Here is a 245,000-nt window from a genome sequence, read left to right as displayed (position 1 = left end):
AAGAAATAGAGTGCCAACAGGGGTATATCCAGTTATTTTGGAAATGGGCTGTAAGAAATTTAGTTCAAGGATGAACAATCAGAGTCATAAAAAGACTGCATGCAATAAACAATCATGACAAGTAATACCAGTAAAGTATCATTTAAGACTTAAAGTATGCCAAGATTAAAATTTGTCCAGAGAAGGGCCACGAAGCTGGTGAGGGGTCTGGAGAACAAGTCTTAAAAAGAGCGGCTGAGGGAGCTGGGGTTGTTTAGCCTGGAGAAGAGGAGGCTCAGGGGAGACCTCATCGCTCTCTATAGGTACCTTAAAGGAGGCTGTAGCGAGGTGGGGGTTGGTCTATTCTCCCACGTGCCTGGTGACAGGACGAGGGGGAATGGGTTAAAGTTGCGCCAGGGGAGGTTTAGGTTGGATGTTAGGAAGAACTTCTTTACTGAAAGGGTTGTTAGGCGTTGGAATGGGCTGCCCAGGGAGGTGGTTGAGTCACCATCCCTGGAGGTCTTTAAAAGACATTTAGATGTAGCCCTTAGTGATATGGTTTAGTGAAGGACTTGTTAGTGTTAGGTCAGAGGTTGGACTAGATGATCTTGGAGGTCTCTTCCAACCTAGACGATTCTGTGATTCTGTAAAACCACAAGTTCAATCTCAGCTTAGTTTCTTGAGTATAATGATATAACCTGTAACATATACTGGAATCATCTTTGAGTGCTTGATCCTTTCTTTTATTCAATTATCTGTAAATGTTTTACTTGATCACAAACAAATGTATTTTTGAAGATGTTCATTTCTGTGAAGAAAAAAAAATCAAGAACAAATATAATTCAATCCAAACCCCATTTAAGAATTAATGTTGCATTTAGTTTGGCTACTGAGCTGAAAACTTATTTTTTTCACAAAGCTTCAAAATATGCTTAGTGAATCTACCTGCCCAAATAATTGCTTTTAGTTTGGCACAATACAGTTTTCTGCAGTGCACCAGCTCTCTCTTTTCCTCTAGCAGAACTGAATACACAGACTTCTGTATTTTTACCCCTAAGAAAAAATCTTTTCTATTTCTTCTTTTCATCCACAAACACAAACAACTGTGTCACTCTGTTACAAAACAATGCATATTCATTTGGCTAAACCAAAAATTAATATGTTCCTCAAAGTGTTAAAATTTGAGGTATTTCAGCAAGAATAACTTCAATTTGTTGTCCAAGTATTTTTTCAAGTTGTAAAACACATTGGTTTGCCCTCTCCTTACTGACCAGCAAAGAACAGACTTCAACTGCCTATATTTCTTGAAAATAGGAATATAAAGATATAAAGTGGCTCTTAAAATAAAAAGTTGTTTCTAGAAATAGTATGTGAGATTTTCCTTTTCATGTGGGATTCTGAAAGGATGACGTTTGGTAGATTTCACAGCTTTGGTTAGCTGTTATGTCACATACTGACACGTTAGAGGATAAAAACATGCATAGACTTGTGGTTTCCTGATTTTTACCTGCATGTGATTTTTATTATTTTTTTTTAATCAGCTACAGTGTTGAATTTTACTTCTCCAAGTAGAATTTACTTCTTCTAAACAAAGAAATGGCTTTTGCAAAATATTATATACCAGAATTCCGAAAATCTGGGAAAAATGTGCATGACAAGTCTTCAAGGCAGCTCTGAAAGTAGCCCCTTTAGAGCTACCTCTCCAAAACCACTTTGGCAACATTTTGCTGGCTGAAAAGGAGCCAACACAGGCCGGGGCTGACCCTGGCAGCCTGAAAACTCTGGATTTATTGAGACCTGGACAGAGCTACCCCAGTCCGTGCTGACCACAGCAGTCATGACCACACATTCAGCAGTCCCTGCTCACCTCCCTCTGGCACTGGTTATTGAACCCTGGCTTTCCAAAAGGCTCTGCTCCTGTATCAGAAGCAAAAGATATGTTCAAAGCTTTAAAAGAAATCAAATGTCATTTGCTGGACAGTATGGAATGAATGACAGTTAGCTCAAACCTTAAACCAAATCTGGAGACTTTGAAGAGTTTAGTAATCAATTACTAATCTTTTATTGCCTCTATTTATTTATTTATTTTTCTGAGAGTCTGCCTTTTTTTCAAAAAGTTTTGTAAAACTTCTGACAAAACATTTCTGTCAGTTCTGTGGTTATCTTTTTTTCTTTTTTTCTTTTTTTGAAAATGAATTAACATTTGATTTATTTAATATTAATGTAAACCTATGTTGTAGCTAGAAATCATGTAACCCCTCAATGGATTTATTCATTATATATGCTCAGACACATTTTACTATCTCTTCAGACTAAATATTAATGTTTTAAATAATGCTGAGATATAAAACCATTGGAAACCAAACATAAGGAAAGTGCTGACAAGGATTTGCTGAGACAGGAATATGTTAAATAAATAAAAAGCAAAACGTGTGAGGGAAGACTTCTGTGCCATAGTGCCAGCTGGGAAAGAAGAGAAAACTAATGCAGTGCTGATATAAGTAATGGACAAGAACTGGCAGGATATGCAATGATGAATCTTCACCAGAAGAAAGCTAGAGGGATATCAGTTGAGTGGGGGGCTGTGAGAGCGGACTGCCTCTGCTTCTCCTCCAACCAAACAATGAGCTAGAATAACAAACCTAAATAAGAGTGTCCATTTTCTTGCTTACTTGGTTATCGGGTTAGTTTTCTGCTGTTCGGGGGAGGTTAGTCATATTCTTATGTGATTTTCAATCAGATCACATAAGTACCAAAGAAAAGATAGGGTGAGGCGAGCAGGTAGGAGAGAAGGAAATATGCCAGGGAATGAGAGCTATTAACTTAGCACTAGTTGTCTTATGAAACCACATCCTCAGGTCTTTGCTCACAGCTCTTCAGAGAAGAACCTACTCTATTTCTGACATGTCCAGACCAAGGAGGGACAGGATTTGCATCAATTTTTGTGCGTTTGAATTTAAAATAAATAAATAAATTCAGAATTCTATGTTCTGCAGCTTTTTTTTTTTCTTTAGAGAGTGGTAAAGTGGTCTTCTGAAGACCATGTGACAGAATAATGTTAATACTAAGCAAATTTCTGTAAGCATTTTTATCTTTTAAATGGTACATATCTCTTTGTACATGCTACCAAAAGTTGTTGCAAATAAAAGTAATCCTTGTAAATATCACTACTTCTTCTACACATTAATTCGGTACCTATTAGGAGCTGGGCAGACAGGTTCGGTATATTTAACAGTTTCACACCTGAAAGCAGTCTATATGACAAGTCAATGTGTGCTCAGGTCTGTGACGAGCATCTTCTATGCTCAGCCTTTACCAAGTCTGGAGCTCTTCCTGGACTAACTTTACTGAGAACATTCTCATACAAGACTCAGCTAGCAAGTTGTACAGATTTTATTTACTCTGACTAAAAACCCAGTCAAATCCAACAGAAGAACAGTCCTTGACTGAGTGGAGCAAAGCTCTGGGTCAGAGATGTTCTGCTGACTGCTCCATAGCAGAGGGTGAGGGGATGAATAAATCCTGACTGCTACTAGGGCAAAGGCAAATCCAACTTTGCTGAAAACATGGAAAGGATGTGTATAAAGCATATCGAGGAAGTTGACAGGGACAGCCAAAAACAAACACATTTAATATTTTAGCCACTTTTGGGGACTTATTTAAAAAGTAGTTTGTAATTGGCTTAGTTTGATGAATGATTCAAAGGGTTGTTTTTGTGTTTTGTGTCAACCCGAGATTGTAAATATACCACAGAACAAGGATAAAAAATATTTTTTCTAATTATAAACCAAATCTGTTCAGTGTTATTTTGAAGTAATGGTTTATCAGAAGAAGGTAGTTGTACCATTTGATGCAGATAGTTCTTTATGTATATCTTAGGTTCCTGCTTGTTGGCTCATAAGATTTGTTAGAATTAAAATTAAATCTATTCTCAGTTTAATTAGTTAAAAAATTGAAACAAGCTCTACTGAAAGGGTAAAAAGATTTTACAGGCTTCTGTAGAATGTAGCCATTCTCAGCAGTTAACAGACAGTGAAGGACTGTAAATTGTGAAGTTAAACTTTCTAAGCTTTCAATGAAGCAAATGTTTGCGTTTCTTTTCCAACGTCTGTTACAGTCTGTAAACTTGCTAATTTCTGAAGATCTGCATTGTTGCATCAAAGCTTGTAAATACTACACATAAACAATTCTGCTCAGAACTAAAAAAATACATGTTTTTTATAATAAAATAAATAAATAAAGTGAAATAAAATAACAAGGACATTTCAAAGGCAGATATTGGAAAAAAAAAAAGTAGCTGTATCTTTTGAAATATTGTTCCTCTTTTTTTTTTTTTTTTCTTTTTCTGTTTCCCAGCTACCTTGTTCTATCTGTAACTGGTGTCAGTAAATAAAAGTGTCGTGTGTTACTGAATATCAACTCCTAAAAATCCAACAAAACATTCAGATCCTGTGTATCTCTCTGTCTAAAGGGTAGGATGACCTTTCTCAGCCTGTTTCTGCCAGACTACAGAGTACACACCTCTGAAATGACAAGCCTGCTTCTGACTTCTCCTTGACAGGGTAATCTGTGACCCTCTTCCAGGACGGTCTTCATTGGTGTCTCTGGATTATTTTTGTCTGTGATACTTTGCAGTCCCCACAGATATGGCATTTTCAAAAGTTTTCATTGAAAATGTTCACAGGATGGCAATTGGAACGTAGGGGTATGGCAGCAACTTTTTTTTTATTAAAAAAAAAAAGAAAAAGTGAGTATTGGTCCAAAGATGCACAATCCTCTGAGAAAAGATTTTAGATGTGGGATCTATATGTAAACTGTCTTATTTAAACTTATAATTTTATTCCATTTTTCATGCAAACGTGCATTGCATTGACTGTGTTGCATGCCAAGTAATGGACCACTTGCTGAAGATTCAGTGCTTGATCCTGCAGAACCCAAACTCACAAATCCACACAGATCAAAGTAATGCCATGTCGGATCAGAACTAGACTCAGGAAGTACACATTAACTTAAGAATTACATCCGAACTAATAATTCCCAAATCTCAACAGGGCTGCAGAACTGTAACATCTCTGCACCATGTCTGGCCTCAACCCAGATTATACCTGACAGCTCAGTGCTTCTGCTTTATGTTGCCTTGTACTTTCCACACTAGGGTTAGGACAGATGAAGTCCATACCCCACGCAAGCCCTCATTGACATTGTATCGTTAGTTTCTCTAGGCTTAGTTAATCTGTCTCCCTTATTTTAGTTTAGAGGACTTGTCAAGGTCTAACACTGATCCCAGATTTAAATCAGAAAGAATAATGTGTTTTAACTTGTCCTGCAGCCAAATTGTAATTTACCTGTTTCTTTTTCAGTTAAGCTTAATATTTCTTTTTTTTACATCCCTTGCTTCTGCATTTCCTTTAACAACTCTTTTAAGCTATATATATGGCAAATCATGCACCAAAATTCATACGCACACAAAAGCAGATACAATGGCGATAACAAATAAAACTGACCTTCCAACATCTGCCTGGGAGATGTGGGAAAATGTGGGAAGATGTGGGAAGATGTGGGAAGATCTGTCATGCAAATTTATGATTGTAATCATGAAGCTTTCCCACTGATCAAATTAATCCATATTTGTGGCAAAGGGCCCTCATCTCTTACGGAGCCATAGGAATATTTTACCATGGGCAATGTAGTTGCCCTTAAGGCATTATTGGTACTGGTATGTACAGATATGCCAGTTCTCGCTGAACAGGAGAGGCAGCACTTTGTAAGCTGAAGCTCAGCTATGTTTGAGACCCCACACTATTTAACACTATGGAGAAATGCACTTCTATATTTATGCTGTACTACTTGTATTGCTGGAAGTGGCGCTTTACCATGTAAATTTTTCTTCTTGCACTTCTGTTTCCTGCTTCAAAATATTATTTTCTCATAGAGTAGTGACAGATATATAGTGTTCATTTCAGATGCTGAGTCGGTTCAGCTGATGGTGGTCAAGAGTTCAAAAAGTGGGGCATGCAAGTGGATAACCCAATTTCACAGGCCTTTTTTCCTCATGCAAATTGCCTCATGCAATTTTCCTCATGCAAATTGCAGGCAGATTGCCAAACTAAGAGTGTAAAGTTTAACTAAAATAAAATAACCTTAGGAATCACAGAATCTGTAAAAGCTGATTCAGTTTTAAAACTTTTAAAACTTTTTAAAAAAACAGATATAGATTTAGAATTATTTTTTCTTCCATCTTTCAGAAAAAAAATAAAATATATATATATATTTGCTTAAAGCTACGCAGATTAGATGTCATTTATAGGACTAGACTTGTATTTTTCTGAATTACTGGTAATAGTTATTTAATCTACAGTATTTTAGGTAGAGATTTAACAGAGGGCTTGGATTCTGTCTAAATTCTCATATCTGGCTGATACAACCAAACAGGGAAAAAAAAAAAAAAAGTCTGGATAAAAAGATCAAACATTAAGTAAAATAATCTTAAATTAATGCCTGTTCTGCTTGGCTTGCTGAAAAGCAAAAAAATAATGGGAATGAAGGGCCTTTGATTCTGTGGTCACAACCAGCTATGTGACTCATACTGATGCTGCCTGTAGCTGAACCTTTCTCCTATGCCCTCTTCCTGCTTGTACCCCATCCCCTTCCATCCTGGCATATAGAATATTGCCTAGGAGAGCCATTCAAAGTGCTCAATAGGATGACTACCCTTATTTTATTGATTTACAGGTACTATGCTTGGTCTGAAAGCAAGACAGAGCCAATGGCATTGCTTATGGTTCATTCCTCAAACAATAAATTTCAGAATGTTATATTTTAGATAATATTAAATATAAAAGTCTCAAAAGCAATATTCTTCACTGAAATACACTTCATTAAGAAATATGAAAGAAAAACAAATTCTCATTCTAGACTTCAACATTATTTTAAAACTAATGGTATCATTATCAGGCTCATATGCTATTTTAACAAAAAGAACTGAAACAGCTAACTTCCAACACTTTGGTTCAGTCTCCTTGTAAGTGGATGAAGTTGCTCATTGACCTGATCTGCACATGAACGTGGCCAAAAGGCTAAAAAGCCACAAAATCACATTATATGCTGCTGCGTGTTGACATTCAAATTAAATGGCATAGCCACTAATGGTTCACCACTCAGAGATAAAACAGGGGTGCAGAAGTTTCTTCTTACCAAGAGTAATAGCTGTTCTGTCAGAGAACCGTTGCTGTAACTACAGAATCTGAAGTCTCTTTCCAAAGCACACTTACAAGCTGTCAGAAAAGGTATGTATTAGGATGAATCACTCACCCTTTTGCAAGTCTGATAGCTGTTACATAGTGAAACTGGTGATTTATTATTTCTTTAAGCATTTTGCCAATAACCTCTGCAGAAGCTTCTATGCTCTAGCAGAAAATGTAAGCATTTTAAACACTGTCATTTAAACACTGTCACACCCCAAAATGGAAGTGCAGAACATCATTTATTTATTTATTTTATTTATTTTGTAGTTGGAATGGCTAGGCAATTTTTAACATGAGAAGGAATATTAGGCAAGTATTCAAAGTTATTTAAACTACCTTAAAGTGTAGTTCAGCAGCTGTAATCTGAAAATGCCAGAATCTTTAACATTGCACAAAAAAGCAGAAAATATGGTTCACTTCCTTTAGAAGATACTTCAAAATCAGTGCACTGTCTGAAAACAGAGGCTGATTTTCGGGCTCTCACACCATAGTAACTGCCTCTGAAACTTTTCTTATTACAGTGGTGATACAAACTATCTTGACTGCAGACTGAAATGACAGTTTTCATTACAACTCCATAGTACACTTACTGCAAAGTTACCAATACATTACATCTTGATTTTTTTTTTCTCTGTAGAGAGACATGACGTAGTTCTATTAATAATCTTTTACAGAAATTAAGGGCTTAAAGCCAAAGAAAAGATAGGCATTGGTACTGTAGTGACGATTTACTTAAGAGTAATATAATGGTGTTTTAACATGAAATTTACACGTTTTAACAGAAAGACGATGATGTCCTAGGTTAGTGGAGTAGTGTGTAGGAAATACCTTCTAACTGTACACAATATAATTTCAGTATTAATGGCACAGTCAGACTACTTAAAAACACTTGGGAAAAAAATAAAAATTAAAAAAAAAAAAGAAAAGAAAACGAGAAAAATAAAAAAGAAAAAGAATACTCTAAACAATCTTAAGGAATGCTTTTGTCTGAGACAGGAAGGTGTATGAGCCTCTTAGAGGTCTTTGTTAACAGCTGCCTGTGGCTAACAGATACTCAGTACTTGTTTGAACTTGTTTTTTCTTTCCTGAATTATTCAGCACAGGTGCAAGATGTTTTTGAACCTACTGTCATTAAAACACCACTAACATTCAGGTCAATGAAGCTATTTCAGTTAGAATCTTTTTTTGCTTCCTGTAGCCATCAAGAAAATTATCTTTCTGGGATTTACACTGATGACAATTGATGAAGGCCTTTGTAAAAATTTGGCAAAATAGAGCATCCATGCACTCGACTGCCAAGGTGGTGCAGCATTTGGGGCTGTAGCAGATTAACTCCTTCTTCTAGATATTCCAATGGCAATGAAAATGGAAATTCTCATTTTCCTGATCCAAAAGAACAAATATTCCTTTCTCTCACATTTAACTTAGACATGGCTTTCTAGCTATAAATTACTATCAAGATAGAAAATCAAGGAGTCACTTTGAAAGTCTTCCAGAGAAAAAAAGCAGATTCACAAGATAGCCTACATTCGTTCTAGTGGTCAAACAAATTTTACATGGGCTGTAAATTAAATTCCCAACCTGACTCTTATGCCCAAATGTGTAGCTGGTATACTACATGCTGTAACTCTGCAGATAGTATCTAGCTGCTATCCTGAAGATTATAAAATGCACTCTTTATGAAAAGTCTTTCACCTGATAAAGTTCAGCAATAACCCAGAGCTCAAATTTAATTACTTTGGAGACATTTTTTGCCCAACAGGACTTGTAAAAATAAAATATTTTTTCTTACAAAGAATTGATTAGACAAAATCAAAAGGAAGGGAGAAAAAGAATGATTTTCTTGGTGGAAAAGTTGTAAATATGTCAAAATTCAAAATGTTCACAATAAAGTGAATTGTGGAAAAAAATGACAGGAAAAAAAAAATACATTACACATATCGCATCCTACATCAGAGAAGGATCTTGGTATTTTAATCCACGTTCCCATATGACTTAGTAAAAATAGTCTTGATATAATTAGTCTCCAAAATGTTTTCATGTACTAATGTACCATGAAGTTATTTTGATGGTAGGCTAACTTCCAGAGCTCTGGAAGTGGAGAATTTATTCTTATGTTCATCAAATGCCTGATGCTCAAAAAAAAAAAAAAATCTTCTTTCTCGAAGATGATACATATACAGTGACATGCTATTTAGTGGTGCTATACAGCTGGAGGCCTTTTATATTCATTTGGAACAGCTGAAGTCAAATTACGTGTACAGCTGTGAAAAAATATTGAGCACTTGTTAAAGAGTAAAGGAACATTAAATGACAATAATAATAGTCATAATAATAATAAATAATAATAATAATAATGAGCACAGATAAAGTTAGAATGGTTTTTCGTTGGCCCAGTATTTCTTTACCCTCTTTCTTTACCTGAGTACATGAGATTCAAAGTTTAAGCTGTTACACTTAAGATAGTTGCAGTCAGTACCTCTTGAATCTCTTCCCATGTAGCCATCTCTTCCCATGTTCCAGTGTGATGTAAAATGTTATTTGCAGGTAAGTGAGCAGTAGTGAGCAAAACAACTGTCTTAAAAAATCAGTGATACTGATTACTATTCTTCTGATAACCCTCTCTCTTATTTGACATGTAAAAATACAGCTTTAGAGTTATATTGCAAGAACAATAAATCATAAGAATAATAAAATCTGGCATCTAGATGTCGTTACAGGAAAGCTGAATATGAGAAAGCAATTAGTATTGATTTATTTCTGAACAGTAATGGCAAAGCCATCTTCATAAATAAAATTCAATATATATTGCCTTTAGTATATACATAGCCCTACTGAGCTGAAACCAATAGTCTAGTTACTAAAGGTTACATATATTATGATATCAGATGTGTATATTTAGACACAATACCAAACCAAACAGAACCATAATTATCTAGTTAGAAAAAGGAACCCAAGCCTTTACACAAACTCTGGGATGTCATAGAGCTTTTCAGTAAGAAAGAAAGATCATGGTGTCATCAATGTGGTGTTTTTTGGTGGAACTGAGATTCAGAAAAAGTTCTGTTTGTGGCAGCGGGCTTGTCTTCCCCTCCTATCTCATCATTAACATTCTGAATGAAATTTATTCAATAGTTTTCTCACTTGGCCATACATTAACGCTTCCTAAGGCAGTCTTCATATTCCGTTTCTGAATGCCATCACTGCTCTTCCATTTAGTTTATTCCATGAACACACCTGTATGCATGTAGTCAAAGGCATTATATCCAGAGTGTGAGAGGACATATTCTTTAAATTTGTTTTATTTGTTTCATTTGTTTTAGACAGACTTAGATATTCTCGATCTGCCTTAGATGAAGGCTGTCAGCAAACTGGGCCAGTGAACAAAGTTATCCCAAACTAAAATAAAAGTGATGTTTTACTCAGTGAAAAAGTAGTGATGGTACTGAGCCCTTACAATTTTCATCAGAATATTTATTTCCATAGGAAAAGCTGGAAAAGAGGAAACAGAGATGCAACAGTTATTTTCCTGTCTTTGAAACTCTTATGCACTGGAAAGTCAGCCCACCATACTGCCAGGTGTTCACAGTACCCAGCTATGTACAATACATAAGCTTTATGAGGAAACTTATCATCGTGGGGATAATAGATTGCTGTGGAAGTAATAAGAACAATATTTCACAAAGAAAGCCAAATTTTACTGCACACTCAAAGAATTGCTTAAGATAAAAGTCTGCCTCCTGAGAGCAGCGGCAAGTCACTGGGCAGGAAATTCCATCCAGTCTTCTTTTCTTTCAAGAAGATTTATTTTGTACAAAGTTAATATTACTCAAAGATATCCCATCACCTAAGAAATAAACATTTCTATGCTGTCTGACCACTTTTCTCAGAAAACAAGGAAAAAAAAATTGAAAGCAATGTTTCCAAATCCCAGATACAGGCACAGAAGTCCTGTATTTTCTTTGCAGGAAATAAAGTCTGCTTAGTTCTTAATAGAAAGAATTCTTCAGGAAAGTGCCTTTATTTTCAGGAAAATGTTTGAGAATTATCAGGCACTCCTTCCATCAGTATGTTGTAAAGGTACGTGCAAGGTGCACCCTTGGCAAATAAATGATCTGGATAATGCTATCTCATCTGTTAAATGAAGAATGTAAGGGTTAAGCAGTGTGCATTAACTTGTTAAATAACTTGTTAACTAATTAACTTGTTAAACTAAACTGAACTTGTTAAATAGCCAGGAGATTCAATGATAAGGAGGGGATTAGAGACTTTAGACACAAAGAAGGAGTCAGCCTGAAAAGAAGTATATGGAAGCATGAAGATTTACAATGGGAGGGAGAGACTTTGGAATGGAAACAGCAGCCATCAAAACCATCCGACACTGCCAGAAGTCTCCCTGCAGCACCACGGCCCCTGCCTTGGCCAGGCAGAGCAGTGCAGAGTGCAGCTCACAGGGACACCCCACTGGGTAGATGATGTGAACTCCCCGTGAACTACACAAATTCCATTCACCCCCATGACTGCAATGTTTCTGTTGAATTACTCCTCATTGTCAATTCTCACTTCTGTGTTCCCATTCTGATACATCCGTCTTCTACATCCTGCATTCACTTATTAAGATACATATTTCTCAGACCAGAGAAGTTTCTGTCTCTGGAAGACTCTGGTTGCCACACACATCATTTTCCACAATGTCCTCATATTTATCATTCTGAAATGCTGTTAAATAATTTGCATTTGAATAGAGCCTGGTTTCTTCTAAATGATTTATGGGTTTTCCTGTGGTTCTTGGATTCCAGTATGTGAGACATAGGGAAACATGCTCTGGACAAACATTGGGTGTGGATCTAGAGGCACAGGAGTCTTTTGTATACAAGATATTAGGTCTATTAGTGTATTTGATTGAACTTCATTAGCCTCTGAAAAGTTACTGAAAGTGCTAAAAACATATTTCCTTTTTATCCATAATCACTAGCTATCAGAAAATTACACTTTCTGGCAGGGAAAGAGTTGATTTCTGGTGAAGACATAAATAAAGTTAGTTTTAATGTAAGACCTAAGAAACGGTGCTGGTACTTCAAGGCTCATCTAGCTGTCATTATTCTTCTGTGTTTTTTGAAAACCCAATTTTTGACATAATTTAGGGCTGTGAGAGTCTGTGGGGAAAAAAAAAAAAAAAAAAAAAGAATAGAAAGAATAGATAGGTATCCTCTAAGGACCTCAGGCCCTGCTGCCATAGTTATTCACTGGTATATAGTAGCACAGATTTCCAGGCAGTAGAACACTAATATGAAAAAAAAAAATAAAAAAAATTAAAGGCCACTCAAGCAAATAAGTTCTCAGCCCCCATGATTCCTTTAAGGGATGTTACAATACTTTCACGAGACTGGCATTTTGCCATTTATAGTGAAAGTAAAATGTTCTTTATATGTTCAAAAAAAACATTTTCATTTTTGTTATATTTGTCACTTAGAACATTTTAGCAGTCCTTTTCCAGTGCTACAAAAATGTGTCTCTCTGAGTGGTTTTTGTATGTCATTAGCTTACTAACCACATTCCTCCAAAAAGCATCATTATCGTTGAAGTAGCTATTAGAGATTCAAAGGAGTAGAAGGCCAAGAATTCAGTGCTTCACAGTTATACTGAGACTCTTAATTCTAACTGATGTTAAGCATATTCTGTCTTCAGATGGTCACGGTTTATATACAGGCACTCTCTGAGAAGTACTTATTTCTGGAACTGCAGTCTCATGAAGGCCCAGAAAACAACCTTGGCATAATTTGCAGGTTGGATATTGGAAATGGACTACAAAAAAAATCTTTATATAAATAAAGGAAAACCACCCCAACTTTTATACACTGCAAGATTATTGATTAATTAATGTTGCCTGAGGAATGCTCCTGACTGCAGTATGTATCATGTCTACTACTTGATTTCAATCCTTCCTGTCATTCAATTCTTCAGCAAGATATTAGACAAAATGAATTGCCCTTGGCAGGATGGCAATGAAGATAAATGTCAAACTGCTTAATCCAAAACTTAAAAAAAAGAATAATAATAATAAAAAAATATTAGTGTGGTTTAAGTATTATCTAAAGCATTCACACATTACAGTTGTATTTTTGCAGCTTCTATTCTAGCACATAATATATTTATATAGAAATATATGTCTATATAGAACAATTAAATAACATTCTGGGTATTCGGTCTGTCTGGGATGGAGTTAACTTACCTCACTGCAGCCCATATAGCACGGTGCTTTGTATGTGTAGCTAGAACAGTGTTGGTGTTACACCAGTTGCTGAGCAGTGCTGGCACAGCATTGAGGCTGTGTCTCCAATTGCCCCCCAGTGGCCTGTAGGCAGAGGTTAGGTAAGAGGTGAGGAGGGAACACAGCTGGGACAGCTAACCCAAAGTGACCAAAGGGATATTGCATATTATATGATGTCTTGCTCACCAATAAAAGCTAAGAGAAAGGAGGAGTATGGGGTGTTGTCATTATGAAGGTATTTGTCTTCCAAAGCAATTGCTACTTGCACAGGGGGTCCGCTTCCCAGGAAGTGGCTGGAAGCCACCCAGTGATGGGAAGTAGACAATATATATATTCTTTTCCACTTTGTTTCCATGCATCGCCTTTGTTTTTCTTTCATTAAACTGATTTTCTCAACAAGTTTTTTGTTTGTTTGGTTAGTTTTTTGATTGTATTTCCCCCCTGTCCTAATTAGGAGGGGGAGGGATGGAGTGGTTTGGTGGAGGAGATAATTTGAAATGGTTGATCAAATAAAACTTAGTTTGGTTTAAAGTGAATATTAAGAAGAGAATGGATAAATTGAGAGAGGGAGAAGGAAAGAATCTGAGATACAATTAATACCAAAACAGGAATAATAAAGAACTTATGTGGCTTATTAGCTGGTCCAAGTGAGCTTTGTACCTGAGAACTTAATAAGACTACAGTTAATTAAATATTTTTGTTTGCTTGTTCCAGAGTATTAAAGGAGATTGCACATACCAGAATAAATGGTAGCTAGTAAATTCATAATGTTTTTTATCCATAATAGATAAAATTTCAAAACCAACTAAAAAATACATCTCTCTAGTAAATGGTTTCTATGAAGACAAAGCAGTACATTAACACACAGCAGGAGAACACCAGGTGCTGTCTATAGTATTTTTTCCCAGTAGATTTTTTCCTACATCTATGTAAAAACACACCTTTATCAAAGACATGAGTCCAGATGGTACATGAACAGAATGTATTACCTCTGCCATTCATGCATTTGAAAACTCACTATGCTTTTTATGTTTCTGCCTGGAGCCCCAGTCTTTCTGTCTTTAGAGACATTACTAAATTGCATTTCCTGCTTCAATCAAAATTAAGATATCATCCCTCAAGGATTACACTGATGCCCATTTGTATTAATGGGACTCTGAAAAGATTTTTTTAGACTTTTTTTTGCATAGAAATATTAACACTTAAATTACATGTTCTAGTAAATGCCTCGGTCTTCATCCCTGCTTGGTCAGTAGGATACTCCCCCTCCCCCCATATATTCTAGTTTATACAGTATATTCTAGAAAGAAGGCATATTAAATATTAATGCAGGCATGTAGAAATGACAAACTAATCATATTTATGAGAAGTTGTGAAGTTGATATGTTCTATTTATCCAAATAAACTTTTTCCTTATACTATCTGTGTGGTTTCTATTAGACAGTTGATCATGGCATTTACAACAAGGACATACTGGAATGTTTTAGAAAGAGCCATAATGATAAATGATTTTTTTTCCATTGCTTATAAAAGTTCTAGTAAAAGACAGATTATCTGTTATTCTTACCGTTCATGCTCAGTGAATCCATCCATAAATTACATAATTACTTTTAAATATGGCCATTAAATATTAGTCAAAACTTATTTCATCAACCTTCTTGAATAAAGAGGACTTCTGACATTTTTCATATCTTACATTAGTAAGATTGTTACTTATGTAGCTTCAGTTAACGTAAGTGTCTAATCTAGATCATTTTCCTATCTGCTCATGTTTCATGCTAGTAGAAGGAGATACATCCAGAAAATAATTATAATTCTCACACAATACATAATAAGAAATAAATATTATCTGTTCTCAACCCCTTTCCCACTCACATTTCACTGAGACTTCCAGGAATCAGCTAGCCTGTTCTTCCTTAATTCAGGACCTATCCTACAAATGGCAAATAGATATGAATTATTCATTTTCCTATTGACTAGAATAAAACAATAGTGGTGAGGAGAGAAAGTCTTATTTTATTTAAGTAACTCCTTTTGCTTTATACTGGCAACAGAAAGTAGAATTCAAGTGAGAACAAACTATCAAAACAGAACATACATAATTATTTTTACCCTGCTACATATCCAGATTAAGTAGAAGTGATAACAAAGTCCTACGCAATTTAATTTTTTTCTGCCCTTCATAATGATTTTGTCCACACAGATAACAATCTACTTTCCTGTGCATATGGGCTGAGCGCAAATGAATTAAAAGCAAATCCAGATAGTGTGTTTAAAGGGGTTCTGTGCTTGCTGGCATGACAGACTCTTTTGGTCTCAAATCTTCTTTCAGCAGATCTGTCAATACTTAATGTTTGCAAATTTCACATTCTTGTAAGCTTTTCTACAGTGTTTTGATAACCTTTACTATTTTATAAGATCTGACAACCAAATATTTTCTGCTTGAGTCATGCTATGGTAATAGCATTACCCTCTTTGGTAATATCCAAGTGTACCATAATGAACACCACACAGCTCTCTGAAATCCTGACAAGTACATCAAAAGTGTAACTTATTCATTTACTCTTGGGCTCTCACTCACTTTCCTTGACCATGTTGCTTGCTCCCAATTGATGGCTGTATTAGTAATACTCAAATTCACAGCCTCATATTCTATTTGAAAACTTCTTCCCCATTTATAGAAAGGTCATTGAGGTCACTCCCCTGTCCCTGTGTTTGAACAAACATGCATAAATCTTTCCTGTCAGATTTCCGTATGCTTCAAGGTGTCAAGATTAAGACTATAAGACCTATTACAATGTTCTTTTCTGTCCCAAGCTTTCTCCTCACATCCAGGTTGAACAGGTTCTTGACACCATTTAGCAATTACTTCTTGTCCTGCTCAGTTCCATAGGGTTGCTCATTCCACTCGACTTGACTAGTTGTCTTCACAAAATACATGGGTAAGGACTACAGATGGAAGGTTGGCAGTAAAGAAAAGGCAGAGGAGATATGTGTTATGTAAAGGAGATCTTTGACTGAACAGAGACCTGGTGTGAAACCAAGCAGTTGTCTGTGAAGATGCTCCCAGTCTTGGCGATGCTGTGATGGAGGTCTGTTGCAGCCCACCTGACCATGAAGATGACTTATCTGACACAATGTACAATTAGCTAACGTACCCTGATTGCAGACTTTTTTCCATTGGGAGGATTTTAACCATTCAGACATTTGCTAGATAGGTAAAAGCTACAGAGGCCAAGCAGGGAAATACTTTACCTGACCTTCCTTCAATGAGGAAGAAATGCTGGTGAATGTGATCACAGATGGCAGGGCTGCAGTGACCAGGAGAAGGGACACTGGGATTTTGGAGAAAGGTTGAGAAGATGGACTTTGGACTCTAGGCCTCAGGACAGAAGATTTTGGTTTATTTGGAAAGTTGCTGGAGCATTCCTCTCTGAATCTTCCACAAGGAGTACACAGAAAAGCTAGCTGACTTTTAAAGGAAACTTAGTTGAAATGAAGGATCAGACCACTCCTTCATTCAGGAAGATAGGAACATAAAATAAATGCCAACTTGGGTAAGCAGGAAACCTAAAGAAACGCTATAAGAAATCATACAAGTGAAAACAAGGAGAGGAAAGTTAAGTTGGAACTATTCCAGTATGAGTTATCATATAAAATTTAACCTGAAGGTGTTGAATGTATTGAAGGAGCTGGCTGAAATGAGTGCAATGCTACTTTCCATCATCTATAAAAATTTCCTAATCAGGAAAGTCCTCAGTAACTGGGAAAAGACAAACATTACATCCATCTTAAGAATAAAGTGAGACTGGGAGAACTCTAAACTGGGCAGCCTCACTTTAGATACTGGAAAAATCACAGATGACATTCACTTTCCGAACACATGGAAAACAATACAGTAACGATGAACTATATACACATATTTACCAATGGCAAATCATCCTCCACCAGTCTTAACAACTTCTGCGACACATGCGATCTGTGCTAGAGTCCATATTCAACATCATCAGAGATTTGAATGATAACACAGAATGCAAACAATGTATTTCTGGATGATACATCATTAAAAGGAGTGAGTGACATGATGAATGTCAAAAAATGCAAGCCAGTGAGATCTTGGGAAATGCATGGGTTGACCAAGTGAAACCACAAAGTTTAGCAAGCAGAAGGGCCAATATCTGCACCTGACGTGGAATAGCTGTGGCTGATGAGGACTGCCTGGCTCAGCAGGCAGAAAGGACCTGAGGGTGATGATTGACCCTATAGTGAAAGCAAGACAACAACATGCTCTGAGCTAGAGGAGTTTTTCAGTGTGCTCAGCAGAAGACTACAACCATGGTAAGAAACATGAAGCACATGGCAGACAAGCAGAGGTTGAGTAAAATGAGATTTTTAGTCTAGCAAACTTGAAACTAAGGACCATACTTGAAGTGTGCTTGTAAAAATAGCAGAGCTAAACTTCCTACCAGTAGTAGACTGCTAAAATATACAAAGGATTACACAAGGGATGGTGGCTTTTAATTGTGAGCTGTGTAGATCAGGTTGGATGTATGGAAAAATTTCTTCACTAGGAAGGCAGTGCAGCACAGAACCAGGATACCCATAGAAGGTGTGGATGCACCATCAAAGGAGGGTATCAAGAGAAGTTGTGGTTGATCTGCCATAGAGGTGATGATAGCATTACCTTAAAAGAGAAACTGAAAAAAAAATATATCCAGAAGTCCCTTTTAACCAATACATTTTTATCCCTTGGATTCTCTGTAAAAACAGCTATCTTGGCTTTCATGCCCCCACCACTTCTCAGAAAAAAATGTTTGAAAGTCTGAAGGCAGAATGTTATACATTTTATCTTCTATCATTTATAAATTCACATTTTTATAGGCCTCAGTTCCAGGAACCTAATATTCAGTTTTTCATTTCCTGTTACTGTTCTCCATTTCAAAATTTTGTTCTTTTAATTATGGGTCTTGTAATGTATTTTCAGTTCATTGTGACTGCACGTTTCCAAAACAAATCGAACTGCACTACCTTTTTCTTTTTTTTTTCTTTTTTTTTTTAACTTTTATAAATATCTCACTTTTGCCACTCTACATTTTAACATTCTCTGAGTCCTCTCCTCTCTGCGTATGATAAGAAAAAATATGAAGAACCTTGAAATCTTAAATAGAACCATGCTCCATTAGATCTTTCCCACTGCCAGAAAATTAGATCCTGTACTGTCAGAAAAGTCAAAAAATATTCAGAATATAATCATATTAGTTACATAGTGGTGATTACATTCAGTTTGATTCCCTTATATTCTAAACATCACCTTGTTAGTTCAAATGGAATAAAGCCATAATCAGGTATGTGGAAACACTTCAATTCCATTCCCATGTTACTATAAATCATTTTTCTTAGAAAACTCTGATTAAATTCCATAAGATAAAATGTGTAAAAGCTACATTAAACTAAGTCTGTTAAAAAAAGACCAATCTGCAATATCTGCTTGGCAACAAATTCCCAACAGTTAGTTTTATAATGTCAGCGACGACAATTGTACTTTGAAAATAGAGGGACGAACAAACCAGCATCCTCCATATGAAAGCAGATAGTCTTGCAGAGAAATTGGGAACAACAAAAATACACAAACAAAAAAACATTTGTTCTAAGGATAGATAGATTAAACAGTTTTAAAACCAAATGTATTTTATTTCAGCAGTAGCACCACAGCTGTAACAGTGACACACACAATTATTCAATATTATACTTATTAAATTAGAATAAATAGAAGTGATTTACTGACTTTGTCATCTACAAAAGTTAAAAAATATTTCTTTGAAAAAAGTATATGTGTTTATTGTTGCATAACCTATTAATCATTACTGCAAAATCTCTTTAAATGGAATCAAATAATGATAGAGAGACCTGGGAGTGCTGGTGAACAGCAGGCTGACAATGAGCAGGCAATGTGACCTTGTGGCCAAGAAGGCCAACGGTATCCTGGGGTGCGTTCAGAAGAGTGTTGCCAGCAGGTCAAGGGAGATGATCCTGACTCTCTGCTCAGCCCTGGTGAGGTCACACCTAGAATACTGTGTCCAGTTTTGGGCTCCACAGTATAAGAGGGATGTAGAACTACTGGAGAGCTACAAAGATGACTGGATGGGAGCACCTGTCACACAAGGACAGGCTGAAAGAACTGGGTCTATTTAGCCTGGAAAAGAGACTACTAAGGGGAGACCTCAATGACATGTATAAATATCTGAGGGGAGGGTGTCAAGAGGTTGGAGCCAGTCTGTTTTCAGTTGTGTCCAGAGACAGGACAAGAGGCAATGTGCACAAACTGAAGCACAGGAGGTTCTGGCTGAACCAGTGCATTGAAAAAATAATTTTAACTGGGAATAACTCAAGAAAAATAAGACGCCTAGATAAAGCTTACACTATAAGTAACAGATTTGTCATATGCGCAGCTGATGCTACTTTAGTGTAAACATATAAAAAACACTCTCAATATTCAAATGCAGAAAACTTAAAGGGATTTTGTCCAATCAAAGTGAGTTTCAGGATTAAATTGTAAGTTCCCCATTCCAATTATTCAAATGATTTCCGTTCACAACGTACAACACAACTGCATTTATCAGTAGAGTATGTTTATTCCAGGTATAAAAATTAAGGAAATATATAGAGAACACATTTACTTTTAAGATATATATAATCAGCACTAATCAAGAGATCATAAGTTATGGCAACAAAGGAACATTTTTATTTCCTAAGTATGCGTCTCTCTGCCTTTCACTCTTCTTGGCATTCTTCTTCTACTACACATGCCTATTTAATCAGTACCTAGACATGGTTAATGCACTAACACATAGGTGAATTTTTCATTACATCATGATTTTCAGAACAAAATCCCTTACTTTTCTTAGACATTTTTGTGGTCCTTCCCATATGATCATTCTTGGAGAGTTTTGTCAATTTGTTTGGAGTAATAACAGTGCTTCTGTAAAGTACACAATAAACTTTACAAGTAGAGAATTTTCTGACTGTTGATAAGTGTTTCAGTGACTTCAAAGTTTTTCAGTTTAAGTAAGCAGTATAACTGTGCTACAAACCAGCTGACAGTGATCAAAGGCATGCATATAGAAATGCTTCTTCAGACAGCCTTCCTGCCACCAATGGTTCATAGCTCATGGCTGAACCAGAAATACTATCATTTTAAATAGCAGCTCTTGATGCCTATTTTCCTTCTGCTCCTCTTAGCCTCTCCTGAGTCTCATAGACTTTTAGCATATGCAATATGCTAAGCAACAGTTCCCCAGTTTCACCCCACGTTGCTTAAATAACCACTTCTTTTTCTGTTATCTTGCTGTTGTGAGCTTTTTTGGTACCCCCTAGAACTAGACACTTTATACCACTCATGATTTTATTGATCTCTGTTGTACTTCCCTTTCATTCTTCTCTGGTGACGTGAAGAATCATTGTCTGCTGCCACTTCTTGGACAGAATCACCTCCTGCCCACTGACTATCATTTTCACCCATTCTTGGAAGCTCTTTCAGTTTGATTACATTTTTAGTTTATTTTTATTTTTTTTATCTCCAGACAGGGATCAAAACTGCAAACATTATTTAAAAGGTTAAATATCATGGCCTACCATACATCTATAGATTGATACAGTGATGCTCTCTTTACTCTGTTGCTTGCCTAATAATTCTTAACTGTGTACTTGTGTTTTTTGACCTGCTAAGCACAGGGCTAACATTTTCACAGAAATATTTAACTGCATAATATCAAGATAAGTGAAATATTATGTTAAATGAAATATGTCACTTTTTATGTTTACCTTCACTTAATTTCATTTGCCATTTTAATAAACAGTCTAATTACTCATATTTACCACCTTTAATAACTTAGTACGATCAGCAAATTTACGAAATAACTATTTATTACATTTCCAGCATATTGACATGCTCACATACATTTTGAGAAGCATGGATCCCAGTACATGCTCCATGAGACTTCATTGGTGGCTTCTTTCTACTTTGAAAACTGACCATGAAAACCACCCTTTCCTCTGATATTTTAACTGGTATTTTAAGATTGCAAGAACTTTCCTCTTAGCCACTGCTAAGACAGCCTTAAACATTCTTTTCTCAAGAGTGTTTGGTGGGTCTGATACTGTTAACTACCTTCTGATTCATTTTTAAAGATCCATTTTTATTGTTTCTACTGATTTGCCCATTACAGACTTACTGGTCTATTTTCTTCTCTTAACCTCCCATAGATTCACTTTAAAATTGGCAATGTTGTTTACAATCCCACATCTCAAAAACCATCAAAGGTTTTAAACATGAATTTCACACACCACAGCTACCATTTTAACTATTTCACCCCTGAGTACCTTTAAAAATCCTGGGTGGATTCCATCTGGTTTTGATATTTTCATCATTTTGTTTTCTACCACCTCAGAATGATTTCAGATGAGTTCCATCATGGAGAAAAATTCCTGTGTGACAATCTCCCCAAATCCTCCTACAGGGAAACCAGAAGTAAAAGATTAAAACAATTTTGCTGCTATAACTCTTCTCAGTGTTTCTCTTTTCCTTGAATATCTTTTGGCATGACAGACTCTCTGCCAGACTTCCTGCTGTTTATAATTTAGAAAAAGCATTTCTTAACTTTCACGTTTCTTGCAACTATTTTGGTTAACTCTCTTGTGTATCTTTTGGTTAAATCTCTTATGTATCTTGCAATTATTTTGATATGCCTTGCATTGGATTTTATTTTAATATTTAGTATTAACAAATTTACAGTCCTTTCTATTTTCTTCATAAATCTTCAAGTTTCTGAAGGATGCCTTCTTGCTTTTAGCAGTCTCTGATATCATGCTGCCTAGCCTTGCAGGCTCCTTCTTGCCCTTTCTCAAGCCTTTCTTACTAAGCAGGAAATATTTGTTCTCTGCCTTCAATGAAGTATCTTAATTAGCATCTGTGCCATCTGCCATAACTCTTAACGATTTCTTCCAGATTCTTCCTTAGAAGGAGTCCTTGTTTTTATGTAACTCTCTTTTCTGAAGTTGATCACAACTACTGAGGGATCTACTGGCTTCTGCAGTCCTGCAAGGATATTGAATCTAGAGAGAACTTCAGCTAAAATATTTTGCACCACATCCACCTAGCTTTTGCTGCTTCTTTCATGGGATCCTTAACTATCCAATCCATAAAAAATCAATGTTAGTCTCTGCAGCTTTCTAAGAAAACTCATATTTTCTTTAGTGTGCTGTATTTGTTACTCTCTTCAGTCTAATTTTCTTTGTAAGACTCAATCTTCTCCTTCCAACATGTTTCTATAGTTTCTCCCCAGTAGGTGTGCCCTCTCAAACCACATGCTCTGCTTCACCTACTGCGTTTTTTCCTCTCTTTACTTAGATTCACTTTTGATCTCAGTTTAAATGTGAACTTTTCTTTACAGCCTCCTTCATTCCTGAGGTCTCCTTGGTGTATCTTTAGGATGAACTTTCTCCTTGCAGCATTTTTGCAGTTATATGTGAAAATATTCCCCCTCAGTTACTCTATAAAACAGAAACAGTCTCTGAAGAGATCCTGGTCTGCTGCACCAATGTTGTCAAACATCTGCTAAGGACAACTGTTAAATAAGTCACTCTTAAGCCCACAAAAGAGCAATGGTACTTAAAACCAGACAACATAAACTGAGCTTTCTCTCCCAGTCACTCCATAATTTCAATCATAAGGTTTACACTCACAGTGTCTTTCCTGATATCTTTGAAATTTTGCCTAAGGGTCTCCTGCCTCCTGTTCTTCAGGCATCCAGAGGACTTCTGTCCCCTGTCTCCTCCTCACTGCTGGTATGGTTCCTGTGCAGCTGTCTCTGGCTGGCTTCTGGGTCTGCCAGGTGCCTGAGTAACCCATATGTGGAAACAGACACCTACCTTCAGTAGGAGCACCAGGGTAGGATCATACCCTTCCATCCCCAGACACCAAAACTGGCACAGCTAGGCTATCCTGTGGACAGGTTTATTTGCAAAGTCATTGGACAGCTTCAGTGTGGACTGAGAATGTATCCCTTAGTAGTAACAAATCTGTCCCTTGGGAATATTCTTGCCATGTGACACTTGGGGCAACTGCTTAAATGAGAGGGCACTTTAAAAACATCCTGATCATCAGCAGATTTATGAAGTCTTTTGCTTCAGCTTTACAAAATAGCTACTTTAACATCTGTTTCTCTCATGAAGCAAAGGAAATTGACGATGGTCTTTGTGTTTAAAAAAGTTCGGTAACTGAGTCTTGTGGACACACCCAGAATTGTGTCAGCTTTTTGTTTTGTAAGCTTCATCATTTTAAGCACATTGGTTCTTCAGATAGCTTTTCAGATGCCAAATAAAGAAACGTCACACTATTGTACAAGCAGTTCTGCAGGTACTTATACACATAACGCTCAAAACAAAACAAAACAAAACAAACAAACAAACAAAAAAAAAACCAGACCCTGGTACTTAAAATCTGTCATTATAACATTACCTTAATTGAAAAATTTCTGCTGCTTTTGTTGAAATGTTTAGCCTAAGATAATGGGAAAAATAAATTCTTTGTTGGCTTTCATGGCATCAGCATAGAGAATTAGATAATTGTCTCCTCTGGTTCTAAAATATATGAAAAAATATTTCAGTTCTAATTATTTGCAAAAACTGAAAAAATTCTGAAAAAAAAAAAATCTGAAATCCCAGTAGCATTTTATTTTCCTGTGTTGAACTGTTATCTCAGGGGAACATATATATATATATCATAATATGCAGATATCAGCTCAATGTATATCACAATACTGAATACTTACCTCAAGACTTAACAATTTAATTCACAAAGGTGAAGGAACCTAGGTTTACCTCAGCCCCAGTGCTGGCAAAATAAGACACAATATGTGCATTCACATGTGCATGTGTACATGCACTGAAATTTGCTGTCCAGCAGGAAACCCCCAGTTAACATGGAGTTGTAAACTACAGCATGTGATTTATGAAAACCATGATTTGCAGTGTCCTCTCCCAACTATATCTGCTTCAGCCTACATCTCATACGTTTATTATTCTTGCATTGCACACATAGTGTAAAACCTCTCCTGGAACGAGGTCACTATTTTTCACATCTGTTGCATTTTTCTGAAGAAAATTTTACATTGTTTCAGGTGATTTTTGTACAATAACATTTTCACACAGGAGCTGATCTAGAACTTAGCATGGCAGAAAAGTATTAGCAAGTAGTAATGAATTATTTCATGAGACTTTTATTGGGCTATTTTCAAATATAAATGAATGCATTCTGTTCACAAAAAATAAATAAAATAAAATAAAATAAAATAAAATAAAATAAAATAAAATAAAATAAAATAAAATAAAATAATAAAATAAAATAAAATAAAATAAAATAATAAAATAAAATAAAATAAAATAAAATAAAATAAAATAAATAAATAAAAAATAGAGATTTTCCAAATATTATTAGACGATAATGAAAGTGCTCAAATTATCATTCTGAAATTTTCTTACTATTTTGATAATGTCTCTTCATTAAACTACTCTGAATATTAGTCTGAAGGAGTAAGATCCCCAGTTTTAAAACACAGGCTATCCAAAGAGTGTACATAAACAAACCCATGCAAGCTGTGTGTCCAAATATACGACTCTAACGACAAAGAAATAAAGTCATATTTAAAAATCTTTAAGCAAACCATAAGATAAAATATGTGGGAAAACAAAACAAAACAAAACAAAACACAGTCATCATTCTTTAGCAGATAAAAAGGTTTCATTTATCAACTGCACCAGTGGAAATTGACCTCTAGCTTTCCTTGAAAAGAGAGTCAAACCGTGAGATGATCCCGAGTTTTGCCAAATAAGGGAGACTAATATTCTCTTAATTAATTCATTTGATTATTTCACAAAAAAACTGTAAATTTATTTATGGCTTCAGAGTCACAAGCAAAGACAGCACTCAAGTCTTTTTCCAAAATATACAACATGAGCATCTCCTGCAATAACAGGACTTAGGGCACTTACTTCAGCAGAGCTGGCATTCATCAGCAGGTAGGGATGCGCATGCGTGCACACACACAAACACACGCATACACTTGTTAGTACACTAGAGCAGAGCAATACATTTTTAAAACATCTGCCTATTACAAGGTTAACCCACAGGTGAGAAATGGCTCAGATTTTCCATTTGTTGTTGTTGTTTTTGAAAGAACATTTTTCTCTTAGTGAGCACTTAATAGGTTCCAAAGAGCAACAGCATTAAAGAAAAAAACAACAACAACAACATCAACAACAACAACAACAACAAAACTCTTCAGCTTTATAAATCAGATACACATGACTGGATTTAAGATGAATGCTTTAAGTGAATGGGGAATCACGTGTTTTACTTTTCTCTTAAAATTACACACAGGCTAATGGACTAAGAAAAAAGGAAAATATTTTTATTCAAAAGAGTGCTAGCATTGAAATTTTCAATAACTTCATAACAAATCACTGCAGTAGACGAATAAAAATAACTGTTCTTAACTGTAAACTGTAGATTGTTCTAAGGAACAACCTCTTATCCCATAACTTTTCAATTTTTTTGTGATCAAATGGTACCATCTTCACGGCCTTTTCAGTATACTAAAGCATACAAACAAACAAACAAAAAAGAACAACAAAACAAAACAAAACAAAAATCAACAGCAAAAATAGTTTTTGAATAAAATGAGACAGTTGATAAAAGATTTTTGTGTAATTTGGGAAACTACTATTATTAGACTACAATCCTTTCATTGCTAAAACTTACTGATAATAAAAAATCTATCCCATTATATAATTAGATTTCTTCGTGTGGATATTAAAATAAACTATGTTCTGAAATTAAGAGTTAAAATACCTCCTCTTGTTTACCATACATATTTGCCGGTATAAATATACTTCATCAGTTTACAAATTACAATATTTATATTAAAGCTTTTGGTCAGCAAATCATTACAGCTTAACATGAACGAATGATTTCTGTGTTTTGGTTCTGTCTTTAAATCATTTTTGGAGATAATGAAAATCAGCCAAAATGAGTGACTGCAAATAATACAAACAAGACATTTATTTAGAAAAATAAACTGAGAATGCTGCTTGTCTGTTAGATTTCTCCATAAAGTATAGACAAATGGCTAGAAAAAAATTATGTCAAATACATATTATAAATGACTTCTTTTCTTTAACAGTAACTGGGACTATGTCAGTGTTCAACAGGAACAGTTTGGATGTATACTTCAATAGATTAAATTTCTTGGCAGCTAATATGATAAAAAATGGATGGTATTAAAAAAGATTATATCCCCTTTTTAAACACACCTTATAATGTTGATGCTTTTTCATATATATACATATATATATATGTATGTATATGTATGTATTTATTTAAACTTAAGAAAGGACCATAGTCCTTTCAGTGAAGAGATCCCCATAGTGAAAGAGCGCACAAATGTTTTTCTTCAGTTCTAACTTTTATATTCCTTTTGGAGCCCCAGCAAAATATAGCTTGTTGTGGTCAAAAATCTCCTGGGGCTGTCTGTGCAAACAGTGGCACACATCATTACCCTGAATGGAAGTGACAGTGCAAATAATAGAAGTGCATTGAGATGCAATCTCTAACAGCTGAACTTCTTCAAAGTTGGGTGGAGGACAGGAGACAGCATCCTTTTAAGCAATTTAACGTCACTGATGCCCTGTTCCTGTATGGCTTTGAATATGTACAAGGGATGACAAAGATCTTCTTTCCCCATAGACAGTAACATTCCTCTGCTGCAGTAAATGCATTCATATCCTGCTATCACCTAAGTGCTTCATTTCTCCTTTTGGCTACATATTGAAATATTTTTGGATGCTGGCTTGACCCATGAAAAACTCATCGTTTGTTACTCTGGTTGCTCAGCACAGAACTCAAGTGTCAGGCTTGGAGAGCAGTTTCTGAAATGGGGCAAGATGTTTAGTCCTCCTTATTCTTCTTTTCCACTAAGTGGAATTTAAGGCTGTGGCTTTTGCCAGGACTCAGCTTGCAGCTCTCTGATCTGAGACTGTTGACTCAATGCAGATTACACTCATGATTCATTGTGCTCTGACTTGAAGGGCTTTCCCATGCTCCACGGAGGGTCAGGTTCCTGATTACTTTTCAGATCTGGCGTGCAAGAAGTCACAATGATGAAACTGATATGCAAGAAATTAACTGACGTGCCTCCATATATATATTCCTTCAAGCCTGAAGGTGCTGTGGAAAAGAAAAGAAGACAAGGACAAAGTTATAAAAATGTTGCTTTAAATTGATAAAGTTAGTAATAAACAAAACAGAAGTTTGAACAATCATTCCATTCTTCATGTAAACAAGAGTTCAAAGAATTGTGATATTCTGAACCTTGACATTTATAGTTGTACTTTGTTATTGATACAGGCTTTAGTTCTCTGCCAGGGCAAATGGGTTTAGGTTCACTGGTATCTTTGGAATCACATTAGATTATGCCACTTGAGAAACTGATCATTACTGTCCAAGATCCTGGGGTATATACAGGTCTTGAGGTGATGCGTTTTTAGGTGCTAACCTCCCTAATGCACCTACTCAGTTTAACAATACGCCTAAGGACATAAAATGAAATGAACTCAAGATTTTAATAAGCAAAGAGCAAAATATTATGCATTTGAGGAACTTCTAGAATTGAACTTGAGAATCTGGATTATAGGCCCTGTTGTCAAATTAAGTAGGAAGCACATTTCATCAGGAGTTTTTTAACCTGACAGACAAGTTTCCTAATCACTAAAATACTGTGCAGTATTTTGCATTGGACCTTAAATGTTTCCTTTTGTGACACTGTTGTAATTTGCATAAAGCACTAATATAGTCCTCAAGGCAGTGAAAGAAAATAATGCTCCAACTCAGTGCTGAGGTTCACTGTCTTATTGTGTTTACTTACTTTATTTATTAGACAAGAAAAAGCAGCATCAAACAATGAGGCCACGGGATACTTACCTGATGGTAGCTAGGGTTAGCTTGGGTTACCATTATAAACTAACATTTCCTGAAAAAGGGAATGAGAACTTCCTCATCCAGTGTTGGTGATTTACACTTAGAGATGCCCTACTGCAAGGAGAAGGAAAATTACTTCTTTGCCATTAGTCTTATGAATCTAGCCCTTCATTAACATTTTCTCTTCTTTAATAATGACTGGCCAGTTTCATCTGAGCAATATAGCAAACAAAAAAGGAGAGAAGTGGTGAGGAGAGGAGACTCGAGGAGAGGAGACTCGAGGAGAGGAGACTCGAGGAGAGGAGAGGAGACTCGAGGAGAGGAGACTCGAGGAGAGAAGAGGAGACTCGAGGAGAGGAGACTCGAGGAGACTCGAGGAGAGGAGACTCGAGGAGAGGAGACTCGAGGAGACTCGAGGAGACTCGAGGAGAGGAGAGGAGAGGAGAGGAGACTCGAGGAGAGGAGACTCGAGGAGAGGAGACTCGAGGAGAGGAGAGGAGAGGAGAGGAGAGGAGACTCGAGGAGACTCGAGGAGACTCGAGGAGAGGAGAGGAGAGGAGAGGAGAGGAGAGGAGAGGAGAGGAGAGGAGAGGAGAGGAGAGGAGAGGAGAGGAGAGGAGAGGAGAGGAGAGGAGAGGAGAGGAGAGGAGAGGAGAGGAGAGGAGAGGAGAGGAGAGGAGAGGAGAGGAGAGATGCAACAGCAACAGCAAGAACAAAAGTAAAAGTAATAATAATCAAAAAAGAAATACATACTGCAAATACTGTAATAAGTTCAAGAAATACATTCAACAAGTCCAAGTGCTGGATCCTGCATTTGGGGCACAACAACCCTGCGCAATGCTGCAGGCTGGGGGAAGTGTGTCTGGAAAGTAAAAAGGGACCTCGATGTATTGCTTGATAGCCAGCTGAATATGAGTCAGCAGTGTGCTTGGGTGGCCAAGAAGCATCCTGGCTTGTATCAGAAATAGTGTGGCCACCAGGACTAGGGAAGTGACTATCCTTCTGTACTTGGCTCTGGTGAGGCCACACCTCAACTTCCGTGGTCAGTTTTGGGCCCCTCACTCCAAGATGGACATCAAAGTGCTGGAGCATGTCCAAAGAAGGGCAACGAAGCTGGTGAAGGTTCTAGAAAACAAGTCTTGTGAAGAGCAGCTGAGGGAGCTGGGGTTGTTTAGCTTTGAGAAAAGAAGGCTCGGGGAGACCGTATTGTAGTTTACAATTACCTTAATGGAGGCTATAGTGAGGTGGGGATTGGGCTCTTCTCCCAAGCACCAAGTGATAAGACAAGGGGAAATGGCATCAAGTTGCACCAGGGGAGGTTTAGGTTGGATATTAAGATATTTCTTTACTGAAAGTGTTGTGCTGCATTGGAATAGGCTGCCCAGAGAAGTGGTTGAGTCACCATCCCTGTAGGTCTTCAAGAAATGTGTAGATATAGAACTTAGTGGCATGGTTTAGTTGTGGACTTGTCAGCACCAAGTTAAAGGCTGGACTAGATGATCTTAGAGGTCTCTTCCAACCTGAATGATTCCATGTTTCTATCTATAAATAGTGTTTATTCTCTGTGAGTAAACAGTTATTCCTCAAATTTATTCTGAGTGCAGAATATTTAAAAATACAGTGTTGAATAGTTACTAGCATGAAAAGCAAAATATTATTTTTATGTTTCTCTGGGTTGAATATATGCTTATATGAACATATTCAGTATCATGGCTACAAAACCAGTAAATAGTATGGCAGGTACACTTGGATTCCTCTACCATCTCTCTAGTTCAGTCATCAACCCACACAAAATGATTTACTCCCAGTTGCATGACCATGACGTCCACCTTAATTTCATCAATGTTCTGCCAAAGAAGAAAAATCTGCCTTTTGTTTCTTAATATCTCTGCTAAAAAGCACAAATTGTATTGCTGTGAAAAATGTGATGCACCTCTTCAAATTAAGTAAATAATTTGTTCAGATTAGAAGGTTAAGATTAAGCTTGCTAAGTGAAGAATTCTGTAAGTGGGGAATGTGCATTAAAAATAGAAAAAGCATCCCCTCTTCCCACCCCTCCTAATAATAACACATCAATAACTACAAATCATTGTCATACAGACAAAGAAGTGAGGAAAAGAGAAAATAGGTCAGTCCTTGGAAAAATGTGTTCTAGTTTTTATTTCCATAGGTTGTAGTAATTTGACAGGGAAGATCTACATTCAAATAACGACATTTAATTCATCATTACAAAATCCCCTCAACAGAGCCTGACTTGTCAATATCCTCATAGTGCAAAACTACTGTCCTTGCAAGGGAGCAAGGGTTCAGACAATCTACAGGAGACACCTTTTTTCACTTACATTCACTCTCCTCCCCTTTCCTTAGTTTTTGTGACGTCACTGGATCAGTCTTCCTTCTACAGTATCAGTATTCAGTTCCAAAAAAAAAAGAGACCCAAAGAAATCAGTGTCATTGTTTTCCCCATTCAAAATCACATATCTACTCTTCTTAATTATATTTTACTTCCATGAGTTTCTTATCACCAAACCATCTCCTTTTGTTTTCCCTCTGTTTGTCACACAGTTTTCTTGAGAACTGAAAGTGGCTCTGGTCAACTCTACCAAGACATCCTTCCATCCTTCTCCTCATTGTGGCAGTGACGACAGTGCTACTGCACAGAGTGCTATGCAGAAGCTGCAGATGGAGAATATTAAGAAAAAAAGGCTACTAAAGACATCTACCCTTTCACCTCAGATCTATGAGATGGCTATGCATACACTGGTTAGTATGAGTTGCACAGTTGTTTACAGGTTTATTACAAAACAGGAAAATTATAGAAGAGAACATTTAATTAATCTTAGTTAAATAAACAAATTTAGTTTAAAAATACAGAGATACTCAGATTCAATTCACAATATTTAAAGAATAATAAATGCACTTTCATTCTACAGTGGTATGATAGGAATATATCAAACAAGTGATATAGAAGACATTTGTCAAATTTTAACTGACAAATTCAATGGTGACTGCCAATGATCACAGAAAATGACACGGTAAGTGCAACTTTCTATGCCGCATCTAGTCCCATTTATTAAGAAGAAGAAAAAAAAGAGTAATCAACTTCACATTCAATTGAGAGAGATGTACTTGATTAATACTTAGCTATACAAAACCCCAAATCATTTTAAAAGCCTGATAAAAGTACCTGAAATAGTAGCCTAATTAAAATCTCCATTATTTGCACCATTTTAGCACAAACAGAATAATTTGGACATATGCTGTTAACTGAAATCAGTATACTGGCAGTCAGAGCACCAGCTAATCTATTATTTGTATTCACATATTGAGTATGAGAAATATTTCTAGTTAAAAAAAAAAACAATAAAAAATCAGCTGGTAATACATCCTGCTAAACTTATTGCACATATTTTCTAGATACTATTAAATAGTAGTAGCATCTATTTCAGCTACTCAGTTACACCTGAAAGATACAGAAATACTTACATTCAGATATAGACTATTTTTTTTTTCTGTATTTTCTTAGTCCTTTCAAATCAGATGTGTTAATGTGAAACTTCTTTCAATGGAAGAAGGAATTATTGAAAGGGAAAGTGATCTTTTGGAGACCTTTGTTTTGGCTGTTGTTAATGTCCAAGAAATATATACCATTCCTATTTTTTTAGGAATAAATTTAAACAATGGATTTCAGAAGATATGCATTTTCAGTCAGAAGCCAGACCATTTCAGATAAAAATGACTACAGTAATTCTGCCAAGTGCAAGAACAATGTTTTTACCAAGCATTTTACTTCTCCATCGACATTTTAGCTACAGAAAGCCCATGCTTTTTCTTTTTTTTTTCTTCTCTATGATAACGCTGTTGAGATATGTTTGTCAGAAAAACCTTAACAACCAAACATAAACAGTGCAGAATGTTAACAAATCCACCACAACACTTCCTTCTAATTCTTCATATTTTTTTCTCAGAACCTTCAGTATGCCAATTTCTGTGTGATAGCCTTATCCTGCTGTTTCAGTCTGTAAATATTTTATTTGCCAATGAAAAAACAAGAATTCCCAATTGCTTATTGGATTTGTTTTTCTTTCTCTTAAAGATTTGAAGGAGATTGTAAACGGCGTGCAAATTTAAAATATCTAAAATTATATATTTGTATTTTTCTTCTTCACACATTACAGTTTCTTTATATTTTGACAGCATGTACTAGTTTCTACAGTAACATTATTCTTATCATTTTATTATTTTTTCCTAATGTGATTAAGTTAATCATCAAATCCTTTGTTGTTCTACCCCTAGAGCTTTTTCTAAAAGCAGTTCTATATATAGCACTTTAAATCTACTCCTAAATAGAAGTCTTCAAATTATCACAGAATCACAGAATTGTCTAGGTTGGAAGAGACCTCCAAGATCACTGAGTCCAACCTCTGACCTAACACTAACAAGTCCTTCACTAAACCATATCACTAAGCTCAACATCTAAACGTCTTTTAAAAACCTCCAGGGATGGGGACTCAACCACTTCCCTGGGCAGCCTATTCCAATGCCTAACAACCCTTTCAGTAAAGAATTTTTTCCTAATATCCAACCTAAACCTCCCCTGGCACAAATTTAGGCCGTTCCCCCTCATCCTGTCACCAGGCATGTGGGAGAATAGACCAATCCCCACCTCGCTACAGCCTCCTTTAAGGTACCTGTAGAGAGTGATAAGGTCTCCCCTGAGCCTCCTCTTCTCCAGACTAAACAATCCCAGCTCCCTCAGCCGCTCCTCGTAAGACTTGTTCTCCAGACCCATCACCAGCTTCATTGCCCTTCTCTGGACTCTCTCGAGCACCTTGATGTCCTTCTTGTAGCGATGGGCCCCAAACTGAACACAGTACTCGAGGTGCGGCCTCACCAGAGCCAAGTACAGGGGGACAATCACTTCTCTAGCCCTGCTGGCCACACTGTTTCTTATGAAAGCCAGGATGCTGTTGGCCTTCTTGGTCACCTGAGCACACTGCTGGCTCATATTCAGCCGACTATCAACCACTACTCCCAGGTCCTTCTCTGCCAGGCAGCTTTCCAACCACTCATCTCCCAGCCTGTAGCTCTGCTTGGGGCTGTTGCGCCACAGATGCAGGACCTGGCACTTGGCCTTGTTGAACCTCATACAGTTGGCCTCAGCCCATCGGTCCAGCCTATCCAGATCCTCCTGCAGAGCCTTCCTACCCTCGAGCAGATTGACACATTCACCTAACTTGGTGTCATCTGCAAACTTACTGAGGGTGCACTCGATCCCCTCATCCAGATCATCAATAAAGATGTTAAAGAGGACTGGCCCCAGCACTGAGCCCTGGGGGACTCCACTAGTAACCGGCCTCCAACTCGATTTGGCTCCATTCACCACAACTCTTTGGGCCCGGCTATCCAGTTAGTTTTTAACCCAATGAAGCGTATGCCAGTCCAAGCCACAAGCAGCCAGTTTCTTGAGGAGAATGCTGTGGGAAACTGTATCAAAAGCCTTACTGAAATCAAGGTAGACCACATCCACAGCCTTTCCCTCATCCGCTAAGTGTGTCACCTTGTCATAGAAGGAGATAAGGTTCGTCAAGCAGGACCTGCCTTTCATAAACCCATGCTGCCTGGGCCTGATTGCCTGGTTGCCCTGCAAGTGCCACATGATGACACTCAATCTTCTCCATGAGATTCCCTGGCACTGAGGTCAAACTAACAGGCCTATAGTTCCCCAGGTCTACCCTCCAGCCCTTCTTGTAGATGGGCGTCACGTTTGCTAGCCGCCAGTCAACTGGCTATCAGCCCTGATAGCCAGGACTGCTGATAAATGATGGAAAGTGTCTCGGCCAGCTCTTCTGCCAGTTCTCTCAGTACCCTCGGGTGGATCCCATCTGGCCCAATCGACTTGCATACATCTAAGTGCTGTAGTTGGTCACCAACCATTTCCTCGTGGATAGTGAGGGCCATGTCCTGCTCCCCATCCCCTTCCACCATGTCAGAGTATATGATGAAATATTTATGAAATGCACTTTTTGAACTGAACATATACTGCTTAAATAATGTGTTTGTAGAAGTTTATTGTCTTTGTGTGTTTGCACGACAAAATGAAGACCATCAGAATATTGGCTTTGAGAGATATTCTACTATATATTTATACACACATATATATAAACATTAATAATAATGAAAGCATCATACAATGAATGCAAGGGGCATTATGCTTGTCAATAAATGAAGCATATTTTTTCTATGTTTCCCATGAACTAAGGACCAAATTGCTGTAGTGTTTTTCTTAAAATGTCCCAAAGAGTTTTGATTTGAAAGAAGAAATGTGTGGGACTGACAACAGGAAATTAAGGCTTTTTTCTTGGTACTACTTGTTACCAACACAGCTGAAATCTAGGCAACTAAAGTTACCAGTGTGTCTTGACACTGTAGAAGTTGATATCCTACATTAGGAATTATCACTGCTAAAAATATAAAAATGCTGACTCCTAAATGTTAAAAAGAAGATTGGAAAACTGGTAAAACTCCTGATGATGTATTCTGGGAAACTCTGGAATAAGTTTTAAATTTCCTCTGACTTTTTTTTTTTGGCTGAGACATCTCTGTTCTGCATCTTTGACCATTTGAAAAATTTTTATCACATCATTTTTCTTGACGTGACTTTTTTTATTTTCATTAAACTTTTTTGGTCACTCATCCTGTTATGTGTTGGAAAATTGCGACAATATTTTAAAACATGTCTTATGATAGAATTGGTCATGCCAAGGGAGAACATATGGCTAGGAAGCCTATTTCTCTTTTCATTTGTTTTTGGATATGTTATGACACTTCTTTCATGAGGCAAGTACTCACTAAAGACTGCTGGAAGAGTGTTTCTTCTTCATTTTGCCCCTGGGATACATATTTACTAGTACCCAGAACAGCTATCTTCTCAAACCATTAGCTTTGGACTATATTTTATCTTGTATTTGACTATCATGCTCAGAAAAAGCAAGAAATTATCCACAGAGAGGCAATCAGCTTCTCTGTGCTAGCACACAATACAAAATCTGAGCTATCTTTCTTTGCAAAGGACAAGGCATGGATCTTGATACCATATTAAGCAAGTAATGAAATAAAAATATTAAGCATGTAGTAGCTTTGTATTTGCAATGATTTGCAAAAGAATTTCAGATCTAATGTCTGTTGTTGGAAAGTTTCTGTCAATGCTGGACCTATTAATTTGTGGGTAATATAAGTACTTTTCCACCACCGCCCTGCATTTACTGAAGGTGCCTTCATACTTCATGTTTGTTGGCAGACACTCAAAGAGTTGAAAGATCTGATAGGTTAGAAAGTGCCTGCACCCCTCAACACTCCAACATGTGTCAGTTTTTTTTTTTTTTATTCTGTAAAAAATAATATTTCATGTGGTTTACTCAGTCAATTCCTGAAGCTGAATCTATAACAGAAAACAGGACACATTTATCACAAATTCATGTGAACGTACACTTACTGAATAAAAACAAACAAACAAAGCAAAAAAAAAAACAAAACCAACAAACCAAAAAACTTCTTTGAGTATATGGCATAATCTACACACCAGTGGAAGAAGCCTTTTTTTCCCTCAGTGAAAAGGACATTCTTCACAGAACAAGTGCAAGTTCACATAGAATAGTTAAATGCTTTAAATGATTTGTACCTGGTATTATTTAATAACTTCAGGGTTTTGTGTTTAATTTTCAGAGCTTAGATATGTGTTTTTTGTTTGTTTGGTTGGTTTTGTTTGTTTGTTTTGTTTTATTTTGTATAATTATATGTGTTAAAGTGACACATGAATAATCTGAAAACCATTCTGCCCAGAATATATCTTCCAGTGGATAGGTATAACCTTTTCTCATTCAGCGTGGAGCTAGGAAGGAAGGATGATAAGTGAACTGGCAGATTTCCACTTGTTTATTTATGAAAAAAAAAAAAAAAAGGAAAAGGAAAAGGAAAAGGAAAAGGAAAAGGAAAAGGAAAAGGAAAAGGAAAAGGAAAAGGAAAAGGAAAAGGAAAAGGAAAAGGAAAAGGAAAAGGAAAAGGAAAAGGAAAAGGAAAAGGAAAAGGAAAAGGAAAAGGAAAAGGAAAAGGAAAAGGAAAAGGAAAGGGAAAGGGAAAGGAAAAGGGAAAGGAAAAGGAGAGAAAAGAAAGAGAAAGAGAAAGAGGAAGAGGAAGAGGAAGAGGAAGAGGAAGAGGAAGAGAAAGAAAGAGAAAGAGAAAGAGAAAGAGAAAGAGAAAGAGAAAGAGAAAGAGAAAGAGAAAGAGAAAGAGAAAGAGAAAGAGAAAGAGAAAGAGAAAGAGAAAGAGAAAGAGAAAGAGAAAGAGAAAGAGAAAGAGAAAGAGAAAGAGAAAGAAAGAGAAAGAGAAAGAGAAAGAGAGAGAGAAAGAGAAAAAGAAAAGAAAAAGAAAAAGAAAAAGAAAAAGAAAAAGAAAAAGAAAAAGAAAAAGAAAAAGAAAAAGAAAAAGAAAAAGAAAAAGAAAAAGAAAAAGAAAAAGAAAAAGAAAAAGAAAAAGAAAAAGAAAAAGAAAAAGAAAAAGAAAAAGAAAAAGAAAAAGAAAAAGAAAAAGAAAAAGAAAAAGAAAAAGAAAAAGAAAAAGAAAAAGAAAAAGAAAAAGAAAAAGAAAAAGAAAAAGAAAAAGAAAAAGAAAAAGAAAAAGAAAAAGAAAAAGAAAAAGAAAAAGAAAAAGAAAAAGAAAAAGAAAAAGAAAAAGAAAAAGAAAAAGAAAAAGAAAAAGAAAAAGAAAAAGAAAAAGAAAAAGAAAAAGAAAAAGAAAAAGAAAAAGAAAAAGAAAAAGAAAAAAAAGAAAAAAAAAAGAAAAAGAAAAAGAAAAAGAAAAAGAAAAAGAAAAAAAAGAAAAAAAAAGAAAAAGAAAAAGAAAAAGAAAAAAAGAAAAAAGGTGAAAGAAGTCATGTAGCACATAATGTAACTATCAATACTTCTGCTTTTTTGACATTTATTGATCCTTCTATTTCAAATTACTCAAGCAATCCACTAGTCTTGTAGGATTAGGCCTACTTTGCAAGCCAAGAAGACCTAAAAGACACCAGAAAATATCTGTAAATATTTTGGCACAGCCTTTCTGCAGGTTTGCCTATTGAGGGATGAAATAATTAATGATTCTAACTGACAACATGCTGTTTTCTAACAAATGTTTGATGGGATTTACTTTTTCCTTTGTCATTTTGCACAAATATTTTGCCACAGAAGACTGAAAATGATTTTCACTGCCAGTAGAGATGTGGAGATTACCAAAACTGTCCTTTTCTCCTGAAACATCCTAATATGACTAAAAGGTCACAGCAATTCTGTGGTATACTAGTTGTCTAATATACTTATACTCACATTTTCATTACAAAATTAGAAGGTTTTGTGTTATGGTTCTGGAGAGTGGGAAATACTGTTCTTGTAGCTAGGAATGCTTAGCTGCTAAAAAGTATTGAGTAGCTCACAGCTGAATCTTGGTCAGAAATCAACCAGTGAAAGACAGGCCCAGAGGCCACACAGCAATAGGAAGGTGTGTAGTGCAAGTCACTCTGCACTCCAGAAGCCTCTCAGAAGACTTCTGCATCACCGGCTCCGGACCTTTTCCATCACAACAGAAACGGTAGCATCTACCACTTGAGACTTCATACGTTGGAAAAAAATAAAAAATAAAAAAAATTGAAAGTACCACACACTCATTTACCAAGATTCACCCAGCTCCTTTCTAGAGTTCCCAAAGGGAAAAAATAAAAATAATAATAATAAAAAAAATCCTCTTTACCAGGAGGAAATTAAGTGGACACAGAATAAGATATTTAGAAAATATAACTGAATATATTCTTAGATAGGAAGGTGAAAACAAAACAAAAATTAAACATGGCTAAACATCAGTAAATTACCTAGCACCTTCACATTATTTTAACTTTCAGCAACAGTATATGTGAAAGAGATCAGCCTGACATGACATTTACATTGAAGAAAGATGGAAGAACCTCCTTATGGAAAGTGCTACTTATTTTCTGAAGAAGTACAAATTCTATTACAAATATGTCCTTGTTTCAACTGGGATAGAGTTAATTTTCTTCATAGTAGCTGGTATCATGCTGTGTTCTGGATTTAGGAGGAAAATAATGTTGGTAACGTACCAATGTTTTAGTTATTACTGAGCAGTGCTTAAACAGAGTTAGAGGCTTTTCAGCTTCTCATAACACCCAGCGAGGAGGCTGGGGGTACACAAGAAGATTGGAGGGGATACAACAAAATACATTGTACAAATGTAACCCTTGATACAGCTCTGATTTGTGAAAAGTTACGTACACTATTAGAACACACTTGCTTATAGTTTATAAAAAAACATACAGAATACGAGAAGCTAAAATTTTTGCAAATATATACAAAGTTTACAAGCTTGAATTTAAGCAACCAATTTTTTCAACAGTTTCTTCAAATAACTCTATATAAAGATGATGCTCTTGTACATCCTCTGTCAGAACCTACGTATGGGCTGTCTTACTCCCACTTACCTACCACTCCGGCTGTAACAAACCATGTATGACTGATGTTTAAAAGGCAGAAATATCAGAGACAAGCACAATTAATGTTTTCCTTAGGTGTTCAAAAGGATGTCTTCGAATTTATTTTGAGTAATCCTAAAAACGAGCTTTCAGAATTGTGTTATGTTGGTGTGACAAAGCATCACATCTGAAGGAAAACATAAAATTTTGGGACATTTCTTGGAAGAAAATGAAGATCAACAGTTCAGCTTCTTGTTTTGCAGGTCTGCCATGGATCACCTTAATTCCACAGTCTGTTTAACCATTTTGAGCTGAATGCCCAGAAGTCTAGACTTGAATGAAACAATAATTTTTGATAAATTTAGCGATAATGTATTTTTCCTCATCCACCTCTAATGATTTACCATTTTATATACAACTGGATAGGACAGTCAAACATAAGCTCAGCAGCAAGGCCTATCTTCACTTAGCCTTTAAGAAATTTTATTTCTCTCAATCATTAACACAGATATCAATACATTTAAAAAAATATAGTAAAGAATTACTTCAGGTACATAGGTAGCAGAATACAATGAGTTCCAACAGGAAAACTGGATGATTTCACAGGCAATAGACTATCCCAGTTTCAGATCTCTTTTCTTATAACAGGAAAAATTCAAAATGCATCTCAGCATTAGACCCTTCATAATGTCCATCAAATATACTCAAAGAAATGGATCACAATGAACATCAGATCATGTGATTTTTTTTCCCATTTTTTGTTTTTTAAAATTCAACAGCATCATTTGCAAATCTCAATAGTTTCGCCAGCACAGATTGGCTTGCTGAGTGAACCTGGCTGGCCACCCCTGCTTCAACATAAATATCCATGCTCATCTGGCTTTGGAGTGATTTGCTTAACAAAATAGGTACTCTGGCCAATAAAAGAAGCTCAAAATTCAAATGCATACCATTAAGCTCTAATGCTAATTCTTTTGAGAAAAGGGTGCAAAATATGCAAGGCGGTGCTTTGCATACTAAGCAGAGGCCTCATATGCAGTGTTTGTCTGGCCAGTAAAACACCACAAATTATTGTGCAAGCAATTATTTGGGCAGTTCACAAAAGGCATTAAGTCATTTTGAAGGACTTCCTTGAAGTTGAAACAAGAATAAAAGCTCTGGATCTATTTATTTAACTCAGTTAGTAAGATATATAAGAAAGTCTGCTGCAAAACTTTGATTCCAAACAGAGTGGTGGTACGTGCTCTGGGCTATGTGGATTGGAATTATGTTTCAAATGTTAAACCTATTTTGTTCCCACTGAGTTGGCTAAGGTCCTCTCCAATGCTTTTTTTTTTTTTTTTTTCCAAGTCACAGTTCAAACTAAAAGAGTTTGTAGCAAAATAAGTCACAGATGGTCCTCTGTACATTTGAAACATCTCTTCAAGCATTTCCTCCTCTACACATAACAGAAGGCCAAAATCACTGTTAATTGTTTTTTTTCAAGTAGGATGTGCTTTCCATCTGTCTTGGTACACAGCAAAGACACTTGGCTTTGCTTTCTGGAATTGATACAGCCAGAAATGGCTTGCTCTTCCTAAGGCAGTCAAAATTATTAGAAGTAATTAATGATGAATAAGGATTCCCAAATCTTGTTAAGTCTATGCTTACAAAAACAAGTTATATGAATAAACTTCAGATTTAATTTACTGTATTTTGTACCACTTTTTTTTTTTAAAATCATATCTTATGGTCTCTTAACTTTCACTTTCTATATTTGAAACTAAGTAAATTCTCACCTGTATAATCCCACACACAAATGGCTTAACACAAACCTGTTTGCTGCCATGACCTTGCAAGGGAAGGTGATCTTTTAAGAGTAACTGGAAATCATTGTTTTGACACTTCTGCAAATGCTCTGAGAGGTTTCTGTATGTCCCTGGTTACTTCCAGTGTTCCTCTTTGAATATAATGAAGAGGTAAGAATGGTAAGAATCAGCAGCAATACAAGAAATAAAACTGAAAAAGATGTGAGACACCCAGAAGCTTTGTTGGTCACCTGTGTCAGAGCCCAGAAGAGCCTGGAGGGCATTGTCTATCTTACCTACCAGAAAGGAAAAGAAAAATCACTGAAAAATTGATGCTTTTTGACTTCTCAGATTTATACTCTTTTCCTGTATTCATTCCTTCATTTTAATACTAAAATTTCAGAAAAATAAGCATGAGTATTAGTTTAGACCGTACAACAGTGTCCATCTAAGGCAACGACCATGTTATCAGCAGTTCAAAAGACAATCTTAGTTACAGTGTGTTAGCTTTCACAAGCAACAGAATTACCCAACATATATGACATTTTTGTATGAAATATGACAATGGGACAAATTAAATGTCTTTGGTGAAAAACAGCAATTTGGTCAGTACACCAAAACTAGATAAAGGAATTTACATAGCGGGTTTTCAGCTGCCCTGACAGTGCAGTAAGCCATACAGAAGGAAAAAAAAATAATAATAATAATAAAATGATATGCAGTAACAAACAAACAAACAAAAAGTAAATTCAGTCATCAGATTATTATTTATTTTAATTAACCCTCGGGAAGTCTTTTGTAGAGAACGGACATTTGCTCAGGAGTTGGCAGGGCTGATAGATAAGGCTTTAAACTAGAGTCGAAGGGGGAAGGGGATAAAACCAGGCATACTGGTGATGAGCTAAGGCATGGTGCGCTAGAATCAGAGGGACTGTGTGCTAGTGAGGCCCTTCGGTTAGCTCCACAAGGTGCTGCGTGTAGGGAGGCACATTTGAAGCGCTTCTACACAAACGCACGCAGTATGAGGAATAAAATGGATGAGCTAGAAGTCTTGGCCCAGTCCCACAGCTACATCATAGGCATAAACGAAACCTGGTGGGATGAGTCCTGTGGCTGGTGTGTTGCAATAGATGGTTACAGGCTCTTCAGGAGGGACAGGCAGGGTAGGCGAGGTGGTGGGGTGGCGATGTATGTGAAGCATGGGCTGGACTGTGTGGAATTTCAAGTTGGCGATGGCAAAGTTGAGAACCTCTGGGTAAGGATTAAGGGATGAACAAATAAAGGGGATGTTGTTGTAGGAGTCTACCACAGACCACCTGGCCAGGACGACAACGCCAATGAATTATTCTTTGCAGAACTAAGAGATGCCTCGAGATCGACTCCCCTTGTCCTTATGGGGGATTTCAACTTGCCAGACGTCAACTGGGATCACCACACGGCTGACATGAGCAAGTCCAGGAGGTTCATAAACCACGTAGATGATAACTTCTTGGTGCAGGTGCTAAGGGAGCCAACTAGGAAAGGTGTCCTCCTAGATCTGTTTCTGGAGAACAGAGAGGGTCTTGTGGGAGACGTGGCAATTGGCGGCCGTCTCAGTCATAGTGACCATGAAGTGGTTGAGTTTAGAATTTATGGTGACAGAAGGAAAACAGCCACCAAAACTTCAGCCCTGGATATGGGGAAAGCAGACTTCAGGCTGCTCAGGGAACTAGTCAGCAAGGTCCCCTGGGAAACTGCTTTTGAAGGCATTGGCGTCCATCAGTGCTGGTCAGTCTTTAAGCACTGCCTCCTAAAAGCACAAGATCAGAAAATTCCAAAATATTGGAAGTCAGGCAGGTGGGGCAGAAGGCCGGCCTGGCTGACCAGGGATCTTCTACCTCAGCTTAGGTGAAAAAAGAAAGTGTACGGCTGCTGGAAGGAGGGTCAGGCGATGAGGAAGGAATATAGGGATGCTGTTTGTGTTTGTAGAGAGGAAATTTGTGTGGCCAAAGCCCAACTAGAGTTGAAGCTGGCCATGTCTGTGGGAGACAATAAAAAAGTTTTTTTTAGATATGTGAACAGAAAAAGAACCAAAGGAAACATAGGTCTGCTACTAGATGGGGAGGGTCTCCTCACAGACAATGACATAGGCAAAGCAGAGACGTTTAATGCCTTCTTTGCCTCTGTCTTCAACACTGATGATGGGCTTCGGGACCCAGGGTGCCCTGAGCTGGAGGACCATGATAGCGGGAATAACAAACTCCCAACCAACCCTGAACGTGTGTGGGATTTGTTGCTCCACTTAGATCCATACAAGTCCATGGGTCCAGATGGGATTCATCCCAGAGTGCTTAAAGAGCTGGCTGATGTCATCGTGGGACCTCTCTCAATTATTTTTCAACGATCTTGGGAATCTGGAGAGGTCCCAGTGGACTGGAAGCTGGCAAACGTGCCAATTTTCAAGAAGGGTAAGAAAGAAGACCCTAGCAATTACAGGCCTGTCAGTCTCACGTCAGTGCCTGGTGAAATTATGGAGAAGATGATCCCTGAAGTTATTGAAGTGCTCCTGGGGGACAATGCAGTCATTGGTCCCAGCCAACATGGGTTCATGAGGGGTAGGTCCTGCCTAACAAATTTGATTTCCTTTTATGATAAGATCACCCATCTAGTCGATCAAGGGAAAACAGCTGATGTGATCTTTCTGGACTTCAGCAAAGCTTTTGACACGGTTTCCCATAGGATCCTACTGGACAAAATGTCCAGCATACAACTTAACAAAAACATCATACGATGGGTGAGCAATTGGCTGACGGGCAGGGCTCAAAGGGTTATGGTAAATGGGGCCACATCTGGCTGGCGGATGGTCACTAGTGGGGTCCCTCAAGGCTCCATTTTAGGGTCAGTCCTCTTCAATGTTTTTATAAATGATTTGGATGTAGGACTAGAAGGTGTTTTGAGCAAATTTGCCAACAACACCAAACTTGGAGGAGTTGTGGACTCGAATGAGGGTGGAAAGGCCTTGCAGAGAGATCTGGACAGATTGGAGAGCTGGGCTATCACCAACCACATGAAGTTTAACAAAAGCAAGTGCCGGGTCCTGCACCTGCGATGGGGCAACCCTGGCTATACGTACAGACTGGGCAACAAGATGCTGGAGAGCAGCCCCGCAGAAAGGGATCTGGGGGTTGTGGTTGACAGCAAGTTGAATATGAGCCAGCAGTGTGCCCTGGCAGCCAGGAGGGCCAACCGTACCCTGGGATGCATCAAGCACGGCATTGCTAGTCGGTCGAGGGAAGTGATTGTCCTGCTCTACTCTGCGCTGGTGCGGCCTCACCTCAAGTACTGTGTGCAGTTCTGGGCACCACAGTACAAAAAGAACACTAAACTGTTGGAGAGTGTCCAGAGGAGGGCGACGAAGATGGTGAAGGGCCTAGAGGAGAAGACGTATGAGGAGCGGCTGAGGTCACTGGGCCTGTTCAGCCTGGAGAAGAGGAGGCTGAGGGGGGACCTCATCGCACTCTACAACTTCCTTGCGAGGGGGAGTGGAGGGGCAGGGGACCTATTCTCCATAAACACCAGTGATAGGACCCGCGGGAACAATATTAAGCTGAGGCAGGGGAAGTTTAGGCTGGACATCAGGAAGAGTTTCTTCACCGAGAGGGTGGTTGCACACTGGAAGAGGCTCCCCAGTGAACTATTTACTGCACCAAGCCTGTCTGAAATTAAGAAGCGATTGGACTGTGCAATCAGTCACATGGTCTAAACTTTTGGGTAGACCTGTGCAGTGCCAGGAGTTGGACTTGATGATCCTTATGGGTCCCTTCCAACTCGGGATATTCTATGATTCTATGATTCTATGACATGATTTTAGACATAATTGAGCAGAGCCTGGTGAAGACAACATGTACCCTCTGTTAAGCACTGTGTGACAAAACAATGCACACAGGAGCAAAAGAGGAAGTAAAAACTCCTGAATCCATAATTTGAATTGCAAATTCAAATAGTTGAAAATCAGCTCTGCTCCAGTCACAATGCACCCTGTTTTGTTTCTTTACTGGAGCAAAGAATTCTGCTGTGGATTAATGGAGAGGTGAAGTACTTCATTCGGAATTCTTACTAACTAAAATAATACTGAAAAATAAAATGTATTTTATGTCACTTGCAAACCGAACAGAAGATGCTGGAACTTTTGCTAGATGAAATTTTCTTCTAAAATCAGTGATGAAAAATGTATTCTTCCTTAATATCACTTTTATTTTTTAAAGTTATTTAAAGGCATTTTAACTCTTAATGCCTAAAAGAGCCCTAATCAAGAGCAATTCAAAAGCTTTCAAATGAAGAAAACTAGAAGAGCTTGCTTTTATTTCTAGTATTTGTATTTCATAGCCAAAACTGTGTCCTGGGACAATAAACTGGGATAATAAACTGAATCATCTGTATCAGTAATTATATGTACTTACTAACCACTTACAAAGAAATACTAAACTTAGAAAGTACATTCTCTAGATCAGAAACAAGGCATTGATACAACATTAAGAGTAAAGATTCACCTTTGTAAACTGTTTTACCTGTCTCATAGTTATTTTCCAACTAGAAAACAAGGCTACAGAAAGACTGGAAGAAATATAAAAAGCTCCTAGTAGTGTGGGTATATAAATTGTAGAAGTAATCACAAATGAAAATTAGTATGACTGAAAGTTCATTGCTGATGTAACAAAATCTTCATGTGCCATGTCAAACCTGCAAGGTATGTAATGGACAAATGACAAGCTGACAGCTCACTTCAGAAAAGGTTTTTTCTACAATGCCAGAATCCATTTTGAGTGAAGTCTTCCACTCCTCCCACCAACACAGCCTGTGCACTGAATGCTAAATTGCTAGCTGCATCCTCCTGAAATCTTCTATTAAATGTCTTACTATAAATGAGATATTATTTTTCTCTGAGAACCAGATCCAAGATTATTTTAGGGAATGTCTAAATATATTCCAGCAGAGAGCAGGAGGAAAGACACTCAGTTACTGTAATGAGCAGCAGGTAAACGAGTCATCACATACACTTAGGAGTATAGCTTTCCCTTGATGGATGGGGTGGTAAGAGGGAGGAAGTTGGAAAGATTCAGAAGACTTCACCCCTTTGTAGGTAGGGAAAAAACAGCTTCTGGTGAGGGATCCAGGCAGTGAGGACAGCATTTGGTCAGGTTTTTGCTTGATGAAGTTCTAGTGAAGTGTTCAAGACCTAGCACAAAGAATGACCTGGCTTATGGTCACACTTGCAGAAGCAGCAGCTCAGTGCCTAGGGGAGCCCCAACATGGAAGTCTGGGCAAGCAAGAGGCTTTAGATGTGATGCCCCAAAACAGAGTGCCCATGACAGAGCAGTCATACCTGTCAGACTGAAGAGGATATGCACTCTGTGGAGGCTGTACAGGAGAAGCGCACTCCATCCTCCAGGATGCAGCAGATGAAATAAGAATACTGTCTTCTCAGTGCAGCACCTACTGCATTTCCAGAACAGAAATTATTATTATTAATAATAATAAATAACAATTTTCCCAGCACTCACTCCTCCCTTGCAGTGCCTTCATCTACCAAGATTTTGAACAAACTAGAGGCTCAGCCATGAGCAGCTGAAGCCACACTGCTCAGTACAGAAACAGGGTATGCTTCAGACTCAAGGGAAGGTGAGGGTTCAAAATGCCTCAGGCAGAAGAAGCAACTTAATTTGGATTTCTCTTACCTTTCATAACAGAGGGCAAAGGAAAGGCAGTCTACAGACACCATCTCCTCCAGCAATTTGTAAATCTAGCACATCTGTCCCATGCTTCATTTATGAGTGAATGAAATAAAACAATTGGATTTGTGTCAGCTAGAATAACTAAATGCTGAACAGAAGGACAGATTTCAGTTTTTCATTTCAGCCACACAGATAAGCAATCACATTTTACTTTCAGTGGGAGTCAAAATACACTGGTCTTCCTTCCAGAGTTACAATTAAACAGATGGATACAAATGGAACGCTTTGGACCCTGCTGGCTTCCACTGCTTAGAATAATGTTACCTAATCATGACCTCAGATGGTGAGGACAGTGGTAAAGTAAAATTACTACCTTTCCTTTTCCTTTTAATGACTTGGACTCTTAAGACTGTGCTGTGTTAGCTAGATTTATCATGTTTCTAATTTTATTTGAAATGTAGCAATAGAGCTACAGATAGCAATGAAAAAAATTGAAGCTTCTATCTTGCCTGTCAGCTGAACTCAAACTATACCCTTTTTAATAAAGGGAATTATCGTGTATGCAAGGATTTTCTAGAGTAGAGATTAGAGGTGCATAATTCTTTCCATGTATAATCCTTCCTCCTTTATCCCATGAAAAGCTCCCCTAAATAGGAAAGTTCAAAAAGGGCAAACTGATTAAGAGTTAGCTGAAAGCTCCACTAACTGCTAAGAATTCGTCAATAGCATCCAAAATGTGGTTTCTGTTTAAGAGGTTTAAATTGAAACACAAGTCTTCTGCTGTTCAGATATGAATTCCCTAATAAATCTATGTGTAGAAGCAATTAGCAAGTTTCATCTTATCGCAGCTGTCAAATAATAATACAAAAAATATGTAGGGTGATGGTATCTTTGATTTCTGTTTATTTATTTATTTATTTATTTATTTATTCCTTTAAAAGTAGGCAGTCAGAAAAAAGAGTAATGTAAAAATTGGGAAAGATCATAGTCTTGAACTTGTTCAAGGTAATACCCCAAACTTATATGTGTATTATAAATATAAGGCTAAATAGATTAAAAAACAAAACAAACAAACAAAAAACCCACATACTTTTTTGTTCAACAGTATTTTAAAATAATGGCCTGTCAATGAGAAGGAATTATAAGGAACATCCAATGAAGTTTTTTATGTTATCTCTATTACATAAAATGGAATTCCTAATGCTGGATTAGTCAATGCACTAATCACTATTAGAAATATTTTAATTTCTCATTTAATTTTTTAGCAATTCAGAAACCTATTTTCAAAAGCCCCCTAACTTTACAAGGTTTCATTAAATTTAAAATTGACCTTATATTCAGAAGCTATGCTTATTCATTAGTATCCAACACTGGCTGCCTTTGGGTACTTATAAAAATGCCTGGGAACTTACAAAATCTACTTCCAAACAAAAATCAATATAAATAGTCGCTGCTTGATTTGACACTCTTAAAGTAAACTTTTCATTTCATTTCTACTGTGACACCTTACTAGTGTTGAATTGAGCAGTTGTGATGGGGGCCATGGAAATAAAAAATACATTGATCACATAATTTAATCACACTTACTGCTGACTCAGTTCTGCTCCATGTGGTGTATTTCTTAAGGTTCAGTTGCACCTTTCAACAGAGACTGTAACACAGAAGCTTTGTGAAAGGCCATTGCATGTATATTTTCTTTACTCCACCATCGTACAAATGGTTATGCCTCACACTAGGTGGATGCTCAGCTGCAGATATATATAAGCCCTGCAACTTGGCTGGGAGCATAGTCTGCACCATAAGCGGGCTATCTGCACCAGCACCAAACCAAACCAACTGTAACCCTGTGGCAGAGGCAGTGACAGCTCGAGTCCTTTCAACCAGCATTCTGAGAGCACCAAAGGATAAAACTCCTTTCTCTTAGAACATACCCTAGTGCACATCTATACCCACCACTTTTGGTTACACACATGATGACTGATGGGAATATAGTGTCCCTAAACCAACAGCATCTTGTGTCTTCCTAGTGAGTCTCAGTTTCTCCAAGGCCTGGGGGACCAATAGGCGGTGTACAGCACAGACTACAGTACATGTGTTTCCTTAGGAAAATTATTGTCTGTAAAATGCCAACATATAAAAATGAGTTCTGGTTTGCCATTTTATTTCTACTGGTATTTACTGAAGTACTTTTGTCAGGACACTGTTTTTAACACAGATAAAATGTGTTCTTGCCACATGAGGCTTCCTATTTTTTTTTTGTGAAGAATGGAAATTTTCTCTCCATAGAAATGGATGGTGATATTCTTAAAACCCTGCTTACCTGCTGATCTTTTCTGCCTCTGTTCCATGGTAACCTACAGTGACCAAGAAGCTCTCCAATATTTCTTATCATCTCCTAAAGAAAAAGTGATTCAGACACTGCTAATGAACATTTGCATATGGATGAGCCTATGAAATTTCTTCATTTCTATCCTCTTAATCTCCCTGCTTACTTCCATAGGCATTTACTACGCTAGCATTAGAAAGAATTAATCTAAAGTTATCTATTATATGTCTTTATTGGCATATATTGTGTGTAAACTTATCACAGACTAGTAGTGATCATACAAGTGATAACCTTAGAGTATGGAGGTCCTGTCATGAAAACCAGAAATTTAGGTAATGTAAAAAATAAACCAGATTTATTAAAACAAATGGGATTTCTCCCGCTTTCTTTTTGCTTGTTATCCAGCTTCCTAGCATTCATATCAATCACTAAACAGTGCTCTCTTTCATTTCTTAATCATGCTATTTGTGTATTTTCCATTCCTTCTTGGTCCTCTGCTCTTACAGTTCAATGCCCATTGACTGTTCCAACAAAGCTTCAGAGAGAAGGGTATGTTCCCCTGTCTATGACAAACATGCACCTTCTCCTACAGTTCCACTTACTAATTACTTACAAAATGAAAACAGTCACCTGTTAAAAAAAAGTCACATTTTGTACCCACTGCACAAATCAAATAGAGGGTGAGAACGTGTTAAATAATGTATTGTATAATTTATTTATACAATTTCTAAATACAACTCACTGCAAATGAATGAAATATATGGACTGATATTTAACCCAATGTCTAGTGAAGGATTGATTTGTAACAAGATTTACAGTACTTTTAAGAGATATATTTTATTTATCCACTGATTAGTTATTTATCATTTCATTATCAGTAAAACCTGTTGAATGCAGAACTCACTATTACACTGATGTATTTTGAACATAATATGAAGATCATGTAAGACTTTTTCAAATCAAATAATAAAATGATTATATTTGTTTAAGCCCTCTTCCTGGACTGCGTATCAAAGTAGCTACTAGCCACCTTGAAAGCTCCTATGAATTGTACGCGTATTTAGACAATATGCCTTTCATTTTATCTGCCGTGATTTCTGTAAATTTCAACTAGCCAAAGTGCCAGAAACGTCTGAAGGTAAGAATTTGTAGATCATATATGATTTGATAAAGATTACATATTAACATGCTTCTAGTCCAATGCAAATTTTATAAATTATGACATTGCAGCAACAACAAAAAATCTATGTTTTCCTACATTTGACCATTTAAAAAAGAGGTATTTCAATACCAAAAAAAAATATTTATTTTTAATTTTACAATTCTGATCATACTTTGTGCATCATAACCTATTAGGATAGAAAATATATTGATCATACATATCAACATACAGGTTTGGGAAGAAAAATAATTTTAGGGAACACAAAATTAATATCCAGGATGAGAATTCCTAATGCTGAATTTCTGAAGAAATAAAATTATTTACACACTCTCAACTTAAGTTCCTAAGACGCAAGAAAGTATATGAATATAAAGTATTGCATTATGGCCTCAGTGTAACTTTTATAGGCAGGGATAAGATGCCAGTCAACTGATGGTGTAATCTACAATTTATGTTCCTTCTTTTTTTTTTTTTTAATTTTAATTTTTATTTATTTTCTAGACATACCTGAATTTCTCCAAATCTTATTAAGATTTCTGGTAGTGATGAAACCCAAAACTACTAGTTTATCTTAGAAGGGTCCTTCAAAGTTCCTCTAGTTCTATCCAACGGACTACAAGAAAGAGCTAGTGGCACAGATGCCTAGAACACAACACAAGTACAAGGTTCAACATTACTATCCTGAAGATCCCTGTGTTTAGTGGCTAGTGGAGATGCCCTTACTTAACAAAAGCTGCAAGTTGCAACCTTACTTTTATATATACACAAACACACATACATATATATATACGCAAAAGCACTTTGAGTGACTTGGCCCATCTGACATTCTTAATAACTGGGATCCAGAAAACATTCCTCCAATGGATTTCCTTGTGAGCACACTTTCTCCTAGTAAAAACTGACCAGGTCAGGTCCACTCAAAGATTATCCTCTTTTCCTGTTGAAAAGCATTCAGAGCAGTAGGCAGATAGCAGAGAGTGGGAGGGTAGAGAAGAGAGGATGGAATAGATGGAAACAGATTTTAAAGTCTTAATCTAGTAGTAAGAAATGCAATTTTCATTTCCCTTGTGTGACTGGATTTTAACCCCTGTCATCTATTTACAAGAGCAAAATGATCAATTACTCTTTAGTGTGGGATTTTCCTCATTTCTTTTGCTGGCACTATGCAATTTTTGCAGAAAATAATGCATGAGTCATTGAGGAAGAGAGAGCATGAATGCAACTAATGATTCACTATAGGTGATGGAAGGATTCCGATGAAAGAGGATTATAAACAAAGAAATAAATTTTGTACTAAAAACAGACTTGCTCCCTTCTCATTTCTATTCTGATACTGTGCTATCCAAAAGGATTTTGACAGCTACCCTAGGGCACTAAGCAGAGAAATTATAAGCAAAAATGCTCCCTCAGGACCTGAAATAGGATAAAGTTTTCAGGTGGATCTGGAAGACTCTTCCTTAAAACTGAGTATGCTTCAAATACCACAGGTCTTTGAATTTTAAATATTAAGTTTCAGTAGGGCTCCTGGAATAAGGGAACATATAGAAAAATGGCATAGTGTGAGACTGGATAAAAATGAAAATGGATTTTAATAAATCTCTCCTTGTATATCCCTCCAGACTTGCTCTATGTTCAGCCTTTCTGGTGACTTCATAGTATTCAACAACCCTTAAAGAGTCTTTTTGAGTCTTTTTTTTTTCTTTTTTTTTTTTTTTTTCCCAATAAATGGTTCTTCCTTGGAGACCACCAATGCAATAGCACTATATGTTTTCTACCCATTCCAAAATTTCTACTCCACATTGTCCAAATGTTTCATTCTGCAGCACCCTTTCCTCTTGTCCCTGGAGGCACAGTCTTTCCTCGTTCTCTGCTGTACCTACAGTACCTGCACAGTGCCCCAAAAGTAAAATACAGACAGACAGAGAAGCTATACCAGCTGTCACACAAACCCACAAAATGCCCTAACAGTCACTGCAATTTACCCCACAAAACTAAACAGGACAACTCAGCAGTCTCATTATTGAGTTTAAACCCAAGTCATCCATAGCACTGCTTCCTCATTTTGCATTCTTCTTGCCTGCTTTAGAGTGGTAATTTCTCCAGCGTTTGCAAGACACGTGGAAGATACGCAGTTCTTGTACATGACAGACTTTTCTGAATATAGCAATATAAGATGGCAACTAATCTTCCCCTGCTGGATACTTTTCCTGGATCAACTGAACCGCTAACAAATAACTAAACAGACAGGTAAATAAACAAACACACTCTTACAGATGGCAGCAATAATCTTTGGCAGATAATCTTTGCCTCAGGTGTTTCTTTGGATAAGTTTTCCAGGTAACTGAACCCCTGAAAAAAGATTCTAGCTTAGGGAAGGAATCACAAAGTAGGCTTCATGTCAACCATGGCATGGCAGTATGAGAGTTGGGAAGCAATCGAGAATTTCACACAATTTCCACCTATTTGCTCTCATCTGTATATGTAAAGAGCCTGAGCTGCGGTTCATAGTCATTAATTCACAACTCACAACCTTTTATCTAACCTGAGCATTTTATGTTCTGGCTTTGGGATTATTTTATGCGCTTGTGTTTTTCACTCTGCAAGGCAAATAAGACTGGAAAGTAAATGAATACTTTCACAGGATATACCTATGGCATCTGCTATTACTTTAGAAATGAAATTACTATAATTTCAACCTGTAAAAAGAACACATAGAATCTCCATATTGTTCTTTTGCTCGTGGTATTCAAGACAACAATATTTGCTGGTGCTACTGGAAAGCAGTGGCAATATTTGGAAAGGAATTATAAGTGTCCAACATTTTTCAAAAATGTTTAATTGCTACTGAAACAAATGAACTCAGAAGTCACCAGCTAAAATGTGACTTTATTTGCTCCACAAATTTCCAACATAGGCAGATACAAAGGTCTGTTGTTTTTGTTTGTTTGCTTGTTTGTTTTTAAATGGACACATGACATTTTACTCTAAACTTGACTACTGATATGACAAAAATATAATCTGTCCAACTTTTATTAGTAATCTCAGAAAAGGAAATGTTTCTTATTGGCAAAAACTTAATCCAGAAAGAAAAAAAAAAGAAAAAAAGGCACCTTTTAAAACAAGTTACTTCCTAAGTAGTACCCATATCCCAGTCACTAACTCATTACATTACTGATGCTCTGCATTCAATGGGACAGTGCACTGTAAACATCTACCAATACTGGAGTAACAGAATACACATTTTTATGCCTATGTGTTAAGGAATTTGAAAGAAAGGCACGATTATTCCTGAAGACACTATTGTGTGGTAAAACTCAAGGAAATAAATGAATGTTAAATTATAATACCACTGATAACGTAATTAACTAAAACTAATGAAAATTCTGATGGTTATACTCTCTGCTCACACTGTAAACAACAGCACATATGGTGCAAATGATATAGCAGTACAGTGTTCTTCATTTCAATTGACAAAACAATAAAATTAAGAATGTACTTGGTGATGGGAGGACTGAGTCAACTAAGGAAAAAATTCAGTGAACTGCCTGAAGGAACAGACATACACTTAGACCAGATATCCCTAGAGCAGGAAAAAGAATTGTGCTAAACTTGACTTCAGATAACGCTCAGTGTTAAGAAAGACTGAAATAGTCTGCAATGAGGGAAATCCATAGAATCATAGAATGGTTGGATTGGAAGGGACCTTAAAGACCATACAGTTACAGCCCACCCTACCATGGGCTGGGACACCTCCCACTAGACCAGTTTGCCCAAACCTCCATCCAGCCTGGCCTTGAACACCCCCAGGGATGGGGCATCCACAGCTTCTCTGGGCAACCTGTTCCAGTGCCTCACCACCCTCTGAGTAAAAATTTTTTCATAATATCTAATCTAAATCTACCCTTTTTCAGTTTAAAAGCATTACTTCTTGTCCTATCACTACGTTACCATGAATTCTGACAAATTCAGACTCACAGAAATATAATACTTTCCACTTTTCAAGTAACTCAAGAAAGTGAAAATCAAACCATCCAGAACGACTGCATGCATGAGAGAATTCTAATATAGTTTTCTCCAGATTGCTAAATCTGAACTAGCTCAAGGCCTAAATATGCATTAATACCTACCTTTCACTGTACATTAATCTCTGAGCACAACCAGGCTTAACACATGGTTTAGAAATTAAATATTAACAATCTCAACCTTATGTCTTCTGTAGACAATTTCATGATTAAGCTACATATTTTTATCAGTATTTGTCTAGTACAACTCCACATGTTGATGGATGCTGTATAAGCAGTAACTTCTAAGCCAATTTCTTCAGATCATTTTAGTTACATCCAGCCAACAATTTGAGATAATAAAATCACAGAAAACCGTAACTGGAAAGAGTCCAGTGGATTCCAACCCAAAGCAAAGCAGACTTTACACTTAGACCAGGTTCCTCTGGGCCTTGTCCCAAAGAGTTTTTAATTTTTCCAGGGATCTATAACACACAGCACTCTGAGCATCTACCTCTAGTGCTTACAAGCACTCAGCATAAGAAATACCAATAAATACTTATGTTTTCTGATGCCTGAATAAATATCTCTTCAAAATCTTCAGATGTCTGGATATCATTAACTCAGTAATTACAAAATAAAAGAATGAATTGAAAAAGCAATCTGAAACAAACTTCCTGAGTCTACTGTCTTCCCCCCACCCAAAAAAAAAAGGATTTTGAACATAGTATGAAGGGGAAGGGAGAGGGTGAGGGGGATGTTTTCTACCCATCCTCCACGGTTTGTCTATCCACTGCTCACTATGCTGTTCTCCTTCCCTTCTATGGAAATTTTCTCCTTCCTTGGGTTATGAATTTAAACATAAATATTTAATTTGGGTTTAGAGAAAAAAAAAAAAAAAAAAGCAAATAACCACAAGCAGAAGTAATCTTTGCAAGCAGAAATATATTCCATAACAAAAATATGGCAAAAATAGTTTTCTTCACAATATCACAATATTATTTCCTACCAATTTATGTACAGCTTTAAATAGAAAGTTGGTCCTGAAACTGTTCTTGGAAATTTCTGTGGTGTAAGTCTATCCCCTTTATCACCACCAATTTTTGTGTACTACCACTTGGTAAGTCATTTTATTTTGGAGAAGAATCCATCACAGAACTACCAAAATAATTTTTGTCAGGAAAAAGCAGCAGGTCACCTTATGCATTTGCTGTTAGACGCCAGATCCTAGGAAGAGCTCACTGCCCAATGACTTTATGGTGAAATACAGAGTGCAGAACCCTTAATGGAGTTTCATGAGATACTTGCAAACTTCTGTGCTTCAAATTTAGGAACTATGCTGCAGGTTTAAGGTTTTCTTTAAACAGGAAAAGATTATTCACTTTGACATCTCTGTTTAGGAAATCTTTCTGTTAAAACAGACAGCATAGTAAAAACTTTAATATTCACATTTCAAATGCGTTGTCACAAATATTTTGAAATATGTTACTTGAAGGTAGCTAGTTTCAATAAATACTTAATTTATTATGTAAAATATTTAAAAACCTTACTACCACACTCCTCAACAGTAAAATTTGGTCCCCTTTTCCTAATTATTATGTAAGCTTTTCCATACAAAGCCTATAATGAATACATGCATTTTCAAAATATAATTGAATAATTGTCCTTGAGAAACCCTGGGTTTTAAAAATTGTACACTGGGACTTCTGTCACAAACAGAATGGAATAATCAGTTTATGTTCTTCTGATGTTGTCCTTCATCTTCACTGCAACTGTAAAAATGCAATTTTTTTAGTATTTTGCTCTACTGAAGATTAAATATTGCCCAACAGTACAATTTTGAATAGGATTCATTGTCGTTTCTAGATCTGGCAGAGGAAAGTTTTATATTAAGCCTCTGAAATTAAAAAAAAAAAAAAAGTAGGCATAAAAAATATTTAAAAGCAACACCTTTTTTAAAACAGTTTTAGTGAACAACTGATACGATGTACCATAACTTGAGGAAAAATGCAGTAATTAATCTTTGAGAGCTCAAAGGGACTTTTCCATCACATAGTAAAAGAGCTATGGAACTTGTTTTTTTGGGAAGCTGATGGTCTCATGGACCAAATTTTAATGGACCAAAACCACCATCCATACAAATGGTCATGCTTACTCTTGTGAAATTTGCCTGCCTCTGCCAGTGCTGAATTTGGTTACAGGTTTATAATAAACAGGTTGCCTTGAACTACAGGCTGAGCTATCTAACATAAAGGCAACTGCTTAAAACTTATGGCAGACTCTACAGTGGAAGGGACCTTCATGATGAAAGACAGTCATTAACCTCTCTGTCCAAAGTGTGATTAAAAATAGCAGGGCACAGTTATTTGAAGCTTCAAACCTTGGGCAACGTTTACTTCCGAGCAGAGTGAATATAAAATATTACTTATGGCACATAGACTAGCATGTAGATTTGAAATTGCAATTATTATATAATTAAATTACATTTTTAGTATGATTAATAGTGGGTCAACTGCAATTCCACTATGGTTGCACATTTAGGTGTGTAATATTTTGGAAAACAAAAACAAAACCACCACCAGCAACAACAACAAAATAATTATGGATTAATTTATCAACTTCCAACCTGGCACATTGTTTTTGTATATTGCTACATAGCAATTTCCAGGAAAAAAACAAAACAAAACAAAACAAACAACTTCCCTTCAACCAATTAAACTTAAAAAAGCAAATAATAATGTCATCTTTGTAAAATATTCATCTGATTTATTTGACATACGGTTTCACCTATGTCTAAAACATAAAATCTGTGATTATACCTGTGAGTATTTGCATTTTAGTAGTATGAATCCATTGTGAAAAAGGAAACATTAACACTCTTCACAGTTCTTTCTTGAGAGGTATTTTTGGGGAAAACAAACAAAGCAGTGAACAGTAGCCTCATAATAAACTTCCAGAATAAGTTTCTCTTTCTGGGAAGAACACCAAACAATGGTAACAGTAAATGCCTGAAGTTTCATAGGTAAGAAGGGACAGTTTTCTTCAGGATCATCAAAGCTGGGATAGCATGTTGGAAAAGTGACACAAATACAAACACAGAACATCTGGCATTTTTGGCCTTATTTCCTCTGGAAGTGCAAAAAGCAGCAGGATTTTACTCCCAGAATATTTACAGCTTTGAAAAATTCAAATCATGCATGTTATTTCACTGAATGTTGTCAGTTGTGCTATTTTAATTATCATAATGTGATTTTCTCTGTCTAATGAAAAGTAGAAATCTCAGCTCAACCAAATTGCATTCTTCGTTATCTGATACATATTTTGTGCTTACAGCTGTCTTGCAAGTAGCTTTCAAATGTTAAGTCCAACCAGCTAAGCAGACAAGCAGCTCCTGTTAAGTTTATATATTTGCCTGTTAACACAGAGTTTTTCAAAATACCATGGAACTGTCTAAGTTTCAGTTTCCCAGGGATTTGTGCTCCTAATTTTTACACAGACAGAGCTGCCACTAAATATAAACCTGAGAATACATGTGATACATTCATACATCTGGTCACTGGCACTATGAAAGAACCTTAGGATCAATACATCTTTCTGAAGTTTTTTTTCCCTGTAGAAAATGCCTGATGAATCTTTGTGATTGTTTACCTTTCTACTAGATTATTATAAAATTATTTAAATGGTATAAGATTTGTATACGGCTAATGTGATTTTAAGTCTAGAGTCAGATGCAAATCAGAAGCATTATATAAAAAATATATTTAAAAAATAATTTCATGTATTCTCACCATAGACAGTACATAGCCTCAAATATAGATGGAGTCTCAGTCCTATTTTGGACAATCTGGGTCATCTTGAAAAATGATTATTTATCCAGAATGGCCCAAACTTGAAAGTCAGGGAATAAAGTAATTTTAAAAAATAAATAAAAAAAAAAGATGAAAAGGAGAGTTTGTGATGGTTTAACTGGTGATTAACTGGTAAGAAACCATTGCAATGAGTGGAGTGTAATGTTTACAGACAGTATAGCCTATACAGGTTAGCATGAAAGAAAGCACTCAAACCAATGTGAAAATGAGAAATAACTGAACAAATTCCTGTGTCTTACCATTAGACCCTCAAAATAGAACAGTAGCTGAACAGATAGTAATGTCACTTAGCCTTGCTTCTAGCAGATCTCTAGAAATATAGGTATAAAATGCATGTAACCGTTCTGCAGAATCTGCTATATATCACTGCAACATCTGAGCATGTGGTGCAGAGGTTCTCTCAAAAAAATCCTCCTTTGCCTTTTAAGGTACACCTATGCTTTATACGTGTGTTGTGTGTGTAAATTAAAACCTACTCTTTCCACATCTATAATTTCCCAAGGAATATAACATGTCTTCACATATACGCAGATGTGTGTTCTACAGATTCATGTGCTCAGGAAGGCACATATGCTATACAGACTGTCTTCCATGAAGGCAAGAAAGATCTCCCCAAGGCAGTAAGGTTCCTCCTGCTGTTTTTTTTTTTTTTTTTTTTTTCACAGTTTGCCTGTGGAAAGTTCTGCAGTACATACAGAGTTGAATGTTCAATTCATACCTATGACTCAAAAGCTGGATACCCATTTATACCACTCTTCTGATGGCCGTGTGTTAGGAAGTATCAATATGAGATGCATTATTGACTGTAATCGTTGGTAAGTGCACCTTAGAAATAATCCTATAACCTGTCTCCTGGCATTGGAGGCTTGCTTTGGCCTGGTACGCTAGGTAAGCAGTCAGTTTCCCTGAAGTCCTCTGAACACAGTCTTCCTCAAACTGCAGTTACAATAAGTGGTTATGAAATGACTTCCATAATCTTAATAACCTGGCACATGCTCAATGTTGTAAGTAATTGCTGTAATTCGACTGATACACAAAGCAAGACTTTAAGAGAAATTATTGAATGGGTTTCAATTTTGCCAATTTACACCTCAACATGGCAGTGAATAGAAAGAACTATTAGCGATATCAGACTGCACCTGCATATATTTTTTTTTAATCTGAAGAAGCTACTGAGAGATATCAAATTTCTCTCCCCGCCCCCCCCCAGCCCCCCTGCTTCTTGTCTCCTTGTGTTTTCCATCAACTGTTTTGCCCAGTAGCTACATCATAAATGCATGATTCTAAAAATGTTTTCTGACATCTGTTTCCAATTCATCTTTTTTCATGCCCTTTTCAAGCTCCATATCCTATCATCAGTACAGTGGACCAGATTTATCCCTGATGCAACTAATATAGCTACTGGCTCTATGGATGGTTTTGGCCTTGTCTGTTCAGAGGGTTAATTTCTGTCTAAGCTATTTAAAATGACATTTCAATGCAATTTCCTCTTAACTGTCATGTTCTGTAAGATGCAACTGTAGTTCTCCTGTAATTTCCATTTTCTCCCAGGACCACATCTATGGCTTTTTACAAAGGTTACCTATTCTATGCTACACTTCTCTTATTTGAAATTCCAGCAATGGATTATTACCAGAAATATAGCAACATAATCACAGGTTTCCTTTTTCCAGGGAAAAGGAAACCTGTCATTCTATTTGTCACAAAAACTCAGAAGAAAAATTTTCCAGTCAGCCACATGGACTTACAGGTATTGTAGGCATACAAACAAACAAACAAAAAACAACAGCAAACATATGAAGCTGTGCTTCATTTGCTAAAGCAAATGTTCTCTGCCCATTCCTTATGTGTTCAAAAGAAAAACAACAAATGATACTTTGTCATCCCATATACAAAGTGTCCTTCAGGAAAGAAATTTTGTGAAGAAGCCACTTGCATATCACCTGTAAAACTAATCTAAACTGGGATGTCAGACATTGATGAAGCTATCAGAATACCCTCTAGCTGGGCTTTCTCCTTCTGTATACTTCGTTCACCTACTGTTCTTCACCTCTACCCCCCGCCCCCCCCAACCTCCCACTTCACTGGGAGTCATTCTTTTCCTGGCCTCTTTATCTTTCTTATTCATCCTGTTGTCCTGGTTCCAGTTAGGACAGAGTTAAGTAGCTCATAGTAGCTGGTAGGGTGCTATGTTTTGGATTAGGATGAGAAGAGCGCTGATAACATGCTGATGTTTTAATTGTTGCAGAGCAGTGTTTACACCAGGCCAAGGACTTTTCGGCTTCTTGCTCTGTCCTGCCAGCGAGCAGGCTGCGGGTGCAGCAGGAGCTGGGAGGGGACAGACCCAGGACAGCTGACCCAAACTGGCCAAAGGGGTATTCCATACCATCTGACGTCATGCTAAACAATATATAGGGGTGTCTGGCCGGGGTGGGGGGCCGGCTGCTCAGGGATAGGCTGGGCATCGGTCAGCGGGTGGTGAGCAATTGCATTGTGCATCACTTGTTTTCTTACACATTATTATTGTTAATACTATTATCATTATTATTATCACTATTATCACTATTATTATTATTATTGTTATTATTATATTCCTTATATTCCTTATATTATTATACTCCTGTCTTAATAAACTGTCTTTATCTCAACTCACCGGCTTCACTTTCCCGTTTCTCTCCCCCATCCCAGAGAGGGAGGGGGGAGGGTGAGCGAACGGCTGTGTGGTGTTTAGCTGCCAGCCGGGTTAAACCACAACACCTGTCCAAAGGAGGGCTTTTCAGCCCTGCAAAGTCATGGCTTGATTTTAGCAATGGTCATTTGGCCATTTGGTTTCTTTAGTCCACTCTGTTTCTGTGCTGTACATCAAGGTTTGGAGCTTTTGGGAGGGCTAGAAAACAACTTTCTGTTGTTTGGTGTGGCACTATGTTGCAAAGAGCATCCTCTCAAAAACTGTAACTCTTGGCAATGCCCTAGGTCCAGACAATGGACCCTTAAGAACCTGTGACAGGTATTAAAGAAACTCAAATCACAATTACCCAGTAAAGTGTTGTGTCTTTAAAAAAATCAAAAAATAACAGAAAAATTTGTACTTTCTTGTTACAACAATGTTGTGTACAGACATACACAAAATAAAGTGCTTACAAATGAGATTATTTTAAATTTTTCATGTCTGAAACAGTAGCAAGTTCTTCTATTCAAGCTGAAGTTTTGGCTTTTATAAATGAATTATTAAAGCAGTATTCTAAAATGTTGAGCCAAGAAAGAAGTCTCTTACTTTGAAACCTTGACCAATAAAATATTTTCCCTACTTATCTAATATTTTGCTTGTATTTAAGTATTTGCTTGCATATAAACACAGGCATGCCATAATAGCTGGGGAAAAGAAAACACATTTAAAATTTCACTATTATGCCAAAATGCCTGCTACTGTACATGTTGAGAAAAGCTTCTAATGTAAAATGAATGTAGCACCTGTACATTTCAGGCTGCCAAATCACTCTCTGACAGTAAGAAAAAATGATGAAAAGTGAGTAGGCAAAAATTCTTTTTTTTTTTTTTTTTTTTGATAACTCAAGTCTTTGGCACACTGTAAGCTCTTGGGTTCTTGGGTTTAGAAAGGTATGAATAAATAATGAGAAATGACTAAAAAGTTCTCCAAAGAGGACAAATAAACTTTTCATTGTTGTACATAACATGAAACAGATGGTTAGTGATAAACAAGTTACTGCAATAAATTGGATCCAATCCAAGCAACCAAGCAGTAAAATGAACCACTAAATCCCAGTTCCAGCCTTTGGTACATGAGCTGCTCTGTACAGCAAATGGCTGAGATCTTGCCTTTGTCAGTACCCTGTTGGGAAAAAGGACAGGAAAAATGTGCTTCTTCCCCCCCATCTCTTGGACTCTTCCTCACCATTCCTTCAGCTCTCACTGCTACTTACACTCTTTTTCTATGTGGTTGTGTGTTGACTCCAGGTGTTCACACTCTCATTTGCTACCAGCCTTTGAAGAAACAGTGAGGAAGACTATATTCATTATTAATTTCTCCACCCACATATTACATCTACGCTGTTTAACTACAGCAGCAATATAATATCATTTATAAACTTAGTTTCTACTGTAGCGTCTTCTCCAGCACTTAACTGCATTTGACTGCAACCCAGTATCACCAGTTTTGTTTTGTTCATACTTTGGAGATTTGTGTATCACCTGGTGATGATCAGTCAGACACATACTGAGAAATTTTAAAGCAAATTTGGTGTCAGATCCCTTCTTCAGAAAGGGAAGAAGCAGCTGCTTCAGAAAGGGAAGAAGCAGCTGTAGTTTTGAAGGTCCTTTGTTATTGCACCACAAATAAGAGTGTATAGGATATGAGGATACATTACATAATTTCATAATCAAACCAAAAGAAGGCTGAAAGTTTCTGAGAAAATCTTATTTCTTGTGCTTTATATTCTTTCATCTTAGTCTTTTAAATATTAAGTAACATTAAGTGAAAAATATAGCTATGTGAAATTAATACACGAATAAACAGCTTTCTTGATTTTGCTCATGTGATATATTTTGAAAACAGATCCAGAATAAACTGTTTGTCTGATAAGCAGAAAACCTCTATCAGTATTATGGATTGATTTTAGTTTCTTCCTAAATCCTAATGGAAGAATACAGGATTCACTCCCTAGCTCCCCCCACCCCCATGCCCCCCACCCCCCCCCCAAAAAAAAAAGAAGTGGCTTGACAACACTATTAAGCACAGAATCCACAGAATCTAGGCTCCTGGAGTGGTACATAATTTACATTTCAAGCATTACAAGTGCTTATGAGATTTCACTCATGTTTCTACTTCATTTTTCCTAATTACCATTCAAATTTTATTCCTTGGAACAGACTCAGAAACCCCTCTTACCTTAGATTCAATGGTATTTAAAGAATAAAATGTTATGTACACAAGCTTGTGAAGTGGGCCCATGCGAACCTACCAAGGTTCAAGTCCATGTGTAAGGTTCTGCAGCTGGGTTGGGGCAATCCTGGACATGAGCACAGACTGTGAGAAGAACTCATTGAGAGCAGACCTGCAGAGAAGGACTTCGGGGTTCTGGTGGACAAAAAGCTCAACATGAGCCAGCAGGGTGTGCTTGCAGCCCAGAAGGCCAACTGCATCCTGGACTGCATCAACAGAGGAGAGGCCAGCAGGTCAAGGGATGTGATTGTCCCCTCTCTGCTCTGACCTTGTGAGGCCCCCCATGAACCATGAAGTGCAGCTTCCAGGTCTTGTGCCCTCAGAACAAGAAGGATGTGGAGCTGTTAGAGTGGGTACTGAGGAGGGACACAAAGACAATCAGAGGCCTGGAGCACTTCTCATCTGAAGAAAGGCTGAGAGAGCAGGGGAAGTTCAGCCTGGTGAAGAGAAGGCTTGGAGATGCCTTAAAACAGCCTTTCAGCCTTCTTCACTCAGAGGTTGGTAAGGCACTGGAACAGGTTACCCAGAGAAGCTGTGGATGCCCCATCCCTGGAAGTCTTCAAGGCCAGGTTGGATGGGGCTTTGAGTAACCTGGTCTAGTAGGTGACATCCCTGCCCACACAGGGGGATTGGAACTAGGTGATCCTTAAGGTCCTTTCCAACTCAAGCTATTCTATGATTATGTAATCCAAGAACAGCAAAAGCTAGTCCAACATAGGTTCTACTGTGGTTACTCAGCCCATCTAAATGTGAGACTCTAGGAGAACTCAGGGTTCTCTAGGCCAAGTCTGTGTCCCAGGTATGCCCAATCTGGGTAAAGGCCAAGAGTGGAGCAGTACTGCTCCTCTGCCTCCCATTCCTGTTCACCAGTTACTACACAATGCAACTGTAGGATACATGGGTAACAGATGACTACCAAAGCACAAACCCACAGGTCAAATCAGATGAGGGATGAAATTACTTACAAGCATAGGCAGTGGAATCAGAACAGGTCAGACATTTTCTAGTCAGTAAGAGAAGAAGAAGAGTGGTACAATCTAATGGGCAATTCTCTATCAAACACAAACCAGTACAACAGTACAACACCTTCCAACACATAATATGTTCTAATTTTTATTTTGTGTTGCAGAATCTTCTGGCACTATTAAATAAATAAATAATTTCTGCTTTTTATTTCTGACATTTTAGGGCTTCTATACTAGCTCAAATTTTCTTTGAAAACATGCCATAAAAAACGCAGTTGCTGAAAGCTCATGAAGTATTCACTTGAACATGATTTAAGACTCACTGCATGTCTGAGAGAGAAATAATTAATCCCCTACATGTATGGTTAATGAATGATAGTGATACAAACCTGTTAAAAGAGGTACTAGTATATACAAATACTTTTTTAATAGTTTCCCCACCTCAGCTTCTTAGTTCAAATTGTTAGACCACCACTGAAGCTTGTTATGTTGCAATTATTCTTTCCAGAAATCAATGAGTCATTTGTAATTTCTTTACAACTTTATTTCTTGTTCCTGCAGCCATAAAAGAAGTGACTGAAAAATATGTCTTTGTACAACTGGAGCAAGTATCAGGATAAAGAAGAGGGAGAAAATGAACAACGCTTGTAAAATGCATTAACGCTACAACATTTATTTGTTGAGCCTTAAGTTTATATGAAGTTTTGCTTATCAAATTTATTGTGCTGTTTCAACTTTTTCCTTAACACTACTTCTGCCTCAGCAGTGCAATTCAAACTCTATCAGCTGTTTATGAGAAAACTACAGAGCAGGTCTTTCAAAATAGTGTATAAAAACACATATATGTCTCCCACATGAAGGAATGGGAAACAGTTTTAGTAGATTTACTCTCAAGCGTGAACATGATCAGAATTGACCTCAAATTGTCCTGGACTATAACTACCTACTAAAACAGAATCTGACACATTGTGTACCTTTGCAGTGAACACTGTCATACTTGGCTTGTATACCGCAGTGAAAAATTCGAATATAAATGATAATAAAGCAAAATGTAAATATATGTGCTTTAAGATGAAGCCGATGTTAACTATTGGCATTCAGATGAAGACTGCATTCTTATTTTTCTAATAGTATCTCATCCTGGCACTAAGATAATAATACTCTTCTCCTCACATTTTCGTGAAAATACATAAGTTATTCACCATATTCTCACAAAAGATTTTTCTAGTTAGAACGGTGTTTTGCAATATTGTAAGAAAATGGTCCTTTCAGCAAGACTGTTTTCCCAGTTTCTGAAAAACACAGTTTCAAATAGTACAGCTAGTCTCCAAGAAGTGTATAATTATTACATGTTTGCAAGTTAGACATACTCTTGAAATACTACTCTTGTATTTAAAAATCAGGTCACCACAAAAATAAAAATAAATAATCACTCTCTCAGGTATTCAGGATGATATTCAGTTTGTTTTAATTTCCCAGTAACATATTATGAATAAGGTTGCAAAAATTTCAAGTATGGAAATGAATGCATCGTCACAATTTGGCCTATGGGGACCTACACAAGTTTTCCTGCACAGACTGGTAACCAATGACTCCAATCAGTTATCACTGCAATGCAGGTAAGCACACAATGCATCCCATATCAGTTCTAGGAGGAGCCTCACAATTTCTATTTTGAACCATGATACTTTTTTTACTTTGACTTTTTGTCAAAAAGCGTGGGAGCACTGAATCTTTATTGGTTGAGTCTCCAGCGCAAATTGTTCAGTAATTATTGCTGATATTATCGCTTCCCTTCCTGGGAAGGGGCAATCCTGGTTATATGTACAGACAAGATGCTGAAGAGCAGCCCTGCAGAAAGGGATCTGAGGGGTGTTTAACTGACAGCAAGCTGAATGTGAGCCAGCAGCGGCAGCCAAGAAGGCCAACCATACCCTGGGGTGCATCAGGCATGGCATTGCCAGCCAGGTGAGGGAAGAGTTTGTCCCACTCTGCTCTGTGCTGGTGCAGCTCCACCTCGAGTGTGTGCAGTTTTGGGCACTGTGTGCAGTTTTGAGCACCACAGTATAAGACGGACATAAAACTATTAGAGAGTGTCCAAATGAAGGGCAACAAAGATGGTGAAGGGTCTAGAGGGGAAGATGTATGAGGAGCAGCTGAAGTCACTTGGTTTTTTTATCCTGGAGGAGACAGGGAAGACCTCATCACAGTCTACAACTTCCTCACAAAGGAGAGCAGAGTGGCAGGCGCTGAGCTCTGCTCTCAGGACAGTGACAGGATCTGAGGGAATGGCTTGAAGCTGTGATAGGGGAGGTTCAGGCTGGATTATCAGGAAAAGGCTTTTCACCAAGAGGGTGGTTGGGCACTAAAACAAGCTCCCCAGAGAAGAGGTCACAGCACCAAGCCTGCCAGAGTTCAAGAGCATTGGAGAATGCTCTCAGACACGTGATTTTTTTTTTTTTTTTGTGGTCCTTTAGGGATCCAGGAGTTGGAAGATCCTTGTGGGTCCCTTCCAAATCGGATATTCTATGATTCTATGATATGCTTAACTAAATTTCAGTCAAATAATTACTCTGTCGATAGCTATTCCCATTTTTGGGGAGGTTACTTTTTCACTAGTAATTCAATTGTCAGAATCTATAAGGGGATGACAAGGTGGCATGTACTGAAGTATTTTAAAAAGCCATAGCACACTACTTTATATATCATAAAGAAGGCAAATAAGTCCCAGATATTCTTATGGCTTTTTTTTTTTTTAATTTATTTTTCTGGTTGATTTTAGACAGAAAGAACACAAACTGAAAGTTAAAGAAAAATTAAAAGAGACAAAACCTTTTATTTATTCTTGGTAAGACAACAAAACAAAAATAAATTAAAAAAATCCACCAACAAGCCCTTAGCAGGAAAAAAATAAAAGCTTGACCACTACCTTATTAATGCAAAGAGGACTAGTGTGGTTTCTGCTGTTAAAAGTCCATTTGTAATTCACCATATCTGCAGGAATTATGTTTTAGAAAATAAATTTATATGAGAATTTCTTCCTTATATATTCACTACTTTATTGGCATTATGACAACCTGGTACAGAAATACGTTTTATATTTCTTAGAAGTTGCAAACTAGTTTTCATTAATTTTAATGAAGAAGTGCATTTTATTAGAAGGATTGCTCAAATCACACCATAACTCAAATTCATTTTTTGATTATATCTTCTCCTCAGCTACACTGATTAAGGCATACCATTTGCAATAAATCATGGTATGTATATATCAAAACATTTCTCCTGCATCTTTTCATGCTTTTCAGATACTAGCAAAGCCAAGACAGAAACCTACATCCAAGTGACTGATGCTTATTCTTTTTCATCATTGTATAGTAAAATCAAAAGAAGCACATAGCCTTAGATGTTCACTTTTAATAAAACAGTCATTAGGTCTCTTTTTGATTTAATATAAATATAAACCCAGTGTCCAAAAGAAAAGAAAAAGAGAATCTTTCTCCTGTTTCACTGACAATCTCATGCCTGTCCATAGATCACTTCCTACTTTGCATCAACAACAATTTTGAGGAAAAAAAATTTCAGACAGCTTTGATTTCCCATATGGTTCACTGCTTCATCACAAAAAAATGTCTGTGGTTGACTCATTGTAGGGGCTGGCACAAGAATGAGCAGCTAAAATGGGTTAGGATTGTTTTTCAGAAACAATGCTGGGTAAAATGCATACTAAATGACATCAGCACTGGGAATTGAGGAGCATTTGTCTATGGCCACATCCACAGGCTGATTCTGAGGCTGATTCCTAGACAGCCAAATAGCACTTTGGCTGCCAAAAGGATTTGTCACTACAGATGATCTCTGTTGCGGATTTCATACTGATACCAGAAAGATGTCTGATTCTGAAATAATCATTCTAAAAGGTGGAGAGGCACATCCAAGTATATCCATAAAAGTCATCCAACCCCTTCATTTCAAGTCACCACATAAGTAGAAGCAATTTATTAACACTCTGCACTGAGTTGTGTCTGTTCATGAAATCCAAAGTTTTAATTTTCCATTTCTTCTGGCATGCTTAACTGGTTTTCTCATCTCTTTTCTTTGTCAAGTACAAAATAGCACCTGCTGGAAACATCAGAAAATTATGTTTTTCGTCTGTCTTTTAATGAAAGGTGCAACCGCTCATCTAATGGCTAACAGGGAGTGTTAGGGTAAATTACTTTGCCCTCCTGCTTACCACCATAGGTCTTCAAAGTGATTTCCTCAGAATTAGTATGTCTGTTTTTAAGAGACGCCCAATTTTAATCTACAAACTTTGTCATGTGGATCACTGACTACGTCTAAGTAAGTTGCTTCATAGCTACATGCCTCACTGCATAGATTATTTCTAGTCTGATTGTATTAACTTGGACAAGAGCACCTTATGTTTTTACTATATTAATGGGCCCTCTGTTATTGGAAACCTTATTTCCACTGAGTTCATGAGTGAGCCTCTTTCTAATCCTTTAAACTCACACCTAGAAAATTTTAATATCCAGGATGGTTTTAAGAATATGAAATCACAAATTTATTTTTTTAATTATATTTTCTGAAGATCAGTAATAAAGACATTTTCCAGTAACAGCATCACTAGATCTTCATAGAACCATAGAATCATAGAATGGTTCAGATTGGAAGCGACTTTAAGGATCACCCAGTCCCAACTCCCCTGCCATGGGTAGGGACACCTTCCACTAGACCAGGTTGCTCAGGGCCTCTTCCAACCTGGTCTTGAACACCTCCAGGGATGGGACATCCACAACCTCTCTGAGCAACCTGTTACAGTGTCTCACCACCCTCTGAGTGAAGAATTTCCTCCTAACCTCTAATCTTGGCACTCTTAGACACCACTTTTGCTGTTCAACCTGCTCATCAAGGCTAGTAATGCTAGGAATCAATGCTTCAATGTACAGCCACTAAAGTGAGCACATCTAAGCCAAGTGGCCGAGATATGGTATTTTACCACATTAAAATTCTCTTAGAACAGCTCTGTGCTGAATACTTTCTCTGAAGGCCAGTAACAGGGAATATTTGCCATCTGTTTTTAGTATCTGGTGTAGTAACCACTCAGCATAATTTTTTCGTAGTACCACATATTTTTGCTTCAAAGCCCACAGAGTTTTTTAGCTCACAGATAAAACACTCCTATCCTTATTTTAACCTGTTGACTCTAGTATTGCAATGGTTGTGATCTATGAATAAGTGTCTCCTTGAAAGATGTGTTCTGGACTAGTAAACACGATAAAAAATTGGAGATGTTCACTTACTGGAAGAAGTAACTCTTTGCCTATCTAACAAGACAACAACACTACCGGCTAACATACTACCACTGTACAAATACATCGCTGTGGACATATCATGACTTGGGTAAAATTGCATCAACATATCTTTGGGTGATCTTCTACAAGTTCCTGAAGAGGAACCGTTTACATCTATCCTAGGAAATGAGCCAGGACAACATTTATATTATGCCCACAGAAGCTCAGTACTTCACATCTTTGCACCAAAGTGATCCTGCAATCTACCATTTTTCATGATTCTTAATCACAATTTAATCACCTCTCCCGTCATCACAAATGAAGTAGAAGTGCTGATGTAATCAAAATACTTTTACCAGTCCCGTATCAAGCCCCTGCTTTCCAAAGTGTGAGAACCACCCACCATTAAAGATGAGCAAGGGCCAAAATGGGGACAAGACCAAGAACAAGGCTTTGAAGCGCACCTGCAGCAAGACCAGGGTTGATAATGGACTCTGAAGCAGTTTTCTTCTATGAGAAGTTTGGTTGTGTCCATGCAGAGACATGAAAACAACATATGTAATCCAGCAGTGCCTGAGGTGCCGCTATTCCAGCCACCGCAGTTTGGGAAGAATGGGCAGTGGGTGGCATCCAGTGCACCCAGCAGTGGCAACCTGACACAGACACCCAGAAACACACTGTTCACTCAGGATAATTCAGCTGAAGTGTCAACAGACTCACACACCTGCCCCAGATCCAGGCTGCACTGAAAAGCTGCCTGGTAGATGTACACCAAAGACACATGATCACAGAATGACAGCCATACAAACAACATCCATCCCATCAAACACAGGGAAGTCAAAACCCACCACCCACTTCCAATGTCTCAGCCTAGTCTAGCTGCACAGGGTTGACCTCAGTAAGGTTTTCTTTATCCTCTATCTTGCAGTACAACATAAACCTCTGTATTTTTAACAGATTGCTGTCGTGAAGCTAAAATAGAATGTATATTTTAGCCAATTGGTAAAATGCTGTCATGTCTCTTTTACTGCTTCCCACTTTTGACATCTATTCAGCACCTTTCTTCTCCATAAAGAATAGAATGAAATTGCCTAAAAACCAGTGTTAAAAATAAACCCAGGACACAGGATGGGAGGTGCAGGGCAGTCCCTGTGGCCAAGGGGCAGCCTTTCTCTCTGGCAAGCCAAATGGCCTGGGGGAGCCAGCCTCAGAAAAGTGGCCCTCAGCCTCCCCCAACCCTCCTCCTTGTCCAGGTGAGGGCATCTTCCAGGCTGCTCCCAACACAGACGCCTTTGGCCATGCGTGGGCCACTCCATCACAGAGGCTTGCTGAGGTCACAGTGGCCACCACTGCCCCGCCTTTGCTGCGGGCCCTATAAAACAGGACCCCTGCAGCTGGCCCACCATTCACTGAGCATCTAGGCCCTCTGACTGCCAGCTTGTGTGGCAGGAAGAAAACTAGAAGCAGCCAGGTGAGTGGTGGGCTTCCTTGGTGTGCGAGGACAGCAACGCAGTCCGGTGAAGCACCAAGAAGGAATGCATCTGACCAGAAGGAGATGTGTCGTGGGCGGAGAGATGGCATCAGCGGCACAAGATATACCAGTGCCCCAGAGATCTCTGGCGCCCAGTCCACAGACACATACAGGCGATACCTTTGGCACCGCAACGATGAGGCGAACAGGATGACCCCTCAAACACACAGCGACAGGGGGCCTGGGTCTTACCACAGGAGCAACAGTGACACAGGGCGAAGGCAGGAGTGTCAGGCAGACAGCTGCAGGGAGCAGAGGCGCATATGCAGGGAGCATAGGCCAGAGCACAGTGTGGGACCCAGTAATGGCCGTAAACCAGATGGCACCATCAGACCCATGCATGAAAATCAAGCCAACAGTGGCATGGGACCGATGCGTGGAACTGGACGACCCCCTGGTTCAGCACCCTGGCCTGAAAACATTCCTGATAGAAGGCATCCCGTTTGGGCAGTCCCAGGCAAGGACTGGCTTAGCCTTCTGCCCAACACTGTGGAGCCCATGGAGCTGGATCCACCAGATGTGGAGGAACAGATGGAAGTGGATCCACCTCTGCCAGAACAGACCTGGGACTACTGCAGCATGTCTTTGTGCTCTGCCATCCGAGAGCACCAACAGCGTCGCAGGAGTACCCGGCAAGCCCCCTACTTGTTGCTCAGGCTCCATCATAAGCATTAGCTTGGAGCCACCAAACATGACGGACACCCTGCAGGCTTGACTGCAAGATGTCCCAGCAATAAAAAGCTCTGTTGCCGTTTCTCAGGGATTGTGTGTTTTTTTTTTGTTTGTTTTTTTTTTTGGGGGGGGGGGGGGGGAGGGAGGAGGGGATAATGGGCTAAAGTTGCACCAGGGGAGGTTTAGGTTGGATATTAGGAAAAACTTCTTTTCCAAAAGGGTTGTTAGGCATTGGAATGGGCTGCCCAGGGAAGTGGTTCAGGCACCATCCCTGGAGGTCTTTAAAAGACGTTTAGATGTTGAGCTTAGTGATATGGTTTAGTGGAGGACTTGTTAGTATCAGATCAGAGGTTGGACTAGGTAATCTTGGAGGTCTCTTCCAACCTAGGTGATTCTGTGATTCTGTGATTCTTTAAACTGTTTGTCCACCAAAACACTTGATTGTGCCCCAAAACTGATGAAAACTGAGCTTTAAAAATACTGCACACAGCTAAATGTGAGAACTTTCTATTTTACCTCTTTAGATATCCATTTATTCCTTTAGATCTCTAAATTAAAAATGTATTATATTGGAGGACAATATAGTCCTTATAGTTTTAATACTTTCTTTTTCCTAAGTCAGCTAGTATAAAATTAACTTCAGGGATTTCCTGAATCTACACTAGTAAATTAGCTAGAGGCAGAGACTGTCATTATCCTTTTCTATCGGGAGTATTACACACTTAGAGTGTAAAACTTAGACAACTGGAGACTTTTTAAAATGAAATAAATTCAGCACTTTTTTCTTTGCATTTTAAAATAACAGAGCTATGTCATTTTAAACACCTGATTCCTCGTTTCCCTTCAATGAAATTTCTAAGCATATTTAAATCCTATCAATGAATATATTTTAAGAGATATTTGACAATCATGTATTTGGATATTTGGAGTACACAAAGCTTTCTTTCCCAAATTTTGCTGCTAGACATTAGTGACACATCAAATATGTTGCTCTTTGGAAAAGGGTGAAAAAACAACGAAGGGTTGATTTCCAGTACAAAATAAAATTACAATTCCAAGTTCGTATACCACATCCTGTTAACATACATCGGGGAAATAAGGACTGATGTGAGAACAGCAAACAATCCTGTGCTTCACTAAACGAACACACAAGGCAGTTTTTAGATTTGCAGCGAGTCTCTCTGTAAAATTTTCTTGCCCACGACATATGCTGCCTAAAAAACTGTACTGGACAAGAGCTAGGAGTATTTGTATTGGTATGGAATTATAACATTTTAAATGTTTTGTTTCACTATAGAACAATGAAGAATTATTACAAAATTCATGGAAACAAAAAATAACTTTAAAATTGTCTCAGAAAAGAAGTGTTTTTTTTTTTTTCTTTCAATCTTTTCAAAAATTTACTACTATTAGCAATAACAACAGACTTCCTGAGCTAGCAATACTTTGGTGTGAATTTTAGAGCCCCTGGGAACCTCAGATCTTTAGTTTTCAGGCTAAAATCAGACTCCAGAAAGCCATGCCTATTCTAGACAAGGAACTACATAGGTTTCTGATGGAAAGCTTTTTATGTTTGAGTAAGAGGTCATAAAAGATGCCCTTTCTCTCCCCCTCCTCCAGCATTCAAGTGTGAGGGACAGTGTCAGATCCTTTATTCTGAATATTTAGGATGAAAAGCACTGACCATAAAGATGTGAATATTTTCATGTGACAGATGCATCAAGCAGAACTTCAATCTGTGAAATACAACCCTTCAATTTGTGATAACCAGAAAGACCTAGTTTCAATCATCTGCTTAGAATTAAATTCAGTGATAGCTCTTAGAGTGAAATTGGCAGTCTATTACCAGTCAATGCATGCTAAGAGACAGAAGGTAAATTGTTTGCTCCCTTTGTTCAGTTTATGCCACTGACTGTTGACGATAGGTATGTTTCCAGCTAGAAGTGAACAGAGAGTATCTGAATATCCTTTGTAAACATTCTCACAGACATACCTAATAAACTTAATAATATTGATGAACATTAAATAAAGCTAAACAGAGGTGAACTTTATGCCATTCTCTCACTTATATATATTTATGGAGAAAGAAAGGGGAAAGCAGGAAAGAAAAAAATATGAAGGGTACAAAAAGCTAAACTTTCAGACTGACCTAAACACTTTATAATTCTGATAGAAATAAACCCTGAGTTGAGCAAATTACAGGGTTTGTGTCTTCTGTAGTGCACTCGGGCACTGCTCTCATATTATACTGACCAACTGACATGTCTGGCAAGGGATACTAAGACATAATCTCCCTTATAAATCTGATTTAGCTTCAGGTCCAGAAATGCTGCAAGGCTAGGAAAACAGTCAGTCCAGTAAGAAGTTTGTCGTTGCCTTCCAGTGCTCCTCATGGGCATTGCAGCTTTGCATCATACCTAGTTTCATGTTGTACCTTAAGGGCATGTCCCAGAGATATGAAACTCTTACTATCACATTACTATCTTCTTTTCCATTTATCCTCTTCCTCTCCCACTGGGCAGCATTTAAAGCACTTACCCACATTTTTCTTTTATTTACTATGTATAATTAAATCTCCTGTTTTCTATGCATTCATTACTGGGCTCCACATTCAATCCACAGTTAATAATAACTACAAATAATTGTGAAAGTTCTATTGTAGGCCACTTTGCTTTTTGGGTTATTTCTCTATCTTCAGTTCTAGCACAGAAACAGGCTTTTAATGAGGGTATCACCATTATTGCTCAGCTATATCCTAAATAGCAAAAGTGACTTTAAATCCTTTCTTTAGTCATTGAGGTAAAAAGTGATAAGCATCTCAAACACTTTCTAGGTAATGCAGTACAAGTTAAGGTATCAGCAGATTTATTTATGAACAACTCTTAAAAACAACGAACTCCAAAACTTCTGGAATAAAATGAACCAGTTTTCAAGTAGAAGTCAACTTTAATGTTTCCAGCCTGCACTGGACAGTTTGGCTCTTTTATTTCCAATTCTGCCTGCACTACACACAGAGCTCCCTATGCTCTAGAGACATTCCACAACATGTGCATGTCTCCACTTTAAATAAATAAATAGATAGGTAGATAGATAGATAGATAGATAGATAGATAAAGGTTCACAATGGCTTATAATCAAAATTCAAAAAAAATAAAGAATGTAAAGGAAAATAATTTTATCTGATTTTTTTTTTGGTACTGATTCAGCTGGACTAGTTTAACAACATGGTATGAGGAAGCTAGTCCCCACAGATATGGATAAACTGAGAAGATGTTTCCAGTTCATTTCCTTCATGCATTACATCAGTGTGGACTGATGTATTGCAAATGTCAAAGAAGTGCATTTTGTGTTGTAATAATTTCTACGTAGTAGCATAAGTGCCTTTCCTCATATATGTGTTTTTATACAATATTTTGAAAGACCTGTTCTGTAGTTTTCAAGAGTAAATACCTGAAATTGTGAAGATCAGTGAGGTTTTTCTTTTACTTTACATTACCTTCAACTAATCATTATTTCCTGATATTTGATTTACATATATTTGAAAATCTAATGTTTATCAATGTAGATGTCACTTGGACTGTTTTTTTTTTTTATGAAATAGGATGAAACTAGAATGTACATACAATGTACAAGTGTACAAAAAGATTTTTTATGTAGTAAGAGAAGATTCTGCAACCTTTTTTTTTTTTTTTTTGTCCAAAATTTGTGCAAAGAAAACTAGGTTTGCTTCAGAAGAGAACATACATTTTTGTTGGTTTTAGTTCTTCTCAATGACTGCTGAACACAATGTTTTGGCTTACATGTGTCAGAGGCCCAAAATTAACTTTACAAATTTGAATTACGTAATCATGTTGTAACTTGGTGGTCTTCTATGATGGGCTTATAGCACTGGTAGACAGGGGAAGAACAACCAATATCATCTACCTGGTCTTGTGCATTTGACACTATCCCACATGATATCCTTGTCTTTAAATTAGAGAGACAAGGATTTGAAGAGGGGACCACTCAGCAGGTAAGGAGTTGGCTGGATGGTTGCACTCAAAGAGTTGTGGTCAATGTCCAGGTGCAGATCAGTAACAAGTGGTGTTCCTCATGGGTCAGTATTGGGGTCAGAGCTATTTAACTTCCTTGTCAGTGACATGGACAGTGGAACTGAGAGCACCCTTAGCAAGTTTGCCAATGACACCAAGTTGTGTGGTACGGTCGATGCACTGGAGGGAAGGGATGCCATTCAGAGGGGCCTGGACAGGCTGGAAAGGTGGGCCTGTGCAAATCTCATGAGGTTCAACAAGGCCGAGTGCAAGGTCCTACACCTGGAATGGGGCAATCCCAAGCACAAATACAGGCTGGGTGGAGAACGGATTGAGAGCAGCTCTGAGGAGGGTTGTTGGTTGATGAGAAGCTCAACATGAGCCATCAATGTGCGCTTGCAGCCCAGAAAGCCAACTGTATGCTGGGCTGCATCAAAAGAAACATGGCCAGAAGGTTGATGGAAGGGATTCTCTGCCTCTACTCTTTTCTTGTGAGACCCCAGCTGGAGAACTGCATTCAGCTCTGGGGACCCCAGCACAAGAAGGATGTGCACCTATTAGAACGAGCCCAGAGGAGGGCCACAAAGATGATCCAAGGGATGAAGCACCCCTCCTATGAGGACAGGCTGAGGGAGTTAGGGTTGTTCAGCCTGGAAAAGAAGCTTCAGTGGGGCCTCGTACCAGCCTTCCAGTACCTACAGGGGTCCAACAGGAAAGCTGGAGAGGGACTCTGTGTCAAGGAGTCCAGTGATAGGAGAAAAAGTAATGGCTTTAAACTAAAAGAGGGTAGATTTAGTGTTAGGAAGAAATTCTTCACTCAGAGGGTTGTGAGGCACTGGAATAGGTTGCCCAGAGAAGCTGTGGATGCCTCATCCCTGGAAGTGTTCAATGCCAGGCTGGATGGGGGTTTGGGCAAACTGGTGTAGTGGGAAGTGTCCCTGCTCATGGCAGAGGAGTTGGAACTAGATGGTCTTTATGGTCTCTTCCAATCCAAAATATTCTACGATTTTGTGATCTTAAATTGTGAAACCAAGGGAAAACAATCATCCACTAAAATTACAGCATATGATAGTTAGTCCTTGGTGACAGAAGACAATGTAATTTGGCACTCCTGTACATAATCATACACTGTATCTACAAAAATAAAATAGAACTAAAAATAAAATTTTTATATTAATAGAGATTTATAAATATATTATCATCACAATGACATTTATAAAGAAGATACTACCATCAAAAGGAGACTAACATGCGTTAATAACTTATACTTGGCAACACTGAACTGGAAAGGAAATAAACACTTCTATGAAAAGTTCTGTCACTGACTGACTTTATTCAAGATTGAGTTTCAAGCAATAGCAATAACCCCACTTAAAAACAAACTTTGGGATTGGTGTAGTCAGCATCATGTAGACACTGTTAAAGAATATCCTTAAACATATTTGCTCAAAGTTCTTTTTTCACAGTTTTTCTTTTTTTCCTTCATATGTAAATGACATTTTTCCTTTTACTGCTTGCAAGACTGCAAAAGAGGTCAGTCAAAAAATCAGGCAAACAGCATCAAGGGACAGATCTGAGATAAGAAAACTCTTATAAAAATATAATTTCATATTATGAACATAATTTACAGCCAACTGTGAAATAGATTGTGCTCTGTTCCTTCAAGAGTCTTAGCATATAAATATTAGAGGATAAAAGAAAAAAATCTCTCCCTCTATAGAGGAGAAGAGACAGTAATTTCTGGAGCCCCCATACTGCAAGCTCCTCTTGTTATTTTCCCCAAGTGAAGCAGCAAAATGGGCCTGATCTTACTCATTGTTCATACCACTGCTGTTGACAGACTGTTCGGTGCAGTTTATGTTGTATTTTTTAGCGGGCCAGACCTGACTTATTTCCACATCTTGCTACCTACCTAAATAAATAAATAAATAATAATAATAAAATCACACCACAAAAGATGCATAGTTATGCAAAAGAAAAACAGCCCTGCAAAAAATGAAAGGTTCTAGTTCTACTTGACCATGCCTGCATATGAGACTCTTGGCTTATAACCTGACAGGAAACTGGTTATCTCAGCAGTAAGAAAACTGACTCAAAATTTCCAAAGATTCAGCATCATAAAACACTTAGCAAGCTAGACACAGCCACGGCCCCACCTGCTTATGCTGTTGGAATAATGCATCTCAGCTGACAGGTACGGTGCGCACTGCTACTTCTTAACCAAACCTCCCATGCCACATAGCACCGGGACTTTGCCTTTCATGAACAAATGTGAAAACACAGAGATCAGCAGCAGATTTGCAGAGGTTGACATGAGCACGGGCCACCCTCCTGCAGCAAGACACACAGTCAAGCCCATTTATCCCAGCTGCTCCTGTGTCAACTAATAAGAGAGCTCTTCAATGTCCAGTGATGCCAGACATCAAACAATGCCAGATGTCAAATTGTTGATGATCAGAAATGTCAGTAACTTGCACATGTTCCCCAGAGGTATCCCAAGATGGACTACCACAATTTGTCAAAATTATGTATGGGGGAAAGACTTGCTTTCCACTTTTGGGCTCCTTTTCACCACTAAACAACCCAGTGAGATAAAAACCCTGCTATTTTTTTTCCCATTAAAAGAACAAACAAGCAAACAGAAACCAAACAAAATAAACCATTACCACACAACTGTTCCCCAGCAAAGACCAGGCTGAACTGCGGCTTGCATGCAGTGCGCTGCTGCAAGCTGAGCCAGCAGCACCAGCGCTGCCACTGCCACTGCAGCTGTGAGCAGCACGGTCTGTGCCAACACATTTGGAATCGCTAGGACGATTTTACTGTGTGCTATATGCCACACACTGCCCTACAATGTACTACACAGGAGGCACCAAGTATTTTTCAGAGCCAAGTGTTCTAAACACTGTGTGTACCATGGCTGACCATGGCACTTCTTCCACTGCATGCCTTTGTGCCTGTCTCACTTTTCCAATCTTACATCATTCTAAACCGGATGGTTTTATTACTAGTTTGAATCATAACTGTAAAATTCGTCAATGTTTAGCAGTGGATAAGTATTTTTCATATATATGTACACCTACCCCTTGAAAAAACATGGATCACAGCATATACACAAGAATGAGAAATGCTGCCTCTGTAAATATATGCCCAATACTCAAGGACTACTTTAAGAATACATCAGCAGAGAGAGGTAGCAATCATAGCATGACTTTATCTCCACATGTAAAATCACCGTTCGTAGTTTCACTGAAAGGAAAGCCATAACTAGAACATGGAAATATGAAGATATGGGCAGGTCCAGAGGGTTTACACAGCTCCCTCTGGTAATTAATGAATTCACACTGTACTCTGTTCGCTTCAAAACTAATAATCAAGTTATCTTTAAGAAGTTAACAAAAGCTGTATTCTACTCTACCTACTGCATGTAACATTTAAATAAAATATTGATCTCATCATAAAAAAGGAGGCTGAAGACTTGGAATCTTCTGCTTCTGTGAGCAAAGAAAGCTGTGATGAAAGGAGTAACAACTCAAGAAGACAAGAGAGAAGGAAGAACAGTGATTTTTATCAAGTGATAAAAAGATCAGCAATCTTTTTGAAGAGTCTTACCATAGATCCTTAAGATGGATTGTTACTCGATTTTGCAGTCCTTGTGTTCCTTTCTTACTAAGAACTCATATGCTAGCTGCTTTTTAATCAATGCCATTATTACAAAAGAAGCCATTTACACTATTTATTTCCATCCTTCTAAGCTTGCCACATTCATTAAACTGATAGAAAATACTTTCTCCTTCTGAGAAAGTCCTCTGAGATGTCCAGAAAAGCCTCTGAGATGTCCAGATCCGGACAATTCAAACTTTAAAATAATATTGGGGAATCAAAGCTGAGCAGCACTCTGAAATTATGGTAAATATTGCATTAAAGCTCTGAATACTGTTACTGGCCTTCAGTATATAATACATAAAGTTCAGTACAGAAATACAGTGTATTAACATCTGTGCAGAACATTAAATATAATCTCAGTGATATTATATTTAAGTTTCAAGGGCAGACAACTGCTGTCTGGTTCTGGTTAGATTATTGTGTTTTGCTCAGGAGTGAAACATCCTATGTTAGGTGTTCAGAAATGCTTCATAGAGATTACATTCCTAATTTAAATGTAAAAATCACTGTTGGTTGAATGTAGTATTGCATTCTTTCTTATGCCATTTTAATTAATTTTCTAGACAGCACTGCAAAGCTCGAAGTTATTTGTTTCAAATGCCTTTCAAGTTTACCTGTTTTAAACTGGATTTTATTCTGCCATGATAATATTGTGAAACTATTCTACCGATAAAAATACCTCCCAGTATGACACAGGCCACAGAGGTTCTCATTAAAACAGAAGAATTGGTTCATCTCTGGTAGCATGATGAACAGAAAACCTGGTACACTTTGGTTCATTAAAGGTAGCCTGGATTAGCAAACTACCTGAAAAAAGAGCTGTAAAAAGCTTCACACTTCAAAGTTTTGTTTGTTGTTTAGATTGTTTGTTTTGTTGTTTTGTTCTGTTTCTGGCCAAAAGCAGCATTACATTTGAAAAGGTGCACACTTTGCACAGTACTTTTCCCCCCATCAAAATGCATAATGGGTCCACAGCTTGGGAAATGGTACTAAAGTGGCATGGTGAAATAGACAAGAAAACACTCTGAAAGAGGAGAGAAAGTGAGAGATGGAACATGTAGGAGAACAATACTGAACATGGAATACCTAGGTTTAACTAGCACAATACAAAAGCCAATGCTGAAAGTTAGCTACCACTTTAACTTTCCAGAGCTGAGAACTGTAAACAAAACATTGCAATGAAACTGTAACTTGGATGCATATCAAAGCATATCAAAGAGTACAGTGTCTTAATTTGGAGATACTAATACATTCATGAGTTTCTGACAAGCCCAGGACAGAACCCAGAGGAGAAATTCTGTGCACTGCTATCACAGATTAGTTTATATTGGAAAGCACTGAGCCAAGTGAGGTAAAATATGTGCAGCATACTCTCTTGCTTACAATTATTCAGTGCTATTTTCCTAAATTTAAGATGACATAGAAATATTTTATATTCAATATGGAATGTTTGACTTGCATTATCCAATAATGTCTTGTACACAATAGCTCTTTTAAGAAGGAAAAAAATATTAAACCATTTAGAAGGGTTGCTATATGTTCCCCACTGCAGTGATAAAATCATCATGCTGGTCAGTTTTCTCTTTACGAGAAAAACTGTAGCTATGCAATGTAGATACATCCCCAGACTGTTTCAATGACTTTAGAAGTGATTTTCCATGTAAAAGGCAGGGCATGAGCTTAATCCATGCAACAGAAACTTAATTCAGGCAGCAGAGATCTCGTGCATACATAGAACAAGTTACTGCCTTCTCCTGCAGGTGCTAGGACTCCACTTGGCAATAACTCCCATAAGATTAAATGTAGTCGAACAATGCAAAACGTGAGGTGCATCATGAAAAGCACGTGGGGTGCACTTAGGGAAAGCATGAGTATGCATTTAAGATGAATTCCTTGCTTGCAAGTAGTAAGACTTGAAGCTTTACACCGTAAATGAGTATTTGCACAATATGCAAACCTTGCTCATTGTAGAAGTTTTCAAAGGTAATTATCTGTTAAAATTTTTGTTATGATTATTATTATTTTGGCTTAAATACTCTAAATGTACTACAGCGTGTATATAGGGAAACTGCATGTACAGCTTGATGATTTTTTTTTCCAGTTAAATTCCTATTACTACACGTAAACAGAAATTTAGGTTTAAAAAATCTGTTTTCTCTCATAAGACCCTAGGGAAGCCAACCTAGATCAAACCCTAGAGTGTGTTTTACGTTTCAACTGAAAAAAAAATAATAAAAAAATATACTGTTTTTATACAGCATCTGCTGTTGGGCCATTTGAGAGCCTAATTAAGCACAACTTTGTAAATAACAGACTCATCAACAGATTTTCGTCACTGATTGGATGGGTTTTAACTTTAGGTACCAACAATTCTCTCTGTGAGAATAAAAGAACGTTCTTTCAAAAAATAATTAAAAACACTGAGGACTTTTTTTCATCTACTAAGCATATTAATTGGGTTTACCATCAAAATGTGATAATATGAACAATATCTTGTTTTGCATGTTAATGCTTCATAATTGCACAGAGCTTTTCAACTTCAAAGCACTTTACAAGAATTAAGTGGATGTCCCTGAAGGCCTTAGGCAAAACTTTCTTTGCCTTCAAAAACAGATTTGCACCAGACAAAAGCTTTGTAAAAAATGCAGGAGTGTGCTGTGTTGCTTTAATCTACAGTGGACATAAGTGAGATAAAATATTACCACCACTCTGCATATGGAAGCAGTGGAAATAGAGGGGAACTGAATCAGACAGTCCCTGCTCCCGTGAAAGCTCTGTCCTTCTACTTCGTTGCAGCACATTGAGCAAGTGAGAAACAAAATGTGAGATAACTTGGATTTCCAAAGAAATGTCAACATACCTTTCAATAACTTCTTCACTCCCCTACCAAAGATCAAGCTGCCTGTAAGTCTGATGATTGCCTACTATTGTACAACTCCACACACAATGCCTTTGCTCAAGCAATCAGGCAGAGAAAAATGCTTTTGCTAGATTTCAGTCAAAAGTCATTATCCGGCACTCCACTTTGCTTCATCAAATAACATTTTAAAACATACTAGCTAGAAGCAGAAAGTTTCCCCAAACCCAGCAGCACTAGTTATTCCACTAAGTCCAGTGAAAATCTATCACAAATCACAACTCCATATTTTCAAACTGAACTTTCTTTTCTGTCTTTTAAACCATGCTACAGATATGAAACTGCAATAGAAATGTACAACCCATGAGCTGAATTCTGTGCATTTTTCAGTACCCTTTGCCATAATGACATTTTACAGTGACTACAGGTAAAATCAACAAGCACTCCTCTCAGTACTTACCATGTGATTTTTATGCCACTTCACTGGACACAGGGAGTAATACATTGGGTCTTTTTATTGCTCAAGTAGAAAGTGCTCATTACCTATTTATGTTTATATATAGGAAAAAACAAAGAGTTTTTTCAAGTGGCATACATCACACTGTTGTAGTGGTTGATTTTCTCAAGATGGTCTTCTGGGGTTTTGGCGCAGTTTGTGGAGGCACAGTCGCGGGTCTTGGAGGAGGAAAGCTATTACTGGAACTTATCCCCAAACCTCCATTTTCTAGGGGAAATGGAGGCAGTGGAGGCGGTGGAGGCAGCAGAGGAGGGCACTGATGCGGCAGCTTTCCCACAAGACGGGCAGGCTCACTGTGCAAATGCACCTCCCTGTTTTTAATGTTATACCGAACATCACAGTCTGGGCAATAACCGTGGTACTGCACTTTTTCATTAAATCGTACCCGTTCCCTTGCTCCTGGCTGAGGACACCGCTCTTTCTCGGGTCTATGCATTAGAGGCTGCATTGCAACTTTGTCCAAATTACTGTTCGGCATACAGCACATATCTCCATTTGGGATGCGGTTGGGCCCATTTCTCAGCAGGGTACCATTAGTCTTGACAGGGTTGGCGGAAGGAGGCAGCCTCGGAGGCTCGTCACACTTGACAGGCGTCAGTCGTGGTGGAGGCGGGGGAGGATTTGGCTTCCGCAGCACGGTGAGGATAGCGGAGGGGTGCGCAGGGGGCTTGATGAGGGGAGCACTGCCCCGCACCTTGACCTTCTCCAAGCTGGAAGCTGTTGTGCTGCTGGAGCTGCTGTTAAGCGTGTCTGTTTTGGAACTGTCCGTCATCTCATCCTCCAGCTGCAGGTCAGATGTCAGCGTGTCGATCTGGTCAACCACCTGCACAATGGCCAGAGAGAAAACAGTGAGAAAAGCTTGTCCCTGCAAAGGCACAGAACAGGAGCACACTCTGCAAACAGTTTTTCCTTCCCAGATCTGAAGTACACGATCTTTTTAACCACTTTTATTATTATTATTTTGCCAACTTAACAATGGGATGGGTAGTTTGCTAGCTCAACAACTGAATACAGAAGAAATAAAATTTGAAACACTCTGGAATGAAATTCCATTTCTTTCCCTCTAGGGTTTACTTGGCAATATCATTGTACGTGAACAGTAATCCTTCAGTAATATGTTTTGCCGTCCAGTGCAGGAGGAGACTGAATTATTTAACTACAGCTTATACATGACAGTTTCTGAATCTAAATCTGCTGCAGAGTATTTTTCAGCTCTGACCTTTCACACAATCTAGATTTGCATACACATCACTGTATCAGTGGTATTACACACCTACAATCTTAAGTTTGATACACCCTTCGCTCTCTATTTTTTAACATAATTAAGGTAATGAGGAGCAACTACCCTCCTGTTTCAGACTACCTTATCTGCTGTTACGAATTTTCCTTAAGATCTGTTATCCTCTGAAGTAATCCTGAAATAGCACTTGCTGCAGAGAAAACGAAAAATAGCTTGATTTTTGAAGTTACAACCATTCATTCACTCATGTATGTTACTCAATGATCTCCTCTACCACCTGTAATTCTGTTTTGTTCGTTTTCACAAAGCCTCATCTCTTCTAGTCTCCCAGATTCCTTTTTTTATTCATTTTTATATAGGACATGCAACTGATAGTGTCTACTAGGTGATCAAAACTTGTCATATAAGATATAATATATAAAATAATAAAATATAAGAGTCAAAAGGCCTTCCTAAAAACTGCCTTTCACTCTATATGTAGTTGAATGACTAGTTTTAAACTACAGATAACCACAACACAGGAAGTAAGTATTGTCTCACAGGATATACATAAAATAATCACAGGAGCTGAAGTGTTACTAGTTAACTTCATTTCACTAACAAAAAGCTCACACCATTGTTTGGGGGCCCCATGCTGCGTGTGTGATATTCTGGAAGGAGAGCGTGAGACTGGGTGCCTCCAGATTTGCCACAATACTCCTTACCCCTTTCAGTTTTTCATTTTTACTTTCCACCTTCATTAATTTGGTCATAATACTATTGATTTCAAAGTAAGCCATTTTTTTTGAGGAGTACAGCCACATGTTAATCACAAAAAAAAAAAAAAAAAAGGAAAGAAAGAAAGAACCAAAAACCATTTCCAAAGGCAGCAATTCTATTTGGTCAACTTACTCCTGTGCACACAGTTAAAAGTAAACAAAAACTCAATAGAATGAAAGAGCTCCCTAGATTCCACTCTTTATACTGTAACTGCAAGTTGTGTATTTGTAAATCCATAAAAATTCACATGCAATAATTTTTACTTTATAGAGATCAGTGCTCTCTTTCTTCTTATAAAAAGCAAACATGCAGATAACCATGGTTCAGAAAGAAATCTGCCAAAATATCTTTGAAAAAAAAAAATCTGATTCCTCTCCAAGACCAAAACAACTATTCATTTATTCACAGGTCAAAGCCAAAGACCTTGTTTCATTTAATTTTCCATTTTAGCATTTTGATTTCTCTCTGAAAAAGCAAAAGAACAAATTATACCCATACAAGATTTACTCCCCCCAAATAATTAGGATTTAAATGTTAGATACCTCATATCTATAAGATACAGAACCACAGAATCAAAGAATCATCTAGGTTGGAAGAGACCTCCAAGATCATCTAGTCCAACCTCTGACCTAACACTAACAAGTCCTCCACTAAACCATATCACTAAGCTCTACATCTAAACGTCTTTTAAAGACCTCCAGGGATGGTGACTCAACGAGGTACAGTTGAACTCTATGGGTATCTTCGGATCCAAACGTCTCCTCCAGAGTACAGAATACTACTACTTTGGAAATTTCAAAATAAAGACAGATAAACCAAGTCTGTAATAAGACAATGTAAGATTCATAGCAGGAAATCCAGCTTACAGAAGAAAGAATTCACATTATCACTTCACTTTACATATGTATACAAGGCATAGAAAACTTCTCAAAATGAAAGGAACAAGGACAGTACACTCAAGATATGTGCACTAAGCATGAAATTGAAGCATATCTCTGCAAGTTTAGTGTGGATTTGTGTCAGTATTAGAGTCTTTCTGTATATGGCTAAATATATTATTGAATCCTCTCCTGAAATCCAATATATGTTTGTTTGTTTGTTTTAACTGTCAGTTAGAGCTACAGAATGGGTTGGTGCAATCGCAAGAAACTCCTTGGAAAATAGCGAAACAAAAAAAAGACGTTAAACAGCTGCAGGGAAGACTGAAACGCAAGATGTAACTGTAAGGCTGCTCAACAGAGAAGCATTTGAAAGCTTCTACATGTGACAGTAGATTGGCCTATATTACACTGATACATCTGATAATGCTAAGCATCAATATTTTGTTGCTTAACATTTGGTTTGTTTCTTTTGCAATTGGATTATTTCAACAAAAACTCAGTTTATTTTCCTTTATTTTCTACCATGGCAGTCCCCTCAAAGTATCTATAACCATTTAAGACCATAGAAACCAACACTGCATATGTGAGGAAAAAGACAGCCAATGGAATGCTGATGTTGTTATTGCACTATTATCTATAGTTATATCTCATGGAGATTAGCTGGACAATATACTAAGTCTACATTAGCTTAATAAAATTAATTCACAATTAATTCACAATTTCAAATATGAAATTCCCAAGAAAGAAGAAAAAATATATATTTTAATGTTATTTTAGCACAAGCACAAACTTCTAATAATTTTATTTCCTGTATTTCTGTAGCACCAGTCACAAATAACAGCCTATTTGCCTTAGGCCTCATGTGTGCAACAAAAAGAAACAGAAATGAGTATTTATTATTTTGAAGTGGAGACATTAAAGTTGATATTCCACTCTTGATATGAGGACATAGCTGTAATTATGCATCACAGGTGTCACAAAATGGCAGATCCTGGTGATGAGAAAATTTGTGTCCATTCAAACTGCCCTTCTGGCAATGCAAAGATTTTATCAGGAGTAAGAGTCTGGCCCTATGAACCATGCTTGAATTTAAATCACTATAGAGTTTATCTCCTGCCCTCGGGGCAACTGTGTAGTACACAATGGAAATTTTCTGTCACCTGTCCACCTGTAAAGCATAAAAATAGTATAAAATGGCTCTGACACAACAACACAGTTTATCTGTCCAAATTAATTCCCACCACAGTTTGTGATTCTGTTTCCAGTTATGTTCTTTTGTTTTGTTTAATTTTCAGCCCAGAAAGAAAAATTCAAATGAGATGAAAAAATAACAGACAATTACTGACCAAAACAACACTGACGCTGTACAAAACTGCAAGGCAAAAGAAAAATAGACTCCATTTCACAACACACTTCCTATGGAGTCAGACAGACAATATTTAGAAACAAAAAAGCTGCTCTAGTTGTGCAGAATCTGTCTGTTTTTCAGTTCAGTGATAAAACAGGATTTGATTCACAAGTGCGAGAATAGGGAGTCATCCTCTTATACCCTGAGGAGCTCCTCAGCCATTAACCAGATTTGATGCCCCCTTCTCCCCTGCTCACTCTGTGGGATCTTGTGTGACACTACCGAATACACAAGGATGTCAGCTCACTCTGACCCATTTTATGGATTTTATATTACACTATTACACTACTTAGACTCACAGAAATTCTGCAATGCAACCACCGTTGTATGAAGGATATATTAGTACTATGTATGTAATTTTTACTAGGTGGTCAAAAGGATGTAATAACTCCCCACTGGAAAAAAAAGAAAAATATGTCAAGAAAAAGGAAAGAAAGAAAAAAAAAGAAAGAAAAGAAAGAAAAGGAGAGAAAGAAAGAGAGAAAGAGAGAAAGAAAGAGAAAGAGAGAGAGAAAGAGAGAGAGAGAAAGAGAGAAAGAGAGAGAGAGAGAGAGAGAGAGAAAGAGAGAGAGAGAGAGAGAAAGAGAGAAAGAGAGAAAGAGAGAAAGAGAGAAAGAGAGAAAGAGAGAAAGAGAGAAAGAGAGAGAAAGAGAGAAAGAGAGAAAGAGAGAAAGAGAGAAAGAGAGAAAGAGAGAAAGAGAAAGAAAGAGAGAGAGAAAGAGAGCGAGAAAGAGAAAGAGAGAAAGAGAGAAAGAGAGAGAGAGAAAGAAAGAAAGAAAAAGAAAGAAAGAAAGAAAGAAAGAAAGAAAGAAAGAAAGAAAAAGAAAGAGAAAGAAAGAAAGAAAGAATATACTGACTTTACAAGCAATTTGTAGTGCATCAAACTTTTTTATTAAATTTCTTAAAATATATAGAGAGAGTATTACGTATTGCTTTCTCACTAAAGCTAAACTGCAGCCCCTGTTTAATGTAACTGAGAATGTCATCAAAGAAAATGTCTTGTGATTCTCAAAAGCTGCACAGGCTGGCATAACAATTCTATTTCTTGATTTTTACTTACAAATTTTGTCTGGTTGTTAACTCCTCTAAGTGGTAAGGAACTTTCCTGGGTGAATATCCTAACTGGACTTGACCAACATTCAAAACTTCCAATTTTTTACTGTGTGCCAGGATATCATTATAAGAATATAACTAGTAAAACATGACATAAGAAGTAACAATTTCTTTTATTTTTTAACCTTATCTTTGAAAAGGGTATCTTCAATTAGCTACAATCACTATTTGGAGTACTTGTCTTTGTGTGATTCTGCAATACACATCCAAAAATGTATACTTGATCTACTGAGAATTTTATCATCTCTTTACAATAAATGTCCCACCAGGTTTTCTTTTCTTCTGTTTTAAAGGCAGTGGAAAACACGGCAGTAAGGTATAGATGTTCAGTGAATATATAAACCACCAGCTGCATGCAATTCACCATAAAATTTTTTTTTTTTTTCAAATCTTGAATAAAGAGCAAATTAATTTTCAGAAAACAAAGTAATATACCCTTAAAAACTCATAAGATTTTAAGTTCACAGAGCTCAAAATTATATTTTTTCTGAGGCGGCCATCCATTTTCACTGCTTTATATGTTCTTCAATGTTTCATGTGATTTTACGAGTAAGATTTCATTTTTGAAATGACTTGCACCTCTACAAGCTAGCACTTCTGAAAAAAGCTGCATATGCAAAATGGAAATGGTACTTAGCCCTGATATTACTTCTGAGACAGAATAGTTATAATCCATATATTGCTATTTAGTACTACAATTCAGCTGTGTAAAGCTATGAGATTTGATATGACATTTTGGTGGAAGTTTTGAGAAAATTACAGACAGATATGGATCTTGATTTTAAACCAACAAAGGACACATCAGGTCATGAGCCTAGCACAAGTTTTTGTTTGCTTTCTTTGAACTAATTAGTATACTGGTAAAATGAACAAAATGTGGCGATATTTTTTAATGAAAAGAAGTAAAAAAAATTTTGTATCAATTCCAAAAACTTGCAAAGTTTGACATGGATAATTTTTCACTGTATGTACAAAAATTAAGTACAAGACAAACTATTAGAAGAAACTTGTAATTAACAACAGAACTGCAATCCAGTCTACCAGAAAGAAGCCACTCTTACCTATATGTAAAGAACTGGAAACATGCTATATCAGTAGCTCCAATATCTTATGACTCTCTCTCTAATCCTACAAGAAATCAGTCACTTGCTATAATTACTACAGGAATCTCTAAGACAACCTGTCATACTTTACCTTCCCATCATCTTAGGTCATTACATCCCACAGAGTAGTTAGTCCTTTGCTGACAAAAATTAACATTCAATATAACCAAGTATGCATACAAAACTTTTTTTTTTTTTTCCAAATGAGTCTTTACCTGGAAGTCCTGAACCATCACGGAGCTAAGTGCAAGCCAAAGCAAGTCCCTCATAACACTGAGAGTGCCAGTATTTCTCTGCTAGCTGCATAACATCACAAGGATACCCTGTTCTCAGGTGCTTATAATGCCAGCTTCAGTCGTCCATACCTTTTGCATTTCCCACAACTAACTTCTCACTCATTCCCAGTGACTGACTGCAGCTTCCAGGCCAAGGGGAAATTGAACCAAACTTAGCTTAGAAATGTGTTTATAAAGTTGTGTGAGCCCAATAATTGCAAACAGAAATGAAAAGTAGAGCCACACAAGGAGAGACAAATGATCTACTTAGTACAATAGTTTGAAAAAAATGATAAAAAACAGATGTCTAGGCAAGACCACAGGAATAGAAAAGTCACACAGAAATATTTCTGTGGAATTTTATCCCAGCCTCAAACAATTTCTATCTCAAGGACGTCTTAATAGATTTTGTATTTAATAGATCCCTACCTATTTCACTACCATCAACATGTCTATCTCAACTTGAATCCATATAAATTTTTACCATCCACAATATACTGCTGTTTGTCACTGTAATTACAGAGATATACCACCTACTCCCCTTTCTGCTTGAGAAAAATCACAGGAGCTTTTACAGACAACATGCTTCATGGACCGGCATAACACTTAAATACATAAACTGTAGCTATTTTGCAAAACAAAACAAAACAAAAACAGCTATGAAAGGCCTCTCAGTGTTGGAAGTTTTTCATCATATACCAAATACTTGATAAAAATGTATCAAATACCAAACACCATAACAAATGTCTGTAGAACAAGGAGTTTTTTGACATGGAAAAAAGAATCAAACAGCTGCCTACACCCTGCAGTCCTTCTTCAACCACTAGTAAGTTATAATAAATATTTTCCAGTATATCATCCAGCAGCATCTTCACATCTGAAGCTGTATTAGTAAAGAATTGTGTCTGTTTATAGTATGCTACTCTAGCATAGTGCTAGGAATGAGCCTGATATGTTCATTCATATGTTCATGTATGTGTGTGTGTTAATACACACTTCGGGGAAGATTCTGAATTCAGATTTTGGGGGATGACGCTTACAGTAGCATCCCAGGCTCAGGAACCCACAGTGCAGCACCAGCAAAGTGCACAGATAGCATCAGACTTGTCAGCATTACAGTATCTGAAAGATCAGTACCCTCCTAAACAAGCTTACACACATCCCAACCCAAAAAAACAAACAAACAAACAAACAAACAAAAACCATTCAGACGTTCAGTTGTTAACTGTCACCAGAAAGGTTTTGCTAAAGAATATATTAGTAACTTCAGCAAAATAGTATTACCCTTTGAAGTACATTACACCCTCATCATTTTCAATTACAGACCTTACTCAATCATTCCCCGAGATTTTGAAATAGTTTGAGGATCAAATTAGCTGGGTGTAATTTATAAATCGAAAATTATGAATATGCTGGAATCTTGGGAATCTAATAGGGCCTGAAAACTCATTGTCAACATCCTCACGTAGCATTTCAGGGAAAGCAAACTGGGAAACCCATATTCAAAATCTTAAAAGGAAAAAGCTTCCTTCCCAAGAAAGAATAAGAAGGAAATAAAGAGAGCAGTGACCTGCTCTCCAGGTGCCTCTTTAAGATCTTGGATAGCAATGGTAAGTTCTCTCTTTAGACTTTGGGATGGAGTCTACTAAGGAAGCTGCTTGGAAGATCTTGGAAGAGGTAAAGGTAGGTTTGTGGCACATACTCATAGCATGAAGGACAGTACAGCTACTGTTTCTGTCATATACAAATAACCTCTGATAAAATGATGATAAATAAACAAAAACCCTAAGAAAATTAAGTAAAAAAAAATTGCTTTCAAGAAAATCGACCTCAAAGAATACTTATAACAACAAAAAAAAAGCTGTTTTAAAATGCTAGCTGAAACATCAGCACTCTCTTACCTGTCCTATGTAACAGAATTTTACACCTCCAGTAAAATATTCACATCTTCTCCTGTTTGGCAATACAGGATGGTAATTAATTTCAAGAAAGTAAAGGTTATTAAATCTGTTTATATGTCACATCTAAAGACACAGAGACAACATTTGTATAAACTTTGGAAAGGGAATGCAATGATTTTGCACATAGCTCATTCCCCAGGCTGAAAGCCAGACCACACCTCAGACAACACTAAAAAAAAAATTCTTGCTTTGTGTTATCAGCTACAACCTCCTTTTGCTCCCCTATCTTGCCCATGATGAAGCATTTACCCAGACTGTTTAAGCAAAGCAAATCAGTCCACATATTTGAAACAACAGATAGGATATGCAATCTCTATGGGCAGCAGTGTTTAACAGTTTTTCAAGAACAGATTCCAAAAGCAGCAAGTTAATCTGGCACAGTTTGCCGTGAACACCTACTCAGAAAAAAAAAAAAAAAAAAAAAGTATTTTAAGTACCAGAGAGAGGAATGTCAACTACATAACAAAATAAATGTTAAAAAAAATAATAATAATTCATATGACTCGCAATGAAAGCTGCAGGTTAAAGGGAAAGCCATAATTTTTTCTTTATCATCAAACTGAAGTCAAGTTTTTTTATCTACTCTTCAAATTTCAGTTTGACAGCATAGATACAGTTTCTGTGACTATTTAAGCTCATGAAAGTAATGCAATGCCCATTTTAATTTTGAGAACATAATAATCTACCACATATCCTATCTCTGAAAATGTCTAGAATAAGACTATGATAAGCAGACTGTACAACTACTTTATTATTTGGTTTGAGTCTATTTTCTCCTGAATTCATGGAATTATATTTTTATTTTATAAATTATAATTTATAAATTATTATTATATATTATATTATTATTATTATAAATTTATTTTATAAATTATATTTTTAGAAACATGAAGATGAAAGACTTTAAGTTTTACTCTATTGGATGAGAAAAGAAAAAAAAATATATAAAAAGGATGATTCTGGACATGGCAAATGTGCATTTGGTCCATGATTTCTGTATACACATCTTTTTAAATTCATCATCATAAAACAGAAAATTTAAAAGACAAATTGCTAATCAGCATTCAATGTTTATATGTGCACATAAGTGAAAAGGCCTCTGTGTAAAAGAGACAAGAGAATTGAAGTGTAACCTCTGAGTACGTGCTTCACAGTAAACCTCTTTTGTTTAACATACAGCATCCACAGAACACCAGAGCTGTGAGACTTAGGTGTTTCCTCTGAATAACACATACATTCTAAAATAACAGTTTAGAAGCTGCTGCTAACTGCTGTTTTTCTCTCTAAAAACAGACAATAAAATTGAACAATGGCTGGATACAGACAAAAACTAAGGAATGGCTAGTCTGTGCATTCTCATTACTTCCAGTGTTTTCTAAATGAAAGTTTCTAAAACAGCTAAAAATACAGCACCATAAAATATCTGAGATATTAGTTCCCATGTAACAATCTTTTTTCTATAAATATTGATTCATAATGATTACAAATACAGTGACTTGTCTAATACCTAATGCTAATTTAAATGAATGCTAAACATTTCTCTAAGCTCATAACTGTTAAAGTAAGCAGCATGTAGAAGTTCCTTAAAGTACAAGCATCCTCAAGCTATTAATGCTTACCATGGAGACTGTATGTTCCCCTGTAGGATCAGAAAAAAACATACAACTAAACACATAAACAGTTTCCTAGATATACTATTCAGATACACTAATAACAACTACTAAAACCAAACCAAACCAAGACAAACTTGTAATATTACAGCACTGGGAAAATAAATAAATAAATAAACAAACAAATAAATAAATAAACAAATAAATTCAGACTTTTCCAATAAAGAGGAAAAACAAACAAACAAAACTTACTACCAACACCACACTAGGCAGAGAATTAACCAGTATTTTTTATTTTCCTCTGGCACTCTAAAAGAGGCTTCAGAAACAAATGCTGAGCATCCTTTTATTCTAAAAACAAAAAGATGATCCCCAAGAACAGCCTATATATCTTTTTGGAGACCATGTGTTAGACTGGTGGATTTTTTTGGTTGAAAAGATTTTATTAGTAAAAAACTACTCTGAGCCTATATGGCCTCCATATTTTAAGATTTCACCACCATTTCTGTGACAATTTCAAAGCCACATTTAAGCACAAATGCAATGTGTGATGAATTTGCACTAATCTGGAAGTAGTAATTCTAAGAGTGTTGGACATTGACTATAGTACAGTTCCAACAGATCTGAAGAGAATTGACAGATTTAGCTTAATAGACACATTTCCCATTTGTCTGCTGGTTTCAAAACACTACCCAAAATTACACAATCCATTAAGTTTCATTCTAATTCAAAGTCTGGACAAATCCAAAGTTCAAAGCAAATTTTAGATGAAGCGACAGTATCCTCCACTTTTTACAGTGAAAAACAAAACAACCCCCTGAATCAGAATGCTTTTTATGTTCAGATATTTCTGAAATACTCTTTAACGTAATTTAGTTACATTAAAAGAAACAACTTTTGCTTAAGCAGTAGGTTAAAGGACCTGTCTTGATAAAAATAATGTTATTGATAGTGATGGTGATTACTAAGAAGTTGTATAAGTCTTTCAGCTGAGAGTTCCTATGATGTGAGGTGGGTGAGCAGTTTTCTCTGCCTTGCTCCCCCTGTGAGCTGTTGGCCACATCTGGAAGTAAATGTGCTACAGATGCTGCTCCAAGAATGAGAGAACAAAAAAGATGTTGTAATATTGATCCTAGTGGAGGTTTCTTCAGACTCCAATTGACTTTTTCCATCTGGAGGTACTAGACATAATAAATAACAGGAGATAGCCCATCGTTAGCTTATACCTCTAATAAATAATAGTGTCACTAATAAATAATAGCAACAAATCAGTTGAACCCTGTTACTAGAGAGAGTAGTTGCTATGAACCTTGTAGGTTAGAAATGAATACTTGTTTGCCTTTTAATTATTAGTTGCTCCAAGTTAAATGATTTCTGCTCACACTGCATCACATAATAAGTAAAGATTTTAATCAAAATCCACGGAATATTCTATCTTAATATTTATGGATAATATTTTTTTTTCATATCCTTTTAAGTAAATATTATATGAGCACAAGGGAAATACAAAAGTTAGGGTTTTTAGCTCATCCTTGGTTCTGTATATGTCATACAAGTCAAAACATTACAAATGATTATTTTGTCTCTGCTTTCCATGGCTTTGGTCTGAACCACATGTTTTGTTCAATTAGCTAATTATATGAAGAAAGCCAATAACAATATTATCTCAACAAAAAAAAAAATCCCTTACACATATACAGAAATTTGAATCCTTTGGGCCATTAGTACTGTTTTGTATGTATTTTAAACAGAGGGTAAAAGTAAACTGTAGCTACTTTTTACAATTAAAAATATACTTAAATGATTCAGTGATGAGTACAGTGTTCACAATATTATATGAGCCTTGCTGAGGCTGTTTAAACTATTCAAAATTACACAATCTAGTGGTACATGTTAATATAGATGCTGCTTACTTTATAGTTAAAGCTGAATTTCATCAAAATAATTTTTTCAGAGCTTGAAGAAATGCTTTCTGGTTGCCTTACAGTCAAAAAAAAAAAAAACAACAAAAAACATAACATTTGATTTTGTGTGGTCTTGTGTGGAGCCAGGTGTTGGACTTGATGATCCTTGTGGGTCCCTTCCCACAAGGATCCATAGAACCATAAAGTTAAGGTTCTATGGAACTAAAGGCACATGGAAAGCAAAGGTGAAGGTGCAGAGTTTAGAGCTGAAGTTTGCAATGAGATACGCATTTTATTTGCTGGGCTTTGCAAATGAACTCTTTAAGATGTCTTCAAGATTTAGGTACTATTTTGTTTTCAGATATAGTATTTGTACTATTAATCATCCCGAGAGAAAGGCAGAGAGAAAGGAAGGCAGGGAGAAAGATCATCTACAAGCTCTGCAGCTGAGGTATTTCCAGCACTTTTGAAGGAAGTAATTGTTTCAAAGTGTGCCAAAATGCATTATTATGGATTTTTTTTTTAAGCAACAACTAATAATTTTTTGTCCTTATAAGACCATTAGCTCATGTTTTTGGCACTATTACCTGTTTTTGCAAATCCATTTCTGGTTAAATGTCATGTAGGTTATCATATAGCAAAACAGAAACACTTTGCTTCTCTGCAATCTGGTAAAATGAACATTGTGACAAAAGCAAGGAGTCAAATCCAGACTTACTTGACCTATTTAAATATGCACACACACCAGACAGCTTCATTTTCACAATGATTTTATGTCGCATTAGTCAATTCAAGTTCACTGAGCAGTTCCTTCTCTTGGGATGCAAGCACAGGCTAAGACACACCCACATTCAAAATACTGAGAAAACAGAGATGCAATTTAACTGCTTGGAATACTTCACCTACAGAAAGACATGAGGGCCCACTAGGTCTGTAATGCACTTACATTTCTGGTACTGCTGAGTGACTAAACGAGAATTTAGCTTTTAATCATTCTTAGTTGAGGTATCAAAGAGTTGTTTGTTAATCTGTTGTATCTAGCACCGTGGTGCTGTATTTTCACTGCTTGTGGTCCTGCCCCTCTACTGTGCACTCAGTTCAGATCCCTTCGCATCTGTGGCACACATTTCCCTTGGGGGTAGTTAGTTGCAGAAGGGTAGAAGTATGACTTATCAGAAGCATTAATTAAAGGCTGAAGGTGAAGTTCAAGAGGTCTGTTTACTTCAGTAAATAAATAGTTGCATTAGAGCAGGAAACTGCAGTAGTAGACTATATTGATACAGAAGGTAGAAAACAATTTCCAAGCAGATCTGCAAAACACAGTGAGTGGGGTCAGGGGCTGGGGAGAGCAACCCCTGTCCCAGCCTTGCAGGGCAGCAAAATGCTATCAAGATTCAGTGTAACTGCTGCAAATTACCATCAAAGATAAGGTCAGTGATGCATACCTTGGCATAAACAGCTGAGACATAGCCTTTGAAGGTTTGTTCTGGTTTTTGGCTTCTCTACTATGCATTTTCAGTTGAGTTAGCACGCTAATAAGAAAGTTACAGAATACTTAAAGCTATGGATAATAATTGTCTCTGTGGTGACTACGGCAATACGAAGAAAATCTGATCCAAACCTTACAAAGAGGGAAGTAAAAAAGCAACTTCTTGTTTGCTGGATCTTCCTTTCACATTATTTTCTGGAATTTACAAGACATGAATACATCCTCTCTCTCAAAACAACTTCTGCTCAGGTTAATTACGCAATCTCACAAGTACTAAATAATTTCTTTGATTGCCACCCACATTACTAATCTGCTTTGAAGAGTCCTCACGTCCAGTCCTTGTAATTCCCAATCCCTTTCTGATAATTGCAGGTCTTGTCACAGCAGGAATGAAATGTTTTGTACCTATTATGCTGAAGTGGTCCTTACATGTAAAGAGTGGGATTTTTCCAGTGCTGCTGGCAGGGTGCACAGAGAGACAATAGGAAGATAGATCAAGTGCCTGCTTTTCTCACTATGCTACAAAGGTCATCCTGGTTTGGCTTGATTTCAAATAAAAATGTAGCCCCATTATTAACAGAACATGGCTGATGAGAAGAAAAGAGGTTATGTACAACAGACCTTTGGTATGTGCATTAATATTTTACCACAAAACTCATCAAAACTCATCTGCTATTGCTATATATCACATAATGAGATAGCACCAAACAAATTGACAATTTGTTTAATTTGTTTTCCGGTGTATTAGTGAAAAACAAAACAACAACAACAACAAAAAAACACTATACAGGCAAGCTTTATGGAAGTACGGAAGTATATTAAGTATGTGTCTGATTTCATCATTTGTTTCTGTGTAGCATAACCGTGACATGCCACAGCTATCATCTAGACAGAACATAAGAGAAAAAAAGAACTTGAACTTACAAAGATTATTCTTAGTTCTACTTTACTTAATTTCAGAATACTGAAGACAAAAACACTTCTGTAAAAAAAATAACAAATATTGTTAGGTGTTGTGTTAAATTAAGAAAGATGTTTTACATTTATGCAACACTGTTTATCGTCTTACTCTTTACCTTTTCCTTATTTAGATTGTACACTCTGACAGAGGAGTTACGATTCTGTTGTATACAGACACCTCCCCCCTCCCCCGAATATGCACTACTTATTACCATTATTGTTCAACATATTATGTTACAGCAAAACAACAATGGCTAATCCCATTTGCTAATATTGTTGGGCAATAGGTTCCTTCCACAGCTAGAAAAATGAAACTCTAAATAGTCAAGTTTCAAGTGCAGATGTTAAAAAATCAAATATGCCTTTCATTATCATTTCCTTGTATTGTATGCTCTACAAATCTATTGGAAAGAAAACAAACAAACTAACAAAACCAACTCAAAATTCACCAAATCTAACTATATATTGTGGAAGATGTGTTTTAGATAATAGCTATGGCAAGCAGTTCTAGAAATTGGATATTTTCATGAGTAACATACAATTATATGATGTACTAGGGTATGCAACACTGAACGTCCCCAGTGGAAAAGCTGAACATGCCATGCTGTCTCTGACTGCCAAGCCCTTGCCATGTCCTCACAGATACTGATCATCACACCCATCGCACTACTTGTATCTTGCTGACATTCAAATACCACTTATACCTGTCTAATCTCTCAGGAAGTGATTTAAGTCACTTGTCCCAGATACCAAACTCAAAGAAGAAAGCAATACCACTTTCTTTAAATAAACAAATAAATCCAAAGTAAATATACATACTAAATGCATGAGTTACGGGTTGAAGTTCATACAGGAGTGGAGCCCACAGAACCTGTTACACAAAAGATGGATATAGTGGGTGCAGGGTAAGGAGAAGCTACACAAAGCAACAGCAAAACAGCCTTAGCGGCTAAGCAGTGTTATTCTTCAGTACTGAAAGATAAAACTTACTGATCAGGTTCAGAAGAATTTCAGGTTTCAGCTTTCATAAAATTATCCATCTCAAAATCACCATGTTTTGAGAGGATAAAAAAAGGTCAGTAAGATACCAGCCTGAAGAAGTCCCCACCAACACACTCACACTGTTTTCTATTGCCCTCCCAGGCTACATTTGTTGTGTTACTGTCTGGTTTGGTGCCCCAGGTTTCCATGCAAGCAAGTTAATAAAGCAAGCAAGTCCTACAGCAAGTTAATAAAGGGATACACAGTGTGTGTCAAATCACTATGACTCTCTGAAGCCATTATCTATCTATCTCTATCCATTTCAATGTCCATTTGCAAGGTTACTTAAATCATACACTATGAATTATCTGGTCCTGTCTGTCCTTGTTTGATTTGCCTGTTTGTTCCTAGGTCACAGAAACCCTGAACCCTCTCTGGTACCCATAAGTGTTTATATACTAGGAGTAAGAAAAACATTAATATCTCTTGACATAAAATTGTTCACAAATTCTCCATCAAGTATACTTTGCCTACAGTTTTTCTTTCCAAACCAACACAATTTCGCCTACCTAAGTATACACAGCTCTTTCCAGAAGTAAGGTCATTCAATTTCTGGCACTGAATTTCAATATGATTCAACTGAGACCAATGTGCTCACTGCCTACACAGCACACTGAAAACTGTAGCTTTAATTATCTGTTCCAAGTCATTACAGAAAATACTACTTTCTCCCACAACTGACTACAAGAATTTGTGGTAAGCATGTTTTCCAATATATGAAAATAAGGACTAGTATGGTATCTCAGTGACTAGCAGAAACAACAAGCTGCACGAACATGCTTTCATTTAAATGTGGATGTTACATAGAAATAAATTTAAAAAAACACACATGTTGCATCCATGTATGTGCATACTCACAGCAGAAAGGTAATGAAGCAAATGCAGCATAAAAATTGCTCAGCTTATTCATAAGCTTGCATTCTGTGGGCTGCCCTATGCAATTCAAAATTTCTAGCACATCTCACATGCAAAAGATAAACCTTAGACTCATAATAATTTAAGAAAAATGCTGGAATGCTACTTACAAATCAAGTAAAACACTTTCTGTTGTATTTATATATATTAAAAATCAGTTGATATCTGGGCAGCAAGAAGAATTACCTTTTTCCCAGTGGTTTATAGTAAAGGATAAATAATTAAAAAAAAAAAAAATTGAAATAACTGAATAATTAAAAAAATTATTGAAAAAATATATTTGAAAAAAATGGAAAAAAATGGAAAAAAAAAAAAAGCAGTAATACAGTTCTTCCATTGTCTCTAACAGCAGTAGAGCTACCTTTAATCCTTATTTAAACCCTGCCCTTTCAGAAAAGGGAATGCATGAAAATATAAACTAATAGATCCAGGTTGTGGAAATGAATCATTTGAGAAAAAAAGAGAATCTGTATTTTAGGCAGGATGCCATTGTTAAATTCATAATCTCATAAATTAATAAATTCATAACTGGGAGAGTTTACTGGTTCTTATATGTAAGACTTTGAGTTAAAAATAAACTCACCTTAGCTAGACATCCAACTGCATCTAACTTCCAGATTAATGTTTTTACTTACAGAAAGAAGCAAGCAATAATATTTTTACAAGTCCATCTGATGGCTGGAACAAAGTATGCCAACTTTCAAATATACAGGATCTTTATTAGGTAAGGAAAAAAAAAAAAGAGTAGTCTTGCTTTTACTTCTTTCCAGCTTTCTGCCTGGTTCAACACCTTTATACGTGGAGTCCCTTCTCTCAATAACTTGAAAACTTTGAAAAACAGAGGAAAAAAAAAAAAGAAAAAAAAAATTGGGTATTCCAAAGGCTTTACTAAACCCAGACATTACACTCCACTGTTTCATTTTGTGCATTCTACCAAAAGACATAAAAAATTAATACTTACAAAATCAGAAGTCAGAGGAGAAATAAATTATTTTTGTTATGAGAAATGAAGACATAGCAGTCTTCTATCCATGAGCAATGAAATACTCTGATCAAAAAAGCAACATTCAATGAAAATCAAATTAAATTCTATTTTGTGTTGACACACAGTGCCTTGTCAGATCTCCTGAAATCTATTATTTGAAGATATTGCAAGTCTCCTTTACACTGTCCACCTTCATCAAACTACTTTTAAGACCCTACATTGTTTTGATTAAATGTGTGAACAAAATTAAACATGCTTTTCATGATCTGAATGTCTGACATTTCACATACCTATTTGCTCTTCAGATCTTTCACTGTTATCTTTTGCCAAACAATCTCTCTGCAGCAATGGGTCCAGTACAAAATATTTAACATTTGAGCCACGCAAAAGTAAAACTGTATTAGTTCAAAGCATGTGTGACATTTACATCGGTCAACTTTTAAAGCAGTTACAGCTAAACTGAATAAAAATCACCTCATGAATATACAATAATAACAGAAAATTAATTATTTCTCCACTGAGCTCCTGTTCCATTAGCTGACACAAACTACTATGTTCATAAAGTCTATACACAGAGATTTGTAATTAGCTACAGTTGCCAAGACATCAGTATTCCAGATTGTACCAGTGTGAGGAACCAAAGTAACTGCACTGATAATATTAAACTAGCCATTAAAATTTTCATATTCAATAGCACCATGCATGTGCAGTGTTCACATAGCAAGTAAAAGTGCAAGAGCAATTCACATTTCCTGAAGCTTAGTAACCATTAGTAGTACCAAACTGTAAGAAACATGCTGACTCCTAATTTCATGTTTCATGCTCAATGTTTCAAAGCTACACATGTCATGACCTTCAAAGCAATGAGTGTATTACTGGATGGCAGACACTCCTCTTTCTTTCTAACATACAGTAAGATGAATATGCAAGAATGCATCTTTGTACGAAAGAATATAATGTACCTGCTTCTTTTGGATGTCTGATACTTAGAAACACAGAAGGACTGAACGGAGAAAATACTCATAGAGTGATTATAGCCATCTGAAAGTAATGATACTATACCTATCAGCCAGTTAACAATATATCCATATAATCTCTTCCTCACTTTTGCAAGCATGTTACCAACAAGATGATAGAGGGAAGACTTTGAACAGCCAATCTTCTAGAAGACATGCTGATCTTTAAATAAAACTTAAGCAAAAACTCTCCTGAGGATTTTAGGAATCCATTACTGCTAGAAATGGGAAAAAATGTTCACTGCCTGAATGCAAAGAGACTGTGAAATGCACTGTGCAGTCCTCACAGACCAAAACCTCCTTACCATACTCACCGCACCTGTACCAGCACAAGAGTCCGGTAACAGCACAGAGGCAACATCGAGCACCAAGTTTCAGACTACTTGCATGAACCACTTGCATGATACAGAGTTTTGCTGGCTTAACCACATTATTTAGATTCCTTCCTGACCTCTTCTGCCATCTGAGCCATGGAGCAAGCAGCACCATGCCAGCGAAGGGTAACTCTTGCTGGCTTGTGGTCTCCACTTTGCTCTATAGCCAGCTCCTCCATTGGGCTATGCTGCCACTGTGATAGAAAAGCCCCTGCTGCCACCAAAACAACAGCCTTAATGAAGGCAGGAGAATTTATTACAGCTTTGGAGTAAATTTAAGAAGGTATTCATGTGAACTGACATGTAAGGTGAAACTTCCAGTCTCAGGGTTTATGATGCATCATCAAGAGCAACACAATGTCTGCAAACTTTTGCCCACAACCCAGGAAACCCCAACTCTGGCCACCATCCTTTGCTTTCCATTAGTTCTGCTGAGATACCCAGGAGGTGGAACTGATAATCCTATCTTAACTGGCACCTCACTACACTTTCCCTTGCATTGCCAGTCTATCAAGTCTAGAGACATAACAGTGTGTTTTACAAACCCACAGCTCACGCTCAGGCTTTGTTCTGAGGGAGGATTCTCTAAACGTGTTTACTGAGTTTTGAATCTTAACCTATAGAAAAGAATTCAGATGCCTCAAATGAGAAAACTGTCTTTTTAAGGGTAAGAAAAATTCTAAAAATATGGTTTGTACTAACAAAGACTAACAAGTAGGCCATCTAATTAATTTTTTTTTTGAAAGCCCTAAAAATTACATTGTTTCAAGATATACATATTATATATATATATATACACATTGGTTTGATAAACAATCATCAAAGAATTACAGCCATTTTTGACCTGTTTATCATATAACGTAACTTTCTCCATGAGAAGAGAAGATGTATTTCCATTATCTTGGTTTAATGGGTTCAGATTCAATATTGCTTTTGATTTCTCTTCATCAGATATATTTGCACTAAATACTATTTATGATAAAATATAATTTTGTTTTGACTGACTACATGAAAGTCACAAAAAGAAAAACAAAACGTATTTTCATGCTTGTAATTGTTTGTAATTCTTCCTGCTGCTGCATAACTTTATTTTCAAATTTATATCAACTTAACAAGAGTGATGCTATGTCACAGAAAGCAAGAGAGTAAATACATTTTAGGCAGATTTTATGTAGATAGAAAAGACAGCTCTAGAAAGCTGCAGGTTGGTATGGACTACTTTTATTCACTCCCAAGGACTGAGTACCTGCTTGTAAAGAAGTCACAGAATTATTCAAGTTCACACATCAGTAAAAATATTTATTTTGTCAATGTAAGTGTTTGCCCTGGTACTTTTCTTTAGAGAATGAGAGAAAAATGATCACTGGAACATTATACTTCTGCTCCTAGAAATGATGGTCTATTGGAAAATATTATTATCTGGGTTTATGTCTTTGCTAAGCTTCTTACCGTTCAAAGAAGATTTACATGAACAAGACTAAAGAGTACTCAGAACAGTGATTACTATTTCCTTTGATAAGGAGAGACATCCAAACACTAGTTAATTTTTTAATACATCTCAATGGTCAAATGGCATTTGTGACATGAATGAAAATGAAAATGATTATCACATTTACAGAAAATATTATAAACATGCATTCACTATTCACAATCAAATTAACCCAGATAATAAAGAGAACAGGCAGTTTAGAAAAAACAGGCTTTTTTTTTTTTTTTTTTTCTTAATAAAGCTTTATGCTGAATTCAGAAATCAAACAGTTGACATTTATAAACAAAAGATCTGGACCTCTGTTTCAGTGCACTTGGCCCAACAGACAATGTAACCACCCAAGGATGACTGACTTTCCACTGATTCACAGCATATCCTACATTCCTGACTTTAGCATCCTGGAGCAACACGGTAAAATCCTTGGTGACAAACAGCTCAGGACTGTCTGTATACCACATTCTCCTGACCTAACTCCTGCATCACATAAGGCAACTGCAGATCCAGGAAATTCACAGGAGTATTAGAGTGCTGGCATAAAGCTCAAAACTTGCTTCATCAAACAGACCCCCTGGCTGAGATTTTGGTGATGGGCTGGGGCATGTCCAAGGATACAGTTTGTGTTCCTCTGTCAATTCCCTGGAAGTTGAACTGCTTTCAAAACAAAAGTTTAGTAAACCATTTAGAGCATTTCATCCTTACTGAATGCACTACCTCATTTTAAAAACATTAACTTGTACCTCATTTCTCCAGTGTATGACAGCTGCACTTAAAACAGATTTATTTTTCCACTTATATGCATATTGTATACATACTTTGTTATGAACACTCTCTTACAGACAAACATATACATAAACACATCGTGTAGTCTGTTAATTTTGTGCAAAAGGTTGCAAAATAAAAGTCCACAGAAGCACACAATGCATATAACCACACCAATTAACAAAGAATTAAACATAAGAAAAAAATTTATGTTTGTAATGGTGCAGAACACAGGGTCTCCCAGAAATTATTTCACTGCAGTAATGAAAAATAAAATAAAATAACCCATTTCGAAGATATGATCTCATTTTTCTGAGTGAGCCCAGTATAGCACATACATAATCTGCTCAATGAGGCAGCAGATTAAATCATTTGATATCACCAATAAAGAAATAGTTGCTAAATTGTTTTTTTGAAATGAATAGCTTCCAAAAAGAAGTCTTCAAATTAGTAAAACACCAAATATATCTAAGTATCCCTTTACATAAAGCAACCCCAGTCTAACTCCCAGATCTGCTCTGTAAGGACCAGGCTGCTGAATAAATTCAAGGAAATCATCAGGGGATTTAAAGGGAACAAGTTGATGTGGATGTGGGGGGATACTGGCGGGGCTGGTGTAGCAGCTGAAGTGTGGAGGAAACCCACACTTTCACACGTGCTACCTGCACCACCAGCAGTTCTCTGGGCACACACCCATATAGACTATAAACCTAATTAACTGCCAGAAAACATGAAATCCAATTGTGCCTTTCAAATGCTAACAGAAGAGGAGTGAGTATGGCGGGATGAATCATTTACTGTGACAAGAGGAATTTGTACAGCCCCAGCACAGGAAACAGGGAAAGAGGAAAGGAACAGCCCTGCTCTGTACAAGAGTTAACAAAACTAGAAAATTTTCTGGGTTTGTCTTTGTGCATCTAATTGTACAGAAAACACTGAAAGTATATGCAGTGAGGTCAACCAAGGGGAACGCTTGTAAAAAGCACTGCAGATTGCAGCATTTAAAAAATAAGCTTGGTAAAGCACTAACAAAATCTTATGCAGTAAAATGTTATGCAGGAACACCACAAATGACTTAATAAGCTTGATTTTCACAGGCTGAGGTCAGAGCTCAGTGTTGATTATTGCATGACTAGTTTTATGGTAACAGCATAAATTATTGCAATTCCATGTTTAGATCAGTACTCTGAATTCACAAACAGGCACTTATTCATTCATAAATACTTGTGATTATAAATGACCTATTTACTCATGAAAGTTCATGAAAAGAAAATTCAATGTATTCAACTTTGGAAATACTAAGGATATTAGAATAGAATTTCCCTTAAACACTCAAATTACAAATGCAGAATAAAATTTGTTACTCAGAAGCAATGCTTGATTACTGCCCACCACGGAAAAAACCACTCAGACTAATCTTTTATTAATTCTTGGTGTTATTGCCTGTTTCAAACTAGAATGGCAGGCTGGAATGGGATGGGATGGGATGGGAAGGGAAGGGAAGGGAAGGGATAAGTAGACTAAGATTCTTCAGCTGGGAAAAGCTGAAGGAAGAGAGAAATCAAACTGCTATTCAGCAACACCTTGGTATGAATGACTAATCTTTTTCCTATTCAGCAACACCAAAGTAAAGATTAGTCACATACATAATGCAAAATGTGAGGATCATTAAATGAAAGTATCAAGACGCAATTTCAAGACACGGAGTATCTGGTATTCTTGTCTTGGCTAAAATCAGACATTCTTGAAGATTTCCTGCACTCTTCCTCAGGAAATTCATTCTTTAGAAAAGCTAAACTAGAACTGGAAAGTTTTCAGCATAAACATTTCCAACGTGTTCTCCCTGACTAAATACTTTTCAGGAAAAAAAAAAAAAAAAAAGTGACACAAACAATACTATAATTTAAGAAACTGCTAGGTTACCCTGTTAATTTCTGACCGTACATTATCCTCTTATCCCTCCACCCAAAAGGAAGAAACTTGAGTTCTAATTGTTGAATAAAGCTGGGTCTTTGGGTAACTAATTACATATAATTAAGGAAATATAACTTAATGCTTGACCTGAGAATTCAAGAGTCACACAGTCCTCCTATGTGAACAAATGTGAAAACATGCAACAGGAGGAATTAATAACCAAAACGTGAGAACTGAAATGCAGGTAACTGGAACAAATTTCACACAAAAATATTGTCTCCAGATGACACTCCTTTGGACACTTCAACAGAAAGAATAACAAGCTGCATTGTCAAGAAATAAGACAATGTGTGACACTGACTTAACTGATGTGTCCAGCTGTCCTCATCAGCAACTCTTCTCAAGCACATGCACCCTTGAGACAGGTGTCCATTGTAAAGGGAAGAACACGTCTGGGTATAAATTAAGATGCTAGCATTGAAGAATCAAATATACATGCATGCAATTAAAAATTACCAACTGATACTCTACTTTTGTTCAGATATAATGTAATACAAGTAGCTCATCAAGATGAAGTATGTGCCATTTCAGTTCATCTACAGTATCAGCACATTCAGAAAAAAAAAATCATATTAAATAAATAGTCCAAAAAATACCATTTGGATGCAAGAATAGCACTTCTTATAGTACACTTGCTTTATTTATTGTACCCTTTGTTCATGTAAATTAAGTCACATTTTAAGGGAATACAATTATTCAATGAAGAAGTGAACATATACTTATACTTTTCACAAACTTTCAATTGTCTGCCTTCAGAATAAGTGACTTGCTAGCACAAAACAAACTAATTTTCCTGCCATTTTTTTTTCTTTAATAAAAAGGAGGATATGGAAAAAAAAATAGGGATTTTTTAAATTTTATTTAAAGCAACCTGCAAGCTTTTTAGAAGAAAAACTGTACATGCTCCTCTCAGAAATATGTGCTGTTACTTAAATCCCTATGCCCTTTCCTTTCAGGTTTCTAATTTTTCCTCTCTCTCAGGGGAGACTTTTAATGTAAAATTGGGCCACAGAACAATTGAACACTGGAAATCTAAATCCAAGGCACTGTGCTCATCTCACTCATACAGCCCCTATTTAATTAAGAGACATATTTTAAAATAAAGTAGCCTTGAATGATGACAAACAAGTCTAATTTAAGACCCTTTAACCCTTCATAGCATACTTTTTGCCTGAAATTCCCTAACAGTTCAGGTAACAGCAATCCAGAGATTATTCTATTCAATGCTGTCCTCTGTCCCAAGGCAAAGCATACACAGCTCCTTCCACCACTGAAAATTCACATTTTGCCTCATAATCAGGAAAAGCCACCCCAATGTTACTCTGAAATAGGGAAGTACCACTTATTTACCAAGAAAGAGGTCCCCACCTGTTTCTTTCAAAGAAATACAAAATTATTTCTTCTTCCATAAAGAAACTAAAACAACACCTGCATGTGCATTAAGAGTCGTTCCTTTTGCTAGGATGTGCAACAGCAGTATGCCATTTCCCTTGCAGATTCAAGTCCAAAAAACAATTCACTGGTACTCTTTCTCAGTAATAACAGTATTTTTTATGAAGCTCATGCATATAAAGCAATAAGGCAGAAGCCTTGGAAATTTTACCTTTTGTTTGGAATAAATGTCAGGCGTAAAAAGCCTCAGAAATATCAAAAGGTAGTATTATACTAGGGATGATTTTAAAAAGAAAACACGGGAAGGCATCATATACAAAATCATTTTTTTGAATGTTCACTGTTATGTTGTATTTCTTATACCTAAAAATATACATGGAAATACAGTACGTATAATCCCAAGGAAGTATTTTTGGATTTAAATTCTCATTCAAAAGCCATGTAAAAAAAGCCATATAAATCAAGCTCCACAAATGTATACCTTGTTGCAGATATATTGCACAGGATATTTTCCCCAAATCCACGTGGTTTGCCATTTAAGCAATAGCAACTGCAACACAGGGCCAGCTTCAGCTATGTGAGGGAGGACTGAGAGGTCAGCAGTGCCTTTCTGTGTCATCTCAGACTGGATGTACTGAATTTAAAACCACACCTGCCACATTGGATCTTACAGAATAATTTTAGAAAGGAGCAAAATTTTATCATAACTCTTTCATTTTTAGTCTTTGTGACAGAAAGGATGTCAGTGCTCTAATTACCTATTTCCTCATGCATATAGATGAAAAAGTAAAAATAGCAAAGCTGAATAGTAATGATGAAGCGTCTAGGGAAGAGCAAGGGAGCATTCACTCCAGTTTATTTTAAAATGCTACATATCTACAGATTGAAGACACAGGGACTGGGGAACAATTTACTCAGCTCACTGTTGCCTGGGATTCTATGGCGATACTTTTGAAACATGACCAGAAAAATGTTATTTTATAAAACTTTATGAAACACGAGTTGATGACATGAAGAGAGAAAGACACTGGGAGCTTGGAATATGTTTAATTTTCTCTCCCAGGTGTCTTCCACACATATTCTGGAAGGACAATAATTTCCTTGCCTTCATCTTACAGTTGGTGAGTTTCAAGCTACTCTCTCGATCAAACATCAGCACTTCTATAAACATAATTTCTGTGTTTCTTCCATTTCATTGTTGCGCAGCAGAGGGTAAGAAATGTGTTCCTCCTTAAACATTTGCTATGTACCCTTGGTAAAATGAAAAAAGAGAGCTAGTGTTCTCAACTGCTATTTGCTCTAAGCCTCTTAAGAATTCCCATCTGCTAAGTGTAAGAATTATTTTTACAATTATGTGTTATTCCTTTTCATGTTGTCCCCTGTTTTCAGTTAGTAAAGCAAAGCAACTTTTAAGATAAAACTATTCATCTTTAAATGTCACAATTGAGTAATACAATCCTCTGGGCAACTTTTCCATGAAATGAAGAACAGAATACCTTGACGTAATGTACGCATAATTCAGATTGCAAACCAATCAAATAAAAAAGCATTGAAATTTTAGTAAGGAAGTCTCTCTACTTCTTCTATGGAAGCAGAAACTTTAAAATACTGCATTTTGATGTTTAACATGTACTTTCTGTCACTTTTAGTTAACGTAGGTATCACTGTTACTGAATGCAAGTACCACAATAACCTGATGAAAAGAAACACAACATTTAACACACCTGGAGACTGATACTTTGACCACTGTGGTCTGTGGTAGGAAAAGCACGACATATTAAATGGTATGAAGAGCACTGAAGCATTCAAACAAATCAAACAGATAACTTCAAACTGTACAATCTTTGCTCACATTAACTGACTTGACTGAATAGGTATCTTAGTCCTTACTCACATGACGATGATTGTAAGATAACAAAAGTTGTATCTGCATGGCTGAGACCTCTTAAGAAAGAGCTGGTCTTTCCGCATTGTCCTATTTTGCCTGTAGCATTGCTTTCCTTACATTGTGTGAAAAGGCAAGACTCATTTTTCTCTCATCTCTTAAGAATGTACTTAAACTCAGATTTCTAAAATAATATTGATTGGAAATAACCTCTCAGGAATGCTGCCTACTCTCAGAGGCTGGCTATGCATTCAGAAATGTGAACATCAACCTAAAGGACTATCAGACTAAATAGGAATGCAAAAATTGATAGTCAGAACTATTTTGAACACTGTAACTCAAAATGAAGGAATTCTTAGCTTACGTTAGAATCAACAATCTTTGTATGCCATTGTAAAATTATCCAATTAATTTTTCATGCACGGAAATAAACTGCCCCATGAATCTCTTTACTGAAAAGGCATTTCTAATTTAAAAATTTCAAGTGATATAACTGAGCACATATATTTATAAATGGGGCCTGACAGCAATTATCATCCTTGATACAATTTATTATTTGGCATTATGTATTATTTGACCTCTACAGAGAGGTCAGCTATTCCAGTTTCTAGAATTAAAGGCATGAACTTCTCATCAAATAACATTGAACAACTTTAATTTCTCCTCATAGCTGCGGGCACCGTAACAAATGGATTTAGAAGAGTAGAATGCAATTTCAGCCAGATGCCAGAGGAAAACAGGCTGTAATATAAATTCAGATTATTTACTATTTGCTTATGTTTAATTTTACATGAATGGGGAAGCTTATTTTCAAGCTACAGTAGATCTCCTTGCAGCTGAAATCCACTGGGTTTCTGTACTGGGGCTGAATAATGGACATTTCCTTCAGTTTCAGCTGATGACATGACACACTTAGCTTCCCATCCCTGGTTCTTGGTTTGTTGTCCAGCACTATCCACATACCACAGGCTTTTACTGTTTCCTTTCCCCAAACCCGACATACTCCCTCAATGCATAAGTACAAGCTTTGAGACTTAAGGAGCAGTATAAATATATAGATGAGAAAAACACAAGACCTAGATGTAATTTCTTATCTCTGTTCCTATCTGTCCTGAAGTACATTTACAGGTTGAGCCTTGATTCTTCCAAGCAGCCCATTTCTCCCTTTTCTATTTGTTCTTCTGCATGACTTCTCGTTTAAAGTCTCTCTTTTCATTCTCTCTCTCCCCCACTTTGTTCTGTAGTTCATTTGCTTTTCTTCCCCTTCAAAAACGATGGAAATCCTGTCCTTTTCCTTTTGTCAGATATGAAAAATCCCTCTCATCCAGTTACATGTTACTTAAGTTACTTCTCTTAGAAAGGAGTCTTTAAAATCAGAAACCTCCTTGGCCTGCACCAGCAGTCAACACTGTGACAAGCAATGTTTCTAGTTCCACAGAAGACAAATAAAAGATTAGCAGCTTTTTGTGAAAGCTGAAAAATTTAGACTGAAGACAGAAAACCAAGAACCAACACATTTAACCAAAGTTCACAGACTGACAAATGGAGAAAGTCTTGAAACCACACAGTTATCAAATTTTGCAAACATGCATTCACAATTATTACAAATGACAAAACACAAGGTAAAACATGCAATTATAAAGCAATGATAAGGCAGTGGGAAAAAAATTCAGGTGAAAGGTCTTAAACACATTCTTCACTTTTCTTCAAACGAGTATGAAATACCAGAAGAAATCCCAGCTTCCTAGAAAGTGGAGACAACAGGGAAGTTTTACCTTTAGAGTGCTTGTTGGAGGTGTGCACTGGTGAACCATCTGTGCTGCAAAGTAAAGGAGCTGTACGAGGAGGTCAGAAGCCTAAGCAGCACCAGACGTGACAAGAAAGAAATGTATCATGTCTCCTTCCAAGACCCTGTAGCTTCACAGGCATGAACCCCTGAAGGTACTGAAGCCAAGTCTGACACTGGATGGGACGAAGAAGGCTTGAAGTGCCTGACTCCTGGCACCAGGTAGCTAACTGGCTGGAAAGGCAACTTTGCAGAGAAAAGGAATTGGGAGCCATAGAAGACACCAAGCTGACCACTAACAAGCAGTCTGCCTTTACAGCAACAAAATCCAGCAGGCTTCTGGACTGCATGAGCCAGAGTGTTGCCAGCAGGCCATGGGAGGTGATCCTTCCCTGCTGCTCAGTGCTGGTGAAATACATCTGTGGCATCCACAACAAAACAGTGGGTCTTGTTGTGTTTTGTTTGTTTGTTTGCTGTTGTTTTGTTTGTTTGATTGTTTGTGTGTGCATGGTAACTGTTACTGAGAAGCCTTCCCATCAACATGGCAGGAGATGCTGCCTGGTTGAACAGAAACTTGACAAAAGACGAAATTCTAAGTATTTAAGCTGTAAGAACAGAACACATACAAACTAGTTCTGCTAAATGCTTTATCCTTCTAAATATAGTTTTAATACTATTATTAGCATTAAATGCTCAAGAAGCAATGCTGATAAATGCAGGGCTCTCCATGTATGGTACTGTGCTGTGACACTGTAAGAAGCAATGTGTCCCATAACATTATAGGCACTGGCTTCCTTTACATACACTGCAGTAGGGTGGAAGTGACCTAGATCCAGTGTTCTGTCTCACACAGGATCCTAACAAGCTCTGATAATCACAAGAGAGGTTCAACAGAGAGGGCAGGGGACAAGCCTTGATTTATACTATAGTAAGAAGAGACAGAGACACCTCGGTACAGAAACAAAATCAAACTAAATTTTAATTCTGCCACTCAACTGTGATATTATAGCAGTGTCTTCCTCTCTGAACAGTTGAGATGAAAACACTGACAGCATTTTGTACAAATAGGTATTATCTAAAATACCTTTAATCACATAACAAAAATGGATTAATCTCATGCATTTTTCTAGATATTCACTGCTGACTGCCATTAGAAACAGGTTTTGAGCTGGATATAACCTTACCAACCACAACTCTTCTCATGTATCAATTTAGAATGCATCAAATTTGAATAAAGTTTGGGTTACAGTTTTGGATAAATACACTCAATGTCAGCTATTATAACAAGAACCGATGCTCTGTACATTCAAAAAGTATTTAATTTGAAAGGCATCTTTGGAGTGTTAATGCACTCCGCATTTAAAGTCAATCATAAACCTAATCGTTCTTTAGCCAACCCAAACTGATAAAACTCATTCTGACTGACTGGAAAAAGCTTTTTTTTTTGAAGGCTTACACTGCCTAGAATGTTTTGGATATTGGACTATACATTTCTTGGACCTAACTCAGCTCCTGACTTTGTTTCCTTGTTTCTAAATAATTGCTACAATCATCTTCATTGAAAAACAAAACAAAACAAAACAAAATTATTTTTACTTAATACTACTTTGCAGAACTCAAGAGACAACCTGTAGTGGGGTCCATTGATGTCAGAAGTGGTCTAAATTCTGCCACAGATAAAAATTTGACTCCCACATTCCCTCTCAGACGATTGAATAAAGTAAAAAAAAAAATAATAATAAAATCAAACAAAAAAAAACCAACAACATAAAATCAAGAAGAAATTTCTCTAAAATCAATGTTGTTTCATTTAGCTTAATGATAACTCACTACATACAGCAACTGAGGATCAGACCTGATGTCTCTTTTAAAAAAATTTTACTTGTCTTCTGTGGTCTGGCACAGAATGTAATGTAGCCTCTAAGTATAATTAAGCATTAATATGAAGATCTTAATTTATCTCTCAGCCCTGTGGATAGAAACTCCATATATGTGTTAAGACTTAGAGAAAAAAAATAATCAAGGAATATGGGAGTATTACTGTAGACTCACATTTTAAGATGATTAAAGTATCTTGTACAGCATGTGCCTGTATTGCTATTCCTCAAAATGATCACAATCTCTCAATATTGAAATTTAATTCTCTTCCACTTCATTTTGACAGCATAGGAATTCTTGCATGCCTAACCCATATCCATGAGTTCTTAGCACATGACCAATACCCCTATTAGCAGATAATATGAAAATATCTTTCAGGCATACTCTCTTCCTTTGACTATAGTCTAATTTCTCCTTATCAAAGAGCATTCAACTGGCTTCCAATGTGCTTGTTTTGAAAGACTATCTTAGTAACTGAAAAAAAATCTGCAGTTTTTTTTGGTTGGTTGGTTGGTTGGTTGGTTGTTTTTTTTTGGGACAAGAAGGAAAACAGGTTCCATACATTGAATTAAATAGCTTCACTGAGGCTATTTGCTCATGAAAATATGAAAAGGACATACAATCACAAAATCTAAAAGCAGTATTGGTTCCTGAGTATAATACCACAGGTACTGCAAGATTTACCTAGAACTATCTTTGTTGAAGATCCTCACCAAGGTTCAATTAAAAATAAATTCTAAGTAAATTCTAAGGTTGGTTACAATATTCCTCAGATGTTCATCAATCTAATAAATGAAGGACTTTTAAAAATATGTAAATACTCCCTGATCTCTGGGCCACTGCTCCAGTTTCACCATCTTGGCTGTAACATTCCCTTTCCTAACACTCATTTAGAATTTCTCTCTTGTAATTTGTGGCCTCTTATCCTTGACATTGCTATGCATGTCTGAGAAAAGCCAGCTCCATTTTGTTCAAAGCTCACATTAGGCAGCAGCAGATGCTCACGAGGGACACCCTGCCCGCCCTCGTCCTCCTCTGCAGGAGAAAGCAGCACAGCTTCCCCAGTGACTCCTCACATCCCATGCACTCCATCACCTGGAGACCTTCCAGGCTCTGGCCAGCCTGTTGATGTCCTTCTCACACTGGGATACCAAAAATTGGACACAGGAAGCCCAGATGTGCTCTCAAACACACTGCAGCACTACAAGCCACTTCTAGCTTCAATGGTATTTTTTAATACTATTGAAAAATCAGCTTGCCTTCGGGTATCTGTCTGTGATTGGAACCCAACGTTAAGTTTAAAAATAGTTACAACCAACGTGTACTACCAGGAGTAATTCGACAGAGTGATAGAGGAGACTGGGAGTAGTGCCAGCTGTTGATTCTGAGAAAAATAAGTCATGTCTATAAATGAGTGATAAATACAAAGACTCTTCCTCAAGCATGCCTGCCAAACTGAATTTATCAACGTAGCATTTGTCAAGGAAAAAAAGAGAACAACAACAACAGTAAGCACCAAGTGTAGGAGAACCAATGTGATTTACAGAGGCAGTCAGCATCACCCTCCCTCAGGAACAAGAGAGGTGATTGCAAGAGCAGTATTCCTACGAATTGCTTTCACGAGCAGAGACCTCAGAGAGCACTGCTGAGCACACAAAAGACCTTCAGAGGTATTATGAAGCCAAAGAGCTTCCCAAACGCTCAGCAGCTTTAATGCTTTTACTAAATATTGTTTGTAACATGTTTTGCCAGCATTTGTTATATATGACTCGAATGCTACATAACTAAGAAACGATCCCTGTAACTATCAAGTGCTCAGTACCCTTGAGCATGTGACAGTCCTGGTACAACAGGCAGAGTTTAGGTATTGTTTTAAGAAATTCTGCTGCTTGCAAAGACTTGCAAAGAGATCCGCTACCCAACAAATAATCTCAAGAAAAATGAACTTCTTCTGTAAAGGTAAAACCCTTAGGCGTGATCTTCTAAGGATGGCACAGACACAAAGGTTTTGAAAAAGAGAAATTCTTGGGTAGCAATGACAAGTGATACAGTGTTAATGATTTTTAGTGATATTGTTTTCCATTTTTCAAAATAGGGTTTTGTTTTGTTTTGTTTTGTTTTATTTTAGTACTATGGTTTTCTGGGTTCTGTATGTTCTGGAACTGTTCAGAAACTAAACTGTTCACATTTCACATCAATAACTTATTGAGTACTTAAAAATATCTTGCTAATATACTGTTTCATGTTCTATATTTTACAGTAAAAATTATTTGTATGATAAGTTGGCGTATTATTGGAATTTCAAAGTACAGTTTTGTACAGTTATGGTCAATGTACTTCTAACTGCATAGCAACATCCATCCGTTCTTTTTGCATTTACAAAAAGTTCTTGAGTACAGACATAAATCTTTTCTTTCAAGAATACAGAAATTGCTAGGTGCAGTCAGCATTGGAAATTTTCAAACAGTTAGTGTTGATCAGCTTTTCAGCAGTTACAATCTTAAGGTGCTGACATAAAAAAAAAAAGGCATAATAATATTTTCCTTACATTTTGAATAGGAATGTATGCAAGTTACAGGCAGCTCTTCCATTTGTGAGCATGTGATTTTTCAAAAAGAAAAAAAACACAACACTTCTGCAACTTATTTCATTATCTGCATGTCTCTTGATTTAATACATTTAATATTTGTGGTAAAACAACATATTAGTGTTAATGGTTCAAATAATATACTATATTTAATAGATTAGCTTTGATATGTCCCCTGAGAGTTAGTCTGAATTTCTTTTTCCTGACTGTCAAACACATTTTATAACGTCTCTATCCATTTGTATTCTCAGAAAAAAAAAATATATATATATATGAAACATAACATATGTTTTTCAGACAAATTCTATTAATACAGCTTCACAGGATGCTGGTATGCAGCACAAAATTGGGTAATTTCAGTAAGAAGCACGATGCAGCAAGACAACAATTTGTGTTCAAAAAAAACAAACAACAAAAAACATATAAAACTCAAGCAAATACTGCTACATTAAATGGATGTGAATGGGGTAGGAGTCAAAATTCTGAGCTTTTAATTTGATATTCTTCTCTTATACTTTCCACCAGAAACATGTTCTATCCTTTCTCTATTTACTCTGAGGCTATCATAAAGCTCTCGTTCTCCCAGGCCAATGTGATTCCCGAGTTCAGCATCTTCTCTCCTGAAAAGCACATGCTTCATTTGCAGCTGAAATATGCCAAAATGTGAAATGCAAAGCTTTCAAGGTAATTAGGCTTCCAAACCTCATTGGACTGTCATTGCAACTGGAATATTATCCCATTTCAACCTTTGAAAGCCTTCCCTGGAAGATGCCGATTTACAGGGAGAAAGTTCCTAACTGCTTCAACACATTCATGTTTTGGCACTTCGGATTTATCATTTTCTCACATTTCCAATTTAATGATACTGAGACACTGAAGGAAAAGGCTTATGTCATGATCATTTAAAATCTGTAGGCCAGACTCCTAAAAATTCATTTCAGGGATATTAAATAATCTGGTATTACTACTTAATTCTTTTCTACCTTTAACCCTACAGTTACTGTTTTGGAGAACTCTCACAGTTAATCCTACCACCCAGAGCCATCATACACAATTATACCTAAGTTTAAATTACATTTTAGGATCTTTAAGAAACCCGTCACACACTCTCTCAGATCTCGCATCACTTAGATAGCTTTATTTTTATTAAATAACTGGTTTCCAAAGTTTTGTAACTACATTTTGTCACATTTTCCATAAACTTTGGATAATTAAAAATAGAAAGAAAGATAACAAAGAGAGCACACAAGAATTCCTGAGGAAGGCTTAGAACTACCAGTCTTTAATTTCAAAGACAAAATTTAGTCTGAGAGCAAGACTAGCAAGGCTTTTTATTACCTGAACTTAGACAAGGAAACATTAAATGCTCTTAGTGTCTGCTTTCCCTGAAATAAATTGCATTTTTATAGCCAGCATCTCAGAAACCTAAAAATTATTTATTTAATCATGTCGAAGATGTCAGCTACAGTGCTACTAGGTTTTGCTGTGTTTTTTTTTTAAATGTTCTCCAACATTGTTCCCATATTAATATTTTAAGAAAATGTTTATGAATAAAATAAAACCCTTTAAAGTAAATATATTGCATTCTGATTATGCTTCCTGCTTTTATTGAAGAAAACTTTGAGTCACAACAACAAAATCCTTAGCAGTGGTGCCTCAAAAACAGTAATTTAGAACAAAGGGAGTAGGAAACCTGTGATGAATCACCTGCAAGATCTTCATAATTCATCCCATTGGTGCAGGAAAGGGTCAAGAGACTTTACGCTCCACCCCTAGAAGATCTACAGCAAACAATGTTCCTGCATTTCATTAAAGACATTTTTTCTCTACCTTATATTCTTCAAACTCATACGCAATGTCTTTTTCTCATATAAAGGAATCCATAGATTTGAAAGACAATTTCATAATTATCTTTCTGTCTAATTGTCTAATTTGTCTGGGGAGACAAACTAAGAGTCAATTCACATACCATCAGCTAACCTGAATAATACGGACACATCAAAACTTAGGGTTCTGGGTTAGACTTTTTCAGATATGAGAGGTGTAAATTTTATTTTTAAGTGTTACCAACTGTCTTGTGCAAGTATGCCTGCCCCATTTACAGCTGGGCTAAAATGTGACTCCTTTAGTGCAGTCTGGTTAGCTGTTTCTCATCTGCAGACAAAGAAAAAACATGTGGCACTATCTGCCTTTTTCCCCTACCCCATGCACTTAAGTTTTTTTCCTATAATATGTTAGCGGATCCACTATTACAATGCGAGTTCAGTTTTAAAGTACTGTTGGATGAAAAGTTGTTTTATTATAGTTCAGCTCCTCCCAATTCAGACATGCCCTATTTCAGTGAAAGCACAATTTCCTTAAAAGGCTTTCAGAGAACGGTAATTTTAACATTACGCTTTATCTGCTGTAGGACACTATCCTTAAATGGCTATATTCATTTTAGAAAGAAAATTCTGTTCTTCTTAACATAAGAAAAGCAAGGAACCAAACAAAGTCAAGGCAGAGATACCATGGGAGAAAAACAATTCAGAAATTCTGTACGGTGAGGATGGTCAAATGAGATTCAAGTTTCATCCCATGTAGAAACTCTGGTTATGAATGACAGATGAAAAAAACAACAACAACAACAAAAAACAACACATTCTGGGAGTTTATAATCAGCACGAAGAAAATAAATGAAATATATTTTTTATAAACTAAAATCATTAATAAACAATTTTAATTGTACAGATGCATACAAAAAAAAAAAAAAAAAGGAAACTATTCTATTAAGTACTGCTTTTGTTCCTGTGATACCATTATCTGCTGTAAAGTTCAGGGATCCTTTTCCAACCCCCTAACAGGGATTACACCAAAATATATTGGTATACAAAGTTACTAGACCGAAGTTATACCAAACTAACTTAGTGTAAGAAGCAGACAAAATTGCTCTGCTACCCAGTATGAATTTTCTGCTCAGTCCTCTGCCACCTCTAATCTCTTCTTTACTAGACCTGGTTCTCCATTTCTCCCTCCCCACAGAGGCATAACAGCATCTATACAGTTCAGTATATAATGAGAAATTAAGTTTACAATTACATAAGACATGCTTAAGATTACTTACACTAGGGACCTTGTAATTTAATTTTGCTCTAACATACTTATGAAAGACTGCAGCTGAAAATATGTAACAAAAATAACATAAGGAAGATTAAGATGCTGAAAGTCTCCATGAATGAAGACATACGCATAAACTCATCGTCAATACTTTCAGTCCCTCCAGGGTATTAAAAAGATAGGGTTAGGATTAATAAATGTAGGGCTAGTAAGAGTATAACACGTGAGGGTTTGCTTACGCTTGCAAGGCTTTCTCTGTGCCATCTACACAGAGTACAACACTCGCTGCAGGACAAAACTCTCCTCAGAATCCCAGAAATACCAATCACAATGTCAGCTATACAATATGGCAGGAAACGTCTGCTCTGGATCCATTTTCTCTAAAGAAGAGTGCCTGTAATGATCATACTCACTTGGACTCATTAGCAGTTTCAGAAAAACTAGAGTTAAAACAAAGAAATTCTACCAAGTCATAAACTTAAACTTGCATTATAAGAATAGAAACAGGCTGGCAAACAGAATAATACATAAACGCACTCTTCATCTGTGCTTTATAGCATTAAGACTTCCAGCTTCCTCATATCTAAGGTGCAGCAGGACTAGTCACCAGGTATATAATTTGGTCTGCGTAACTACCAGTCTTTTTCCAGTCTTGTCCTAATGCTAGCTTGAAAGCTAACGACTTACTCACCACTCTGCTGTCCTGCCTTCAAGCATTTCTAGTCTCTGTGTTCAGTTTCCTATCCTTTTTTTTTTTTATCTCGGTGCCCCACTTTTTTGCCAATATTCAAAAGGTTTTTTTAGATCTACTTCTTTTTATATCAAATGTGTTTTTCCTCTTCCTGTTTAATAAAAAAACGTAACTTTGATGATGCACATCTGCTGTGTCTAGTGTCTTTGATGTTGAGTTGCATGCTGGAAATGGCAGAGAGATTTTGTGAGACTTTTATTACCCGACCTCTATCAGCTTTTTCAGTTTCTTCACAGTTGGCTTTCATATTAATTCAGAAGATCTCCTGACAGCTAAGAATTCTTTAAGACTGTTATACAACAAATTACTCATCATATGAAATATGCATTGCATATGCTTTGTATTGTTGCCCTGTAGCCTTGTGACTACAGTATCACCATTGCTAGTCATTGATTTCATACTGATTCTGAAAGGCCTCGGGACTTGTCAAGGTTTGCCTGAGTATGTCTTGGCTTGAGTGGAGATACATTTTAGCTGGTTTGGCTGTAAAGGCAATTTGTTTTCAATGCCTAGATGTGTACCATCTATTATGTTTTACTAACCTTTACTACTATACTTTGCATGGCATTTATATAGCTAGTAATAACAAGCTACATATAATTAAATATTTATGACCCTGGCATAATGATGTAATGTATAAGGACAAGAAAAAAAAAAAAAAGGCCAAAAAAAAGCACTGTGTTAACAACAGCAGCCTCGAGAGTATGGGCACTGAATGATTAAAAGAGGGGGCACAGGATGACAGTGGAGATCCCATAGCCATAAGCAGCTCCCCAGCCACCAGTTAAAGACATTGCAAATGTGGGAACTGGGTAAAACATTTTTTGAGGAACAACAATGGGAACAAAGATCAGCTAACCAGCATACATAAAATCCACCACAGACAGCAAATTCAGATGTAAAGTGAAGTTACAGACCACTGAAAATGAGCCTGGTGTAAAGTGTACATGAAGCTCCCCTAAGAACTCAGAGAGAGGGAGAAGATACAATCGATACCACACTTCCCTAGGCAAAAAGGAGGAAGAAACCTGTACCCCTCATGGCACAGGATGAGGGTGTTGGCAGTTTGCTGCACCCGCACAACCCACCAAAACTGAAGGCAATGACCTGAAGGACCACACAACCCTCAGGGGTGGAAGGATGAGCACCAACAAAAAGGGGAGGCAGGAGGAACGGTGTACATAAGCATTTTAACAGCATTGTAGATTGTGCTGGTCTGCTACGGAGCACAATATTATTTCTCCAACTGCACAGCAGACTCATTTTTCCTGATGGGCTAACTGCAAAAACAACTGTTTTTGAAGAATCTGTGTGAAGTCATTACCTTGGTATCAGGTTCCAAAATCTTTACACCAGGAAAGAATTTGGTACTGTTTCTGAAAGATGGAAATTATCTACAATTCAGCTTCTCAGTTGCAAAGGTTAGAGCAGACACTATAGATCTTAGCCAATCTTGCTAAACCTCTACCGAAATTGTTGCATTCTGTGGGGGAAAAAAAAAAAAAAAAAAAGAGGGCCTTGCTGAAAATGGATTTTGAGGCTGTCAATCACAGTAGTAAATGCTAGCTTGCCAGTACCAAGTTTAAGCTTATCTTCTTTAAAAGGTTTTCACTAATCATCTGACAGCTCAACAACTGAGGACAAGGTCCTTTGACAGCTAAGAGCAACCCTGCAGTTACAATCTAAACACAACTCTGATCCCTGGGAAAGGAAAAGATTACACATAAGTGCATGGTCCGGCATACTGTCACCAGTACATTTTCCTATTCAAAATATGTGTAATTGATGGCGTATCAAATACTTGCTGGAAAAGGCATCAAGACAGTTTATTACTATTCATAACAACATAAGAATCACTTAAACATAACACACAGAAGACTTAGCCAGTGTGATTACCACCCAGCCATACTCTATACAGTCCTACCAAATGAGTACTGCCAGGATTGATCAGCAGTTCAGTCATAGACGAGATAATGGAAACAACCATCTCAGGCAACTAGATGAGGACACACACCCTCTAACTGATGGCTCCAAAGCTCTCTGCAAAATGCAACTGAAGGAGGGTCTTGCTCTCTCACCATACAAATCTAGCAGAGATCAGACCTTTTGAACACTGGTTTCCAGTTCTACTTTTTAGATGTCTCTAAAAGGTGGTCAAGAGTTTGCAGGTAATGCCTACCTATGTACAAAACAAGCAAACTTACCTTCAGCATACTACTGTGGGTGGTCTAAGCCAGCTTTGCCTTTAAGAAAGAGGGAATAGTCCTAGTGAAAAGGCTGGAAGTATCCTCAGGAGAGTTAAAATAGGTCACTGTTATCCCTACGTACATCTTGGCTACAATTCAGGGCGGGCTTCTGCAGCTTGGAACATGCTGTCTGTGAACATGGGACAGCATGACCACTGGCAGCTGTGCAATTGGGCACATGCTATACTGGGTGGGGGCTAAAATACGGTGCAATAAGCATTATTCTTCATCAGCACACCTGCCAGAGACCAGGAAAATGTTTTCCAGTGTGCACAGGAAAGCATGTTACAATGAAGAAACACAGGGGTGAGACAGAAGTGGCAGCTTGTCACTGACAGCAGAACAACATGTTCAGGTGAAATTCCAGAATTTATGGGGGCAGAAATACTGTTACAAAATACTTTTCACCAGCATCAGGGAGAACTGATGCTAAACTCTTTTATTATTGTTCATTAAGGGGCTGGACAAAACTGCATTTAAGATTAAGGAAGATGAAAAATCCCATCTCTCCTTCAGGGTATTCTTCCCCCCAGTTATTGCTGCAGCTCACGTGGATGTACCCAATCCAGCTTTAAAGTAAAGTTGCTAACAAGGTCTCCATGGTAACATGCAGCTTAGCCTAGCCTTTGCTAACCATCTCCCTTGTTAATAAATGAGTTATGTAAAACACTTGGGTGGGTTTTGCACCTGCACTGCTCTCTGTGCTGGTATGACTATGTTGCTTTGTAGAGTACAAACTAAAGACAGTGCAAGCCCATAAGCTTTTTAGACATTTACTAATAAAACCAAGAGAATTTAGATAATATCACATTTTAAACTATAATGAAACAATTCACCAATGTCTTTTCAATGTCTTTTTGCACACTTTTTTTTTTTTTTTTTTGATAATGCCGTGCAGCTCTGCTGTCCTGTGAAACTGGTGAGGCAGGAGATTCAAGCTATGGGAGATAATGAAATCTTACCCCTCTGTGTGTTTTCCCTCTGCATGCACATTATATCAGAAACCAATCTGAAACTGGTGTATTCAAGTTATTCAAATTGCCATTTCTAGCTAAAACTTCTTTCCTCTCTATTATAAATGCAGTAACCAGATGCTGCAGATGACTCAAAGCTCACTTGCTATAAGCCACACAGTTCTCTGCTGCAACTCCTACAGCTTGGGCGTTTACAAGGTCTTCCAAACTCCCTTTTACACTCCAAGATCCCATACAACAGAAACCATTGGCTGTCCCCAGTGCAGAGCTTCAGCTTCATTTGGAGAATAAGGTCACATTAGAAGCAAGAAAATACAATGCTTCACTCTCCTGGAGCTGTGCCGCACTTGAAGCAAGTATTTTCCCAGCTACAGACATGCCATAACTGTGGTTCCTCTCCCACTTTGTCATCTGCTTAACACACATGCCTCTCACATAAGCCACTGCATCAGTCTCCTGTAGAAGTTAGAAAAGTGTAAATGATAATCATCCAAGTGTGTTACTCATACATTGTGTTTTCTGGTATTTTGTATAGGCAAAGGCTCTCTAATATAAAAGAATTATTTATTTTGTATGCAACAAGCTTCTTAATGTAAATTCCAAAATCACTTTAAAATATAGCTTTTCCCGAGTAAGAATTGTAAAAGTTACACTGGAAACATCACTGGAAAAATACTGGTTTGGTCTCTTTTGGAAGATTGTACGTGCTGCAGATGCAGAGAAACCTCTCCTGCTTTAAGGACGGTACTTAATTGGATTACTAGGAGGTCACATAAAGCAGATAAAGTTTTCTAAGGAGATGCTACTTGTTTTTCTTTTTCTTTTGTAGTGGTATATTCCTTGTCTTCTTGTCTAGCAAAATAACCATTTTTTTTTCAAGCCACCATGAGATTAATCACCATGAGACTAAGTAAGATTTCCACGATGTTCTAAGGAAATTTTAGCTGAGCATTATTACCATTCATACCTTTTTTCAATTGCGGCTAATTTTTTGCTCTTTTTTAAGGTAAAACAATGGACACACAGTGAAAGAACTGAATTAGAATTGGAAGCAATGGTTATAACCAGAAATTATCAATTAGCTGGTCTTTATGAAATCATTAATCTTAAACTATTTTTGAAATTTCAAGTTTCACCTTTACACGGAAAACTATGATACAGAAATTACTTTTTTCATACATGACAAGCTGACTGCACCATAAATAAATACTACTTAAGAATTCAGAAGAGTATCTTTAAAGGAAATTTGGAGAATAAAGATGAGGAAAAAAACAATGTTCAAATTGAACTGTCTGCCTAGATGCATCTATTTATTTTTTTAATTTTTTTTCCCCCATAGGAATTGTTTTATATGATAAACAGTACTCATGATTTAACCTGCAAGATTTGTTGTCAATGGTAGTGCTTGGTTTCAGAGCTGAATGGAATCCGGAATTTCCCCATTTTTAAAAATTAAACAAATTTGTGAAAAAGTTTTCAGTCCATGTCAGAAAAATAAATAAATAAATAAAAATAAAAACACCCTACAATTTCTTCTAGTTGCTTGGAAATTAATTTATGTATTTTTTGTAAGGCTATCAGGACATTTTATTTCCACGATTCAAATGTGAGACAGTAAAGGCTCAAAGGTGCAAACTGGAGACAGACCTCTTAACTACTTGGCTGAAAGCCTAGAAAGTCTTCAGCTTAATCGTAGGCTTTCTGGTTAGACTGTAACAGTCCACAGATCATGAATGCAAATCGTGCTACAGCAGAGGTTATCAGACAGGTCTTACTCAGGTACCACCACCAAAAGCAAGTTTATAAACGCGCTGGTGGCACATTCCATTTTGTGTTAAAATAACTTGTGAAGCATTATACATCAATTTGGATACAAGCATACTGGCTACACACACAAAAACTGTTTTCCTCCAGAAAACTAACAGTCTATTTCTATGGTTACATATTCATTTCAAGGGTGAGACAGTCATATATAAACTAAGTATTTTAACAATCAACTGACTCATTACTTTAGAAGATCAATTAGCCATAAAACATCAGACTTGAGTTCATAAATTGTAACTGAATATGCATGTAATATGCAGTTGCATCTACAGATTCTCTGTGGACGTGAGGTCTCCAAGGTGTTTTGTCTGGCCGATAATTTATTTTTCTTTATCTTTTTTTTCCTTTTTTTTGGAGGGGGAATGGGGAGGATAGCGGAATGGGTTTGCATCCTTGACACAAAGAAAAGCAATTTCACCTTCAAAAAGTTATCACTATGAACTGAAGTGACAAAATAAAGAATATAACATCTGGCTTGGCAAGTAGTAGTTACTGCCAAAAAATGGTGGACAGCCATATATAACACACAATTTATTTCTGCTGAGAAAAGTCTGACCCCAATGTTTTGCCTCTCATGAATTATAACTTAATCTCTCTTGACTAGAAATAAATAATATAGCAACATACAGCTGTCTACTGCACTTTGCTGTATTTTCTCTTGTTCTGCTTCTGTAAGGCTGCCACTGCAAACACGCCATTATCAACAAACAATATGCAGCACACAGGAAGCTGAGGAACATGAAAGAATAAAGAACTGTATTTCCTAGAAGGAATATGTGAATCCCACCTCACTGTAGGTTCTATTTGCTGAGTTGGCTGAAGCTTACAGTATGCTCAGGACCATGTTTTCTAGCACACTAGAAACTTGCTACCTAGGTAACTTAGGTGACCAGAGAGCAATAGGTGAGATTATTGTCATCACTGGAAACCGATACAGAAGGACAGGGCACATTCAAGAAGGGAAAGAGAATCAAGAAGGAAAAGCAACAAGGCACCATCTTATACTACCCACATCTCTGGTCTGAAGAGAAGAAACAGAGCATTATCCTAGCAGCAACTTGCAGTCCGTCAAGCATGGGGGAATCATCATATCAAAGGCTTTTTTGAGCCACAGATAGAACCACGTTAACTGTGGGTCTTGGTTCTAAATGACATCTTTTCAAAAAGAATATGGCAATGTTTCTGCAGCATCTTCCTACAAATTTAAAAAAAAAAGACAAAAGCTACACGTTTTGCTAGATTTAATACAGAATGAAAGGGAGGAGCTGGTCAAAATGTAAAAGGCTACTCACACAATACAGAACAGGTTATTCTTTGGAACAGAAATAACCTGATCTGAGAAGCCTCACTGAACTTTGAAACCAGTTCTGGTAAAGCAGGAGGTTAGACTCAGTGACCTCCACAGGCCTTTCAGACCTTTTTTCTTTCTTTTTTTTTTCTTTTTTTCCCTCCTAGGGAAGACACATAAAGACAATCATCTTCAGCAAATGAATCAATAAACAAGATCTAATGGGAGGAATGGATTAAAGGAAAAAATCTTTATTTCTTAAATAATATAAAAGGCCCAAGCTCAATCTATCCCAATGCAAGGAAACAAATCATAAAGGAAAATCAAATGGACAAGAACATGATTCCTTTATTCAGGTGAAACTCAAAAAGAAATTATTAAAAAATGAACAATGGTTCAAATGATTACAGGTATGTATGAAAACAACAGCAAAGAGTAGATAGGATACAGTAATTAGTCCAAAGGAAATATTCTTAAGAACACTAGCATATAGAAGTCAAGAAAATAGTGGATCTATTAGTCAACAGAAAAAAAACAAAACAAAACAAAACAAAACAAAAAACCTGAGAAGGCTAACATGCTTCATTTTTAATAAATAAATGTTGTTAAACTATTAAAACATGAAGATTAAGAATCCACTTTAGATTAGCTACAGAGTCTGGAATCTTCTTAGCTAAGGCAGAGGTCTTTGAGTTGCCTGAGCCTGACGGAAAAATCTCTCTAGAACATTTAAGGAATTGCCTGCCCTATGACCTAGACTTTTAATAACTCTTTTTTAATAACTGTTTTGAAACCCTGTGGTGCATGTGAAAGATCCAAGATGACTAGGACAGGACAAATGGAACACCTACCTTTAAAAATTTACAGAATAGCAAGAATTGCCGGAAAACACTCAATTCCTAACAAAAATACTGGAAAAACAGTCAAGCCAACTGCTTGTGAACACAGAGAAAACAGCAGGGAGATGAGAAATAGCCAGTGGTGACTTGTCAGGAACAAATCACGTCAAAACAAATCTAATTTGCTTCTGTGACAGGGCATCAGGTATAATGGATGAGCAAGACACAAGGATGCAATAAGTCTTGGCTTTTTCCCACATAGGTCACGCATGCAGAAGATACAACTAAGTTTTATTACACTTTTTTTCTCACATTTGCTTATTTGGGACTAAACTAGTACAGGAACTCAAAAGCAAACTTTCCATTAATCAAGGCAGAGGGAAACTAGGATACCTCAGAAAAAATCCATATAAAATCTACTGCATGTCACTGCCACGTGTCACAACAGACCCACTGGTATGTTTATTCAGACCCACTGGATACTGACCTTGTGAGGTCCTGAGTTAAGCCCATGCTGTTCTCTACACCTTTCTAGGAAGTCTTCAGTGCAGGTCTCCCATTTCAGAGGCTGGAGGCTGAAGTAACACGTTCAGGATGCCAAGGAGGCTTCTCTATGCCAGAAATACCTCCCAGTCCTAGCATCTTATAAAACCATTCCCTGTCACCCCTGCTGCCCCTCAGGCTGAGGTGTAGGACAGAGTATCACACAAACCAAGGAAAGAAGAAAATGTTACAACCTCCTGCCACTCCCAAAGCATGCTGCTGAAGGAAGCTTGCCTGCAGATACTTACAGATTCCACACCACTTCGTACAGGGATACTACTATACCAGCCAGCGAAACTCACAGTAAAACACCGTCAAAATATCATGTGGAAATGGGTTTCTGTCAAACTGGAAAAATTGAACAAGTGACTGTGCAGGTTATTTCTCTCGGGTCTGCTGCCACTCAGCATTTTCACTAATGACTTGCATTAAGAAAGTGAGTATATCCTTTTTAAATCTGCAGACAGTGGCAACTTGGGAACACCTAAGTTATTTTGTAGGATAGGATTAGAATTCAAAATAATCACAACAAGCTTGAGAAGTGATTTGAAATAGCTAGGATGTGAGCCAGCTGTGTGCTGCCTTTAGATAAGACTACAATCAGCTGGACAAATACAAGATGGGGAAGAAACAGCTAAATCTGAGGAAAAGATCTGGCATCCACAGTAAATATAGGAGTCTTCAAAGCAGGTTTCTACAAAAAGAAAGCAAATCAAGATATCAGAAAGAGGTTACATCAAAAAATGTCTCCACTAACAATGTAAAAGATTTCTCACCAAAGCCACAGCAACTCCATGGATTCCACTTTTTTAATATTCTTTCCCAGTTTCTAATGCTAGCCTATAAAATGCCTATAAACAGCTAGCTGCCATCTGATCCTGAAGAAATGCAGCTCCACCTTCATAGGACTTTTTCCTTTCCTTTTTTCCTTTTCCCAAAAATTGCTTTAAGCAATTACAATACATTGAAATGGACAGGAGATTTAGTTAAAGGATAAATACTTCTATTAGTATTTCATGGAAGATGTCTTTGGACTGTATTGGTAAATAATATAAATATATTTACCTCTTTAAATTTCTATTTCCATAATACGATATAGAAGATAAAACTGGTAATCTCTAGATATTTACAGAAACATTAACCTCAGTTACCTCACTGCCGAGTTTTAGAAGAAACAAGCTTTCATCAATGCTTGAAGATATTAGAGCATTAAGTAAAGGATATTTTCACCTGTAGAGATGTGGTATTGGAGAAAGATTTTTTTCTTTGTATATTCGATATTTATGCTACGTAATAAGTCATACTAAAATAGTTCTCTTGGGTACCGTGATAGTCTCAGTCTTTTGCAGATATTACCCTATCCTGGTGGTCAGATTAAAGAATTAAGGTAATTTTTGTATTAATCCTTGGAAAGCCTCACTTCCTTGTCGACACTTGAATACTGTTACAAATTTTAAGCCAAGAAAAAATACTAACATATTATCTTATCCAACCTGGTTACATGCAGATTTTCATTGTTCCAGGTCTCTGGAAGATTCACTGAAAAAAAATAATTTCAAAACAATCCGTGAGTTTCTCTTGGCTGAACTCAGAGGCTACAGGAGATGGAGCAGCAGAAGTGAAGCAGGGCAGATAAAAAAAGCTAACTTAGGGGGTGACAGGATGTACAGGATCACAGCAAGGACAGCTGAGAAGAGTTTGCAAAGAAAAGACTGAGGAGTGTTGTATGGCCTGAAAACAAAACCTCTTTTTTATTTGGCTGCTGTTGTTTTAATTTGAAGCAGAAAAGGACAGGAGCCTCCCTTCGAGCATGGGAGTACCATGGGCTGCTGTGCTGCTAACTTACACCCACATGTCAAAAACCCCTGCGTGACCTGTACTACGACCAGTTCAGTCAGTGGGTTAGCAGACATAACTAAGGAATTTTTGCTACTGAGTAGCCTCACCCAGCGCAGAATCACTGTGCTTCATCCAGTGCTCCCATAAATACAGAGAAGCAAGGGATTTGATGCCAGGGCTGATTTTTATATAAACCAGCAGCACGACTGCTGTAGATTCTTCCTTCTAGAAAGCAAAGTGAGCTCAGGGGCCACACCTGAAACTCAGCTTTCTGTTCTCGATGCTGGTTTTGTGTCAGTGTGTTACTTACTAATTCTGTAGGAAACAGGGCAAAAAGCTACTAGTTCTTTCCACCCATGTCCCAGATCCAGAACAGGAAAGGAGATAAGCCAGGATTTTGTACATAAGAAATGAATTTACTTTGGCACTTATATCAGCTATAATTTTATTTGAACAAAAGAAGTGAATGGATGGAAAGGCGCAGTTCTGTATCAGCGTCTCACAAAGAGAATACTATTTCCTTGAATGCCTGTAAACATAACCTCTGCAATGACATGAGCAGAATATTACATTTTCAAAGCAGGAAAAAAAATCAAAAAATAAAAAATCCCTAAAAAAGAAATCTGTATAACTTCTGAGGTTGTTAGAATAAGAATTATTCACAGAAGAGAGACACAGCCACTAGACTTCAAAACAAGTCACGTTAGCATTTAAAAGATTGCTATATGATTAATTTTTCTAACACTGGTGCAATCAATAATGCTATCTTCAATGTTTACTGTGAACCGCTATTTTTCATGATTTGTTACTTTTTTTTTTTTGTAATTAACAAGATGTCAAGATCAGTGGAAAATGAGGTCTCATCCTTTCATGGCCTGCTGTCAGTCCCCAACATTTTGCTATATAAATCTGCTAGAAAAAAAAAAAATATATATATATATATATATATACATATATGTATCAGAGAAAAAAAAATGAAAGAAATGCAGCTTGGCAAGGGTCAAAATAATGCATCTACCTGAGATACATACTTCTGGTGTGGCTGTTTGTGTGATACGTAAAAGGATTTAAAAATATCTACAGCTAGCAATAGTTTTAACTGTAACAATGAAGGAAAAGTTTGTTATTCCATCTTAGGAGAGGAAACAAGGCACTCCTGACATAGCAGTAAAATTTCAAAACTGGAATGAGTGTCAGAATAGGACCTGATTCAGAGGAGTTTCTCTTGCATTTCATTACCCCTGAAAGGTGCATGACTGACAAGTCCAGAAACAATATTGTCTTTCTGCCCAATGCAAGATTGACACCAACAGAAGATGTGCCCTATAAATTTCACTATCAATGTACTTCACTTCTTACCTATGGAGAGGCCAATTCAGATTTTAATCTGAAATTCTTTGTTTTCTTAATTAAAACTGCCAAAACAGGAACAAATTCTGTCCTCCAAGAAAGGACTGAAAGCTCAGATTTCTGCTCACAGGCGATGAAACAAAAATCATCAAGCTGTTTCATTAAAGCAACAGATAACAATTTCCAATCAGGACTGATCTAGTAGTCATCCAAAATACCAATACTTTATGCTGAATGATGAGTCACTAAACTTAGTAACATTGCAGTCTCTATCTTACCATCGTTTTTATGCTTTTCTGCTGCAGTTTTCTTTTTTATAATTCTCTTTCTGATCAGTCCTTCATACTCCCTAGTGCAGTAACAGCAAAAAAAAAGAGATCAGAATATTTGAAAACAGTTTTTCACCTTTCTGCAAGATGTCCCTGCAAAGACAACTGGAATGAACATGTTCTCTATACATCAGAGAAGAGGAGAGAGAAACCAGTTTAAATTGCAGTAAAGAAGACTCCATTAAACAGTAAAGACAACAAAACATGGTACTGGATCAACTGGGAATTTTGTGTAATCAAAATCATTTGATATCTTCACAGAAGACATGATTTTTATCCAGCCTTGGAGCACAGATATGGGAAAAGAACATATATTTATTTCCCTGTTGATTTTAGGAAATGAAAGCTGAACTATTTAATTACTTGAGCAGAATATAACTGAGAAAATAATTCAGGGTAGCAAAAGGTTGTTTGTTTGTTTTTCTGTTTTTTGTTGTTGATGTAAAAAAAGTTTTCCTGGTTTTGGCTGGAATAGAGTTAATTTTCTTCCTAGTAGCTGGTATGGTGCTGTGTTTTAGATTTAGGATGAGAACAGTGCTGATAACACACCGATGCTTCAGCTGTTGCAGAGTAGTGCTCACACAGGGCCAAGACCTTTCCAGTTCCTTGTGCTGCCCTGCCAGCGAGGAGGCTAGGCGTGCACCAAGAACTGGGTGGGGATATAGCCAGGACAGCTGGCCCAAATGGACCAGAGGGAAGTCCTGTACCATGTGGTGTCATGGTCAGCAATAAAACTGGGCGGTTGGCTGGAGGGGCTGCTGTTGCTTGGCAATTGGCTGGGCAGAGGTCGGCTGGTGGTGAGCAATTGCATTGTGCATCACTTGCATTATTCTTTTTGTTGTTACTGTTAGTTCCCAACTCCCCCTTTTTTTCCCCCTTACTAAACTGTCCTTATCTCAACCATTGAGTTCTTGCACTTTTCTTTTCAATTCTCTCCCTCATTCCACTGACAGGGGGGCATGAGTAAAGGTTTTAGCTGCCTGCAGGGTTAAACCACATCAAAAGCCTATGTAAAATTAACTTTTTGAACCATACTACTTGTGTTATTCACTTTAGCATTTGTTGGGTATGTTATGTACTGTAAACATCATAACAAGTATATCTCACAAACCTGAGCACAACTAACTTTTATAAACACAGCCTGGTATCAATAAACATATAGACATGCAACATCTTAAAAGGTCCTAAGAATGAGGACTACAAAAAAGAAACCCAATAGCATTCTTTAACAATACAAAACACATGCTTTGCTATTTCAACATCCCTTAACATCAACAAACCTCCATCTCACTGGAACTGCACACATTACTATCACATACTATTACTTAAGCCAGAATTCTCAAGTATTTTCCAGTTTTATTCTTTCTGATACTAACACATAAAAGATGCATATGTAGATAGGTAGCCGTCTTCTTGTCTGTTCCTAGCACTGGAGTAGACTAGTCTCAACCAAGGCCTGTAACCCTGCAGACTAAAACAGGACATCTATCTCCTCATATACAACAGTTTCCCATCTATTCCCTTCCCCAGTATTTCCAATAAACCTACCCTGAATCCCTGCTGCTGTTTTTTTTTTTTTTTTTTTTTTTTTGGACTGAATGCTGCTCAGCACACAACAGCAAGCTGCTTCCCACCCAACCAGCACTACCTGACCCCCAGATCAGTGGCTGGTGACAGTGGCAATTTCAACAAATAAAGGCACAAATGTCTCATCAGCTGGTGGTCTGATACCCATGCTAACGAATTCTACATCAAGCGTGAGTGCAGGCAGTCAGCATTAAAAATCACCCCCAGTAACTCAGAGCAAGCACCACATGGAGGCTAAAGCCTGCTAAGGTTTCCCTTGACTACAGCCTTCCCATTCTCTCCTCCTTTTGCTATGTTCCAAAATAAAGCCTCCCACCAGCAGAAAGCAATTATCACTGTTATTTTTAGATACCACCTCCCATACACTTCCTGACATTTTCTGAAACAAAGTGATGCCTCTGCTGTTTATGAAAGGAAGCACTCACACTAGGAAGGAGTTGGACACCCAACCTGTGATCAGAGGTAGTATTAAAATATATGTGGCGTCACAAGCATTTTCCCTTGACCTGTTCAGTTTCCCTGTCCTGCGTGTTGGTTGTTGCCATCCCAACTTAGATATGCCAAAATCTCCCTAACCGTTACACTAGTAGCCTATGTGCTCAGGTCTACAGCTCCCTATCTGCATCGTCTTGCAGACAGGCTCCACATGCTCATACAAGCTCTGCTCTGTCACGTGGCATGACAAAAGCTGAGATAAATTTACACTTCAGGAAGAGTCAGATGAACGCAAATAAATTGCTTCCAGACCTCATCAAGCATGCATGGTGCGCATGAGTCTCTAAATCTGTGACGTCTTTATCGGCTCTACCCCTACTCACAGCAGTTGTACCTATTTCGCATCCATGAAGGCAGCAGACCGCATAAAGAGAGTGAACATCTTGAGAAACAATAAAATGAAAAAAAAAAAAACACAAACAAACACAACTTAAATTTTCATTTAAAATCGCAAACAATGGAATGTGTTTAGATGGGCATATCACCCAGCAGATTACTCAATTTTCTGAAAAAGACTGAGAAGTTAATGGCCAATATCAAATTCATTGTCAAAATTAACTGAGCCAACTTTTCAAATCATAGTCTGTGAAATCATTTTTTCCCCACCTTCATTAGTCAAATGACACATAATAGCAATGTTCTTTAAACAGAATCCGATTACTCAAAAGCACCAAAGAACAAAAAGAAAAATGAATCATGACATCATGAATACAGACAGGAATATAGATGAGTGCACATAAATCTCTTCTTCTCCTTCTGTCAAACTAAGAATCTCAAATGATTTATTTTGAAGGGTAGAAATCACATATTAAGCAGCATCTTCTATCTAAAATAAATAAAAATAAAAATAAAAATAAAAATAAAAATAAAAATAAAAATAAAAATAAAAATAAAAATAAAAATTAAAAATAAAAATAAAAATAAAAATAAAAAAGCTTCAGTTCTAAGTAATGTTTTCCCTTTAAGTTTTACTTATTTTTGACTCATCTTGACCATTGGTGCTAATTTGTGCAAGATAACAGACATTTTTAATTCCTCATCTTTAAAACTTACTCAGTGCAGACACTAGGATGCCAATAGCTGTTTAAGGGTCCAGTCAAGGACAATTTGGTCAATCAGGTTGAAGTGCGGCAGTGACAGACAGCAATTTTCCCTCTTGGACTAAAAATAAAGAGCAGATCGCCTCCAGTCCCCCGCCTGAGCAAGCAGTTTTTCTCCTCAGCTCACTTCCCTTCTCGGCCAAGCTTCCTTCAGCTGTTTCAATCTCCTTTAGCCAGTCTAGCAGGAAGAGTAAATACGTCTGCTGGTATTGAGAACTAACCTGGGAATCCATATAGCTTCAGTTAAAGTCACTCCTGCAAATGCATGCATTCACTATATGCACATTTTCCTAGATGTTCTAGGAAGGGCTTTAACAAGCACCAGCAAACATCTTGACATTGACATTCTCCTTTCCCTTTTAGATTTATTCCTCGTAATTTATACTCTTAGGTACTCTGCACACGAACACACAGACTGGAAGCTGGCAAGAAGGAATACTAAAAACAAACAAACTAAAAAACCCACAACTGTTTTTGAAAATTGCTGCAAAATGTGGACAGATGACTTATTCAGAAGCTGTGTATGTTGTTACACTCCAGCAGACAATAAATATTAGAAATTTACTCCTTCAATTATCTTAATTATCTTTGTGAAAATTTCTCATTTGGTTTCTGGGATTGGGGAGTAGGGGGAGGATTCAATAGGTTTTTTTTGTGTTTTTTTTTTTCTTTTTTTTTTTGATATAAAATGTAGACTTTCCAGCAAAATGCTAAAAGAATAAAAAAAGATTCTATTTTAACCACCTTGCGTTATAAAGAAAATGAAGGTTTCCAAGAGGAAGGGAATGTCTTTCTGTTAAACAAATGATGGAAAGCCTTTTACTTCAATCATAATAAAGTTCAAATTCCTTATATGAAACAGATGGCTTGAGTTTCCAGCACAGACTTGATTTAGCTATAGATATGGGCCATCCACTGGAAAAAGTGACATCTTTAAGAATAAAACCAAAACTAAACAGGATATCCTAATTAAAAAAAAAAAAAAAAGTCCAAGAAAATAGATTTCTAACTTGCCGATCCAAATTACGATTTATATTATTATTATGTCCTCTGCTCTGCACCATTATTGCTTCTGATTGTCTTTTGTTGCCGTCCTGTTTTGGTGTGTCTGTTCATAGCCCATGTTTTCTGCCCCTTATCTCCTAAACCCATGCTTACTGCTGTAACCACCTGATGGAGCTGCAGTTCAGCTGAGCCTTTGCTAGGAATGCAGGTCGGCTTGGCACTGGGTTGGCCAGCAACTCACGTACTGGTCTTGCACCCGTTTTGCTCCTGTATGGGAAAGAGACCCCAAATAAGTGAGGGCTCTCACAGTTTTGTAAGATCTTTTCAAGATGTTACATAGAACTAGCTCTTCTACACAGAACAGTCACTCTCCAATTTTAACAGTAAACTACATTTTATAACTACATGAAGAATATGAACTTAATCATGTTATCAGATTTCTCCCACATACGCTTTTCCAATTTTACATTAAAACTTCCATGATACCAAATCCTCACTCGATTTCCAGCTAGTTTGCTTTAAAAAATCTGATCACTAGCCTACAAATGTCATGTGATTTACTATAATTTCAACAAGATTTTTTTCATAGGAATAATCTGAAATAGATCAGAAATGATATGAAACAGATAGAATTACCATATCTTTTCAGGTAGGATTGGAAGATGTATCTATCCTTGAATCTCTAACTAGCTGAAAAATCATGGCAGATATTCTGATTGCTAATCTCAGTTCAACATTCTTAATTCATTATTAAAATACCTTGCACTCATTTATTCTTAAAAAACACAATGTTCTACATAGATATATCTGTATGAGTAGAAGAATATAACATGAAGAAACTACCTGAGTTACTGGCAGTGAATACCTTGTCATTGAAGCTGACCTCATATCAGCTGTCATAGTGTCATAGAAACATTAAGGCTGGAAAAGACCTCCAAGATCATATGGTCCAACCATCCCCCTACTACCAGTATCACCCACTAAACCACATCCCTAAGTACCACATCCAACCTTTTCTTAAACACCTCCAGGGACGGTGACTCAACCACCTCCCTGGGCGACCTGTTCCAATGCCTAACCAGACATTTCATTCAGTCGAAGTAAGAGCCAGTTCATCAGAGTTTCCTGTTTCTAGTACTGGTCATTTGTGAGTACTTCAGAAAGAAGTAACAGAACAGAAGCAAGTCTGGCACAATATCTTTCACAAATCCTCTCATCTTCTGTTAATCTACAACAACAGGATTTCAAAACCTGAAGGTTCTATTTAAACAGTTGTGTGCAGTAAATACAAAACAGCCGCAAAAATAAATAAATAAATAAATAAATAATCTTTTCCAAGACCTGCATTTGATTCATTATAGAATTAAAACTTTTACCTTTAAAGATTCAATTTGAAAACACATTTTTACTTGCATGCAGTAGTGAAAGAATCTGTAATAAACAAGAATGTGTAAGTACTGTTCCCTATAAAATGACTGACATGTTATGTAACACCATTGTGACAATTTAAAATGTTGTATGCTTGGAACACTTAATTGCAATTTTAAGTCTAATCTAGCTAGTGCTCTTTTTTTTTCTTATCTCAAAGCCATTGTGCAATATTCTTAATCTTAAAATTGGTTCACAATTAAAGTACTGCAATTTAAGAAACAGTGTAGAGTACTCAGCAAATTTTATTTATATGAGTTACAGTAACCAAGTACACATATAGCCTTTGCATAATCTGGCCTTAGATACAATGCACAGGGAAACTTCCTGCAACTTTGCAGATCATGTTCTCTCCCACTTCTGTACTTTCATAAACACTCGATTTTCCTTACTTTCCATTTTCAGTCAAATTTCCCAGCCTATGCACAAACTGGGCTTTTAGTTCCCATTGACTCTGTCACTTTCCATCCTTTATTGATCCGACCTTGTCCAAACAAGATTTTCTCACCTCTTCGTTTCCACAACGTAGCACCATCATATCTCTACCACTGCACATCTCCAGGTTGCCAGTACTGTGAAGCTACTTCAAGGTATAACACTCATCCTCCTTTCCCTACCTTCAAACAAGTATTTACTAACATCCTGCTTAGCTTTCTACTTCCTACCTACTTGTTTTACCAAAGACCTCGTCAACTCAACCCCAAATCTCATCTTTGCTCTTTCTGTATTTCTACATGCCCATTTCCCAGGGCTCGGTCTCCCAGGTGAATCAGAGTTCTTAAAATATAGCAAGCACATGGCCTGGTTGTGGTACCAATGTAAAATTTTTTAAATTCTGAATTATTCTCCACCAGATGCTGTGATAAGCTGCTCTTTTATTCCACCATGTCCAGTAAATAAATAAATAAATCATTTGACTTGCAGACTCCTAGGAACAGAAGTAATAGACTGGCAGAATTAACTGAATTGATTGGTTCTACATTAATGCCATCTGTAGCTGTACTAAAAAACAGAATTGCCTTGAGAAAGCAGCAATTAAAAAATCTATATTAAACTCATGGAAATCAGTTAAAGGTGCAAAGATACAACATGGTGACATTTCTTTAAATGTTCATTGCATTTGTTCACTGACAAGCACAAAATACTCATTCATTTATTCTAAGAAAAAAGATTTCTTGTGCTTACATATTTCTTTTCTTCAAACTGTAGTTCATGCTTTAACCACTTTAAAATAATAATCGTTTATGTTTTATGAGGATTTATGCCTGAAAAAAAAAGTTTTGTTTGTTTGTTTCAGAACATATACATCATTAGTCTCAAACACTATCAAGAAAGTTAGCCTGCTCTCAAAGTAAAATGGTCTTTCTTCAGTAAATCAAAGTGATAGTTACACTCAGATGGCGAATTTGTCCTCAAGAAATAGATTTTTTTTTTTTTTTTTTTTTTTACTTCAAGCACTATGGGCTTACATACCCAATATACCAACTTTCTGCTAGCCCTGCCTGAAGCTGGAAAGACCTGACTGTCCTTTGTTCACACAGTGCTAGTGCAGATGACTGGATTGTCATTATCAGAAGGTTTCTAGAGTGAAACAACAGACTGAGTCCTTACTCAACCACAGCAAACTCCTCACGACCTCTCTGTTAAACATAAGGCCATAACAAGGTTAACTTGCACTTACTGGCAGTCCAGTTTTCAGCTTCTTGTCTGCCAGTTGAGAGAATAGAAAATAATGGCCTTCTCCACTGGTTCAAAGAGCAGGACTGCCTGGCTCCTCTATGGTCTGAGTTGTGTAGGATTTCCAAGCAAGTCGACAAGACAGATTAGTTATCATGTGACAGGGATTCATTACGTCTTCCAATCTATCTAATTTATGAAGCAGAAATATCTAGTTTCTCATTTATGAAGAAAATGCTTATTCTGGACTGATTGTGTTCGAGATTAGGTTTCAATCTGGCCAAAAGGAGTCACATCCTAACTTTAGCAGCAACCTTACTTCGTGAGTTTCACCATCTTCTGAAGTTTCATTAGGATGGAGAGCTGATTATTGGTCTCCAGTCCACTTCCGTAGACTCGAGAGGAGGAAAACCCATTACTTAAAACCTGCATCCCACAAACTCAGTTTCCTCCCTGCTAACCAGTGCTTTGTGTCTGTAGGGCCATGGCCTGTGCTACACAAGACAGAATAGGTCATCCTTCATGTTGCCTCTTCATCACAAAATAGTACAAAGAGGGGCATGGCAAAGGAGAAGGGCATTTCAGCCCTACTCATATTGACACTTGCAAACTGAGATTAAGATCTAGAACCACAAAGGTTGCACACTGAGAATACTGAATGTTTGGAAACGTGGCAGCACCTCTACAACCGGTTGCAGAGCTATGAATTTCAGAACCTGGGCCTAATTTCATTTTGGAGATGTTTTATATCCTACATACATCAAGATTCTTGAAATCAAGAAGAAAATGAGTCTGTGTTTAGTGTTTTCTGTTAACTTCCTTCCAATTATGTCCATCACCTATTTCCTTGCAATGACCAATCTGAAAGTGCAATCTAGATGGATATGAACAGCAATCAGCTAACACAGTATGGCATTACATGCTCTAAGTCTTCTGCCAGTGATATTTGCCAGTCAAGAAACCCTTAAATCATCAAATTCCTTGCTTCTGAGAAGTATGACATCTGTTAGAGCATCTGTTCGTACCAGGGCTCTATCAGCAAAGTCTGTGGAAGCTGAGAAGATTCTTAAAGCCATGTTTGTATGTTACTTTACATCTTCTCCTGTGCATTGAGTCAGTTTTCTTACAGAAAAAAAAAATCTTCAAGGTGAAATGATGAAGTTCTTATCCAGGAATTAGGGGTTGAGTTGAATTACTGTTGACTTTTAGATCTACTTTCCCAGTCCCTAATATTTTACGTGGACACGCTAACTTTGTTACAACTTCACTAGGGTCTGAGTTGAACAGTGGATTTGAATTTCTGACTTCTTGGGATATATTTTTGAGCTCTTGCTCAAAAAAAAACTCAGATATCTGGGGGTGTTAATCATTTTGGGGGAGCTCCATAGAAGGGAAAGATTAATAAGCTTCTGCCATTCAGAGCAGAATTTGTGCTGTTCAAAGGAGTTTGACCCAAGCACTCTATTTTGTGAGAAGGAGACAGCTAAGAACAGAACTGAGATGTGAAATTTAGCTTGATTCCATCTATGGAGTAGAGTCATCTTGTCTAGGTCACTAGAAAACCAAGAACAGTTTCATGACTTAGCTGAGCTTCAGATCAGTTACCTTACATTTATTTCTTCAACACCAAAATATGGGTATTTCATACAACACAAGTTGTCATGGCATTAAGTAAACTGGTAAGTACCTTCTTATAGATAAAACCAGAAACATTACCAAATCATTGTTTAGACAGGTATGTAAATGAAGATCTGGATGTTGATCCACAGCAAAACCCATGAACTACCAGCTACAGTAACAACGCAGCACCACATCAGAAAAGTCAGATACAGACTCTGATGCTCAGGAACTATGAAATTACATAAAACCTAAGAATCAGCAAAAGCCCCTAACACATGCAGTCCACAATTTTGCTTTTTATGAATTCAGATGTTCGTATATAAACCACAGAAATACCTACCTTCAGTTCATTATTTACATCTAAGAGTTTCCTATTTACCCGTAACTAATGAATATATTAAAGGTTTATTCAAAACCTCCCACTGGATATTCTCTAAATCTTTGTATCTACTATGCCAAACACTTTCTTAGACTTTATATCTGTGACAGGCAAATCTTCAGATTTCAGTCATGATGCTTCTTGTTTTGAGGACCACAAAACTTTGCTCAAACTACATGATAAAGGTAACATCATAAACACAGATTTAATTAATCCATCTCATTTTGAGAGGACATGTTTTTTTGTTTGTTTTTAAACTGCCCAAGAAACTCAACTGTTAAGATTGAAATTGTCCCAAAATTGCCTTAAAAAGCCATATATACTAATGCAAGTCTGACATTTTCAAATAGCTCAGCAACTATCTCCTACTGTACCAGTTAGTGCAATCAGTATTTTAAATATCTTTTGAATTCACATCTGTAAGAGATGATGAGCACAAATGGCGGCATTTACATTTTTTCCCAAACAGCACCTGTAATCAGATACACAGACGTTGATACGTTATCTAACTTAAAAGTGTGAGCTGGTAATTACAGGAGTATATGCTACAGTTTGCATTCAAACTTTGTGATTTCAACACCTTGCTTCTGTAAAGTTACAAGGATTACAAACACCAACATAAGATAATCTTCCTTACAGCCCTCTCCTCATTTTGCTGTGCCTAGCTACTGCAATAGTTTGAGACTATCTTAAGAGGTGTTTGCTAATAATTTTTTTTTAGTCTTTTAATCAATATAAAAGCTTTATTTATTGCAAAATAAAATACTGTAATTACATTTCTTAATAGATCATGTGCAACTATTTAATGGTTATGAAATACCAAGGAGATTATTCATGTGTTTTTTTTTCTCCAGTTGTTTTCTTTACAGACAATATGTTTTTCAGTCATCCTATAAGACTTTTCCCCATAGACATAAGACATAAACTTAGCAGAAGTTTACAATGTAAATTATATCTGTAGACCATTAACATGATGGTTCAGCTAAAAGGTTCCTTTATACCAATGTGAACTCTTTGGGATCCTTAAATCATTACTGATGTAACAGACTATACCATCTTGTGCCAATTCCTGCTTTGATCATGTTTACGAACAGGAGAAGCATCAGAGCTTCAAAGTGCCCATTATGATCTATTTTTCAAATGAAATATTATCATAAACAGTGATACAATGATGTGATAAGAAAACACTTCATAGATCATTATCCCCCCAAACTGAGTATAAATGGTCCATACGAAAGTGTTGTATATATACATGTACAACAAATCATTTTGAGATATAGTAGGTTTGCTTGTTTTAATTTAAAGCAATCACAAACATGAACATTACATGAAAACAGAACAATTGCTTCATTCTCTAGTTTATAGAAAATAATTTCACTATCTTTACTATATAAAACAAAACAAAACAAAAACTTAATTTCCTGGTTTTGAATTCAAAAATTTAAAAATGTGGACAAAGTTAGATGAATACTGAAACTAGCTTACAAACATGTAACTCAGTTGTGCACTGCTTTGGGATAAATGACCAGAAGACCTGAAAAAATGATCTGTGTTTAAGTAACATCACATTTTGTACAATAACTGCGAATACTAAGAAATGATAAGAAAGATGACTGCGTTACATACAAAATAATATTAAAATACACATGTATGTGTACTTAATGTGAATTACATTAAAATTCATCATAGTGCACCATTTCAGCTACTCTTAACATCCGTGGAAGTTAGTTTGGAATGGTAGTTCTGGCAGCTTGAATTTAGAAGTATCCTCTGCCTATTTATGGGGGGCTGCAATGAGAAAGCACTGACGTAAAATGGCTGCTAAACACTGACAGGATAAATGTCTGCCAGTCTGGGAATGCAGCCCCTGTAGCTGCAAAACTTGGCCTGGGAACCAGAAAGCAACCCTGAAGGGTCCAGGCTATGTCCATGAAGTGCAGGTGGACACCTGAGAGCTGGGAACATCCTGAATACCATGGATAAAGACAAACAGGAAACTAAGGAACAACTTAATGCCTGAAAAGGTGAAAAATAGTCAGGGAAAAGAGGAAATTAGCCCAAGAGAGGCGGAACTGACATGGGATTTTTTTTTTTAAAGAAAATAAAAGAAAATAAGAAACATCAACATCTGTTGGCTGTCTGAGGAAGAAGACAAATTAACAGCATCTACTGGTTACCTAAAGTTCTGGTGTCCTATGCCCTGTTATGACTCAATGATATAAAAACGTTCTGATTTTTACCCAAATTGGAGCCTCTCTCCCCCCTGTTAAACTCTCTGTGCTGCACATACTTCTCTCTGTTATTTAAAACAGGTTGACCATCACTGGTTGACTCCTAACTCCAGACTGACATCTGATCCTGTGATATGGATGCACTTCTAGGTGACCCTCCTTACATTACTTTGTGGGCCCACTTCTGGAGGCAGTCAATCTTTTGAAACTGTTTTTCTCATTTACACCCTCAGATGTCAAGACGACCTTCACACCTCTTCTGGGATCAGTTTGGTGCCCTTGGTACTGGTGATTTTTATAAATACGTATTTATATAAATAATCTGCCATATTGATAAACATAACTTAATAAATTTGCTAAGTATAACCTATCATAACTATATCTGATGTTACAACATTGATAAGTGTATAATTCATGATAAGCATATTCACTACCATAGTATTACTGATAAGCTTTTTGAACCTATAATAATACCAATCCGTATTTGCTGATATGTTACTGATTTTTACTATCTCTAATTGTCTTTCTACTACTTTTAATTGCTACTACTATTAATTACTGCTATACTTGCAATATCTACTACATACATATAGTAGCTTATTATCTATATTTATATTCACCTTATTAATCAGAGCATACTTGCTTCTGGTGATTTGTAATAAATAGAAATCTTTAGAAAATAAACTGTTCTGTATCACAGAATGCTACAAACATGATGTTGCACTCTCTATTTACCTGCAGGCTGTGTAAACTTTTATATCATGATGTTAATGTGCTCAAAATTAGTAAATTTTCATTTTTGCCTCTGGAGACTAAATCAAAACTAACAAAGCTGTGATGGCTGTAAAGACCCTACTCAACAAAAGAAAAATGAAACCAATGTAATTTCCTCATCCTTTTTTTTTTCTTTTTTTTTTTTAAATTTATTTTTAAGACTTGCATTTAATTTAGCCTTGAAATCCAACTCCACCAAGTGTTCTGTTATTTATTTAATTAATGACTCTACAGAACTTTGAACACAGAAAAAATATACAAGAAGTGAGCATTACTATTTTCCAAGAGCTAGAAAAAAACCTGTCAGCTTCCATCAGAATAAACAACACAAGAATTTAAATACATGAGTATATTACAAGCAGAGGAATGATCTTAATTTTTAGAAAGAAGACCACAACAAGCAAAACTTCTTCACGATTGAAATGAACAGCAAGAACAGCAAAGACTATCTTAGCATTTTTATTGCTAGCTTTTAAAGCACAGAAGTAGTAAATTCCTAACTGCCTCTTATGGCAACCCTGTTTCATAGTTTAATGAAATATTTTATTCAGCAGCTCTTGGCAGACAGTTTATAGAAAAGTGATTTTGGCCCCAACAGCAGGTCCAGCTCCCTATCAGATCTCCACTACAACAGCAATGCATGTTTCTTCCACTCTTTTTGTCACTAAGCTCTCTGACACTGATATTGCACCTTCCCGGTATACCAGCTGTAAATTAGAATATCCAAAGGAGAAATCACGAATTTTTCTGCTTAAAAATCAAAAACAAAACAAACAAATAAACAAAAACAGCTACAGAAAGCAGAGGAGCCAGAGTAATCATGAAAATGGGGGGAAAAAAAAAAGAAAAAAAAAGTAAGAAGCAGCACAAATGACTGTTGATTCCTAAATCCTGAGATTCAGACAACAGGAAAAAAAATGCCCCAATCCATGATAAACAGAAATTTTTCTTTTTCATTTTTTTTCCCTTAAAGCCAGGCTAGCTGTTTGACTAGGCAACAGTCAATTTCAATAACAAGCAAAATTCATTCGCATTTTCACAGCATCACAGAAAAAGCAATTTATTTTGAACAAAGGAACATAAGCTATGAATATTCCTATGACAAAAGCTGATATGCAGTTCTTGACATCCAAGATCTCAGCAGAAGGTATCCATTTTATTCATTAGTGTTGAATACAGTTTACTCTAGATGAGGGGTTAGCTCCTGTAGATAAGCACTGGTTTTGTCAGGTGTCAGAACAGGTACACAAGAGAGTTACTTCAGATGCTGTGGATGCTTCCCAGGTAATTGGTTGAAAAGTTGCAAGATTGCCAAAATGGAATCACTTATTTTCTCTTGATAATTTCAGTAACTAAGGCTGTGGGGAAGCTTTTTAGTGACACCCTCACAAACACCAAAAGGTTTCAGAGGCTTTTACATAAATGTTGAGCTTGAGTAAGGGGGTTCTATTTAGGATACATGATTTTCACTATGATAATTTCTCTTACCAGCTAGAGATAATACAATGCTGGTAAATGACATACAACATCTATTGCTTAAATCCACTGCTCCACGCAGCTTAAAAGCAAATCTTCAGAACACCTCTAGGAAAGACTATATCTTAGCAACAGCTGTGATATGAAGCTTGAACCAGTGGAGACAGTGAAGGCCAGCAGCAACTTGAGCTGTACATACAGGAAGGAGGTCAGCCACTACATCAGCTTCTATGAGTGTATGCTTCTACTCCATAGACTATGTGCCCAATTTTGGGATTCCTAATGTGAAACATACATCAGTGAATGAGAGCAGGCTCAGAAGAGGGCCCTGAGGTGGTCGGGGCTGGAGCCCTGTGTGGGGAGGCCAGGGGATGAGGCCCAGCTGTGCCTGGAGAAGGGACAGGGCCAGGAGCACCCAGTAGCACACCTGTGCCCACACGGGGCTGCTGGGGATCCGGAGCCGGGCTCTTCTCTGTGGGGTATGGCAGGAAGGTGAGGGCCTGGCACCGGGAAACCTCTCCCCAGGAGTAGAGATGAGCAGGGGCATGGGCTACCCAGGGCTGTGTAGGCTCCCTGCCTGCCTGAGTGTCCTGGTCTGACCCCAGGGCTGGCCTGCTGGCAGCAGCTGTGGGCACCAGGAACCTCCCCAGCTCCCTCCTCACAGGAGTTATCCTGTGATCCCACAAGAGGCAGACAGACTGGTCTCTAGTTGAGAGGCAGAGGGACTTGGGCACAGCCAGAGGTTGCAGCAGGAGAGTCAGCACCCAGAATTGCTCCAGATTTCACAGGTCTTAAAAACATTGAAGAGCCCAGGAAGCGGGTCCTTAAAAGTCTAGCAAGTGGCCAACATGAGATGTTTGGCTTAATGATTTTTTACCAGTTAACACCTACATGCGCGCTTCCTTTTTTACAGAAAGTTTTAATGCTTATAACACTACCCTTCTGAAGTGCCTCATACTTGCCACACCTGATTGTACTATTTTATCTGATGCTCTGCTCTCAGACACAGGCTTTGAAGAACTTCAGACAAACAGAAGAGGAAAATCCTATCATTAAAGCACCTCAATTTTTCAGATTTCCCCAAAATCCTCAGTGAATGACACGAATGACAGAAGTTGAAAAACCTAGTTGTTTTAAACTTCAGCAGCTAGTCACACAGGTTAACAATAGTAATAGTAAAATAACCATAATAAAAACCACTGCTCAGTGACAAGTTGCAGCAGAGGCTGCTAAGACCAGGAGTGCAGACAGATAACTGTATCCTGTAATAATTTCAATTCCTTAGACAACAGAAGAAAAAGGAGCCATTCACTTTCATAAGCATGTATAATTTGAATGCTTTATCCAAATCCTGATTTTTTTTTTCACTTACTTGTAATCTTCAATTTCATAGGCAGTAAGTCACACCATGCACTAACCATTCTAATCTATCTTACCTGATCCTATTAAGTCTCTTATTTTTTCGCCTTTGAAAAGCAGCCTAAAATTGGACACAGTGTTCCACGTGAATCATTTCTAACATATCCCTTCCACATTTTTAGTTTCAAACCACCTTTTAACACATCTAAGAATCCTACTTGCATTGTCAGCTCCTCTTGCTAGATGTAGTTAATGTTGTGATGTTTTCTCTGCAGGAAACAGTGACCCTGCGAGTATTGCAATTATATCATCAGTCATCACAGAAAATGATCCCTGCATAGAAATGGAAAGAAATGCATTTGCTGAATACCTTTAATACAAGGCCATTTTTATTTTCCTTATTTAATAAAAACTTGTCATTGTGGCAATGAAGTGCAATTCCACTTTACAAAATAGTATGCCACCTCTGAAAGTATGATCCCACAGTTTTAATAGATAGGTGTTAGTTTTAATTGATAGGTGAGCATAAAACACACTTTCAGATTTTATACCTATATGATTACATGAAGAGATTTGTCTGAGCTGAAGATTTCTCCTCTGCAGAAGAGAAAGCCTGACTGAGTCTTTACAACTAATTAGTCTTTTTCCTACTTCAGAAATCTCTGCACTGCACTCCATTTTGCAATATAACAATATGCTGGCATCAAGAAAGACCTGACTATCCCACTTCTATCTTCAAATCAGCTCTGCTTACATACACTTCAGAGTACATCCAGTATGTCACAGTGCTCCATTCCCCCCCACCCCCCCAGTGCTGTTGACTACAGTGCACAAGTCATATTACATTTGCTTTGAGATAATTTATAGAAAGCCTTTGTAGAACTGTGGAAAAGAAAAAAAAATGTATAAAGGAGGCTTCCAGGAAAAAAAATACTATTTTAGTCAAGTATCCCACCAAAAATATCCTCAGGAAGGCTGTTGGCTACATGAAAGTCATCAAGTATTAAAAAGAACATAATACAGCAATTAGAAAGGAAACATACAAGTCATCCGAATTATGATTACCCCTGGCAAGATGTTAATTAATTATCAAATAAACATTGGCATAACATTTTTTTTTCTTTATTGTTAACATCATCTTTCAAGGTATATGCCTTTTTTTCCTGTTATTTGCACCAACCTTCTACTTTGAACACCACCTTTCATCATGCTTGAACTCAGGTTTTCTAAAGGTCACGACTTCCTACTATCAACTATTAATAGAACTATATTATAACTATATTACATTATGCAGAGAAAAAAAATATGAGAGTTAGCATTAGTGTGCTGTTAATTCTCAAAATATTTCAAATACTTTCTTTTATTTTTACCTTAAGCACAGACAGGTTGACAACGACCTCCTGCCTTTCACCTAAACAGAAACCAGTATTTTACAAATTCTGTCACTCTTCTTTTTTAAAGAAGATTTTTTTTTTTATTTTTTTTAAAGAAGTGCAAAGCAGGTGACAGAGCAAGCACTTTATTCACTCTTCTCAGACATTTGAATGAACCTGCATGACAGAAATTCCCTGACTGATCCAACTCTGAGACACTAAAGGTTTTCAATCAAGCAGTATGTTCTAATACACCTACTCAGTAGTATCTCTTTTCTATCATAATTTTTGGTATCAGTACTTTGAACCTCACATGCTGTGTGATATGCTTTTCTTTTCATGGTGAGTTTTAGGTGCTTAGGTAGTTCATAGTAAACTCAGTTTCATGCCTCAATATAATTATTAATAAAGTATTTGTACCAGCTTCATTCTGACAAAAATCTGAAAGCTAACAAGCTCTGGAACTACAGTGACTTCTGGCAGAACACAGTACCTTATGTGTGTAAGATTATTTGACATGACAAATATTTTACATGAATTAATTTTATATGGGTGACTTTATGCAAATATAAAATGTATCAATTAATTTGATAAAAGGACTTATGCAGGCCAAGCATTCATCTAACCATTTTGTTGGTGTGCCATCTTTGAGAAAGTCATATAAAACTGTAGCAACACCATGCCTACCTAGGTGGAGTAATGATATAAACTGCATATTCAAAACACATTACATGGGAAATTCTTTTCATTGAGGCTTAGTTTATAATTATTTGGGAGTCAAAAATGCAATCCATACTTTGTGGCATTCAAAGTAAATACAGAAAAACAATCAATGACAAAACTTAGGAATTCTACTGTTGGTTAATGAGGCATGTCTGCTCTGCAGTCTACCGCTGTAAGCATACCTGCTGTGCTTGGTTGTGTAACTGCTGTGCTACCGTAAGTGCCACCAGTACTGTCCTGGATAAGAACAGATATATTTGCAAATGCACAGGCTCCTTCTCTGCTGATAGGTCACCCATTAACTGAACATATTGAACACGAGCCATTAAAGGAAGATAAATATGCTAAAATGTGAAAAGATATTATTTCACTTTCTTAATAAATAAGGAGTTGTGATGGAATATATATTGAGTCCTCTAAATTGACACTTATCTTGACAAAGGTATAACTTAGAGAAAAGATGAAATTGATTAGTATCTGTTTTAAGAATTATTTTACTGAACGACAATTAAAGCAAAATGCTGGGTAAAGCAGGTCATCTAAATCCTGACTGTATTTTTTCAGGCTAGCCTGACATGACCCACTTTCTGTCCCTAAATCCACCTCATGACCAAGCTCTGGCAGGAGTAATCCATTCAGATATCTGCTTCAGCATACCAAAAAGGTATAAAGGAAACCACTTTGGGAAAGACAAGCTGTCAAATGCAAATTTAAACTAAGAGAAGCGATGTAAAGCTTAAAGGAAATCAGACTATAAACAAGAAGGACATTAGCAAAAAGAGTATCTGCTGAAAACAGAGAATAAGTAAGGAACTTGAAATATACTATGCAAATTCATTTTCAACCTTTGTCTTCTTCCACTGCTAAGTGGAATAATGCTAACAATACACATCTTCATGAAACAGCTAACCAACTCCCAAGAAGATGAATCAACAGGAAGGAACTGCATCATGGAGGAGTTTAAAATGATGGTACAGGTAGGTGTGAAATCACCCACATACGTTCGTATTTCATTTTCTTTTGCCACAAAGCGCAAGCCTGGAACAAGCATTGTATAGCTGCATGAATTAGGGCATACTCCCACCAGATGCATCATTTTTGATTGCTTTCAATCTCAATAAGATATAATTTAGTGCAGTACAGAGAATGTAAGGCATGGTTCTTTCATAGCAAACACTGCAACATCATGCTTAAATCAGTATTGAAGTGATTCATCCCACACAGCTGCTACATCTTGTCTGGAAAACTTCCAGAAGTCTCAAAAGTAAGCCAGCAAGTCCACGCTAAGCGGTGCAGCATCATTTAACTATACCTGCTTGGGCCTGGACTTGGTTTGAACTTGTTCCTGCAGCACCCGTATCACAGATAACATGTCCAAAGAGACCCTTTTCTGGGTCTCCAGCTACACAAGCCAACTTGAAGTAAAAGTAAAGGTGAAAATAAAATACAATTATCAGGAAAACTTTTGCATGTAGTTTGGCACTGAGCAGACTCATTGTAGAAAAGCCTGGTTTAGACAGGAAGCTCTGCTCTCTCTATTTAATTTTTCTGATCCATTGCTGGGTATGAATATCCTCATGGGAAAACTGTCTTAAGAATGCAAAAATTTGTACATACTGGAATGTGCATCAAGTTTTCCAGTTGCTTCCACCCTTCCCTTCCCTTTTATTTCATTTAAGATAAAGAAATACATAAATCCATCAGAGAATGGAACTCCAAGGTCTGATGGCATTCAACTGCAGCTTAGAAGTAAACAAAACAAAACAGAAACAAAAAAAGCCCAGATAAAAAATGTTTAAAAATAAGTTTCATATAAACAAAATGATACTCATCGTGGAGCAATTTTAGCTTGTCAGCTTTGAATGTATTTATATGTAATCTAATTTTAGATTTGCAACAGAGTCAGTCTTTTCACTGCAGAGGCATTCACGTCTTGGAAAGCAAATTAAGTTATGCTTATTTTGCCAAGCTTCTCACTGTCTTGCCTTATTAAAAAAAAAAAAAAAAAAAAAGACTAAATATTTAACTAAGAAGGCTCAATACTCCATCTTTTCAGAGAAACAATCCCAAAAATGCCTTTCCTTACAAGATTTTTCTGAAGAATGTAAAATGGCAACCAAGAAGTAAGAAATTACAACAAAATTAATTGGCAAGTATATCTGCTCAGTAATAGGGGTGATAAGTACTGAAATCTGCTAAGTTGCTTCAGAATTATGGATATGAAACAAACCCTGAACTGAAATCATTTAAATATTTTGTAAATGGAATTTTGGTTTTCCCACTTTCATTGCCAAATCTCTAAATTAAAATCACACTGTCTTTCCAGAAGGAAGAAATAGTACTTTATTTATTTACAAATCTTATCCTCTATTATAATAAAAAATTCTATATTCCTTTTAGAGCTAGGATATAAAAATGCTAGCCAAAGAAGCAAAGTAGAACATGAGGTAAGCAAACTTCCACACTGAATGCTACTTATGCTCCTAATAAAGATATGCAAAAAAAAAAAAAAATGAAAAAATAAAAAAAGGTCCTGTCACTTACTAAAAATACTTTTTAATAACCTGCAGGTTTGAATACCAACCTTCCTTCTCCCCTTCTTCCTAACATTGCATTGTTTGGTGGTGCTGAATGAATGACACTGTCACCACAGAGTTGTCCCATGGTTTCACACAAAAAAAAAACAACCTGAAATGCTCTGTGGGATCTTGTAGACTGTGCAAAACTATAAATGGCAAAGTAGTTTCCTCTTTTCTACCAGGACATTTTACTCTTCTTCCACCTTAAAAGTTCACTTTAACCTTTTCCACCCATACTTGCACTAACTTTTCTTTGCTCAACACAGCCATATCTTGATGTTGTTAGATCAAACTGAAATACAAAAATGGCTGGAAACTATCTGTATCAGTTTTTTGCGTAACAAGAAAAACAGCAGTCTGCCACCAAAAATCTCATTAATTAAACTAAACTACAAGAGAGGTGCTTTACTTCCAAAAGTGAACAGTGTACTAGTGTACTAGTGAACAGCAGGGACACCCCAAGAAGTGTACTACTGAACAGCAGGGACACCCCAAGAAAAAGCTAAGTATGGAAGATATATCAGTCTCTCACACAGACTCTTCTGTATTACAATTCACAAGGATTTTCATGGTTTTAACTTGCATTAACATCTATGTTGACAGTTTATTAGTCTGCAGCAGAGTTTTTCTGCACCAAAAGGTTAATTATCCAATGCTGAGTCTGTTATGAATAATGATTTAATAAGCTCCCAGGTCTGACAGCCAGAGTACCCTTCTCTCCAAATGATTAAAATCCACCAAAATTCACCTTATTTATTTCACCTGCAAGACAGAAAATTGGAACTGTTATTTATTTATTTATTTATTTATTTATTTCTCATGCATCAGTCTTTCAGAAGAAACTTTTAAAATGAGACATAAGGAACAGCAAAGGAAAGCGGTAGTACCTAACTAGCGTGTTTAATAGTATTTTCCAAAATAGAATTTTCCTCTCATGCCATGAAAAAAAAATCTCCGTTAATTTGTACTGTAACAGATGCTCTAAACAATTCGCTTGCTGCCAAAAAGAGCTTTGTTACTTTGGTGATGCATTTTGTCATGAATTAAAAATATTCTTTCCATTCAGGAAGCCTCTCTGGGGAGGTGCTTTTTGCTTCACCTTCAACATGCAGCCAATAAAGAAGAGGTTCTTCCACTAGGCTATACCCAACACCCAGGTCCACTGAGGCAACCAGGGACCAAAAGAGCCCACCACTGCCTCCGTTCGCCATCGACTCCGTTTGCAACGGAAGAAGGATTCACCCACAGACTGCAGAACACTTCTGAATTCTAAGTATTCGTGATTTTTAGACTTTATTGACACATATTTCAACTAATTAGGTATTCAGTGCACAAGTGAAGTCCTGTAAATTACAAGTTTAAATTAAATTAGTCTTTTTACTTTTTCTAGTCAGAGGGAAAAAAAATAAAAAAGGAGGGAATAAAATAATAAGGAAGGGAGTAAGTAGTGGCTACTTTACCCAGATCCCTTAGTTTTTTATACTTTTTGAAGTCTAACTTAGTTAAAGGTCATTATCCTCTGAAGTGAGATGAGAAAGTTAATTTTTTTTTTACAAAAAATACTTTTTTTTTTAATCACGTTTTCCTAAAAAAAAAATTGGAGAATGAAGATGATATGATGAGATGAAGATGAATGAAAGACATCTCAAATTTCCCAAACCTTACAAAAATAAATAAATAAATAACCCACATGAAAACCACTCCTGCATTCAGGCATTATAATGCCTTTTCTTTTTTAGTCTATTTACTAAAACAGGCCAGGACATCAGCCCTAAAAGATTTATTATCCTAAGGACATAAATTTCTTCTCCAAAATGACTGTTAATATTTCTACCTCAGAAACTACCATTATCATATATGCTTCAAAAAAATGAAGCCAAATCACACATGGCTTGCTTTGAGAAATACTGAGCATCTGCAAAGTGCCTCCCTTTTGCTGAACAGGAAGCTGGAGGTATTCAGCATCCCTGACAAAAGTTCAAGGGTACGAAATGAGGAAATAAAAACAATGCTCAGAAAATAAATACATTGGAATTATTGTTGCTATCTTTCTTTTCCTCTCTTTCTAAATCAAGCATTGAACATCTGCAATAGTCTGAAAAGAGATTAAAGAGTAAGACATGTTCAGGAACACATGGCTAGCACAGACAGATGTCCTCCAGTTTTTATCTGCTAACAAGCCGCTAGTAATATTTCTTGAAGAGAAATATATGTGTACGCATATTTTCCTTCACCACCATCCCACCCACACATATTGCATATTAATTAAAGAATTAATGATATCACCCGGGATCTTTGTCATTTTCATTCTACTTCATTTGCTACCAAAGAAAAAAGAAAAAGAAAGAAAAAAACAGTACGGAAGAAACCAGCACTCCAATATGCTAACACAACATCCTACTACTTGATTTATAGCAATTCATTAGAGCTGTGCAGGAAATGGTTTTCAGCCAGTTAAAACAAAATTGTCATCATCACCCTCCAATCCCTTTCTGCACTGGAGAGAACCATGACCTTTTGAAATTTTTCATGAAAATACGATCAAAGTGTTCAAGAGTGCAGGGCTCTCAGCTGGGAACACAGTGCTTTCTCTAAGACTCTTTTCAAGTCCGTTTGCTTACTAATTCAAACTAGTGATTAAAAATTTCATTCTCCTGTGCTGTAGGCAAGTACCATAATCACTAAATTATTGTGTATTTTGCATAACTGCAAGATATTCCACCATAGATAAAACAAAACTTTTTGAAGGAGTGTTGAAATTGGTATGTTACTCTCAAATGTCTTTTAAGAAAGCAGAAGTTTTGGAGAAAACAAACTAGCGGCCTCACCTCAAGCACTGTGGTGTGGTTCTGGGTGCCACAATATAAGAAGCTTATAAAAGTACCAGAGAACATTGAAAGGAAGGCTATGAAGATGGTGAAGGGTCTGGAGGGGAAGACATGAGGAGCAGCTGAGGTCCCTTGGTTTGCTCAGCCCCGAGCAGAGCAGGCTGAGGGGAGGCCTCATGGCGGCCTGCAGCTCCCTCACGAGGGGCGCGGAGGGGCAGGCGCTGAGCTCTGCTCTCTGGGGACAGCGACAGGACCCGAGGGGACGGCATGGAGCTGGGACAGGGGAGGGTCAGGCTGGGTGTTAGGGAAAGGTTCTGCACCCAGAGAGTGGTCGGGCACTGGGACAGGCTCCCCAGGGCAGTGGTCATAGCACTGAGCCTGATGGAGTTCAAGAAGTATTTGGAAAATGCTTTCAGCAGTATGGGTCTGATTTTTGGGTAGTCCTGTGTGGACTCAGGAGTCGGACATGATGATCCTTGAGGATCCCTTCCAACTTGGAATATTCTGCAATTCTATGATTCTACATATTCAAATTTATGTTTCCAAGGTGTTAATACTTCACTACAATTATTTGACCAAGAAATTGCATTAATGTCTCAGTTGGCTGAGACAGAATCTATTTCTAGTTTCACATAAAACAAAACAAAACAAGACAAAACAAAAAGCCAATTGAAGAAGGAAATAAAATTTCCAACACTTCCTTTTCATTCAACAATGATCTAAATCCCTGCAACTCATGCAACTTCTGAGCCAGAAATAGGGTCACTTTACCTCCCTGAACAAGGAAGCAGTTGTTTCCCTGATTTAAAAATGTCAGAGTGATGCATTTTCAAAAATTCTGGTTCTTCTTCCTAGATAGTATCAGAAAACAAAGAATCCAATCCAAAAAAAAAAAAAAAAGTCTCTTTTACTTACTAATTAGGACATATTTTAAGACCACTGTGAAATCTCCAGAAAACATTCCTGGTAAGCTTTTGGACAGTGGTGTAAACACTGAAGTCTGTCTCCTCTCTAATCCTTTTCTTCCTCATCCAGAGAAGACTTATTTCAGGACCCTAACACACTGATAACAGAGAAACTATTGAAAATTTTATATATATATATATATATATATCTCTCCAGAACAGGATCACAGAATCACACAAAATCACAAAATCACAGAATTGTAGGGGTTGGAAGTTACCTCAAGAGATCATCAAGTCCAAACCCCCTGCCAAAGCAGGTTCCCTAGCACAGGTTGCCCAGGTAGGCATCCAGACAGGCCTTGAATATCTCCAGAGAAGGAGACTCCACAACCTCCCTGGACAGCCTGTTCCAGTGCTCCGTCACCCTCACCGTCAAGAAGTTCTTTCGCATGCTGGTGTGGAACTTCCTGTGATCCATTTTTTGGCCACTGCCCCTTGTCCTGCCCCCACAAACCACCTGCCCAGAATGACAATGGCAAAAGGAAATCAGTTTATGGTGAAGGGCAATACCATCCATTGCCAGGACTTCCAGGCACACCAGGAGCTCTTGCAACAGCAGCGGTTTGGAATCAACCCCATCAAAGAGCTCTGGCTGAAACTGGGAACAAGGCGAAAGCTAAGCGGAACCTACTTATTTGCATGTTTGGTAACATTTGGTGTATTTCTCCCAAATCAAATCACACTGTAAAGATGAAAAAAAAAATGCATTATGCTTACATTCCTTTTCAAGAAAAAATGTAGGCAACCCAGGAGTCCTGGGAATCGGGATGTGACTTCTACAAGGTCTGTCTGCTCACTTCTTTGATTTGCAAGTGAAAAGTTCCACATAGGAAGCCCTCTATGAAACTCCCTACGGATTGGTGTCATCACACCCTTTCCAAATTAGTAAACAACATTAGGGCTGTTGAAGGACACTGCCAAGCCAGGTATGTGAGAGGCAGAGGACAGTATAAGAAATACCAGCCTGACCGAATACTTTCTTCCCCTACGGTCCACTGGCAGTTCTCTATGAAGAGCACACCTTAATTCCTGAAAGAACTCAATACTGTCTTTATGAACGTCAGGTCATGCTGTCATCAGTTAAGCCCAGACAACACACATGGAACACAGCAGAAATGCTTTGTACTAATGCCTATCTGAGCAAGTCCCACATGGAGACCAAGAAACTCTGTCAGGATTCATTTCCAATGCTCTGGAAGATGACAGCTGTTTTTGTGGATTACACAAAGATTTCCAAATTGATTCCTTTTTCTCCTTCTCTCAAACAATACTCTCCTTTGTTTAACCCGTTTACCTACCTTGTATATCGCAAATTTGCAAATCTTTCTCCTGTAGTGCTTAATAGGGACATTTGCATAAGGATCTCTGCCTCAAGATAAATGCTTTTAACTGTAGCAATAATTTTGCTTTTTTGAGTAATGGAAAAGTGGAATGGTTTTTAGCCTTCCAATTTCTAATATATTTAGATGAAATTTAGAAAAAAAAAAAAGTGCATTCAAGAAATTGGTTAAGTGCTCCCAAGAGATCGAAATTGCCCCAAATTGATACGCAGATGAAAAAGAAAACAAGGATGAAAATGAGGAAGTGACAAGCTTAAGACAGTAGCTTAAATGAGTAAGAACAGTAGCTTCTGAGAATATTTAGCCTAATTGTCTCAAAACAAATGATGTACGTGCAGATGGCACCTAAACTGAGCTTTCAAACACTACTTATTACAATATTAAAATTGTCAAACTACTCTGGAAAGCTGAAAAATATTTCCTGAGTTACTGTTTCTTCTCCAATTGCAAGCAAGACAGAAAATAGGGGAAGAAAGGTAATGTAGGGAAGAAATGCCAGCCACGTGCTAACACATATTAACTCTAGACAAGGTATGGGAGGCTTACCTCTCCAAAACCACTTGGACTAGTAAAACCACTAAAGTTGTTTCCAAAGCTGTGTTTGCATTTTAGTCATGTTTTTCCATTTCCCCTTTCTTTTTATATGCCCACCTCAAGCTAGATGAAACCTTCAGGAAAAAAAAAAAAAAAGAAAAAAAAGAAAAAAAAGAAAAAAAAAGAAAAAAAAAGGCCATTTTCCACACATATATTCTGCACAGAGCCAAAATACAATCTGAAAAAGAACAATTGCACTTCAAAATACTTGAAAAATAAATATTTCTAGATGACACATTTTTATACGTTTATGCTTTTTAATGGGGTTCGTAAAGGTATTTTTCTTCAGGAGTCACTGACTTGACATGTTGCTGATGCTTATTTCACAGAAACAAATTAAACTGGCTGCAACCACGCTGAGAAGTCAGAGAGAGCTCAGAAAGAAACATATTCATAAGGGTGAAGAGTAACTGCCTGAACTTTCTGAGCTGCCAACTATGAAACAAGCAGCAACCCAGCCAAAATGAAACATATCTTCCAGCTTCAAACATGACATGTCTCTACCATAATACTGGAAATCAAACAAACCAGTTTTCTTGTTTGTTTGTTTTGAGTTTTTGTTTGTTTGATTGTTGCATGCTCTGAGATACCCACACTGGGAGACTCCTTTCCAAGCTTCTAATAAACAATGAGAAAATCCACCCATATGACATCTTGACATCAGCATGCTATTTGTTTCACTTTCCCAACTCAATAATACTATCATACACAAATATGTGTTAGGATAATTTTCCATGCCATTTATATATGATTGTCTAAGTGTTAGCCCAAATGCTTCCTGTTCTATCTACACAGTTCAGTAAGATTTCTGGAGCTGATGTGCAGCACCCTCAGTTCGTAAGTCAAAGAACTGGTCTGTAACAGCAGCCTGAGATTTATCCTTAGTATCTCTAAATCTATTTAAAGCTTCAAGGTGATTCTTAGCCAATAATACACTAGAGCGCCTTAAAAATAGCAAGTAGCTAGAAGTTTTCACTAACAGAACACACTTACAAAACAAGAATTTCTTCCATAGAAAGAGGCGACTCTTAATTTTTCCTTATGAGTCACAGGCTTTTATTCAATGCTCACTTCAAATTATTTTAGAAAGGACTATAAAACACTATTAAGCCGACTTGTTTTAATTCCCTTAACTAGTAAATGTATTTAAATTACAGCACAGAAAGGAAATTGAACTGAAAAATACTTCTAGTATAGCCTCTTTTGGTTAGCTATGTCGTAGGTTTCCTGCTCTTCTGCCTCTCTAACCCAATGACAACTAATAAATATCATATGAATTTTATACTTTATAGTTAAGTATATAATTAGAAAACATTGATGAGTGACGTAATAAAAACCATTTCATTTTCAATTCATGGTGTTAGGAGTTAAAACATGATTTTTTTTAAACACAAGAAAAAAATAATTTTATTTGACATATTCTGCACTCTCAAGATCCTATGACACCAAATTTTCATGGAATCAAAAAATCACAGAATGGTTGGCATTGACAGAGACCTCTGGACAGACCTCATCTGGTCCAGGACCAACTACAGCTGCTTTACCCAGGAACATGTCCAAGCTTTTGCCAAGGAACATGTCCAAGCGTTTGAACATCTCCAAGGATGGAGATCTCCACAACTTCTCTGGGCAATCTGTGCCAGGGTTCAGTCATCCTCACAGTGATGAAGTGCTTCCTGATGTTCAGATGGAACCTCCTATGTTCCAGTTCATTCCCATTGCCTCTTGAAAGAGAAGAGAAATCTTATATGTTCAGTGTATGATACACAAAGAAGACTCCTATGCCAGATGCAAATGTTGTTTACTGAATTTATGCTATATCACTTCATGTCTCTTTTCTATCAGTTTGTTTTGTCATGCTGCTAGACCTGCAGACTCGTTATGATTTTCCTTATACTTTCTTCATCTTGAACTGACAGTAGCTTGCTAAAATAATGGCATTCGCTTTAAAGATCAGCTCTTCTGTATCAGCCTCCTATTAGTTATCCCTTATACAAGAATCCCACTGTTGTTCTCTATTTTGATTGTGACGTTAAAAGTAGGACACCAGCAAAATAATATTGAACACTAAAGAGTAAGGCACAAGCTATGTTCAGAAACATGAAAACAGATGTTATAGGTTGTGACTGCATTAAAATTTCTCTCCCTAAACACTTTAAGACCTTGAAATAACTTCAAAAAGTGTTTCCACTATACTTAGCATTCAGATAAGCTCACTCTTACCAAGTTAAATAAGGAATTTTACTCATTATAGACAATAGTTAGCAGTCCTTTTATCACTGTCTTCTTATCTTGCCATGTAAAGGCTTAAGCAGTATAACCTCAGTAAATTAATTATGCTTCTCAATGTATTTATGTACTTAAATACATATAAAATGATCAAATACTACTGTTTGACTATGGAGAACATTCTGATTTGTGCTTTGTTTTTGACTTTCACAAGTTTATTATTTGGAGAAGAAAAGCCATAAGAGCAGAAACACAGAAAACAAATTATTAAAATAAAAAGAAAAAAAAATTTGAATGCTGACAATGCAGTCTTGAAAGGCTCAACTACCGAAAATGAATGCTTCCAAACTTGAAATTACTATACGTGACCACTGAGACTATGATAGCATTTGAAATCTATAATTTTCAGTTACTTTGCTAATTATTTATCTTCCTCTCCCATTAAGAGATTAGTAACAACAACAAAAAAATAAAAAAGAGAGAGCCAATGCAACATACTTTTTTTTTTTCTTTGCCTGATCACTAGAAAACAACCCCCAGCTTCAGGATCTTATTATAATTTACTACTTGCCAAGTTTCTATTAGACAGCTTCTTTAAGTGGAAAATGAGTATGGGGAGGAAAAAAAAAAAAAGTCATTCTTAAAAGCGTGCATTTCTCTTGCTCTGCCCTTAACACTGGTTTTCTCAACATTAGCTTCCAGGAACTTGCTTTTGTTTTCTCAGCTTTTTTCTGATGACAAGTCATGTTGTGATAAGTCACATCAGGCTGCATCAGTCATGCAGCAAATGCACTGAAAGTCTGAAAAACGCTTTTGACCTCAAAGACATATTTAGAGCAGTAAAGAACTTAAAACAGGTTTCACAGAAATAAATAAATAAATAAAATAAAATAAAATCATGCCTGCATGGTCTGGAAAAAAATATGTACAGCATTAATGGCCAGTGTAATCCCTCAGTTAACCCTGATCATTCACTGGAGCATAATTCATTCCTGATGTTTGTCCAAGAAAGAATTTTCAGACTTTCTTCTTTTTAGTCTTCTGATGAGGAGGACATGCCTCAAAATCAATCTGCAAAGGCAAAAGCAATAGATTTGAGCAAAACATCTGTGCATACACATAAACGAACCCAGAAGACATACTGTTCTGTATATAACATACTTTAAAACATCCTTCCTGCTAGCTGACTAGTAATACCTCACTGCAGCCTGCACTAAAAATCGTGTTTTCAAAGCTTAAGTAGTAAGTCTCCTCAAAAAAATCAGGAGTGCAATTAACACACAAGATACCTTTCAACTTGGAGAACCATGATCAAACAGTAACAGTCATATAAGCAGGAGTGTAAAAACACATTAGAATAGTTTTTAAAAATTACTATCAGTAAAATACAGTCTCCCTGAAACAGATACTGCATACAACCAGATATATAGCTGGAAAGGGAGAACTCAGGGGGATTTCTTCTCCAGAAACACTAGATGCTATAATATTCATTCCCTTAACACATGACATGATCAGAAGTGCATATATCTCCTCTTGGCACATCTGCTCAGGTCCACTCTGACAACTTCATCCAAATGACACCACTTTAAAACTTCAAACAACCCTGACAGAAGTTGTTTAGTCTCCCTTCATCCAGGAAAACACTTTGCAAGCTGTTGCAATTGCCGATTTTTAAGGCAGAGGGGTCCTAAGATCATTTCTCATAAAACCTAGCATTTGTACATTAAAAGATGAACTGACAAGATCAAACATACATACAGAATCATACATTTGAATATCTTTGTTCTTGATATTTACAGCATTTTAGGTCTTGCTCAGTAAATACACCCTTGCAATGATGATGGCCAGAAATCTCTGAATCTTTGACATGCACTTATCATGAAAGCGGTGACAAAAATGCCAGCATTTGACTTTGGGTTCAGGTTTTACATTTTTTTTTAAGAAAAACAAACAAACATACCTCACAAAGCATGGTATAACAATGACAGCTAGTAAATGGGGAATATGACAGTGCAGCTATGTTGAAAGGAAACTGGCTTGCATGGGGTTGATTTGACTTGAAAAAACAGAGTAGGTTTAGCTATGAGTGTGTAGAGAGACTACTGTTCTGGTTTAACCTACAGTCACTTGCTCCTTCCCTCCACATTCAAACTGTCAGTAGGACAGGGGAGAGAACTGAAAACTGCAAGAACTCTTTGGTCAGGGACAGTCCAAAGCGAAAACAAGGAGAAAAAAATAGGCTAAAAACCAACAAGAAGAAGAATATACAAAACAAGTGATGCAGAACGCAATTGCTCACTCACCACCAGCCGACCGATGCCCAGCCACTCTCTGAGCAACAGCATCTCCCACAGCCAACTCCCCCAGTTTTATTGCTGACCATGTCGCCACATGGTACAGGACACCCCTTTGGTCCATTTGGGCCAGCTGTCTTGGCTGTGTCCCTCCCAGCTCCTGGTGCACCTCCAGGCTCTTCACTGGTGGGGCAGCACCAGAAGCTGGAAAGGCCTTGGCCCTGTGTGAATGACTGAATATTGGTGTGTTATCAGCACTATTCACATCCTAAATCTAAAACACAGCACTATACCAGCCACTAGGAAGAAAATTATACCAGCCAAAGCCAGGACAACCACTTATAAGAAGTTTCTATAGTTGATAGTCATGTGGTGGGTAAGTAATGGAGAAAAGAAAGATCCAGTGATGTCATCTGTCCACTAGGATTTCTGGCTTTGCTAGAGAAGGCTGAAATTAACTGGGAGGAGGTGAGCCATCAATACCATTTCCAGCATTGAGTTCTTATCTTAGAGACGTGTTCTGTTGCCATTGACAACAGAATCTTGCCTTCCATTTCTCAAGACAGAGTGGAGAAAGGGCAGTAGCAGAAGAATGTAGTTATTCCATTATCTATTACATTTGTTGATTATGCTGGGCACTCTTAGTCACACATCTTGCTGAACAGTTTTCATAATTGTTACAGGCCAAAAACCACTGTTGTGCTCTGGATGTAGAAAGCTTATGAAAAATATCACTAACTGCTAGACAGTCTACGGCAACTGTAGGTTATTACAACATCCTTTTCCCAAGCACTGAGGAAAAAAAAAATTGCCTTCACCAGAACTTTCCAAAGTAGAGTTGCAATGAATACTTACCTGCCATGTATTTTTAAAAGTTTCCTCTCCGTATACTTTTATTGGAACTCCTTTTCAAGCATCACCTGTTTTGTTTTCCCTTCTCAGTTTTACACTTTATGCTCTCACTCAGGCTTGCAGGGGGAATGGCAATAACAGAGTTTCCATCATTAGCTCATAACATTAAATTTACAAGTCAGAATTCATGGACTTTCTCCAATGATATCCCACAGAGGTAGGTTTCTGTGAAAAAACACTACCTTCCTCCTACAAAAATATGTGAAAGGTTGTAGCTGAACTAATACTGAATAATACTGTTTTCTTGTGCTTCCAATTAATAGTCACCCATTGATTTCTGTCTTAACCTGACAGCACAAGCCACTGGGGAATTTTCTTCTATGTTATCTGGTATAATATGGTACTGAGAAATGACTGAATAACATGAATAATTTTGAATCACAAAGTATTTGTGAAAGCAGCCTGTGGATTTCCTTCTCTTCACCCCTCAGTTACTGACTGAGACTATTCCACTTTCCAGCCTGAGGTATTTTGTTTTAAGCAGCAGTACAAATACTTACATAAAACCTAGGAAGCCTGGTGGCAGACTATGGTTGTCTCTGTTCCAAAATTAGGCAGCTGTGTACAGACTCTCTCAGCTGTTGTTTTCAGTTTTGCTTTTCCTCCTGAACTAAAATATTTCACATAAAGAACTTTTAGAGGTCAAGTCACTCCTTTCCCCTCATCCCACCCAGTCCCCACAATCCTTTAGATCTGCCTTTCCCCTGAGGACATACTGAAGCATTCACCTGTTCACAGGATAAGGACTTTCAATGAATACAAGAACAGCATAGTTGCTCAAAATAAAATATTTTGTGTATATCTCTCAAGTGAATGAGGCTCAAAGTGTCTCATATTAAGGCTTGTAATTGATATTTCTCATCTATTTCTAAAATGTCTCTATTGTATTACTTGGACTTTACCTTATTGTAGGTTCTCCCCTCCTCTACAGCTCTAGATATTTGTTCCCTACAGTGCTGATTTTAGGGTTTCTTTAAAGTCAGTCAATTATCAAATTCACAAGAGGTCACAGAAATTTAAAAAAAAATTTAAAATCACCCTCTTGGAAATATGTGTGACACTACTGATTTAATATATTACTTTTCTTTCTTTTACTGTCACCTCTTTTCTTATAAAGACATTGAATATAATATTGTTTAGTGATAAGCTCTTAATATGAACATCCTATCAGACCTGTTAAAATAGTCATTTTCTACTAATTACCACAATCTTCCAGTTCTGGAGATTGGATTACCTCTCATGAAAGCAAGAATAAAATTAATGCCCTAACAAAGTCTCTTGGTTTCCAGGGTAAAGGCCATCACAATATATTGACAATTCAGTGTTCTTGCTGAGCATAAGAACATCAAGTTGGTGCTGCTGGAAAGCTTGGTATGTCCCTCTGAAGCTGCATCAAAGCACTCACTGAAATCTACCCCTTACCTATGGAAACCTAAAGCCCGATTCCCGCTTGGACTTGAACCTGGCATAGCGCTAAAAAAAAACACTACTGCACTCTGAATGAAACAGTTTATTAACTTTTTTATTAAGCAATCATTTGATCACTACATCAAACTTAAAGAAAAAAAAATATTTACAAAAAAATGGTCATGTTTGCTATGGCTGTGCAGTCTAATGGAAAGCTGGCAGGAAAAAAAAAAAAACACCTTTGAACCTCACAAAAAAGAAACCTGCCAGGTATCAACCAAGTAGGCTGGTCACACATCAAACTTGTGCTACCCAGCGACTCACCTAGAACACTTTTCATTAGAAACCAAAGCAAAGGAAATAACCCATGGTTTTCAGACTGTTTTGGACTAGGTCCAAAACACACTCTAATAATGCTAACAAATAAGTATCTCATTCATATGACATGATTCCATTTTTTGCATGTAAATGGAGAATCCTAAGGAAAAAAAACAATAAAGCTGTAACTATTTTATAGTCACCCACAGAACCTAAAGACTACAACATGGTTATGTGTTTCCTCAGACAGGACAAGGACTATGTGCTACACCTTGTTCTCAGCATACAGGTTTTCTATTGAAGAAAAAATAATAACAATTAGTCATCTATGAATCAAAATAACCTACCAACATAAACTCCTTTTTTCCTTTTTTCCTCCCCCCCCCCCCCCCCCCCTTCCTTATACACTTTGCAATAAAAGACCTTTACGTTGTGTGCAGGTATCTGGATATTGGCAACATGGCTGTATGGTGGCCTCTGTGAGGAGAGGCCAGGGCTGCTCCATGCTGGACACAGCAGTTTCCAACAGCCCCACCACAAAGTACAGCTCAGCCCATCAACCAAGTGTGTGGTACCTCTGGGAAAGTGTATTTTAGAAAGGGTAAATATGCTGGAACAGCTCATGAGAGCAGTGAGGAAATGTGAGAGAAGCAATCCTGTAGACCCTAAGGTCAGTGAAGAAGGAGGGGGAAGAGGTGTTCCTGGTATTGGAACAGAGATTCCCCTGCCCGTGGAGAGGTCCATGGTGGAGTAGGTTGTCTCCCTACTGACCATGGAAGACAATGTCAGGACACTTACCCCATGCTGCAGCCCATGGAGAGAAGCCCATACAGGAGCAGGCTGCCAGGTGGGGACTGCAGCCTATGAGGGACCCATGGTGGAGCACTCTGTTCCTGATAGACTACACAATGGAGAGGACACATGCTGGTCAGTTCCTGAAGGGCAGCAGTCCATGGAAGAACCCACATTGGAGCTGCTTGTGAAGGACTGTATCCCATGGGAAGGACTCACACTGGAGCAGGGGAGAAGTGTGAGGAAGCCGGAGAGGCACAGAATAACTGTTAAGGACTGACCACAACCCCCATTCTCCATCCCCCTGCACCACTCTTGTTAGAGGAGTCAGGAATGAAGGAGTGAAGTAGAGCTCAAGAAGAAGGGCAAAATGGGGGGGGGGGGGGGGGGGGGGGGGAAGGTGTTTTATTTTTGTTCTTTATTCTTACCATCCTATTCTATTTTTAATACATAAATTGATTTTCCATTAGTCAAGTCTGTTTTGCCCATGAAGTGATCTCCCTATCCTTATCTGGACCTGTGAGCTTTCTCTAATTTATCTCCTTTGCCCTGTTGAGGCAAGGACTAAGAGAGCAGTCAGGTGAGAGTTTTGTAGTGAGACAAAGACAACCCACTATAACTTTTATTTTTTCTGGCTACAAAGAAATCCCACAGAAAAAACATTCCAATAGTCTTCTTAGCATTTTAAGGTTTATAGAAAAAGGTATTGTTTTTAAAGGTATCCATGTTTTACAAAATATGGACTCAAGTGATTTCAATATTTCTTTAAAACTGAACTAGCATAAAAAATAAACCACTTGAAGCCATTACAACTCTCTTATCTCAAAAAAAAAAAAAAGCCAAAAAAGACTAAGAATACAACTTAAATCATCCAGATAGTTAAACAGTCAGTAGAGAGAAACCTATTCAGCACCTAATGAGACAAAATTAGCAGGATTAAATCTACTCAAGGCTATTTTAAAGAATAGTCCACAAATAAACACGTGTAAAAAAACCTTCTGCTTATCCTCAAAACTGGAGAAATACAGATTTTGAATAATCAAAGATGGTTTCTGACTAAACTGATTGAAAAAAAATAATTTTCTCCCCCAATTACCTGAACTTAAAATAAAAGATTACAATTTATTAGGTATAAATCTACTTAATAATAATAATAATAATAATAAAAGCAGAAACTGATCCAATCCTAGCAGCACAATTAGACTCCTTTTTTAGCCATTCCTGTGCTGGTGGGATCTAGTCAGCTTATACAGACTTAAATTTAGGAAACCATCAATTACTGAAACATACTCAGTGTCCTTACTTCGATTTTGCCTGTAAGTTTAAAATTCCATGTGGCAAACTGCAGCATTTTACCCCTGAAAGGAATAATTTCTCCTCAAAACCATAAGCTGTTTCATATCTCCATTTGAATTATGAATGATCTGCCTTTGAATCCAGCTCTAAATGAATGACAAACTCATTTCAAATACCATGCAGGCTATGGTGCAGAATTACGACCCTTCTGTACATACACTGTTCCTTACCTTAGAGCAGAATCCTGCTTTCCAAGAATCCAGCATAAAATCTTTTGTGTCCTAATGGCAAATAACATCTGAAATAAGGAATTGTGTGTAGCAAATTTCCTGGCACACTCCTGTCACCAACATTGAAGGGGCAGTGGCATAACAGTGGCATCAGCAGATCTGATAACATACAGAGGGGCAGCTCTAACATTCAACGAGGGCTATTAACTGAGATTCTGAAACTGAACAAAGCACCTTGGACTGCATCACACTACCAACAGTCATCACACACTCAGGATTTTGTTCTGATGAATGAACTACATGCATCAGCTTTCTGCAATATTCTGGTAATGAATAAGAGTTACAAGAATAGAAGACTGCCGAGGACAATCCCATTATTGCAGCCTGTGCTACTCCAATCCCCCGCCAAGCAGGATCACCTAGAGCATGTTGTGCAGGATGGCATTCAGGCGGGTTTTGAATATCTCCAGAGAAGAAGACTCCACAACCTCCCTGGGCAACCTGTCCCAGTGCTCTGTCACCCTCAAAGTACAGAAGTGCCCCCTCAGATTCAGCCAGAACTTCCTATACTTCAGTTTGTGCCCATCGCCGCTCGTCCTGTCTCTAGGCACAACTGAAAAGAAACTGGCTCCATCCTCTCAGCATCCTCCCCTCAGATATTTATACACATTAATGAGCTCTCCCCTCAGTAGTCTCTTTTCCAGGCTAAACAGGCCCAGTTCTCTCAGCCTGTCCTTGTACGACAAGTGCTGCAGTCCTCTCGTCATCTTAGCAGCCTTCCACTGGACTCGCTCCAGTAGTTCTATGTCCCATCTTGTACTGGGGAGCCCAGAACTGGACACAAGACTCCAGGTGTGGCCTCACCAGGGCTGAGGAGAGGGGGAGGATCACCTCCCTTGTCCTGCTGGCAACACTCTTCCAAATGCCCTCACTGTTACTCAGATTTCTTCCATCTACCCTTTTTGATACCTGTTGTTTGCTTCCTGCTCCATGTTTCACGTGTACCCACCTTCAGAAAATGGCACTTTTTAGATCTGATCATCTTCCCAACACTTTTGTATAGCTTATTCACCTGGTTTGAACCATCTGTAGCACCTTCTATAAGTAGGAGAGGGGAAAACCAGTCAATTAGGTTACACTCAAAGCTACGGATAACTCCACAGAGATGATGTTTCTGCCAAACTCCATCCACTCCAACTGATAAGAGAGTCCTCCTTTTCTGAGACGCCTCTTCTCCCAACACTGCTCCTGCTTTTTCTCATCTGTTCATCTGTCTGTACGTGCATAAATTACTAGCTTACAATAAACAATAGAATATTTTAGTACAAGCTAATTAAAATATCATCATTCTAGAAAAGAGCCCAGAAAGAGCAGCAGATCATGAAACTTCAAGTTTTATTTGTTTGAAATTCAGGAGAACAAAAAGGTTTTTTCATCATGATTAAAACAGTTATGGAGCTGACATTATAAACCACTTGAAATGTGTGAATCAAAGTCGTATGAAGTACTGCCGGCTACACTAACTATTCAATCACCAAGTCTCAAAGACAGTGGGAGTGGCGGAAAGGCTTGAGAGGAAAAGAAGATTCTGGGGAGGGGAGGGGGGGTACCTCAATGTACCTCAATGACAAGCATAGGAAGAAAGAAGCAGTAGTGAGCAATTAAGTCAATGGTACGACTCTAGAGAATAAGCATACACTACATTATAAACACATTATTCTTATGCACACAAACACCAAAAAGACCTTTTTAATGGGTTCTCTAAGTGACAATTGCTTCAACCATGTTTAGCAATCGCTAATATTTGAAGTAAGTTTAAAATTAAAACACAGGTTTCTTACTCTGTAATCATCACTTCATATAATGATGTAATTTATAACTTCAGGTATACAGATTGAAATTATTACCTGCGACACAACATTAATAACAAAAGTCTTACACATAATACTTAGAACACCAACATTCTCACTGCCCAAATCTATGCAATGGTTAGAGACTTATTCCAGTAAACACTTTAAGAAAAGAAAAAAAAAAAGAAGTTTTGTCCAAATCCCAGTAATCTTTCAAACAGGATCACACTTGCTAGAGGAGGATTTTAGAGTACAATGCTGGACAAGAGTGACAGTAGGACTCGTATGCCCGACTGATCCAGAGATCAGTCTCCACAAAAGGGACTGCCTGTGGCAGATTGCTTCTACTGGCCCACAGCCCACCAAAACATCCATGCTTTTGCATCTGTCATCCTAAGGACAATCTGATACACTACTAGAATCTAACCAGCATGATCACTCACCCCCTTTTGAATCTGTAGGTCACGTACTTCAAGGAATCTCCTACAGTTCACGTGAAGTGGAAGAGCTGTTATTTTACTGTATAGCTGATGGGGAGTACTGAAGCTTGAAGCCACAGTGGGTTATGCAGCCAAAACCACCAGTGTTTGGCCTAACTCTGCAGCACAGAAGACAGGGCATATTAGTTTATGAAATATTACGAAAGATGAGTTTTACATTAAAATGCCAATGAACTGTAACAACCTCTTGACAGAAGGGTGATATAAGATGATGTCAATCCTGCTTCAGACCAATGTCAATAACACTCACCTTTTTAAATGATTTAAATGTTATCGTCATACTTGGATCTCATCCTTATTGATACTGTTTATACAGTAATTTCTTCTTTTTATTTTTGAGCACAACATGACAACAAAATGACAGAATGAGCCATAGAAAGAGCAAAACCTGAAAGCCTTTGGCAATAAACATTGGCAAATTTAGTGCATTACGTCCTAGAACTCCTGTATATTTAATCAGCTCAGTCACAAGCCTTCATTTCAAAAGCTCTGGGTACGGTGGACAGTCCCTGCAGATGTCTGTTATGTAACACAGTGTACAAGCAAGACATATTTGAACAAGACAAAGCAACACGTAAATGTATTATCTGTATAAACTATCTGCTCAGTGAGGGAGCAGATTCTAAATGGTATCATTTACAAAGAAGACAGGGATTGTATTCAGTAGCTTTATACCATCTTGCACGTGTTGTAATGCTACTACTTATTTGCAAGACGGATCTGATGGACGCTCTAAGAGCAAACTTTCAAGCTCCTGAAAGGCAAAAAAAAATTGCAATAATTATCCATAAAAGCTTAGTGGAAAATTTTCTTCCATTGGTTCTACTAAGAAGTAATTAGCACCCGTACAACTGCCAAAAATTGGCAATTAACATTGCTGCATAAGAGAACACTGGTACTTAATCTGGTTAGTGTTCTCAAGAAACCCTCTAACGCACTAATGCTATCTGTCTATCCGTCTATCTGAGGTACTTATACAGCCACCATTACCATATTATATAGGCGTTTTACAACCTTTACTGCAGTTATCTTTACAACACCCTGGTGAGGTCAGAGAAATATAGTTAAACCAAGTACAAAAATGTGGAGCTGAGTTTAGGCTATAATGTTACACAGCATTTAGTTTTCAAAATTTTTAGTGAGGAGGTGTTTCGGCATGCACTACATTTTTAATAAGATCTACAACTAGGTCAAGCAAGGAAAAATAATTAATTTCAGTGTTTCATTTGAGATATAAAAGCCATTTTACAAGTTAAAATGGTTTCCAAACAGTATCTATTACAGCCCAAGTCTAAAGACTGAACCAAGACTTGTTTTGGATGTTTCCTACAATAATAATCCCCAATTCCCACTGAATTTAATCTCCACGTTCTCCTTCATCTATTGCAACTGAAGAGGTGGTATTTTTACCATATGAACACATGCACATTCAATGGAAGGACAGCAACAGTTGAGCAAGAAAGCTCAAAAACGAACCTTGAAAAAGCCAGATCTTCAACACTGCCACAATGATTACCTAGAGACGTAACTAAAAGTTCAGAAAGAAACCAGATTTAAAAAGAAAACAGGTACAACAGAGCAGCAGTATTTGTGCATGACTGTACGTAATGGAAGAAAAAAAATTAGATTTAGTAAAATCAACAAAAGACCGGAATCATTTTTTTTCAGTTTCAACTGCTGACTAAGGCATAATCAGCACCAACCAGATGGTCGTGATCAGTGGAGAACAGTCTAGCTGGAGGACAGCCATTTGCAGCCTACCCCAGGCACGAACAATACGGTGTCTGATCCTGTTTAGCATCTTAATGTTCTAGATGATGGGGCAGGGTGTACCTTCTCCAACTTTGCAGATGACACAAAAATGGGAGTACTGGCTGATACATCCACAGAGACCTGGATAGGATGGAGAAATGGCCTGAGAGGAACCTCATGAAGTTAGCAAGGGGAAGTGCAGCATCCTGCACCTGGGGAGGAACAACCCCAGGCACCCAATACAGGTGGGGAACACAACTTGGCAGAAGAAGAACTGGGGGTTCTGATAGCTACCATGATGAACACAGCCTTGTGCCCTTGTTTATTGGTTTTGGCCAAGATAACTTTCTTCATAGTTAATGTCTTTCTGTCTTCTCCCTACCCTGAGCTGCCCTGACCGCAGCACCTCTCCAGTGCTGTCTCTGTACCGGAGGAGAGCTGGGGCAGTCAATCCCCAAGGTCTGGCCTCTCCCTGAGGCCATTTCTCCAGGGCCTGGGGCTGGGGCGGGATTGCCTGTCTGCCCAGCAACAAGCCCTGTGGGAGGAGTTTGGCACTGGCCTCGATCTTGCCTCATGTCCCCTTGTTGCACTGCGAAGAGCAGCTGCTTTCAAGGAGCTCCAGGAGCAGAAGGACATCTGAGAGGGAGAAGCCTGGGCTCCACTACCTTCCCAAACCCTACTCTCATCACTCCAGCAGCACAGACCTTGGGTCTGACCAGTGCCATACTGTGCCAGTGCCCAGAGGACACCAGACAGGGACACCAGGCCTAGGTGTCCCTAGGTGACCAGGCTCCACATCAGAGCTGGGGCTCAGCGCCACGCGGGCTTGCAGGGACAGGCAGCCGGTGGTGACATAACCTGACATCTTGGGGCACCAGCAGAGCCTGGCCCAGCACGCCCACAAGGCCTGCAGGTGGAGCAAGGTTTGGCTGGGTGCTTTGTGCTGTGTCTGTGCTGGCAGCAGCTGGCAGTGCCCATCCCCGCAACCATCTCCTGTGCTTCCCCAGCCCTGAGGCAGCCAGGGCCCCGCAGGGCATGCTTGCAACAGCGCAGGCGAGCTGTGTGGTGACACATGGCCTGCAGCAACCATGGGGTGGACACTGGGGCTTGGGGAGCACAGGATAAACCTGCAGCAGTGCTGGGAGGGTTTCCTGGTGAGGTACTGGGGCATTTCTTCCATCCATTGTCGTTGCAGCAAATGACTGTGGCTGCTTTCTCTCTTCTAGCATGTGACACCCTTTCCCAGATAGGGCACCAGCACACGGAAGGAGCTCCTCATTCTCAGCTCTCCTGAGCCTGCTGCACTGCACACCTGTCCTGGTCATGCTGTCGCACTGGACCTGCGCCATTTGCCACAACACCAGTGACAACCTGGCCATTGTCCTGCCACGTCTGTATCCATTCTGCTTTGGATGTCTGACAAAGAGGGCCAAGCAGAAAGTAGGCTGCCACTCTGCACAGGGCAAATCAAAGCCATCAAGTTCTCTGTGTGGGAGCACAACTTTTTCACATACTCCATTATGCCCCTCAGAGAGCCATCATTTGCCACCAACAGGGCAACTCCTGGACACCCAGATGCTGGCAGCCTCCATGGCTGCTGAGCATCCCAAATGTCCTTTCTGCAACTGATGCCATTCTGAGCCAAGAAGGGGGCTGTGGGGATGGTGCTTAGTGTTCCCCTAGGCAGCCTCCACCCTAACATATGGGCAGCCCTTTTCTAGAAGCAACTCATCATCTTCGAGTCCATTCTGCCCTGACTGTGACAGGAACTGCGAGAATTCTAAGGGGCAGAGTGAAGGTGGTTGTAGTGGAGAGTCTCATCATCTCCACCCTCTACCTTTGTGAACTTGATGGTTGTGGGTGAGGCACTGGAGCGCACCCTGCAGTACCATACCATGACCTTTGTGCACTGGCTCATGGAGGTGATTAGGCATAGCTGAAGTGAAGAGGCCCACAGGCTGCTGGGCCAACAAGACTCCTGCGCTGCCAGAGAGCAGGAAGACAGCGCCATGGACAAACTGGGCACCAAGCACCTCCAGCAGCCCTCCCAGACACCAGCTTGACAAGCTCCTCAGCACACTGCATGCTGTTCCTCATGGATGCCCTGGATGCCCCCTCACTGCCCCCATCCCTGCAGAGCAGGAGGAGCTGCACGAGGAGCCAGGGAAGGAGGTGGCAGGTCCCTTTGGCCAGGGCTGCAGCCGCAGCCCCTCCGCTTCCAGGCAGGACAGGGAGCACTCACCCAAGGAGCCCTGCCATGCCCCAAAGAGGAGGGCAAGCACAACCCAGGACTCTCCCCAGTCCCACTGGAGGACACCCCATTAGCTGTGTCAGCAGGGTTGAAACTTAATTTAAGAAAAAAGAAATAAAGCAATGACTAGAGCACAAAATCTTGCTCTTACAACACAGCTGATGCTGCCAGACACACAGGGCTGCTTTCACCTCCCAAATTCGCTGGTGCGTTTCCCTACCTCACCATTGTCCAGTCTCATTTGGACAGCCAGATGTGGGGCATGGCACCCTTGGGCCACCTCAGTGGCATCTCTTCCCACAGGAAAGCCTGCTGCAGCCATGGATCCGCAGCACAGCAGATGCTGATGACAGCACAGGTGGGAGGGGAAGCAGCTTTCCCTCCAGCTCCAAAGGAGACCCTTCTGTGCAGCATTGCTGGTCTCTGCTGCTGGCTCCAGGGGCGCCCATACCCCAGGTGCCTGCTCAGCTACAGCCACTGGGACAGCCAGGACCTGTACCATGCCAGAGGGGACATAGGGTGCCTGCTGTCCCATGTTGGTGGAGGCTCCTGCCCAGGCTTTGGTTTTGCCTCCAGTTGCCCTTGGGGAGCCAGCAGGGACCAGTGGCCCCATCCAGTCCTAGAGCCATCACACATGTATTTGCCATAGCACCTTGTCCCCAGGCAAGTACAGGGAGATGGCATCTTGGTCCCATGGATCTGCAGATCTGGGAGCCATTCACTGTCTCCTGCCACAATGCTAGCCTTTTCCCTGCTTTCCATCCCTTCCTTTGATGGTCAGCATTGCTTACAAGGATGCTTATCTGCCCCAAATGAGGTAAACAACTTTGTTCTATTTTTGAGGTGGATACGTCATCAGCCTGCATCCAATCCCCTCTTCTTTCTTGTACTGACACTTCTGCTCTGTCTTCTCTTTGTTGCCTGACTTCACCCAGGGCAACTCAGCTACAGAAAGGGCTATTAAGGGGGCATGGACAAGAGGTGGGAACACTCAAAACAGAGGCAAGCCTTAGGACAAGTGTCTGTGTGGCATGCAAAGGGATTTCAAAGTCCTTTACAAAGAGGAATGAGTCTTTAAACTCTTGGAAGACAGGCTGGCATTTCACTTCTCATTCATCCAACAGAGAAGTGATGAAGGTGGGCTCGTTCCAGATCAGAAAATAATCCCGTACTGCAGATGACCCTGGTTCCAAAATTTCCTGGCTCCACATCCTGTGTGTCTTGTAAGAACACTTGAATATGGAAGAAAAAGATTTCTTTTGCATCCAGAGGCATCTAGAGGCCCCTTCTAACCTCAACAATACTATCATTCTGTGATTATGTGATTTTTAGCTATAAGTAATCTAATAGTGACACCTCTAAATATGACAGTTGTGGTTTAACCCAGCAGATAGCTAAACACCACACAATTTTTCATTCATTCCCCCCTCTGACCTGCGCTCAGCTCCATGGCACTGGGAAGAAAACTGAAAAGTGCAAGAAATTGTGAGTTGAAATAAGGACAGTTAAAGAATAATAATAAAAATTAAAACAAAACAAAAACGGGGAAAAAAAATATTAAACAACACAAGTGATGTACAATGCAATTGCTCCCACCAGCCAACTGATGCCCAGCTAGTCCCTGAGCAACAGTGGCCCTCCCTGTCAACTCCCCCCAGTTTTATTGCTGAGCATGACACCACATGGTATGGGACATCTTTTTGGCCCACTTGGGCCAGCTGTCCTGGCTGTGTCCCCTCCCAGTTCTTTGTGCACCCCCCAGCCTCTTTGCTGGCCAAGCAGTACAGGAAGCAGGAAAGTCCTTGTCTCTGTAAGCACTGCTCTGCAACAGCTGAAGCATCAGTGTATTATCAGCATTATTTTCATCCTAAATCTGTAACAGCACCATACCAGCAACTAGGAAGAAAGTTAGCTCTATCCCTGCCAAAACCAGGACAGACAAAAATATCAGGTTTCCCTTTCCTGTCATTCCACATTCTGATGTGCTTTTCAGTACATGTGAGACAGGGTACATTACTCACTTCAGGTTTATGTTACACCCCAGTGCAGGAACACAAAATATTTTTGAGTCATCGGTAAACAGCATCATCCCTAATGGTGTATTATGCTGGAGACTGTATTGTCTTTATAATAAGAAAGATAATGCTGACAACATCCATAAAAAGAAGTAAAGGAACATCAGAGAGAGAGCATTTAAAAAGATTCATATCTCCATTTTAATACATATAATTAATAGCTTCATTTATATATTTATTTATTTGTTTTTAAGATGTATAACAAGTCCAATAAAAGAAAGTTAAATGTGCCCTGGGAAGAAAAAAAAAAAAAAGGTAGAGGACATTACGTAGTTAGTTCACCTTTGGGAAGAATTTCCTTTTTGCAATACACTTAGTTTTTTATGGATTTCAATTTACGATTTTAAAGAGCATCTACCCTAGATCCTTGATGGCTTTGCTTAATTAAAATTCCAGTGAAAAAATATAACCAACCTGTTTTCAGAGTGTTTTAGAAACACAGTATATACATTTCAGAAGAAAGTAACGAGGATCACCCACAATTAGGGAATAAAAGATTCTCTTTGAGTGTCAGAGTATTTTTAAAGGTGATTATTGATCAAAGTTAACCTGGGAAAAAAGAGTGCGCATTTCTTCAAGAGCATGACTAATTTTCTAATGAAAAGAATTTAGATTATCTTTGAGCAATGAGATAAAACAAGACTGAAATTCAAACCAGGAAACATATAAATTTAGACTGTAGGAGAGGAAATAATAACAGTACAAATCAGTTGATATAATAACACTGTGCAATTCAGATCATTTAGAATTAATGTTTATAGTTATTTTAATCAATCATAAGTGAAAAAATTTCCATAAACTGATCAGACTCCACAGATCCTGAAATACCTTTTAAATAACTAGCTGCATATATCTGATGCCTTTGTGATCAGTGAGCATTATGTGAGCGCTAGAAGATCCTGCTGCAAAAGGCTGTGCACAAGGAATTATTGAGAACATAGAATAATGAAAATACAGGCTGAAATCTCTTCCTGAAAATACAGTCAGCTTTTTGGTGCTATTTTCTCTGTTAAGGCACACAGCTTATGACAGCACTTCAGCTGAAAACAGTTTACAGATAGACACACTATTCCACTTCTCCATAATTCAGTTAGTTAATTTTAGCTAGCTGTTGATTCATTTTACATAAACCATCTCATAACTTATTATTTTAGTGCCCTCATTTTAGTCAGGGATTCATTTTAAGACATTAGTTTCAGTACAAATGATGCAGTTTTCTTAGGCTGCGTAAATCAGCATAAACATCGTAGTTCTTTGGTGTCCTTTCTAAAGTCTAACACTTAAAAATCAGAAACTGATAAGTTTAAACTGCTCCTTCAATTTTAGTGGGAACCCCTAGCATATATACTTTTTAGTCCAGACCTGGACGCACAATATTTTGAACTTAATCCACAACCTAAGAGAGGGGGGAGATGATCCAGTGGCTAATTTAATAAGTGAGTTTCAAAAATACCCTTACTCTACCTATGCCTCTATCACACAGCCATGTGATGCTGCATGAAATTAGTGGTATCAAAACTGTATCTGCCTTGTGGTTGTATATTCCTTATTTCCTGGTATCTGACTTGAAATACTTGTATCTTATTTGCCAAAGAAAAAACAATTACAGATGAAGTCAGTGCAGCTATGAAGTGCGTAGTACACTGAAAAACAATGTTTGTAGTGTTTTATATTTGGCATTCTTCAGTCTTACTTCTGTGAATGGGAGATATTACCCCCTCACCTCACATATGTATTGTGAAAATAAATTCATTAAACATGTATGAGACTTTCTAGGATCATAATGATGCTTATCACCAAACAGCCCAACGGGAAAATAACCCTCCATTCAAAAAATCTCTGAACATCATGCTGTGTATAAGGCATGGGCTACCACACCAAGTAATTATAATAACAGTATCACACAGCTACTTACACAGCAAGCATAGAACATCATCAAATACTGTAAGTAAGGCAGTGTCTCAAGGTAAACAGTTAAGGGAATGCAACTGAAAACTGCATCAAAATCAATACAGAAACCATTCTGAAGATAAATACTAATTTTCTTTGCTTCATCTCCTAGTTTACAAGAAAACCAACAAAGGAAAAAAATAAATTTCATTTGGCATCATGCTGATAGCTGAGTCGTGTGGATCATTATAAGACCACTGGTACACAAGAGAACAAGAAAATTGACAGCCATAATATGCAGGGCCTGACACAGCAGCTGGACCTTTTAGTAGAGGGTTTTGCACATTTAGAGAAGGAAGGAGAGACTGTGAGAGCCTGGGAGCCTTTTCAATCAGTGCTCTGAAGAAAAGGGACATAGTACATGGATTCTACCCAAACCTCTCAAACATGACATCTTTCCAGACCTCTCATTCACCTGGCTGGTCATAGCCATATCAGGATCTCATTTTTTCATTTATGGTCATTCTCCCATTCCCCTATGCCAAGCTTCCCTTTACACACTAAAAGAAACTCTGCATAGAGTTTACGTGCGTTGTATCATCCTCACCTCAGTTTATTCTCAACCTGCTGCCCAGCCTTCTCCTTCCGTTTCAGGTGTGTGTATCTCCACCAACTTAACTTAGCAAAGTGTCCTGGCTTATCCATGGGAGGGGAAAAGAGAAATCCTCTTTGACTTGCAAGTTGGAGTCCTGGACTCAGACTTGTTAGTGCAAATCACAGGGTGCATTTACACCCCTGGTCACATCATACAGCCTTCCTCAATTAAAAAAAAATAATAATACAGCATATGCTCCTATGATAGTACACAGAAAGAAAAGGTCAAAACAACTTTCAAGCACGATCAAAACAATTAGTTTTTTTTCCAATGCTTATTGCTCTGAACTAGATCAACCACTTAAATCTAAAATAAAGTTTGGAAAAAAAATAAATACCAGCATGATGCAGAACTTAGTATAGAACTCTCCAATCTACTTAGCCTTAACACAAAAAGTTACAAATAATAAAGGATGGTATTTTCTAATGGGAAGAACATGGCAATCTAGCAATGCATTACACTATCTGTAACAGACTATATTTGTCTGCAAAGGGAGACGAAGGAAAATTAAGTCAGCATATCCAAGAAAGCTCTTCAAAATTGTATTTAATGCCCTTTAGAATGTACCGAGCCATTTTGGACAGTGCTCTTTGACATGATTATACAACATGCTACAGCAAATCAGTCCCTCAGACATTATTTTACTTCACTAATAGAGTATGTTTGTTAACAGCATGCAGAGACAGACGTTTAATTTTACTCCCTCATAAAAGAACACCACTTAAATTTCTATCTTCAGCTGCTATCACTCTTGCTTTTAATTGGGTATCTTGATATAACATTTCCCAGAGCTTGAAAAACTTTACCGTAGGTCAGCCAACAGCAGATAGGGGAGAAAAAAAAAAATCTGCTGGAGAAGACATTGCAAGTCCACCAGGGTCATACACCATGGCCATAGTTTCAAAACAGATGAAACCTAACCCTCAAGAAAGACAGGAAGCATTACGAAAAAATCAGTCCCATGCTGAGAGAATTAGGGCGTTGCCACAAGACAAACTAAGCCAGGCTATTACTAACAGTAGTTAATTAGAAGCATCACTTTGTCTTAGAACAAGGACAGAACTTAAGTAATGCAAATGGCTTTTGTTTCCTGTAAAATGTAATAATACAGGAAAAGATCTTTTGAAATATGTTTCTGGAAAATAATCCGGGTCTGAGAAAACAGGCAGAGAAAAAGTAGAGCTAAAATATGTGCTTTCTTGATCAAGCACATTGCAGAAATAATAGTGTTCTAATTTCCAAAGAACAAGATATTAACAACAAAAAACTCAAAAGAAACACATATAAGTCTGTAAATAGCAACAAGAGACTACCACCGTATAAAAAAAATCACAGAGGACATATTCTTTCATAAAAATAAGAGCTGCAATTTAAGGGGAATAGGGAGAAGCTCGTACAAGGAAAAAAAAATAGGAACAGCAAGGAGTAACTTCAGAGAAAGCCCATCCTAATGTTGTATTCCTAACATTTTAAATTTCCTTGCCAGACTGCACAGACATTACTCAGGATCTGAAGACCAACATCACTTTCTGTCATTTCGTGAATTCTTTCATCTCTTCACAGTCTCAATATCTGCCATAGTTACTGTAACAATCATTTAGTAATACTACTGTGGTACAACCATTGTCTCATAAAGGTGTTTGGTAACTATTAGTCTTTGAAGCTACGTTACAAACTAAACCTGCAGAATCTGCTTCACTGTCCAGTACACTGTTCATTGGCTGGTACTTGCAATTCCTATCTCCTCCTAACTCAAGTACACCCAGTAACATATGCAAAGTTGCATGCATTAATGGTAATACGCAAGTATTCCTAAGGATGAATATCCTTCCCAACTAGTTACTGCTTCCATAAAAGATTATACTGTTTCCAGACCTTCTTTCAGGCCCTGCAAAAAGAGCAATCATAGCAGTAGCCCCGCATAAAACAATAGCAGATTGACACGCTTACTTTAAAATGAAATGAAAGAGCAAAGAGAAATAGATCTTTACTTAAAAAAAAAAAAAAAAAGATGTTGGCAGAATATAAGGAACTGATTAACAAGGTTAATTGAAGAGCTCATGAATCTGGATAAGGAGGGGGATGGCAAATTATTCAAGTAAAACTGCAAAAACAATAAAACAATCAGCATCATAGTCCTAAACTTCCACAGCTAACTTGGTAACTACCTCAAAGAGCACACAGAAATGAATAGTCCACCAAGACTTCATTAAAACAAGACCGAACAGTAAAGAAGATCTCTTTAATGATACATTCATTAACAACCTGAATTTGACTTCACAGCTGATATCAAGAAGTGAAAGATTCTTCAGATTTGCTGAAGAAAATGAAGTAATATGGTTGTCAGTATAATTTAAAGACAGATGGCCCTCAAGTTTCAATCTGTATTAAATTTCAAGAGTGGTGGTTGAACTACTTGGCTTTTATGCATATCAGTAATGAATATGCAAGCACCAAGAGACAGAAATTAAAGTTTAGAAACAATGTGCCAAGGTGAGCAGCATGGGATGAGCTCAAATCTGCTTCTCTGGAAATGCTAACAGAGTTATCTCTAGGGCCAGCAGAAAGAGTTGCTAATCTTGCCAGTCAAATGAGATAGCTGGTGACAGAGAAAAATGTATTATATTACATTTATATTTAACTTAACTTCAGAAACCCTTTAACTTTGGGGAACATGAAAAAGAGATAAAGGCAGTAAGTAAAATTGGCTAAACTATGATAAACTACATAAGAATGGGCACACTGGATGAGACAAGAGCTTGTCATCTCATCACCAGCAATGATCAGAAACAGATGCTAAAGGGCAGGAGCACAGCAAGTAGCCTCCTTAAGCACTCTCCCATGTTATAGCCACCTGAGGCCCAGGGCATGTGCTTCATTCTATACATTTAGTCAGCTTCTAGGCAGTTCTATGCATTTAGTGACTGTTCTCTTGTTAATATTGTCCATTGTTGTTTTACAGACATTAAAAAACAAAAACAAACAAAAAAAAACATGCACCATACTACACAGAGGCAAGACATCCCACAGCATAATTGCAGAGTGTTTGAGTGTTTGAAAAGCCACCACCAAAGTAGATTGCTGCTTACTTTATATGCTAACTGATTTTCTAGATATGCGAAAAGCAGAGTATTTGGCTCCACAGGAAACAGCATTGAAACTCCTTAGCCATTCTTTGCCTAATCTCATACGATCTTTTTATTAATCACCCTGTCACAAAAGTTGCAAATGCTTTGAGGAAAACTGCCGATTCAGCAGAGCTAGAAGGCAATGCACACAGGATGAAGTAAATCTTACATGTCTGAAAGAGAAATAAAATTTCCAACGTGCAATATGCAAGATCACAACTACTAGGACAAACTAAACAGCTTTGTGCTACAAATTGGAAGTTCAGTAATGCATAGACCTGTGTGGACAAGGTGATCACTGAATGGCTATTAATGCCAACCCAGTGCCAAAATGGAAATGCAACTTCAGGATGTATGAAAAGAAATAATTTTTTGATAATTATCAAAAATTAGCAGACATAAGAAACACTATACAAAGCTCTGGTCAGACCTCCCCACAGTACTGTGTACATTTCTAGAAGGACTAACCTCAATCAAAAGAAGGACAGAAAGGCTCCGTTGCCTCAAAAGAAGGGAGAGTCTGAATTAATAAAGGAGTCTAACTGCTTTTATCAATGTACCTAAGTAGAATTACAGGCAGAGGAAGAGATACTCAAGAACTACCTGTGCTGAGTGGCAACACCAGGAATGAATGAATGAATGAATGAATGAATGAATGAATGAATAAATAAATAAATAAATAAATAAATAAACAAACAAATTGGGGGTGTGGGGGGTAAGATTCCCAGCTATTGCACCATTAGAAATAAACTTTGACTGGGAAGAGTAGGAAGAAAAGAACAAGGAAAAAAAAAGAAAAAGCTAGGTATACTTAAAATGGAGTTCGATAAACTATAAGAAACATTATATGATCTGCCTGCAACAGAAGGGTCCTGGATTCATAGACAGTTTGTTCTTTTCTTCCCAGTCATCTATTTTTACATAAAACATAGACCACCACACTGAAAAGTCATGGCATTTTAGCTAATATCATAAACTGAGTTTGTGACTGGAAAGTTTTTTGCTCTAATTTCATCTTTCTTTTCTAACTGGAAAAAACAGTCAAGCGATGCCTGCCTCCTTGGCCATCAGCATCCCTCTCTTTCTTTCCTTTCTTTTGTCCTGTATTTTATGAGTCCTTCATTCTGTCCCAGTAGTCCTGGTGCCTGAGACATCCTGAGGTTTTTCCAGGAAGGAACAAAATTCACTAGTAATTCTTATTCCTACTTTTAGTTATGATTCCCTTATGTGTCTAGTGAAAATGAACAATCTTGTTACATAAGGCAAGGACAAGAAGCAGAGTTCCAAAAGCATTCTGCAAATCAAGCTGGTAACACTGCACCAACATTCATCCAGGTAAATTATTTGCAGAATAACACCACAGACCCTTATAATAAGAGAACTGTTAAAATCTTGCTGAATTTAATGTAACGTTTGCCTTCTCATTTAGGAAAGTGGACTAATCACTTTCCAGATTTCTTTCCCAATAATGCACGTACTGCAATTTCTTTCCTGATAATGCACATACTACTACAATTCAGAAGACCGCACTACCCATCTTGCAAACACTCAACTTAGCCTGTCATTCTCTCCAGAGTTTTTACAGTTTCACTGTTTCTCAGAAGTGTTACAGAAAACACTAAGATAATTTATTCCCCTTTGATGTCCTTAAAGACAACCATTCTTTCAAAGAAATCTCATTCTACAGAGCTATTTTTTTCTACAGAGCTTCCACTAGAGGACACACATGCATGAACAGAGACAATTACATACAGCGCATATCAACTCATGGGATAAAAGTTTTGTAAGTATTCTATAGACACAATAATACAGTGTTCTTTGTATGTTAATTTATAGTACACATAATTTGCATCTCAAATACAATATGAAAATCAGAAGCAGAAGGAAATCAAAGGATACTGCTAAGAAAAAAAGGCTTTGTTATGAATCACCTCATAATGTCTACTTCTACTGAAATTGTAAAAAAATTTTATTATCACTGTTTGTTTGCATATTTAAGGAATTTTTACCCAGATTAAACAGTTTATATTGACAAAAACATTTTACTGTGCTTCCTAAATCTGTATTGCATGGCAGTCCATATTAGGAAGTGCATGAGAACTACAAAAACATCTCCTTCACTGGAAGAAAACCTTAAATGTACATATTTTTGCTACTGCTGTGTTAGAAAATGTTAGAAATGTTAGAAAAAAAGAAAGATGATAAGGTATTTTCCTCTAAGCACACAGGCTTACAAAAGTATAAAACAAAGTTCTTCAAAGAACAATTACTCTGTAGTGTTGCAAGACTATGGTTACTCTACAAAAAGCCAGGTAACAATCTAATCTGTTCAAAACAGACATTTAATTAGCATAAAATCTAATAGTTCTTCCCACTTGATCAAGGTGTAATTTTAGTGAATTAGCATTCATGCAACAGACGACTTTGTTTCATTATGTCCATGAAACCATGCATAGAAGGAAGACGTATAATCTCTGTAATTCACAATGATAACAATGATACCTCATTTTTTCATCAATAAACTAAACTAAGCTGAGAAGTAATAGATGAACTTGGGAGAAGTATTCTGCCTGTACAAACCAGTTATTAAAACAAGAACTTTAGAACAAGATTTTCAGAAAATTAAGGTTCGGTAACATACTCAATTCCCTCTGAGGCTTGCCACTTCCTCAAAAGATAGCTATAAAAGAAACAAAAATCATTTGAGAAGCTGTCACATAGTATTAGGACATTAATGCTGTATTATGAGATGTCACTGTCAGAAGTGATGAAAACTAAACAGAAGTATGCTTCATATTTAGCAAATGAAGAACAAGATCTTCAAAAATGTAGATCCTGCATCCTTTTTACAAGTTTATTATTAATAACACCTGACTTAAAATTACAAAGCATCAAGTAAGGGTTGTTTACATGTTTACCAAAGAAAGAATTCATCTAGAGAGCTATTTATTAGCTTTTGCGTTTGGTACTCTATTTTACGTCCTTGATTGATTAATGTCTTTTACACAGTCAATCTCTGAAATAATTTGTATTCAAAGCCAGAAGTAGCTTTGCAGCAGACTACCAAATCAGGGAGAAAATATTAAATATTGTGTTGAAGTACTAGAAAAGTGGGGTCTTCTTTCCTCCTTTTTTTTTTTTTTTTTAAGAAACTTGAAGTGTAACTTGAAGATGCCAGCCAAACATTCATCTCCTATAAACAATATACTGCAGTCGTTCTTAAGATGCAGATTTACCACAAAGATGGCTTCATACAACACTTACCATCTTGCAACTGATATTCACAAAAGATTCGCTAGTGAACAGAAGACTTCAAAAGGATTTTTGATGACTTATATGATTTTAAAACTTTTTTTTTCTTCTGAAGATTTTGAAAGACATTTCCATCAGCTACCCTGCATCTAAATGTAAAATTACTATGTATGTCTAGCTTTAATCAACCTTAGACTATGATTCCTTAGTAAACAATGAAATTAAGCCTTAGATACTCATCACTGTGATTCCTACACGTTATTATCTTCACAAGCCCTAGGGTTCTAATTTCTCCTGACACAAAGAACAGGAGTCCCATGAATCAGACACCAACTTCTCTCACAGACACATGGAAACCTCCAGAATGACTGGCACTGCTTAACGACAAAAGGCCAGTGTCTCAGTTAACATAAGCTGGAACAGCTTTATTAAAGTCAAATCAAATTTATTCAGTGTAGACCACCTTAGAAGTAGGGGGAAAAAAAAAATCACTCAAGCCAACCTGAAGACTGAAACAGCCTATGTAAAGCCTGTGTTAAGTAAAAAGTTCCCCTTCTGGCACAGTAGTTGTTGGTTTTTTTTTGTTTTTTTTTTGTTTGTTTTGTTTTTGTTTTTGTTTTTTCCTAACTCAACATCCTCAGCACCTGCAGTACTATGACTTTTTGCTGCACAACTTATCCATCCATGCATCCATCCATGCATCCATCCATCCCTACTTTAAAGATTGCTCTGTGTAGCAATATAATGTTTTGAGGCTCGTTTTGCATTTCTTTTGGTTTTGTTGTTGTGTTGTTTTCTTGGTTTTGTTTTTGTTTGTTTGTTTGTTTTCCGTCAGCTGTTTTGTCTCATATCTTTCTACTACACTATATTTTCCAGGATACTAATCAAGCTACTGTTAACCTCTCAGTTCAGTCAAAAATCCTTGGTGGTTACACACTATCACAATAGTAAAGACTCTGTTTGCTAAGATTTGAGTCAGCTAATGAAAATAATTATTAACTGAAGTATTCTCATATGATTTAGTGTTTATAATCCAAACACTCAAATTCTATGATGTTTGTTCATTTGTTAATAGATGGAATCAAATAACCACTACCTGAAAAATAAGCACATCCAAATTACCTGGTAACAAGCAACAACAAAAACTAGCAATCCCAGCCTCCTCATTCCCTTGCTTCAACATAAGCAACCCAGTCTGGTCAAATAACAGTTTACCGAAAGCCTTACAGGTCCACTGTACCATCTGCATTTTGATTTCAAGAAACAGAAGTTATTACCTTAGCTAAGATAGTTTTGACTAGCTTGTATATTTTCCTAGTCTCAATTAATGGTGCAAGATACCAGAAACGACATCCATACACAGGACATTTTTTATCCAAATACAACAGCTTTACTGAGCGTTAAAATCATCTCATAAAACAGCCCTGCCCTATAAGCATTGAAAGTCAAATAAGGCTAGACTACCCGCCAGTCAGGTGGTAATCCAGGTAAAATTTGGCAGAACTAGTGGAAACCACACGCTGTTGTAAACTTAGCTCAGTCAAATTGCATCTGAAATTGACAGTAAAACCACCTGAAGTGCACTCTAATTGGACATCTGAAACACTTTTGTTAAGGACAGCAGCACTGCAGTATTTTGAGGAAAGATGCAGTGAATTTTAAATATTCTGGATGCTGAACTGGAAGGCTGGAAAACAGTGTTAGCTGAACCTATAATGAATTTTAAATTAGAAGTTTTTGCTTGTAGTGACAGCCCAGGTAACTTTGGAATCCAAATAGTACAGCTTTCTGTTGCTAGACCACATTGGAAATTAAGAAAGAAGCAATACCAATGCTTCCAGATCCTACATGGTACAATCTCCTACTAGGATGCAAAAGACGCACGAAGAGAACAATTTTGTTACTAAGATAAATGCCAGAGAGTCACCTGAAATTCTAAAGACAAAACTAAGAAATTTGATGTTGACATTCCTAAGTCAGCATTCAAGAACAGTCAGACAAACATGCATGTTTAACAGCCCCAAACATTGTTCTGATAGCTGCTGACAGTGACATGAATAAAGGTCAGAAGTTGCATAAGCACCAGAAACTGTTATGATGGAAAAGAGGACAGGGGTTAGGAAAAGAAAATGAAAGGCATGCAGAAAAGTAGGGACTAGTAGGATCATAGCATCATAAAATGATTTGGACTGGAACAAACCTTAAAGACCATCTAGTTCCAACCCCCCTGCCATGGGCAGTGATGCCACCCACAAGATCAGGTTGCTCAAAGCCCCATCCAACCTCGCCTTGAACACCTCCAGGGATGAGACATCCACAGCTTCTCTAGGCAATCTGATCCATTGCCTCACCACCCTCACAGGAGAAAATTTCTTCGTTATAGATGATCTAAATCTACCCTCTTTTAGTTTAAAACTGTCACCTCTTTTCCTATCACTACACCCCCTGACAAAGAGTCCCTCCCCAGTTTTCCTCTAGGACCGACCCCTGTAGGTACTGGAAGGCCACTATAAGGTCTCCCCAGAGCCTTCTCTTCCCCAGGCTGAACAATCCTAACTCTCTCTGACTGCCTTCATAGGAGAGGTGCTTCAGCCCTCCGATCATCTTCATGGCCCTCCTCTGGACTCATTCGAACAGGTCCACATCCTTCTTGTGCTGGGGCCCCCAGAGCTGAATGCAGTGCTCCAGGTGGGGTCTCGCAAGAGCAGAGTAGAGGGGGACAATCACCTCCCTTGACCTGCTGGCCACGCAGCTTTTGATGCAGTCCAGGACACAGTGGGCTATCTGGACTGCAGGCGCACATTACCGGCTCATATTGAGCTTCTCGTCAACCAACACCCCCAAGGTCCTTCTCCTCAGAGCTGCTCTCAATCCATTCTCCACCCAGCCTGTATTTGTGCTTGGGATTGCCCTGACCTAGATGCAGGGCCTTGCACTTGGCCTTATTGAACTTCATGAGGTTCACCCAGGCCCACTTCTCAAGCCTGTCCAGGTCCCTCTGGATGGCAACCCTTCCCTCCAGTGTGTCCACTGCACCACTGAGCTTAGTGTCATTGGCGAACTTGCTGAGGATGAACTCAGTCCCGTTGTTCATGTTGCTGACAAAGATGTTGAACAGCATCAGTCCCAGTTCCGACATCTGAGGAACACCACTTGTCACTGATCTCCACCTGAACATGAAACCATTGACCACAACTGTTTGAGAGCAGCCATCCAGCCAATTCCTTACTCACAGGGTGGTCCACCTGTCAAATCCATGTCTCTCCAATTTAGAGTCAAGGATATTGTGCAGGATGGTGATAAACACTTTGTACAAGTTCAGGTAGGTGATGTTAGTTGCTCTTTCATTATCCACCAACACTGTAACCCCATCATTGAAAATCAACAAATTTCTCAGGCATGATTTGCCCTCAGTGAAACCACATAGGCTGGCACCAAATTTGACCTGAATGGTTCACAAAGTTTGCATAATTACATTGGGTTTGCCAGGATAATTTAATTTGGAGGCAGGAAAAAGGACATATCATCCACAGTCTTATGGAAAGATGTTACAAAGGAGTGGCATTCCTTTAAGAGCAAAAAAAGGTGCAGCCACTCTGCTCCCCTGATCGCTGCCTAACTTTACACAGAGGTTCCGTATGTACACATATGACTACACTCATTCATGAAAACTAACTCTAAACTATTGGTGTCTGCATCCGCTATATTCATCATTTATATTCACACTGCAAATATTTATTGCTAGTTTTGAAAGTAGGTAAAACCTACATTCAGATCCCAGACAATGACAAGCCCATAACCATTTACTACTGCAACTTTAATGAAGAAGTAGAGAATGTTTTCCAACTAATTTTAAACTTTCAGATTAAGAAATGTTTATCAAGGGAAGCTGATGTTCCTAACACAGGATTTTTACCTAATATACATCTGATTATTTGACACCAGATCTGGAGTACTGTGTACAGTTCTAGGCTCCATAGCACAAGAGCGGTATGAACACACTGAAGCAAGTTTGTAAGATGACCAAAGGATTGGCACATCCGGTACATGACGAGAGACTGAGAGAACTACGATTCTTCAGCCTGCAGAAGAGAAGGCTCGGGGGATCTTATCTCAATGTGTATAAATATCTGATTGGAAGGAATAAGACGACAGTGTCAGGCTCTTGTCAGTGGTGCTAAATGAAAGGACAACAGGCAAAAATTGAAATACAGGATATTCTACTTAAAAATAAGAAAAAAAATTACTGTGAAGTTGATTCAACACTGGCACAAGTTGCCTAGAGAGGCTGTAGTCTCTCCATCCTTGGAGATATTCAAGACTGAATTGTAAAAGATCCCAAGCAACCTGCTCTAGGTGTTTCTAGAATGGTTTGGATGATTTGTGACGCGGCAGTTAGCGAGGCAGTTAGCGCGGGCAGGGCGGGCAGGAAGGGCGGAGCACTCACACCCGCCCATAGGGACAACTCCTCCAACGGCACTCTCCCGTCAGCTGGGCTGCGATGGTCTCCACCAGGCACGGTGCTTTCTCTAGGAAGTCAGTACACACCCAGACCGACTGCCCGTCCAAACACGCAGCAGTTCAGGTCTCCGGATGCGGGGAGTGTCTGAGCCTCTTGCTGCCATCGGTGGGAGGCAGAGAGACTGCTTGCGTGAGGTGCGAGCAGGTGGACGACCTGGTCCGCATGGTGGCGGAACTCAAGGAGGAGGTGCAGAGGTTGAGGGATATCAGGGAGTGCGAGCGGCAGATAGACTGGTGGAGTGACTCCCTGCAGGACCGGAGGGAGGGGGACCAGGGTGAGACGCTCCAAAGGGGGGTGGACCCCCTGCCCTGTCGCCATCGGGCAGAGGGAGGGGACCTGCGAGTTGAGGAGGAATGGAGACAGGTCCCTGCTCGACCTCGCAGGAGATGCCCTCCCCTTCCGGTGCCGCCTTCCCAGGTGCACTTGAACAATAGGTTTGAGGCCCTGGAGCTTGAGAGACCGGCGGGTGAGGATGAGGTAGGAAGCCTACCCAGGAGGATGCCTGAGGTGAGGAAGTTGACTCCACGCCTCAGGACTGCCTCCACCAGGAAAGAAAGAAGGGTGATTGTTGTGGGCGACTCCCTCCTCAGGGGAACGGAGGGCCCTATTTGTCGGCCTGACCCCACACATAGGGAAGTCTGCTGCCTCCCTGGGGCCAGGGTCAGAGACATTACCAGGAAGCTTCCAAACCTGGTTCGCCCCTCTGACTATTACCCGCTTTTGATAGTCCAGGCTGGCAGTGACGATGTTGAAAAGAGAAGCCTCAAGGCTATCAAACAGGACTATAGGGGGCTGGGACGATTGGTGGAGGGAGCGTGAGTACAGGTGGTGTTTTCTTCTATCCCTACGGGGGAAGGGAGAGGCACGGAGAGGACACGGAAAGCTCGCGTGGTTAATAGGTGGCTCAGAGGCTGGTGCCAGCACAGAAATTTTGGGTTTTTTCACCATGGGGAGCTTTACTTGGCACCTGGCCTGATGGCCCCAGACGGGTCCCTATCTCCAAGGGGAAAACGGATCCTAGGCCAGGAGCTGGCGGGGCTCATAGAGAGCGCTTTAAACTAGGTAAGAAGGGGGACGGGGCTCAAACAAGGCTTGTTGGAGCTGTGCCGGGGGAAACAATGGCTAGGCCGGGGAAGAAGGCGATGGCCCAGCTGAAGTGCATCTACACTAATGGGCATGGGTAACAAACAGGAGGAGCTGGAAGCCATCGTGCAGCAGGCAGGCTACGACTTGGTTGCCATCACGGAGACGTGGTGGGACCGCTCCCATGACTGGAGTGCTGCAATGCCTGGCTATCGGCTCTTCGGGAGGGACAGGCAGCACAGAGGGGGTGGTGGCGTGGCTCTCTACATTAGAGAATCTTTCGATGTTGTGGAACTCCAGGCTGGGAATGATAAGGTTGAATCCCTGTGGGTTAGGATCCGCGGGAAGGCTGGCAAGGCTAGCATCCTGGTCGGGGTCTGTTATAGACCGCCGAACCAGGATGAGGAGACGGATGAGGAGTTTTATAGGCAACTGACAGAAGTTGCAAAATCGTCGGCGCTTGTCCTCGTGGGGGACTTCAACTTCCCGGACATATCCTGGAAACACAACACGGCACGGAGAAAGCAGTCTAGGAGGTTTCTGGAGAGCGTGGGAGATAGCTTCCTGACGCAGCTGGTCAGTGAACCTACCAGGGGTGGTGCTCCGCTAGACCTTCTCTTCACAAACAGAGAAGGACTGGTGGGAGATGTGGTGGTCGGAAACTGTCTTGGGCAGAGTGACCACGAAATGGTAGAGTTCTCTATTCTTGGCGAGGCCAGGAAGGGGACCAGTAAAACTGCTGTATTGGACTTCCGGAGGGCTGACTTTGAGCTGCTCAGGACGCTGGTTGGCCGAGTCCCTTGGGAGGCGGTTCTGAAGGGCAGAGGAGTCCAGGAAGGCTGGGCGCTCCTCAAGAAGGAAATTGTGATGGCACAGGAGCGGTCCGTCCCCACGTGCCCAAAGACGAGCCGGCGTGGAAGAAGACCGGCCTGGCTCAACAGAGAGTTGCGGCTTGTGCTTACCAGAAAAAAGAGGGTTTATAATCTTTGGAAAAAAGGGCGGGCCACTGAGGAGGACTACAAGGATGTAGCGAGGCTGTGCAGGGACAAAATTAGAAAGGCCAAAGCTCATCTGGAGCTCAACCTGGCTACTGCCGTTAAAGACAACAAAAAATCCTTTTACAAATATATCAACGCGAAACGGAGGACTAAGGAGAATCTCCATCCTTTACTGGATGCGAAGGGAAACCTAGTTACTAAGGATGAGGAAAAGGCTGAGGTGCTTAATGCCGCCTTTGCCTCAGTCTTTAGCGGCAAGACCGGTTGTTCTCTGGATACCCAGTGCCTTGAGCTGGTGGAAGGGGATGGGGAGCAGGATGTGGCCTTCGCTATCCATGAGGAAATGTTTGGCGACCTGCTACGGAACTTGGATGTACGCAAGTCAATGGGGCCGGATGGGATGCACCCGAGGGTACTGAAAGAACTGGCGGAGGAGCTGGCCGAGCCGCTTTCCATCATTTATCGGCAGTCCTGGCTATCAGGGGAGGTCCCAGTTGACTGGCGGCTAGCCAATGTGACGCCCATCTCTAAGAAGGGCTGCAGGGCAGACCCGGGGAACTATAGGCCTGTCAGTTTGACCTCAGTGCCAGGAAAGCTCATGGAGCAGATTATCTTGAGGGTCATCACGCGGCACTTGCAGGGCAAGCAGGCGATCAGGCCCAGGCAGCATGGGTTTATGAAAGGCAGGTCCTGCTTGACGAACCTGATCTCCTTCTATGACCAAGTGACGCGCTTGGTGGATGAGGGAAAGGCTGTGGATGTGGTTTACCTTGACCTCAGTAAGGCTTTTGACACAGTTCCCCACAACATTCTCCTCAAGAAACTGGCTGCTCGGGGCTTGGACTGGCGTACGCTTCGCTGGGTTAGAAACTGGCTGGATAGCTGGGCCCAGAGAGTTGTGGTGAATGGAGTCAAATCTGGTTGGAGGCCGGTCACTAGTGGTGTCTCCCAGGGCTCGGTACTGGGGCCGGCCCTCTTTAATATCTTTATCGATGATCTGGATGAGGGCGTCCAGTGCACCCTCAGTAAGTTTGCAGATGACACCAAGCTAAGTGCATGTGTCGATCTGCTCGAGGGCAGGAAGGCTCTGCAGGAGGATCTGGATAGGCTGGACCGATGGGCTGAGGCCAACTGTATGAAGTTCAACAAGGCCAAGTGCCGGGTCCTGCACCTGAGGCGCAACAACCCCAAGCAGAGCTACAGGCTGGGAGATGAGTGGCTGGAAAGCTGCCTGGCCGAGAAGGACCTGGGAGTATTGGTTGATAGTCGGCTGAATATGAGCCAGCAGTGTGCCCAGGTGGCCAAGAAGGCCAACAGCATCCTGGCCTGTATAAGAAGCAGTGTGGCCAGCAGGTCTAGGGAAGTGATTGTGCCCCTGTACTCGGCTCTGGTGAGGCCGCACCTTGAGTACTGTGTTCAGTTTTGGGCCCCTTGCTACAGGAAGGACATGGACGTGCTCGAGCGAGTCCAGAGAAGGGCGACCAAGCTGGTGAGGGGTCTGGAGAACAAGTCTTACGAGGAGCGGCTGAGGGAGCTGGGCTTGTTCAGCCTGGAGAAGAGGAGGCTCAGGGGCGACCTTATCGCTCTCTACAGTTACCTTAAAGGAGGCTGTAAAGAGGTGGGGGTTGGTCTGTTCTCCTAAGTGCCTGGTGACAGGACGAGGGGGAATGGGCGAAAGTTGCGACAGGGGAGTTTTAGGTTGGATGTTAGGAAGTACTTCTTTACCGAAAGGGTTATTAAGCATTGGAACGGGCTGCCCAGGGAGGTGGTGGAGTCACCATCCCTGGAGATCTTTAAAAGACGTTTAGATGTAGAGCTTAGCGATATGGTTTAGTGGAGTACTTAGTGTTAGGTCGAAGGTTGGACTCGATGATCTTGAGGTCTCTTCCAACCTAGAAATCTGTGATACTGTGATACTGTGATTTCCAGAGATCCCCTTTCAGCCTCAACCAGTCTGTGATTCTATGATATTTAAAAATATATACATATGTTCCATTTATTTCTGTAATAACTACTGAACTGTAAGTAGTAATTTTAGCTGACAATTACTCTCTCGTTAGCACACGCACTTACAAGAATTCAGAGAATTAATGCTGTGAACATATTCTTTTTGCCCATTTCTAACAAAATTGAAGAAAAAGTAGAAGGCATATAACAGCAACAACAGAAACAAACAAACAAACAAAAAAGAATCTCAATGACAAAGCATGCAAGAAAACAATTATACTTGGTTTTTGTTACGATAAACAAAGAGAAACAACATGCTGACCTTGATTTTCCACAATAATTTTATACAGGGAGGATACTGAGTTACATGGGTACAAATCAGTCAATTATTATAGTGATGCAAGCCCAAACTGTTTATTTGTTAATGTTTTCAGTTTGGGTTTATTTCCTTAAACCGCATCTTTCAGGTCACATAAGCTGCCTGTTTTAACAAATGTCTTTTCCAACAAAATACAAATGTTATTAGATATCAAAACAAGATGGTTTTGAATAAACACTTCAAGCACTTAGCTCACTTTCTGCAGTTCAATGGGAAGGCCAAACCTAGTTTTTGGTTTCCCATCTAAGTTCTGGAACCCCATGCAGATGGCCTCACTTTAATCAAATCTTAAACTTCCCCCATTATTTTCAGATGTACAAAAATTGTCCCCTTATCTTACAACATAAACCACTACAGTGCAAGTAAGGATGTTGTACTCTGCTTCTACCTTGAAGCTACTCTGAAGCTATTCTGTCACTGAAAGAACCATGAACACACCACACTAAGGGAAGAACATAATACCATCATGGATGACGAACTGAAATAATTACTGCAGAGTTATCCAAAAAGACTTAAGGAAAAAAAAAAAAAAAGAAAAAAAAAAAAAGAAAGGTGTTTTAACATTGGAGGATTTTTCACATTACTGAGAAATAATCTACAGTGAAATCTGGAAGTGATTCAACACCAGTGCTCTGTCTTCGTAATGTAATGTGGCACATGCTGCATGAAACAATGGATGAGTTTGTTAACCTTTAAAGACATATGAACACACTATTATTTTTGCAAAAGCAACAACTGACAGTACTACTCCTCCTGTTTGGAGGCAGTTTCTCGTCACGACTGCAATCAGCTGTAGTACAGTAATCTTAAACTAAACCAGAATGCCAACAGCCACCAAGCCCTCCCACCCCCAGTAATTCAACACACACACGCAACTGACCAAGGAAAGCTGCAATCAGAGATCTGCTAGGGGATATTCTCAGCTCTTCCACTGTGGAAGCAGCCTCTGTCTTCATTCTGCTCTTAGGTACAGTAAGAAAAGGCATTTTGGAGCATTGCAGGTAGCTGCAAGAATGACCAAAGTCAGTGATGTACAGAGCTGGACACGAGCTGAGAGAAAGGCATGTATAGGCTGCACTGCTTAACACTTTCACAGCTAATGCAAAAAAAAATTCAGCAGTATGGTAACATGTACCATACATTGACATCTGAGTGAAATGCTACCTCAAGACCTTTACCTTAAGACAACAAACCACATTATCTGCTACTTATTGTGGAGGGGGGAAAAAAAAAAAAAAAAGCCCAGCTAATAGCAAAATAAAACAAAGACCCATATATATACAGGCAACAAAGCTGATGTAACCTGCATGACTGAATATCTGCTGCAGGACAGCAGCCTATATGCAAAACAGACCCCTTCACTCTGTCTGCCTCTCAACAATAACCCCTGCTGAAAATTCCAGTATGGGGATGGGGACATCTGAACAGGATACACATGAGTTAGCTGTGAGGTTGCTGACCATTCAGTTCCCTTGCCTTTCAAAGAATAGGACTAACATATGGAGAAGACTAAGCCACCAACATTTTGCAAGTCTAAACAAAATGAAAACTAGAAGAGGATAGTGATGCTGTTTACAAAGATATTGTGAAGTAGGTACTAAGAGATAGTACTCTTTAAACTCGAAAAGAACATGTGCACCTCACCCCGCCTCCACCAGACAGAGCATTAATTAGCTGGGTATAAATCAATTGTGAGCAGCAATTTGGCTGCAAGTTTATGAATGGAAGTGGGAAGGCTGTTCCAGAACTTCATGAGGTATGTGAGTAATGGGAAGAGAGATATTAGAGATATTGTTTCATTTTCAGAGGGAACCAGCAAAAATCTGCAAAACTTAAGTAATGGTACTCAGCCAAGTCATTATTTTTTATGACACATTCATATACATACATGGCAGCAACTGATTCCTCTGAATTTTGAACTTTTAGCAAAAATGAAGCAGACCCAAAATAACTTCTGCCTCCATGACATTATTGTTGTTACTGCTGAAGTCAGCGTCAAACGTCTGACTGCAACAGACTGAAGTTCTTGCCTCACTAGTCCTGTTTTCCGTATCACGGTCAGTAGTGCACAGATTGTGTGAAGTTCATACTTTAGCACAAAGATACATGTTTTCACTGTGGTACTGTTTTTATTTGAAAACTGAATTTATATATGCTCTATTTAGCTCATGGTTGCACAATGCACATTACTATCAGGAGCTTAGTATTGCATAAAGGGAATGAAGTAGCTGACATGAGTGTTTAGAAAAACAAAATAGCTAGCACAAATTGACAGTGTGCTTCCCTCCATCAAGTCTCTTGATTTTAATAAGCAGTGCTCTATATTTATGCTAGTTATTCCTTCCATTGTGTTACACAATAGATTATTGATAGCTTTGATTCCTTTCATTGTGTTACACAATAGATTATTGATAGCTTTGATTAAAAATCAGATACAGAGCAACTTTACTTAGTACTAAATCAGCTTTTAAAGTGGTCCTGACAACCTCAAAACATTCTTTAAGGTTCATAGCTACCTTTTAGCCCTATTAGCATTGTTGATACTATTTGCAAAAGAGTTTTATGTAATTACATCTGTGCTTTTGTATTGTGTGTAACTGTATATATGCTTCATAGGCCACAAGAAATAAAGGGAAAGGAAAACTATGATTCATTTACCTGCAGTGACTATTTATGGCCCCATTTGGACCCCGGGCAGATCACAACAAATCTGTGTGCAGTGCTTCTCTTATATAATGAATCATACTCTGCACTTACAATAAACATCCAGGTAGGGCTCACGGTTGCATCTGTCACTAAGGACTGCAACGAGAAATTAGAAAAGTCTGCTGCTGGAGAGAAAAGCAAGTTTTGGAATGGGCAATGCCATCTGGCATATGGCACTTGGTGCTGGTCTCTGACCTGGACCACAAGCTCAGTTACAGCCACAAAAATACCAAGAAAGCTTCATTCCAACCCCCCCACACACACCTGATAGTCCCCCCCGCAGCTTATTGACCACGTATACAAAATCCATATGCACTGAAGCGAGACCCGCTCCAAAAGTAACACCCAAGAGTGCCAGCATCCAGAATCCATATGTAAGAAGGGCATCTGCATCTGTGGGACTTCTAACAGCAGGAAGAAACATGCTCAAAAAATTCTTCATTCAGTTGCCACCACCTAGCAGAAGGAGCTACAGCTTCTTGATAGCAGGAATGAGCAGGAGAAGGAAGGGATTAAAATGTTTTGCTTTGCTTTGCCTAGCCCCAGAACTCTATGCAGTATATTCCATACTTATACTATAACCCCGCACACTTCATGCTACAATATGAACCCACAATGTTTTTTGTACAGATGTTTGTATTTCTGCCTGAACAACAGAGAAACTGATAGATGATTGATTGTCACTGCTCTAATCCTCTTGTTGGATATAATCTGCAGCTTCCTAGATTCTGGATGAACACTGAACAACCTGAAGAGCCTTACTGCCATCTGGATCACCAGCTGAACACAGAAACCAGAAAGAAATGAAAAACACTGGTGTCGAAACTATAATATGCTCAATGCAGGCCAGACGTAAAAAATGCAGATCAGGGAATACATTACCCCCGCACACACCTAAAAAAAAATATGACTGGCCTGATTATAGAAACAGGTCATCTACCCCTGCAAAAAACTTTGTGTGTTTTTTTAATTTTGTTTCTTTTTGTTTTGTTGTTGTTGTTTGTTTTTGCATCTAATAGTTCCACCATCACTCAGAAAACATTATTTAAGTCATAACAAAGTTTTATATATCACATATTTATGAAAAATAAAAGGGGCAGTTAGGTGAGGGGTGATTATTCATTCATTCTTTCAGCAAAACATTTTAGAAGGATTTAGAGCAGAGGAGGTAGACTAAGAGAGACTGGAAATTTACTGATGCATGTGCAATGCCTCTTAGGGCTCCTGTTTCTCCTGCACCTCCATTTTGGATTATCCTAAATATTGGCAACAGCTGCACAGCTGCTTGCTTTTGATAAAAGTTTGAAGCTTATTTAGCCAATTAAAAGCCATGTAAATGTTTCACATGTAACTTCCAGGAATTTGTTTTGCATGATGAGTTTTTATTACAATAAGAAGTATTTATCAAATGATTTGGTGAAGTATTTCCTTCATGTAAACAAGAGCAAGCCTCCAGAAATGCCTAACGTTGTAAAATGTGAAAGCAGTGAAGCCTTAAAAATGTGATCTCCTTTCCCTGGCATCCTCAGGTGCACAAGCACACCCCCTACCTACAACGCCTTCTGAAGTCAGTCAGAGAATTAGGGCCACACTGTGCATTTTACACTCAAAATAGTTTAACTAGCGCACATCTTCTGGTCTCCTGTAGTGCTCATCACCTCATTGCTTAGGTACTTGACAAATAAATTTGCAAAGCAACATTTAATAATAACCATCCTTCTAAACCAACTCTAGAAAAAGAAAAAGGGAAAAAAAAAAAAAAAAGGTCTTTTATCCAATACTCCAGAGTAGGCTTCACCTACTTAATGTTGAAATAGCCTGGACTAAAGAAACATTCAGTGTTACTCAATTATCTGGCACTCCTTTGATTTTTCTTTGGAATATTCATCAAATAATGGCTACTCAAATCCATTTTGAACAGTAATTTCTTCCAGCACAAAAGCACATCCCACTGTTGGTATACACCCACCCTGTGTTTCTTTTTAGCAAGGAGACAGAAGTGGCTGAGTCTCTCCATAGTTAACAGCACCCTAGAGAGTACAGTTATGGACTAGCCATACATGAACTCAAACTCTGCACTTAGCCCCCCTACATCTAACGTGCCCCTCAGTCATCACTTCTCCACCTCCAGTCTTTGTGGGCACCTCAGATTAAGCAGACCAATAAAAACAAGGAGAAGAGGCAGATGTTCCACTTCTCACACATGAGAACTCTTAGCACATATTTGTTTTAATCCACATGATGTTGTCATATGTTTTTACAGAAAATTTCTAAACTTCAGGCATCTGAATTTAACAGTCTGTCCTCCCCCCACTTCCCCTCCCCAGCCTCTATTTAAACACAAAAGCTGGTTGCAGCAGCCATCAGAAAAAAAGCTCTTGAACAAACGACAGATGCAAAAACATTAACATAAGTAAACAGTAACAAGTTAAATGTAATGACATACAAGTCTTGTAAGCCATACTCCTTACTGTTATAAAACTGTTCACTCTAAAGCAATAAAACTACCTTACAATTTGATGGTACTTTGAGTATAAAACTTAACAAATGAAGGCTAAAAGACACTGGGAGAGGACATACAGTTTATCCCAATGCCTGAAGTGATATATTACGTGTTGCATAATAAATAATTGGTAATTAAGAGTAAAAAACAGGTAAACAGAATCAGAAAAAAAGTTCTATAAATGATGCATTTTCAATATCACAACTAAGTATTACTGCAACTACATGCAACAATAACAATAACAATAACAACAACAATAATAATAATAATAACCCTACCCCATAACCTACCAGTAAAACAGAATATAAGTCTTTTTAACATAATAGCAATTTAAAAAGAAGTAAAGGCTAATTTCAGAATACTGTATTCCTAACAGGAAAAGAAAACAAAACAAACAAAAAAAAAAACTGAAGAGGTAGTACAAAAGCCTGACTGCAGCAAACATACAATGAAGAAAAAGTATAGCCTAAACATTTTGAGAAGTACACAATTTGGGTGAGTTTACCACCTTGCCTGGTTCTACAGTACAGAACCACAGAAATAGGACAGATTTACTCCTGTGTATAATACACCAAAACCAACGGTAGACCAACTCTTCCTACATGTTTTAATGAAACATCTGCAAATGCATTCTAACGCCTACAAAAAACTATGAAAAAGCATGATTAGTAATTTATAATATCATCAATTGCCTCACTTCCACATTAAAAGGTACACATTTCAGATGCCTTAAGAAGCCCTGTACAGGATTAGTCCATATTACAAAAGGCAGACAGCTGGGGGTACTCATATGGCAAACTCCAGCAGACCATAAATGTCATACAAAGTGTATGTAATACATAATGATAATGTTGCAAACAAGCAGATAACATGCAACCCTCACTGGTAACAATATCACAGATATCACCTTTGTACAATATATAAAGAAATTGTTACTCAGAAACTCATGTGTGATTACAAACAGGAGTTAAATCCCCTTTTTATAGAAATATTTCTATTTGCTCTCAAAACAGATGCTCTCGGCAATCTAACCACCCTTCAACACATACATAGGACTTCATAGAGTTACAGCACTGTTTTTCTACAACTTCCTTTTTACATTTCACTTCTGCTTGGGAAAAGAAGTTCCAGACAAGCCGTTTCCCCCATCAAGCAGAGGTAAACCCAGTTCTCTCTCACAGATGCAGTCAACCAGAATAGACACGTTTGCTTAGATAAAACATGCCACAGTAAATGATGACACATGACCTCCACCTACAGAGATCTCGTTTGCTCACTAGAGGAAAGCTGGGAGTGATTATATGCAGGGAATTCCAGGTCCCGAAAAATGTGCTTCTGCAGCAACAGAAGCCAGCTTACTCAATCAGACTTTTAAACGTTTAAAGAACTGCTCTATAAACAATGTTTACTTCCACTTTAATATATATATATATGTATATAAAAGCAGTGCAGACAGCTGCACGTTAAGAAATTATATTTTCGAAAAAAAAGAAGAGAAATCTGGAGTTGTGGGTGGGAATAAGTCTAACAGCTGTGATTAGTGAGCCGCATGTTTATGTATCTGCCAACATCATATGAAGCACTGGGTGAATTTCAGCCTGCCTCAGATGGCAAAAGTCTGTTGTATAAAACTTGTTGACAATGTTGTTAAAATAGAAAACTAATATTTGATAGCAAAAGACACGGCCTCTTATAAATGTCAAATCCAGGATTATAAAGCAACGCACAGAGATTCTGGACTTGAATTTCGGTGCATAATCCAACCATCTGTCGACTAGTTGTGTAGCAAAATCAAGATAACATGCACATCTCCAAAAGGACGGCCAAATTGTTTTTCTCCTGCTACAACATTTCGCTGCTTACGAACATCCCCGCGGTAATCGCACCCCGCCTGCAGATTAACCTAGGGGAGACGACACTCGCCACGGGCAAAGGGAAAGATTGCAAAGTCAATCTTGCCAGATCGACGAGACAAACAGGGCTCCTGGTGCAGCCTGCAGAGGCAGCGGCAGACCCGCCGCACCGCGGCCGCCGGGCCGGGCAGGGACCCCGAGCAGTCCAGGGCGCCGGGTGCGGGGGTCCCCAGCAGGGACCCAGGCCGCAGCCTGGGGGTGCACACGGGCTTACACCGGGCGGCCAAAAGTTAAACGCGCTGGGGCGGGAGGAAACACGCTCCTGCCGCCTCTCCATCCGCCGAGAAGCTGCGGTCCTGCAGCCCCCCCATTCCCCCCTGGGCACCCTCCTCGCCCCGCGGGGACCCCGCAGGGCACCCCCGGCCTCCCGGCTGAAAACTCCGGAGGGTGGGAAGTCCTCGGGAAGGGCCGCCTGGCAGCTGCGGGCGGAACGCCGGAGCTCCAGCCGCGCCCGCCCCGTCCCGCAGCGCCGGGCGCCGCAGCGGGGTACGGACACCCCCGGGACACGGACACCCCCCCGGGGCACGGACACCCCCGGGGCACCGCCACCCCCCGGGGCACAGCCGGGGGCCACACTAGCCCGGCCCGGACCGGCCACTAGTTGCTGGGACCGCCGCGAAGAAGTGGTGAAAGGAGCCCGGGGCAGCGGCGGCGGAGCCCCGGGGGGACGGGGCAGACCGTCGGTCCGTCCGCTGTGCTCCCCGCTGCCGGCGCTTCTCACCTCCTTAAGTTCCTTGGCCACGTCTTTCAGGTCCCCCAGCACTAATTCCAAATCCTCCACGATGATCTTGATCTGCTCCTTCACCTTGGCTTTGGAGGCAGCCGGCGGCCCCTCGGACGGCGACGAGGACGAGGATGCGGTCCCCTTGGACTGGGCGGACATCCTTCGGGGCAGCCCGGCGAGGACACGGGGGGGCACGCAGGTCAGGCGAGCAAGGCGGCCGCCAGCCGCCCGGCGCCGTCCCTCCGGCTCCCGGAGCTGTCGCAGCCGCTGCCACCACTGCCGCCGCCGCCACCGCCGCCGCCACCGCCGCCGCCTGCCCGCCCGCGCATCCCGCGCCGGGGGCGCCGCGCCGCGCCGCGCTCCGCCGGGCGGCCGCGCTGTGCAGCTGCCATCGGCTCCCGGGAGCGGCGCGGGGGCCCGGCTGCAGCCCGCCGTGCGCCGCGCCTGCGCCTCGCCCCGCCCGCCCCCGGCTCGGCTCCGCTCCGGCCCACGGCCGCGTCCCCCGGCTCCGGCTCCTGCCCGGGAGAGAAGGGACCGGGGGAGGAGCGGCGGCCGCCGCCCGCGGCGTCGCCCCCACCGTGCTCCCGGCGGGAGGGGGAGGCAGTGAGGGTGCTCCGCGGGAGGCGCTCCCTGCCCGGCTCGGCCCGACTCGGCTCGGCTCGGCTCGGCACGGCTGGGTGAGTGCACGGTGCTGCATCGGCCGCCCGACCCCCCACGGGTTGCCCGGCCGAAAATGGGTGACGGCCAAAACAACCCCTACCACCGCCACCACCCCGAATTGGGACGCTTCTGGAAGCTGGCTCGGCGCACAATTCAGTTCCCGTCCGGAGGAATTGAAGGGCAGTTCAACTGCAACAACAGTGACCGTTTTGGGGGGGGCGAAAAGGCAGCGCTCCGAGGTGCCGCAGCCTGAGGATGCCACACACTCGGAGGTACCACACCTGTGCCCGGGGATGGGGCTGTCCTGGCTCCTCAGGGTGTTTTGGGCTTCCCGATAGCTGCTGTAAGGTGGCTGCAAGAAGGAAGGTGTTTTGTGAGTGCCGCCGAACTAGTAAGTCATTCGGTCTGTGCCCGCCAATATTTACTGCACAGCAAACACACAGGAGACCCTGTTTTAGTCGGGAAGTAAAGGTTGTCCATCTCATCAAACAGAAATAAAGACGTGCACGAGGCAGAACAGCTCTGGGATGCTGCCCAGTATGCTGCCTGTGTCTGTCCAGAGTTGAGGCCCATGCAGTTTTTGAGAACATGCGCTTTCCAGTGTCATTCAGAGATCTGTCTGTGGTGCAGGTGGAAGAGATTGTTAGAAAACCCTCACCTCCAGTGTTTTTCCATCTTGCTACAAAAAGGTGTCATGTTTAGGCAAGAAGAATTGGTTTAGGTATTTTGTACCTCACTAGCTATGAACAGGACCATAGAATCAATAGAATGGCTTGGGTTGGAAGGGGCCTTAAAGATCACCAGTCCCAACCGTCCTGCCATAGGCAGGGATGCCACCCACTAGACCACTTTGGCCAAGGCTCCAACCAGCCTGGCCTTGAACACCTCCAGGGATGGGGCATCCACAGCTTCTCTGAGCAGCCTGTGCCAGTGCCTCACTGCCCTAAAGAAGAGGGCATGCGGCCAAGTCCAGCTTCGAGGATCGCCCTGCATGGCTGCAACTGAATTTTATGCTGTAAATGCTTCTGAGAGTTTGGGCAACCTCAGATGTTTCAACCTAGCTAAGCAAGACAGGGAAAAGCAGAAACCTTGCCCAGAGCAGTGTGTCTGCACATGGTACAAATTCTCACATGGTGATGAACGGTTTGTCTCTGGGAAGGGTGTGGGACTGGGATATGAATAAACAGGGGCTGACAGCAACTCTTACTGTCTTGGTTTACATGTAATTATCTTTTCACTTCTTTTACCACTACAAAACCTGCAGCATTAGGCTGAAATCATTTGTTAGTGAACATATATTAGAAAATATTTTTTTCCTTCGGTGTCTCTCCGAACTTTTAAATAATTTTAAGAAGGCCATTTTCAATAATAGTCTTTTCTTTTGAATTCCCTCAAGTCTCATGGTAAATTATTTTCATCTCACCATAGCAAAAGCTCTACTAACAGTGACTTTCAAGAACATCCGTGCTGGTTATTTTTGCTTAACAGTTTCTGTATGAGCAACAATATCATATGATTTTGGAAGCTAGCAAAGAAATGCTGTCTGAATCTCCAGACAAACCACCACTAAGCTGAGAAGAAAACAACGCAGAAGTTGTTGAGTGAATTTAAAGTTATTAATTTGTTTGAATACTATTACTCAAAGGCATTGTTTTAGCAGGAAAAAACATATGAAAAGCTACCAGTGAAACTATCTCTGTAGAAGCTTGCACACATCCAGTTTATAATTAGAGAAAGCAGTCTATTTTCTGACAGAAATTAAGGATACTGTGTAATAGTATACTGTATACACCTGTATGCAGCAAGGTTTAAATAGATAAGGGTTCATTTCTGCTACATTTCTGTAGTAGAAATCATCAGCATTGTGACAAAACTGATAACAGATTTCCTACAGATAAATTTTGTCTAACCTAACTGAACATTCATGATTAGACATATTTTTCCTACACAGTGACTTACTGTTTATGTTTTCAGTACAACGCTTTGGCAACTCCTACTGCTAAATATTTTTACTTTAACAACAGAATATTTCTGTTCTATCACATTAGTTAAAGTCATGAGAAGGCTTTACCCATAATCACTTGGTTATCACGTTTCCTTAATCCTGTGACCATGTCTGGAGACTTTCCAAACTTTTGAAGATATGAATTGTGCCCTCCTCACCAATCTCTCCACTTCAATAGTGGCATTCTTCTACGAGCTATGCAGGTGTATATAATGGCTGATATTTTGTGTTCATCCAAGTAACTGCTGTTTGTCATTGAGGGAAAACAAACAAACAAAATTCACAGTCCTAAGACCTGAGTAAAGTAATTTTACCCTGAGTAAAGACCTGAGAGTAATTTTAAGCTTTTTTTTTTTTTTTAAATAAATGCTATAACATGCTAAGCTGTGTTTCAGTTAGCAAATAGGCAGTGTCCCAGAGCAAAGTTACATGATTTCTTATTCCTTGATTTCTTTTGTTTCTAACTCTGCAAGTAAATGCTACTTATCTGTGTACTGTCAGTTTCTTCTTTTTGAAGTCTTTCTGGTTGTATCCTCATCACATCTGAAGTGGATAATCAGGAAAAAAAAAAAAAAACAACTAATATCTTACAATGATTTTCTTACTGACCTCCATAGGCCCTTGGTAAAATGAAGAGGATGCACAAGAATTCTCCACAAAACTCTTGGGGGATGAAGTTATTTTGGAAGTAGAAGTTATTTTGGAAGTTATTTTGGACCTTCAAAGTGCAGTTCACTGACCCTCCACTAACACTTTTTAATCCAGAAAAGAGCACCCAAACAAAAACAAAACACACATTAAATGAATACTTAGTGAAGCAATGTGGCACTCAGCTGCACCATTGCAAGCTGTGATCTCATTAAAGCTCACAAGTTGAGTAAGGCTTGGCCTGGTCAGTAATTGGAAGGACATCTCTCAGGAAAATATCTCAAGATGTTGCAAAGTTTGATATTGGTGATTCAGTAGATGGCACTTTTCATTTTGGAAAAAAAAAATAATAAAAATCCTATAACCCAGTATTACAAATGGAGTGAACTGAGCACCCACACAAAAGCAGTAATCTGATCATGCTGTTTTATTTATGTTGTTTATTTTAATGTGTGGAGTCACAAAGAGAGTTGGAAACTATGCAGGAAATCACGAGTAATTGTAAAACGTACATGAATCACAGAAATAATTTTTCAAGATAATCAGCCAGACCAGTCATATGAGAAGTACAGAAATGTAATTACTTTAAATTTAGTCACTTTTCTCTTAAAAACAAACAAACAAACAAAAAAAAAAAAAACAAGAGGGAAAAAGAAAAAAAAAATAAACACCCCAAGTGTTTAACCATCTCGGAGAAGCAGATACACTACCATAAAACTTTCATACTTATTTGTATAGAAGAATATAAACCAAATGAGCACTTTGCAAATTATATATAGAGAACTACATATATATAACGTATGTGAATATGTATATGTGTATTCTGTATATGTAGAACTATGTACATATAGAACTTTCCCCAAGTCATCAGTTTCAGATGAATTAAAAATTAATTTCCTGTTGCCTGTTGAAGGTATTTGGTTTGAGTTTTGTACCATTTACCAAAGCTAAAAGTTGAAAGTCTTCTGTATCAAACAAAACTTTTTATATCTGTATGTTCTAATTTATTTTAAACATTTTCACACTTTCCAAATAAAATTAAAGAATTTACCAGACAAAAAGCTACCTAGGCAAACTAACTAGTTTTGAAGATGATAAATGAAACCTTGATTTATTTTATATCCCTCTTTTGTCCCTAAAGGAAATATTCCATATACAAAATAGGGAAGCACTGAAGCATTAAGCCTGTATTTTTAATCCTAAACAAAATCATGGCAGAAAGCTTCATTCAGTTGCCACAGGCATGCATATTAGACATGTGCTGATTATAATATTCATTTAAAACTTCAATGTTAGTCATATGTTAAACTGTAGTACAATAGCTTATACTACACTATAGTAAAACAATAGGTTAAACTATAGTACAATGTCACTTGCATTCCAAATGCAAGTTAACCACCGTTTTTGATCTTTTACCTTTCCTGTCCAAAAAGAGTAGTGGGCTAATCTCTTTCCAAAAGGCTGCCATATTTAACTGGATGTGGTTGTCTTTTATTATTATTATTATTATTATTACACAATTCTTTGATGATTATGCTGAAGAAGTCACAGTGGCTGTTTTACATTACAGACTACAAAGTTATTCTTCATTTCGGTAGAGACTAAAACATTGTGAGGGAGCAATTAGAATGTACCCAGCTCCACATGGGGGAGGGTGAAGAACGAGTGGAGAACTTGTGGGTGAGAATTAAGGGGTAGGCTGGTATGGGTGATACTGTTGTGGGGGTGTACTACAGGTCACCATATCAGGAGGAGGTCGACGAGGTCTTCTGCAAGCAGCTGGAAGTAGCCTTGCGATCCCGGGCACTGGTTGTCATGGGGGACTTCAATTATCCAGACATCTGTTGGGTAAGCAACTTGGCTAGTCACGCGCAGTCCAAAAGGTTCCTTCAATGCATTGAAGATAATTTTCTGACGCAGGTGGTGGAGGAACCAACGAGGCTGGGGGTGCTTCTGAACCTTGTTCTTACCAACAAGGATGGGCTTGTTAGGGATTTGAAGGCTGGGGGCAGCTTGGGATGCAGCGACCATGAGATGGTGATGTTCTAGATGGAACTTGGTGGAAGAAGTAAGGCAAAAAGTAGGATTGCTACCCTGGATTTTCAGAGAGCCAACTTCGTCCTCTTCCGGGACCTACTTGGGGGTATCTCACAGGCTAGATTACTAGAAGGCAAGGGTGCTTGTGAGAGCTGGGAAACATTTAAACAACACTTCTTCCAAGCTCAGGATCGGTGTGTCCCGAAGAGTAGGAAATCGGGGAAGGGGGGCAGGAGACCTGCGTGGATGAGCAAGGAGCTCATCAACAAGATCAAAAGGAAGAGGAAGGTCTATGAAATGTGGAAAAAGGGCCTGTCCTCTTGGGAGGAGTAGAGGAATGTTGTCAGGGCCTTCAGGGATGCGACAAAGAAGGCTAAAGCCCACCTGGAGGTGAAGCTTGCAAAAGAGATAAAGGATAATAAGGTGTTTTGTTTTGTTTTTTTAAGTATGTAAACAGTAAAAGAAAGACTAGAGATAATGTGGGTCCCCTGCTGAATGAGGAAGGTGTCCTGGTAATGGGGGACACTGAGAAGGTGGAGATACTGAATGCCTTCTTTGCTTCGGTCTTGTCTTCAAAGACCCCCCCCAGGACTCCTGGACCCTGGAGGGAGGAGAAAGAGTCTGGGAGGTGGAGATCTTACCACTGGTTGACAAGAGAGTGGTTTGGGAGCATCTGAGTGGGCTCAACGCACACAAATCCATGGGTCCAGATGGTATGCATCCACGTGTGCTGAGGGAGTTAGTGGAGGTGATCACCGAACCACTCTCTATCATCTTTGAAAGGTCCTGGAGAACAGGAGAGATGCCTGAAGACTGGAGGATAGCCAGTGTTACTCCAGTCTTCAAGAAGGGCAAGAAGGATGATCCAGGAAACTACAGGCCAGTTAGTCTCACCTCTGTCCCTGGAAACGTGTTGGAACAGCTTGTTCTGGATGCCATCTCCAAACAATTGGAAGAGAAGAAGGTTATGAGGAGTAGTCAGCATGGATTAACAAAGGGAAAATTGTGCTCGACCAACCTCGTAGCCTTCTATGATGTCATCACTAGCTGGGTAGATGGGGGAGAGCAGTGGATGTTATCTACCTTGACTTTAGCAAGGCTTTTGATACTGTCTCTCACGACATCCTGCTAGCAAAGCTGAGAAAGTGTGGGATAGAGGAGTGGACAGTAAGGTGGGTTGAGAACTGGCTGACTGGCCGAGCTCAGAGGGTGGTGATCGGCGGTGCAGCGTCCAGCTGGAGACGTGTGACTAGCGGTGTTCCCCAGGGGCTGGTGCTGGGTCCGGTCCTGTTCAACATCTTCATCAACGACCTCGATGAGGGAATAGTGTCCGCCCTCAGCAAGTACGCTGATGACGCAAAGCTGGGAGGAGTGGCTGACACGCCAGAAGGCTGTGCTGCCATTCAGCGAGACCTGGACAGGCTGGAGAGATGGGCAGGAAGAAACCAAATGAGGTTTAATAAGAGCAAGTGTAGAGTCCTGCACTTGGTAAGGAACAACTGCACGTATCAGTACAGGCTGGGGGATGACCTGCTGGAGAGGAGCTCTGAGGAGAGGGACCTGGGGGTCCTGGTGGACGACAGGTTGACCATGAGCCAGCAGTGTGCACTGGTGGCCAAGAAGGCCAATGGGATCCTGGCATACATAAAAAGGAGCGTGGCCAGCAGGTCAAGGGAGGTGATCCTCCCCCTCTACTCTGCCCTGGTCAGGCCTCACCTGGAGTACTGTGTCCAGTTCTGGGCTCCCCGGTACAAAAAAGACAGGGATCTTCTGGAAAGAGTCCAGCAACAAAGGGCAACAAAGATAATATGGGCCCTGGAGTATCTTCCCTATGAGGAAAGACTAAGGCACCTGGGTCTATTCAGCCTTGAGAAAAGACTGAGAGAGGATCTTATCAATGTTTACAAGTATCTTAAGTGTGGGAGACAGTGGGATTTGGACAACCTCTTTTCAGTGGTTTGTGGGGACAGGACAAGGGGCAATGATCAAAAAATGGATCACAGGAAGTTCTGCACCAGCATGCGAAAGAACTTCTTCACGGTGAGGGTGACTGAGCACTGGAACTAGCTGCCCAGAGAGGCTGTTGAGTCTCCTCTGGAGATATTCAAGGCCTGTCTGAACGCCTACCTGGTCAACCTGCTCTAGGAAACCTGCTTTGGCAGGGGGGTTGGACCCGGTAATCTCTTGAGGTCCCTTCCAACCCCTACAGTTCTGTGATTTTGTGATTGCCTTCAGTTAAAGGGAAAAAATTAAATGTACTTTCTGATGTGTTGTATAAGTGAATACTGTTATTTAACTTCTTTAAAAAGAAACAAAAAAATCCCTTAGGAAGAAAGTCTGGATCACAAAATAAAAGTACACAATTCTGAATTAAGTTGGCTCATTTCCAGTCAATAATTAGCAAACATAAGAGAAGTCAGATTAATGGTAATCTCACTGTTTGCACCAAGTTCTTGCCTTACTCCTCTCACCCAAGTTATATTGCATCTTCAACAGAGAAGTAAGAAATACTACGCAGTTGTAAGATAAGCTTACTGAAATGAAGTCCTCTTTGGAGGACTAGAGTTCTATCAAGCTTCCTGGGTGAGCTGTAAATCATAGCAAGCCAACCATCCTCCACCTGGGATATTCCCCAGGCAGTAAATTGCTGTGGGCTTCTTATGGCCAAATTTCAACTACTACTGATATTTCTCTAAAAAAATCGAACACTCTGAGAAGTACACAAAAGAAAGGTTTTAAATGACTTGTTACTTGCAAATCAGTCTTTCAGTACCTAGATAAAGAAATAGAGTATCTTATCAAAAAAGCATGCATCAATTATGAGTTCTTTAATATAATGAAGATCTGCTTTTCAATGTAAAATTCAACAGAGTACTGTATATGGAATAAGACATGAGTATAAAACCAAATTCAGTCAGAATATGGTACCTAAAGCTGATGTGATAATATGAACTTTTCCAAGTGTTACGAACATTGTCTGTTGGTACTATAGAAATTGTAAGTGTCTTCTAACCTTGCATAAATAATTCTCTGTGCAATGCTTTGATTCAACAATGAAGCAAAGGATAGACAAAGAAAAAAAACTATTAATCTGGAAGAATAAGACAACTGAACTATCTGCATACGCTCCCTTGAAAGATGCAGGAATATATTTTTGCTCTCTAATAAATGCTCATTTCGATGTCCATTCTTCTAGTGGAGAGAATTAACAAAAATCTCTGACTTAATGCTAACCAATACAGAGTTATATATAACAAAATATAATTAAGAAATGGATAAGGTAATGAAAAACATGCTTATTGCATCTCTTTGGCAAGGATGTATCCTAATGTTTCCAAAGTATAGGAATAATGCAAGATGAATTTTTTTTTCTTTTTCTTCGTTGAAGCAGCAATACAGCAATCCTAGAGCAGTATTTTTTGTTAGTCATTTCTTGTACTTGTTTTTCAAAATCATTTACTGGAAGTACTGAAGGTTCTATTTATTTATATATTTATTACTGGTTAACTGTCAGCTAACAAATTTGTACCTTTTTTTTTTTTTTTTTCCCTAAGGAAATATTCGTTGGTGTCAAATGCAAAGTACTTCCTGTGGAAGAATATCCCTTTACCACTGGCATTCACTTCAGTAGTACATTATTGCAAACATCTGGAGCGTGCAGAAAAATACAGTCTGGATTCTGTCCTCAAGCACCGTAATCAGAAGCAACAGAAATGGCAAATTAAAAGACTAACTCAAACACAGAAAAGTGAGTTGCAAGAATAAAAAAGTAAACCATCAAATTCTTTAATTTGCAAATCTACAATGGATATATACAGTCTCTATCTCAAAGGCCACTCCAGGTTCTGTGATTAAAAAACTATTTTTTCTATGTCATATGCAGTAAAGCAAAGGTGAACGTTCACATATTCAAGGCTTTCATTTTAGATTGATGAATTATCTATCGACAGACAATGAATCTCTGCCAATTTCTCCCCTATTCCCCAGACTCAAATTATATTAAAAGCCATGGCACAAACTAGGAGAGAGAAGCCAGAAACGTAAATGGGAAGGATCCATTACTCACTGACAAACATAAGACTGGATTGCATGAGTGCCAAGTAGTCCCTTGAGGTACTGACTGTTCTCCAAGACATGGCATGAGTACACATTTGTTCTGTCCATGCCTTACTAAACTGGACCCATAATATGACAGACTCAAGCACCAAGGGGCATCAGTAAAAATTTTCCATGCAATGGAAAGTATTCCTATATTCTACTTCTAAATTCAGTCAGTTTTAAATGAAAACATGTGATCTTTCCATTATTCATTGTCCATTAATTATTATATAATATTAATATTACCTGTTATTAATGTGGCCATTAATGATTTTCCACTATGTTTTTTATTTTTAATGGTATTTTCTATAAAACAATCACCCTTCAGAGTCCTACAATGAATTTCCGTGGAAGTCACATCATTTCTAGCAGTCTCTCAGGACCTATGGCCTGTCTTTAAAATATAAGTTTTACAGTGCTGAATACTAGTATGTACATTTTATCAAATACATCTTTGAAAAACAGTGACAGTTATTTTCAAGCAAGTAATATGTCCAGTGGATGTCCAAAAGTCTCATCCACCAGTCATTCAAAGTGACCATACTCATTTACCTCAGCTCTGAATTTGTTCTGGAGATTTTGTAATTCTCTGCAGCTGTGTATATTGGTTTTACTCGGGTGGGCGGCCGAGCTCCACCACAACTGCTCTCTCACTCCCCCTCCTCAAAGAGGAACGGGGAGAAAATACGATGAAAAGGGCTCAAGCGTTGAGATAAAAATTCACAAAAATGGGCTCTATAGCCTGTGCACTCTGGATAACCCCAGCTGTAATCCCAGCTGAAAAACACAAAAACAACACAGCGACAGAGCTTTAACTTCTTCATAACCAAGAATATGTGTTTTGTTTCCAAACTGTGGAATGGTTTCTGATCTTTTTAGCAAGCAACAGGAGAAATAAGAAATGAAATAGCAGAAGGCAGTTCTACTTTACTCTTTGTGTGTTTTTCTTTTTGTCTTACTGAATACTTCCATGCAACCAGTAACTATACCTAAATTTCTTTCACTGCAGATGTCAAGTACCATATTTAGTAAGTTGCCATATAAATCTCACATATTGCTATTTTTTTTTAGCATTGAAAAATGCTAAGTTCAATTAGCATTGAATTTTCTTGCTCTAAAAAATTTTACACAGAATAAATCTACTATGAAAAGAACTTTAAAAAGTGTAAGTGAAGTGACTGAGAAGAAATTCCCACATATCATTTACAGTCTAAAGATGGGAAAAAACGTACTTTTTATTAAAATGTACATTAGTTTTATATAGGAAGAGCACACTTACTTTGCTCTGGTATCAAGAGACAAGTAAAGAAAGAGCAATTCAAATTTTCTTTGGCTCTTGCCACTGCTCAAGCACTTAACACAAACAAAATACCTTGTTTGTTTTATTTTTTATCATAATTTCTAAATTTCTTACACCGGTTCAAATTTCACCTAACGTGGTAAAGATTAAAAGACATGATAGAAACATATTCACTTATTTCTGGTAATTTCTGTTCTTTGTTCTATTCTTTGTACTACAGCAGTATGCAGAATTGCCCCATTTAGCATAACTTACCTGTGTAAGTTTGTGACTATGACAAGTTTGCATTTGAATTAAACAAACAAACAAAAACAACAACAATAAAAAAGTAGAGCTACAAAAGATTTTAGAAACATCTTAAAATTCTACTCAATTGTGCACATTGTTTGCAGTGAAGTATTGACTAAAACTTCCATAAATATCTGAGAGCACCAACGTTCTGCAACTTCTGGAACTTGCTTGAACTAGAGTCCCTGAAAGCAAACACAATCCTAAAACTGTATCATCTGACAAAATATCATATCAAGCCAACCATTTAGCCAGTTTATAGCTAGTTTGGCCTGACTCAGACTACTACTGAAAGCCTCTCTTCTTTCTCTGTAAGGTTCAAGGGAGATATTTTCTTGCTTTGACAGACATTAGAATCTTTAATACCATTCCTAAATTTCCATGGAATTACACCTCCCCTAAATTTATGTGTAAGTCCAAGTTTTACAGAAATTGCAGGGCTGATTACCTGCATTTGTGATTTTGGGATCCAAACTTTTAGTGGTTTCTTAATCATTTGCTACTGCAGAAAGCAACTAATCCCTGTTAAAGAGAAAAATTTATTTAAAAAGGTAGGGGGTTTATGGTCAATCCTATTTATTCAGGATCCAAAGGCTTCCCTGAGCTCCCAAGGTTCATCAGATGAAGCATCCTTTGTCCAGATTTATAGAAGGGACATACGTAAATATGACTTTGTTCTCACAGAGCACCCCCAAGCCAAGCCAAGCCAAATTCTTTTACAGTTGCGCAGGTTGCATAAGAGACTTAATTCATTCACACGAATTTCAATCAGTGGAGTGAGAAACAGAAAATTATAACTCTTGGATCATTTAAGAGTTTTTTACATTCAATTCCACTTTCTGCAATGGGAAACAAATGTAATTATTGATGGTGGTTATTCAAGAAATGGACAAAAATTCATCCCCATTTCTAGAATCATCTCTAGTGATTCTGAAGTGGTGAAATTTTTATCAAACCTCTGCTTTTATGTGATGCTTTTACGTGAAGTTAGTTGACTTTCTGACTACTTAAGGTCCGGTGTTGCTATACATCAGTTTACTATATTTGAAATGCTTTTTGCATGTCAGAAATCCAAGTCATTACACTCTCTCAGCTGAGGAGTAGAAGATGAGTATGAACTGTACTATAATTGGAGGTAAATAAAATAATCTCTTTGATTTTATCTTTGTCATAGGCAGGACTTCATACATGCAAAGTTACAAAGGCAAGAATCTCAAACCATAATGTAAAAGAGGTCTGTGCAGAACTGACTGCCATGGCTCCTTTATGCATCTTTTGGGGTAAAATGACTCAGGTTTGTTTTTCCACAGCACTGCCAAATCAGACATTAGGAGGCTTGGTAAGTCAGTGTCTGTTTACTTTTTATCTTAACAAAAGATGCACGTGACAAGCCATCAGATTCAGAGTTTTAAGTTTGTAGATTTGCTGCTGCTTTTTCTTAGTAATTGTAAAAATATTTAATATTGTAACTGTGTTTTAAACATTGCACAAATTGTTCCTATGGCAATTAGACACAAGAGCAGGGATTGCAGCCTAGATTTTGCACTCCTAGCAAGAAACTTTGAGTTATAGGATCAAACTCACACAAGCTCTTACTGATGATTTCACTGAAGTTTATGAACTGCAAACTGATATGTCCAAAGTTTCAAGACTACTTAAGTCTCACTACCCCAATGTACTGAAAATTAGCCTCTCATTTATGGATAGGCCTTGTCACACAGATGAATGTAACACTGTACTGAATCCACTGAGACAGAAAAGAGGATTGAATCTAGCACCTTTACTGTGATCTAAGCCTGTCCTAGGCCACCAGAGAAGAGAAGGAACATAGTCCTCCGTTGATACATGTATGTCAGCCCCAAGAGATGTGTTGTACTTGAAGGCAGGCACTTCAGCAAAGAGAATTCCTCATTTTGGATCTGGGCTTAAAAGGAGGCATATGGATTCCTAGTTTTTGCAAGTAAGAATTTTAGAGATTAATGTGGCTTCTGACAAAAGTGCTGGAAGCAAGCGTTTACCTTGTTAATCTCTTTTCCGTTAGCTTCAGTGGAAGAAATTTCTGAAATGTAGTGTTTTAAATTTCACAAGTTCAAAATTACTGAATTTGTTTTTTAAAGACCTGGCTACTTTTAAATTCATACAGGGAGGAAGAGGAAGCATCGTTCAGAAATGGTTTTGTTTGTAAAACTTTATAATTAGAGTTGGAGTCTTAAATAACTAAAGATATAGTCTGTATTTTTGTCATATGACAAGCATTTCAGGTTTGAATGATGACAGGAACAGTCTCTAACGTGCAAAAAAAGTTTGTCAACCAATATTCTTATATATTTGGATGACACTCTTAGTATTAAGTGATGCAAACCATATGAGGACCTAAACAAATAGTCATCACTCACTGACTTTTGGCTAAGGCCAGGCTCACCTCCCTTTTTACACTTCTATTTCTTTAAATACAAAACAGTGACTTTAGGGGAAAAACATGTTGGCTCTATTGTGTGACAAGATAGGATTCTTGAAGCTTTCCATATCCTGGCATGCAACTGTTTGGATGATGTCCAAAATACTTATGTATTTTATTCCAACTGACATGTAACTTACTCCTGCCACAGTCAAGACCTGAAAAGGTTTATTCAGTAAGTGTAGAAAGTTTTCTTGCGTCAGACGTAGTTTTTTTAGCTTTTACACCAGGATCTCCCAAATTTATTTTATTCATCTATTTTTGTTACTTTTGGCTTTACTCTTTTTCAGATGGAATTTTCATTGCTTATGGAGTTTACTAAACCTTCAGGTTGTAAACTAATATATAATATGTGATATGATTTTGGAGACCTTTTGTACATTATCTTCATCTGAGAGCAGATAACACATCAAGAAAAAAAATGAGTGATCACAAGTATTAATTTTTATCTACATTAAAAATTGAATTCATACATCCACAATGACTAAACTATAATATTAAAAATCTTTATTGAATAAAAGCATATACTTTAAATCAAAATTAATGGCAATTGATGAACATACTATTTCAAATATTGGATAATATACTGAGATAGTCCTGTGACAAATAGGAGTGAGTCATTGTCTTACTCTTCAGGCTATAAATTCATACTATTACCACCTCCTTATGAATCTTGTATTATGTCACACCTTCCATCTCTGGTTTCATAGGACACTTACATGTGAAGCAAAAGATGTGTATCTGAATTAAGTCAAGAAGATTTTAGGGTCTCCAAAATCCTTAGTGAATTATCTGATCACTTATAGCCAAAATGTGCCACAGCTTACCACCTAAGCATTGGGTTAAATTCTAATAATCCTGCATTGCTTTTGGAAGAAGTGACACAATAGCATACCTTCTGGAGTGATTCTCCAGCAAATGAGAACTCTTGGTTATTCTCAGAAAAACAGCTAGTTTCCCAGGAATAATGGGATTTAAGATGCAGCACTTTCCTTTTGGTTAGTCCTAAGCAGTTCTTCTGGTAGCATACTCTATTTTGGTTGTGTACTTTTTCTATGAGCAAAAAAAAAAAAACCTTCCCTTCACCTCACAGTGATTTCTGGCCTCCCCTCCACAGGTCAGGTATCTTAGAGTTGATGTCACAATGCTCAAAGCTTTGTTCACATTTTTCTCTGGAGTTAGACACCTTTAGCTGCGTCACTGGATATCACTATTCTGTTGGGATAGGACCCAGAGGATGATAGCAGCTGAGTACAAGCTATCATTACTAGAATAGTTTTTCTGACCTGAACTCTGCTCACTATCCATATCAGATGAGAAAAGACCAGGAATGCCTTTGGAATCTGTCTGGACAGAGCAAGGTTGACTTTTAGTCCATAGAGGTGTAACCCAACCAAGATATTAAAATCTCATCATATCATATATCTCTTATGTACATGTATCTGTATCATATATGTCAAATGTCATATATGTATCTGTATCATATGTCATCATATATGTCATGATATGTATCATATCATATATTTATATGTGTATGCATATGTATATGTATCATATAACCTGATGGCTGTTACTCACAGATGAAGTTGCAGGTCTGGTGTTAGAGTGTCAGAAGATCTTGAGAGAAACAGCTGTGGTTGCACATTTGCCTGGCTTCCTACTGTTAGGGTTAATTAGAAACTTCACTGCTGAGTGTACCTGAAAATTTCTGACACGATATGGAATTGGTGTCTGAGAAGACTTGAATCTGCACCTTTGTGGAGAATTCCTTAATCAAGGAATGGCAGTGGTCCTCAGGTTTTCTTCCATTTCAAACAACAGGGATGTTTCAGGGATACATTTGTCGACCAAGCAGACAGTAGATCTTTTCCTTTAGGATACAGACCAAGTGTACTGCACATGAGGAAACAATGATGCTCTGCATATACAAATTATCCAACACTTCTCGCTCCACTTGATACAATCAAATAATTTTTTTTGTACATCCATGCCCACAGTCAAAGACCCTCACTAGTCAACTGTTATAGATAGAAAAATTAGGGATTACCATTTTTGGTCTATTTCTTTCATAGATATGAGCTCTAGACAGGCTGCAAATCAGAGAAATTTTTCTGCTTCTGGTAGCTTGTTCCTATCTTCCATCTTGTTTCAGGCTTCATGAATCGTTTCCCATAATAATAATTGTTGTATGCTATTATTCTATGTAATATTGTCAGTGTTGTAAACCCAGATGGTCTGGTTTATCTGTATCTGAAGTTTGAATGCTTATGTGCTAATCTTACCTCAAAAAATTCTTGTAAGATTTGATTGGATAGCAAGGTCTGAGACAAGTTTATTATCCACAAGGCATGATGTTAACAAGCATGTTTTGACAGGGTTTAATAAATACAAACCCGTGGTCAGTCACCTCCATAATGCAGCTCTAGATCAATACAAAGTATTTTTGACTTCCTTTGTCTTGACCTAATTTTCAAAAAATTGTGTGTTAGATTGCACCTGCACTCTGATATAGATGTTCATGTACTATAGCTCTCTTCCAAATCTGTATTAATTACAAGTATTTTAATATTTGCATTACTCCTGTTGTCTTTTTGTCACATAGCTTTTACCATCCTCTTCACTTTGTTGGACTATTCTGCAAAAGATCTGTCAGCCACAGTGGTATAGCACCTACTTTGGTTGATGTTTTGGCCAAGCCCTTAGATGAGTACAGATATTAAACAATGCTCCAGAAATGCACAACAGTCACAAGACATAAGTTGCATCACTGGGTGAAGGGATAAACCCAATTGTTTCCAGGATGGAAAGCAGACAGAAATGAGCTGCTGCTGCCAGAGAAGTTGCCTCTGCAGTTTGCCTCTGTCCATGCATGGGAATTGTATGTAATGTTTTGCAGGTGGACCCTGCCTAATACTAATCTTAGAAACTTTTGGAAATCATGCCGTGATTTCACTCTTTTTTTCTGTTAAAACTGTTTGAACAATTATGGTAATTATATTTGTTATCTACAGAGAAATTCCAAGACTGAGAGTCACATGTGGCATTATGATTAAAGCATGTATTTGCAGAGAAGCATCTGCTACTCTTTCCTAACATTAGAAGTGTTATTGCTAACTAGGCAGAACTAGAACACAGGTCTCCTCTTCTACACACTCAGTTGCTGTAACTGTTCATTTACATACAACTGATGTAAGTAGGTATATTTAGGCCATACCCAGCATTTAAAGAAACAAACCATGAGAAAGTTAAGTTAGCAGGTGGTTTAAAGTTATTTTGCTAATATGTTACATATTGTAGAATCATAGAATCATAGAATGGCTTGGGTTGGAAGGGGCATATCATCTAATTCCACCAACTCCACCATGGGCAGGGACCCCTCCTACTAGACAGGTTCCCCAAAGCCCCATCCTACCTGGCCTTGAACACTTCCAGGGATGGGGCATCCAGAGCTTCTCTGGGCAACCTGTTCTAATGCCTCACCACCCTCTGAGTAAATAATTTCTTAGTTATATCTAATCCAAACCTACACTTTTTTACTTTAAAGCCATTCCCCCTTGTCCTGTCATTACATCCCCTGACAGAGTCCAAAGCCATTCCCCCTTGTCCTGTCATTACATCCCCTGACAGAGTCCCTCCCCAGTTTTCCTGTAGGACCCCTGTAGGTACTGGAAGGCTGTTGTAATGTCTCCCTGGAGCCTTCTTTTATCCAGGATGAACAACTGCAGCTCCCTCAGGCTGCCTTCACAGGAGAGGTGCTCCAGTCCTCTGGTCATTTTCGTGGCCCTCCTCTGGACTCGTTCTAATACGTCCATGTCTTTCCTATGCAAGGGGTTCCAAAGCTGAATGCAGTGCTCCAGGTGGAGTCTTGCAAGAGAAGGGTAGAGGGGGAGAATCACCTCCCTCACCCTGCTGGCCACGCTTCTTTTGATGCAGTCCAGGATACAGTTGGCTTTCTGGGCTGCAAGCTCACACTGATGGCTCATGTTGAGCTTCTCATCAACCAACACCCCCAGGCCTTTCTTCTCAGGGCTGCTGTCAATCTGTTCTCCACCCAGCCTGTATTTGTGCTTGGGATTGCCCTGACCCAGGTGCAGGACCTTGGCGTTGTTGAACTTCATGAGGTTCTCAGAGGCCCACCTCTCAAGCCTGTCCCAGTCCCTCTGGATGGCATCCCTTCCTTTCAGCATGTCGACTACACCACACTGCTTGGTGTTATTGGCAAACTTTCTGAGGGCACACTCAATCTCCCCCATATAACCCATGTCACCAACAAAGATTTTAAACAGTGCGCCAGTCCCAATACCAGTGTCCCTGAGGAATACCACTCATTACTGATGTCCACTTGCACATCAAACCATTGACCACAATTCTTTGAGTGCAACCATCCACCCATTTCCTTGCCCACCAAGTGGTCCATCCATGAAATCCATGTCTCTCCAATTAAGAGACAAGGATATTGTGTGGGACAGTATCAAATGCTTTTCAGTTGTTCTACCCCTATGCACTATTGCTGTAACCTTATCACAGCGGGCCGTTAGATTTGTCTGGCATTATTTACCCTTAGTGAAATCATGGTGAATGTGCATTGAATACTGTGATATGTAGTATAAAAATGTAAAAATGAAGATATGCTTGAATTACTAGTGGTTCACAACCTTTCTAAAGATAGTCTTATTTTCAACAAACACAAGACCATTTAGATGTTCTTAAGATGATGTACGTTTTTAGGTATATTCTTGTTCTTTGCCCTCTGACAGGTTTTAACAAGCAGAGCTGGTGTCTGAGTTTTCTTGCCAGAAACAGAGATAACTTTTAGTTTCTATGGGAACAGCCGATAAGGACATGATGTTGCAGGTTAAAAAGCTGGCACAGTTGATCTCAGTGGACAAGGAGAAACCAGCAGTAAATGCCATTAGACGGTGAATGTGCTTGCAATGAAGATGAGAGGATCTAAAGGCCTGTACTGGATCCTCATGCTTTGTTTCTGCAAACAGCAGCTGTGAGGTTGCTCTTAAGCCCTGGTGGCTTCCAGTGGAAATTTGTACTTTGTACTTCGGGGCTTAAAGCAGGACAGGGTGCTGCACTTACCCTGATGTGAGTGCTAAGGAGAGTAGGGATAAAGACTGATATGAGTCCTGATAGAGCAGCTTTGGGAAAACAAGTACAGCCATTTCTGGAGCTGCAAATAATAAAGCAGTGGATCACTTTAAGGTAAGAATACATAGCAAATAAGATTTCTTCCTCTTTCTTGTCACTAATACCCTTCATTCATTACAATTCTGACTTTAGAGAAAGAAACTATGCCAGTTCTGTTCATATCATACAAAATTTGACTAATTTCAACTGGGTATTTGAGAACATAACTGCTCTTAAAGTCTTTTAAAATCCAACAAAAGGATCATTCACTCAAGAACTGGAAAGACCTGACTTCCAACAGAAGCTCTAGAAAGACAGATTAGGTTTATATGTTCTCAGACAGAGAGAGAGTTTTAATGATAGAGGCTTCCCATGTCTCAGCTCTAGAAAGACAGATTAGGTTTATATGTTCTCAGACAGAGAGAGAGTTTTAATGATAGAGGCTTCCCATGTCTCTGGGTGAGTTACAGTGGGGTAAGTAGCTTGCATGTATGCCTTTCTTCCAAAAAGTGTTCAGATTTGAAATTCCTTTTTGAGAGGCGTGTTGCCTGGAGCAAGTCACTGAATTCAGAAGGAGAAGCAGAGATGAAGACTATCTCCCTGTTTAACAAATGAACGGTTGATGACCAGCCTCACAAATACTCACCTGTCCCCAAATACTGAATTGAGAGTTTGAACACTGAACACGGAACAATAGTTTCTACAGCATTTAGGAGCCTTCAGTTAATTGCTGCCATGCTGAGGTTAAATCATCTTGCAGACCTACACCTGAGCTTCCACTTCATACTTAAACAAGCTTTTTTTTTTTTTTTTTTTTTTGTTAAAACCTTGTTTTTTATGTGTAGAATCTTGATTTCAGACAGCTATATCATCAAATATTGTGCTTAGAGAAACAAAATATTTACTAAACAGCTTTTAAAAGTTCATCTCAAATTTAAATGGTTAAATATTAAAAAAAAAAATTAGCATATATAATACTAAAAGTACTAGTAGGTCTTTGAGGTAATACTTAAATAGCTGTGTCATAATATAAATAGTTGTGTCATAAATACATAAATATCAGTTTAACTAATCTTGTTAATTAGGATAGGATAGGATAGGATAGGATAGAATAGAATAGAATAGAATAGAATAGAATAGAATAGAATAGAATAGAATAGAATAGAATAGAATAGAATAGAATAGAATAGAAAAGTTGCAAGGGACCTACAAAGATCCTTAGGTCCAAGTTCAAGCATGACCACTTCTCTCTAAGCAAAAGTTAAAGCGTGCTACTGAGAGCATTGTACAAATGAACACTGACATGCTTGGGGCATCAGTTACCTCTCTAGGAAGCTTGTTCCAGTGTCTGATCACCCTCATGGTGAAGAAATTTTTCCTAATGTCCAGTCTGAACACACCCTGGTGCAGCTCTGTGCTTTTCCCATGCCTCCTGTCATCACTTACCAGGGAGAAGACACCGGCATCTCCCTCTCCACTTCCCCTCCTCAGGAAGTTGTAGAGAACACTGAGGTCACCTCTTCGCCTCCTTTTCTCCAGACAAGACAACCCAAGTGGCCTCAGCCTGTCCTTATAGCAAATGTTTCACCAGATTTGTTGCCCTCTTCTGAACACATTCAAGGAACTTAATACCTTTTGCGTATTTTAGAGCCCAGAACTGTATGCAGTATTCAGGGTGAGGCTGCACCAATGCTAAAAACAGCAGGAGGATCACCTCTTTGGACCAGCTGGCTGTGCTGTGTTTAACACACCCCACAAAGTCTTTTGCCCTCCAGGCTTCCAGGACTTGTTGCCTGCTCACCCTGAGCCTGCTGTCACCAGCACTCCCAGGCCCCTTTCTGCAGGGCTGCTTCCCAGCCACTCACCTCCCAGTCTGTGCCTGTACCTGGCATTGCTCCATCCAAGGTTAATTCTTGAATTAACAAAGCAAGATCTTTTATATTTGAAAATAACAGGTTATCTGCTTGAAGAAGTATTTTGTAATATTTATTTATTTGAATTAAATTTTAAGAAACTGAATATATTCCTTGTAAACACCTATTAACTTTGCATATATTTCAGTAAACAAGGAATGTATCCTCGTATCACAAAACAGTGGGTTCCATCAACTCCAACTTTCCTAAATCACACTTGCAATGACTGAAACTATCAAATTTGCACAAAAGAGCAGTGGAAAAATAATTTAAGAACACATTTGGTTTCACATATGTTTGCAATAAAACTGTTGTTTTAAATGACTTAATTAGAACTGTGTGTCATACTTACTGGAAACTAGCATAATGGCATCATTGTGGCCACAAAAGTCAGGGAGGGATTGAAAGGACTGGGAGTGGAAGGAAGACAGAAAGTATTTTAAAATTCCCAAAGAGTTTAACAGTTCCAGTAAAAATAATTAATTGATTAATTAATTATTATTATTAATAAATAAATAAATCCCAACCCTCTGCTTTAATCACATGCCTCTGTGTGTGAACACATGTTTTCCTAAGGGGAGAACTGTGAATTTGTTTTCAGCAACGTGTTTCATCCTTACGAAGTAATGTTCCCAATGTCTGGCTTAAGCTGTGCTGCAGATCTTGTAGTGGCACCACACAGAAAAAAGGGGAACTGTACTGCCCCTGCCTTTGTTTCTATTCCATGGGATTTTCCACTTGGCAGCTTTAGTTAATGTCAGTGTTCCTCATAAGTCCATCTAACACATTATGGAAGGAAGGTTGGTGAAACTTCATGGCACAGCAACCATCAGTTGTGATGCTGAGAAGTTTCTGAAATGAAAATGAAAGCCATTTTTTGTGGCTTCTGCTGATGTCCCCAGAACAGGTATCCTCTTTCAGGCCCCTGCTCTTTGAATCCTGGCTTTGACCTGCTAGCTCTTTGTTCACTCAGAGAAGGATTTTAAAAGCTTGCCAGGCATAATACTTTTTCCCCACAATCTTAGTAACCTTTATGTTAACATTTCATGTCATATGTTCCAGCTTCAGGTAACTTTCCATCATATCAGCATTGATCTGGCAATGCCACAAAGCCCAGCTTCTTCCAACAGTCCCACTTAGATTTACACCTTCCATGATAGCTCTCTCTTCTCCCTTACAGTAACTTTAGAATATGATTATTATTTAACTCAATTTATGAACAGAATATGTTAATCTCTTCCTTGCTTTTACACAGAGTGAGGGGGTACATTTCATTAGCTAATTTTCCATTGGTAGCAGCTGCCACCTTTCCAGACCATTATTAATGGCTTCTGTCAAGCCTGATCCCTTCAAACACTTTGTCATATCAGCAGCATCCCATACATTGTTTTTGATGTTTGCTGTCACAGTGCGTTGTGTTCCTCAGAAATCTAATACCATGAGCATAATATGAAAGTTTAATCACACTGATGAACAGACAGCCAATTAATGTATGTATGGTACCTCAAAGCATTCTAAACATCAAGGAATAATACACACTAACATGTGTAACTGGGCCAATTTTGAAAGATACATAGATATTTTAAAAATAAATTAATATCTTAAGATAAGTTCTTATATGTTGAGAAAGCTAATTAACATTGAAGTTAGAGGTGTAAGTAACTTTTAAATTTTCAATTAATGTGACTAAAAAATGGAAATTTCTTCTTACCATAAGTTTCATTAAAAAATAAAATAAAATACACTGCATCTCAAGAGAATTCAAAGTCATAAATTTCTCTGTTGTTTTCCTGAACTCTTCCTTTAGTACCAGAAATCGAAAGCAGATTCTGCCTCCTTTTCCCTTTCCAATTTCAGTATCTTCCAAGTATGTTGGCAGTCAGTTTGTCTGAAGATCTTTTCAGTGTCTCAGCAATTAGTCAGGTAGGCAATCTAAGAGCTGGGAAACAGCAAAGACTTGCTTGCTTATCAGGAAGAATAAAATAATGCATGCTTTCCTAATAGACTACCATCCCCCTCAGCTACCACACCCTCACTCCCACCCTCTCCATAAATAGATGAAGAAAAAAATAAAAGCTTTCTTGATAGGGGCTAGAAATAAATTAAAAAAAAAATCATATTCATATGCATGTTTTTTTCTACTATGCCTCAGTGGTGCAGAATTTAATGGTTTGGGGCCTGATATAGCTTAGTTTTACCTCCTAACTTCAGGTTATGAATGTTTTCTGTACCACACAAATGCTTATTTTAATCTGTATTTTCATTTGATTTTTTCTTCTGAGTGTGCCTCTAAGAATATACAATAATATACGAAAGACAAAACAATGCGGAATCACATGTATCATTGTCCTTAGTAAAATCCATACACTTGAAATAAAACAGAAGAAATCATATTAGGAAAAGAATAGCCAATAGCCTCACTCTCCTGTCCCTGTCTCCCCACTTTTTATAAGAATTTGAAAACATTTCAGATCCCCTGTAACAGATACTGGTTAAAAAAATATGGGGGGGGGGGGGGGTTAGAACACGATGTTGCATACTCCTTAGAATCAGTAATAAGTCTGAATCACAGATGGAATGAAATAGAGAACTCTTGTCTCTGTCTTAGTTACATATATCTACGCTCAAACAGAAATTACCATTATCAAGTCTGTAGTATGGCTTTTTTCCCATCAGTGGTCTTTAGAATTAAACACATCTTTGCTGAAGAGAGGCTGTTGTACTGTTCCTTTCCTTCTTTTCTCTTTTAGTCTAAATTTCATTAAAAATCCTTCTAAAGCTAGAAGTTTACTTTGATTTCTACAGCCTCTGGAGAGAAAAGGAATTACATTAGAATTTAAGTGATGGAGAGCACTGGCAAGATTAAATCTTATCTAAAAAGGAAGAGGCTTAGGAGAAAAATGCTTACAAAAATGACAACAACAAAACCAGTCACCAACAACAAGGTGACTAGGATAAGGTTTGAATTCTTACAAGGGAATGCCCATCTTTTGTCTTTAAGAAATTTGTGATTCCAAGTCAACTATTTGTTTCTCCATTTCTGCTTTGCAGTAGAAAACACAAAACTCCTGTTCAATTGCTGGTTACGAATAAGGCAAACAGTAGTCTGTTAAGGAAGAAATGATGTCAAATGGAAATCACTAGTCATTTATTCTTGAGAAATTTATAGAATGTGGAAGAAAACTAATCTTGTTTATCTGTTGTATGCTCTGTCTGTTATAGTTAAATTTCTTAACAAATCTACCCATGTAGCTGCAAATGTTCCAAGCAATGGAGTTGGTAAAACATGCTATGTTCTGAAGATGCAGTTATACTCACTTCAACACGTTTCAAGTTTGTGAATCTTGGTCAGGGCACTAATGATTACTCATCAATTAGACCAGCAGAATTAGTGAATAATTGCAGTAATCATGACTATTTGTACAGTTAGAGATTAAAGTGGTTATTCTATTGCCCTGTAATCATATGCCTATATTGACTGGGCTGGGAAATTTTTGTCTTTCCAAGTCTGGTCCTTTTTATTTGATGGTGAACTAAGAGACAGTATATTAGCATGCTGTCTTTGCACATAAACTAGGTAAGCTTCAGCAGTGCAGTAAATTCCAGGTACATGAAGCAGAGAGGAGGCTCCACTAATCAGAAGGGTGCTGGTCATTTTTCCTGGTGTAATATGTTGTCTTTGAGACTCAGGGTTGTTAAAAAGGTAGAAGCATGATGTGGTACTAACACTCCAGATGTCTGTCTTGCTTAATAATAAACTAACATGAATATATTTTTCCCTAATTTTGGCAAAATTTATCACAACAAAATGCCTAAAGCTGTGAATATATTCTATCCACCTCTAATACAAAATAATATTTTAAAGCTATTATGCAATTAAATGTACTCGGGCATCCAGTTCTTTTATTATTACATGATTTTAAATTTGTTGAAATGTAAATTGAAATATACTAGGAAATACATCTTATTGCTGAATAATAATTATTTTAAATAGAAGAGATTAGTGGGTGTCTTTTATTTATGGGTTATGGAGTGAAGTTTTGGGGGGCAAAATGTTACTGAAGTGTTGAAATTGCAGAGATAGGCCACATTATTTTTTATATCTTTTCAAAATGTGCTCTGAGTATTTCAGCTTACCGTTGGCTTTTAGCCAGGATGCTCTGCTCCTCTTAGAGAGTGCTTAGGCACCTGTTGATGAAATGGATGATAAATTGCAAGTCATTTTTGACTGAGTACAGAAAGGGAAAAGCTCAATTCATTATAAGCCTCTGGTGAAATTAAGAAAATAAATAAATAAACAAATTAACATCTCAGTAACATAATAGACAAAACAACAAACTAAGGAAATAAGACAAATATTCTACTGAGGACTGAAGACCTTATAGTAAAAATATGGTAGTAAATTACTTGCTATTTGTGTATAGCTTTTGTTAATTATTTTGTTTTCAAATAGGAGGAAAAAAATGAAAAAAGAGAGAAAGGATATGTTCTAGATGAAGCTATTTTGGACAGACATCTACAGCTATACAGAACAAAATTTTGGAGATGCTGGAGGTGTATAAATCATTCTAGAGTTGGGTGGAATTCCAAACATTTTTTCTAAAGCTTCTAGAAATTATTGAATTTTGTCCACATATTAACTGAATGCAGGGGAAAAAAAAAAAAAAGGCTGTAAAAGTAAACCAGGTTTTGTCTCCTCATGAAAGAATATAAAATAACTGCTTTCTATTCTATAGGAAATTGTAACTTTCCACTAATAATTAGCAAGACTCATTTCCACAAACACTGGTAAAACTTTAACAGTGATAGAAATAGTAATTAAGCTATCGTCCAATTATTTTTTTTTAATTTCTTTTTTATGCATCAACAAAGAACTAACCCATTTTCTCCAAAATAAAATGAAAAAGCTATCAAGAAAATGTTGCCTCTGACTCGTCATTTGGTTTCTGTTTTCTACATTCATAGACGGGAAATTTTAGTCTTCACAGCCCACAACATGGAAAGTGGTATGGAAATATGAAATATTACAGCTCTGCAATGAATCAGATCCAGCACCTGTTTTCAACACTGATTATATATTTCAGTTATCTGATTGAGTTATGGCAAACAGCAACATGTAGCATACAAATGTTTCTTTGATGGATTCGATAAAACTAACCAACAACTACAGGGTAAAGATGTTATCCCAGCCCATAGGCTGACAAAGCAAAGCCTTTGACATTGTCTCCCACAGTATTCTCCTGAAGTCGGCAGCCCATGGCTTGGACAGGTACACTCTTTGCTGGATTAAAAACTGGGTGGATGTCCGGGCCCAGAGAGTAGTGGTGAACGGAGTGAAATCCGGCTGGTGACCAGTCACCAGTGGTGTTCCCCAGGGGTCAGTGTTGGGGCCCATCTTCTTTAATATCGTCATTGATGACTTGGATGAGGGAATTGAGGGCATCCTCAGTAAGTTTGCAGATGACACCAAGTTGGGGGGAAGTGTCGATCTGCTGGAGGGTAGAAAGGCCCTGCAGAGGGACCTGGACAGGTTGGGTCAATGGACAGAGACCAATGGGATGAGGTTCAACATGGTTAAGTGCCGGGTCCAGCACTTGAGGCACAACAACCCCATGCACTGCTACAGCCTTGGGGCAGAGTGGCTGGAAAGTTGTGCAGAGGAAAAGGACCTGGGGGTGCTAATAGACGCTCACCAGAACATGAGCCAGCAGTGTCCCCAGGTGGCCAAGAAGGCTGATGAAATCCCTGCTTGTATCAGGAAGAGTGTAGCCAGAAGGACCAGGGAGGTGATTGTCCCCCTGTACTCTGCTGTGTTGAGGCCGCACCTCGAGTACTGTGTTTACCTTTGGGCCCCTCACTACAAGATATTGAGGCCCTGGAATGTGCCCAGAGAAGGGCTATGAAGCTGGTGAAGGGCCTGGAGCACAAGTCCTGTGAGGAGCAACTGAGGGAACTGGGGTTGTTTAGTCTGGAGAAGAGGAGGCTCAGGGGAGACCTTATTGCTCTCTACAGGTACCTGAAAGGAAGTTGTGGGGAGCCAGGGGTCAGCCTCTTCTCACAGGCAACTAGTGATAGGACTAAGGGGAAAGGCCTCAAGTTGCACCAGGGGAGGTTCAGGTTGGAAATTAGGAGACATTTCTTCTCAGAAAAGGTAGTCAGGCATTGGAACAGTTTGCCCAGCGAGGAGTCACTGTCCCTGGGGGTGTTCAAGGAAAGGTTGGACGTGGTGCTTAGGGACATGGTTTAATGGGTGACATTGGTGGTAGGGGGATGGTTGGACCAGATAATATTGGAGGTCTTTTCCAACCTTAATGATTCTGTGAATGATTCTATGAAGATTTGATTCTATGAATATTTTATGAAAACTCCAAAGCCCTATTAGACAAAGCATGTGGCACTGTCTTCCAGAAGACATCAGAAGATCTCCTGTGAAGGATTTTTCTGGTGGAAAATGCTAGCTTTGTTGAAAATAATATTTCTGACAGGAACAGCACAACATTGTTTGGAACTGGTTGATATTTTAATAAAAAAAAGAAAAAAAGAAAAAAAACAAACACGTTATGGCTTTCTCCCTAGTACTATATGAAACCACTGCCAAATGATTATTAATTGACCATGTACGGCAGAGGAGTCCTCCGTCTTGCCATCTCAGATATGATAATATATTTTTAGGGGTATTCATATCATCCATGAGAGACAGCTAATAGAGAGAAAGAGATAGTGAAATGTATTGTGGTATTTTCCCTCAGGTCAGAAATGCAATTTGGCTTCACGTGGTACTGAAGATATTCAAAGAAAAGCAAAGACATAATATCTGAGCTGTTAGTGACAAATAGTTCCAGTACAACCACACAGACATGAGTCAGGACTGGGAACACACTGTGCTATGTCCTGTGGGTGAAAACATGTAGTGACATTATCATAGTTCTCATTCCAAAACACAAGAAAGAAAACTATCAGCAAAAAAAGTCTTATTGCTCATGATCCCTATTTCTAAATTATTCTTAACATATTCTGCCTTAAGTATTTCTGTACTAATGTCATATTCACAATAACCCAGTGGATATTCATCCCAGTCCTTACAGATCTAAACACAAGACACCAGGGAAGCAGAGACACAGAAAGACATCTGTGCCTATAAATAAATCAATTAGCAATGAAATGGCAGTGATTTACCCATTTTAGTATGTAATATTTGATGGATCAGTTAGTTTCATTTAATCCCTGGGAGAAGTCACAGGAATGCATGCCACAGGAAACCCACTTTATTATCAACTGATATATCATGAAGTCATCTAAACAGTTGCAGTCTCATGTGTTCAGATTCATCCCTTCACACCTCATGTTTAATCTTGCAGAAGTCAAGTTGTTGCAGGGGTGTGCTCCAGATACCTGCTTTTCCCTAGTTCGCAATACAGGCCACTGCAATGAAGCCAGAGTTGGGGTCAGAAATCTAATTCTGTATTTTAAACATTTGGAGTCAGATTTTGAGTCAGCCTCCAGTTCTGCAAACCCTACATAAAAGCATGAATCAGAGTTTTACAGCATCTTCAGATTAGACCATGTGAGTGCTCATAACCTACCACATACAATTAATATGCCTTTCAGGCTGCAAAGCAGAAAAGAAGCACAATGCATTGTTCTTGTCCAGGGCACAGACCTGCACTATTGGTCCGTGACCTGAAAGCTTTGGCTGCATCCAGGGAGCCTGTGGTTCAGGGACATCCACTGAACATTAATGCTCCTTTTTTGTGACAAAAGCACAACCCCATAGCTATACTATTCAAAATGCATACACATCAGACCTGGCTAAGCTTTGAGATCAAGTACTGACACATAGAAATATGGTAGGAAAAAGAGAAAAAAAAAAAAAAAGAAGAAGAAAAAAAAATGTTCTGAAGTATTTTGATAGTTATCTGTATCTTCTAGCACAAGTGTCTTTTAAATCACTCTGTGAGAAGGAAAAAAAATCCATCAGGTAAACATAATAGTTCTGCTCTGCATATCAGAACTCTAAGTGATATGTATTTGAGGAATTTAGGAAGATACAGATTCTTTATCAATCGACTGACTTCATTAACTGAATCTTTTATTTTATTTTTATTTTATTTTTATTTTATTTTTATTTTTATTTATTTTTATTTTTATTTTTATTTATTATTATTTATTATTATTATTATTATTACTTTATTAAAAGTTTCAGATTGTGGAAACATAAAAACTGTAGATTTTTAACAGTTATTTAAAAAAAGTCTTCCTTTTAAGTCAAATAAAATTCAATCTAGGAAACTAAAGAGAATTAATGTCTATTCTTTAAATCGGGGGATGATACCTTGAAACTCTCTTCTGGGGGTTATGTAATATATCTCACAGTTTACTAGACTTAGGCGAGATATGGCTATAAGGCTGATTGTTTGGGAAACCTCCAAGTACTTTCGAAGGGACTGCAGCTCTTGCATTCCAAAGCTTTTATTTGCCATCACAGGGAAAGAAAGGAGAAGCAATGTCACTTGTAAACCTAACAGAAAGGAATATGGAAATATGAAGTAACAATTTATCTTTAGTAATATTAAATATATGTATGTATTTAACTTGAAAAGTTTGATGTTCTATATGGAATTACACATGCCTTTTGATAACCAGCTTCATCCTTTCATAATCCAAAGCTCACTCAGCTGCAATGAAATTTAGCAGATAAATGTACTTTGTTTCCACTAATATGTCCAGAATTCACAGAGTTTTTCCAAAGGTCATTATAATATCTCTCAGATGCATGTGGTTTGAAAGGTGCAAGTGAAAGGTACATGCCTTGATATCATTGGTCATAGTAGTCATTAAATAAAGAAATGAAAAAATCAGCTTCCAGCTTCACCAGCAATGTGCATTGGCAGCCCAGAAAGCCAACCACATCCTGGGCTGCATCAAAAGAAACATGGCCAGCACGGTGAGGAAGGTGATTTTCTGCCTCTACTCTGCTCTTGTGAGACACCACCTGGAGCACTGTGTTCAGCTGTGGGGCCCCCAGCACAAGAAGGACATGGCCCTATTAGAACAAGTCCAGAGGAGGGCTATGAAGATGAACAGAGGGCTGGAGCACCTCTCCTATGAAGACAGGCTGAAGGAGTTGGGGTTGTTCAGCCTGGAGAAGAGAAGGCTCCAGGGAGACCTTATAGTGGACGTCCAGTACCTAAAGGAGGCCTTCAAGAAAGCTGGGGAGGGACTCTTTGGCAGGGAGTAAAGTGGCAGGCTTTAAACTAAAAACATAGATTTAGATTACATATAAGGAAGAATTTCTTTGCTATGAAGATGGTGAGGCAGTGGAACAGGTTGCCCAGAGAAGCTCTGGATGCCCCATCCCTGGAAGTGTTCAAGGCCAGGTAGGATGGGGCTTTGGGGAACCTGTCTAGTAGGAGGGGTCCCTGCCCATGGTGGAGTTGGTGGAATTAGATGATATGCCCCTTCCAACCCAAGCCATTCTATGATTCTATGATTCTACAATATGTAACATATTAACAAAATAACTTTAAATCACCTGCTAACTTAACTTTCTCATGGTTTGTTTCTTTAAATGCTGGGTATGGCCTAAATATACCTAACGTCAGGCTGGATGGGGCTTTGAGCAACCTGGTCTAGTGGGGTGGTATCCCTGCACATGGCAGGGGGATTGGAATTAGATGGTCTTTCAGGTTTATTCCAATCCAAACCATTCTATGAGTCTATGATTCTGTTGTCTACCAGTGAACCAGCTAGGAGTAAACAGACATTTCAATCATATTAGATTAATGTTCAGAAATTAGCGAGGTAGTCATACTTGAAAACTGAAAACACATGAAGATTAAATCTGGGGAACACAGATGGGTAAAGGACATAGTTTCTGAAGAGCAAGGTATGCAGAGTTGGAGAAAAAGTTTCTCTCAAAGAATGCTTCATTAATGTCTTGTGTTCGTAATATTTCTGGAGTTATAGGCATAAAATTAAATTACACGAATTGTTTGAATATATTACCTAATCCAAAGGGGGAGATGAATTAGCACAGCACAAACTGCCTGTAACTTTAACTTTGCCAGAAGTCCTTACACATCAGAGTACATTTACAAAGAACAGTGTTGAAAGCCCAAATGATGAGATTCTTTCTTTATACAAGCTGCTTTAGGCAAGATTTTCATATACATGTGAGTACTTAACAAATAATTGGTCAGTAAATGGCAACCAGGAGTATATTACATTCTCTGAATGAATTAATATTCTTTCATTCCCTGAATTTGGAGGATCAGCAAAACATCTTGCTCTGCATTGAGAATGGCTTCTACTGCTCCTCAAGCATGAGAAGATTTGCTAGGAAAAGTCTACAGTCCTCTCTCTGGTACAATCCTCAGAGGCAGGCTGTTTCAGACACTGCAAACACCGACCAAGCAGCAGGCCATTCATATCTAAGAGGTTGAGAAGATTTTGCAGTAATAAGAATGCTATTCCTCTAGGTTTAATGTTGTAAAATGATTTCATTAGTCAATTTACTGACTGTACAGATCATACAATCCTAATTTTAAATCCATCTCTTTATCCTTAAATTTGTGAAACAGGGTAACCTTAACAAATCTGATAGTTCCTTTAGCTATTCTGTTGGATTTTCCATAGCTTTTTTTTTTTTTCTTTTTTCTTTTTTTCCTACCTGTTTTACTTTCCTTCTGCTCACTGAAAATATGTTTTATTCAAAGAAATCTTTATAGGTTATATCCCCTGTAACTTTACACTCACTGTTTCCTTTTGGTCTTCTGTCTTTTAACTTTTTTATGATTCCCAGTGTTTTCCCTGTCCAGATTGTTTGTGTTACTTAAAAGCATTACGCTTATTGCTTATACTAACGTTTTATATCCCTCTAACCACATTGGTCTCTGTTTTCCATTTTCCTGTTTAAGTATGAAAATAATTAATTTCCATTATTGCCTCTCCAAAAGTGTTTCTGTGTTTTCCAGTGTTCTGGTGGTAACTGCAGAGACATTAAAGAATTCAGCAGTTAGTGTCTGTGATATGAAAAACATATATTTTTTCAACTTTCAAGAGTACATCTTCACTGTTATAAATCTATATTAACTTATTTGTAGCTGTCATGATCATTCTTGTCATGCAGTAGAAGCTCTTAGAACACAAATTCAATAAATTATTTTAAATTATTTACTGGAATTAGAACAATTCATAACTCGTGTTATTTAAGAAGCTGGAATATATATCTAAATAAATAGCCCCAAATAACATTTTTTTTTCCTTTGGTAGTAGTGAAATGATTACAACAATAAACTTTCCTCAAGTGTAAGAATTTGAATTGATTCAATATCATTTTTCTATTATTTTTTTTAAGTGGTTTTTGTTTCCAGTGTTTTTCAAACTCTGTACTCTGTCCCTGTACATCTACACATTATTAAAGAAGCAAACAAACAAACAATATTAAAGGGGACTTTTCAAGGGTCAGGTGGAAGCCTGCCAAGCCCATGTGGTTTATGTGTGACTGACTTGCTACCAGTCCCAGCTGCAGAGTTAGGGGAGATGTCTGACTTTCTGGGGCAGGAGACCAGTAAGCAGACCAGACTGTCTGCTTACAATCTCCACGTACAGGAAGTCAGAACATTGTCTTAGGTTTTATTCGAGCAGAACTTTTTTTACACCTGTTTTATCTGTGTCAGGTTCTGAGGACTAATCTCCCAAATGCAGAAGATACTGTATCTTCTACACAAAAGAAACCCAAACGAAATATGGGTTTAATTTCCTGGTGAAGCTGGTAAATGTCACACATTTTATACCTTATTATTTAGAAAGAAAACTATGCAAAAAATCTCATTACTCTTATATTATTCTTCCCTCTCTATTCTTTATATGGGTATGAGATGTCAAATCAGTTGTTTGACCTTAACTTACTGGGATATTCAGATGTTCTTGGTTGTTATATTTCACATATTACAAGCTTTATCATTAATTTAACATAAATAGTAGCTTTTGAGTTACAATTTGAATCATCACTGGTAGCATATTCTAAAATTCCAGCAAATTATTCAGACAGAAGACATGATCATGGTGAAATGTCCTGAATATTTCCCACATAAAGTGATTTTCCATTCAGCTCAGGGCCCAAAGAGAGGCTGCAGCCCAAGATTCCTATGCCATTATTACCTCACCGTTGTGGCTTAACCCAGCAGGCAGCCAAACTCCACACAGCCACTTGCTCACTTCCCCTCCCCTGAGAGGGATGGGGGAGAAAATTGAAAAAGGAAAACAAAAACAACAAGAATAAACAAAGCCGAGAATGCGTGATGCAACTGCTAACCACCAGCCAACCAATGCCCAGTCAGACCCCAAGCAGCAGCTGTCCCTTCCATCCAACTCCCCCAACTTTTATTGCTTACTGTGGCATCAAAAACTGCTCTGCAACAATTAAGACATCAGTGTGTTATCAGCATTATTCTCATCCTAAATCCAAAGCACAGCACCATACCAACTACTAAGAAGAAAATTAACTCTATCTCAGCTAAAACCAGGAGGATTTGGGAAATTTAAACCATCCAGCTGAGTTTATTGCAGGACTTATTCAGTAAATAGTTTTATTAGTCCTGAGGAGCAGTCACATCACTGAAACATATCAGTGTTTCTTGTATCACTCCAAAAAGCTCTATTTACCGATGTTTTTGAAAGTTAAGCATAGGCAGAATTATGCCATAGCGTTTGTTAAGAAAAGCAGGAGCAAATATGTAAAGACACCTTTCCACAGCACCTTTCCAAAACACCAGAGAGGGAAATATGAGTCTTGACAAAACCACTCTGAGTTCACCCCCCATACGTAAACACTTCACTAACACTGGGAAATTAAAATCAGCCACTGTGAGATGACTACTCTGAGACATTCTGCATTGTCTTTCTGAATGAGGCAGCTTTGACAAAAAATAAATTTACATATATAATAAGTATACTACAGTTCTGTGCTGCATGGATGTGTTTACATAATAAAGTCTCAATTGTTGTATTAATAAAGATGCATCTTTATCAAGTACATGCTCCAACTCTGACTGCATAGTGGTCAAAATTTTATTTCATATATTTGTTTTCTTTTCTTCAAGTTGACAGCTGTAATAATTTTAATGGTTTTCTTGAATTTTGAACAGTATTTTTTCCCCAAGTCTCACAAAAAAAAAAAGAAACAAACAAACAAAAAAGAAAAAAGAAATTATGTATTAAATTTTCCATGATAAGCAAGAATCACTTGTTCTTATTATTCACTCAATAACTTAAACACATTACAATGCATGATTTTATTGTGAATGTCATGAGCTGCTGGTTGGATTAATCCCATTCCAGAAACAAAACTTTATCCCTGTTTTCAAACAAAATGATTCAGATTAAAAATGAGGAAGACATGGTGCTTCTGCAATAGTTTAAGCTCCTGCAGAGCCTTTTGTCCCTCCTTCCATTCCAACAAATAATAAATAAATAAAGCTGTGAAATTTAAATGTAATATATCCTGGGGCAAGGCACTGATTGAAATGAATAAACAAATAAAAACATAGCATCTCTCTGGTATTGAAAAAAAAATATGCAAAGAAATGCAAACAGAAGTCATTTGAGAAAACAGGTGAATGAGTATCCTAACGTGGAAATAGAAAAGCCAAGCAGGTAGAGTTGAAAAGTGGCAATCATCACATAACAATGAGGTCCTACATTTTCAAAAAAAAACACCTTGAGAAAACTACACATAATTCTCCACTCTCACTACAAATAATAGTATCCGCTTTGCATTTGAGAACAAGACAGATGCCCCAGAGTCACCACCTCAAATCATCAGAATAATATCACTATCCGTGAATCTGGGACACAGCAATATGTAGACCCTATTCCTGTCATATAGGTTTGACACATGGAAAAACAACAATGTTAGTATTTCTTTACCTAATTGTCCACATTTAGTTGGAACACCTCTGAAAGTTCCTTGTAAAGAACAAATAAATTGGCATGTATTCAGGGGAGAAAAGTCATCTGCTGGAAAGAGAATTCTCTGTCATCGACTAAAAGGCTGGTAAATTAAAAAAAAAAAAAAAAAAAAAGAGGGGCTGAAGAAAAGTTTTTAGTTCGGGCCAGCTTCCTTCTTGATCAAAACTCATCTCCCCGTCTTATTAAACTTGTTGGGCCTGAAGGGCTCAACAGTCCTCTGGGTTATAAACAACCTCTAAATTTTCATTAAGGGAGCTGTCAGAAACAACCATAATCCTTAATTTACAAAAGTGTGCTCCAACTCATCCACACAGCCAGATTTTGTCCTCCAAAATGACAGCAATAAAACATGTCATTATGAACAGATACGAAATTCTCCAGGTCTGATGCATGAACATCTGTTTGCAACCTAGCTGAAAGTCCTCTGTTGTTTGTGCAATGACAGTGAAGCTATACTACCTAGTCCTCCTGTTGCTGGGAGGCAAAAATTAAGAAACTCATAGATCTGTGTGTTATCAGCAGCACAGCTTAGGTGTGATGAAAGAAAGAAAAAAAGAAAGAGGGAAAGAAAGAAAGAGGGAAAGAAAGAGGGAAAGAAAGAGGGAAAGAAAGAGGGAAAGAGGGAAAGAGAGAGAGAGAGAGAGAAAAGAGAAAGAAAGAAAGAAAGAAAGAAAGAAAGAAAGAAAGAAAGAAAGAAAGAAAGAAAGAAAGAAAGAAAGAGAAAAAGAAAGAAAGAAAGAAAGAAAGAGAAAGAGGGAAAGAGAGAGAGAAAGAGAGAAAGAGAAAGAAAGAGAGAAAGAGAGAGAAAGAGAGAGAAAGAAAGAGGAAGAGAGAGAAAGAGAGAGCGAGAGAGAGAGTGAGAGAAAGAGTGAGAGAAAGAGAAAGAGAGAAAAAGAGAGAAAGGGAGAAAGGAAGGACGGAAGGAAGGAAGGAAGGAAGGAAGGAAGGAAGGAAGGAAGGAAGGAAGGAAGGAAGGAAGGAAGGAAGGAAGAAAAAGAAAGAAAGAAAGAAAGAAAGAAAGAAAGAAAGAAAGAAAGAAAGAAAGAAAGAAAGAAAGAAAGAAAGAAAGAAAGAAAGAAAGAAAAAGAAAGAAAATCACAAAACACCAGAAAAGCCACAACCCTCCCATTTTACGCAAATATTATTTCTGTTTCTTCTCATCACAAAAGCTTATAAGATTACACCCTGGGGTAAAGTACAATGCTGTTGTGAGTATACTCTTGATATCTGTATGAGAACAAAGACAAAAACAACAATTTCTAGTTTATAAAAAGCTGCATATATCTTTTTCTCTCATGAAAAGAAGATATTACAAGCCAAAGACAAAGAATCAGATATCATATTTTTTTCATGAATGTTATGTACAATGTAACTGTTAAAAAAAGAATAGAATAAAAATAATAGTAAGGCATCCAGATTAGTAAAGAAATGTTTCTTGGTATATGATGAATTATTAGATATTGCATTTTTCTTAAAAGAACTTAAAAGCTTCTTAAAAGATTCTCTTCATATCTGTTCTCCTTCTCTTCTCCACTCTCATGAGACACCACCCAGAGTGCTGTATTCAGCTCTGGGGCCCCCAGCACAAGAAGGACATGGACATGTTGGATCAGATCCAGATGTGGGCCATGAAGACGATCAGAGGGCTGGAGCACCTCTCCTATGAGATAGGCTGATTGGGGTTTAGCCTGGAGAGGAGAAGTCTCTGGGGAGACCTTTTAGCAGCCTCCCAGTACCTAAAGGAGGCTGATAGGAAAGACAGTGAAAGACATTTCACCAAGGCCTGTAATGACAGGAGAAAGCATAATGGCTTCAAAATGAAAGAAGATAGATTTAGATTAGATAAGAAAGATATATTTTATTTTTTTTAACCACAAGGGAACAGGTTGCTTTTTGAAGTTTTGAATGCCTCATCCTTAGAAATATTCAAAACCAGGTTGCATGGGGCTTTGAGAACCTCATCTACTGGAAGGTGTCCCTGTTCCTGGCGTGGGCATTGGACTAAACAATATTTAAAGGTCTCTCCCTACCCTAAATATTCTATGCCTCATTCTATACTTCTATATAGAATCAAATACCAGATAGTATAGACTGGGAGAAGAACTTATTGAGAGCAGCCCTGCAGAGAAAGACTTGGGGGTTCTGGTGGATGAAGGGCTCAACGTGAGCCAGCAGTGTGCTCTTGCAGCCAAAAAGGCCATCTGCATCCTGGGCTGCATCAACAAAGCTGTGGCCAGCAGGTCGAGGGAGGGGTTTTTTCCCCCTACTCTGCCCTCACCTGACCCCACCTGAAGTGCTGAGTCCAGACTTGGGGCCCGTAACACAAGAAGGATGTGGAGCTGTTAGAGGGAGTTCAGAGGGCTACAAAGATGATCAGAGGGATGGAGCACCTCTCCTATGAAGAAAGGCTGAAAGAGCTGGGGTTGTTCAGCCTGGAGAAGAGAAGGCTCCAGGGGGACCTCATTGCAGCTTTTCAATACTTGAAGAAGTCTTATAAAAAGGATGGAGAAGGACTCTTTACTTGGGTGGATAATGATAGGACAAGGGGAAATGGTCTTAAACTAAACGAGGACAGATTTAGATTAGACAATAGGAGGAAAATATTCACTGTAGGGGTAGTGAGGCACTGGAACAGGTAGTCCAGAGAAGTTGTGGATGCCCCATCCCCGGAGGTGTTCAAGGTGGATGGGGCCTTGGCCAACCTGATCTAGTGGGTGGCATCCCTGCCTATGACCAGGGAGGGTGAGTTAGATGATCTTTAAGGTCCCTTCCAACCCAAGCAATTCTATGACTCTATGAAATCAGCAAGCCTGGACTTGTTTTCTTTAAATGATTTACCTTTTTGTGAAGTTTGATGTTCTCTCTTCTGTACTCAGTGTGATGGATCACCCTGCTCATTAAATAGTCATAGCAGTCACTAGACAGCTCAGAAAGAAAGCTATGAAATCTTTAGTACAACTCACAAAAGTCATGGCATCAGTCTTATCCCATGCTGGGAATTTGGAGGAGGAAAAAGAAAAGAATTAAAATCCATGCATATCACTGCTATGCACATCAAGTGCCAGGCTTGAGTAGCTGTAACAGAACTGTACATTATACTCAGAAAAATAAACTACAAAAAGCATAGTTGCTCTGGCAATTTATCTGTGTTTTCAAAGATCTTGAGAACTAGAAGATTTGGAGCTTAGAAAGCTCTGGAAACATTTCGAGAGTTCAAGCCATCATCAGAAGTAATGTGACCCCCATTAAGATATTTTCCCTTTTTCCTCAACTGTCTTCAAAAAAGACAGATAATACTTCCAGACTTCTAAACTCAATACAAGTATGTTTCATGTTTCTATAATCTCCAGCCTGTACCTCTAATCTCTGTACACATGTAATATCAGACATAAATAAAAAAATCCTACATTAAGATAAGTGTTATAAGTATCGGTTAGGTACCAAAATGAGAGTAGGTCCACCTGAGGATTTGTCCAGAAAGTCTTATTCCAAGATGCAGGAAAAACAACAAATGGTTAAATCTACAGCAATGGATTTTATTGAATTAATGAAGCCAGATATGATCAGAACTAGTGATCAGAACAGCCAAGGCTAGATACAGCATCTCACAACTTCCATTTCAGAATGGATTTCCATTAGGGACAAACTCAGCAATTGATAGGGTAATCGAGTCAGACAAACTAGGTAATTTCTTTTCCTGTCCACTTGGCAAGGCTCTTAAATCAAATCTTAATTCAGGGCTATTTTGCAGATTTTTATCTGATTTATACTCCAAATTTCTAACTTCTTTACTGTTAAAGTGTTTTCCAGAAAATAAATGTAACAGCTGGAATACTTTTCCAATCTTAAGCAATGTTCCCACAGATTGCATCTTTAAGCTGTTTTATGAGATTTTATTCTTAAGATAATTGGCTAACTTCCAGGATAATCACAAATTTGAAATATATATAAAACTTTCAGGTAGCTTGTATCACAGAAGAAAAAAAAAAAAAAAAAAGGAAACTAACTTCAAATCTCCATAAACCGGATCAAAATCACAGTGCACAATGCAGTAATGCAAAGGATAATGAGTCTTTTTTTTTTTTTTTTTTAACTTGGATAAATTGCTTATATTGAAGACTGTAGATACCTACTAAAGAGAGTGCTGTGGTTGACAATAATAAATAATGGCAGCTGGTGTTAACAAGTGATTAGCTTTTATAGGATCATGAAAATGAGTTTTCAGGGAAAAGGGAAGGTCTCTTGCTAGTATTCTGCAACGATTCCATAGACTCTGCAAGTGAAAATCTCAGACACGATTGTATAGCTGATTAGAAATACATGGGTGGATATGAATGTTGCCTATCTCATTTTCCAGAGGAGACATGCCCGTCTAGTGACAAGCAGGTACCCATCCCTGCAGGTTCAATATTGAACGTAAAAGCAACATTCTTCATTAGCTAGATGTAACAAACATAACAAAGAGTCAAAGCATACTTATAAAAGTAAAAGGAGAATACATTATTAAAGCTTTCATTTGGCAGTTTTGTATACACCTGGAAGAAGTAATTAGGCCTTTCTTTAACCATTCCCACCTGAACGTGAGAATGCACCCCACCACCATCACTGCTGCACACATGTATATGTGACAGAGTGGTCAGTAAGGTAAGAATCATGTTATATTTCTAGACAAAGAGGCAGAAGCATTTCCTAAAACACTGGAAGCAAGTGTGTGACTTTCTGATATCTCACTGTAGGCTGACAAAAATGACTGGAAACTAGCAAATAGAACAAGGCTATTTTATTTTGTACTATCACATTTTCAGACACTTGCCTCCAGGCTGCAGGGATTTCTTTTTAGAGCTCTTGTTTTTGACTTGCTACACACATATTTTTAACTGCACTGTTCTACAAATACAGCTAGATTCTTTGTGCTACAGCATAGAGCCAGAGTGGTGTAATTAAACATGATCTTCCACTTGCAAATGCTTCAAAGTCAAGACAGAAGTATCAGTAATGTAATGTTCTTGGAACTGAATAGGGGGGGAAAAACCAAACTAGGTACCATATTACGGAGGCTGTTATTTTGAATTCATAAATATTCAGATGTTCTTGAAGTATTTTTTTTCGTTAGCTATATCACTGTAACCTGTTAATTTGAAGTGGGACTTAATGTGCATTGTGAAACAGGAGTAGTTCATTTACATAAATAACAATCAACTAAAGAGAAGGAGTACATTTTATTGCAAAACAGGTAATTATTTGAAAAAAGAATATTATTTATTTATGGAAGAAAAATGCTCATTCTCACAAAAGCAGTCTTCAGGATATTCTTTTCAAGGATACTGTTCTTACAAATCTTATTTGTATTATAGTAGTGCTGTAGAGGTTTCAAACATTTTTTTGAATATCACAATAAAGCAAAGTTTTAGGTAGGATTAACTGAATGGCTTTTTTCACTAACTATGTTTCCAAAGGGCATAGCTGAGAATGAGAGAAAACAGAGGTGTGCTAGAAAAAGGGGTGAGAGGAACTATATTATGGACTAACTGAAAGCGAGAGGTGATTAAAGTGATAGTTAATGAAAATGGAAAGAGAAAATATGAATTACAGATATTGTGGCTAGAAAATGAAGGCAAACAGATTACATTGGTGAAACAGGGAAGACAGATTACAGAGTGAAAACATGAAGCCAAGAAATAAGTTCTTGAAGAAGAATTCTGAGTCATATGAGCAACGCCCCAGAAAAGGGTGCTGCAGCAACCAAGACATAATATGATAAAAGCCTGGAGGAAAAAGATCTAGCCATATGGCTACTTGGGAAAGAAATATCCATCACACCCACATCTTAAGTTTTCATACTCACAAAAGTATCAGGATTTTAGGCACATTCCAGATCTGAAAATTTAGAAATTGAAGAGGAATATCATAACTGCATTACAGATTTGAGTGATAGGATGGTAGGACTGTCAATGCTAATCAAGAAATAGAGAAAGTGAGAGAGACAAATAGAGGTTTTAGATTAGATTAGAAGACAGAGGAGAAGCAAGGTTGATCTGCAAGTTGTTGTCATAGAGATATTCACTATCAGGCTTATGGATGAGATCAAATTTAGAGAGAAATATTAAGGGAATTGCCTGAAGATCCATTGCATATGAAATCAAAGAGGAAGTAAGGTAATTTGGCTATTACTTTACAAGTAAGAGACTAGTTGGGTCAAAGGGACAAAAACATCTTAGGATAAGGTGCTACACTCATTTGTTAGTACTAAACTACTAGTATTAGCAAGAACATTCTTTTTCTGAAGAGTTAAAACATGGAAGTATTATACAGCCTACCAAGTAACAACTACAACTAAAAATGCTACCACAGATGAACACTCAGAGTTGTACAAATGTTTGCTATGACAATATCTCAGGTGAAATTAATGACTTAGGTGAAATAAAGTAAAACCATAATATCTAGTTTAATTGTACAGCTGTATTGTTCAACTTATCTATTTATTTATTTATTTATTTCAGAATATTATAACATTTTTAGAGATGAGAATACTCAGAAGGAAAAAAAAATCCTACTAGGTTCAAGGTCAATGATAAAAAGTCTGGTACATTGTAGGATAAAAAGTCAGATGATAAGAAATTATAATCCTTTCTAATATTCAAGTTATAATCCATACTGACAGTAATTCCAAAGCTAAGGAACCTATTGCACAAGCAATTTCAAAGCTTGTGCAGTAATACTTTGACAATGGATTCTTACTTAATAACCTACCTGAATGAAATGTACAAAACCCACTAATTTTCATGGTCCTATATGTGTTGAGCAGCACACAAAAACAAACAAAAACACAACATATTGTGCATCACTGGAAAGGCTATGGAGAACAAGACAGAGTACAATATTTTGTATCTATGGAAGACCTTGCTGCACCAACATTTTAACTACTGTGTGTAGTTCTGATTTCTACATATGAAGAAGGACCCTGGGCATTTAGAAATTATACACAGACAGAGAACCAAAACAAGAAGCATCCCCCTTGTAAATTGAGACTGGAAATTCTAGGATTCTTCATTTAGAGAAAAGAGTGATGTGGAATATGATCAAGGTTTATGGTATCATGAAAGCAGCAGAAAAAGTGAGTGACATTCACAGAATGTACAATACACAAAGTTCAACCATTGAAACTAGAAGCTGATCACTTTAAAACAGTTAAAGTACTTCTTTTTAAACAGCACTTAGCTAACTTCCAGACTAAATAAAGTTGTAGAGGAAGTAACACTAGATTCAAGCAGTCATCAGACAAACTCAGGGAAAATAAGTCCAAAAGAGGTAGTTAGGGTTGTATCTTACAATGTCCATAATGTAACAGCTGTGGGCACTGGCAGAGGCAAGGACTATGGCCCACAGAAAATGGTCTGGATAGAGAAGTCTTGCTAAAGATCATCTTCTATTGTCACTGAATCCCAGAGGGCATCTCCAATGTTCTCATGTTTAAATAGAATTTCCTTAGAAACCTTTTAATTTGCTCTTGTCAAATTGAACACACACAGATTGTAACACTCAAATCTACAAACTGACAGATTTTTCTAGTGCTAGCTGAGTGTTTTGTACAACTCCGATGTCTTTTCTTTCTGACATAGTGAATACCAAAAACATCCATACCTTCTAACATCTCTGATTAGCATCAAGATTAGCATAACCTGACTCTTTTTTTTTTTTTTTTTTTTTTTTCTGAACTCTGTCTTCATCCTCTTGGCTTCTTTTCTAGAATTTTTGTTTATGGTAGGAGTATGCAAAATGACATTTGCAGAATAGGGTTTTGTTAAGCTCACCTTCTGTTACAAACTGTTTCCACAGCTCTTACCACACAAAAATGTGATCACCACCAATACTTAGAAATAGACTGCCACACCATATCTGATCACTTTATTGCACAATTACCTTAGCAAACAAAAATAGAAGCAATCATTCCTGAAATATTTTGAATCTGAACCAATGACGAAATCCAGAAAGGAGTTTTGGGGTTTTTAGTTTGTTTGTTTTTCTTATTCTTTCACACCATATTTTTGTCCGGATTGGTTTGATTTCTTTGTTTTGTCAGCTGGACAATAGAACATGGCTCGAACTCTCATTTTAAGGAACTTTCTTCTAACACCTATGTTTTCTCCTTTCTTTATTGCTTTTATTTTTTTTTTTGTCTAGAAATTCAATAGAACAGTTTCCAGCATTACTCTTTCCAGTGATTTGGATATTATGATACACAAGCTGTACAATTCAGGCAATAAATTGTACTGATATTCTACATATTTTTTACATACATATATAAACAGCAATAATTTGATTTTAAAATTATGTTGGAAATAAAACTTTCACTTGATATCTGTAAGTTTATGTTGATTTTTTTTTGTTGTTCAGATATTAGTGACTCCACTCACCCTAATCTCATAATTGCAGTCATACTTTACCTGAATAAGTTTTCTTTTAAAAAACGTTGTAGATAGAAAAAGATGGAATGAAATTAACACTTTTAAATGAGGTGCTACATTTTGAAATGCCTTAAAACACAATGACTTCGTATGTTTAAATCTTTTTAATGACATAGAACATTAAATTATATACAGCACTCTCTCCCTGATTCTGGTGGTGTGTATGTGACGGGTTTGCAATTCTCTATAGAGGTCTGAAGAAATGCATGAGCATGCATGGAGGAAAGATTTACAGCTTTCTGAGTTTTAGAGCAAATACCATCTGGACTAATTTGTGAATCCAGCAGCAGTGCTTTAGCTGAATTCAATAGTAAGTCAAGTCTGAGTGGGAGTATGGTTATGAAGAAAAAAGCTATTGACCCATCACTAATTTGTGTGCTTTAGGAGTCCTGTAGTATTTTTCAGCATTTAGATTCTCTTCAACAGGTTACAGCACATTTGAATAAGGTGATACAAAACATTTCCGTAGGGCATATGTCTCACTGAAAGTCAAGTCCTAGCTTTAAACAAATAACATGTATCCATTTGGCTTTTGCTTTTAGGCACAGAGAAGAGTTCAGTACTCCTCGTGCTATGTGGATTGCATCAGCTATTTATCACATTTATGTGACTGTATTTTGGATCTGCTTGTATGCTGTTACAATCTCCTTAAAATTTCACTTTTTTTTTACAGACTGTCCTTACTACTTGTTACACCACAGCCTGACTTTTCCAAAAAAAGTATGAAGCCAAACATCTCTGGGTCCTAAAATATAGCTATCCTATTTCTCTAACTTACCATCTGCTGATTTTGGACACTGTGCAATATGCAATACTTCCAGCAGTTCACATGTGCTTCCACTGTTGATCTTGGCCATACTAAATTGTTCCTGTACTTCTAGAACCTACCTAATGAAACATCCAAAGATACATGTACTTTGTATTTGTTTGTTAGTTTTATTTAGTATAAATACTTGTTATTTAAAAGAAATTTTTCAATGAAAATTATCTTCTGGGAGTATTCAGATGAACAGCTTACTGTAGCATCAGTTTTGATTGTTCTTAATTAGTAGAAGCCTGTGGTGTCTGGAAAAAAAATCTTTTAAAAGGGAAATAATCTGAATAATTCAGATAAAATGTAGATTCCTGCTGATTATTTCTTATGCCAGAAATGAATCCCAGCTATTTACAAGCATGAATCAAAAATAAATGTACCTCATGGTTCTGATTTTTCTTTGCCAATTGGAAAAGAACATACTTCACAGGAGTTACTAAAACTGTAATTCCATTAAAAATGTAAATTGCTGCAATGCCCAAAGAATGGCTAATAAACTTAAATTTATGGATCGCACTATGATCTTATTCTTCATGCCATATAACAAATTCTGTTTTTAATTACAAAAAATAAGCTATTGAAATCAGATTTCACATGTTGTGACTGGGGTTTCACTCACATTGCACTATGAATAATGATAGCAGTAGCTGAACCAAACAGGAGTATTATTGGTAAGACAAAGACAATCCTTTTGAAGGCATTTGGAGGTTTGCTGTGTCTTTGAGCACCTAAGTATCTTTCAAAATCTGTATTCTATAATTTTTTATTGCTTTGGAACTGATTGAATTGACTCCCCGATTCTGATCAGTAATAAAACCTGACAAAGCTCCTAGACAGGCTTTGACTAACAACACTTTTCATTACCCATTTGCTGTAGGAAAGTAACCTGTTTTTTTTTGTTGTTGGTGGTGGTTTTTTTTGACTGAAAATTAAAATGAATTTGCAGACGCAATTTTAGAGATTGCTTGGGGCTTAAGAGGTGCATTTTAGGCCTTTACCCAAAAAATAGCCACCTAATAGAGTTTTACTCAGCAACTGTCTAGCAGAAGTGCCTAAACTCAGTAAAAACCTCTTTCTGGTGTTTGGAACTATTCCTCCCAGAGGACAAGGCTTTACATTTCCCTTTGTTGAACTTTTTCAGACTCCTGTCTGACACCTTCTGACTGCTGAGGCTCCTTGGAACAGAAACACAACTGTCCCATATTGTCCCACTTTTACATTGTCTGAGAACTTGCCTAAGGTGCGCTATGACCCACCATCCAGATCATTAATGAAGATGTTAAGCCATAAAACGTATCACAATTTTCACAGAAATCCAAAAAAGAAGAAAACGGAGAAGACCTGTAGGCCTCCCTTGAGGCCTTCTCTCTCCCTACCCCCAGCCCAGGTTCCCATTTCAGCCTCAGCTGGAGCTGTCAGTCCCTGCCCTATGGATGCTGTGCAGTGCTAGCTCCCCCGTGCCCTGCCCTGCCAGGCCATGGGCCCCATGGTGTCAGTCCTGACACACAGGCTGGCTGATGGCCTGGCCTGGTCTTGGTCTGGCCCCCTCCCTGAAGGCTGTGTCTGACACCAGTTCCCTCACTGATCCCCATCCCTATCACTGTACTCATGTCTAACCATCAACTAATCTGGTCCTAGTCCTGGCCTGTGGATTGACCTGCTGGCTTGATCTCACACCTGCTTCATGACATTGTAGTGCATCATGATCTAGATTCTTGGTTGGACTTAGCTACCATCTCCAAGTCTGTGCCACTGGCCTTGCTCAGGTCCTGTGAGAAGGGGTCCTGTTATCCTGCTAGGCTCCCACCCCTCATG

The 245,000-nt window shown here is 38.2% G+C and overlaps 1 protein-coding gene across 10 annotated transcripts; it reads right to left on the bottom strand.

The window, feature by feature from the left end:
• Positions 1-20,106: 20,106 nt before the first annotated feature.
• On the bottom strand, positions 20,107-199,730 carry PRR16 (proline rich 16). Of its 10 annotated transcripts, none has more exons than XR_014576814.1 (5): positions 199,390-199,702; positions 82,334-83,213; positions 46,194-46,306; positions 30,868-30,923; positions 20,107-27,775 (listed from the first exon to the last, which is right to left on the bottom strand). XR_014576814.1 is itself a non-coding variant. In XM_083817875.1 (2 exons), the coding sequence occupies exons 1-2, from the start codon at positions 199,549-199,551 to the stop codon at positions 82,470-82,472; spliced, it is 906 nt and encodes a 301-aa protein (XP_083674001.1). In that variant the 5' UTR covers positions 199,552-199,702; the 3' UTR covers positions 76,817-82,469. The 10 variants fall into 10 exon arrangements, 1 of the variants encoding a protein (XP_083674001.1); XR_014576816.1 differs by lacking the exon at positions 46,194-46,306 and adding an exon at positions 28,529-28,639; XR_014576813.1 differs by lacking the exons at positions 30,868-30,923; positions 46,194-46,306 and having other exon boundaries at positions 20,107-22,004; positions 24,011-27,775; positions 199,390-199,730.
• Positions 199,731-245,000: the final 45,270 nt, after the last annotated feature.

Source organism: Anser anser (genome assembly GCF_964211835.1).
Source record: "Anser anser genome assembly, chromosome: Z".
NCBI lineage: Eukaryota > Metazoa > Chordata > Aves > Anseriformes > Anatidae > Anser > Anser anser.
This window is presented reverse-complemented; position numbering and strand designations above follow the sequence as displayed.

Excerpts from the sequence above, each read along its gene's own strand:
- PRR16 (XM_083817875.1), bottom strand. The coding sequence starts at position 199,551 with ATGTCCGCCCAGTCCAAGGGGACCGCATCCTCGTCCTCGTCGCCGTCC. Across the intron at positions 83,214-199,389 it reads TGGCCAAGGAACTTAAGGAG|GTGGTTGACCAGATCGACAC; the intron begins GTGAGAAGCGCC and ends GCCATTGTGCAG.